The sequence below is a fragment of the Pongo pygmaeus genome, chromosome 5 (assembly GCF_028885625.2).
Source record: "Pongo pygmaeus isolate AG05252 chromosome 5, NHGRI_mPonPyg2-v2.0_pri, whole genome shotgun sequence".
Taxonomy (NCBI): domain Eukaryota; kingdom Metazoa; phylum Chordata; class Mammalia; order Primates; family Hominidae; genus Pongo; species Pongo pygmaeus.
Window position 1 is genome coordinate 125,357,691 of NC_072378.2, and position 222,796 is coordinate 125,580,486.

Consider the following 222,796-nt stretch of genomic DNA (forward strand, 5'->3'; position numbering starts at 1 on the left):
CCTATGTAACCCAAATCTTTTATTACATAAATTTGTTATGGTTTGAATTGTTGTGATGGTTAATACTGAGTGTCAACTTGACCGGGTTGAAGGATGCCAAGTATTGATCCTTGGTGTGTCTGTGAGAGTGTTTCCAAAGGAGATTAATATTTGAGTCAGTGGGCTGGGAAAGGCAGGCACACCTTTATTCTTGGTGCACACCATCTAATCAGCTACCAGCACAGCTGGAATATAAAGCAGTGAAAAACATGAAAACACTAAACTGGCCTAATCTCCCAGCACTTCCTGTTCTTGAACATCAGATTCCAAGTTCTTCAGTTTCGGGACTCGGACTGGCTCTCCTTGCTCCTTGGCTTGCAGATGGCCTGTTGTGGGAGATCGTTTGAGTTAATACTTAATAAACTCCCATATATACATATATATTAGTTCTATCCCTCTGAGAACTCACTAATACACTTGCTAACCTATCTTTTGTTGTAGGAGTTTTAGCCATGACCCTTATGATGGGTGAGGAAAGGTATCACTCCTTTCCCTTCCTATGGTGGCATCTGTTAAGGAAGCAGGTGAACAATGACTAACAACAACAGAGGGAAATAGGAAAACTCCAAGAGTGGCTGTTTGTGGAAATGAGGGACAAAAATCTCCACCCCTGCCTAGGGTCAGAGGACATTCCTTCAGTGTAGGGATCCCCGTATTGTAAAGGGTAATAACTTTTGCTTGTAATGATTCTGAGTTGTCAAGAAAAAGGTACTGCTGTGTTTCTCACCTGAGAATGATTTTGCTCTCCAGGAGACATGTGGCAATGTAGGGAGACTTTTGGTCGTCGTGACCATGGGTCTACTACTCTCTACCTCTAGTAGGTAGAGGCCAGTGATGTTCCTAAACATCGTATAGCACAACAAAGAATTATCCAGGAAAAATGTCAATAGTGCCAATGTTGAGAAACCCTGCATTAAAATCTCAGAGATCTAATAAATTTTAAATGCATTTTAGAGATTGTTAGTAAAAGCAATTATATATTTCTCAAAAAGTTTTAAAGTGTAAAGGAATAAGCTTTAGTATATGGGAACCTCAGGATACAATTAAATAATATGTCTTTTTATAATGAAAATAAGCACCTTTATCCTCCAAGTTCTCTGAATATCCATGCATTATTTACAGATCCAGTGAATATGTCTAGAAACTTTAGTGGAATGTAGAAAAGACAAAATTTATTCATTAAGCTTTGTGTAAAGCATTTCATGTAATGCATTCAATTTGTTGGGAAGCTACAACTTTTTGAGGGATAAACATGAAATGTTTGTACATTATGAAATAATTGTTCTTTCAACTGGCTGAATAGGGGCTGTCTTTCAGGCATCTGGTCAAGATTTATTAATTTTTGTTAGTTTTTAGTAATTAGAACAGTCTCATATTGATATATGATCTATATGATTTAGTCTTCTCAATGTCAAAGGAAATCTCTTTTTTTTTTTTTTTTTTTTTTGAGGTAGAGTCTTGCTGTCACCAAGGGTGGAGTGCAATGGCACAATCTCAGCCCACTGCAACCTCTGCCTCCCAGGTCCAAGCAATTCTCTTACCTTAGCTTCCCAAGTAGTTGGGATTACAGGTGCCCACCACATGCCTGGCTAATTTTTGTATTTGTAATAGAGACGGGGTTTTGCCGTGCTGGTCAGGCTGGTCTTGAACTCCTGACCTCAGGTGATCCACCCACCTCGGCCTCCCAAAGTGCAAAGTAAATCTTAGAGGGGAGGAAAAATTTCCTCAGACCTCCTAGGGCTCCTGGCTCGGTCTGAAATAAAAACCGACAAAGACAGATTAACAGGAGAAAAGCATATTTATTTAACCAAAAGCAACTTATTTAATCAAAGCTTTATGTGACAGGGAGCCTTCATAAATGAAGACCTAAAGACCCAAGAAAACTCTATTTTTATGCTTAATTTTATGTTCAATGAAGAATGGACAGCCATGAGGAAATGTGATTTAACAGAAGGGGTATGATCTAATGGTCATAGGTTGAGAGGGGAAACCCAGTGATACGGTTTGGATCTGTGTTCCCACCAAACCTCATGTTGAAATGTAATACCCAGTGTTGGACGTAGGGTGCAATGCGAGGTCCTTGGCTCACGGGAGCGGCTCCCTCATGAATGGCTTAGCACCATCCCCTTTCTGATAAGTGAGTTCGCGGAAGATTTGGTCGTTTAAGAGTGTGGGGCACCTCCTACTCTCTCTCTCTTGCCCCTCTCTTGCCATGTGACATGCCAACTCCTGCTTCACCTTCTACCATGAGTAAAAGCTCCCTGTGACCTCCTCGGAAGCCAAGCAGATGTTGAAGACATGCTTCCCGTACAGTCTGCAGGACTGAGAGTCAATTAAACTTCTTTTTAAAATAAACTATCCAGTCCCAAGTATTTAAAGCAATGCAAGAACAGTCTAACACACGGAGCAAGGCTTGGCTGTTGGATGCTTCTTGGCCTCTTGGTGTGGTGCTCCTCCCTCCAGGGTGTGGTTCAGAACCACTCTAGAATGAGGGTCTTGTGACCTACTATCAGTCAAGGTAGGCCAAAAAATTTATGGCCAGCTTCTACACAGAAAGGTGGGGCAAGGTTAGAGGAATGTATTTGAATGCTTTGAACTGAAGGAAAGGGACCTAGTATTTGGCATGCCAATGTGCCATAGTTTGGCATATAGTATTCTGAGCCTCAACAATCTCTTTTCCTCTCTTCTCTCAGCACTGCTTGGAAAATGTGTGTGTGTCTGAGTGTGTGTGTGTGTGTGTGTGTGTCTGTGTGTGTGTATTGGAAGGTTAGGATGCAAAAGTTAGTTTTTGGGTGCCTATGGACCCTGTCATTTCTGGGTACCAGCTCCTCTTGACTAAGTGTGTGGGATGGGAATTGAGAGGAAGGGGAAAATAAAACCCAAATGACCCCATATCCAGATGGATGAGGTTGACAGCATGTTTGCTCACCAGCAGCTCCCGCAGGCCCTGGTGGAACCTAGCCAGGCCTTGTGCTGCACCTCTCTGATGTTCACTTCACCTCTAGCTTTCTGCTTCAGTGGTCCTGGCTAGTCTTCAGCCAGTTGATCTCCCCTGGCCTCCTCCAAAGCCAACTCTCTGGTGGGTAGACTCCACTTTCCAAGTTTCCTGAGAACTGGAAAGTTGGTAGAGGTGGAAAAAGGTGGTGCTGGCCGCCTTTCTGAGCAATCAAACTATCTCTCCTCATTCCTTTTGCCCAGCTTAGTAGTATGATGTGGGGTGAGGTCAGTAAGTCCTCCAGCTAAGCTGAGTTCTGAGTGCTTCTTCCTTTGTGCAGCCCCTCCTACCCTCATTAAAGATTCTGTTGCACCCTTTTCTTCATGTGGCTTCAGGAAATGGAAGCTGCCTTTCTCCAGCCTCCTGGGGATATTGGCTTACTAGCTAGTTCTGTCTCCCCCCTAACTTCCACACCCTACCTGGGGCTTCAAGGAAACTCCTCTCTGGCTTTCTACACCACTTGAGAGGGTGAAAAATTCAAAGTGACAAAGAGCACTTGTTCTATCCCTAAGGTTTCTCAAAACTATCTGGCCATCAGAGTTCTCAATGCAATTGTCGAGGCCAGGTCCTCTTTGCTCTCATGGGAGTAGGGAGAGGAAGGGTGAAATCTGTAGGCAGAGCCATATCTAAGTCTTTCATACTTCTCTGCCCTCCCCAACATTTTTTTCCTCTCCAACGCCCCTGGAATTAGGGGTAAAAATTCTTGTGCTGCCTGCTTATATTTCTTTTTCATTATTTTCTGTTTACTTGGGTGACAACGTTTTAATTTAAAAGCTGAGAATATAGAACCTTTCATCTTTGTTGTGGACAGTTTCTGAAATGGTCATTGCCAATCTTGGAAGCACATCAGTATCACCGAGAGAGATTTCAAAAGACAAATCAGAATACTTTGGGGGCAGAACCCAGGTATCAGAAATGTTTAAAAGCCACTCATGTGGTGCTGATGTAGAAGATGACTGGGAACCACTGCTTTAAAAGCACAGGTGCCCAGTGGGATAGGAGAGAAAGAACACGCCCATTGATACCTCATATAGCATCATGACACAAATGCAGAAAGCCAGGCACAGAGAGACTGAGACACTTCCTTTAGGTGATACAGCTGGTAGTTTTCAGAATGGGAATCTAATGGAGCCCCAAAGCTCATGTTCTCTTTCAATGTATTTGTAAGGTTCATAGGCCAGAGCAGCACACTTCACCTGTCCTTTCTACTCCTTCCTCTCATTTCTGTGCCCTGTCCACCTCCCAAGATGCCTTCAGACCCATACGTTACAAGTGACCGGGAACTGGTGTAAGTAAAAACTGTTGAATACACTTTTCCTTTGGACAGTTGAGATTTCTACTGCATTTCACCCCTACAGAATGATCAACTTTCTAAACAAACTTCATTCTTATATGAGTTATAGTGCTGTTGGTAGAGACCTGAGCTGATATTTCTTACTCCTTGTCATGCTTTCTAATCGCATGACCAGGCAAGCCTTGGAACAGGACTGTGAGTTTCTAGTCTTGTCTGAAAACATGACTATCCCATGTTAATGTTAATGTCAGCACCAATGTTAATGTTAAAGCAACAAAATACATTAAGTAAGGTATTTTTAAACAGAATTTCATTGATTCAATCAAACACTTGCCCAGCGTTTTGCATGTGGAGTGGCCATAGAGACAAAGGAGAGGGTGAAGGTGGCTGTTTTACTAAGCTTTAAAGAAGTTAAGAAAGTTCACCATCTTAAGTGACAAGGAAAAGACAAAGACAGAAAAGACAAAATAGAAAAATCTTCATTTTTATAATATGTTAACTTCAATAATAGTCTTCTTTGGCTAAACCGTTATTTGGGGGAAAACAAAAACTTACCTGGCTAATTCCTTTACTCTTAAGACACAGCTGAGGCAAGCATTTTGAAAGAAACATTTCTGTATCTTCTCACCAGCCTGAGTTAGGAGGCTTCCCTCAGTGTTCATAGACGCACTGGGCTTATCCTCTATGCACAGCGCTTACCATGAGGCGCTGCTTTATAAAAAACCTGTTTATCCCTCCTTCTCACCAGATCATGAACTCCCTGGCAAGGAAGGAGCATGTCCTTCACCCACACCCTTAGCATCTAGCACAGTCCCTGGCATATAGATGTTCAATATCTATTTTGGAATGAATACCAATATTTTATTATTATAAATAATGATTGAAAAATTAAAAGGGTAGCAACTTAAAATGTTATAAATCAGAAAAATGAGTCAGAGTGTAGATGAAGGTTAGATGACTCAAGCTGGGAAGTCATTAACTATTTTTAGCTCGTTTTAGCAGCTGGGAGTCAACCTTAACCTGGTGTTTAATTTCCAGGGTATAGAAGACCAGAACAACGGAATAGACTTTAAAAGTGATTTAATCACTGATTCTTCACTTCATGCATCCCTGGTCACTATTACCAAAAGTCATTTAAAAGCCTTATGCTTAGTATTCTACATAGTAATTTTAATGGCAATGATTACAAATCAGTGAGATCTTCAGCATAACAAAAACCACACTGAGGTGCTTGTACATGTGCCAGGAAACCATGAGTAGTATTCCTTCTTTCAAGAAAAAAATGTAAGACTCCATTTATGTTTATTAGTCTATACTGTGAAAACTTGGGCATGGATAAAATATAACCTACTGGTTAGTTAATTGTTTATTCAATAAGTCTTTTTGAGCTATGAAATTTGTATAAGACTTTTTGTCAGGAATTATGGGAGGTTTAACATAATATCCACACTCAACCCTGACAGACTTTACCATCTATTTTAAGAAAGGAAGAGGAAACAAAAACCCAAGTGGCAAACTATTCAAGACCAAATGTAAATAAGTACCACATTGTATTTTACAGATGAAGATTGTGTAGATATTGAGAAAAAGGGGAGATCTGTAACATCCAAAAGCCAGAGGAGTAGAGATGGGAGCTGATATTTCTTACTCCTTGTCATGCTTTCTAATCTCATTACCAGGCAAGCCTTGGAACAGGACTGTGAATTTCTAGTCCTGTCTGAAAACATGACTGTCTCATCAACCTGCAAGTACAACCTACAGGGGCTCATGGACAGAGACCCCAGAAGACTCAAGTTTCCTGCTGAGGAAAAGCAAGGCAGCTCTGCCTTCTTGTTTCATCTCTCCAGTCTATAAACAAACCTTTTTTTTTTTTTTGGTGATTTTTCTGGGCCCCCCAGGATAGCATTGAAGTACTGTCTAGTGTTCCTAGGTGCAAGAAGGTTGTGATGTGCCTTAGGGAGAAAATATATATGTTAAATAAGCTTAATAAACTTGATTCTGGTATGAGTTTTAGTGCTGTTGGCTGTTAGCTCAATGTTAATGAAACAGCAATATACATGATACACATGAAATAAGATGTCTTTAAACTAAAATATGTAAAGAAACAAAATTGTGTGTTGATCAGTTGACAAAAATGTTGGAACCACGGCTTGTGGAAACCTACCTTTGTATCTCCACTAAGAGTGATGGCTCAGTATTGTAAAACCATGTTCTCTTCCTCTGTCCAGGGCATAGTATCAGACCTTTACAGGCACACCTCATCTTATTGCACTTCTCTTCACTGTGCTTCACAGACACTGCATTTTTTTTTTTTTTAATGGAGTCTTGCTCTGTTGCCCAGGCTAATCTTGGCTCACTGCAACCTCTGCCTCCCAGGTTCAAGCGATTCTCCTGCCTCAGCCACCCGAGTAGCTGGGACTACAGGCGCGTGCCAGCACGCCTGGCCAATTTTTTGTATTTTTAGTAAAGATGGGGTTTCACCGTGTTAGCCAGGAAGGTCTTGATCTCCTGACCTCATGATCCGCCCACCTTGGCCTCTCAAAGTGCTGGGGTTACAGGCATGAGCTATCGCGTTTTTAACAAATTGGAGGTTTGTGGCATCCCCATGTTGAGCAAATCTGTTGGTGCCATTTTTCCAATGCCATGTGCTCACTTGATTTCTCTGTGTCACATTTTGGTAATTCTCACAATATTTCAAGCTTTTTCATTATATTATATCTGTTATGGTGATCTGGGATGAGTGATCTTTGATGTCACCATTGTAATTATTTTGGGGAACCCTGATCCATGCCCATATAAGACAGTGAATTGAATCAATAAATCTTGTGTGTGTTCTGACTGCTCCACCAGCCAGCCATTTCCCCATCTCTCTCCCTCTTCTTAGGCCTCTCCATTCTCTGAGACACAACAATATTGTAGTTACGCTCATTAATAACCCTACAATCACCTCCAAATATTCACATGAAAGGAAGAGTCACATGTCTCTCACCTTAAATCAAAAGCTAGACATAATTAAATTTAGTGAAGAAGGCATGTTGAAAGCTGAGATAGGCCAAAAGCTAGGTCTCTTATGCGAGTTATTCAAGCTGTGAATGCAAAAGAAAACTTCTTGAAGGAGAGTAGAAGTGCTACTCCAGTGAACACACAAATGACAAGGAAGTGAAACAGTCTTCTTGCTGATATGGGGAAAGTTTGAGTGGTCTGGATCAAATCCGATCAAAGCAGTCACAACATTCTCTTAACCACAGCCTAATCCAGGGCAAAGCCCTAACTCTCTTCAATTCTATAAAGCCTGAGAGAGGTGAGGAACCTGTAGAAGAAAAGTTGGAAGCTAGCCGAGACTGGCTCATGAGGTCTCTCCATAACATGAATGTAAGGTGAAGCAGCAAGGGCTGCAAGGAAAGAAGTCATCTCCATAACAGGAATGTAAGGTGAAGCAGCAAGGGCTGATGCCAAAGCTGCAGCAAGTTCTCCAGAAGATCTGGCTAAGATCATTGATGAAGGTAGCTACACGAAACAATGCATTTTCAATACAGATGAAACAGCCTTATACTGGAAGAAGATGCTACTAAGGACTTTTACAGCTACAAAGAAGTCAATACCTGGTTTCAAAGCTTCAAAGGACAAACTGACTCTCTTGTTAGGGGCAAAAGTAACTAGTGACTTTACATTGAAGCCAAAGCTCATTTACCATTCTGAAAATTTTAAAGTCCTTAAGAATTATGCTAAATATATTCTACCTGTGCTCTATAAATGGAACAACAAAACTTGAATGACAGTACATCTGTTTACAGCATGGTTTATTGAATATTTTAAGACCACTATTAAGACCTACTGCTCAAAAAATGTTTCTTTCTAAATATTATTGCTGGTTAATAATATACTTTGTCACTCAACACTTGATGGAGATGTACGAAGAGATTAATGTTGTTTTCATGCCTGGCAAAACAACATTCATCTTGCAGCCCATGGATAGAAGACTAATTTTGACTTTCAAGCCTTATTATTTAAGAAACAAATTTTGTAAGGATATAGCTGCCATAGATAGTGATTCTTCTGTTGGATCTGGGCAAAGTAAATTGAAAACCTTCTGGAAAAGATTCACCATTCTAGATGCCATTAAGAACATTCATAATTCATGGGAGGAGGTCAAAAAGTCAACATTAACAGGAGTTTGGAAAAAGTGGATTCCAACCCTCCTGAATGACTTTGGGAGTTCAGGACTTCAAAGCAGGAAGTAACTGCAGATACGGTAGAAATAGCAAGAGAACTAGAATTAGAAGTGGAGCCTGAATATGTGAGTAAATTGCTCAATCTCATAAGACTTGAAGGTTGAGGAGTTGCTTCTTATGGACAAGCAAAGAAAATGGTTACTTGAAATGGAATCTACTCCTGGTGAAGTTGTTCACAGCATTGTTGAAATGACAGCAAAAGATTTATAATTATATAAACTTAGTTGATAAAGCAATGGCAGAGTTTGAGATGATTGACTCCAATTTTGAAAAAAGTTATAACGTGGATAAAATGCTATCAACCAGCATTGCATGCTACATAAAAATCTTTCATAAAAGGAAGTCAATTGACGCAGCAAACTTCATTGTTGTTCCATTTTAAGAAATTGATACAGCTATTCCAGCCTTCAGCAGTTACTACCAAGATCAATCAGCAGCCATCAACATCCAAGCAATGCCTTCCACCAACAAAAAGATTCCCATTAGGTGAAGATGATCTTTAGCCTTTTTTAGAAATAAAGTATCTTTTTAAGTCAAGGTATGTACATTGCTCCTTCTAGACATCATGCTATTGCGTACTTAATAGACTACAACCTAGTGCAAACGTAACTTTTATATGCATTAGGAAACTGAAAAATTCGTGTGACTCGTTTTGTTGCAATACTCGCTTTATTGCGGGGGTCTGGAAACTAACCTGCAATATCTCTGCGGTATGCCCCTATAGCGCCGGCAGTGGGTGCCTTCCGCCTGCTGTGCAGAGCGCCGGCAGGTGGCGCCCAGCGGCGAGCTTGTTGGAGCTTGGTTTGGGCCAGGTGGACTGCAAGGGGCGGAGGTAACCAGAAGCGGCCAGTGGCGGCTGCCTGCGTCCCCAACCCCCTCCGCGCAGCGCTCGCGACACGCGTGCCAGGAGTGGGAGCGAGCGGCGGGGCCAGCTGCGTTCTGAGCCTGGGCGCAGCTGCCATCTGCTCTGGGAAGCACCGGGGTGTCCCCGCCGCCCTCAGCTCGAAGTCAGCCACCATGGAGGCGCAGGCACAAGGTGAGTGGTCGCTGATCGCCCCGAGACTCAGGTCCTGGGGCGCGCATAAAGGCTCTTTTCTTGCACCACCTAACTTCGCTCTCGGACAGAACAGATTGGTGCCGTGCTACACGTCCAGAACTCCACTCTCACCCGCGCCTTCGGTATAATGCCTGCTCCCCAAACTCAGGATTTGCTGTGGGTCTGGGGATCAGTAAAGTGACAGGGGATCCGTAAGTGGAGAGGCCCCTCCTCAGGAAATGCGCCCGTGGAATGCTCTACCCTCTTCCGCAGCCAGTCGCCCCTGGCCTTCCCAACCTCGCGGGTGCCCAAAGGACCTGTTGTGCCGGGTCCGGAAAGCGTGATTCGCTCCCTTTCCCTTGAGGGAGTGGGGAGGGAATGTGAGTCTTTTCGCCCAGGGACGTGGACTCGCGGCTTGTGGCTCCCAAGTTAGGGAGTGAGGGGATCGCCCGCCGAGGGGGTGGCTCCGCAGCCCGGCTACGCGAGACGCTTCCCGCTCAGGGACCCGCCTTCCGAGGCCAGGTGAACGTTACCGGCCCCCTGACCTCCAGCAGATCCACACGTGAGTCCCGGTTTCCCGCGATCGGGGAGCGACCTCTGCCTCCCGTGGCGCGCGGGGTCCCCGGCCGCCCAGCTCCCTGCTCACGGGGCTGCCTGCTGGAGGAGCCTGCGGTGGCTTCAGGAAGGGCGGCCTCATATCTTGGGGTCACACTTGGAACAGGGTTGGGGAATTCCGATGGAATCATTCAAGAATGGGGGTAAACGGACCGTGGAAAGGGGCACAGGTGGGCGGATGTGGAGCGAGAGACAGGTGGGAAGGAAACGGACTCAGTGATCTACCTTGGGGAGCAACGCCCAGAAGGGATGGCTTGCGGAGTTCAGCCTTTAAGGCGATCAAAGCCACCATTCTTTTACACAGTAGGAAACTCTGTGTTGGCTCTTAGTATAAATAAAATCTCATTTAAAAAAAAAAAAAAAAAAAAAGAGGTTCATGACCTGATGCGCTCGCCCTCTAGGGGCAGAACGCCCTGAATGAGAGTGGGTTGGCGAGTGCGTGGGCCTGGAGTTGCCCAACAGGTTTGCTGCCAGGATTACAATTGTCTGAACAGCACGAACCTTACTGGTTTGTTCCATCCTCCTAAGTCCTGCCCGTAAAGCTGCCGCTTCCCATATTTTTTCCTCTATTATGTAGATAAGAAAGGATAATTCAACCAAGGGTGAGGGCAGTTGGTCAAATTCGAAAGCAGAGGTCAGGTTGGAGGCCTTCACACCAGAACTGAAGCTGGTGGGAGCAGCACCGGAGCTTTCCAACCTGACTTGCAGATTATAATTATTTAGAGAATCTTCATTACTGGCCTTGGCCAACCCCATCCCAGTCAAACTGGAATCTTTGGAACCTGAACGTGGGTATATTTGAAAGCTTATATTAGTGAGGTTGGAGAAGAACTATAGCAGGAAACATTCATACAACTTCTGAAGACATCCGAAACTACAGACTGGTAACCACTGGTGTCACTGATTTGCTTTATTGCTTTGCTTTACTTCCAAGATTTACTTAACAAATATTTCAGTGCTTTCCTTTGCCAAGCACTGTGCTAAGAAGAGCAAAGACAGATTTGGTATCTGCTTCATAAAATTTACAGTAGAGGAAGAGACAAATATTAATTTGATAGCTATTTGAAAAATAACATGTAAAATCACTGCCATGCTAATGCTAAGAAAGGGCCTCATAGTGCAACGAGAGCCTGAAAAATTATAACCCTAGTATAAAAAATCAGAAGAGCAGATTGTTTATCGTGTCCCTGTCTCTGTTCTTCGTGCTTTGCATGTATTGATGGACTCATTTCCTGTGTGCAGCAGTCCCATGAGGCAGTTCATATTCTCATTCCCATTCTACAGAGAGGAAACAAGCATGCAAGGTATTAGATTGGTGCAAAAGTAATTGCAATTTTTGCCATGACTTTTTAATAAATTCCTTGTTTACAGCCAGATAGGTAAAAAGTAGCAAAGTGGATGCTGTGAGGGACCCATTCTCACTCAAAGCCTATGACTTTTGGAGGAAAGGTAAAACTTCAGTCCCCACCTGAATCTCCAGCTGCCCTGTGGTGCTCTTCCTTTCCACTCATGACTGGATGGAAACTTTGGGTGTAAAGACGACTAGTAAAAAGGCAAATGGATATGAGAAAAGTGAATAGATTTAAGAAATACTTAAGAGGCCAGGTGCAGTGGCTTACACCTGTAATCCCAGCACTTTGGGAGGCCAAGGTAGCAGGATCACTTAGAGCCCAGGAGTTCGAGACCAGCCTGGACAACATAGAGAGACCTCATCTCTACAAAAAATAAACAGAATTAGCCGAGTGTGGTGGCATGTGTCTGTAGGCCTAGCTACTTGGAAGGCTGGAGTGGGAGGTTTGCTTGAGGTCAGAAGTTTGAGGCTACAGTGAGCCAAAATCCCATCACTGCACTCTAGTCTGGACAAGAGTGAGACCTTGTCTCAAAAAAAAAAAAAAAAAAAAAAAAAGAGACAAAAAGGCCAGCCACACCTGGAATTCCAGCACTTTGGGAGGCTGGAGGAGACAGATTTTTTGAGCCCAGGAGTTTGAGATCAGCCTGGGCAACACGGTGAAACGCTGTCTCCACAAAAAATACAAAAATTAGCTGGGTGTGGTGGTGTGTGCCTGTATCCCAGCTATTTGGGAGGTTGAGGTGGGAGGATCACCTGAGCCCAGCAGGTCGAGGCAGCTGTGAGCTGTGATCACATCACTGCACCCCAGCTTGGGCTAGAGGGCAAGACTCTGTCTCAAAAACAGATAAACAAAAAGAGAATAACAACAAAAAAACTTAAGAAAAGTCAAAATTGGATTGAATGTGAAGGAGGGCAGTGTCAAGGATGACCCCAGCTTCCTACTTGTACAGTCAAATGGAGGATAATTACCTCTTAAATCTTTATTTGCCTAGCATTTTAAGATTTTCATTTTCAGACTTTTTGTTATTTATAAAGCAGACATATTGAGTCATTTAAGAAAAAACTTCTCACAAACTGTTTGTAGCATATATTAAAGAGAAATCTTTTTTCCACTTGCACATTTTTTCTGGCTAAATGAATGATTTGCCTCTTAGATTCTAGATAAGACAGTTCTGTGATTTTTAAAGTGTAAGTTTCCACCTTCAGCACAGTTTATTTTAGAATTATGTAGAGTGGAGATGGCTTGTCTTTCTGCCTGCTAATCTAGAGACAGGTAAAGATAAGGGAGGTTAAGCAGACAGTTGCTGATGAGTTGCACCTCATATTGTCCAGGAAGCCACCAAGGTGTTATGGACATGATTCGCCCATATAGCTCAGTAAGTGCAGCAACTTACTGCACTAGAAACTTTCCCATAAGTGAAATTATGCAAATATGTTCTTTGACTTTGTAAAATAATAGATTACTTCCAGCAAAACAAGAGGACTTTCAGGGGAGGTGGTAGGACAGAAAACAGGAAGTGGGATTATGGGTGGAGCTGTTCTCTGAGGAGGGCTGGAGAACAATGTAGAGAGATGTCCACAGGAGAATGGCATTCCTATTTGCTTTCCTCTGGTACCAGATGATTTTGCTTTAAGATAATTGATATGTTAGAGGGGGAATTGGGTTAGAAATGTAGCATTTTCCCGAAACATACGGTAGTCCTTTAAAATAAAAACTTCCTGATCCTTTTAAACTACCCTTCAATATTTTATTCTTCTAAATGGAAATAACTTTGTTGTTTTTGCCTTTCCCAATGTCTTTAATGTTACAAGGAAAACTGTCTCCTTTTAACATTTGCATATATTCAAATTAATAACTATGTTAGTTTCTCATGGCCACTGTAAAAATTACCACAAACTTCGTGGCTTAAGACAATAAACATGTACTGTCTCATAGTTTGGAGGTTAGAATTCCAAAGTCACTATCACTAGGCTGAAATCAAGGTGTCAGCAGTGCTGTCCTTCCTCTGGAGGCTCTAAGAAAGAAATCGTCTTTGCCTCTTTCAGTTCCTGGTGGCTGCCGACATTCTTGGGCTGCATCACTCCAATCTCTCTGCCTCCGTGGTTACACTGCTTTCTCTTCTGTTCGCGTCAAACCTCCCTCTGCCTCTCTCTTATAAGGACACTTGTGATTTCGTTTAGCACCTACCTAGATAATCCAGGATAATCTCTCTCTCTCTCTCAAGACCTTTAACTTAATCACATCTGCAAAAGGTAACATTTCCAGGTTCCAGGAATTAGGATATATTTAGGGGCCATCATTCAGTTTACTATAATAACTATTTTTTATATCCACTCAAGAAGATTTTCAGATGTCCATGAATGAAATAAAGCAATAAATATCAGATTAACCCTACTGTTGGCAAAGTCCTTTAAATGCAAATGTCATATATACCTTACATTATACTTTGCTCACAGAACATTTATATAATTTTATCTTGTTTCAGGAAGTACATAAGGCAGTTTATATGGATACTTGAAATGCAACAAGATAATGTAAATTAAAAATAGATGAAAGAAAATAAATGAGGATAAGAAGAGAAAAGGAAGCAAGGGATGAAGCTCTAGAAAAATGAATATAATCACATTACTTTTATTGATACTGCATGGAAAATAAATTCTTACTTTGTAAAGGAAGTATGGCATTTTGTTATAAAATGACAAAAGAACCGTTCTTCCTTCTGTCAAACAGCAGCAGGTCCAGTCTCTTATACAGGCATACCTTGGAGATAGTGTGGGTTCATTTCCAGATCACCCCACAGAAGTGAATATTGGAATACAGCAAGTCACACACGTTTGTTGGTTTTCTAGTGCATATAAAAGTTACGTTTATACTATACTGTAGTTTATTAAATGTGCAATAGCATGATATCTAAGAAAAGGTACATACCTTTATGTAAAAGATCCTTTTTGCTAAAAATTGCTAACAATCATTTGTGCCTTCACTGAGTGATAAGTGTTTTACTGGTGGAGGGTCTTGCCTGGATGTCGATGGCTGCTGACTGATGGTTGCTGAAGGCTGAGGTGGCTGTGGCAGTTTATTAAAGTAAGACAACAAGGAAGTTTGTCACATAGATTGACTATTCCTTTCAAGAAGATTTATATATAGCCTGTAATGCTGTTTGGTAGCATTTTATCTGCGATAGAACTTCTTTCAATATTGGAGTCAATCCTCTCAAGCCCTGCCACTGCTTTATTGACTAAGTTTATATAATCCTAAATCCTTTGTTGTCATTTACGCAATGCTGTGAACATCTTCACCGGGAGTAGATTCTATCTCAAGAAACCACTCTTTGCTCATCCATAAGAAGCAACACCTCATTCATTCAAGTTTTAGCATGAGATTAAAATGTCATAAATTTAGTTACATCTTCAGGCTCCATTTCTGGTTCTTTTGCTGTTTCTACCACATCTGCACTTCATTTCCTCCACCGACATCTTGGACACCTCAAACTCATTCAGGAGGGTTGGAGTCCACATCTTCCACACTCCTGTTAATGTTGATATTTTGACTACCTCCTATGAATTACGAATGTTCTTAATGACATCTAGAATGGTGAATCCTTTCCAGAATGTTTTCAATTTACTTTGCCTAGTTCCAACAAAAAAATCAGTATCTATGGCAGCTGTATCCTTATGAGTGTATTTCTTAAATAATAAGACTTGAAAGTCGAAATTACTCCCTGATCCACAAGCTGAAGAGTGGATGTTGTGTTAGTAGATGTGTGTTAGCAATGTTAATCTCTTTGTACATCTCCATCAGAACTCTCGGGTGACCACGTATGATATCGTTTGGCTGTGTCCCCACCCAAATCTCATCTTGAATTGTAGCTTCCATAATTCCCACATGTCATGGGAGGGAGCCATTGGGAGGTAATTGAATCATGGGTGCAGATCTTTCCCATGCTGTTCTCATGATAGCAAGTCTCACGAGAGGTGATGGTTTTATAAAGGGGAGTTCCCCTGAACATGTCCTCTTGCCTGCCACCATGTGAGACGTGCCTTCCATCATGATTGTGAGGCCTCCCCAGCCATGTGGAACTGTGAGTCCATTAAACCTCTTTTTCTTTACAAATTTCCTAGTCTCGGGTATGTCTTTATTGGCAGCATAAGAATGGACTAATACAGGGGTGTTATCAACCAGAAGTAATATTCAGAAAGAAATATTTTTTTTCTGAGCAGTAGATCTTAATAGTGGATTTAAAATATTCAAGAAACCATATTATAAACAGTTACACAGGCTTTGTTATTCCATTTATAGAGCACATTTTCTAAATCTATAGATTAAGAATAATTATTTATTTATTTATTTATTTATTTACTTGTATTTGCATTTTCATAGATGAAAGGTCTTGCTCTGTTGCCTAGGCTGAAGTACAGTGGAATCATCATAGCTCACTGATGCCTTGAACTCCTGGGCTCAAGCAATCCTCCTGCCTTGACCTCACAAAGTGTTGGGATTACAGTCATTAGCCATTGCATCTGGTTACAGTTAGAATAACTCATAAGGGCCTTAGAATTTTTTGAATAGTAAGTGAGCATGTAACTTAAAGTCACCAGCTACATTAGCCCCTAACAAGAGAGTCAGCCTGTACTTTGAAGTTTTGAGGCCAAGCATTGACTCCTCCTCTCTAGCTATAAAAGTCCTAGCTAACATCTTCTTCCGGTGTAAGGCTGTTTCATCTATATTGAAAATGTGTTGTTTAGTTTAGCCACTTTCATCAACTATCTTAGCCAGATCTTCTGGAGAGCTTGCTGCAGCTTTGGCAACAGCCCTTGTTGCTTCACCTTGCGCTTTTATGTCACAGAGATGACTTTTCTTTTTTTTTTTTTTTGAGATGGAGTCTTGCTCTGTTACCCAGGCTGGAGTGCAGTGGCACGATCTTGGCTCACTGCAACCCCCACCTCTCGGGTTCAAGCAAATTCTCCTGCCTCCACTTCCTGAATAGCAGGGATTACAGGTGCATGCCACCACGCCCAGCTAATTTTTGTGTTTTTAGTAGAGATGGGGTTTCACCATGTTGTCCAGGCTGGTCTCGAACCCCTGACCTAAGGTCATCCACCTGCCTCAGCCTCCCAAAGTGCTGGGATTACAGGCATAAGCCACCATGCCGGGCCTGAGATGACTTCTTTCCTTAAACCTCATGAACAAATCTCTGCTAGCTTCCAACTTTTCTTGCACAGCTTTCTCATTTCTCTCAGCCTTCACAAATTGAAGAGACTTAGGACCTTCTCTGGATTAGACTTTCACTTAAAGAAATGTTGTGGCTGGTTTGATCTATCCAGACCACTCAAACTTTCTCCCTTATCAGTAATAAGTCTATTTCACTTTCTTATCATTTGTGTGTTCAGTGGAATAGCATGTTACGTTTCTTTTAAGAACTTTTCCTTCACATTCACAACTTGAATCAAGAGGCCTGCTTTTGATCTATCTTGGCTTTCAGTGTGCCTCCTTGCTAAGTTTAATCATTTCTAGCTTTTGACTTAAGGTGAGAGATATGTGTCTCTATGTTTCACTTGAATACTTAGAGACTATTTGTAGGGTTAATTGGCATACTAACAATGTTGTTATGTCTCAGAGAGTGAAGAGGGCCAGGGACAGGGAGAGAGATGGGGAAATGGGTGGCTGGCAGAGCAGTCAGAACACACACAGGATTTACTGGTTAAGGTCACCATCTTATATGGGCATAGTTCATGGTTCTCCAAAACAATTATGATGGTAACATCAAAGATCACCTATCACAGATCATCATAACAGATTTAATAATAATGAAAAAGTTTGAAATATTGTGAGTTACTAAAATGTGACACAGAGACATGACATGAGCACATGTTGGAAAAATGGCACCAATAGACTTGCACAACCTGGGGTTGCCATAAACCTTCAATTTGTAAAAATAATATCTGTGAAGTACAATAAAGTGAAGTGCAGTGAGGTATGTCTCTAACTATTAAATTATCCAAGGAAAAAATTATTTTGCATTCTATGTTTCATATTTAAAATTTTATATTGAAGTTTAGGCAATATAATAAACCTCAAACTATGGAAGCAAGCTGTTATATGTTTTGATTTATGATTTTTAAGAGTATTATTAAGACTATTCATACAGTTTTCAAAGTTACCTCCTGTAGTTTTGTTTCCTATTTAAGTAAAGGTTTTGAAATAGGTGATGATGTATATTTTAGGTGAAATCAGTCATTTGCAACAAATCATATCCCACTGTTTTATTTTAAATTATTTAAAAATCTAATTACACAAATGGCAGCTGTTATAGTAGATGGGAACATATTTTGAATTGCCTTTCCTAGTATACACCTTATTAATTATCTGGGTAGGCAGAATCTGAGAATTTCTTCAACAACTTATAAGCAAAGGAGTCCACTTTTGTGGCCTGTAATAACATGTGCTACTTAGTAATGTACAGTAAAAAATAAACAAATACTTCAGCAGATATTGATTCATTAAATATTTTAATAAATACTTATTGATTACTGTAGTAATAGCAAATATTTGACAAGCACATACTATTGGGTGGGAAAAGGGCATAGTGATTAAGATCCCAGGATGAAGGTAAACTGCCTGGATTTTAATTCTGCCATGTTACTTATCATTAATATGACCATGAACAAGTTATTCATTTCACTCGATCTTGGTTTCTACATCTGCAAAGTGAAGATAGTAATAGCTCCAATATCATAGGATTGTTATGGGGATTTAACATGTTAATACATGCAAAGTGCTTAAAGCAGGGCCTAGCACATGGTAGGTAGTATATAAATGTTTGCTGTTGCTTCATATGCTGAAAACTTTGCATCCATTATTTTATTGAAACCTTATAATAACATCATGAGGTAGATACCTTTACTTTTAACTCATTTTATAAACAGGGAACTAAGAGTCAGAAAAATTAAATGAAGAAGACAGGATTCAACTCCAAGTTTAATTGAGTCCAGAGAATGAGCTTAACTGCTATACTGCACTGTGCCTTAATGTGTGCTGTGCCACACGTGCAAAGGGGAAGCTAAGATGAACTTGACATGGTGTCATCTTTTCAGGAGGATAGGCAAAAAGAGTTGAGAGTCGTGCCTGTGGGTTAACACCTAGAACTAATGAAAGGACATATTTGCATCCCAATGGGATTTTTTGAGTGCTAATGTGCTAATTAGAGCTAATTCACATTGAGGGTGATAATAGCAATAACATTTTAGTGTTTTTACAAATGTCAAATACCATGGCATGTACTGTTTTAAAAAGCATGTTATTTAGCCAGGTGCAGTGGCTCCTGGCACTTTGGGAGGCCAAGGCGGGAGGATCACTTGAGCCCAGGAGTTCAAGACCAGCCCAGACAACATAGCAAAACCCTGCTTCTACAAAAAATAAAAAAGTAAATTGGGCATGGTGATGCATGCCTGTATTCCCAGCTACTTGGGAGGCTGAGGTGGGAGGATTGCTTGAGCCCAGGAGTTTGAGGTTGCAGTGAGCTATGATTGCATCATTGTACGCTAGTCTAGGCTGGACAAAGTGAGACCCTGTCTAAAAAAAAAAAAAGAACAAAAACAAAAAACTCCAAACATGTTATTTAATAAGTACAACAGGCCGGGCGTGGTGGCTTATACCTGTAATCTCGGCACTTTGGGAGCCCGAGGTGGGCGGATCACCTGAGGTCAGGAGTTCAAGACCAGCCTGATCAACATGGTGAAACCCGGTCTCTACTAAAAATACAAAAATTAGCTGGCGGGCACCTGTAATCCCAGCTACTTGGGAGTCTGAGGCAGGAGAATCACTTGAACTTGGGAGGCAGAAGTTGCAGTGAGCCAAGATCATGCCATTACACTCCAGCCTGGGTGACAGAGTGACTCTGTCTCAAAAAAAAAGAAAAAAAAAAAGAAAAAAACCAATAATAATAACAAACTCACAAGGAAGGTAACATTTTGGTTTTACAGATGATGAAACTGAATGACAGACTAGTTACATAACATTCTTCAACTCATACAACTTGGAAGTGTTGGAGTTGGGTTTTGAAATCAGAAAGTTTGACTTCATACCTTGAGATTTTGATTACCATTCTATAGGTACTTCGTATGCACAAGCAGTCAGTGTGCAAAGTTTTAAATAATGGTTTTGCTTTATTTTCTATATGATCAAAGAGACTTTAAAGGGGCAGAATTTAATTGTACAGTTCATTTCATATGTGGGCAGGGTCTAAGTCTGGGAATATGAATGGGACTGGAGATCTTTAAGAATAAGCCTTGCGACATGTCAAGTTGTGGGTAGAGGATGCTCATTTATCAACAGCTTGCTATTTTTGTTCTGTTTTCAAGATGAAGAATTCTATAAAAATCACATGACATGTGATTCTTAAACCAATACAGAATTTTATCACCAGCTCAAACAAAAGTCAGTTCAAATATGTTATTCCACTTGGTGTTCATCCATATTCAGTCATCTCAGGACTCCAGAATAAATAAAAGTCACAGGCTCTGCATGCTTCTTTCCAGAAAGTAGAATCTGTATTCCTTAGATGCTGGCTGAAAGGGCTAATTTCAAGGAGTACCCCAAAAAAGAAAGCATTTTATTGCCTCATGAACATTATAATTACTTGTTTACATGAATATGTTTTATTCATTTAACCATCTCCCAACCATACTAGCACAATAACTACTTTAAGAAAATACCTACTAAAACTGTTGAAAAAAATGAACCATCAATGGATTTGTCCTTAAGCGACTCTAGCCATCTCTGTGTTGAATTTTCACGGTTTGAAGCAGCAAGTGCAGAAAAGAGGGCATTTGCCTCAGTCATTGATCAGCTGGCATGCTCTCCATGCAGGCAGAGGTTCACCATTACTTCTGTTGCGAAATGTCCCCAACAACACTATAAAGCCAATCACTTCTTCAATTTACTGAGTTAAGCTGATCATGTTGGTGAGTGCTTATAGTCCCAGCTAATCAAGGTGCTGAGGCAGTGGGATCACTTGAGCTCCAGAGTTCAAACCCAGGCTAAGCAAAACCCCTGTCTCTTAAAAAAAAGATACATATATATATATATATATATATATATATAAAAAATATATATTTTAACTGTATATATATAGTTTTATATACATATGTAAAACAAGAAAAAATTTACTGAGTTACTATGCAGTTAAGAACACATAAAAGGTGACCTCAAAATGTGGATATTCGCATCTGTCATCCTACTTTTCATTGAATATTTAAGCAATAAAGTGTAATGATTTAAAATATATGCATTAAATAGAGAAGCATTGTTAATGTACCAGGGAAGGCAGGAGAATATTTTAATGAATTTGAAATGGCTAAAAGGAAGCTTTGGGTCCTCAAGGAAAGATGAATTTTAAGCAGTTTCTCACAGTGTGAATCGTTTATAAGTGATGCATGTTGATGCAGAGGAAGTGAAGTTCCCAGAATAAAACCACAAATCTCCAAGAATACCCTTAGTCACCAACATATTGCTTCTTTCTCAAAAGGCAAAAATCTAGCACTTTGCTGTAGCCAGATCATGTACCACACACGAAAAATGCATGTATATGTTACACCTCATCTCCAAACTTACCTATGGTTATTTGTATCTTATACAAATTACAGTTTCCGTGACATATATCTAAAATATAGAAAACTCTTCAACTCCTTGGAAATACATTTTTCTTATAATTAGACATTTCTTTTGTCCATTAATAGCAAGAGCGTCTTGTCAAGGATCATGGAAGCAGAACTGATTCAAGATTAAAAAGATCTGTAAAAGTCACATGACATGTAATTCTTAGAACCAGTATAGAATTTTATCACCAGCTGCTAGGAAAAGTCAGTTCAAATATGGAATGGTTCAAATATGTTATTCTACTTGGTGTTCATCCATACCCAGTAATCTCAGGATTTTAAAATAAATAAGTCATAGGATCTGCATGCTTGTTTCCAGAAAGTAGGATTTGTATCCTTTAGATGTTGGCTGAAAGGACTAATTTCAATGAGTACCCAAAAAAAGAAAGCTTTTTATTGCCTCATGAGTATTATAATTACTTGTTTACATGGATATGTTTTATTCATTTAACCATCTCCCAAGCATATTCACGGAAGCAGAACTGATTCATTCAAAAGAAAAAGCCAATTTGGGATGGGGGTAGTGGGAGGAGATCTCTTCAGATCTCTCAGTTTTAAAGTCTCTGATGGTTGGATATTTGTAGTTTTTCACTGATTTTTCTCTCCGCATAAAGAGCTAATAGCTCATTGTCTATAAATATTTTCCAACATTTTGTTTTCCAAAATGGACTCATTTCTACATAAAGACATCATGGAAGGATGGTTTTTCTTCCTGAAGTGTTAGGTCAGCCCTGGGAAGAAGTATGGACCTTGGCTCCTGTTATTCCTCTTTAGATATCCCAGGGTTCCAACAGGAAGTTACAAGATACCTGCACTACTTGTAAAGTTTATTTAAAATGACTGGAAGGCTCTCATAAGCATTGGAGGGGAGGAAAAACTTTTTTTCTACCCTCTTAGGTGAAGTGCCTAGGAGCCTGTGAATTAAACTTATAGCAGACAGACTAACAGGAGAAAAAGCTTGCGAAGTTATTTATTTTAAATTTTGCTTGCACAAGGATGTCATAGAAATAAATGAATACCCCAAGGAGTGATGAGATTTGATTTTCTGTATCATTTTACTACAGCAAAGGGAGGCGGAGAAAAGGCAATATTGAGAGAGCAAATGACTTCTTTTTAAAAAAAAAAAAAAAAAGATAAATGGGCCCTTAGGAGAATAGATGGGAGATATGACAGTTTGTGACAATGTCTAGAAGAGAGGAAAGAGTTGCTCCCAGTGGGAGGAATTTGTGACAGCTGAGTTCTTTTGGGAACCTCTGCTTTTAGTCAGATAAAGGATTTCGGGAACTCAAATGCCTTCAGCTCAAAATAACTCTTATGGGCTGGGTAGGGTGGCTCATGCCTGTAATTCCAGTACTTTTGGAGGCCGAGGCAGGAGGACTGCTTGAACCCAGGAGCTCAAGACCAGCCCAGGCAACATAGCAAGACCTCGTCTCTACTAAAAATAATAATTTTTAAAAATTAGCCAGGCATGGTAGTGCATGCCTGTAGTCCCACTACTTAAGAGGCTGAGGTGGGAGGGTGACTTGAGCTTAGGAGGTGTTCGTCCCCCTGCACTCCAGCCTGGGTGGCAGAGCAAGATCCTGTCTCGAAAAAAACAAAACAAAACAAAAAACAAAAAAAACACCTCTTATGGCAAAGTGGCACATTTTGGGGTGGAAAACGCTGATCCCTTTCAGCACTCATCATTTGCTCATATTTTGCCCAATATATGAAGGGCATTACTGGAAAGGAAAATACCTGTTTACTCTTAGCCTACTGTGTATCTGGTGTGGCTTCATTCATTTATAAGATGTTCCACCAGGCTCTTGTAGCCCATTCTCAACAACAGTAGCCTTCAAAGAAGGAAGTATATTCTGAGATTAGGACTTGTGATTTTCACGTGACAATTTAGAGAATATGTAGAAATAAGAATACACATTCAGAACGTGTTTGAAATATTGTTACAAATGTTTTTGAATTTTTACAATTTTCAAAGAAACCTGTATGTAGAAAATATGAGGGCGCTATTCATCAGTCAGAAGACATGTGATTACATTGTGCAGTGCTTAACACATGCACTTTACAGGTCCTCCTACCAGTAGGAGAAGATACCAAGACTCCAGGCCCTCCTTTACAGAAGTCACTGTGGCATCCACAGGGTAGGAAAGCCCCATACTCAGCAGTGAGCAATTTTATACATTTGCAAAGTAAATCTTGTACTGAAAAAAAAAAAAAAAAAGGGTGGGTTGAGTAACAGTAAACTATCATAAAACATACATCTGAAAAGAGATTCAGACATAATTTAGAAGAGAATTAAAGTCACAATGTATTTGCCACCTTGAATTAAATTCATTTGATTATGGGGTTGGTGACTTCTTTCATTAAGTGATGGGAAAATAGATCAGTTCTATCAAGCACTGCCAGTTTATCACTTACTATCTCAAATCTTTCAATTAGACACAAATAGAACTTTGTATGACCTTTGCTAATGGAGAGCAACAGTAGAAAATTATTCATCCCATGTTTTGGGTACTTACTATTAAATATGCTTGTTTGCAATGACCTAGGAATTCACAACATATGCAAGTACAAAACCTACCTTATTGTGACATCTGGCCTCAGGAAGAGAAAGAACTTGGTGCCAGTGTTCTTTGACTCTTGACCCATCATAAGGGGCTCAGTAACCTCTCCCCTCAGATGACTCCCTGAGATCCACCACAGGGGTATCTTCTCTTCTTAGTACCCTCTTCTCTCAGTACCCTCTCCCCTCAAATGATATCCTGAGACCCACCTCAAGGGGTATCCTCTCTTCTCAGTCCCCTCTCCTCTCAGATGGTGTCCTACACCTGCCTCTGTAGAACTGGCTTCTGTCCTCAGATTTTTTTTTTTTTTTGAGATAGACTCTTGCTCTGTTGCCCAGGCTGGAGTGCAGTGGCATAATCTTGGCTCACTGCAAGCTCCGCCTCCCAGGTGCACACCATTCTCCCACCCCAGCCTTCCGAGTAGCTGGGACTACAGGTGCCTGCCACCACACCCAGCTAATTTTTGTGTTTTTAGTAGAGATGGGGTTTCACCATGTTGGCCAGGATGGTCTCGATCTCTTGACCTCATGATCCACCCGCCTCGGCCTCCTTAAGTGCTGGGATTAAGGCCTTCTGAGATTTTTATTTGTTCTTTTTATCCCTTCTCCCATACTGAGGGAAAATAAATGTTTTGGTTTATGTAGTAGGACCTGTTATGTATGTTTCAAACATAATGGCCCCATATAATAACTTTGAATTTGGATTCCATTAGATTTGGAAAAATAGAAAGTCAGCAGTCACTTGCACGTGGTTGCTTTCTTGCTCCCTCTTTCTTTGTGCCCTCCTCTTCCTCTCTCTACCCCTGCTTTCCACCTCCCTTTCATTCTCTCTCTCAAAGTACCAAGTCCAGTGCTGTATTCTCAGTGCTCATCTTCACTGACCTATTAGCATATCTTGGCAGGGTTGCCCACTATCTGCTTCTCAAAGCACTTTGTTCATTTGGTTTTCAGGATACTGAACAGTTCTCCTCCTTCTTCTCAGTCTCCTTTGCTAGCTGCTATCTTGCCCCAGTGATCCATCCTTGGCCTGCTTCTTCTTTCTATCTACACTAGCTCTGTTTGCCATCTCATGACTCATGATTTTGAATTGGATCCATGTACTAACAACTCCAAAATGTATTTTTCCTGCCTGGACCTCACTTCTCAACTTCAGACTGCCTACATGATACGTCTGCATGGGTGTCTAATAAACATCTTGAACTCAACATGTCTAACATTGATCTCCTGAGCTCCCTCCTCCAAAATATCCCTAGTCGTCCCAAATTCATCCTCATTTCAGTTAATGACAACTCCATTTCAAATGCAGAACCCCAAAACCTATCCTCCACGATTTAGCTTTGTTTTTCCCCGATTATACCCCATTTCCAGTCTGTCATGCCAGCTCTACTTTCAAAATGTATCCAGAATGGGACAGCTTCCTACCACCTCTGCTGGTATTGCCTTGGTCCCAGCCTTCCATATCTCCCATGTGCATTACTGCAGGAGTCTCCTAGCAGGTCTCCCTGCCTTGGTCCTGGACTGCCTTCACTCCGTTCTCAACATAGTAACCAGAGTGATTCTCTCACTCATGGTGTATGATGACACTCCTTCCTTGGAAGTTCTCCAGTAGTTCCTCAATTCACTCAGAATAAAGGGCAAAGACCTTACAATGGCCTTTGCTTCTTCCTCTTTTATTTCCTGGACCTCATTTCCTAATGCTCTCTCCCTTAATTCCCTTCGCTTCCTCTTAGGAACCTTTGAGTTTATTAATCCCTCTTCTTCAAGACGCTTCCTCAGATATCTTCTGGGCCTGCTTCCTCACCTTCTTTGGTTTTTTACCTAAATATTGCTTGTCAGTACCACCCTTAGATCTGGCAACTGGACCCAGATCTGTTGTGACAGACGGTTATCTCTGGGTTTGTCAAGTTTCTGCACAACACATCTTCTGATCAAAGGTATGAACAGCTCATTTTCCCTGGACTCTCTTTTCCAGGTGTTTGCATGTCACTCACAGCAATAGCAGTAGCCACAATAACATCATTCTACCAGTTCTCTGAGGCTCAATTCCAAAAGGATGTGACAAGGGGCAGGTATTGCCTATTAATGCAGTCAGGTGTGTTATAGGAGAGTAACACTGAGGTTAGGAAACACTGAGATTAGGTTGTGTAGGGGCTATTATGTAGCCTAGAAAAATAGAAACTTTCTCTCTTAGGGGAAGATTTATTTACTATCCAGGATAATAAAGGTGATAAAGACCAGATGTTGGGCGGATTTGCTAGTAGCTCTCATGTAAATCAGGGTTTCCTAATCTCAGTGTTACTCTCCAGTAACACACCAGCCTGCATTAACAAGTAATACCCGGCCCTTGTTACATCATCCTTTTGGAATTGGGGCTCAGAGAACTAGTACAAGGATGTTTCTCTGGCTACTGCTATTGCTGTGAGTAATAAGTTGTCTTTTGTCTATGACCCAGAAGTCTTGTGTCTTCTGCCAATATCCATGAAACTGGCAGGCCAATGTCTTGGCTTGCAAGTAGGGTAAAATTCTGACCCTTCATATTTCTAACACCTGTTCAGAGCCTTTGGTTTTAGGGAGCCTCACTTTAGCCCTCTTCTGGCTGAGCCTTTGTTTAGAGTGAGCAGCTCGTAGGCTCGCCTAGAACCTGTGCTTTCTCTTCTAGAGCATGTTCTGGGTATCTGAGACTCCAGAATCCCCTATCCAAACAGCCCTGAGAGTGTTACCAGGCGTCCATGAGCCTTTCATGGGTAGACTATGCTGCCAGAATGTGTATTCCTCATCCCAAGAGATGACCAAGGGCTGGCTGATTTTGGTGGTGCCAATGAGAGTAGCTTGAACATACAGGCTAGGAAACTAGTTCTCAGGTGTGATTCCTCGACCAGCATCATTAGCTTCACCTGGGAACTTGTTAGAAATGCAGATTCTTAGGCCCCACCCATTTCTGTTTCTACCAAATCGGAAACTTTGAGAATGAGCCATTTGTGTTTTAACATGCACTCTAGGAGATTCTGATGCCCACTTATGTTTGATGATATGATGTACACTCAACAGACTAGGTTATCCACATACATGTGCATAAGGCACCTATCAATGCTTGTGGCAGACAGACCCTAAGGTGACCCCCAGTGATTTCCAGCTTCTGTTATTGATATTCTTGTATAATTTCCCTAGTTAGAGTGTGGGCAAGAAAGTAACTTGCTTCCAAACGATAGAATATGACAAACTGATGGGATGTAACTCCCATGATTACATTACATTAATAAGACTTCCTTTTAGCAGACTGGAGTTGAGGCCCTCCTTGTAGGTCGATGAAGTAAACAGTCGAGTTGGAGAAACCCACATGGCCAGGAACTGTGGGCAGCTTCTAGAAACAGGGTGTCTTTTAGGACATAAGCAAGGCAACAAAAACCTGGTTCTTTAGTTTTGTGCCTCCAGAAAGTGAGTTCTATCAACAGTCTGCATGAGCCTTGAAACAGTTCTCCTCTGGTCCAGCCTCCAGATGAGAGTGCGGTATGGCTGACACTTTGATTGCAGCTTCATGAGACCCTGGGCAGAGGACCCAGCTAAGCTGTGCCTGGATTTCTGATCCACAGAAACTCTGAGATAATAAATATGTGTTGTTTTAAGCAGCTAACTCTGTGGTCATTTGTTATGCTGCATTTGAGAGCTAACACAGGGCAGTGCTCCGTGTGGGAGGAGAGGATGGGATGTATATATTTCTTTGTGCTCTTGCCTTGCTTTGGGTTCTGTAAATGTTGGTGATGGTCTGTCATGGCCCTTCTATTTAAAATGGTACCCTTCCCCCACTGCCTCCTTTCCTCCCTCCCTCCTGCCTTGTCTCTCTTCTTTCTTTCTTTTCTTTCTTTCTTCTTTCTTTCTTTCTTTCCTTCCTTTCCTTCCTTCCTTCCTTCCTTCCTCTTTCCTTCCTTTCTTCCTTTCTTTTCCTTCCTTCCATCCATCCATCCTTCCTTCTTTCTTTCTTTCCTTTTTCTTTCTTTCTTAGACAGAGTCTTTCTAGTCACCCAGACTGGAGTGCAGTGGTGCAATCCTGCTAGTGTTAAACTTCTGGCCTCAAATGATCCTCCCATGGCAGCCTCCCAAAGTATTGGGATTATAGGCATTAGCCACCACACCTGGCCTGGATTTGTGTGTGTGTGTGTGTGTGTGTGTGTGTGTGTTTTAGCAGCTATTCCCCTCTTTCATGCTATATATATATTTACCTAATTTATTTTCTTCATTGTCTCTTCCCATCCCTTCTAAATGTAAGTTCTGCAGGCCCAAGATATTTTACTGTTGGTCACTGCTTACTCTCCAGCACCTAGAACAGGGCTTGACACACAGTAGAGGTTCAATCAGAATTTATTGAATAAATAAAGTAAGCTATAATGTTTTCGAAAGTCTACTGGCTCCTGGTAAATGCCCCACTGAAATCAACAGGTTTTTCCTACTGTCTTTCCTTATTATTAGGTAATTGCATGAATGATAAAAATAAATGAGAAGGAAATAATTTCAACAAAGGAGTAAGCAAATGAACAAATGTACTTCATTCCCTGCCCTTTCCCCATTAAAAATTATAAATTGACTCTGGGTTTGCTGTTTTTACAAGACCAATTGGTTTATTGATCAATATTGCAATTGAATGTAACCCTTAATTTCTATCAGCCTGTCTCTTCTCACTCCCTGGTGGTCTGGCTGCTGTGTGTTTGTGTGTGTGTGAGCACATGTTCACAGAAGGAATCCAAGAGGAAGAAAAGTCCAGCTTCCTATTAATCTGTGCCCCATTTTCCTTTCTCTCTTTTCTTAATTACAAGGCTGTTCCTGGCTCAATCATTTAAGCCAAAGAACTTTCCACTTTGAGTCAGGCACACGGTCCAAGGAATGGTTTATAGAGCAGCTTGGTTGTCCTCCCTACTGTAAATCTAAATTTTTCTCTGAGTAATTGTTTTCTGTTGTCCTCTGCCATTTTTCTCTTGATCAAACCCTTTGGAGAGGCGGCCTGATGCAGACAGTGCCCTGGCCCAAGAGCCAGGAGGTGCAGCTTCTGATCTTGGTTTCACCACCACTCTGCCACTCCCTTCTCAGGTCCTCTGTTTGCTCACCTCTTTCTTACCCAAGAGGGTTGGATTAGTTGCCCTTGGAGATCCTGCCCAGCTCATTCTTAAGAAGCCTGTTTAAACTCCTTCAATAGGTGATGCTTTTTAAATATATATACATGCGTACATACATATATACAAATACATGTATTAAGCTATTCCTTAAACTATGTTTGCTTTTTTATTTCCTATGAGGAAAGTCTGCAGTCAAGTTAGATATTTTCATTTTTTTAAGTAAGTCCTAAAATGCTATTCTAGATGCTGATACTTCTCGTTTAAAGAATGACTCTGCATACTCACATAAGTAATTTCTCCAATCTGAGATGACTGTGGCCATAGAGAAGGAAGTCAGGAGGAAGAATACAGAAGAAAGCAAAGTAAAGGGCCTGTCACATAAGGGGATCCTAGTCTAGTGACAAAGAGCCTACATGTCGTCACAAAGATTTGGATTCATTTCTCAGTGCAGTCCCTTATTAGCGATGTGACCTTTAACTTCCCCAAGTCTCAGTTTGCTCATCTACAAAATGGTGGAAATGGGGGGCCCCCGATGGATCTTGTGATGATTGAATGGCATGATGCAGATGAATTGCTTGTGACTGTGCTTGGGTACTATTATGGCAATGAAAGAGAAAAGCCAGATTCATTTATCAATTTCTCATGAAATATGCATTTACTATCCCCTGTACTGGGCCCTAAAGTAGGCACTAGTGAAACAGACACGAAAGAACCAAAGTCCTTTCCTTTGTGAGTTTACCACCCTATTTTTGTTATAGCAGTTAGGTGTCAATTAACTGTTTTTAATGCATTCTTTTACCCAAAAATTCGTTGGACTTTTGTATGCTACCTACCACAAGGTTAGAAATAGCTTTCTGGAGCTAAGGAAAGATGAGTAGGTTGAAGATAGAAATAAATATGTAAGTTGATGGAATTTGGCTATCTGGCCTGCATGCAAATCTGAAGCATAAATTGTACCTACTAAAAAAGACTGAAATTTTGCTAATGAGACAATAAATGTTTTAAATGGTTGCTGCTTTTGGTCCTTCTTTATTTACTAGGATGAAAGCTTAAAGATTTGCATAGCAGATATACAAAGCAATGTTCATTGTTTGGTTACATTTTGAGGAAGAACAGGTTAAACGTTTTGCTTACATTTGCATTGCTTCTTTCAAAATAACTTAGTAGAGCATTGGGGAAAATGCCAGCAGTGCTTCAGTTAGCGGATCCTATTTCCGGTCTCTTGTAGCTTAGATGTTGATGATAACAAGACAGGCTTGCTGAAAGGAATGCAAAGTGCATGGAGAAGGGTGCATGTCCTCCATGGCAGGACTTTGACAATCCTGGTGTCTGTTGCTTAACACCATGCTTGAGACCTCTCACTGATCTGACTTCAGCTCTTGCCATTTTAGGTATTTCGAAAAATAAATAAGGCACAAAATGAAAGCTTTTAATATGTTTGTGTATATTTACATATATATGTGTGTGTGTGTGTATCCTATCATTATCTATCACCTTTACTCTGCCTTATTTTTCTTCACAAACTGTGGCATTTTATACTATGCATAATCATTTACTTTTTCTCCTAGCTAGCATTTAAGCTCCTTGAGGGCAGGGGCTTTGATCGTTTTCTTTATTGCCATATCCCCATATCTAAAACAATGACTGTTCAAGGAGAGCACTCTATAAATACATGCAGGGATAACAATGAATGAATTAATAAATGAATGAATAGTATTGCATATAGCATTATATCCAACCAAGCAGGTGTAGCAGCATGGACATTTCAACTTTTATAAGAAATGAACAGTTTAAAAATTTCATAAATTATTATAAAAGCTCCTAAAATTAAAGAAATGCTAGGGTGATAGAATTTTCAGTACTCTACCACTGGTATTAAATGTTGTTCCCAACACCGAAATCCTGAAGACAATTTTAAGCTTAAGAGTCCAAGTGTGTCAACGTAAGGATAGAATCTAGGGTAGAATTAAGTTACCCTTCTTAAGAAAGAGTGAGAGGAAGGGGAAAATATGGGAATTGGGGAGGAAATTATTCACAGAGTGAGCTCCAGAAGGAGAAAAATAAATAGGGAGAGAGGACAATATGCCTGGAGGCTGGAGAGATAAACATAGGACAAGAGATGCTTCTGATGTTTTCCCAGGAAATGCTATAAACCAACTCCTAGCTTCCCCTATGAAATAATTAGTAAATTCTGCATTGCTCATTCAAACTTTTGTGGGATTAGAGTTTTGTTATGGGAGAGGTTAAAAGGAAAGAGGTCACTGGACAGCTGATGTATATTTTACAAAGAAATAGGTATTCATTTTCTCCCTGTCTCCACTAAACAAATATTGAGGAAATTCTTACAGACTATCAGCATGAGATATGCAGCTGAGCCATATGTTTTGAGTGTCCCTGTTCTTCTGCTGTCTTGATTTGGAGGTTCCAACATAGTAGAAGAGATGGAAGGGGCCAATGTAGCCGAATCCCATGGGGATGATCTCTTATATTGCCATGGACTCTTGAGCTTAAAATTGCCTTCAGGGTGATTTTCAGGGTGATCGCAGACCTTGGATTGGCAACACCTGCTCAAGTTATTTTAACCTGGCAAATCAAAGCCTCATTTATAGAAATAAAAATGACAATAATTTGGTGGCATTTTCTTTTATAATGCACATGTGGCCTGCTCTACTTAGCTAGTTCATCAAGATTTATGAGAAAACATGTCCGTATTCTTGTTGCTTAAAAACATTATTCTGCATGTTGCAAGTAGTTACTGAACTAAACTTGTAAAATGCTGATTTCCTTCCCTGAATGTGCCATCTCCCCGAGTCCCCACTTATAGCCTGCTAGGGTTTGAAATATTGATGAGTACAAATCCATTCATCTCCAAATTTCAGTGGCCTTTCAATGGAGAGTATTTTTAGCTTTGTTGAGAATTTGGGGCAGAGGAAATCACTTTCAGAAATAGCAGATTATTCTTTTAGTTTTGTGGAACTCAAGATGGAATCTTTGAGTCCTTGCTGGCCTTATACTAATACAGTAGTATAAGATCATTTTTGTGTAAGTAACCGAGAGAGTAATTTAAGAGCATATCCTTTTTGCAGAATCTAATCTTAATACAAATAGATGTTAAAATTCCGAAAATCAACTGTTTAGGTCCTGTGTGAATACTATCATATATTATTAAACTATCTCTGGCAGACTGGTGTGGTGACTCACACCTGTAATCCCAGCAACTATGGGAAGCCGAGGTAGGTGGATCACTTGAGCCCAGAAGTTCAAGACCAGCCTGGGCAATGTGGTGAAACCCCATCTCTACAAAAAAATAAAAAATTAGCTGGGTGTGATGGTGTGTGCCTGAAGTCCCAGCTGCCTGGGAGGCTGAGGTGGGAGGATCACTTGAGCCTAGGAGAATGAGGCTGCAGTGAGCTGTGATCATGCTGCTGCACTCTAGCCTGGGAGACAGAGCCAGACCCTGTCTCATAAATAAATAAATAGATGTAAAAATGAAAAAATAATCTCTGTCATCTTAATGGATACAGTAACAGCTGCTACTTAGATTTTTGAGTTTTGAGATACATTCACCAGTACATTGGTGAAGTCCACTCTTGATCAGACTTGATGGCTAGCTCACCATTGGCCATTTTCTCAGATTTCTAATCTTCCAAACCCGTTTTCTACCTTCCCTAATTTAGAGCACTTGCTCAGCTGGTTTTGTCCACGTGCACTGCTGTTACCCTCATTTCAGCTTGTCAGATCTTAACCATATTGTTGACAGTGAACTCCTGATCTTCCGCCTGGAAGTCATCCTCCTTTTTTTTTCTCAACTCTCACAGCATTTTGAATCTTTTTAATGTCCTTAAAAAGCAGCATCATAATTTAGAGTTGGACAGGACTTAATACATGTTCTAATACAATCTCCACATTTTGTAGCTGAAAGCACTTGAGGCATCAGGGGATTGGCCTGAGCTAGTATCTTATACATGGGAAAACCAGAAAAAGAACTGAGGTTTTCTTACTACAGCCCTGTGATCCTTTCTCTGTATTATCAGCCCTTCACCTTCTGCAGCACATTGCAGTTATTCATCCATACGTCTTATTGAACAGACTGTTTAGAGGCTTATTTTTAATTTAAAAGTTAACGTTTTATTAATTAAAGTTTCAGGTTTAGAAAATTTCCACTTTTAAGTGAAGCTTGCAAGTCTTATACTATTTATAAAATTAACGAACCGTTACTTTTAAAGCGACTTTGATAAATATGATATTTAAATAGTATGATATTAACTGATATACAAATTCAATTAATATACTCAATTTCATATTTAAGCACTTCAATTTTCTATTTGAGTAGCCTTCCTAAGTACTTAAATCTTATAAATTTAAAAGCTAAGTATATAAGAAGTGAATCCAAAACTTCTCTTTAGCTGTTTCAATATTACTTACAAATTTAGTAACATTTCCACTTAAAAATGCCAAGTTTAAGTCACTAACCTAATTAAACATTTAAAATTATAATTATAAGCCTGATAGTCTCTCAATAGACCATATTCTTTCAATCATAATATAAAATAACAAATATTCAGGTGCCTTGTCACAAAAACACTAGTTCTATGATTTTGCTTTATTTATTTCTTCATTCAGTAATTATCTAAAATATACCTGTGTGCCAGGCAATACTCTAGGCTCTAGATAAACATTAGCAAACAAAATAAAAATTTCTGTTCTTGTGAGGCTCAAATTCTAGGGAAGGGGCAAATAGTAAGCAACATAAATTAGTAAAAACCATAGGCCAGGTGTGGTGGCTCATGCCTGTAATCCCACCACTTTGGGAGGCTGAGGTAGGAGGATCACGAGGTCAGGAGTTCAAGACCAACCTGGCCAATATGGTGAAACTTTGTCTCTACTAAAAATACAAAAATTAGCCAGGCATGGTGGCACATGCCTGTGGTCCCAGCTACTCAGGAGGCTGAGGCAGGAGAATCGCTTCAACCCAGGAAGTGGAGGTTGTGGTGAGCCAAGATCACACCACTGCACTCCTGCCTGGGCGACAGAGTGAGACTCCATCTAAAAAAAATATATATACATATATGTATATATATACACATACATATATATATACACATACATACATATATATATTTGGGTAAATGTTAAAGAAAAAAATCAATGAAGGCAGGATGTGAAATGTGAGGGATGGGTGGAATGGTGGTTGCAGATGATGCTACCTTTTTCTAGGATTAATACTCTGCACGGAGACCTTATTAATTAATTAAGGCTACTTTCCAACAGAGAGGTTTTACCTTCTGAGTACACTTGAGGTTGTACAAGCACTGGAGATTTGGCTTGTTACGTTGACTGGATTCCCACTGGTGACTCTAGTGAATACTCTGAACTTATTATTGTTTGTCCACAACTCCCTGACTTCCAAAGGGAAACTTGTAGCCCCACATTATTTGATTGGATTTTGTATGTCTTTGGCTCTTAAAATAACGTAAACAGACTTCCCACCCAAGTGGAACAACCTTTGACACAGCCCTGAAGTCCTTCAGATTCTTCAGACCACTCAGTCTTAACAGACATATCTGGCTGAATTCTGGGCATCCCTCATGGTTTTGTCCTGAAATGTGGACACAATTTTCCCAGTCACTTTCCTGATCAATTTTAGCTTTCCAAGAGGATAGAGAACTTCAAGAGGACAAATACTATTATGTCTTAGCTCTGTTTTGTTTCTCATTTATTACTGTGTCCTACAGAACACAGTGGGTTACCCAAGTAGTCCCTCAATACATGTTGTTTAAAGCAGAATAGTGCAGCTCAATGACATAGGGTCATGTCCCACTCAGCCTCTTGGTTGCAGGCAACTGCTCAAAGACTGGACTTCCTCAAGTGTGAAAAGGAATTATAAGAATCCCTGTGTGTCCCAAATCACTGTCTAAACTAAGAACTGCTATATGAATGCTAGTTTTCCTTACTATTAATTGTTGAATGCTTATTTTAAAAATCCCTCAAAGCATTTCACAAGCAGATAGTCCCTTTCCCTTTGTATTTAGGCTTCAGGATAATATGAGTGGTACTACTGTTTTATTTTTACAATGCTGATCATTTTATCGTGCACGGTGTATATTCAGGTGTAAGTTCTTTTTCACAGGATAGCTTCAATATGTCAGGATGAACTTTCATTTATTTATTTTCATTTAATAGAACTAACTAACTTCTTTTTCTGTTCATTCAGTTATCCCATTCTAAACACCAGGGTTCTCTTTATAGATGGAAAAGTGAAGAAGGCAGCTCTTACTTAAAGGGAGTTTTTTTCTGCTCTCATGCACTATACCATTATTTGAGCATTCTAAGGAAAATTCAGGACTGGTTTTTTAAGAGGGCTGTGTTGCTCTGGGGAGCATCATCTTGACAATCTTGTTAAGGGAGGGTGTTTGAAAGCCACTTCAACTAGAAAACTTACTTTCTACCTGGAGTCTGAGTGCGCCTGTATCCATCACTGGACGGAACTCTGATGCTGTCCTGACAATGCCCTTTCATGACCTTAACCTGTGGCTCTGGTCATCACTGTTCCTCAGTTCTCACTCTATCACATGGGTAACTGTTGTACTCAGAGGCTTTGGGAGTACTCAAATGTCTCACTTTCCCTCTGTCATTTTAAATAACTGCTGCACAGCCCTTGTTTATTTCTATGTAATTATTACTTCATCATATATGATGTTATAAGCCAATTTGATTCTTTTTTGGGGAGAAGGTGGAAGGGAAGGAAGATAGGAAAAGAAAGGCAGGCTTGTACTATTACATTTTCACAGATTTATTTGAAATTGGGTCTTTCCCAGAATTATCTACCACCTCTTAAGGTCAGTTCGACACAGTTAATGCCAAGCACGGTTTATAACTTTTTAAAATTGATCAAAAATTACCCTAACTTTGAAGGTCCTGAAATTACTGACACATATAAGAATTTGCAAATTAAATGTGGTACATAGTTTTTAAATATATATTTACCATACACACACACACATATATTTTATATATATACACACACACACACACACACAGAGAGAGAGAGAGAGAGAGAGAGCTATTTAGCCTTTCTTGATAGAGGATGTAAAGGAGAGTGTTAATTACCTCATTCTGGAGAATTCAGCTTACAATGGAAAACATGAAGGAGAGCTGTTTAACATCTGCATAAAACACTTGTTTCCTGGTCCTTCTAATGATGCATTCAGGTATGAAAAATGTTTTCTATTTACTTGTTCGGAATTATTTTAAATAAAGGAAGAAAATCACAGCAGCTTCCTGCTTCGGAGGCCCACAGAGTTGCAGCCAAATGACTTGCTATTACCATAGGTCTTTACATTTGCTGACTGCTTTTCAGTACATCTGATTGTGAGTATTCACAGCCCTTTCTGGTTGTGTGAAGGAGGCTGGTGTTGCTCTTGTGCAGATTACAAAGCTAGAACCAGAGGAAGGGGAAGAAATGATGGCTTAAGGCATTCTTAGAAGTTGGGTTCGAGCCTACAGTTTGTTTTTCTCTTTAAGATCTGGAAAGGTGAAGAATCTGATGGCAGTGAACCCAGTAATGAATATGATGTTAATATTATAATGTTATTTATTTTATTTACTTATATACTATAGTAATTAATTTGTAGTAATTAAGTAGTAAACCTGATAATATCTGATCTAAATGATTAGCATAAGGAACTATGTCAAGATCAAAATTCAGGATGACTAAGAGGTCAGAACACAAGATACCCATGCAGAAGGATGTAGGAATAACCAAGAGAACTGAATGACCTCTCTAAGAGCACCAAGAAACATTTACACCAGGATACACAAAGAACTAAGGCATTTGAGGGGTTCGGCGATGGTGTCAAGAGGTGCTCGCTGTTTTACATTATTATGTATATGCTGTCCATTTTCTAGAGAGCATAGAGAGAGAGGAAACAAAACTGAGACTTAATCAGCATCACGGGATTTAAATATCAAACTATGAACAGATAAAGAATGCATGTGTTTTACATGAGTACTGAGGAAAGACCTAAATTGAAGCATGTGTTATTTTACGATAATATTTATTTACTCACAAACATTTGGTAAACATCTTCCTTGTACTAGGCCATGCATAGATTCTGGGGATACATAGTGTTTGTCTGATGAACTAGAATGGATGCTAAATTGTGTCAGCACAGATAACTCTGAATATCTAGGACTTGCCAGTTTACATTGGCATGGTGCAAGCCATAGATCTTTGGACATACTGTCTTCTCCCAGATCATCAAAGGCCAAGATTTTCCAGGATAACTGGGAGCAAGTCAGTATTAGATTCTGCACTGACTCCACGAACCAAGATGTTTCAGGGGTATTAGGATAATTTTAAGGCAATGGAGTTTGATTTGGAAAGTTGGCTTTGCACAGCCACTCCCCAGGTGGCCCTTGTCTAGATCACCCCTTCATGTCAGTTTTTATGGACAAGGCTTCCCCTCGGATACCTCTGGCATTAGGGAGGCACAAATGTACTTCTCTGCAACTGTACTTTCTAGAAACCAGGTAAGGATAATGACCAAGAGCCACTTGAAAGGCAGGTAGGTATAGATGCTGAGTAACTGCCTGGGGCCTTTTAAAAGCTAATATTTATAAACATATATTACTTGGCTGGGCATCGTACAAACCAATTTAAACCAATTCTGTGCTTTCTCTAGGGCAGATGTGCAAATATCAGAAGCATGTAGAGCCCAGGAAAAGCATGCAAACACTGATCAAGTGCACAGCGCTGTGTGACTTTTGTCACTTTTCATGATGTATAAGCACAGCTGCCTTTTTCAGGATTCGTGAGCTGGAGTCGTGAGCAAAGTGTTGTAGGAGTAGCATTTTTCAGGAGAGTGAGGTGCTGATGAGTGTTACCCTCTCTGATAGTCAGGAGAGGATCATTGAGGGGGTGGTTTTTGAGACTTGGTTTAAGGTAGAAAGGGAGGGAACCTGCCATCTGGAAGTGTGATGATGTTCCAGGCATTGAGTATAGCTTCTTAAAGTAGCCTTTGCTTCTGGAGTAAATGAAAAAAGGGGACATTTAGTTAACTTGACTGAGAGAAGCTGAGAGAGCCGGGCTGTTGAGAGCACTTGATTAGCTGTCAGATACCATTCTCCCTACAGTTTCTTGGCCTCCCAGCCCTGAAGAACTGTCCGTAAATATTGCCATACAGGATCGATTCCATTTAATCTTTTCCAAACCACAACTGTGCAGTAGGTGATGGCATCATCATTTCACAGACGAGTGAACAGAGGCCCAGAGAACTTAAGCAGCTTGTGTGCCAAGTATTTAAAAATTACTGTGTGTTTACATATCACATATGAATTCACACACACATAGATGGTGGGGATTACAAATGCAAGGAATGTTATTTTTTGAGTCCCTTAGGCCAGTCACGGTATTATAAACTGTGAGGACAGCCAATAGGCAAATTCAATTTCCAATATGACCAGTCTTTATACAATAAGTAGGAATGAAAAGAATAAAAGCAACATTAAAAATGCATGAAGAACACTGAAGCACCCAGAAGATTTCAGTGTGGCCAGCCTGGGACAGGGCTATGCAGGAGAACTTTTGAGCGGTGAGATTGGAGCCAGTTTTTGTAGTTAGAAATGGAGACCAGGTGTGGTGGCTCACACCTGTAATCCCAGCACTTTGGGAAGCCGAGGTGGGTGAATCACTTGAGGTCAGGAATTCAAGACCAGCCTAGCCAACATAGCAAAACCCTGTCTCTACTAAAAATACAAAAGATCAGCTGAATATAGTGGTGTGTGCCTGTAAACCCAGCTACATGGGAGGCTGAGGCAGGAGAATGGCCTGAACCCGGGAGGTGGAGGTTGCAGTGAGCTGAGATTGCACCACTTCACTCCAGCCTGGGTGACAGAGCGGGACTCCATCTCAAAAAAGAAAAAAAAAGGAAATGAAATGAAATGATAGGCTATATGTATTCAGAAGAAGCACAGATAGATGAAGAGTGCCCAGTCCGTGAAGGGCCTTGAGTAGAAGCACATGATGTAGTTCTTATTTGTCTTCATGACTCCCCAGGTTCTTAAGGGAAGTATTTTTAATGAAAATGATGAACAAAAAGCATCACTGGATTACATGAGATTAAAACTGGAAAACATAAAATCTGTGAAGGTGACTAATATAGAACAATAAGAAAGAGATCAACTTTTAGCAGCTTTTTTTCCGCAAAGTCCAATTCCTGGCAACATGGTTGACACTGAAATGTTGGATAAACATAAATGGAATAAATGGATTATGATAGTGATTGGGAATGTATATGATATGAGCTAAAATATAGATTCTTGATACAGAAGAGACATATTGAAAGAAAAACTTTGTCTAAAATTAAAAATATTAAATTATTATTGTCTCAGTAAAATCTGGAGATTCTATGGGGAGATAGGGAGAGCATCTATCAATCAGGGTCCAGTTGCAGAGGATGGAATCCACCTGTCTATTTTAATCAAGAAGGAATTTGTTACAGAGCCATGGTAAGTGGGCCTCAGAATCATTGCACAGCTGAAGTAGTAGACTCTAAACTGAGCTTTTATGAACAACTCTCACACTCAAAGCTACTCCCAGAACTGGGGCCCCACATTGCTGCTACCATGGCAACTTATTAAGAAGCTATTAGGATCAGGAAGGCACCGCCATCAGGACCTGCCTCGGCACCGAGCAGTGGCTCCTTTCATCGGCTCCATAACTGCTCCTGTCTGCACTAGCAAAATGGATGGGATTTTTCTGACACCACATAGTTAGGGGCAGAAAACTGGGAACCTCAGCCACAGAAAACTGATGCCTCCAAGACTGTGCTTGACTATAGGAACAGCAGAAGTGGCTGCTCTGTCACAAATCTCTTAGGAAGGCATTTCACTGACCAAGCCAAAGTTACCTTTTGGTCTCTGGCTCCAAAGAGGCCAGCTTCCAGCACTTTGCAGCAAAGGCAGGTATGTCCACACAGAGAGGGAGAAGCAATGTAGCAGCAAGTATCTGGAAGGAAGAAATAGTTGGTATTTTGTTTGCATATGATAACAAACACTTGGTTTCATTTGATTCCTAGTATTAGGCATTTTGTTTTCAGAACATTTTAATACAATTATTTGCGAAGGGAAGGTAACAACTTATAGAAAAACAATGATAGAACATTTACATTAACAAGAGAAAAAAAGGTAATAAGCTGAAACTCTACCAAGCCAGCAAATAGTAGAGGAAAAGAGGAGAAACCAACAAAGTAAACTAAATTATAAATATAAAATAAGAAAAAAACGAAAAAAATCAAGTGCACCATTGCTACATTAAAATGTAAAAGGACTAAATACCCCATGTAAAGAAAGATTAGGAATGTGTTGGATCAAAATGAAAACACACATGAGTTGCTTACAAAAACTATACTTTAAGCAATATTTCTTAAAGGTTAGGGAAGTGAAAAGATGAACAGAAATATACAAGACAAAGAGCAAACAAAATAAAAACACTAAGAGCAATTTGTATTGGAAAGAAAGCATAAAATAGTAGAAAGAGGAGCAATTTGTAAAGTCATAAACTTGCATGTCCAAATAACACAGCAACTATAAATGCATTTTTAAAAACTGTCACAATGCAGGAAGAATTGATTAATAATTCAGTTTTATAATAGTATATTTTAATGAGTAGATAGTAGATAACAGGTTAGGACAGACAGGCTTTGATGATCCAATTTAGAAACTGGCTTACTAGGTATATATCACAGAATTTTATATAGAATTTCATGTCCTTTCTCTAGCTTTCTAGTGCCATGAAACATTTAGAAAAATTAGTCAAGTACTTGGCCGGGAGAATAGCTTGAAAAATTCGAAAGACCTTTTACAGACCACATTCTTTAAGTATTGCCCAATAAAACTAGAAATAAGTATTAAAATATAACCAAAAATTTTAACAACTTGGAAATTAAGAAACACACTTGGGACAAAGATAAAATCAGAATGAAATTCTGAACTATCCAGAAAACAATGAAAAGGAGAACACTTCAAAATGTATGAGACGAAGAGAGACTGCCAATAATAAAAGTTGATACATAAGAAACTAGAAAAAAAAAGACCAAAAGAAAAGATAATTTTAAAAGATGGAAGCAGAGATTAATGAAATGGAAAATAGCAACAACTAAAATAGTAGAATGGATGAATAAATTCAAAAGTTAATTTGGGGTAAGATACAAATCCCCTCTGAAACCTTTCTCTAGAGAAAAGTTAGAAATGAGGAAACAAACATAAACAAAATATTGAAAAAATTCTAGAAGATAGAGAATACCATGTATAACTTTTTGGAAATTTAATTTTTTTTTTTTTTTTTTGAGACAGTCTCACTCTGTCACCCCAGCTGGAGTGCAGTGGCACGATCTCGGCTCACTGCAACCTCCACCTCCCAGGTTCAAGCAATTCTCCTGCCTCAGCCTCCTGAGCAGCTGAGATTATAGATGCGCGCCACCACGCCCGGCTAATTTTTGTATTTTTAGTAGAGACGGTGTTTCACTATGTCGATCAGGCTGGTCTCGAACTCCTGATCCACCTGCCCCGGCCTCCCAAAGTGCTGGGCTTACAAGCATGAGCCACCGCGTCTGGCCTGGAAACTAGATTTTTAAACCTAGAGCAGGGATCTGCAAACCTTCTCTGTAAAGACCAGAGAGTAAACGATTTAGGCTTTTTGGACCATACTGCCTCTGTCACAACCACTCAAATCTGTCATTGTAGCACAAAAGGAGACTTATACATTATAATATCAAATGGGTATGACTGTGATCCAACAAACTTTATTTATGAAAATAGGCCATGAGTGGATTTGGCCTGCAGGTCATAGTTTGTCAAACCCTGGACCAGAAGAACCCAGTATAGCAAAATATAAACTACCAAAATTGAGCCAAGGAAAATTTAAAACTTGAATAGATGAATTAATATTATATTTAGTATAATTTCATTTAAAGTCCCAACAAAGATATTTTGAAGTTAGATTAAGTGCTCTTAGAGCATCTATTGAAGAATAAACTGTGAGACATGACAAAGTGTTATGATAACTATAAGCCGAAGAAATTGCTTTATGTGCTGTTAATATGTACCATAAAGCCACCTTCATCAAAACAGCGTGACGTTGACACCATAGCTAAGCACTATGTGACACCACATAGTTAGGGCAGAAAACTGGGACCTCAGCCACAGAAAAGTCAAAATGTGACTTTTATTGTATGCCTTATAAAGTTAATTTTATATAGGTTAAAATCTTAACCAAAAATTATAAAACAACGTAAATATTCATAGAAAAATGAGATGATCAAGTACAATGTAGTAATTGGGGTGACTCTTTCAGCCAAGGGATTGGAAATGCAAAGGTACAAAAGAAAAAATAGGCATTTTATCCTTTATGAAAATGTTAAATATTTGCAAGGAAAAATATATCATCAAATTTAATAGGCAAACAATAGGTGGGTGAGAGAATTGCATCACATATAGCAGTTAATAGATTAATATCAACACAATATGAAAAAATCTAATAATTTGATAGAGCAATAGAAAAATAGGCAGATAATTTGAATGAGTAATTTACAGAAGAGCAAAAATAACTGGCCAGCTGTGTATGAAAAGAGTCTTAACTATACTAAGGAAATGCAGATTTAAGTAACAATATGGTATTATGCTATATCCCTTGGACAGGCAAAATATTAAAAGTATGATAATTCCAATTGCTGACAAGGATAGAGAAAGAGTAGTTTCATGTGTTGCTGGTAGAAATGTGAATTACTACACTCTTTTTGGAAAATAATCAGGCAACAGCTATTAAAATTTAAATTCTTCTCCTGGAACTAAAATTAGCTTAAGTAATGATACATGTACAAAAATTATGCATTGCAACACTGATTATAGTAGGGTAGGCAGGCCCTCTCTTCAGAAAAAAAACAAAATAAATATCCATCAAAAGAGCAATGTTTGAATACATGCGGTATTTGCTTACCATGAAATATTCAGCAGTCTTTTAAAAGAATGAATTTTAACTCCAACATTTGGCACATACACTTAGTATGAATGGTGAAGATTAACAAGATGGAGAGGAGTTTATAGAATATGAAATCATTTTTGTCAAACAGTGGCAAAGACTCTGGTATGTATATGTATAATTATATATACTGTAGCATGTATGTATAATTATGTTGTAAATGTATATGTACACACATACACACACACATTGCCAAAGAATAAATGAAATCTTGTTTTATTTTAAATCCAGAAAGTGTCAGATGCACTTTTATTTGTAATCCCCCCTTAAAGAGACGATATTAGTTAAACTACCCTCTCAAACACTGGGAAACTAAACTGAGATTTTTTTTTTTTTATGATGTCGAGGAACACAGCATTAGCTGGGGTATGGTGGAGAGTGGGAGAGCATTTACATTTAAGAATAATTAATAGAGATCTTGTTTTAGAAGTTTCTATTGAGAAGAGGTCCTGGTTTTATGGCATCACCTATTGAATGAGAGTATCCCATAGTTAGCCAAGCATATATTAATTAGTACATTCCACCAAAGCCTTCAGTTTCTTAGGTTTTAGAACCAGTTACCATATTTGGAAAAAACCAATGACTCAAATGGAAACTTTACAGCGCTTCTCTCCTCTGTTAAGATATCCACGTCATCAGCTTGTTATCCAAGTGGAAAGGCACATTTTTATCCTTCTGTGGATCTGTCTTCTTCACCTAGTAAGAGTTGATTCTTCCTCCCACAGCTGTGTTCTTAGTGTAGCTAAAAGTGGGTGCACCCATCCTGTTTACTCCCACCCTTACCTTCTTGAAAAGAGGGAATAGATTGGTAGTATGTGAACATTTAGATATTATGTGAAACAATAAAATTAAATATCCTTCTTAGAAGTGGTTTTCAGACTTTTCAAAAACTGACACAGGGTAACAAATACATTTTATATCACATTGAGTTGTGTTGGTGTGTGCATGCCTCTGTGTGTTCATATAAAATAATGAACAAAATTTTATGAAACGTTACTTGTTCTTATTATATGCATTCCAAATAATTTCTACTCTCTTCTAGTCTACTTTATTTTATCTCATTTAAAAACTACTGATCACAGCACACTGAGTTGACTTAGTAACCCACTAAATGGGGTAGTGACCTACAGTTTGAAAACATACTGCATCAAAGGACTCCTATCAAAGTGGCATGCATGGCATTCCATGGTCAGAAGATTTTCACTGGACTGGAGAGACAGTTGCTCAGTGAGGTCAAATACAGACCTAGGCATGTTTTACTTCATTTCACATATGCCAATAAGGTCAGCTTATGTGAAAGACCTTCTGATAGCAGGTTCCTTAAGGTAGTTTTAAGTTTACCTTGGGCCAAAGCCTTGCAATACTTTTAGAGAATTAGCTTAAGCTAGAGGCAAATAAATTTTAATTGCTGTGGTAGATGCCTTAGCTAACGATTTTTCTCCTACAGTTGGGACTGTCATGAGAAGACTGGTCATCTTGGTATAAATAGAAGGCATCTCAGTTGATTTCAACTCTGCCCTAAGCTTTCTTGGATTCCTCTCCCATTTAGGCTTTAAAAGAATATGCTAAAGTTGGAAAAAGAATTTCCGTATGAAACTAAGCAACACTTAAGTATATTCTTTTATAATAACCGCAGGTGGGCATATTGACTACTTAATTCCTCATAATCAGTAGAGATCAGTTGTACACTGTTCCAAGTACAGGATTTGTGTGGGTCATAAGAACAGAGGTGACTTATGTACAGGCATTTAAAGTGAAAGTGTTTGAAAATCTGACTCATACTTTGACTACAAAGTAAAATGATGTGTGTTATATCTAACTGGATTTGGGAGCAAAGAAGTTCAAAAAGCCAGTGGAGACTGGACTCTGCCTGTGGCCTCTTTTACAATATACCTAATTTAAGATGTGTATAAGACACATTTTTAGACATTCACTAGGAAAACAAAGGCTTTTCTATCCTGCCATTTACTTTATTTTTTTAACCTAACTTATTTTTCTGAATGATTAACATTGATGCCTTTGATTGTGTGGGTGTTGTCAAAAGAGAGTTCATCTCATGGGGAAAGGTTGGCAACCTCTCTCTGCTTTGTACTTTTCCATGAGCCTCCTTTCGCTATTCTCATTGTTATTTCCTTTTCACTCTGAAGTAGTTCCAAATCTGATATTGAAGGAACTCGATTTTATTTTACATGAGTATTTGAAGTAAATTGAGCCATTTGTGTTTTTAGGTTTGTTTAGTATGCACCACACAGAGAAGAATATAAAGTAAAAGCAATAGCAATAATAACTTAGGTTTGACAAAACACATAACAAAAAAGGGTACTTTGAGACACAGAAAGTCAAATTATAGGTACCCCTAAAACTCACCTTTCCACTTTCCTTTCTTTACTAGAATTCTCTACCAACATTGGGGTGTTGGTGGTTAGTTAGGATAGAAGGAAGTATAGATACAGCTATCTGCTTCTAAGACATTTGCCATGTCTTTCTATGGCTGAAGACAACTTCAAAGTAACTAAAAGTGCCACTGGAAATAGTTTCTGTGAACTATATTGATCATAATTTGAAGAATTTCTACCAGCTGTGACTTTGTGAAGGGCAGGAATTCTTAGTTTGTAGGACTGTCAAAATATGACCCCAATTTTGTGACCAACCCCAAATGAAGCCAACCGTTGTCCCTGGTGCTCCATTTCCTGCTAGGTTCTAGGTCATTTTTTTCTGAAAACAGTACTGAAGTTGGTAGCTTGTGGGAGTCACTGCAACAACCAAACTGATGATGGGAACCCATGAGACTCAGAGCTGTGAAGACTGTCCCAGCACGCTTTACAGCAGCAGTCCCCAACCTTTTGGGCACCAGGGACTGGTTTCGTGGAGGACAGTTTTTCCACAGACCAAGGTCGGGGTATGGTTTTGGGATGATTCAAAAACATTACATTTATTGAGCACTTTATTTCTATTATTATTATATTGTAATATATAGTGAAATAATTATACCACTTACCATAATGTAGAGTCAGTGGGAATCCTGAGCTTGTTTTTCTGCATCTAGATGGTCTCATCGGAGGGTGATGGAAGACAGTGACATCATCAGGCATTAGATTTTCATAGGGCGTGAACAACCTAGATCCCTCGATGTGCAGTTTACAATAGGGTTCGTGCTCCTTTGAGAATCAAATGCTGCCACTGATCCCACAGGTGGCAGAGCTCAGGCTGTAATGCAAGCAATGGGGAGCCACTGTAAATACAGATGAAGCCTTGCTGGCTTGCCTGCCACTCACCTCCTGCTGCACAGCCTGGTTCCTAACCGCCTGTAGCCCAGGGGTTGGGGACCCCTGCTTTAGAGTATGTTGTACTGAATATATCATTCTCTGTTGCTACATCAAGGAAACAATGGCACCATCTACTCTTGTTGTCTTGACTCTACATATTAACTATAGTGATTTGTATATTATATAATATTATGTGGAATCTTAATATGATTTTAAATTCACTTGTCCTCACAACTACCGTTAACATTTCTCTCTTACATTGAATCATTCCTTGCTGATCTTGGGTTTTCTTTTCTTGCTGTGGAGTTGCGTTGTTGTTTATTTTGTTCCAGCCATGCTCTCTTTATTCTCAGTAATACTCTTAGACCAATTTCCTGGTTAATGATTTTGCAGAAGAACAAATTGTCCTTTGGCATTTGCACCTGTATGTCGCTCATTGTCCACTTGCTTGATGTGTTTCTGTGAAAGGGGGCAGCTTTTCCTTTTCTAAATGAAGAAGAGAGAGGGCAAATGTTTTTTTCCAGCTCCCATCAAAATATGGACTTAATTCCTTTTCTTTGATTTTGAAAGGAAATGGTGAAGGGATAATGATGTGTTTAAAATTGGGTGAATTGTGTTCTTTCTTCTAACTGAAACAGTGCAGAGGAACCTACCCATTGTGAAATGTTACTTGTGCAGCATTGTAGATGTGCAAGAACAGCAGTGTTTTCTACTTGGCTGGCTATCCTGGCATATAGTTCATCAAAATAGAGAAACAGGGTGCAGACATTCTGAGTGTAAGACCAAATGAACTCTAAGCATGTTTACCTCCCTATCATTTGAGAAGAGAGAGAGCTGGGAGCGAAGAAAGAAGTGAACAACTGTGGAATGTATCCCTATCCTCAGTGGCCTTCAGATACCTCTGTTTTTTCTCCCCCTCCCTTCTGTTCATTGGGCACTGACATACCTTGCCATTACAAGCTATTATTATTTTTTAACAAGCTAAGTTCAAGAATAAGTAAAAAAGAGCCAGTATTCATACTGTATAATAGCATATGGACCTTGCTATTCTAAAGCAGAATCTAAGTAGAATCAAAAGATTTGAACAAAATTACGAATGAAGGACCCTGACATACCTACTAAATAGTCACCAGCTTTCACGATAGCTTCTGTAGCATGCCAGGGGGAAGAAAGCCATGTTCTCTCCTCACTGTTCCCTTAGGGCCTTTGTTGTAGGAGAATAGTGGGAGGGGCTGAGGTTGGCTTTGACTACAAGTGGAAATTTTTGTTTTCCTGATGAGCCTGGCACTCAGGACACCAGATATTTAACTGTAGGCTTATGATTGTCACCCAGTCATACTGACATCTGCTTTTAATGCCAAGAGTTTCAGAACCTAGCCGACCTGAGCAGAATAAAGTTCTTTGGGTTCAATCTGCAGCAATCAGAATTTTGAGAACAACAAAAAAAATTTTTTTTTTTTTAATCTGGTGTTGCCTCAGCAGGATCCCAGAATGTACTTGCTGGTAGCTTAGAGCATAGTCTATGCAGGGGAGGAGAAATAGAATTGCAGCTGTGATGTGACTCATTCATACTTTGTTCTTTTAATGGAGAAAAACCTGCAGTGACATCATCTGGCCACCAGGGGTTGTGCTGTTGCCAGAGAGCCCTTGATTTTATCTGCCCGCAAGTCCTGGGGCAGGAAGTAGCACCTTAACAGAGAGGCCCATCTTCATTCCTGAGAAAATCAGCGTCAGTTTTTTGTTCCCTTTGTTGACTTTCCAACTAGGGCTGAGCCCGCTTTTCTGAATTAATAAAAACCCAGAAAGAAAAGGGAACATTAGTCGTGTTTCCAAATACCAACCAAGCACTTTGCTGCATACGGTCGACTTTGGTGGCGGGCCTGAGTCTGCGCCCAGATGGACCCACATGGACTCACCTCTCTCACATCTGCACCTGACTTGCACATATGCCTTGTTGATAAAGCCCAGTGACAGCTGGATCTATCACAAATGTCCCACCTGATTTCTTGGAAGCTTTGATTAGCATCCATGTCCTCCATGGCAAACATTTAATTATAAGGGCTGGTTGTTGATAATAATCATTGCTAACATCTATTTATTATCCTTATGTGTTAAGCATTGTGCCCAACAGCTTATACAATTTAGTCTCATTTAATCCTCCAAGTAGCTATTTGAGATAGTTACTATTATCTTTGTTTTGCAGATGAGGAAAGTGAAGCATAGAGAAGCTAACTGTGATGACTGGGATCACTCCGCTGATAATTGTGTTGCTAGGACTAGATTCAGGCCCCTCTAACTCTGAAAGCCAACCACTTAAATGATACTTGATTTTCAAGTTGGGGGGATGGAGGCTGTGGCTAAGACTTGTCCCTGGTAGGGTATAGCAGAAGGACTTTGGGGCTTTTTTGTTCAAACTGCTTATGTTTATGTTCTCCTTTCCTTTCCCTCATCATTTCCTTCTCCCTCTTCTGATATGCTTTCTGGGTAGGGTGGGGTGGGGCTGTGTCCGCTGCTGTCACACTGAGTCACTGTTCCTCATGGGTGTGCCATAGCCTTTAGGAGTATTGGGATGGGAAAATAGCTGAGAACCAGTAGACTCAAGAATGGTTGCAAAAGTCCCAAGCAGCTTTTCTGTGAATTATTGCCTTTGGTGCTCTCTCTGTGATGGCAGAACTTCACAGGCCACCACACTGCTGCGGGTGCTGAGGAAGGACAGAAAATAGCCATATATATGGAAAACATATGACTGTTACAAATATGAAAATATATACATGAAAAACATACATTTGCAACACACATACAGATGAAAAATATATGCACATATTTTAAAAATATATGAAAAACAAATATATTAATTCATGTGTGTGTATATGTCCTCCTCTCCCAATTCCAGCATCAGTGTTAGTAAGAGTGCAAGCTGTTATACATTCATTATGCAACTGGTTTTCATTGAGCAACTGCTAGGAGCCTTGCAGAGTGAGCTGGGGCTTTGGTGGCCATGAAGCCCTGGCCCGGGTCTTCAAGGAGCTCACAACCCAATGGGTTTTTGCTTTTCTTGAGGCTAACACTGATGGTTCAATTTATAGATCAAGTCTCTTCAATCATAATGATTCAGATAGATAGAGAATTTTGTGGAAAAGTCTTCTGAATAGTTTTTTTTTTTTTTTTCTAAAAAAACAAAAGGCTGATAACAGGACAAGGCCCCATGCTTTTTAGTTTCTAATAGTAGTGGACTGGAACTACTTGTGGATTTTGAGTTTTTGTTTTTGTTTTACTTATAGGATTAGTATTAGGTGTGACTTTTTCCATTTCCTTTGGAAGCGTCTAGTTTACAATAAATTAGAAATGCCAGCTGACAGCAGGCTAAGATCCAGAAGAACCATTAACTGTACAGTCTCAGCATTACCGAGCTTTTTGTTTAAAGGTTAAGGCCGTTTATAACTCAACAACCCCTCAGGTCATTCATGAAATACATCGCAGCACCAAGAAAGTAGTGTTTTCTTCCTTAAATACATCTCTTATCCTATCATTCCCCTGCTCAAAAATCTGTGCTTCTCTACTGCTTCCAGACTCCTTACCATGGAATTCAACGCCCTCTATGATCTGGACCAAATGTCCTTTTTAGCGTGTTTCCTACTATCCTTAGGTTTCCCTAGAACCCTGAACCCAGGCAATCAAGCAACTCTTGGTTCTTTTAACATACCTGATACTTTGCCAATGATCTTCCATATAAGATGCCCTCCTTACCTCTGTCTAAATCTTATTTTAATATATGTGCTGCCGAAACAAGAATGAAATCTTACTACTTTGTAAGACCAAACTCAGACAATATTACCTCTATGAAGATCTTTGATGTCAGCTATTGGAATTAAATATTCCTTATTTGTGTTAACAGCACGTAGTTTAAACCTTGATTAAAGCATTTAATGTTTTCTTTTCTTATTTATAGTTAGTTGGTGTCAACCTAAAATAATCAAAAGGGTCAGAATCTGACTTAAAGACAGTTTATTCAAGGGCAAAGTTTGAGGATAGCCCACCTGTAAACACCAGCTCCAAAGGAATGGAGTCAGCGTTCCAAAGTAGGGAAGGTAAAGTTTCATTTATATATAGTCAGAGACCAGGGAGTTTTTAGCAGGATTACAACATTTTTCTGACAAAGTTGGCACACAACTGCAGCAATTTGATTGGTTGTATAGGCTGTGTTTCTTTTTGGGAAGGATACATATAACATTTGTTACAGAGGGTATAGTGGTTATGGGTTTTCTGTCAACTGGCCTAAGCAAAGCAGGACAAGAAAGGGGAAGTTAATCTGTAACAAGGGTCCTTAAGATGGCAGCAGGTTTTTTTCCCTGTTGTTGTTTCAGTCTCTCTAGTCATTGTACAGAACAAGAACAATAAGAAACAAGTTGTTCTATAATCTGAGAAACAGAAGTCACAACCCTGTGTGGCTCAGATCACAATCACATCTCTCTCAAGGCTTAAAGTGTCTTCAGGGTTCCAACAGCTTTTAAATCATATTTATTTTCACACTGGGTACATTGTGGACCTCTAAGTCCTTTGAGAGTAAGAAGCATGTCTTATGCATTTTGTGTCACCCATCCATGAGAGAAAGGTTTTATATAAAATGAGTAAATTTTTGAGTGGTATAAGATTAAGTAAATTTTAGATCTATGGAAAAGGCACTTACGTGAAATTCTCTGATGATACTGAGCAAATTGCATTGTTGTCTTGCTCCAGTCAACAGGCATCTTTTTGATCCTTTGATGTACCAAGCAGATTACCCTTAGGGCATCTGACCTAGCTGTTACCTCTCCCTGGAAATCTCTTTTATTCTGGAATGTCACATAGCAACTTCTTCTTAAGGCCAAGCGCACTGACCCATCTTAGAGAGGCTTTCTGCAACTTCTCAGACCATTATTGGTCTTGCATGGTGACAAAGCCTGTCTCCAGTCACTCCATCACAGTGCCCTGTTCACGCTATCACAGCCAGGCCAGTTGTTGCCCACTTGCTCATCATATGCATCTCTTAAGCTTCAGGAGAGCAGAGGCCCTGTCTGCTCTGATAATCATTGTATCTCCAGGACCTAGAATAGTGCTGAGCTCACAGTAATGCCCCTTACATTATACTATATTATTTAAAATCAGTGGGTTTTGACATTGGCTGCCCATCAGTGTCACCAGTGGGGAATAACAAAACACAGATGTGCAAGGTTAACCTCAAAGATTCTAATTGAGTAGGACTGGAGTGATGCCCTTAAATTTGGCTCTAAATGTATTAATCATCAAAGACTCAGGAAAACAAGGAAGATAAGCTTTCTGTAGCTTCCAAAGTTGTAGCTGTTTTTAAAATTGTTTATATTTTCTTTTAAACCCTCATCCCATATCCTTAAGCCTTGTGACTGCCACAGAGAGAAAATAAGATCAAGCATGAGCTTACATTAGCCACAGAAACACCTGGGGCAGTTCCAAAGTTTTAATTACTGCTTCATTAATGTAAAAGCTTAATTATAGTTGTAATGTATAAACAACTTTTGGCATGTGCCCTACAAATACAAAAAAGTCTAAATAATTATTATCGTGGCTCCTTTCTCAACGCAAGACCAATGATCACCAAATTATTTTTAAGACATGGACTACATTTAAATGGTTATTGAATTATGTTTTCTGTTAGCTTATATAAAGCACATGACATTTAATAACTTACAGAGAAATGCTTATTTTATCTATAATGTATACTTTGATGTTTATCAGATTCTGTTCAAATTGTGTAGCAAATTTCCTTGAAAATAGAACTTTCTTTTTTCCTCACATTCCTGTATTTGATATCAGACTATTCTTAGACTCTCCACCTCACTCATCACCATGGTGTCTACAGATTTATAAGTATGACATGCTGTCACCCTTATTTATACATGAGGAATGGTGGTGAGAGTGAATAAGAATCTTGCTCAGAGCCAATTAGTTGCAGACCCAGCATTGGAATTCCTCTCCCATAGTATCAAAAGTGTAGTCATATTCCTAGATCATTAGGCAGGAAAAAAGGAAAAGAAAAGAAAAGAAAAAAAACTGCTCAGAGACATCTGGCCGGATCTGTGCCTTTCATCAGAATAATCATGTCCTGAATCTCCCACTGGGGTTGTCAGAAAAGATTTTTCCCAAGCTTTTCTATACCACAGAGAGCTACATTTAATTTGTAACCTGAAAGTATCCCCTAAAACAGACTCATAATCGTGCTTGCTGAAATTTTAGCCCAGCCTTCTTGCTTGCTGAGAAAAGAGTTGGCTGTCCTTTCCCTTTGAATAAGCCTCCTTGTATGAACAATCTCTAGAGATGTCCCTTTTCCAGATGAAAATCTGTTTTGTGTGTTATCATGTTAACCTTCCAACCCCTTGAATGATTTTGCGTTTTCATCTTGGTAGGTCTGTTCTCTCTATACTCTAATTTAATAGCTCTAATTTGCACATATCCACCACGTATCTAGTTCAATATCGAGCAGGTATCCAGTGAGTTCACAAACTCAGAAGGGCAAGAAATATAACTTTTCTTATTTTTCGGCAACTCATTTTCACTTCTATTTTGAGTTCTTTTTCTACCAGGAGAATTTTAGGGAAATGTTTGCCCCCAGATCAAGAGACAGTCTCCTCTTTCTGCTTGCTAGGCCCAAAAGTACAGACTCTTTTGAAAAGTGCAGAGTTTAGAACTCTAAGAGGAAGAACAGTCAGAAGGATTTTTTTTAAGCAAAGTCTATTTTTCACCCAAGGTGGAATATCATATAAGGTACTAATCAGTTATACAAACATGTTATTTATAAAATAACAGCCCACTAAGCCTCAGAGGTGAGGGGTTGCCCCATCCAATTTTCAGAGTCTGAAAGAGGCATTCTGGTGTCCATTACCTGAAACAGCACAGGTGCTAGTGTCTCCAGAGAAAAGGAAATGGAAGAGGGAGGCAGGGGATGTTACAACAGGGTGTGATTAATAGCAGCTCACTGCTGGAGTTCACTCAGGAGAGGCTGGGTAAATGCTGCAGCTCAAGGTCAGTGTGGGGCAGGCCAAGGGATCGGTTAGCCGTGGAACTTCTGAGTGAGTCCTTGGCTCCAGTTAAATAAGAAGCAGCCAGGATCTGGGAAGGTCAACACAGTCAAAGCCCTACCAGGAACTAGGATTGTACTCTGGGCTTCAAGCCAAGACCAGGGCACTCTGGCTGATCTCAGTGTGATCTTGAACTCTGCTTTGCCCTCTGAGAGAAGGAGCCGAAGCTCTGTCTACCTTCAGGGACAGAGGTCTGCAGTTAGTTTCCTGATTACAGCAGGAACAACCCAAGAGGCCATCAGATACTGGGAGGTTCTTACAGTGCTCTAAACCCTTTCAGGCAATTTGAGTCTTCTGTGTCTATTGTCTTCACAGGCATCTTGTATAGTGTTGGAAAGCTACAGTGATAAGTGATTTTCAGCTACTTACTAGAGATGGGAGAATTTCAAAGTCCTTTCTTTCATTGTCCATCTTTACTCATTTGGGTAGAGTTATACCCAGTTCTATCCCTACATACATACTTGCATGCATGGGGTAAGAGAGATCTATTTACAAACACGTGACCACAAACACATGACCAGCTTCCAAAGCTGAGAGTGCCAAGGACACATGGAGGTTATTGGTCACCGGAGTATAGAAAAAGCAGGGAAACCCAGCTCAACCACTTTCTCTCTGTGAACATCAATTTTCCTCTTTATAAATTAGGGATGTGTATGAAATAATGTGCATAAAATCTTCGGCACAGTGCCTAACACATTGTGAACACAAGTGTCAGCCAAAATTATGAGCATGCAGCTGTCTCTGTGTCTGATGAGCAGAGCTTCCTCAATGTGTTGTCAATGGCTCAATTTTGGAAACGGGCAATGTCTCGAGACAGTGCTGACTGCCACAACTTAGGGGATGAGTACTGCTCGTATCTAGTTGGCAGAGGCCAGATATACCGCTGAGCATCCTACAGTGAACACACAGTTCCCTACAATCACAACAAAGAGTTCCCCTACCCGAAATTCCATAGTGCTGAGGCTAAGAAACCCGGCGAAATGGTCATAGCAAGATGAGATGAGTTTAGCTGATTTCCTTCACCCTTAGGAATAAGAACCTGTTAACATATTAACATTATTGACCTCTACCAGCACTTAAAGAGACAAAAAGCCTATAGAATCTAAACCCTGCTATGAAACAAAATCTGATTCTGGTGAGAGAAAAGTCTTCCTTGATTCTCAAGAGAAAGTAAAAGGTTTTTGTGGTTTTGACTTAAATAATTCTAATGACTCAATTTGTTTATTGGATAATAGATTGAAAGACCTAAGGCTGGATTTTGTTGATTTTAATTTTTACCAATAATGTAGTATAAAAAATGTTTTGCTAGACTTGTATGATTTACTAAATAATTATTGATATTTGCATATCATGTAGGCTCAAGAAAAAGTCACATGTTAAATTCTGTGTACAGAGATAATTATTTTCAGTCAAATGAAAGTAAAAGAGGCCAGGCGCAGTGGCTCACGCCTGTAATCCCAACACTTTGGGAGGCCATGGCAGGCAGAATCACCTGAGGTCAGGAGTTCAAGACCAGCCTGACCAACATGATAAAACCCCATCTCTACTAAAAATACAAACTTAGCCAGGCGTGGTGCTGCATGCCTGTAATCCCAGCTACTTGGGAGGCTGAGGCTGGAGAATCGCTTGAACCTGGGAGGCAGAGGTTGCAGTGAGCCAAGATTGCACCATTGCACTCCAGCCTGGGCAAGAAGAGCGAAACTCCGTCTCAAAGAAAAAACAAAATAAAAGTAAAGGAGATATTAAGTTTAGCTTGCCTGCAATATACAAATTAAATGTGCTAGAATTGAGCACTTATAGCACAAATTATAGGAAATAAGATGGTGAAAAATTAAAAATTACTTAGGTCATAAAAATGCAGAAAATAAAAATGCTTTGGAGTCATAGAGCACCTTTTAAAGCTTGACTTTCATTGTATTTCCATGTTGTTCCATTACATTAGGGGAAGCCTCCTTAGTGGCTCATCACCTCATTGCCTAGACTGGGTAAGCAGGGACACAGGGTCATTGCTACCTTTCACAGTTGCTTTACTGTGCTAAACTTCTGAAAAGCCACCTTTTAAAAAGGGAACATGCGTTTTCAAAGCCACTGATTATTAAGCCCCTCTTTCAGTCATCTTATTTGCAGACTTTCATTTTTGAGCTTTGTTTGCCATCTGGGAAGGATTTTGAAAGAGAACATAGGCCTCTTCCTGCTTTTATGTTCAGCATGCCATGAATTCCATTAATGAATTCTTAAGATCGTTTGATCTATTTAAAAAAATAGCTCTAGATTCAGTCAGTTGTTAAAAAAATGTGTTCAAGATTGTCTATAATTGCACTAGCCACAAACAGATTTACATAGGTATTTTCTTTGTAAAGAATCTATTTGAAATATTGGAAATGTTTTCAGGAACTAGAGACAAAAGATATACATGGTTTTTTGAATAATTTAGCATGTCCTAATTTTTAAATGTTCCTCAGTAGTCATTTATCTCCAGAGCAAGTAAATGCAAATTAAAAAAAAATTAACAGTTATATACGTGCTTATTGTAAACAGTCAAGTAATACAGAGGAATATAAAACAGAGTGAATCATCTTCTCCCTGTCCAACCTCACCGTTTTGCAGCAGCCAACATTAACAATTTGGTGCATATCCTTTCTCACCTTTCTCAATGCTCATACAAATGCATGGACGTTCATGTTCACATAAAAATGGTGTTTTATTCCTCCCCCAAATGGTGCAGATGCAAATATGACTCAGCAACTTGATTTTTGCATTCAACAATATACAATGAAAATTCCTCCTAGTCAATACATGTCAATCCAATTCATTATTTTGTCAACCTAAGGTAGTCAGAAGGGTCAGAATCCAATTTAAGGAGAGGTTATTTAAGTGCATATTGTGAGGATGGCCAACTCAAACATGCCAACTCCAAAGGAATGGAGTCAGCATTCTAAAGTAGGGAAATTAAGGTTTCATTTATATAGTCAGAGACAGGGAAGTTTTTAGCATATTTCATTTTTCAGACAGGGTTGGCACATAGTTACAGCAATTTGATTGGTTTATAGGCAGTGTTTCTTTTTGGAAAACGTACATTTAACATTCATTACAGAGGGCATAGTAGTCATGGGTTTTCTGTCATGTGGTCTTAGCAAAGCAAGGTACCAAAGAGGAAGTCAATCTATACCAAGGGTCATTAAGAAGGCAGGAGATTTTTGTCCTGGACATTTAATTATCTCTAGCCATTGTAGAGAACAAGAAAAATAAGAAAGTGAGTTAATGTATAATCTGAGAAACAGAAATTATAAACATATGTGACTCAGATCACAGTCACATCTTTCTCAAGGCTTAAAGTGCTTTGGGGGTTCCAACAGCTTTTGCATTATATTTATTTTCACAAATTTTAATAACTGAAAAATAGTATACAGTGTGAGTATATTATACTTGAATACTAGTGCCCTACTGATGGACGTTTAGGTTTTTGTAGTTTTCTACCACTACCAACAATGATTTATACTCTCTCCTTAGGTTTGCACCTTTTTTTCTCTAAGATTGATTCTCAAAAGTGGGATGACAGTGTCAAAGGCTCTCCCAATCAGGTGTCACAGTGCAAAAGCCAACAATGTGTGGTTAAAGGATCCATTTTTTCACAATCTTGCCAACACAAGCTCTTATCCCATTTTGGCTTTTTTGGAAATATCTTAGATGAAAAACAGTATCTCTGTGATTCTAATTTGTGCTTTCCGTATTGCTAGTGAGGATAAGTGTCTTTTCATATTTCATCTCACCATTGCATTTTCTTGTCTGTGACTTGAGTGAAACTTTTCTAATTCTTGCATATTTTATTCTTGCTAAACATGTCACAACTCAGAAATACATATTTCCATCTCCTTTAGCATTTATTTTGCTGCTCAGATTTCAGAAGGAAAAAGGATTTTTTTCCTGGGCATTGTCAGTAGTAGCTATTTGGAATGCTAAAGATTTGATAAGAGACATTGAAGAAATGTGAATGTTACTGAACCGATTTGCTTAAAGTAAAGGGAAGACTGTCTATACGTCTGACCAATGCTTTTCGAATGTTCAGGCCCCTGAATCTGGCTGCAGTCCCAGTAGGCATGGATCCAGGCTTGATGTGTTGGTGGTTGCATCATGGCATCGCTCTCTAACCCTCGCCTTAGCATTGAAGTTGTGCAAAGATTAGAGAACTGTAAAAATCTCAGGGCTGTCTGAGGAAGTCTTTCTTACTATCTATCCCTTTCTTTAAACATGCCTTGAAAAAAAAAAAGCTACATTTTGTCCTGCTTTGTGTTCATAGTGAATATCTTTCATTGCCAAGAAAATTTTTTCCTGAACTAGCGCTAAAGGATGACTCAGCACTTTATAAGATCAGTGAGCCTTTAAGGAATGACCTAAGGTGGAATGTATCCTGTCCAGTGAAGCTCAAGGCATGTACAGGTCGTGTTCACCTCACTCCCTCAGGAGTTGAAGGAGATGAGAAACTGCTTCCAGAGCCCTCAACTCTAGCTTGGGTGCCTCGCAGCTACTCAGCTAACCAAAGAAATGAGTGGAAAATCAGTTCTCTGGTCTATTTTTGATGGTGTGAGAAGAAGGAGGATGAGGAGGAGAAGGAGAAGAAGAAGAGATTACTTCTCATTTTAATTGAAATGAGTGACTTTTTATTGATTAGCTTGAATTCAGAATAATTTATTACCCTGGAGTTTTCTTATAATATAATAAGTGAGACTGTTTTCCTTTTTGCTTAAGGTGAAAAATGTAAGGAGGCTGAGTGTTAAATTTGGAGGTTTATCTTTTTTTTTTTTTTTTTGAGACAGAGCCTTGCTCTTGTCACCCAGGCTGGAGTGCAGTGGCCCAATCTCAGCTCACTGAAAACTCTGCCTCCCCGGTTCAAGCAATTCTCCTGCCTCAGCTTCCTGAGTAGCTGGGATTACAGGCGCCCACCACCACACCTGGCTAATTTTTGTACTTTTAGTAGAGATGGGGTTTCGCCATGTTGGCCAGGCTAGTCTCAAACTCCTGACCTCAGTTGATCCACCCACCTTGGCTCCCCAATGGAGGTTTATCTTGTCAGGTTTGGCTTCCTTTTCCCAGTTCCATGAAATGTGAATTTGAATATGTGTTTGTGTGGTCAGGGAGAGTGTTGGGAAATGAGGGTGGGATACAGAGAGAAGGATGATTTAAAGGTTTAGATGGTCTGGTTATTTTTAGTTTCTCTATTCCCATTTCTGCAATAGTTTTTATTTTTCCTCAAACATTATGGGAGTTTGTTCACAGAAGGAAGTTCCTGGAGTCTATCCATTAGGAACATTAACTATATTTTTGTTTGTTTTTTTGCATAACTATTTGTTTAGTTTTTCCTTCACAAATTTGTGGCTGCTGTCTTCTTGTGACTTTTTGGCGGGGGTTGTTTTGATCTGGCTTGCAGTGTTACCCACAATGCATCTATCTATTTTGTGTGTATTAAACAGTCCCTTTCAAGAGTAACAAATAATGGTTTGAAATAGGAAGAGTATCCCAAATGTTTTAATCTTATATTTGAAATGTAGGAGATCGGAGGAGCTGAGGATATTTGTGACACATATTTTACATCTTCTCATTGCGAATAGAGCTGTTGTTTGTCTGCATGGTTTTGAGATTGGTCACTGAAATGCTAATGACACAGCAGAAACCCTTGGTGTGTGCATAAGGCCACATGACCCCAGGTCAGGAATAAAAGCTCAGGGCTGAGCAGCTCACTCTTTGGTTGGGAATCCAGTTGGCTCCCCTGGAGTGAAGTTCTACACAGACCCTGGAGGAACCACCCCATCTGTAAGGAACCTAAGTTTCTGTATTTCTGGCTTTCATTGTAGAAAACCTGATGTCTTCTATGCTTGTTCCCTTGACCTACTTCTAAAACAGTTTTTAAACAATTTCAACAGTATTCACAGTCAAGTAGAGCTGTCTTTTACTGACATATTCTAAACAACATAAATTAAGATGGAGCTTAGAATATATAACACATCTATGTCCTAATGACATGAGGCGACACCTTTCTCCTGCAAATAGTCCCAGATATACATCAGTTTTCAACTTGTCAGGATGGCGGATAAGATTCTGCTGTAGGTGTCTTTAATTACCAAGTGGAACTAACATTCTAGTGTTACCTGCAATGTAATGAAGAGCCTGATTCATCTTGATCTTTTTCACTTTACTTACTTAGTGTTTTCCTGAGAAAGTGTGGATTTAGCATTTGTTTTACCTGAGCATATAAAGGTATAAACTCAAGCAGAACATTGATAGAATGAAAGCTAGACTCTGGCTTAATGTAGCCCTTGAAGGAACAAGATGCATTAACAAAAATGGAGTGATGGTTCCAGTAGAGCTGGTATACTGATTTGTGCTGATTGTTACTTCTCTATCACATGTTATTTGCTACCCTTGTTAATGGTCATTGCATTGGTTGCAAGTCTTGGTTATTTTATCTTCAACACTTTAAGAAGAAATGTGCTTCCCTGGTTAGTTATCAGATTTTTTATTTTAATTTTTTTTTTGCGACGGAGTCTCGCTCTGTCGCCCAGGCTGGAGTGCAGTGGTGCTGCGATCTTGGCTCACTGCAAGCTCCGCCTCCTGAGTTCACGCCATTCTCCTGCCTTAGCCTACCGAGTAGCTGGGACTACGGGCGCCCGCCGCCACGCCCGGGTAATTTTTTGTATTTTTAGTACAGACGGGGTTTCACCGTGTTAGCCAGGATGGTCTCAATCTCCTGACCTCGTGATCTGCCCGCCTCGGCCTCCCAAAGGGCTGGAATTACAGGCATGAGCCACCGCGCCGGGCCTATCAGATTTAATTTATAGGCATTTGAATAGTAGAAATGTAAGGGCATGATAGCTAATTAAAGTATTCCCCAAATATTTATTGAACACCTAGTATGAACAAGGAAGCAGTGATACAAAGAATGGGGCATCTCACAATGTAGAGGAAGAAAAAGACAATGAATTGTGGAATTAAAATACAGCATAGTAAGTGCTTCAATATGAAGTCACCTAACTCTCTTTATCCTCCACAATGTTTAGCAAATAATCTTTTGCTGTTCTTTTGGTGTTTCAAGTAGATTTTGTTCTGAGGAAGGAAACAGAGCACAGAATTTACCTTAAGGTATTTGGTCTACTAGTCAAACCAGTCTCCCAGCAGATTTGTTAGTAGAAATTGTCATCCAAGAGGCTAATCACCGTTGTGTAAACTGATGGAATCCAATTTCTGGACCTAAGAAAACACAGGTGAAGGCTTGGAATATGATATGTCTCAAATATGCAGCCAACTTGGTGACCCCAACCTGAAAGGCCAGCTGATCTTATATGGTAATGAAAGCTGGGTCTTTTCTGTAGTTAGCCCAGTGAAATGATGTCCCAAGCCAGCCACTCCCATGCTTCTGAGCAGTGTCACCTCAGATGGTTCTTCCCATCACTCCAAATTTCCACAGCTTCCAGTGCCTTCAAGAGTGTACTGCATAGGCACAAGCTAGGGATGGGACCAGGGAGGGCTTGGGTAAAAGCAGCCAGTTCAGGCTCTCTGAGATTCTTGTCTCTGGAGGTGAATAGGAGTCCTTGGTTAGGTCTTGGCCACAGAGATAATAATTTAGGCTTATGTAGATTCCTGAAACCTTTAATTGGTTTGAGCTCCTGGAAGATTCTCCACCCTTTAGGACCATGTGGTACTTGGTTAACTGTTGGGTACCATATACTTTCTGCTACCTTTAGTATTACATTGAATTTTGGTGACTTAATAATACATGGTTAACCTGAGATTGTTGTATCAATGGTATATTTTTCCTGGCAGTCAGAAGATGGCCACCCTGTACATATGGATGAATGAGAAAGGGAAGGAAAGAGTTCCATATATTTGTTGACCCCTATATGTAATAGCACATCCCTTCCATTTTTAGCTCAAGTGAGGTTTTGGACAGCCACAAATCTTTCTTTTGAGACTAGAGTCCATTTTAATCAGCATCTAACTATTTGGATTGTCACCTAAGCAGTATATTTAACAAAAAAAAAAAGGAAAAGATGTTTAATGCAGTTGGCTACAACTTCAGAAGCATCTTCTAAGCTCTTTCTATAGTCAACTGATTAGTACATTCTCAGGCTGAGCATTACAGACATAATTCCTTTTTTTAGCCACATTATTAAAAGAAACCAAATCTTTAGAAAACAGTACTATTAATAGTGGTGACTCATGTGTTCTTTATATTTTCAGAAGGACAATAAATGTTTACAGGACGGTGTCTGAAATATTTTCGTCATAAAGTGTTTAACCATAATTATAGTAATAGGTAATATTATGTGACTTAGTGCAATTTATAATGCAATTTGTAATGTCATTTATACTATATATAGTATATAGTGGTAAGGTATCTAGTAATGTATGTAATATTTTATATATATATAATGAGATGAAAAAATATTTTAGATCAAATTAAGGCACAGAACATGATACTCATTATTCTAGTGCTGTTGGCAATTTGGTAGGATTCTTACAAGAGAAACAGAGGAAAAAGAGGTTTTCTAGAGTGACAGATGGCACTAAAAGCTAGGACTGAATAGAACATGACTGAGGAACGCTGTGTATGACAGCCTACCTGGCTTAGAGGCTTTGGTGGGGACATCACAGGCAGTCTAGGTGGAATCACCACTTACAGCCAGCTATGGAGGACTTTGAATGATTATATAAGAATTTTCAAATCTACACTGGAAGCAATGGAGAATCCATCCATTGAATGTTTTTTGAACAGGGTTTTGGCATGTTGAAAGCAATGTGTTCAAAATATTCAGTGTTGTGTAGATTGGGTGGTGGAGAAAGAATACAAGCAGGAAGATGAAATTTGGCTAAGACTTCAGTAGTGTGAGTATGTAGTGATGAAACCCCTACATCACTGTCATATAGCAATGAAAATTAAAGGGTTATTTATTTTTCCTCTTGCAGTCTGGGAGTTTGTTCAGTGAAGGAAGTTCCTGGAGTCAATGCATCAAGAACATTAACTATTTTTTGCTATTGACAGACATGACAGATATTATGAAAAGAGCATCAAGAAGACTTGATTGTTTTTGTCTTAGAGGATTAATTCAACAAACATTGGTTGAGCAGGTCCTATCAGAAAGAGTTTGGGAGACGTAACCCACCCTGGACCCTTCCCAAGTGGTCAATGTGGGGAAACTGCAGCTATTAAAGCTCCAGGCTTAGGCCTTCAGTAAGCCCAGATGGAGTCTTGAGTGGGATTGGGAGATTTCAGTTCCTGTCAAATTTCTGCATGAGGTGTTGTGGTAAAGTCAAAATAGCATGAATTCTGTAACCTAACAGATTTGCATTAAAATCTCAAGTTCACCACTCATCAGTTATGTGAGTTTGGGCAATTTATTTAACTTTCTGAACCATCATTTCCTTTTTGGAAAATGAGGAAATGCCACCTATGGAAGACGATTCTCCATAGATCTCTTGTGTTTCTACACATTTTGTAAGCAGAGACACTGATGGTCTTTTTTCTGGACTATCCATTCAAATTTCTTTATAGTGAACAACATTGGAAGACATAGGCAGTGTCTCTTTCTAGAGCAGAAGTCAGTTTTGCTTCTTCCTCCGGAGCAAAGGTTTGCTTACTGCCTATTAGAAAAGATTCAGATTTCCTGGGCCCAAGGTTCTTCAGCTGAGACGCAAACGCATTGCTTGTGCACTATCCACCTAGGTCCCTCCATTTCACCCTCCATGGGACTTGGTAGTAAGGGGAACCCACTGGAACACTATGTTCATGCTATTTGTTGTGCCATGAGTCTCTGATCTAGGAGTGTGGAATCTTCTGCCAGCATCCATGACACCGTTGCGGACTAACTTGTTAGCTTGAAAGTTGAGCAAAATCTCAGACCCTTTATAGTGCTTGATGCCACCTGCCTAATGTGTTTCTGGGGAGGACGAGGCAAGATAAGATATGTAGCACACCTGGAGCATAGCATGTGGTTAAAAAGAAACACACACATTTATTCCACTTCTTCCCTTAAGAGAAGTAACCGAGCAGCTGCTTCGAGAAAGTTCCTGCAGTGGTAGCAGCAGTTATCCCTTTTTCAATACAGTTTCAGAGTCAGGGCAGATCCTTTGTCTGAGTTTCAGGATACATTTCGGCATGACTCATAGAGAAGAACTCAACAAAGTTTAAGAACAGTAGATTATTATACTGCTTGGTTGCAATTGAAGGTCTTGAGTCCCTCATTAACTTCTGTCAAGGCCAAGAAATATCATTAGAGAGCAACAAAGAGTAGCCTGATAGCAGTTCTTTATCCATGTTATTAGGATTCAGCTGGGGATAAGGAGGAATAAACATAGTCATCTAAGATAGTTTCCTAGGACAGAGGAAAAGGATTAGGGCCTGGGGAAGAGGAGTAAAACTTCTATCTGTCAGAGGACATCAATCTGAAGGAGAAGATGCAAGCAACTCTTCCTATAAGAAGGATGAATGGTTCCCAGAAGGGATTGGTGGAGGAGGGAGCATCACCCTTGCAGTCTCTTGACATCTGTTATCAACTAATGCATTTTTTTTGGTGCACACTTTAGTGTGACAGTCAGGTGGCTGATCCTGGATTACTGTTTTTAGAGACATTTTCTTATTGGTGGCTCCAGGCACAGTGAGTACGTTTGCCTTTAGCTGTGGTCTGCCCTTACACCCTCATGCTAGGACATGTGGAGGTTTCAAGGTGAACAAAACTGATTTTCTATCATTCAGTTGCTTACATTGTAGTAAGGGAGGTAAGACACGTAATCAAATAGACATAACCCGGGAGAAAAAGTCGCAAATGCCTGAGAGTGGGCCAGGTGCTGAGAGAGTGCAGTGTGGTGACAGCACTCCCAAGGAGAGTCTCGGTCCTGAGCCCTCACACCAGTGAAGAGAACCTTTCAATCCCTAGGGCAGGAATAAGCCAGCAGGCCCAAGGTGTAGCTCAAAGCTGTAGAAGCCTATGCTGAGCTGTTGAGGCAAGCAATGCTGAGCACTGTCTTCAGAGTCTCAAAATCTTATCTCTACCATGTGCCTCTGACACAGCTTTATTTATTTCCCATACGCAGCCTTGATCTCTGATACTGGCAGCCCAACTTGTTTTAGATCCTTGACTTCAGGCTTAATCCCTAGTGACTGCTATCATCAACTTGGAGACATATAACCCTTGGCTGCCATCTATGGCCACATGACCCAAATGAAACCATGGGTTCCAGCTTGGCCTATGCTCTCAGGAGGCCCTAGCCATGAAGGGCCAGGCACATTGAACTCAGCCTCAAACATTGGAGTAGAGGATGCCCATCTGGCATTTCTCAGGGCAGATGAAGACGAACATAGCTTAAAGACAAGCCCACAGTCATAAGGTCTATGCCAAGCTTCAGGAGACTCCAGGAAACCAGTCCTGTACCCTCACCTCCAGGAAATTCCTGGTTGGTCTCTCTAGGGATATTCACTATAGTCCCAGAAGGGTCTCTGGCTCTTGTGGTTGAGCCAGCATCCCTGAACTTCTCTCTATGCATGTAGAGAATGTTTCCAGGTAAAGTATTGAAAGGCCACATCTTAATTACCAGACCTATCTTCAGAATCCAAATAGAGACCACAGACCAACAACTGGTAGCTACAGTTCCATCTGTCTCAGAGAGTCCAAATGCCTTAACAGTGCCGCTGTGTTGAGGTGTGCTGGGGGCACTGTGTGGCCTGTTCACTAGTGCCCCATACCTGGCCCTCTTCAGAGTGAAGGGGGCTGGGCTCAGGGAAAGCAAAGAAGGAAATTGTCATATTCTTCAGATATGGTTTAGACTCCTAGACCATTTATTGCAGACAAGATCTTAAAAACTGTACAGAAGACAAAGTGACCTCTGCAGGCTTAGAGGAAGCAAGATTGGGGCAACAAATAATTTATTGAATTTTTAATTAATTTAATTTGGGGTCATAACAAGTCATTGAAGACATAGAGATGAAACTTGATAGAGAGTTCATAATGATCTCTCTTTCGCCTGAATTCTATGATATTATTAGTCTCTGTTTAACTCAGAGCTCTTCTTTGAAAAAAAGAACATGACATTCAGACTAGTGCCAGTGAAAAATGAGGCTTATTTTTAGGATAAAGAGAAAGCTTATGGATGTTCAGGAGAAGTCAAATAATCAGGCCTCAGGCCAGGCCGAATTATAAATTCCAATGAGCTCAGAGACCTGCATAGCACTTAATAGATTCTTAATAAGTGTTCATTAAATGAATGAATGAATGAATGAATGAACGAATGAACTCACAGATGACCTAAGGGAGCTCAGAGGAACACCGAGGCCTACACTACTGTCCTACCAATACCTGACTTAATCTTACTGCACTTAACTCTCCTGTGTCTCTTGGCCCAAAATCCCAACAGAGGAATCCGGAGAATACCCCTGGGTCAGATGCCCATCTCAGTCCCTTAAGCAATAGCCAGAGAAGGTAATGCCAAATGACCATAGGGCTCCCTTCTAAGGATCAGACGGATTAAGCCAGAATAAGAAACTGAACATGGCCTGTGGGTTTGTATTTCTCCAAGGCATTCATTTTGTATGTAATTGCAGACTGCCATGTACTGGTGTTAGTTAAGGTATATATGCGGGTGGCACCACAGTGAAATATTTTTGCTTCTTGAGGACAGAATAATAGCTTCTGTTCTTTCTTCTATAGGGCTTCAATTTTATAAATAATTCTGATCAAGGAAGAATGTTCAAGTATGACCAGATTGGGAGCTAATGTGCTAACTGATTATTATATGCCAGACACTGTGCTAGGCATTTTACAAAACTGTAATCTCTCACAATTTATTCTTGTGGATAGGCATTATTATCCCCATTTTACAGATGAAAGGACTGAGATTTCAACTTTCACAATTACAAAGTTGAAAGGGGTGGAGCTGGAATTCTTCCTGAGATTGGTTTGTTTCCCAAAGTTATACCCTTTCCAATATCACTATACTATCTTGCAATCACCTGATGGATCATTAAGTAAAATATCGGGATGAATTCTGCAGGACAGAGCCAGGTCTCTTCCATGAGTCGTTAGTCAGGTAAAGACACTTAAGGCACATAATTAGGCAAGTATGTAGTTTTTTATTGAATATTGGTTTGAGCAAACTAGCTCTAAATAAATTAGGGGACCAATTGGGAACCTTTGATATGGTCAGGTTTTAGACGAGATGAGAAGGATAACAGGAGAAAGTTGTTTGAAAAAAATCAAGTTACGAAATACTGTGATTTCATTTTTAGATATATGGATCTGTCTATCTATCTATCTATCTATCTATCTATCTATCGTGTAACATATATGCTAAAGATGTAAAATACCCATTGTTTTATATATCACCAAGAAAGAAAAAGTGCTGTCAATTAATTGCAAGACGTAATTGATTATGAAAGCCATCCTGACTTCAAAGATGTTAAATGTGAGAAAAAAAAAGTCTGTGCTGCAATATGTAGGAAAAGATCCAGAGAAATGTGCCCGAGTGTTGCAGTGGTGATTTCCAGGAGGTGAGAGTATGACTTGTGTTTTATGATTGCTCGTCTGTGTATGCAGATTTCACTGCTCCACTCTCATCCCACTCTCAAAGGTTCAAGTAGGTGATCCCTAGCCCCAGGAGAACCACTTTTAAACTCTTTCAGCATGTCATGCATTAGAGTTCACGCATTAGATTTCAAGCATTGGCTTTAGGATTTGGGGATATACATCTCCCGTGGTATTGATCTTGGCATTTGAAGCCTCTGCCAAAACTTCAGGGCAACAGGATTAAAACACACTTAAAAGACCTTTCTACTACACACCTGATTCAATAATAGGCGAGATAAGAGTTGTTAGCAAATGAAGGAAAAGCATGCTGTTCAATGATGAACGTTCTTAAGAAATAATATCTAGGTTAATGTGGTACTTTTGGTAAATGCACATAAAGTACAATTCTGATAAATAAGCTTATTTTATATCTTTAATTTCCATCTAGAATTGACTTGTGTTAGATTTTTTGTGGTCTTAAAGATAATCATAAATCCAACAGTAATATGATTAGCTCAATAATTTTTCCCTTGGGGAATACATGTAGATATTTTGAAGTTTTATGTTAAGGAATGCTTGAGGTTATTTTTACCAAACATCAGAAGAAAATATAATTAAGTAATAAATATTACAGTCTTAAATCTATTATTTAAAACATGGAAAATTTTCATATAAGCTACTTTATTGCATTCCTTCTTTTATTAAGTCCTAGGATAATTTTGTATTCTTTTTGAAAGTGTATGCTTTCCTCCCTTTGCTTGGTTACACAGTTGGACTTACTTAATTTTCTAATACAGTGCAAGATTATTTTACTATTCAAAAGCGATTCTACAACTTTTACATATTTGCCAACAATGCAGGATATGGCCACTGATCCAAAATCATAGTTTGTAATCATTTTAACTCCCAGTCCTCTGTATTGTTTCAATCATGGCCACGAAGCCATCACCTACTCCACAGGAGAGCTTGCCAGAGTGCGCTGTAAGTGTGTGGATGCCAATGAGTGATTTCATTGCAAGGTTGAAGGAGGCACTTTAATCTAAAGCTGATCTCTTGATTCATGCTTGCCAAGATTTTGCCTACATTCTTCAGATGGCTTAAGACAGGGAAGGGCATAGGCTTTGGTGCCAGACTAGCTTTAGTTAAAGCCCAGCAACTTGGGACTGAGCCCCAGGTCCCATGAATGCAGGTCTTCATCAGCAAGGCTGGGAGCAGACCACAGTGACCATTGTGACTTCTCAGTTGGAGCCGGTTTAATTTGTGGTGTTGTTCAGCTCTGCATGGGAGACTTAAATGGAGTCATCGCTGGCTACCTGTAGATATAGTGAAAACAGGCACATAGTAACATTTGACAAATATTTTAAAGCCTACCTGTTTTCCACAGACCTCACCTGGCCAACGGAGAAGTGCAATTACTAGATTATAATCAGGTCTATGATTATTTGTTACCTTTATTAAAATAATTCTATATATTTTATTGCACGTAAAAGAGTAAAATGGCTGTCTTTAAGTGCCAAATACTCCAATAGCAGGGTAGCAACATTTCTTTACTCTGCAGCTTGGTATATATATATGTGCTCAATTTTTTTTAACCTATACTTGGTGTGAGTATGAGCACCTAGGCTTTGAGTAGTGGGAAAAAATTATTAGGCCTAGTCCATTCCAATGCAATTATTTTAAAAGCCTCTTTAAATATTAGTCATTTCCTTCAGTAAAGTTATCTTCTAGTTCAGATTTCTCCTTTTTCAGATCCCATTTTCCTTTGTCCTAGCTAAGGAGGCATCTGGTGTGCCTGGTGTATGGAAGCCTGAAGGACTATGCAGTGCCTTGTGTTCTGCTTGTATGGCTCTTCAGGTAGCTGGGAACATGATATGCCCTGGTGCTGAAGTTTGTTGCAGATACTACTCATGATCTTGTCTCCCTCAGCTGAGTTTCAGTTCAGAAGCCCCTCCGAACTGATTCAGCTTTGCCTTGGCTCTCATTGGAGGGAGATTCTTTCCACTTCCTCCATTTGTCCTCTGGCCAGGGCTGGTAACCCCAGCCCCTGATGCAGGGGCACCAACCTCTTGTCAAGGCGGTGAGTTTCTCCCTAAGAACCGTGAGAAGTTCTGAATCCTATCCATGGTTAACTGACTGCAGAAGAGTGAGTTGGAGAATTAAACACGAGGGGCCTCTCTGCCCAACACCCCTGGATCTGCCAAGGTTACAGTGATGTTGCTGTGTACCAGGTTGGTGTGGGATAGCCTGAAGGATATTCCTTCCTAGAGTTCAAAAAGGAAATTGGGGCAGGCTTCCTGTACCGGTCAGGGACCAGGAAAGGTGTAAATGGGTGGCTTGCCCAAAAGTGATGCCTGATTCCAGAAAGCTTAATGAATGGGCCATCAGAAAAATAACAAGAGTTAAGGGCATCGAACAGGAGTGTTGAAGCACCTTGGAACAGCCGCAGTAGGAAGTCAATACAGTCCTTAGGCCAGAGGAGAGTTCTTGGAACCAGACGATGGCTGAGCTGTAGAAGGGAGCTACCTAATGGGGGCTTTGGCCTGTGGTAGTCGAAAGCCGAAACTGCAAGATGCAGCCTAGCAGGGAGGGAGTCAGGCAGGACTAGACATTTGCTAACCACTCGCTTCTGCCCTCCAGTGTCCTGCAGGGGCTTCCCATTGGCCAAGGGCAAGGGAATCATATTGATATAATCCTTAGGTCATCTCCTGGGCACAGGGAAGGGTGGAGGAGGGTAGAGAGTGGGTCTGAAGGAGCGAATAGAATCTCCAGCAGATTCCTCTATAAATGTAACACATTTCATACTTTCTGGGACAATGCCCAAAGAGAAAGGTGGGACATGCACATCTCAGGGTTTAGCTCTCCTCATTCTCTCCCCCTTTCCTCTTCCCACCATCTACCAGGGATAGAGCCAGAGGCACATACCTCCTTGGTAAGTCCTAGATATCTAAGGGGTATCTAAGGGGAAGTGCTTGGGCTGGATGTCCTGGGCTCGGCTTTTGCTATGCCAAGAGAGAAATAATGATATGTGGAACACTGCCTCAAAAAAATTTTTTTTGCAAATCTGTTTTCTTGCTGGTAAATCCAATTTCAAATGCCCAAATCCTAAATATTAACCTTTTCTTTGTGTTTCTTTAACTTCTCTGTCCTGCCACTGGCAGATGGATGCCTTAGACCAGCTAGGAAAATATTACATTTTGGGAGAGGCAAAGAGAATACAGCACGTTAATACTTTTAAAAACTATTACTCCCCAATTTCATGCTGCTGTAGTTTGTATGAAAATTTTAAAATTTTATAGCATTTTCAAGTATATTATCTGATTTAACATCATTTAACCTTAGCAACAATCCTACAAGGTATCCATTTTACAGATGAGATAATTGAGGTCAAATGTACTCTACTAGTTAACAGCAAACCCACAACTAGAATTCCAGATCTCCTAACTCCCATTAGATTGCTCCTTCTTCTATGCCAGACAGGGGGCCACAGTTTGCACATTTGGAAAAGAGAACCAAGTTCATGAAACTGGTTCATAATATACGGGTACTTGCTAAAAATGGTAACTCGAGCATTTGCCCAGTGATAATTGCTTTCATTGAAAAATATGTTTTTAATTTTTTCTAATATCTGCTTCCATGGTAACTAGGTAATTTTATACTTATTTTATTGCCCTTCTTGCATTATCATCTGTCACTTGGTATCTTTTACCATTTGCTTTTTTCATTCCTGGTTTTGACTTCATTTCACTGGTTAATTACCTTTTTAATCCAACTCCTCTTTTTAACTACTTCTTGATTCTTGAATTATCCTTTGACCTCATCATTTGATTGCTGCTTTCCTAACCCAGTGAGTTGAACATATTCTGCTGAAAATAGCAGATCTTGTTTTCATTTTGTCTGTGTTTATGTGACACCCTGTGTATAACTCAGAGAGCACCACTGGGACAAGACGCAACAGGGAAAAATATGTGCCTAGGTAGAGAAAGGATGAGGAGAGCTTAGACCTAGACTAACTAGCAACCTGGTCTCTGGGCAGATTTCTTGAATGGGTGGTTTCTGGCAGTGAGACTTTGAAAGATTCATGATGTCTCTGAGGAGTGGGATGTTTGGCCCATCAGAGCTGAAGGCCAGTTCAGAGTTTCTCACTTTGTAAGGTTTATGCGCCTCCCCCTCTGAAAAGTGGAAGCTACCAGCTGGGTGCTAGGTCTGTCTTTCCCTAGATTCACTCGAAGTTTCTCAATTCATGTATTACCAGTTAAACAGGGTTTTGAACTTTCTTTTCTTCCTAGAATATAGGAGGTACTGAATATGTTTGATGTCTTGAAAAGTCTAAGGACCCAGAACTGTTGTTTATTCCCTGCACCATGTCTTCTCACACTATGAAGATAGGGAAGATTGAGAATTTGGGTTCCAGCTAAGTTTGAGCAGTATCTGTAAGTCCCTGGGCGAGGCTGAGTGGGGAGAAGTCCACAGTGTGTTGCAGTACCCCCAGGACTGTCTCTTGACTCCCAGTGCAGGGGTGGGGCGGAGCTTACCTTCTGGGTCTATCTGTCATAGCTGTGCTTGGAATTGCTGCTGATTCCTGGTTTAGATAGTTATCCTAGAGCATTGACTAAAATGTTAAATGACCTGTAAGTTACATTGTTTTACCAAGAGGCTGTTCTCTACATTCTCTTGAGTCTGTAGTCTCATAGGTTGCTGATGCTGCATAAAACTGGTACAGCCTTTCTGGGTGATAGTTTAGCAGTAGGTTACAAAATGTCCATGCCATTTGACTGAGTAATCCAATGGATTGGAAGTCATCATGAAGCACCTAATGACTTAGCTAGGAGATGTTCACTGCAGCTTCCCAGCAAACGGGGTAAATTATTAATCATCCATAAGACAAAATAATGCACAACCATTGAAAATATATAAATGTATATGTGTGTCTTTAGACATGAAAAGATATTCATAATATCCTATTGAACTATTGAATAAATAAACCAAGTTTGCAACAGTAAATTCAGTATTTTATACATATATGTATGTATATATATACACATACATGTGTATATATATACATATATATACATACACATACATGTGTATATATATACATATATATACACATATATACATATATATGTGAAAATATATATATATGAAAATATTAATACACCTATGCTTAGAATAAATACCAGAAAGGAAGGATCAAAATACCAGTTTCTGGGTAATATGATTAATGTTGATTTTAATTAATAATGGATAATTTTACTGTCTTCTAGGATGATCAGATATTACTTATGAAAAAGGAAATTACTTAGCATTGAAACTGGCTTCTGGCATAGAGAGAAGGGATGAGGATCTGATGAACGTGGATCAGCAATATGCCATGTTTACTAATGTTTGTTACCATGTTGGCAGTGATATCAGGGTGCCAATGGCACACTATTGATTCAGACATAAGGATGTGAATACCAGGGACTCAAGAGAAGGGACAGCTTCAGAACTATACACACTTGAGCCATATTTTTCTTCTCTTTATCTTAAATGTTCTGATTTTGTAGGATAATTATTTGCCTTTTTCTTTTTACTTTAGACAAAATCCATTTTCATTTGTTTATTAAATAATTATAAGTACACAAAAGAATATTTACAATATAAAGGTAAAGTGGAGAAAATACTCATAAACAGAAAGTCAGTGTCCAGAAATGGAGTATGACCATTGATCCTGTAGGAGTTCCCTAAGGCAGCAGTCCCCAACCTTTTTGGCACCAGGAACTGGTTTCGTGGAAGATAATTTTTCCACAGACACAGGGTGGCGGTGATGTTTTTGGGATGATTCAAGCATATTACTTTCATTGTGTATTTTATTTCTATTATTACATTGTAATATATAATGAAATAATTATACAACTCACCATAACGTAAAATCAGTGGGAGTCCTGAGCTTGTTTTCTTACAACTAGACGGTCCCATCTGGGGGAAACAGGAGACAGTGACAGATCATCAGGCACTAGATTCTCATAAGGAGCACGCAAGCTAGATCCCTCGCATGCGCAGTTCACAATAGGGTTCGCGGTCCTATGAGAATCTAATGTTGCTGCTGATCTGATGGGAGGCGGAGCTCAGGTGGTAATGCAAGCAGTGGGGAGTGGCCATAAATACAGATGAAGCTTTGCCAGCTCGCACACCTCTCACTTCCCGTGGTGTGGTCTGGTTCCTAACAGGTAACAGACCGGTACTGGTCCGTGGCATGGGAGTTGGGGACCTCCATTCCTTTCTCCTCCATTCCTTTCTCCTTTCCTCTCTGCCTTGAGAAAACCACAGTCCTAAATTTTTTATTATTGCTTTGCTTTTCTTTATAATGTAATTCCTAAATAATATTTTAGTTTTGTATGCTTTTGTACTTCATTAAGTAGAATTATACTTATTCTTCTGCAACTTGCGTTTTTCACTCAATATCTTATTTCCAAGTTTTATCCATGTGGTGTGTATAGTGATAGTTCACTCATTTTGCTATTGTCAAGTCTTTATCATGGAAATGCACCGCAGTATACTTATGTATTGTCCTGTTTATGAACTTTTGTGTGACTTACAGTTTGTTGATACTATGAAAGCTTTTATTAATGGCTTCTGATGTGCATGTATAACATCTAATGCTCATGTAGAATGTCTCAGGTCTATACATAGTGGAATTGCTAGGTTATAGGGTATGTGAATGTTCAATTTTAATATATAATGTAGATCATGCTAAATCATTTTCCAATTATTTTTATCTATTTATATTCTTGCCAGCAGTATATGAGAGTTTCTATCTTTGCATAGTCACCAACATTTAGTAATGTCAGACTTGTAAATTTTTGCTAATCTGCTGAGCATGAACTAATTTAATTTGTATTTCCCTGAGCATCAGTGAAGTCAAGCATGTTTGCATCAGTGAAGTCAAGCATGTTTTCTTGGGTTTATTAACATTTGTGATTTCTGTCTATAAATCATCTGTTCAGGTCTTTTGACCCATATTTCTATTGGATTATTTCTGGTTTTAAAGTGGGTCTGTAGGAATTCTGTATATATTGGGGACAAATCTTTTTAGTTATATATGTGAGAGATATCTTCTTCCAATTAGTGGCTTGTCTTTTCATTTTCCATATAGCGTCTTTGATAAAGAGACATTCTTAATCTTGTTCTTCCGTTCTTCATGGTTTGCCTTTTTGTGTCTTAAGAAGTCCCTTCCTAACCAGAGGTTCGTAAACACAAACTCCTAGATTGTCTTCTAAAATGTTTATAGTTTTGTCCCTGTGAATGGTTTAAAGGTGTCCAATGTGTTTTTTCTATAGAGATAACTGTTCCAGGACAATCTATTAAAAACTCTTCTGTTGTAGGACTTTCTCCTTAGTTCAGCTAAAAATGGGTCCTTGTCACACGACCATGAAAGATTAGGCTTGCAGACACTTTGAAGGGTGAGAAAAATGGAATTTATTGGGTGAAAAGGAAAAAAACTCAGCAAAGCAAGAGAGCTTCCTGTTAACAAATCCCCATCTCACAGATAGAATTCCCAGTTACCACCCCGGAAAAAGAAAGGCCAGACTCCTACCCCCTAAAAACGGCACAAACTTCCATGGCTCAACCTGTTCTCCCAGTGCTCAGGCTGGTGGGAGTTTCTCCAGGGACCCCCTTGTATTTGAATGTTTCATTTTCTTTCCCTACCGAGGTGTAAATGCCAGCTCTGACTTGAATCATGTCATAGATGAAGTTTCTCTCAGTGTAGGCCTGTTTCCCGGGTTCCCCGGAGAACACAGGCATTTGAATCAGCCAGATGTTGAGGGACCCTACCAGGGAACTTCTTTATATTTTAAATAATAAGTCATTTATCTCACATAACAAGTTAGAAGCTATTCTGGATTAACCCAAGGCACAATGATGGCATCAAGAACCCCGGCTCTTCCCATATTTTCCTCTGCCAGAGTCAGTTTGTCAGTGATGGTTCCTCACAGCTCCAACTGCTTCGAGCCACATCTGCAGTGGAAAAAAGCCTTCATATTTTAAATTCTAACCTCGAGGTTGTTTTGGACCACCCAGGTGGTGTGCATTCAAGTTGCAAGCTGCTTTCCCATGCAGTCCCACTCAGGGTCACGAGTTCTCAGGGGAGGATTTTTTTCTCTGTCCATTCAGTGCTGAGTTTCAAGATGGGCAACTTGCCTTTCAGATCCTGTGTGAAGAATGAAGGTATTTATTTGTAGTTCACCTGACTCTCAGGGTGCAGCCCTTGGGGCCTACAATTTACACAGGAATCTCACATTAAACCCCTCTCCATGGGCGGGCCTTGAGCTTTGTCCTCTGCCCTTAGGCCGCATGAGACAGTGAAGAGGTAAGCTGGAATTCACCAAGGTGGTAAATGTAGACCTCCCTGAAAGCTTGTCCTGTTTACATCTCTGCCGTCTCATTTTCTCTTAATTTTTTTCTTTTTTTTGGCTTCTTGGTATTCTTTGCTTTCTTGGAGCTCATCACACATTTAGGAGGATTTTTGTCTTTTCTGGAATTTTTAGTTGTTTTTCGGCGGGAGGGTCTGTCAGTGCATCTAGTCCTCCACACTATGGAAGCAGAAGTTGGTTTAAATTCACTTTAAAAATTGCATTCTGTTTTATCAATTTTGCCTAAAGGTTTGCTGGAGACTGAACCATTGCAAGGAAGAGATGAAGATGCAGTAGCCAGTGCTGACTTCTCTAGCATGCTTTCTGAGGAGGAAAAGGAAGAGTTAAAAGCAGAGTTAGTTCAGGTATGTTTAGTAATCTTATTGTTGCTATTTCTATCTCTGGATCTTGAGAGTTATTATTAGTTTGACATAAGTCCCATATTGTAATGATGTTGTCTTTCATTTAATAAAATTTATAAATGAATACATTACAAGATGATTCATTTTTCCAGGGTATTTTTCTACTGTTACCTATTACTTGTTAGCTACAGTTGTAGAATGAATCGTTGTGCTGCCTAAGCAACAATAATAACTAGTTTTAAATATGCACTTCTCATTCTTTTTACTCTCAGAATACTATGGGAATAATAAATTACTTACAAACCTGATAGAATTCATTCCAGACCATGTTACAGGTGCAAGATCCTTTTGAAGATTGGTTCTGGTTTAGGTCAGCAACTTAGCTCAACAATTACTTTGAAATGATTTTTTAAATGAAAAAGTCAATCATAGAAGCAACTGAATTTATAAGTTGTGTACTTTTTGGCAGAAAAATAAAGCTCTGGGGGTAGAGAGGAAAGCGATGCTTCATCAAGGCCTAATTAGATCTTGTGGAGCTGCTGTGGGGATCCGGACCTAGGGAGGAGGAGGATGTCAGGCTCATTATGAATACACGTCTTTGTTCAAGTCTTTTGCTTGCAATACCCACTTTAGACACTTTGCTGACAAGCCTTTACTTTCTAGGAGGAGAGTGTTGTAGAAAGGGCTCCTTGAGTAGGAGGAAGCATTAGAGCCAGAGGAGCTGAGGCCAACATTCCCTCCCCATTCTGTGTCCTGGCTCATAGGCCGGGAAGATCCTGTTCCCACAGAAGCAAGGCTTGGCCTTCCTGCTTTGTCCTCTCCACAGGCTGAGGACACAGCTCTGAGCTTCACTTTACCCTCTCCCCACTTTGTCCACTCTGAACTCTGAGTTCTAACCTGATAGTGTTTGTCTATGACAGCTCAGAATAATATTAAAGACTTTCAGGTGCTTTTACAAGACACACTTCCAAGTCAATTTCATTTCAAAATGAAAGAGCAGCACGTTCCTCTGGTATAACCAAAAATGATTTCAGTAAGCACAGTGCCTTAAATCTTTAGCTGGGTCTGTCTGTGGCCACTGAATGGCTGCACGTACCAGAGTGCACAGACCAAAGTTAGCATGAACAGATAATGGACTGACTCCACATATTCTTATGGCCTGAAATTCTGGCTCATGACTAGTTCATGTCAACTGCAGGGTCCAAATATCATGTTCTGCAGAGTGGGGTAAGCCAACTGAGTCTAAGCTAAAACTTCACTCCATCATGGTGATAATGCTAGTTTAAGTTTAGGCACAATGTCTGTAACTGACCAATTTCTATAAAATGCCTCGATTTGTATTTTTCTGGGCTCTAGGATTACTGGGGTATACATACATACATATACTAATATATGCTGATTTTTGTACATTCTGTATTTTCTAAATGTCAACAGTGAGCATGATATTACTTTTATAATCAAGAAAAAAGTAAGTATTGGTTTTAAATGGATGCCCCATGAATATAAAAAACTAGAAGTGTTTTCAGAAATTCCTGTCTCATTTGGCCACAGTAATACACTTCCAGAACATTTCACTCCTAAGAGTTTTTGAGCCTGACTTCTGGAAATAACACCAGACTCTTTGTTACTGTGTTCAAGTTACCAGGATTCATGTTTTGCACTAGCCTCCATGCTTCCTGGCTCTTATTTCTGGGTTCCTCAGAGATGAAGAAGTACCGCATGCTGCCAAAGGTAGTGTCGTGGCTTCCAGGGGCACATGAGCACAGCTGTCTGCCCCAGGCCCGGTGAAAAGCAGAGAAAGTGTATCTTTGCGATTTTTCTTCTTCACGTTTCTCTTTCTCCTCCTCCACGTCAGACCACCTCTGCTTTATGCTCATTCTGCTTTTAAAACAGCTTTCCTTACCCTTTTACAAGTGTGCATGCAGATGTGTGGACACAGGAACTCAAATTCTTTGATATCACATATGCATTCGGATTTTACCTTCAATGCTAGGATTTAGTTTTAACAAGGACACACAGAAAGCCATCTCTGCAGTCTCACTGCTGGCCTTATGAAGAACTGAGGCATCCTATAGAGTCAGCCCCTCTACTCCAAATCTCCACAGAGATTCTTTATGGGCCCCTGGTCACAAACAACTCCTCTTTCTGTCTGAGGAGAGATCCTACTGGGTCTGTTAGCTCCTTGGGTACCAAAGATACCTCAGAGACCAGCCTATTAGATGACGGCCTTGGAGTCAGGCACTCAGTTGTGGTCATGATCCAAAGCAAGACCTGTGTGTACAAGGACTTCTGACCCCTGACTGCTTTGCTGAAAAGAGGTCTTCAGTGTGCCAGGTGTCCAGCCTCCTCTTTGTTTCCTTCCTCTCCCTGCTTTCCTCGTCTCTTCTGTGAAATAAATAATTCAAAATAAAAGCTGTTGGGACTTTAAATTATTTTGAGCCTTAAGGGAATGTGATTATGGGACCTGAGTCACATAACAGGCAGCTGTGACCTAGGCAGCTGTAACCTGTTTCCCTGATTATAGACTAGCCTTTTTGTTACCTACATTGTTTTGTAAAATGCTATAAAAGACTAAAGGGCACCAGAGAAGACTTCTTTTATTATAGATTAACTTCCCTCTTTATTCTCTTACACAAACACCTTAGATTGTCTAAGATGGAATGTTAAACATATACTTTTAAATTGGAAAAGAAAAAGAAAACAAGCTGTAACTAATCAAATTGCTGTAACTCATAAACCAGCAATATACGGAAAATGCTGTAATCCTATTAAATTTCTTTGTTTTCTGCCTATGTAAATAAGACCTTAACTTTTCAGCTTCATAGCACTAACCACATTCCTTTAGAGTCTGTGTTTCCCAGATGTCTATCCTTAGCTTTTCACTTGAATTAACTCTTAAACTGGATTCTGATCCATTTTATTATTTCAGGTTGACACCTCCTACTGCTTTCTGGCTATGCTGGATTCCTTCCTCCTAGCTCTCTTTCTCTTCCCTCCCCTCTGTCTTATCCTGCATTATCTTCTTGATAATATTCCCATGAGGTTACCCTTAGACTTCAACCAATCTCATAACCCCATTCTCCCACACAGCCAACATATTTTTTGTGTGCTTACCAAGTGCTGGCAAGAGGAAGACTTCTTTTGGTAGGAAACGTAAAATAAGCCAGTAGTGTCCAAAAAGCTTACATCTTGGACAAATTCAGCATTTTAAAAGAGGAATCTCTTGGCCAGCTGTGGTGGCTCATGCCTATAATCCCAGCACTTTGGGAGGCCGAGGTGGGGGGATCATCAGAGGTCAGGAGTTTGAGACCAGCCTGGCCAACATGGAGAAACCCTGCCTCTACTAAAAATACAAAACTTAGTCAGGCATGGTGGCACGCGCCTATAATCCCAGCTACTTGGGAAGCTGAGGCACAAGAATTGCTTGAATCCAGGAGGCGGAGGTTGCAGTGAGCCAAGATCGTGCCACTGCACTCCAGCCTAGGCAACAGGGTGAGACGCCATCTCAAAAAAATAAATAAATAAAATAAAATGGAATCTTTTAACATAACTTGATCTTTAATTTATTGTTGTGGTCATGCAATATGTATCTTTTTTAAAGTTCGTCAAGTGTGAGGCCAATATCACCTCTGATCTTGTGCAGTGGTTCATGCATAGAAGGAATGTAATTAATATTATAATTAGCTTGAGTTATTTTATATTTTAAGCAAACATTTATATTTGTAAATGCCAAAAATAGAATATGCTCTTTTTTTTTTTTACAAACCTTGTCAATAAATAAAGAAGTAATCTTTTGTTTCAGATATTTATTCTCATTGGTCTTATTACCAGACACCTTTTCTGAAGTCTTTACACATCTGGTTTTTTTTTTTCTCTCTCTCTCTTTAAATACACTTGCCCAATAATTCTGTGCCACTATCATCCCACTCCCACTTTAATTTCACTAAACTGCATTTTATGTTTAGTATTTCATAATGTATCTTGCCTTTTGAAAAGGATAAAGTTTTGGCATTAGTACTGTAAATTTGTGATTATATAACAATCAAGTACTGCCAATGTCCCTGAGATAAGATGACTTAACAGAAATAGGCATTAATAGGAATAGGAAAAATACCAGACAGCATTATCAAGTAAATAAAGCCTATTTTCATGCTCTCTCAATCTCTCCTTTGGCTCTTTCCTCTTCCTCTGGTCTGTGCAGTCCCCAAGAACACACAGTGCCCTCAAGCTAACAGTGTCTTACACTTGCAAAGAAGTGCCTTAGGCTCTGGGCCTCTCTCTCTCTCTCTCAGCTCCTTCCTGAAGACCTTAACTCTTTCTGGACTGAGCTAGCTAATGTGTTCATAACCATAATATCTTATTGTTTTGCCCCTCTCAGACAGTATCTGCATTTTAATCTTGGGTCTCTTAGTCAAAGGCAGGAGTAGCCCAGAGAGGCAGGCCTTGAAGCCTCGTGCACATGAGACCAAATGTGGTTACTCCTAAATAACATACTGATGATGCCTAGTTTATGAAAATATTTTTCCTTCTGGGTTGCAGTTAGAAATTTTATGTAATCTAGCAGATAAAACAGAAAAACAAATTTTATAAGTTTCATACTGAAGCTAATTCATTAGCTAATTCAGACTAGTTAGTTCACTTTTTTACATTTTTCTTTAGATAAATTTATATAACATAAACTTATCCATTTTAAAGTGACCAATTCAGTGGCATTTAGTGCACTCACAATGTTGCGTTGTGTAACCACCACATCTGAAAGGAAACTTGTACTCATTAAGCAGTGCTTCCATTTCCCACTCCCCAGCCCCTGGCAGCCGCCAGTCTTCATTCTGTCTGTATGGGCTTACCTATTCTTGATATTTCATATAAATGGAATCATACAATATGTGACCTTTTGTGTCTGGCTTCTTTCACTTAGCCTGATGTTTTTGAGGTTCATCCATGTTGTAGCATGTTTTAGTACTTCATTGTTTTTATGGCTGAATAATATTCCATTTTATTTATCTACTACAATTTGTTTATCCATTCACCTCTTGATGGACATTTGGGCTGTAGTCACCTTTGGTCTATTGTGAATAGTGCTGCTATGAACATGCATTTCTATGTATTTGTTTGAGTACCTGTTCTCAATTCTTTGGGGTATATACCTAACAGTGGAATTGCTGAGTCCTGGGGAAATTAATTCTGTGTTTAACTTTCTGAGGAACTGTGCGACTGTTTTCCACAGTGGTGGAACTATTTTGCATTCCTACCAGTAATGTACAAAGGTTCCAATGCCTCCACATCTTTGTCAACACTTGTTATTTTCCTGTTAATTCATATTTAAATAATCAAGTTTAAATATCTAATATTGGGCATAAATATTCATCCTACAAGGAGATCTTCTAGGGAGTCAAGAAACCAGAGAACTAGACCATTAATTTGCAATGCAGAAATAATTATTTAAAATTAAAAGGAAAAGATATATTAAATACTTTAATTCATTAACGTGATTTACTTGCACTTCATCTCATTCCAAATTGGATGTGGCTTACAGAAGTACTTACAATTTAGAGTTTCCATACTACTTGTATCAGAATATCTGAGGATGCTTACTAAATAACATAAGTAGTCTGGCTCCACGAAATCTAAGGCCTTGAACTCTCAGGGCATTAAAAGGCAGCAGATGCCTGGGAATCTGCATTTTAAATATGCTCTCTTATTTAAACTGAAGTTGAGAACCACTGAGATAACTAGACCAAATGATCTCAACCAGATAAACAATTGAAGTTCATCAGCAGCAGCCTTTAAGGTATTTGTAATTAAAGACCTCATTGTGGCAGGACTCTTGGTTCTGTACAAAGAGAGGTTGTTGGCCTTTTGGAACCTTACAAGTTAATGTAATTAAAGATTGTCTGTTTTTCCAACTTTTGGGATTAGTTTTTGGCATATATTTAGATCTCTGATAAATATTCTGAATGTTTTGAGAAGTGTGAGTCTTTATATTGCATTGAAATGGTTAGAATTTTATTATAGAATCTGAGAATACACCCAACTTAAATAGCTCACTTCATATCTTCATTATTAGAGGTCTCTTCCCCATATGTGTCTTTGAAAGTGTGCCTGAATTTTTAAATTATTAAGTGTGGGACCTTTATATTTCTTTTTCTTTAGAATGATTTTTATTAAATTGGTCACTTTAATGTTTCTATCACTTTTGGGAGATCAAGATTTTATTAAAAATTTAATGGTAGCTCTGAATCCTTTACTCAGTCCCCACCTCCAGATAACAAATGAATAATCCACAGCCCCTCGTGGTTTTTAATACACTTATGGGGCTCCATGGCTATGAGGTTGAGAATATTAAGGTGTTCAAGCCTCTTTCTCCTTGTGTACATCTGTAGTTTATTTCAGCAAGTTAAAATTTTCCCCTTATTTTTTTACACAGTGGAAAATACTGTAACACTCAATATACCCCCCCGAAAAAAAACCCAGACTCCCAGTAATTTCAGTCACTCTAAATGAAAGAAAGCAGAAATGGCCTTTTTAATAGAGAATAAAAGGCTGACATGAACCCCAAGCATTTTCTGTGGTAAAAGAGCAAGAGATACAACCATGAGAAATATTGGGCAGCAGATTAAATGGAGGAGGACACATTGACAAAGATGAAAAAGAGAAATATGACATGATAACAAAAGAATAGAAGGGCTTAATTTTAAAATAACAGTGTATTCTCATTTAATGGAGAAACTAAAAGCATTATTCTCTTTGGTGGTCCCTAAATATACTCCTTTTACAGCAATCAGTGTATGTATGCACACTGAAGACTCTTGCTCATCAAGGAAAGACAGGGTTCTATTGATTATACTATGTTTGTAGAATATGTAATTCACTTTAGATTTTAAAAAGATGTCCATGTACATATAAAAAATGTTCCGTGAACATAAAGAAATGGATGATGTTAAATTGCCAGGACATTTTGCTGATATTAAAAACCCCAAGATACTGCTACTTCTTACTGTGGTATTTAAGATGCTTGTGATTCAGTATTTCTGCTTGTTTTGCTTACGTGATTATTTGTGTATATAAAGGTTCACAAAACCATTTCTGTCTGTTCACTATTGGGGCTAGTGAAAGACTGGGGGTTTTATTGCATGTTTTGTTTCTGCAAAGGCAGATGCCCTTCTTGAGTTGCTTTCCTAGGAGCTGTGACTCTGGTGATCCAAGGAATGCATTTGCAAGATGACTGACAGCCTGACAGGGTTGGCGTGATGCAGCTTGTGGTCCGAACGCGTGATGCAGCTTGTGGTCCGAACTAGAGTGACACTTTACATGCAAATGAGCCACAGTTGCTCCTTTTAAAAAAAATTTAGTAAGAAATCTACTAAAGTGACAGACTTTTATTATCTCCATGCATGTGGGATACTAAGGTACTTCTAATGATTCTTTCCTGGCTTAACAAGGAAACGTCACAAAATTTGTTTTGTGTTTTTCAGAAAACAAAGATGTAAATGTAAGCACTGATACCAGAGCAGTATATTATAGAGTATGACAACTAATTAAAATCAAAGACTTTGTGATTTATTCAGATTTATTTTCACAGGATAGAACAGCACTGTCCAAAATCTGAGTACTTTACAGAGCTCTTTTGTTAGAAATTGCATTTACAAGAGCAATTTTATAGTGCTGAAGAGATCTGCTTTTCTGTAGCACAGGGGAAAGAGGAAATATGTCCATACGAAGCCTTGTACATGAATGTTCATAGCAGCTTTATTTGCATTAGCCTAACCTAAATGCCCTTCAACAGGCAAATAAACAACACACCATGGCATATCCATTCAATGGAATACTACTCTGCAAAAGAAGGGGAAGAACCATTGATAATGCAGCAACATAGATGAATGTAAAATAACCATCTGCAAAGCCAAGCAAAAATGAGTATATACTCTATGATTCAATTTGTATAAAATTCTAGTAAATATCTGCAAACTAAACCCTAGGGAAAGAAAGTAAGTCAGTGGCTCTCTGGTGAGAGTGGATTGGGGGAAAGGAAAGAAGAGGGAGATAGGAAGAACAAGAAGCAAGTAAAAGGTGATGAATATGTTCACTTCCTTGATTCTGATAATGGCTTCACGGGTAGATACATATGTTAAATCTTACAAATTATACATATACACTTTAAATGTCTGCAGCTTATTGTATGACAGTTACAGGTCAATAAAACTGTTAAAAAGAAAAATCAACACAAATCACTCTTTTACATACATCCTCTAATCCCTTGTTCCTTCCTTTCTTAAGGCATTAGCTTGGCAAAACCCCATTGTGTGCCAATTCCATTCCTGGGCCAATGCAACTGTGTGTGGTTGGCAAAAAATAAACTACATTGAGGCCAGGCGTGGTGGCTCACGTCTGTAATCCCAACACTTTGGGAGGCCAAGACAGGAGAATCCCTTGAGGCCAAGAGTTTGAGACCAGCCTGGTCAACATAGTGAGACACTGTGTCTTTAAAATAAATAAAGTGACACTTGAGAAGAAGTTATATAAAATAAGGGTACAGTAGAAAACCAATTTTTGTTCAAAAATTATGTCTATATACAACTTATAGAAAGAACATTTGGAAGTTTAGAAACCAAAAAATAAGCAGTGGCTATTTCCTAGCAGGATACAGGTGATTTTTATTTTCTTGTTTATATTTTTCTGTACAGTCTGACTTTTTTTTTAACAAGCAGCATAGATTACTTCTATAATCATTAAAATGAAAAATTCTGTTTCTACTTTGAGCTATTAGACTATCATCTGTATGGGGTGTGTTTGGCAAACCTACACGTGGGATTGTATAAATAGGAGGGTCAGAGGCTGCTTTGGAATACCCAGAGCTTCTGTAAGTATCCTTTTTTGCTGGTCTGACATTTCCCCCCACCATTTCCTCTCCTCCTTGTAGCTAGAAGACGAAATTACAACACTACGACAAGTTTTGTCAGCAAAAGAAAGGCATCTAGTTGAGATAAAACAAAAACTCGGCATGAACCTGATGAATGAATTAAAACAGAACTTCAGCAAAAGCTGGCATGACATGCAGACTACCACTGCGTAAGTATCATATGAACAGTGTCTTATTAACTCAGCCTGCTGGCTCCTCATTCTGTTGTGTTTTGTTTCATTTTTCCTACAAGGATGATTTGGTGCATGAAGCTAGGAAAAAAAAATACTTTCTCTAAAAGCAAAGCAAAGAAATGTGAATAATCATTAAGTATGTTGCATGTGAAGCAGATTCTATAAAGTAGCTTCATGAAATAAAACTCTGTTCACTGAAACTCTATTTTCATTCAGACTACTTTCATTAGGTTTTATTGTTTAAATGTTTTTCTCTTTGTATTTTTAAACATTTGTCAAATATACTTTTTTTAAAAACTTTTTCTCATAAAAACTATAAATGGGAAGGTGTTTTCTCCTCAGCACACTTGACACTCACTATGTATGTCTTCCAAAAGTGGTTGGCAGTTTGATTTACAAAGAAAACCTTGTACTTCTCATCTTTTGTTTTGCACTTTCCATTCTCACTATTCTAGGGAATTTTTAGAGCTGGGTTTAGACCAGTTTTAGCACTGGGTTTAGATTACAGTTTTGGCCCTGTAATCCCAGCACTTTGGGAAGCCGAGGCAGGTGGATCACAAGGTCAGGAGATCAAGACCATCCTGGCTAACATGGTGAAACCTCGTCTCTACTAAAAAATACAAAAATCAGTTGGATGTGGTGGCACGCCCCTGTAATCCCAGCTACTCAGGAGGCTGAAGCAGGGGAATCGCTTGAACCCAGGAGGCAGAGGTTGCAATGAGTCGAGATGGCACCACTGCACTCCAGCCTGGCGACAGAGGGAGACTCTGTCTCAAAAGAAAAATCAAGAAGAAACGGTTTTTACTGTGCCATTATCATCCTGTCTTGTGTTAGGTAAGGTACAGAATAATCTCGATTATTCTACAATCACAGTTTTTTTATTAGCTTATTCTTAAGTTGCATGAAATATTTAATGATGATGGTGCTTTTCTAATGTTGCAAAGTATTTTACCTGCCAGGGGGTCTTGTACCAAAGGGGAGTACTCCACATATGTGATGTGATTTTTCTTCTTTTTGTGTATTGGGGGTTAGGGGCTGGTGAGGAAATCACAGAGGCTTTATCCCTAGCCCTAACTTTAGTCCCAAATTTCACCATTAAGAAATTGTCTTTGGGTTATGCATTTTCTTCTCTACTATCACACTTTGGAAGGTAAAGATATTGCATTCCTAATACCTAAGTGGCAGTCAATTTTTCTGTGTTTCTCCTAGGCATAGAGAGACCTGATGGTAGGAGGAGGTACCAATAATTGACAGCAATTATTTCAGTTTTGCCAGCAGCCAACTTTGCCTGCTGGTTCCTAAGAATTAAGATGTAAGACTTTTTGCTCCTATGAGAAGATGTCCTTTGTATGAGGAATTGGGTCTAAAACGAGCATGACATCTCCCCAACTTCCTTAGTTTCCATAAGAATGAGAATGTTTTTCTCCCTCTAAATATGGCCTAGCAGTCCTATTGGGCTCTATGCTTGTGCACCCTAAGGACTCAACCAGATAGGTTCAGAGCATAGCCCAGAGTCAGGCAGAATAAAGCCAGGGAGCTTGTCAGTTTATCTCCAGAAGTTAACCAACCTTCCCCAAACTAATGATGACAATTACAGGAAAAAATAAGAAACCACACATTGATGTGCAGCAGTTTAAAAGATAAATTGCAACACCATATGAACAATCTCCTGAAAGGGTAACTGGATTTTAGGCATTAAATTAAATAAGCTTATCTGTCAGTAGTTTTGGCCTCTGTCTTTCCACTTTCGTGGCCAATACCAATTAATGGCCCTGACAGTGTGAAGCTGAACAAGCTCTAATTCTCTGCGTTTGGTCACCTCTGTATTTAATCCAGGCCTCAGTGTTTCGTATACCACTGGTCTGAACTTCCCTGTGGGGTATAAGTACCAGGAAGACCTTCCTGCATGGCCTTCCTAATCACATTGCATAGGTAAACTAACCAAATGGAAGAGGGGGCAATGCTGGCAGTTTTGTTGCTGAAGGAGAGAGGTGCCTGGCAGGGAGGTGGGAATGTCTGAGCAGAGGGAGTGTCAAATTTGTGCTAGGTCTGCTAGGGGAAGGGAGGGGAGAGACTCATATTCCTCCTGGGACTGGAAATAGAGCTGGCAAGTTCAAAGAAGGCTTCTAGCCTCTTCCCACAGGGGATAATGTCTAATTTGTGTTTTTTCCATGTTTGAAAAACTAATAGGTTTTATAGCCAGGTAGTCTACTTAATGTAAAGCATTTTGCTGGATGAATAGCCTAGATTTATTCCCTGGGGTTATGGAGTTTAGAGTCTAGTTAGGAAGACAGAGTTTGAGTTTTGTTGTTGTTGTTTGTTTGTTTGTTTATTCGACAAAATCATGGACAAGGGGGATAGAAAGGATTTGGAGAACAGATCAACAGTGGTTTGCAGGTGGATGATGAAGGAAATAGGACCAAGTGTGATGTCTAGGCCTTTGACTTGGGCTACTGAGTGAGTGTTGGAACTGTTTACGAGCATTGTGGTTAGACTCATGGTTTCTTGGGTTGAAATCTAGGCCTTGCTGCATTCATGAAATGAGATCATCTTAATACCGATCCCATAGGTAGTGAAGATTCAGTAAGTTAATGTTCGTAAAGCCTGCAGGACAGCATCTGACACTTTGTAGGCATGAAATGATTATTTGCTGCTGTGAGAAAGATTGAGAAACAAGTCTGGAGGAGAGTCCCAATAATTCGTTTTGGCTCCGTAAAGTCTGAAATGCCCAATAGATAAACAGATTTATAGACTGAGAGGACAACTCAGTGGAAAAGTTTAAGGCAGAGATGGACATTTGGGATTCATCTGCATATAGATAACATCGAAAACTAGATGACTAGATGAGATTTCCCTGGGGATTACTTAATAAATACAAATGGTCATGAACTCACTAACCTTTAGGAATGAAGTGAACTTTCCTTTGTAGGGAAGAACCAGTCCCTCTCTTTAGGAGGAGGCATAAGTCTATCAACCGTATAATTTGGGGAAAGGGTCTGTCTCCAACCCTTTCTTCTTGGTTGCTGAGGGAAGGCAGTGGATCTTAATCATATGTTCGGAGGAGCGATAAAATCTGTATCCCTCTGAATTAATTAAACCCCTGCTCTTAGTGCTGTTTATGATACCCATTCCAGGACAAAATCTACACCGCATATGACGAAAAATTTGATGTGAAGAAATGATGAGCTATGATCAGGTTAGGTTAGGTAGAATTAGATTTCAAAGCACTAAAAAAAATTTTTAGCTGTCAGAGGATGTGTGTGATTCCCAGAGGCAATACTTTGCATACTGATTAAGCAATCATGACCTATTTAGTTTGATTTATAATGAAAAGAAAATCTATGGTATGTTAATGAAAGATCTTGGCATATTTCAGTCTGCAGTAGGATTCAAATTGAAATAGGCCTTGATAAGTAGGAATAATTACACAGCAGACTGAAATTATCTCCTTTACAGAAAGATTCCAGGAATACAGGAACAGGTCAAGGGATCATCGGTATCCAGGGTTTCTTGTTGCTGTGGTTCTTGTCATAGTTTTTTACTTGCCTAGATTTGTATCTAAGAACATACAAAAAGTCCTCCCCATTTTTTGGTTTTCTGCTGCCTTTTTATGTTGTCTTTAGACTTCAAGGAGACATGGGAGAGGTGGGTGACTTTGGGGTAAAGGAGGAGAAATCGAATCTCTTCTGTAGGCAGAAGTAGAATCAGGAAATGCAACTTTATGGTGGGCTATTCAAAGCAGTGGGCTTCATTTATCCAACAAGTATTCTGCTTTGCTAACCCATGAAATGTGAAATCCCCCCACTAGTAAATCCCTCTGAATTGTGCCACAATCTAAATGGTAAGTCGACAGAGGGCAGAGGTTTTGGAAAGGAATTTAAACTATTCCATCTTTTTGAAAACTTAATAACTTTATCCTATATAAAGAGGACGAAAAGCCTCACATTCAGCATTTTCAAAACGCACAGTCCTCAAGAATTTAAGGTTAGTTTATGATTTATTTACTCTTTGATTTTGTGCTTCTAAGACTTCCAGGCCATTATGGTCAGGAATTCTTATTATCTCTTTTTATGAGGGAGCCTGGTTGTAGCACTATTGAGTTCAGGAGTGCCAGTGAAGATTAAAGACCTAATTTTAAAAGATGTACATACCCAATCTCTCACATGGTTGTTCATTCTTTTTACCTTCAGGCTTTCATCTTATTACACAAGGCAGGAAGTAGATTCTTTTCTTCTAGATTCAAGTGGTAAATTTATGTTTTGATAACATATTTAGGGAGCCTTTGGAATAAAATAATCTTAAATGATTTTTTTGTATCTTTGGTGAAATGCTGCATATGCAACCATTAAAGGAACACTGTCTTTTAAATCTCATAAGAGGAAATATATTCGTGATATAAAATATCTTCTTCTAAAAAGATGAATTTTTTATTTCTTCTAGTTGTATGTAGAAAAATGCTTTATTTAAGTCGAAACAATTTAGAAAACAACATGCTTTCTCCTTTTGATTATTAACACCGATGTTCAAATTAGTAAAACATGTTAAGTGGACTTTGCATGAAAAGTCAACAGAATGCTTTTTATTTGGCTTGCAGAGACCCTTGCCTCACACTACTGAATATCCCCTGTTGGCGTGCTGGCCAAACAGCTAACCTGTCCTTGCCAATAAATGCTATCCATTCCAGCCAAATTGAGTTTCTGAAAAGTAAAGCCCACTTTCCTGTTGACTTTCATTGAAAAACAGGAAGTTTACATGTACTCAACACCAAACATCTCTCAGTAAGCAGTCTTAAATGACTTCATGCATATCAGGTGCTCTATAAACATTAGCTGCCATTGCTTTAAAAAACATTAGCTGCTATTGCCATTGCTGCCAAAGAAAGGCAAATGTTTAACTATGAAAGTAATGGCAGCTAATGTTCAGCCCTAGACCAGATTTGAGCCTTGTTGGGAAGTGCAGGTCCTACAGCGGTGTTGTCTGCTAGAATGGCTTTAGAACACACAAGGGCAAATTTCTCTTCACTCACCTGAAAGCTTCAGTTGTTCTCTTGAGTTAGAAGCTTCACATTGGAAACTCCTGATTCTGCTCCTGTAGCTGAAATGAGGACAGGCACAGAACACAGACTTGAAGCATATACTTTCAACATTTCTGCCACCTAATGCAAAACTGACGGCACCTCAAAGATATCTTACACATTCCTGCTTTTACTTAAGGAAAACATATTGTTCCTCTGCTCTATCAATTATGTAAGTCAGCAATGGTGAACCTATATTTAGCTTAAAGTAAGAGAGCTAGCAATCTGAAATGCTAAATACTATTTCTATTTAAGTTCAAGATTGTCAAGTCAATCAAGGTATTAGTATTTAAGTTGTTTTTCATTATTTGAATATTATTGCACATAGTTTTATATGACAGGGTTGAAAAACAATCTTAAGTATTAAAAATGTGCCAGATTCCATGGCATAATAAAGGGAGTAAAATGCAATACATCATCGAGTGCCATGGCTCACACCTACAATCCTAGCCCTTCAGGAGGCCGAGGTGAGAGAATTGCTTGAGCTCACGAGTTCAAGATCAGCCTGGGCAGCGTGGTGAAACTCCGTCTTCACAAAAAATGCAAAACATCAGCCAAATATGGTGGTGTGCACCTGTAGTCCCGGCTACTTAGGGAGCTGAGGTGGGAGGATTGCTTGAGCCCAGGAGATGGCTCAAGCAATGAGCAATGAGCCATGTTCACTCCACTGCACTCCAGCCTGGGTGACCAAGTGATACCCTGTCTACAAATAATAATAATAATAATAAAACACCAACTTCTTTTGGCTGCTAGGAGGGTTTTCTTTTCCCCAAGACTGAGGCTCCTAGCTTCTGGATGGGGATCTATCTTACTCATGCAATTTTAAGATCAAGTTCAATCAGGATGCAGCATAAGGTTACAGGGCCTGTGCAATACATAACTCCTGAGGCACCATTTGCTTAGACCAGGCATGTCCAATATCTGGGCCTCCCTGGGCCACACTGGAAGAAGAATTGTCTTGGGCCACACATAAAATACACTAAGGAGAGCTGATGAGCTAAAAAGAAAAAAAAAAGTTGCAAAAAAAAAAAAACTCATAATGATTTAAGAAAGTTTATGAGTTTGTGTTGCACTGCATTCAGAGCTGTCCTGGGCCACATGTGACCCATAGGCCACGGGTTGGACAAGCTTGGCCTAGGCTCTAGTGTGAGTGGTGCTCCTTGGTGCTTTTAAGTACTTGGAGCCCAATGGCCTGTTTCTCATGGGGTCTCTGATTACTTTGTTCTTGAAAATCATTTCCTGACATATAACCCTTTCTCACTGTTTACCCTTTTGAAATCTCTTTCGATTGTTGATTTCCAAGTAATGTATATAAAATAGCAACTAACCGTTTTCAAGAAATGTGATGGTTAGCTGGGCTCAGTGGTGCTTGCCTATAATCCCAGCTGCTGGGGAGGCTAAGGCAGAAGGATTGCCAGAGTCTAGGAATTCGAGGCCAGCTTGGATAATATAGTGAGATCCCAAGTCTATATATATATATAAAAGGAATATGATGCTTAGCCTAGGGAAGAGGTGTAAAAATGTGGGGAAAAAATGTGCATTTTAGCATTCCTGAAATACAGTATTATTTCTCTCTCTGAACACTGGTGCTAGAGAAAGCTGACCCAACTCACCTTTAAATGTCTATCATCTTCAAGGCAACAAGACATTTTAATGGAAAGCAGGCACCCTGGACTAGGCCCTAGACTTACCTGTGTCACTAAGAGTCACATAACTCTTTTGGGCCTCAGTTTCATCATCTGTAATCTGAAGGGATTTAGCTCCAGTGCCCTTCAGATTTAACATTAAATAATTCTTGGAAATAAGGAGTCCTAAAATCTTTAACACTGAATTAAACTAGGTGTATAGCTGAATTTTAACTATAAAATTTCACATAGAAATAGACTTGCATTTTTCATGATGGAGACATAAATAATATTAATACCACACTAAAGTAATCAGATCACTGCATATGCTCACCTGCCATTTTGCTATAGAAATGTGTTTAAAACACAATGTAGCTATCACCTATTTTCAATATATACTTCTCTCTAGCTAGCTATATTTAAATTATGCATTAAATTCGGAATGTCACACACACAGAAACAAGTGTTTAAAAAATTATATCTTAATTCAGAACATTCTCAAATATATAAAGTTAGACTACATGGAAAAGCTTAAAAGAAAATTAAATATTGGGTCTAATTGTAAGAATTCTTGAAGAAATGTGGAACCAACACAAGAGTGAATTCTCTAACTAGTAGCCAGTCCCAACTTCATGCAAAAGCCACAGATATTGCAGAAAATTTATTTACTTTTCCCTTGAGTCACCTTTCAGGCCACACAGAGTCAGCGGCAGGTGATTGCTCAATAGACTTTCTTCCTTTCCTCCACCCTTCCCTGGTTTCCTTTTTACCCTTATCACTCCCTTCTCCCTAGGGGTCAGTCCATTCTGCAGGCACCAAGTGGCCAAGGCCCCAGGGACCTCTGGCCTTGATTGGACAGAAAGAGGTTGCTTTTACAGTCTTCTCAAGGGTGCAGGCCTAAGTCTTTTTAATTCTTCAAAATGGGACATTTAAAATACAGCACAACTCTTTTCGTGCCATATTTGATAGCATCACAAAGCAGAACAGCTAGAGCAGAGGCCCGAAGGTAGGAGGGGGCCTGGTATGTTCCAGGGACAGTGAGGAGGCTGGAAGGTCTGGAGCAGAGTGAAGGAGTAAGAAGAAATGAGAGGGGACCAGACTGTGTAGGGCCATCAGAAGGCCCACCAGGTGGACTTTGGCTTTTCACCATGAGTATTATGAGGAGATAGTACAAGGTTTTGAGCAGAGACATGCTCCAATTTAATGCTTTAATAGGTCCCTCTGGCTGCGGTGTTGAAAAGGGACTGTAGAAGGATAAGGTGGAAGTATGGAGTTTAGTTAGGAGGTGATTGCAAGAGCCCCGGTGAGTGATGATGGTGGCTTGAACTAAGGTGGAGAGTAGTGGAAGCAGTGAGAAAATAGACTCCACATCTATTTTGAAAGTTGAAATGAACCAACAGGGTTTTCCTGATGAATTTGATTTGGAGAATGAAAGAAATAGAAAGGTTAAAGATGATGCTAGTCTCCTATTTTGGGCATTCAATAGATTGTTCTATTTCCTTACCAAAACACGTAAGTTTTTGCACAGGAAAAAAAGTTTTTCTTGATGTTTTTCAGAATTGTGATGTCAGTAGAGTCCTGGATTGAGCCTAATTCTGAATCACAGTCCATAGTGTAATAATGTTTCATCGGCATATAATACTGTACTTTCCTCACTTCCAACTCCTTTGTTTATTTATTTATTTATTTTTTATTTATTTATTTATGGCACAATTTCAGGTCACTGCAGCCGCTGCCTCCTGGGTTCAAGCAATTCTCCTGCCTCAGCCTCCCGAGTTGCTGGGATCACAGGCATGTGCCACCCAGCCCTGATTTTGTTTTATTTTGTTTTGTTTTGTTTTGTTTTTTTAGTAGAGACAGGGTTTCACCATGTTTGCCAGGCTAATCTCTAACTCCTGACCTCAGGTGATCCACCCTCCTCAGCCTCCCAAAGTGCTGAGATTGCCCGCATGAGCCACGACGCCCAGCCTTGAACTCCATTTTTAATGCCCTTTTCACAGATTTGATTTCATTACCCAGTTATTACTTACTGAAACCTTCGTCAGCATCCTAAAAATATAACTGTGGTAGGAAGTCCAGATTTTTCTTTATTTATTTGTAAATAAATCATTTTGTTTTTAAGGCCAAAACTACTACATTTAAATCTTGCTTTCTGAGTCTAGTTAATCCAAGTGTTCAAGACACTGCTTTGGAAAACTATTTAGTAGCAGGCTTCTTCTGAAGAATTCTTAGCACATGACATTTCAAGATCACACCTCACTAAAATCTTCTAATGATGATTGGTATTTTTATTTCTAGTCTTTAACATTTTTAGTATTTTTAACTGTCTTATCACTAATGACAATTTAGATAATATTTTTTATCTTTTTAAATGTTATTTCAATAGTTTTTGGGAAACAGGTGGCTTTTGGTTACATGGATAAGTTTTCAGGGGTGATGTCTGAGATTTTGATGCACCCATCACCCAAGCAGTGTACATTGTACCCAAGGTGTGGTCTTTTATCCCTCACCCCCCTCGAACCCTTCCCCCCGAGTCCCCAAAGTCCATTATATCGTTCTTATGCCTTTGGATCCTCACAGCTTAGTTCCCACTTATAAATGAGAACATACAATGTTTGGTTTTCCATTCCTGAGTTACTTCACTTAGAATAATGGTCTCCAACTCCATCCAGATTGCTGCAAATGCCATTATTTCATTCCCTTTTATGGCTGAGTAGTATTCCACGGTATATATGAATATATATTAACTAGACTCAGAAAGCAAGATTTAAAAGCAAGATTTAAATGTAGTAGTTTTGGCCTTAAAAACAAGAGGACTTGTTTACAAATAAAGAAAAATCTGGACTTCCTACCACAGTTATATTTTATATATATATGTATATATAATATATCAGATATATATTATATATATATCACATTTTCTTTATCCACTCATCAGTTGATGGGCACGTAAGCTGGTTCCATATTTTTGCAGTTGCAAATTGTGCTGCTATAAATATGCATGTGTAAGTGTCTTTTTCATATAATGACGTCTTTCCCTTTGGGTAGATACCCAGTAGTGCGATTGCTGGATTGAATGGTAGTTATGCTTTTAGTTCTTTAAGGAATCTTCATACTGTTTTCTGTAGTGGTTGTAGTACTTTACATTCCCACCAGCAGTGTAAAAGTATTCACTTTTCACCATATCAATGCCAATGTCTATTATTTTTTGATTTTTAAATTATGGTCGTTTTTGCAGGAGTAAGGTGGTATTTCATTGTAGTTTCAATTTGCATTTCTCTGATAATTAGTGATGTTGGGCATTTTTTCACATTTGTTGGCCATTTGTATATCTTCTTTTGAGAATTGTGTGTTCATGTCTGTATTAGTCTGTTATCATGCTGCTGATAAAGACATACCCAAGACTGGGTAATTTATAAAGAAAAAGAGGTTTAATGGATTCACAGTTCCACCTGGCTGGGAATGCCTCACAATTATGGCAGAAGGTGGAAGGCACATCTTACATGGCAGCAGGAAAGAGAGAATGAGAGCCAAGCAACAGGGGAACCCCTTATAAAACCATCAGATCTCATGAGACTTATTTACTACCACAAAAATAGTATGTGGGAAACCATCCCCATGATTCAATTATCTCCCACCAGGTCCCTCCCACAACATGTAGAACTTATGGGAGCTACAATTCCAGATGAGATTTGGGTGGGGACCCAGGCAAACCATATCAATGTCCTTTACCCACTTTTTGATGGGGTTGTTTTGTTCTTGCTGATTTGTTTGAGTTTTGAGTTTCTTGTAGGTTCTGGATATTAGTCCTTTGTCAGATGCATAGTTTGCAAAGATTTTCTCCCACTCTGGTTTGTCTATTTGCTGATTATTTCTTCTGCTGTGCAGAAGCTTTTTAGTTTAATTAGGTCCCATATGTTTATTTATGTTGCATTTGCTTTTGTGTTCTTGGTCATGAACTCTTTGCCTAAGCCAAAGTCTAGAAGAGTTTTTCTGATGTTATCTTCTAGAATTTTTACAGTTTCAGGTCTTAGATTTAAGTCTCAAATTCATCTTGAGTTGATTTTTGTATGAGGTGAGAGATGAGGATCCAGTTTCGTTCTTCTACATGTGACTTTCCAATTACCCAGCACCATTTGTTGAATAGGGAGTCCTTTCCCCACTTTATGTTTTTGTTTGCTTTGCCAAAGATCACTTTACTGTAAGTATTGGCTTCCTTTCTGGATTCTCTGTTCTCTTCCATTGTTCTACGAGCCTATTTTTATACCAGTACCATGCTATTTTGGTAACTACAGCCTTGTAGTATAGTTTGAAGTCTCATAATATGATACCTCCAGATTTGTTCTTTTTGCTTAGTATTGTTTTGGCTATGTGGGCTTTTTTGGGGGTTCCATGTGAATTTCAGAATTGTTTTTTCTAGTTCAGTGAAGAGTGATAATGATATTTTGACGGGAATTGCATTGAATCTATAGATTGCCATTGGCAGTATGGTCATTTTCACAATACTGATTCTACCCATTCGTGAGCATGGGTTTTCATTTGTGTTTCCATTTGTTTGTGTTATCTTTGGTTTCTTTCAGCAATGTTTTGTCATTTTCCTTGTAAGTATCTTTCACCTACTTGGTTAAGTATATTCCTAAGTATTTTATTTTTTATTTTTTGCAGCTATTGTAAAAGGGATTGAGTTCTTTATTTGATTCTCAGTTTGGTCATTGTTGGTGTACAGCAGTGCTACTGATTTGTGTACATTGATTTTGTATCCTGAAACTTTACTGAATTCATTCATCAGATCTAGTGGCTTTTTGAATGAGTCTTTAGGGTTTTCTAGGTATTCAGTCATATCATCAGTGAACAGCAACAGTTTGACTTCCTCTTTTCCAATTTAGATGCCTTTTATTTCTTTTTCTTGTCTGATTGCTCTGGCTAGGACTTCCAGTACTATATTGAATAGAAGTGGTGAAAGTGGGCATCCTTATCTTGTTCCAGTTCTTGAGGGAATGCTTTCAACTTTTCTCCCATTTAGTATGAGGCTGGCTGTGGGTTTGTCATAGATGGCTTTTATTATCTTGAAGTATGTCTCTTCTATGCTGATTATGCAGAGATCTTTAATCATAAAAGGATGCCGTATTTTGTCAAATAACTTTTCTGTGTCTATTGAGATGATCATATGATTTTTGTTTTTAATTCTGTTTATGTAATGTATCACATTTATTGATTTGCATATGTTAAAGCATCCCTGAATCCCTGGTATGAAATCCACTTGATTATGGTGGATTATATTTTTGATATGCTGTTGGATTCAGTTAGCTAGTATTTTGTTGAGGATTTTTATATCTATGTTCATCAGGGATATGTTTTCTTTTCTTGTTATGTCCTTTCCTTGTTTTGGCATTACATTTGGTGATACTGGCTTCGTAGAATGATCTAGGAGGATTTCCTCTTTCTCTGTCTTTTGGAATAGTTCCAGTAGGATTGCTACCAATTCTTCTTTAAATGTCTGATAGAATTAGCTGTGAGTGTATATGGCCCTGGACTTTTTTTTTAATTGTCAATTTTTTTGTTACTGTTTCAATCTCGCTACATATTATTGGTCTGTTCAGAGTTTCTATTTCTTCCTGATTTCATCTAGGAGGGTTGTATTGATATATTTCCAGGAACTTACCCATCTCCTCTAGATTTTCTAGTTTGTGTGCATGAAGGTATTTGTAGTAGCCTTGAATGTTTGTATTTCTGTGGTATCAGTTGTGATATCTCCCATTTCATTTCTAGTTGAGCCTCTTTGGCTTCTCTCTCTTGTTTTCTTGGTTAATCTTGCTAATGGTCTATCAATTTTGTTTATCTTTTTGAAGAACCAGCTTTTTGTTTCATTTAACTTTTACGTCTTTTTTTGGTCAATTTCATTTAGTTCTGCTCTGATCTTTGTTATTTTTTTTTTCTTCTGCTGGATTTGGGTTTGGTTTGCTTCTGTTTCTCTAGTTCCTTTAGATGTGACATTAGGTTGTCTATTTGGGGTCTTTCAGACTTTTTGATGTAGGCATTTAATGCTATGAAATTTCCTCTTAGCACTGCTTTTATTGTATCCCAGAGGTTTTGATAAGTTGTCTCACTATTATCATTCAGTTCAAAGAATTTTTTAATTTCCATCTTGATTTCATTTGACCAAAGATTATTCAAGAGCAGATTATTTAATATCTACATATTTGTATAGTTTTGAGGCTTCCTTTTGGAGTCAATTTCCAGTTTTATTCCACTGTGCTCTGAGAGGATACTTGATATGAATTCAGTTTTCTTAAATTTATTGAGACTTGTTTTGTGGCCTATCATATGGTCTATCTTAGAGAATGTTTCATGTGCTGATGAAAAGAATGTATACTGCAATTGTTTGGTAGAATGTTCTGTAAATATATGTTAAGTCCATTAGTTCTAGTGTATAGTTTAAGTCCATTGTTTCATTGTTGATTTTCCATCTTGATGACGTGTCTAGTGCTGTCATTGTAGTATTGAAGTCCCTCACTATTACTGCATTGCCATCTATCTCATTTCTCAGGTCTGGTAGTAATTGTTTTATGAATTTTGGAGCTCCAGTATTCAGTGCATACGTATTTAGGACTGTGATATTTTCTTATTGGACTAATCCTTTTATCATTATATAATGTCCCTCTTGGTCTTTTTTTAGTGTTGTTGCTTTAAAGTCTGTTTTGTTTGATATAAGAATAGCTACTCCTGCTCACTTTTAGTTTCCATTTGTGTGGAATATCTTTTTCCACCTCTTTACCTTAAGTTGATGTGATTCCTTTTGTGTTAGGTGAGTCTCTTGAGGACAGCAGATACTTGGTTGGTGGTTTTTAATCCATTTTGCCATCCTGTGTCTTTTAAGTGGAGCATTTAGGCCATTTACATTCAAAGTTAGTATTGAGATGTGAGGTACTGTTCTATTCATTATGCTAGTTGTTGCCTAAATACTGTTTTGTTTTGTTTCATTTTGTTCTTGTTTTATAGGTCCTGTGAGATTTACGCTTTGAGGAAGTTCTATTTTGGTGTATTTCAAGGTTCTGTTTCAAGATTTAGAACTCCCTTGAGCATTTCTTGTCAGGCTGGCTTGGTAGTGGCAATTTCTCTCAGCATTTGTTTTTCTGCAAAAGACTTTCTCTCTCTTTCATTTATGAAGCTTAGTTTTGCTGGATACAAAATTCTTGGCTAATTGTCTGCCAATTATTTTGTTTAAGGAGGCTAACAATGGGACCCTAATCCCTTCGGGCTTGTAAGATTTCTGCTGATAAACCAGCTGTTAATCTGATAGGTTTTCCTTAATAAGTTACCTGATGCTTTTGCCTCACTGCTCTTAAGATTCTTTTCTCTGTCTTGATTTAAGATAACCTGATGACTGTGAGCCTATGTGATGATCTTTTTGTGAATAATTTCACAGGAGTTCTTTGAGCTTCTTGTATTTGGTTGTCTAGATCTCTGGCAAGGCCAGGGAAGTTTTCCCCAATTATTTCCTCACATAAGTCTTCCAAACTAAAATTTTTCTTCTTCCTCAGAAACAGCAATTACTCTTAGGTTTGGCCATTTAACATAATCCCAAATTTCTTGGAGGAGGCTTTGTTCATTTTTTTTCTTTGTCTTTGTTGGATTGTGTTAATTTGAAAGCCTTGTCTTTGACCTCTGAAGTTTTTTTCTACTTGTTCTAGTCTATTGTTGAAACTTTCCACTGCATTCTTTATTTCCCTAAGCAAGTCTTTCATTTCCAGAAGTTACGATTGTTTTTTCCTTATGATATATATTTCTCTGGAAAACTTTTTATTGATGTCCTGTATTTTTTTTTAATTTTCTTTAAGTTAGTTTTCAGCCAACTTACCTTTCTCTTGTATCTCCTTGAGTAGCACAATTCTGAATTCTTTATCTGGCAATTCAGAGATTTCTTCTTGGTTTGGATCCATTCCTGGGGAGTTAGTGTGACCTTTCATGGGTGTTACACAACCCTGGTTTGTTATATTACTAGAATTACTTTTCTGGTTTCTTCTCATTTGGGTAGACTATTTCCTAAAATTGTTCTTGAATTTATTTTTGCTTGAATTTTTTTTTAAACTTAAATTTATTTTTTCCCTCTTAAGGATTAGACTTTAATGTTTATTTTAGCCTAATTTAATTCTTGGTGCTTGTAGGGGTGAAGACTCTGTATGAGATCCTTAGTTACAGAAAGTTTTTTTGTGTGCTGGCTTTCCCTTATGCTGTTTGTAGTCGTTACATTCTTGGTGTGTGGGTGAGTTCACTGCCTCTTATGGAGTTGGAATGGTAGGTATCTCTTGAAGCTTACCTTGTTCTCTCATGGTGTACCCTTTATTTATTTATTTAACTTTTTTCCCACTGTTTTATTTACTGAGTTGATGATTCAGGCTTTAGGCCATTAGGAGGCGTATCCCTGGTTAGGCACTGGTTGTGACTAAGGCAGGTGGGTAGATGTAATACCTGATGGTGGGCTGAGGTCCCAGCCTTGATGAGGTTGGCTGGAGGAGCTCTCAATGAGATGTGCTGAGGTTTTATCAAGGTGAAGAGTGGGAGCTACCTCAGCTCTCCTGCCAGGTCAGCAGAAAATCTACTCACCTCACAGCCTCATTCCTGTCCCAGTGTTCTGGCTATTCAGATCAGACAGGCACCTCTTTTCATCTATGGAAATGTTGATGTTCCAAGTAGGGACGAATTGTGACTTTGCCTCTCATGCAGGCCTGAATCTGGAGTGTGTTCCTCCTGTGGGGCTGCACTCACCCTGGATTGTTCCAGAAAGGCTGTCTATAGGTGCCTCCATTCTTCTGGGGGAAGCCCAACTGTGTCTGCAGTAGAGTGCCAGGAGGAACAAGGACCCCTTCTTTAAGGCCCTACACAATCACAGGGGCTGCCTGCCGTTTGGAGTAGAGGTGCAGACTTTCCCTACTGTGCCCAGCACTGCAATTGTGTCTCTGCTATAAGAAACTTCCCACCACTGGAAAGATTTGGAACTCAAGGCCTGCTGTTCACATTCTTTTGCTCCACAGGGTGATCCTTTGATGTAGTGCTCGCCCCCTTCCCTTAGAAATGGGACATCCTGAGAGCTGGACTGCAGTGATTGTTATTTCTCTTCTTAGTCTAACCACCCAGCGGGACTACCAGGCTCCAGGCTGGTGCTGGCAAATGTCTGCAAAAAGTCCTGTGATATGACCAGTCTTCAGGTCTCCCAGCTGTGGATACCAGTACTTGCTCTGGCGGGGGTGGCAGGGGAGTGAAGTAGACTCTGTGAGAATCCTTGGGTTTAATGTGCGGGCTTTCTCAGATGCTGGTTATGCTAGCAGTGAAGTCGTCATGTGGACAGACTCAGGACCTCTGGTTAGCCAGGATGTTCACAGGCAGCAGTATTAGCTGTTCTTTTCTTCTTCCTGGGATCAGGGTTATTCTGTCATGAGTTGCAGTAATGGCCTGAGTTGGTCTGCCTCCAGCCAGGAGGTGGTATTTTCAAGAAGGCACCAGCTGCAGTAGTAACAGTGGGATTTAAGCTTGCCCTAAATTGTCCAAGGGAGGTATTCTGGTTTCTCAGGTGATAGGTGGGTCCATAAAGCTCTCAAGAGTTTATGTCTTCTGTGTTCTGCCACCAGGGCAGGTAGAGAAATACCATCAAGTGGGGGCAGGGATAGACTCTCCTTGGGCGGGTCAGATTCTCCTTGGGTAGGGCTTGCGGCAGCCACTGTGGGGGTTGGGGGGTGTGGTTCTCAGGCCAATGAGGTCACGTTCCAAAGGGGATTATGGCTGCCTCTGCTGTGTCATATAGTTTATCAGGGAAGTGGGGGATACCTGGTAGCAAAAGGCCTCACCCAGCTCCCACGCAGTTGGCGAGGCCAGTCTCACTCCTGCGGTGCTCTGCTAATAGAGCTGAGTTTCCATCCAGGCAGCCTGCGCACACTGAACTCAGACCTGCCCCAGGCCATAGGCTTCCCTGCTGAGAAAGCAAGCACAGCTTTCAGGCCTCGCCCCTCCCTGTCTGCCCACAGTGTTGGTAGCTCCTGCGCTCATATCTGCAGCAGTTTCCGCTCACCCCCCAGATTCTGCTTAAGAAAGTTCATGCCCAGTGGCAATTATTATAAAATGCAGTTGGAAGCTTCTTTCACCCCATGACCCCTCCCTAATTCCACTGGCTGCCTTCCTGGAGGCGCTCTGTGAGATACAGTTATATACATTCCCTGGGCTCAAGCTAGAGAGACTGGAAGTGCCTATAAGGCTTTTCCCATTGCTGCTACTATTATATTTCACCCAGATCCCTAAATCCATTCCAGCTCTAAGTTAGGTTAAATCCTTCTCCTGTGATCTGGATTTTCAGATTCCCTAGTGGAGATGTGGGTTCAGAGGTAGGTTTTCTCCTCTCGAACTCTAGGAACTCAGTTTTTCACCCGTCTCTTGGGATTTGCAGTGGTGTGCCACTCCTTTCAAAGGATCTGTGAATTCTTTCGGTGTTCCTGTTAAGTTCCTATGGTGGTTCTTGGAACAAAAGTTCATGATGTGAGTCTCCACACACTGTTCTGTCTGAGCAAGTGCAAGATGCACATTAGCCCTGTCTCCTTTCTGCCATCTTCTGCCTGTCTCCTTGATAATAATATTTGATTTCACGTATAAACTGCCTGAAATTCCATGGTTTCATGTAGTCAAAACATGTTTTTCCAAAATTAAAACCTAAAATCATGTAGCAAAATGTAAAAATAAAATTTAATTTGAATGAGCTGATATTTTTTGGACCTTCAAAGAAAAAAATAAATTAAGCAAACTTCCTAAAAGCTGTTCATTTCTTTCATCTTGTCTCATTTGCTGTTTGACCCAGTGCCGTCTGGCATCCACATTCCTTGTTCTCCTCACACAGTGCTCTCCAGAGACACAAATTACCCCCTAGTCACCAGATGCTTCTTTGACCCTTATTCCGCTTGGTCTTTTCATTTTTGATAGGAAATGTCTGTTTAGTAAATGAACATTTGGTTTTATGATCTAGTTAATGTATGTCTTTTATACTTCCTAAAAAAACAGGCATTGTTTTAATAAATAACATATAATGCTAACAATATTGTAGACAGATTCCATTCTGCTCACAAAAAGAATACCACATTAATAAAGTTATTTCTGTCCTAGGGAAGACCAAGGCACATATTTGAAAACATTCACTAGAGCCTGAGATCATACTTAGGACTGGATGACTTGTGGGAGATGGAAGGGGTAGAGGAAAAAGGGCAGTTCCTACATAACTGATTTCATAGGGTATAATGTTTTCTTACAGATACCATATGCATGCAAGTATAACAGGGTTTTGGGAGAACTTACCTGGGAGCAGCATAAATCAGAAGAAGACAGCATATGCATTTTAAGATTTGAGGGTTTTTTTTAATGTATATAAAAGTTTTGCTGAATTACTATTATTCCTCAAGTTATGTACCTTTTATTTCCCACTTTCATAACCAACTCAGAAATTTCTCATCACCACTGTCCTTCCTGTCATGATGCTCACATCCTCAGGACAATCTTTTGTCTTGCTGTTATTTGTCACTTACCATCTCCTGTTGAATCTGTCCATTATATCCCTGTAATCCATCATACCTCTTTCTTTTCCTAGTGCCACTATTCCCAGTTCAGAGTCACAAAAGGTTGTCCCTTTTGATATCACCCACTTGTTCATCTACTATTTATTGAGTTTCTTCTTTATCCCTTTGTCAGAGACTAGGGACACAAAGATGAATGGCTTCCTTGCCCTCAAGTAGTCAAGTCTAGTATGACATAGGCTTATCAACAAATATTCACAGTATATATTCCTAAAACTGTTTTGAAAAAAAGTCACTATATTATCTTCAGATGATGTGCTTTTATTATTCCCAGCTATAAATACTAGAAAAGTAAGCTAAATAACTAGCTGTATTTTGCCTTTTTCTGGGTTATTTTACCCAAATTAACAGTATAAGCTTAGATGTCCCTTCAAAACCTAAACCTGCATTCTCTAATTTCTGTGTCATCCTTGGTGCCTAGAGCTTTCATTGACAAGTGTCTGTTTTAGAACTAATACACTTCAAGAACAACATTCTGCTCACTGAGCAGTTCCATTATTTGTCATGAAAGATCTGCACATTTAGATCTGTATTTGTATTTGTATCTGTATATACTTACTAAATTCAGATTTAGTGGTCTGACTTTCCTTCTGATGAACAGCAGCCAACCCATCATCCCCAGACAATGAATGGAAACAGTTGGTTTTGTGGATCTTCTTCTTCCTAAATCTGTTGAGGAAAGACATTTTCAAAGTAAGGAGTGAGAAGGAAGATGAATTGTTTATGGGAGATCATGATATAAAAACTGTGTTGTTCTGTTTTATTTCTAGCTACAAGAAAACACATGAAACCCTGAGTCACGCAGGGCAGAAGGCAACTGCAGCTTTCAGCAACGTTGGAACGGCCATCAGCAAGAAGTTCGGAGACATGAGGTACTGTGGGAAAATACTATGGGAAGGGTGCTAAGCCCTTGGCTTTCCGATTGAAGGGAACACTAGCTATTAGCTGCTCATCTCAATGTGTATTTTTTTTAATTTTAATGGATAAAAATGTTATATGGCTGATATTATTGATGACTAAGATAAATTTTCACATTGGGACGTTTTCTGCCTGAAGGTCAGGCTTAGGCGGCCTGGTCCCAGAGTTGCTGTTTCTACTAGGACCCAACCTGGTAAAAATAGAAGATACAGGGTAGTGAGGCAGATTTCAAAAGAATGCAGCACATGCAAAATCTTACTAGCTGTAATATAAACAATAGATTAAAATATGCATTTAGTGGAATGTGCTCGGATAAACTGTTCTAGGTTATATATTTGTGTACATCCATCTAGTATATTTTTTCTGTGTTGAATATATACATATTTATCCTTTTATTCCATAAAGATACCATACATATATACTTCTGGTAGTTGTCTTTCTTCATTTTAGAAATATTTTCTGAGTATGTTAAATATTGACTGCATCTTCATTTTTAATGAATTTATTATCTCCCAGTGCATAGCTATAGCAATGCTTTTAGATAAGTACCCTTGCACATTTTCATTATTTTCAGTCTTTCACTGTTACATAAAATAAGGGTGACCATCAAGGTTGATTCTGACTTGAGAACCAAAAGTTCTCACTGGAGGCACCAGAAAAAAAAAGTGTAGTATTGGCCATAGTTTTTCATATTATGTACAAGGAATTTATCTTATGTAGAATTATTACTCTTTTAGTTTTTGTTTATTTAAATACCAGTCATAGTTTATTTTGCATTTGGCTGATATGCCTTGGAGGATTTTTCTTTAGAAATCAGTTTCATTTTTCCCTCTATTCTTTAAAAACTTTTCAAGCACATTTTAAATTTCTTCTTTTAAAAAAAATCTGTGTGTATTTATTTTACTGGATTCTTAAACCATTACTTTTTTATTAAAAAGAAAAAGCTTTGGGCTGGGCACAGTGGCTCATGCCTATAATCCCATCATTTTGGGAGGCTGAGGCAGGTGGATCCCTTGAGGTCAGGAGTTCGAGACCAGCCTGGCCAACATGGTGGAACCCTGTCTCCATTAAAAAAAATATATATATATATGTATATATATATATATATACACAAAAATTAGCCAGGCATGGTTGTGTGTGCCTGTAGTCCCAGCTGCTGGGTAGGCTGAGACAGGAGAATCACTTGAACCCAGGAGGCGGAGGTTGCAGTGAGCCCAGATCATGTCACTGCACTCTAGCCTAGGCGACAGAGTGAAAATCTGTCTCAAAAAAAAAAGAAGGAAAAGCTTTGACACTGAGAGGCAAATATCTATCTTTACACTTATAGATATATCCTCATAAATTATATTATTAAATTTTATTTACTTCAAAAATTGCTGGACTGTCCACCATATTCATTCACTATTTTAACAACTAGGCATTCACAAGGACATGTGCATGAATCTGAGTACATTGTTTTATCTTCACTTTTACTAATGCCACAATAATAAAAAGTAATTGAAATTCTTCAGAAGCAGGTGTGATAAACAGGTAAACCTTCTGGATTATTAATTACCCCTAATTTTATTACACATAAAATTTGTAATAATTTTAATGGCATTATAACATTTATCTAAACTAAATAATCCTTTAAAATAGGAAACACTCTATAACCTGTTATACCCAAGAAAACATATTTTCCCATGTTTATAAAATTGGTTCTCTTCATACTGTGTTGAAATCTTTCACTTGAAACCTGGGAACTCCAGCATGGCACTGCTAACTAGAATAGTGCTTCTGCATCTTTAGGAGACCTTACAAACACCTCTGAAGCTTGTTTAAAATACATATTCTTAGGTTGCACCTCTCAGAGGTTGTGCTCAGTAAGTCTGGGGTGGAGTCTAGGAATCTGCATTTATAATAAGTTTCCGGATAATTTGGCTTCAGAGGGTCAGTTTATGAGGAAGACAGACATAACTTAGCTCACCTGTACCTGGGGTTCTCACTAATAAAATGGAAATAAGAATAACAATGTCATTGGACTATTATAAAAGTAGCAGAAGAAAGCCTGATATGTATTACGCACTCGAAAAATGGCAGTTTTTTATCTTTAAATAACCAGCTGAGTTACAAGATGGCCCCACATGGTAGAAATTAGGGAGAGTACATTAACAGGAGCCCACTGTATTTCATAAAGGCCCTGCTCATTGTTTTTCCCAATAGTGAAGAATGAAGACTGTGTTTCACATATGTAATATGTTGACATTCATATTCAAACACTAATTGGGTACAGTGTCAAGGTTGTATTGACTGCCTTTTCTCCTGTTTCAATGTGGTTTTGTCTAGTATAGTGGATGGCCTGTCTTCCAGGACTTCCAAACTTTCCATTTGTTATTACCCCATGTAGAGGATACACCATTTTCATTATAAACTGTGGCTAAAAATATTGGAAAATATTGTCTATGTTGCTAATCAAATAAAATCCTGAAATATTTTGAAGAGTTTGAAAATTTTAGAGCTTTATTTATATAATATTTTATGTGTATATTTCTCTGAAACTATATCTAACATTTGTATATAAATGAGAATAACTCTCTGTGAAAGCAACAAGTTTTACAAAGATTTTTACTTTTAAATTATGCCCAAACAAGTAATATACATAAAAGTCATTTTAAAAGTGTTTAAGCTTAATTTAATAAAAGCCCTTAAATGAGAAAAATTAGTAAGCTTTGATTGTTTGTTCAAAAACTAATGTGCCAATTTGTAAATATGGGGAATATGTTAAAATTTGGTCAGAGATCTTTTATTTTAAACTTCTTTTTGGTTAAAAATGTCATATTAGTCTACATTTTTATTAGTTATGCTATAACATTTTTGTGCATTCTGGTAACAAATTTCTGAATGTATTCAAAAACATTACCAGCAAAATTCAGATACCTTGGAAGAAAAACAATACTTCTCAGTTTTTCTTTAAAATAACTCCAAATTAATATTTACAGATTTTGTAAAACCTAGAATTTGGGCCTTTTAATAGCTGGAAAAAAGCTTTATGTTAAGATTTAATTTGTATGTTTTGTAAAAATAAGTTGTATTTTTCTGAGCTAAGTAAGATTCTCATTTTAACCTGATTGTCATGGAATTGCCCACTCTCTTTCTCCATCCATAAAATAACATTGTTAATACCCACTTAACCAAAATATTTCCTGTGAAGTTAAAATGAGGTCACACTTAGGAAAGTACTCAGAAGAAATCCAAGTGGTTGGAATCATTTTTCTAATAACATTGGCATCTTCTGGGAACTTCTCAGTTAATTTGTTCAAACTGATCCACTGGGGACAAAATGTTTGGAGAAGGCATGTCATTTTATTACAGTCCAATCATTGTTATATACTTATAGGAATAACAGAAGCAAAACCTGAGTTGGTAAAATGATTTGTCAGAGACATTAAAAAGTCAGTGTAATCAAGAGTGGTAAATGAAGCTACTCTGTCTGTGCTCTGGGGCCTTGAAAGGGGACCACCAAGGGCAGTGCAATGTTTCTCTGCCTCCTGTTTGCTAACTCTGCTCCTGCTCTTCTCTCCTGTGCTTCCGGGCTGCAGGTCTCACTCCATCGGGTAAGCGCCACAGGGCTGCGTGTGGGGCTTTGCCCACTCCCTTGCTGCCCCCTTGCTTTCCAGGGCTACCTGTTTCTTTCACACTGTGCCTGAACCAACAAAACTACACTCTATTTTCCAGAGAGTGTCCCTGGCCAGGAAGATAGTTTATAGGGCACTTAATACATTTGAACTTATTGAAGTACATCTCTATCTCATTTCTGAATCATTTACACCATTTCACTTGCTGAGCAATCTCTCAGGAGTCTCTTTCTCTGCACCATTTCTTCCGGTGTTGACAGAGGTTCTTAGAATTGAAAGAAGACGAAAAAAAAACAAAGTGGAGATTGAAAGTTATGTATGTTTTCTAAAACTTCTAGAAAGTAAAGTTGAGAAACAAAAACAGATTTTCTCCAGATTGTCATGTTTCTCTGAATTTCTTGTACCCGTAATTTGTGTTGATGTTTCACCTTCAACTTTCTGTGCCTTCTGAAGTTGAAGGGAAGAAAGGTACTGGAAAAGCACGTATGTTAAGAAGGTTGCGATTATTAGTCCTAAGGCCCCGAATTAAGCCTTCTTTTAGCTGGAATCTTATTATACTTTTTTTTTTAAATTTTTTCCTAAGAGAGCGGTCTATATTTACAGAGATACACCAATTGGTAATGCAGATGAGGCTCTTTTAGTGATGCTTTTGAAGTGTAATTTCTGAGGAAATATCTGCCTAATAGTTTCTAAATGGAGTGTCTAGAGTAAGACCGTAAGTATCCCATGAATTTCTTTGTCCTTTTCTTTCTATGTTCTAGCAAAGTGCTACCCATACTAATGCCCTCAGTGGATATTATCAGGGAAGGGTGACAGATTTGGTCCCTGAACTACTAGCTCCTTGAGAGAAGAGAAAGCAGGGACGCTGTTGAAAAGTGTGAGGTGGGAGCCAGCACTAGACCAGGAAAATGGACCCATTGTGCTCCTCCCCTTGCCCAGCCTGATTTCTGAGTGGAACTCAATAGAAATCAACCAGAGGGAAGATGAATCAGCTACTAGGATTAATAGGATGAGAAGTCTAAATCTCTTAAAATTCTCAGGAATGTTTGTATTTGTACCAGATGTTCTTGACAATCATCTAGTACAAATCAATCATCTTGACAATCAAACCAGAAAGGATGCAGAAGTCCCTATGGCCTATGAGAACTGTGTTTGCCTGGCATGTGCTTCCTTGAAAGTCTTATGTTCATTTCTTGCTTTCCTCTGGCCAGTTTCTCTACAATGGAATGATTAGCTTCTACCTGCCTGGCTCTATTTCCTGGATACTGCCTTTTGCTCCTTACTGTCTGCCTGAGCAGAAGGGAGTAGAGATCTAGGTTGGGCCTGGAGAAGATGCCCATGGGCTACTGGGCTCACCTGGAAGAAACCAGACATTCTCAGATTTCCTGGCAAAAGGAGGCTGCAGAAAGTAAAATAATATGCAACCGTGGATCCACCATCTACTTTTCATTTATACCCTTGAAAGCTGACTATGCCCATTATACCCAATGAAACAAATATCATCTTGGTTGGATGGGCAGGGAATATTTCAGATATTTGGAACTGCTGTTTTAGAACTACGAATAGGGAGTTTTTCATGTACTTATGTGTGCTCTCTTCTTTTTTCTTTTTTCCCCTTTATTCTGCTTTTGCTCTGAAGCTACTCCATTCGCCATTCCATAAGTATGCCTGCTATGAGGTAATGTGTGTAAAATATTTTATGTAATATTAATATGAAATGTGTTTAAGGTGTTACTTTATTTATAGTTATTTATGGGGTTCCCCTGCTTTATGTGAAAGGAAATTGCTGATGGTCTTCAGAAGAAAAGGCTGACAATTCTGTAGAAGAATTGCGTAGCTTGGGCTTTTGACCAGACATCCTGGCTTAAATCTAGCCTTTCCTGTGTGACCCAAGACAAGTGACTTAACCTCAATTCTTTTATCCATATATTGCAAGAAATAAGACCTACTTCGTATGGTGTTTGTGAGGCATAAACAAAGGAACCTACATAAAGCATTTGGCACAGTGTCTGAACATGCCAAGCAATCTTGCAAAGGTAAACTTGGGTTTCTTATTTAAGCAGAATTAAATGCCAGCCTGGGGGCAAGTTTAAATGAAAGGATTGAAGACTAACAAGGCTAAAGTTCTAGAAAGGGTATCATTAGGATTTTTAAGGTAGATATTAAGGTGAGATGTTTGTTAAATAATAAAATGTCAGTATAATTACTGACCAGATAAAAACTGGTGAGAAAGACATTCCTAACTTCAAGTTTGCATGGCATAGTGATGCAATCAGATAAAATTAAACTAATAGCAAGACAGGAATGAGTGTTAAATTGAAAATCAGAAAATGCAGGCTCTAGCCCAGCTCTGCCAAGGATTAACTTTGCACTCTTGGGAAAATTATCTCAATGGTATCAGCTTCATCATATTTAAAATAAGAGGCTAGAACCAGATTAGCTGCTTGTCAAAGGTGCCCCTCCACCCACTGAGCCCTAAGGCTGCCTAGAGATGAAGCCTTTGGGATCTTCCCCCACTTCAGTCAGAGCTATGCCTCTTCTACCTGCTTTATATTAATGTTGTGGTTTGAATGCATTATAGAATGAGTTTAGTTACTTTCAATAGTTTGAGACCACCGAAGCCAAATTCTTTATATATATAATCTTTTCCTCTGTTTTTTTAACTGTCATGAAGCCAAATTCTTCCTAGGGTCATTTGCAGCGCTAAAGAGTTTGTACATCTGATTAAATCTGATTAAAGTTGTACATCTGATTAAATCTGATTAAAGAGCTTCTCCTTGTTCTCCAGCATGTATTCTAGTATAATTTAATTAGATGAATGTCTGTTCTATTATATTTTATGAAGGAAGGCTCTTCTACACTGGGGTTATGTGGTTAATTGGTTGATTTGGAAATTTAACCACAGTATTTAGTTCTCTGTATTTGGTGGTAAACAGAGTACAGATTCAAGACGGCTTAATTCATCTTTGAATGGCTTGCTCTCCCTAGCATAAGAATACCCAGGTTGGGTAGTGGAACCTAGGGCTCTGTTCCCCTTTACTTGTCAAATTTTAAATCTGGGTGTCAGAAGAAGGCTAGCAAAAATTAACGTGGTTTTCCCCTGTGAACCAGGAATTCATCTAGTCGTGGCTTATGGGTCAAATGTAGTCTGCATGAGCTTGCCTGAAACTAACTTGAAAAAAAATTATTTTGCTTGTCTAACATGTACCCATGAACCATTTCCTCACTGTGGGCCTGTGTAAGTAATGGATGACAGGCAGTCATGTGTGCAGGCTTGGCAAAATAAAACCTGCAATGGAAATGAAGTGCCAATAACTATATAACTTTTGAGTCATGCAAGTATAATTTTACTAATATTTCATCATGAAACAGCATTATGGAGGATCATTCATAGGAATTTGACTCGTGTTTGAGTCATACACAAAATGTGATGCCATGTCAGGGCCCTCTGAATTCACCATTGTTAATCTGTGCAGCCTGAATGCAGGTACATTTCTGACCATGTGGAGCACCAAGGACTCAGGAGACGATCCCCAAATTCACTCATGAACATCTGTGTTCATTGCCTTTTAGTAGTATAAAAGTGATACTTCATTCTGCACCATATAATGAAACCTATATTCTATAGCTGTTCTCCTTTATAAAGTTTTTCTAGGCCATCCCTCTTATTTTACTTTTTTTTTTTTTGCACTCAAGAGAGAATAACAAGTGCCTTATTAATTCAACATTTAGTTGAATTATTTGATCTGAAAATGATGGCAGTTGTTGCTGCTGAAAGCTGACATGGATACAAGATTTAAAATACACTTAGTTCAGTTCCTGTTTCTTTAGTAGGAGTTGGTGGTATTTTTAATGGTAGTGATGTCATTAAATTATAATACCATGGAGCCAAATCCAATACAGAAAACCAGAAAGCACCAAATGAAGTTTTTAATGCTTAAAGCAACAAAATTATGTATATATTATTTAATACAATGAATGAGTCACAGATAAAATGCCATTAGGGGCTAGGCACGGTAGCTCACGCCTGTAATCCCAGCACTTTTGGAGGCCGAGGCAGGTGGACCACCTGAGGTCAGAATTCGAGACCAGCCTGGCCAACGTGGTGAAACCCCATCTCTACTAAAAATTCAAAAAAATAGCTGGATGTGGTGGTGGGCACCTGCAGTCCCAGCTACTCAGGAGGCTGAGGCAGGAGAATCACTTGAACCTGGGAGGCGGAGGTTGCAGTGAGTCAGGATCACATCAACTGTACTCCAGCCTGGGTGACAGAGCGAGACTATCAAAAAAAAAGAAAAAAAAAAGCCATTAGGTCGCAAAGGTTCTATTTGGTAAGAGAACAAGTAGGTATATCCTATTTGAGAGGAAAAATAATGCGTGCTAATAACACCATTTTGATTGGGCATTAGGTAGGTAATGGGTATGTTTCATCTTAAAATAATGAAAGCATTAACTTTCCAAAACACCACTTCATGTAAGTTGTCAAAATGATTATTTTTTTAAGGCATGGAAAAGAAAAAATATATGAACATTTTTTTCCTTGCACTATTTCTGAATTGTCTCACATTTGCTGAAATAAATAACTTTAAAAAATGCCAAGTGGCAAAACTCAAACATGACATTCTTCATACGGATTTTCCATTGCTTACTAAAAAACCTGAGTCGGGAAGAGGAGTGTTGTGATAGAAACAATAAATGCTAAATGAAAACTTAAGCTACCCATTGCTCCACTGGCTCATTGGAAATGATTTACAGTGTACCATGGAATTATTACAGTTGTGTCATTGCCAAATACCATATTATTTACTGTATAGTTGAGTATCCGATCATTTTACCTAGAAAAATTCCATGTCAGGTTATGGTTTCTGAACCTAACCTAACAGAAGTGACATACATTTTAAAATGTGGTTGGTGTAGGTGGCAAGCTGACAGGTAGCTCTGTGACAGAGGCCATGTTTACAAATATGAGCAGAAAACCAAACAGCATGGTTGCTAAGACAGCTAGGCCTTTGGAGCTGACCTCTCTCTTTTTGTTATTTTAGGAATTCTCCTACTTTCAAATCATTTGAGGAGAGGGTTGAGACAACTGTCACAAGCCTCAAGGTACAGATGAAGTGAATTCTGTGTGAGTGGGTCCATTGACTCAGGACAGCTTAGCCATTGCTGCGGTTAGTTTAAAGTCGACCAGGGCCAAGAAGGCAGGCTTGCATCAAGTCAGACCTTTTCTTTCACATGTAAATCTATGAATAAAACCACTATTGAATAGTGTTACTATATCCTTAGAGTTGTTTGTATAAACCATTCAGGGGTGAATTGTTCATTAAAGTGAATTGGGGTATGTGTTTACCACTTAATCTCTTAATGCTATCCCTCCAAAAGTAGATATGTGAGAGATGACTGTGGATAGGATAAAGGCTATGTGAATTCTGAATTTAGAGTGTGAGTGAAAGTTCAATAACAGCTCAGAGCTGCTCTGGTTTGGACATGGACCAGCAAAAACAAACTGGGTACTACGTATCCACTACCCGTTAGCTACCTAGACTTGTTTATAAATTCAGGTACTGAGCACAACACAGTATGGCTATCACAGAGGGAAAATTAAACTGAGTCACAAAATGCATTTTATAATAACACAATAATGCATTTCATCCCTGGGTATAAATTGAAAATGTGCCTATTACAGAGTGTTTTAAAAATTCACTGGAATTATTGTTCGAGCATAGGTAAGTTTGAATAAAAAGAATAAAATGAAATCAGTCTAGTCTTAAAATTGAACTTTTAAAACAAGAAAAATCATTAAAACTACTAAGATTATTTTTAAAGGTATCGCTTAATGACTTAATTACATCTTGCTATCATTATCTCTATTTTGTATACAGTCCATTTCTGTATTTTCCCATAACTGGAAAAATTAAGAATATACGTGATCTTTAACCAGATCAAAAACCTTCATATCCCATGCTGATTATTCAGCTGCTTCTGAATCCTGTGTCTTCACGCTGCTCTCACGTGTGCTGCCTGATAGGTATATGTGAGGTTGTAAGTTATTCCTTACTCGCTCTTGTGGATTTTGACCTGGAGAGTCTTTTCTTAGGGTAGGGTCTTTCACATAGTCTACTTCTACTTTATTAGACCCATAATTAGGTGTTTAAGGCCCAGGAATGAAATTATTACTCAGCATTTACTATGCCTTCATCAGTTTCATTCACCAGAAGTTTCCAGTTGTGCAGTTTCACCGCTCTGCATGCCAACATCATCGCTCATTGAGCATACAGGAACCAATGGGAGCCGTTAAACAGCCCCATGGGTAGGAAAATTTTTTTAAAGGGAGGAGCATCCAGTGTTGTGAACATTTGATCTTGCTAGAAGATCAAAATGAAAGGCTCAAAAATCCCAGGAGTCAGTTGCTAAACATTTGGTTTTCAGCCTTAGACGACCCAATGAGGATGGGTTCCATTGCTTGTTAGACAAGTTCTGACAAAGGAGAAGTTGTACTTTTTAGGTTTTCTTTAGAAGAAGGAGATATGAAGAAGCAAAAGAAGAATAAAGAACAACCTATTTTCATTTGCTTTTAGGAAACTCTGGTAAGCTCATGGCTCACATAGGATTTAAGTGTTTGATCCACATGTTCAGCTTCTCACTTTTCTCACCTCACTTGGATAGAAGGTATAGCCTGCCGTCTCCTTCCGACATGCACATAACTAACGCAGCCCACTAGATACTCGCCTTTGTGAAGACCTCCTGAAAGTGATTCTATGCTTGTATGACTGTTCGTGGTTTAACAAGACTCACATGCCACACACTTCCTATCTCATGGTCAAAGCCTAATTCCTCTTTTTCTGTCCACCCTGGCGATGCAGAATAGCTGATAATTATGCTTTGTGTCAAACCTCCCACTTCTTCAATAATTACAAATTTCTCGGTCCTTTTTTCCCACTAGACTAAATAATAGATATGTATAACCCTTTTTTATATAGCTTATTTTCTGCAGTTTACTTTTGTGTTCTAAATCTTCTCCAAAATGTCTATATTGTTCTTTAATTAAGGATCCTTAGACTGTTTTCTGCTGAGGGAATGACTCATGAGTCGGTAAAGATGAGTGGAATTTCTTGCAGGTCTGAGTGCTGCGTTTCCATTCACATTCCCTGCTTTCAATTTGATTTTTGAAAACACTGCTGATAAGGAATCATAGTCATATTTATGTTCTGTGAGAAAATAAGGTTCTGCTATAAAGGTCCACTCCTGCCATCTTCTCACACAATCTGTCATGTACCATGTGGCACTTGTACCAAATCCATGGGTCTTTCTTTATACCAAATTCTGTAGTTTGTTTTTCCATGAAACACTTTTCCAGTCCTATAAAATTTAGTTCTGCCTACGCCCTTACAATGTATTACTTGACACTTCAGCTGATGTCAGCTGTATAGTCACTGAGCATGCTTCCTCTTTCATCCAAAACAAACAAGCAAATGCAGAATGAACTCCTGTGAAACCACTTTTGGTATCTTCTGCCATCTCCCAATGAGTCATGAGTAACTACATCTCTTCCAAGCATTTTGCATCCATGTCAAGCAGACCATATTTTTAGTGCACCTACTTTTTGATAAATACGTTACATGGCCTGGACCAAAACCTTACAAAAAAAAAAAAAGGGCAAATTGCATTACATGTTTTGTTTCTTTTTGTATTATGAGAGATTAGGAAGTCCAACTCAGCGATTCAAATGAAATTCTATGCAAAGAACGATTATAATTTGGGGGACAAAGTGACAAATACTTGGATGAAAAACAATTATGTAGAGAAGTGTCCAGGAGAATTTTATCATTCACATCTTTGCTTAAGGAGGTCCTTACCTAAGATATTGCGGTAGGCAGTCATTAAACCTACGTGGTTAGGAATATCTTTGATTCCATCCCTTCTTTGCCAAATTGATTTCTTACAAAGCCGTTCCTTCCTTCTTTATTTTACTACTGTGTTTTGAGGAAATCAAGAAACAGGAGAGAATAATGAAACAAAGCACAGAAGAAAACGTCAGTAATTTGTGTTCACTGAATTCAATATTGTGTGTTACTTCTATTGCGAAAGAGAATGTGAATGGAAGAAAAAGAGGAGAAAGGGAACTATTAATAGAGTAGATTACATTGAATTAATCTTACTTGTTTCTCTCAGGGAAGAAATAAGCACAGTGAAAAATCAAACAATGGAAACCATCCCTTCCCCTGACCTGTTCCCAGTGTTAAGATAACAGAGGGAAGGAAGAATCAGTGCTCTGCCAGAGGTCCACAAACTAAGCTGACCACTTTCTTTTGAATGGTACATAAGCTGAGAATGGCTTTACATTTTTTAATGGTTGAAAAAAATCAAAATAAAAATAATATTTTGTGACATTTGAAAATTAAATTACGTAAGTTCACATTTCAGTGTCCATACATTAAGTTTTACTGAAACACAGCCTTGGCCAGTCCTGGTGGCTCATGCCTGTAATCCCAGCACTTTGGGAGGCCAAGGCGGGCAGATCACCAGAGGTCAGGAGTTCGAGACCAGCCTGGCCAACGTGTTGAAACCCCATCTCTACTAAAAATACAAAAATTAGCTGGGCATAGTGGTGAGTGCCTGTAATATCAGCTACTTGGGAGGATGAGACAGAGAGAATTGCTTGAACCCAGGAGGCAGAGGTTGGAGTAAGCCGAGATTGCACCACTGCACTCCAGCCTGGGCCACAGAGCAAGACTCCATCTCAAAAAAGAAAGAAAGAAGAAAGGAAGAGAAAGAAAGAGAGAGAGTAAGAAAGAAAGAAAGGAAGAAAGAAAAGAAAGAAAGAAAGAGAAAGAAAGAAAGAAAAGGGGAATGGGAAGGAGAAGGGGAAGGGAAGCCTTGCTCATTCACTTAGGTATTGGCTGTGGCTACTTCCTACAAGAACTGATTTGAGTATCTGTGAGAGCAACAATGTGGTTCCCAAGCCTAAAGTATTTACTGTCTGGCCCTTTACAGGTAGAGTTTTCTGACACCAAGCAGAGTACAAAAATTCGATTTAATAAATAAATTTAAGAGGCAGAGGGAGATTTTAGTGACAATTGGAGCAAAGTGTGTTTTGTAATGATGGAACTGCTTTTGAACCCTGGTTACGTTTTTAAAAGGGCAGGCCAGGCAGCACAGACACAATCCCCAGTGTTGCTGATGTCTGTGAGTGATCACTTTGGTGACAGTGAGGCATCAACTTCAGTTTGGCAATAGCAACATTATCTATTCTATAGCTTTTTTCTCCTTCAAAGTGTTTTTTCTACATTATGAAAAACAATGGGAGGGAAGGCCAATGTGACTATTAATAAGACTTCAACTAAGCATTTTGGATCATGTCAAGCAGACCATATTTTTAGTGCATCTACTTTTTGATAAATACATTACATGGCCTGGACCAAAATCTTAAAAGAAAAAAAAAAAAAAAAAAAGGGCGAGTTGCATTACATGTTTTTTTTCTTTTTGTATTATGAGAGATTAGGAAGCCAGTTTTAATAAGGAATTTTTCTAAATACTTAGCCTTATTTTTAAATTGTAAGTTAATTCCTCCGTGTTTCTATTCTTAGTCAATAACAAATACACAAGCAAAAAGCCTCGTAAAGCATCATAACTGCATTGTAAGGAATATTCATACTGTAAGGGTGTATTAATTCCATTTCATGAAGCTGTGAAGAAATACCTGAGACTGCGTAATTTATAAAGGAAAGAGATTTAACTGACTCACAGTTCCACAGGGCTGAGCGGGCCTCAGGAAACTTACAATCGTGGCAGAAGGGGAAGTGAGTATGTTCTTCTTCACATGGTGGCAGGAAGGAGAAGTGCTGAACAAAAGGGGGAAAGCCCCTTGTAGAAGCATCAGATCTTGTGAGAACTCACTCACTATCACGAGAACAGCATGGAGGTCACTGCCCCCATGATTCAATGACCTCCTACCAGGTTCTTCCCTGATAGGATTATGAGGACTACGGGAACTACAATTCAAGATGAGATTTGGGTGAGGACATAGCCAAACCATATCAAAAGGCAATTGCCTAAGATGATGTGAAATCACCAGTGATTATTACTTGATCCATCTTCAACTTTCAAAGCAGAAACCAGAAATCATTTTCCATTGAGCCACTCTGACTTTTCAAAAGACATTTGTCAGAAATCCAGTTTGCCCTGCTAACTCCCAAGTAGAAAAATCTAAGTTTAGGTCATGTAAGGATGTTTATACATTTGTAAAATTGGAGGAATTAATAAAAAATCTAATTCCATTTTGATTAGATTAGTTCTCTGGGTGAGTGGGGATAAGTGTTCCAAGTCCGTGGATCCGATTATGCTCCTGAAGGAATTAAAATCTTAGATATAGAAGAGATAAAGAGAGGGTTGCTAAAACTGTGCAAAATTAAAGTTTGGAATCCTATCCCAGAACCCAAGTATGAATAACATTCTAGTGCTCTGCTAAAGGAAACAAACTTCTGTACATTCTTTTGTCTCTAAAGATAGAAAGTATTTCCAAATTTGAAAGTAATCCAGCTTTTCGTATTCTTATAAAAACATTACAAAAATGATAGTGACAACTAACTGCATTTTTGTGGATCTGCTCATTTCAGACGAAAGTAGGCGGGACGAACCCTAATGGAGGCAGTTTTGAGGAGGTCCTCAGCTCCACGGCCCATGCCAGTGCCCAGAGCTTGGCAGGAGGCTCCCGGCGGACCAAGGAGGAGGAGCTGCAGTGCTAAGTCCAGCCAGCGTGCGGCTGCATCCAGAAACCGGCCACTACCCAGCCCATCTCTGCCTGTGCTTATCCAGATAAGAAGACCAAAATCCCGCTGGGAAAAACCCAGGCCTTGACATTGTTATTCAAATGGCCCCTCCAGAAAGTTTAATGATTTCCATTTGTATTTGTGTTGATGATGGACCACTTGACCATCATATTTCAGTATTCATAGATGACTGTCACCTTTTAAAATGTTCCCACTTGAGCAGGTACACAACTGGTCATTATTCTTGTCTGTGTAATTCGATGTATATTTTTCCAAACATGTAGCTATTGTTTGCTTTGATTTTTGCTTGGCCTCCTTTGTGATGTGCATGTCCTTGAAGGCTGAATGAACGGTCCCTTTCAGTTCAGCAGATCAACAGGATGGAGCTCTTCATGACTGTCTCCAGCAAGAGGATGATTTACTATAAATTTCATCCAACTACTTGTGATCTCTCTCACCTACATCAATTATGTATGTTAATTTCAGCAATTAAAAGAATTGATTTTAATGACTTTGAATTCTTCATTTCTTTGTCTTAAAAGTTGCTAGTTGTGATTTTGCAGATGCAATTTTAAATCAACTTTTAGCCAGGTGCGGTGGCTCACACCTGTAATCCCAACTATTTTGGATGCCAAGGTGAGAGGATTGCTTGAGGCCAGGAGTTAAAGATCAGCCTGGGCAACACAGACCCTGTCTCTACAAAAAAAGAAAAAAATTAGCCAGACATAGTGTTGCTTGCCTGTAGTCCCAGCTACTCTAGAGGCTGAGGCAGGAGGATTGCATGAGCCTAGGAGTTTGAAACTGCAGTGAGCTATGATTGCACCACTGTACTACTCCAGCCTGGGTGACAGAGTGAGACATTGTCTCCAAAAATAATAATAATAAGTAGTCAACTTTTACTGCTAATTTGGTGAACATGAGAGAGGATATGAAAATAAATATTACCTCAGCTATCCTAGGATGTTAAAATAATCTCCAATTTTAAAATTCTCTCCAATCTACATAGAGTAGTAGTTAACCAGATAAAGGATATCCAAAAAAGAGATAGCTAGAAAATAGGAGAAGCAGAGTTCTGCAACCCCTTTCAGTTTGTAAATTGTTCACATGTATGAAAATAACTGGTATTTATCAATCCACTCAGATTTCTGCACTAACTTTTATCTTCCATATCATATGTATCTCTTTTCTTTTTCTAAATGGGAACATATATTTGTTATTAGGTAGCAGGGATATAGCCTTAAGATATTTGTGAAATGCACACTGAATAGACATCCAACCTAAAAAAAAATCACTATTTAAAAAGCCCATATAATATATACATATTTGTTAGCATGCTAATTGTTCATTTTTTGTGTTTATTAAATAGAAGTGATATATATGACATTTTGAAGTAAAGCACATCTGAAAAATTCTACTCAAATTAATGGAGCATGACAATCTGTACAATCTGTACACCTAACTGAAAATCAAGGTGGTTCAGGACAACATCATCTCTGAGGCCTGGAATCTTAGCAGAGGGAATGGGTCTGTAAACTTGACCACAGTGGACAAATGTAGACAAAGAAGGCTCACTAGCAGGGATGCTGGCATTTTCCCTTACTTGTGCTTCCAACCTGTTTGTTGGTTGAAGTAGAGGCAGGAAACCAATCCTGCCCAGCTGGTTCTCAGGCTGTGCTGGCTCGCCCACCACAGCACACAAGTACTCAGTCTCTGTGCCCAATCTATAGCTGCCTGTTGAGTGTGAAGTGGCCAACTTGTGAAAACTCCTTGCCACCTTCTTTTTTACCATATTCAGCACACGGCATTGTATTAGATAAAGTTATGGTACTTTAAACAAATATCTCCATTCACCAACCAATTTCTGCATACAATAGTCTCAGCCTTATAATCTGAAAACACAATATTAGAATTGGGTAGAAAAACAATCAAGAAAACTTAGTGGTAATATCTTAAATCTTCCAACACATTTTAGCTGTTTATTTTATTCCATTCGTCAAAATTCTGATTTCATTAGTTTGGTAAGAATCTTATGCACATCATCTCTATTCATCTAAAAGCTTTTCATTATTCACTCTGACCTAGAAGTGATATAATGGCCATGGCATAAGTAGCATTTTTTCTTTTTGTCATAAAATATGTGTGAATAACTCAGATTAGATGAATCAAACACTTGTTGGTAGGTGGGCAGTCTTACCTAGTTTAGGCAGTGAGCCTACTCTTAGCTTCAGGAGCATCACTAAGAGCTGCCTGGTTCTCCCTCACCATGGGTGTGCAAGCTCATCCTGATGTGACTGATTGCTGAGCTTCTCAATTACATCTAGTGTGGCTCAGTTCACAAACAGTAGTTTAAAGTGTTTCACAAGTCCTAAAAAGTAATTGCACACAATGGACATAACCTTTTACTAACAAACCAAAATGACTTCAGGTCAACACCATGTGTGTATGAAAGGATACCTCCACAGAAAATGTACAGTTGACCCTTGAACAACAGGAGTTTGAACTGTGAGGGTCCACTTATATGCAGATTTTCTTCTGCCTCTGCCACCCCTTGAAACAGTGATACCAACCTCTTCCCTTCTGCAGCCTACTCAACATGAAGACAATGAGGATAAAGACCTTTATGATCATCTGCTTCCACTTAATGAATAGTACATATATTATCTGTGTTGTGTTTTTTTTTAACATTTTGTTTCCAGAGCTTACTTTATTGTAAGAATACCACATGTAATGCATATAGCATAAAAATATGTGTTAATTGACCATTTATGTTATCAGTAAGGCTTATGGTCAACAGTAGCTGTTGGTAGGTTTGGGGAGTGTCCAAAGTTAGAATCAGATTTTTGTTTTATTTATTTATTTATTTTTTTGAGACTGAGTCTCACCCTGTTGCCCAGGCTGGAGTGCAGTGGTGCAATCTTGGCTCTCTGCAACCTCTGCCTCCTGGGTTCAAGCAATTCTCTGCCTCAGCCTCCTGAGTAGCTGGGATTACAGGCGCATACCACCACACCCGGCTAATTTTTGTATTTTTAGTAGAGACAGGATTTTACCATCTTGGCCAGGCTAGTCTTGAACTCCTGGCCTCGTGATCCACCTGCCTTGGCCTCCCAAAGTGTTGGGATTACAGGTGTGAGCCACCACTCCCATCCTAGAATCGGATTTTTGACTGTGCAGGCCTAACCCCCGAGTTGTTCAGGCGTCAATTATTTCAATTATCAAAAATTCTGATGTAATTGTGATTACAAAACAAACTAGCTTTTTAAAAAAGTAAGCCATTCTGAAATTTAACCATTTACCACATTTTAAGTGCAGTTGCTATGATGAACATATTTGTAAATTTACAGTGCTACTTTATCTCACAACTCATCACATAAAGATTACGACTATTGGCTGGGCGTGGTGGCTCATGCCTGTAATCCCAGAATTTTGGGAGGCCAAGGTGGGTGGATCAACTGAGGTCAGGAGTTCGAGACCAGCCTGGCCAACATGGTGAAACCCCGTCTCTACTAAAAATGCAAAAATTAGCTGTGCGTGATGGCACATCCCTACTTGGGAGGCTGAGGTGGGAGAATCTCTTGAACCAGGGAGGCGGAGGCTGCAGTGAGCCGAGATCATGCCACTGCCTTCCAGCCTGGGTGACAGAGAGATGAGACCCTGTCTCAAAAAAAGATTACAACTATTGGCAGGTCATTTTAGCAATGCAAACTGCATATCTTACTCTAAATTACACATTTTGTTAGAAATCTGTTTTTGAACCATAGCAAACAGAACAAACTGCATGCTTTAGGACGTATCTTCATGATATGCCATGCCATTCACAGTGGCCAGTGTAGAGGGAACCCAGGGATCTACACGGCTCTTCTGTCACTGTTCATTGTTCCAAAATTACGTGTAAGCTTGAAAGTTGTTGAACATCAACCCCATCGTCCTCCTCTCACTTAGTATTCAATTTGAGTGGAAGTAGTATGATAAAGGAAGATGGTGGTAAGGTTGAAAAGTGACAATATGAAATGTGAAACAACTTGGCATTCAAATGTAATTTCAAACTATAACAATATTTGGCAAAATCTTATGGCTACTTTTGATAACTTCTAAGCATGGTAAAATTCTTTACGCTACATTTCTGTTTGACTTTCAGTTCACACTAGAGGGTATATTCATGTACACACACATTATATATATAATATATATAATACATATCCATCCATCATATATATATATAAATTAAAGCAAACAAAAATAACAAAATCATGTCTTTCACAGAAATCATCCCATTTCACCTTTGAATGTGAAGACTGACAAATTGCTTAAATGAAAATGCTGAGTACAGAGATGCTTTTTTTACAAAGCGCTTCATCAGTCATTTACCCCAGAGCATGTATCACCACCACAAGGCTTTGAGGAGAATCAACATTTTTCAAATACAAGGGCATTGAGAATTATGTAATAGCTGGTAAAATACCAATCCATAAGGGGAAAACAGTGTAGGGAAAATGGCTGCGCTTTAGTCATGAGTAAGCTGAGGTGGTGTTGCAAAACTGAATGGTCTTAGACATACTAACTGCTGCCCAAGGAGGCACCTGTATCCTTTTTAGGAACACGATGTTGTGCCTTTATCCCTGACAATTGGCAGAACATAACAGCAGCTCTGCAAGGGGTCTCATGGGAAATTAAGCTGGTTGAGAGCCTTACTGATGGCCCCCTGCAGAGATGGTGGGCATCCCTGGGCTCTGGCCTATGCTGGGCCCTAAAAGTCATAACTAGTATAGCTGGGATCCTAGTAGTGAGCTGTTGCTCTCTGTATTGTTGTGGGTTATGGATCCAGGGCTCTTCCCTATGGGCATGTATCCCTACCTGAAAGACTCCCCTTGGCCTAGCGGGTAGAGTGTAAGGGAAATCGTTGTGCTTTAGTCAGGAGTAGGCCAAGGTGGCCTTCTGGTGCACCATGACTCAGCGGGTTTGGAGTACAGGCACACAACTCTGCACATTATGTAACCCCGCCACATGAGGCACATTAAGTGACCACTCACATGAGCTTGTGCTTGGCTTGGAGCCACTATTGTCTGTAAAATGTACAACTACCCTGCTGATGCTGTACATATAGCTCACATCCAGAGAAAGAACAAAGCCATGTCGAAACTGCCTATGATTCCTTGAGTGTTTTTCCAGCTACCCACCACCTGCCCACCGACTCCCCTCAGACCTCAGCTTGGGCTAGAACCTAACAATTGGTGCTGTAAGCAGGATCATGAGGTGAGTGAGCCTTTGGTCCCTGCTGATTCCATGTCGGCCATGTGGCCAGAACATGGGCTGTGGTACCCAGTGGCAGCTGTACTGCTCGGATGGGCTCTGGTGGAAACCTGGGCAGTGGTAGATGGGTCATGCTTCAGTGCACAGACAAGGCACTGAAGCAGCTGGAAGCACCAACAAGGAGCGAGACTTCGAGGCCTGGGTCTGTTGTCTTAGCTGGAGATCCCCACTCAGTCTGATACCGTGGAGGAAGGACTCCTGTTGTGGGCTTGCTCAGTGGCCTGTCAGAAGGTAGATCATGAACAGCCACTGGGGACCCAAGGGTGGGCTCAGGGACACCCCTCCCCCAGCTCCAGGTAGCTCTCTTCTTTGTTAACCATGCAACGGTTTTGTCATTTGAGCTAATGGGGCAGAAATGTCCCCCAATATCCCAGGAAGCCCACCTGAGCAGTAACACAACACAATTCATGTATTTCCTATACCCCAACTGAGTTGCAGGAATTAGGCAAGTAGTGCCGCCAGTGTCCAGGGGAACCCCTGCCCAAATGCTTGCTTCATTTGTGCGATGAGGGAGCAGATAGTAGCCCTGTTCTGCCTCTGGGATGGAAAAGCTGGCCTCCATCATGACTCCTCTCCCTCCTTCAGTGGTTGCAAGTGAGCAGGTGGCTAGTGGCAGGGCAAGGTGACCACACCCTGATTGAGTGGCTTTGGGCAGCGATACGGACTGTGTGAAACGACATTGGTGAAATACCTGAAACTGCGAGTAAATGGCAGTCATATGCTGATTTGGTGCAAGTCATCTGGGCGATGGTTATATGGCAGGCTATGTTTGACCTGAATACCCGGGGACCAGATGATGAACATTTACCTCTGCACCCCCAAGCCCCTTTGGTTTCCTAGCTGCTGTCCTCACCCTGTAGGTAGGGCACCGCATACATGAAGTGACCACTGCTATGGCAGCTTTCGGGGAAGCAGAACGCCGTCGGTGGGACTGAGAGGTCCACACCATAAAGAAGAGGAAGGTGCCCTGCCCACAGGGGTCTCCCCCATGGGCAAAAAAGGAGGCCCCAATGAGTGACACGCTCACTGATGTGGATAGATTTGATTTTGGCCAGGGTTGACTGAGAGAAAATCAATCAGCTGCCCAATGAAGTACTCTTAACTTTACGGAGACACTTGTCTCCAGAGAAACAATTCTGGAAAATACCAAGGGGAAGAAGGACATTGCTGCGTGACCCATTCCCGCCCAGGTGCTCCAACTCAAGGACTACTTGCTGCAGCCAGGCTGAAATGTAGAGCCTTTTCTGTTTGATTAGGGAACTGGCCAATGTGCCCAGCTTGGGGGGACACCAGATGACCAGTGGCCACATGTAGAATTAGCAATTCACTGGTCCCCCACTAACGTACAGTGGGTGTCAGTGCTGGTAGATACTGGCACAGATTATAGCCTTGTGTATGGGAATCAGATAAGTTTCCGGGCAAGGCTGTTACATTTATGGTTATGGAGGCTGGTTACTGAAAGTGAAACCTGTGTCTCTGTACCTCGGCATTGGCTACTTGGCTCCCTGTTTATATACTGTGTATGTCTCCCCCATACCTGAATATATCCTGGGGGTGGACATTTTACATGGCCTGGCATTACAAACCACGGCCAGGGAATTCAGACTCCTAGTGCGTCTAGTGAAGCTGGTGCTGCAAGGACATAGGCATCACAAGCCTCAGGTCCTGTCACAACCCCAACTGGTTACTTCCGCCCATCAATACCATTTGCTGGGTGGGCATATGAAGATAACTGAGACAATTTAAAAGCTGGAGGAGGTGCAGATAGTGTGTGGCATCCACAGCTCCTACAATTCTCCAGTGTGGCCAGTTAGAAAGCTTGATGGAACTAGGCAGATGACGGTAAACTATCAGGAACTGAATAAAGTAACACCCGCTTTGAGTGCAGCTGTACCGTCAATCATGGATTTGATGGACTGCTTGACAACGGAACTGGGACAGTACCACTATGTGGTGGACTTGGTCAATGCATTTTTCTCCATCGACATTGCTCAAAGAGCCAGGAACAGTTTGTCTTCACCTGGCAAGGGCAACAATGGACTTTTACAATGTTGCCGCAGGGCTATGTGCGTAGCCCCACCATATGTCATGGTCTTGTTGTCATGGATTTAGCTACTTGGCAATGTCCAGAAGGGGTCCGCCTATTCCATTATATTGATGATATTATGTTAACCTCTGATTCTCTTGTAGATTTAGATGTGGCGGTGCCTCTCTTGTGGCAACATTTGGCAGCATGCAGTTGGGCCATCAATGAATCCAAGGTCCAAGGGTCTGGATTATCTGCCAAATTCTTGGAAGTTACCTGTGTGGGTAAGATGATGGCCAAACCAGAGGCTATTATTGACAAACTTCAGGCATAGCCCTGGCCCACCACAGTGAAGCAGCTGCAAACTTTTGTGGGTTTCCTGGGATACTGGGGGGAATTTCTGCCCCATTTAGCTCAAATGACAAAACCGTTGCATGATTAACAAAGAGGAGAGCTACCTGGAATTGGGATGATATGGCTGAGACTGCTTTCCTGGCAGCCAAGTGGGCTATTCAGCAGGCACAAGCCCTATGGGTAGTTGGCCAGGGGCACCTGTTTGAGCTGAATGTGCATGTGAGCATAGATGGTTTCATTTGGGGTCTGTGGCAGCATACAGAGTGCCTGAGAACACTAGTAGGCTTTTGGTCCCAACTATGGAAAGGAGCTGAGCTCCAACAGTCCTTGATAGAGAAACAGCTAGCAGCTGTATATGCCGCACTTCAGTCTTGTGAAAGTGTGACAGGACGGGCTACAGTCATCATGTGGATGGCTTACCCAATAGCAGGATGGATGCGTTCATGGGTAATGCTCCCCTGGACTGGGATGGTGCAGACATCTACTTTGGCAAAGTGGGGCACCTACTTGGAGCAGTGAAGTTTGCTGAGTACAAGACCCTTAGCAGCAGAATTGCAAGAGGTTTTGGGACCTATAGTCCTAATGCAAGAGAAGGCCATAGGGCCTGGGGCACCCCTAGATCCTGAGCCATCACCGTTTAAGGAAGGGTACCCCCCATTCCTGATGGGGCGTGGTACACAGATGGGTCCAGCCAAGGATCTAATGCTGCCTGGACCGCTGTTGCAGTCCAACCTAGTACAGACATCATATGGTTTGAAACCAGGTGTGGGCAAAGTAGCCAATGGGCTGAACTTGCAGCAGTATAGATGGTGATCACTAAGGAACAGACATCTATGGTGATTTGTACCGATAGCTGGGCAGTCTATCGAGGCTTAACCTTGTGGTTAACTACTTGGAAAATACAAAATTGGCTAGTCGGCCACTGACCTATGTGGAGCCAAGCGATGTGGCAAGACCTCTGGGAAATGGGTCATCAGAAAGATGTAATTATTTATCATGTGTCAGGCCATATGCCTTAGGCCACCCTTGGCAATGATGAGGCAGATGTCTTGGCCAAGGTCCAATGGTTAGTCGGCACCAACACAAGATGTGGCCTTGTGGCTACACCAGAAACTGAGACATGCCAGGGGCAAACTGTTGTAACAGGGCAATAAGCATTGAGGTCTGTCCCTGCCCATGCAAGATATTTGGGAGGCTCGTCAGAAATGCCCAGTATGTGCTTGGTCATACCCTAAATGGAGGCAGCTGCCCACTTTTACGCAAGTGACAATAGGGCAAGTGACCTTGACCAGGTGGTAAGTAGACCACATCGGGCCGCTGCCAAAGTTGCAAGGGTATACACATGTGCTAACAGCTGTGGATATGGCCACAGGCCTATTGTACAACTACCCTTGCAGGGTGGCCAACCAACAGCACATCCTCCAGGTCCTGCAACACTTATGTGCCCTGTATGGTTGCCCTCTGGCCGTAGAGAGTGATAGAGCACCCATTTCACTGGACAACAGGTACAACAATGGGCACAACAAATGGACATAAAGTGGGGATTCCATGTGCCATACAACCCACAAGCTGTGGGTATGATTGAGCGATATAAAGGGCTCTTGAAGAATGGGTTATGCTTGCATGTCACACCCCTGTCTTTGCAGGGCTGGAGTTCCAGGCTGGAGTTCCAAGCTGGACCTGGTGGTTCAAACCTTGAATGAATGGCCACGGAAAGACGGCCCGGCCCTGGTGGAGGCTTTATTACACTGGGCTACCACCCCTATTCAGTTGCAGATACACACTAAGGATGACCTCCTCAGACCAGGTATGGGGACGAACGGTAACCTTTTGTTGCCTGCCCCAATGCCCCTGAAGGCAGGGGAACAGAAAACCTGGCTGTGGCCATGGACCCTCCAGGCTCCCCACTGCTGGTGGTTGGCCATTGTAGCTCCCTGTGGGGAAGGCCTACAGTATGACTTGCATGTCACTCCTTGGGCATTCAATACATGTCACCCTTGGTTGATTGTTCTTAGGGCAACAGCTAGGGAAGAAACGCTCCTCTGGGGGACATAAGTACTGTCTGTGTGGCCTATTATGAGCTCCCCCTTGACTTTGGCATAGAGACCGGACCCATAGGAACCATGGGGAGCTGAAAAGGTGTGGTACCATCGCCCAGGGCAGAAGCTCTTGGCAGCTGCATTGTTATCCATGGATGAAAAGCTAGCCTGTATTTTGCCTGAGGGACGTGATTCACCTCTGTTAGTAGCTGTGCCTGCTCTGTCATTTTGGCCATAGGGTAACATGCTCCAACTGCATTGTAAACTGCGCCCACACCTATGCTGAGGTGACCAATGTTTCCAACTTTTGGGTCTGCACTGCCCTTCCAGCAGCAGCTGCAGGTGACTTGCTTTGGCATATACATTCAGTGTCTACAGAGAACTGGACATGGCTGGAGACTTGGGGTCCCATGGTTGACATCTGGAATGCAACGCAGCAAGCTTTGGACAAAGGACGCTGCAAGGTCCATGGTGCTCCCATCATCTGGCTGGCCTATAGCATTTATGATGGCTGGGGCTGGCTAGTGGGGGAGCATGTAGTACCCCCAGCCCAGGTGTCGCAGAGCATAGAGCAACATTGGGGTAACACCACTGTGGGATAGGTACCCATCACAGCCCGTGTAAACATAACATGTCACCATACCGAAGGTATGCTGGAACAAGCAGCCTCACCAAGGTTGGGCCCCAAGGGACTTTGCGCCCCCTGGGAGTTTATGGGTCTGTGGGGACACAGGGTGGCCTTACCTACCAGTGAACTGGACGAAATGTTGGACCTGGGGGTGGCCTTATGTACCTGCCACTGTTCTCTCCACATTGCCCAGACACTGCATAACTGGAAGGCACTACACTCTCATTTTTTGTGAGTGCAACGAGCCCCTCAGTGGTTCTACCCCTTGACAGTGACTATCCCTGGGGCGGGTGTCACAACTGTAGAAGCACAAGTTACTGCTCTTGCAGAGCACACCACTCGGGCTCTGAATTACACCCAAGTGGCCCTCCTCCTGTTAATGGATGAGGCTGATCAGATGAGAAAGGTGGTGTTGCAAACTGAATGGCCTTAGACATAGTAACCTGCTGCACAAGGAGGCACCTGTGCCCTTTTAGGAACACAATGTTGTACCTTTATCCCTGACAATTGGCAGAACATAAGAGCAGCCCTGTAAGAGGTCTCATGGGAGATTAAGGTGGTTGAGAGCCTTACTGACAACCCCTGCAGAGATGGTGGGCATCTCTGGGCTGTGGCCTACGCTGGGCCCTAACAGTCCTAAGTAGCGTAGCTGGGATCCTGGTAATGAGCTGTTGCTCTCTGTATTGTTGTTGTGGGTTATGGATTCAGGGCTCCACCCTATGGGCACGTATCCCTACCTGAAAGACTCCCCTCAGCCTAGGGGATGGAGTGTAAGGGATATGGCTGCATTTTAGTCAGGAGTAGGCTGAGGCAGCCTTCTGGCACAGCATGACTCAGTGGGTTTGGAACACAGGCACACAACTCTACACATTATGTAACCATGCCACGTGAGGCACATTAGGTGACCATTCACATGAGCCTGTGCTTGGCTGGGATCCATTATTGTCTGTAAAAGGTTTAACTACCCTGCTGATGCTGTACATATGGCTCACGCCCAGAGGGAGAATAAGGCCATGTCAAAACTGCCTACAATTCCTCAAGTTTTTCCAGCTACCTGCCACCAGCCCACCGACTCCCTTTGGACCTCAGTTTGGCCTAGAATCTGACAAACAGTAACAAATAATTCTTTTTTCTTGAGTTCAAACCATGAATAATTATTTACTCTGCATTGTAATTATAGGGTTGTCATTCAGAAGACAAATTCTAGGCAAATGGCAGGTATCTTCTAAGGAAAAACATTTTTAAGTAATAATGCTCAAATATTTATAGACATTGCTGGCAAGCTCAGGAGCTGTTATTTTGTTTATCTTCATTTTGTTATTTTCTTATCAAATGTTTTATTTATAACACTATTATATTTTTTCTTTCTTTCTTTAAAAGATGTATTTCCTCAGGAAGGAAGGTTTAGGACTAATTGAAAACTCCCATTTCGTAGGTAGATGATGAACTGGGATAATGGTTAAGTGACTAGTTATAAAGTTTAACCCAGTAGAAGTTTCCAAAGTCTCTGTGAACTGTTTTGTTAGCTATTTATGAAAATTATGGTAGACAAAACATTGAAAATAAAACTGCGGGGCCACAGAACACCTCTGGTTATAAATACCTGAACTTTATCTGGGGTTATTTTGTGTGTATGTTTTCATGCCAAGGGAAAAACTCCACAATCCTAATAGATGGAGTTGTTTTCCTACTAACCATATATCCAGTAATGGACTTTACCCTCTTTCTTCTTTTTGATACAGAGCAAATACACATACATATGTGTGTTGCTTCTGAAAAGATCATGCACCTTGCTTCCTGAAGATTGGGTATCCATGGATACCGCAAAGAGTTTCCAAAGAAACGCTGCCTAGAATTTTCACCATGCCAGCCTCAAAGGCCTTCAAATGGAAAGTGACATTTGAATTAAAGGGACAAGCAACATTGCTCCACACCAAAACACTGGGCAGGTTTGCAGAAATTGTATTCTTTTTTGCACTACTCAATGTAAAGGCAGACAGGGTGGATTATTTATCCTATAAAAGGGAGAAGAGAGGAAGAAATCGGGTTGATATATTCCCCACCTAAGGCTCAATGACCTCAGTTCCTATTTATATTTCTCACCTGATGATACATGCTTTTACAATAAAGGTCTCAAGATTTATAAGTCAGACAGGGAAAAATATACAAAGGAATACAAGTTGCATTTTTATATGCCCCGGTTTATATCTCTAAATGACAAAAAGTATTGGGAAGGGGGCAGAGCCTATTAGTAGGTTTACAAGCCTATGATTAGAAGTCTGAAGCAGTCTGCAGTGAAATTCAAAATCTGGCTCAAGAGAGTAAATCTGAATAAGGCAGCAATTTCATCTGGGGAGAGAATACATTACTAGTACATTTTCTTTTCTGGATTCTTATCACTAAATCAGCTGAAGAATCTGTTCTTAAAAGCAATCATAATGAAATTTTCTATTATTCAATGAATCTGGCCTTTGGGGATATCGGTAATTAAGTCAGAATAAGATGATTTTAAATCTCCAATAAATATTCCAATATTTTAGGTGTTTAATATTTATTTATTTAGTTCATAAACAGGCACTGCCGCCTCCAGTCTTCATCCATGGCATTTTCATGACCGCTTCCTGTTCTGTGGCTTCTTTTAGTGCCCAAGTTGTATCACATTTCTTGCTGAAGTCCAGACAATTGAAAACAAACAGACTCACATCTAGGGAAATCAACAGACCAACAATGGCAAAACACAATACAATGAAATGGAAAAATAATGTTTGTTACAGGAGTGCAGCAATTTAGAGAGTGTCTCAGGAGTGTGGCTCACTGGCAGCTGCAGCTATGTTAGCATTTCTTTCTGCCTCAAGTTCAGAAACAAGCTGGACTATCTCAGGGTGATTGAATTTTCCTGCAAAGCAAAAGAGCAGGGTAAAATACATTCCCATATTGACAAGAGAGTATATTCATTTCCCCAGCTTGATCCCAGGGTTCACTGGGGGCTCTAGTCTACGATCTGACCCACACTTCATTCCAAAGCAGAAAGAGATTCCAGGTCCTAGGAAGGGGCCGAAGGGGACCACTTGGCATTTACGCTCTGTCACCCCAGGTGCAACTGAGAATAAGGATGAGACTCAGGCAAGGAATCATCAATTAGGCAGAGCTAGGGGAAACTTCACCAGGCTCCTGAGTGCCTCTACCAGGAACTATGGGAAAACTCAGGTGTGAGAGCCCAGAAAGCTGAAGACAATCTCTGCCCATTCCAAACCTGCAATTAAGTAAGGAGAACGAAGCACCTATATATGAAAAGACAAGGAGGAAGATCAGAGGGGCTAGGCTGGCTCACGATGTAAACAAGGATGCAGGTGTCTCTCTTGTAAACACCTCTACACTTCAATTGGCTGATCTGTGCTGTCATTCCTGCTCCTCAGACCTCCCCAGATTTCTGCTTTGGTAGCAACCAAGCTCTAAGCTATTGTATGTCCATGACGGCTAGCATGGGGGACTGTTCAACCCAACATCTCTTCTCTTACAGTCTTTTCTTGCCTGTGCCTGCTGTTGCTTACTGTTCATTCCACATTAAACTCTATTCCATTTTTTTCCTATCCTCAGCCTCTTACCCGAATGTTTCCTTCCCTTTCTTTTTAGATGCTCCACATGAAAGGGTCAGATAAGGGTACCAACAGTGGGTTTCCCTAATGTTAACATTGGTCACTACACTGAGTAAGCCAAACTAAAATGGACTCTTGTTGAAAATGGTGTTGAGTACCTGCTGTGGAATCATAGAAGTCTTGCAGTCTCCCAGGTTTGTGTTCAAGGTCTTCATATTCAGATGCTTGAAGAATCATCTCACATTGGTCTAGCTGCTTCACAAATTTGGCTTCTGCACTAGATTGGGTCTCATACTCCTAAGTAAAGGGACAATTAAAGCAGCATGATTAGCGCTGCATAATAGGGTATCCCAGGAAAATTCTGACTCTGGTACCCGAAATCAGAGTGACAGCTGCAAGTACGTTCTGTATCGGCCCCATTTCTCTACTGTTTAGAAACCCATCAGAGACACTTCTCCTGTAATTTCACAGCCTAACACCAGGACTCTATACAAGAAAGATGTGCTCTCCATTCTAAGTATTCTACCAGAAGCCATGGAAATCTCGTTATGTTCATCTTAGGTACTTTCAAGATCTTTTCTTCCTGTTTAATACCGTGTCTTCATTTTAAGACCATTGTTCTTTAATCTACCTAAGTATATTTACCTAATCTACCTAATCTATCTAAGTAAAAATATCTACCTTAGATATTTTTAACATCAAGCTGATATTTCATCTTATGCCTCTCAAACTTGTATTTCCCTCTCCATTTCATGTCAGGTTTCCTTGTCATTTGTAAGTGAATTTCTAGCTTTATCATTTACTTTTGGTTACCACTTTACCTGGGAATCTCTGTGCTTACTTTCCACATAGGGTAGATTTAATTAAGTCCTTTTGGGTTAAGACTATTGAGGATAGAGCCAAGATCTGAGGATTTTACATGCACTGGTGTGTGCATGTGTTGCAGGTCGGAGGTGGTGAATGTGGTGGGGGGAGCAGTTTTTTCACCTTTCCCTTCCCACTAGTCCCTCCCTCTGCAGTGCAGACTTTGAACAAGAAGCTCCAGGAGGTCTGCTTCTTATAGAATGATGCATGCCACCCAACCACAAGTCCCAATTAATACTATATAGATACATTCTCCTATTAAGACCAAAGTGCTCCCAACTGGTTTCCCTGCCAAGTTCTTGTCTGTAATTCTACCCCAGATGTGTTCAGATAATAAACCTGTCATGGTTTCTTGGCAGGGTGATGTGATATGAATCAATTAAAGGTTTCTTAGTTTTTATTACATGCTTATTCTTATAAAGGCAGCTACTTGGATTTGATAAAGCTGAGAACTGTATGGGGGAATCATTTAAATATGGAACCAAATACACTTTGCTTTATCTCAAAGGCACTTAAAAATAATTTCATTTTATTTGCTTATTCACATTCACAGTTATATATTTATGTTTAATAAATTCAAGTTCATGATTTCACAAAAGGAAATGGAATACTCCAAGCATAGCAGTCTAGAAATTTTTTTTTCTATTGAAAGTGAGAAAAATATTTAAAGACCATTAGGAAATACAATACATCTTATTACAAGTTCTCATGAACTTACAGATTTCTTTTAAAAGAAATATAAATTATTGAAATTTTCCCTCAAAATATAATGATACAGGCATTCTCCAATAAAAAGGCAAAGCACACAAAATAATACTACAGACAGAACTCTAGGGGTGAGAAGAATGCATGGCATTTGGAGAAATTATTGCAAGTAGCTCCTAATGTCAGGAAGAGTTAGGTTCAGATCTGCATTTCAGAAAGGTCACTCTAACTACAGGTGGATAATATCTAGATTGGAAGCAGAGAAATCAGATTCTAAGACTTTGTAGCACTAGCAGAGACATTACAGGAATCTGGTCTAAGACAGTAGCAGTGAAAATGGAAAGAAGTGGTAGGATTTAAGAAATATTAAGGATAAAGAAGTGAACTAAAATATAAAAGTAAATGAGAAGGAAAACTGAAAATGACTGCCTAGTTTCTGGTTTGAGTAACTAGGTTCATGATAAAATAGTGAGAAAAAAAGAAGAAATGGACAAAACCTGACACAGCAAAGAAACGGCAAAACCCAAACAAAAACTGGGGGACATGACATTCCCATCAAGTCGAAATATGTGCAAGTAGAGACAAACCACCTCCAGCCATAAGCCCTGCATGCCATCAGCATGGGAGTAAGAGAGGATTAATGTCTGATGGACCTGAGAATAGGAGAATCTCAAAAGGGCCAATAGGTATTCTCTAGAAATCTCACATTTTAAGAACAGTAGTTGACACTGGGAGGGATCTTGCCCACTCCAATCGTGGATGAGCACAAGGAGCTTACATCAAAGACAGCCCAGCCCTAGTGAATTTTCCAATCTGACCTGCTGGGGCTCCTTTCCAGGAGAGGGCCCACATGAGGAGAAACTGCTGGGAAGAAAATAAAAATTGAGTGGGATACAGATAACACAGATGAAGAAAAGACCCAGATAAAAATGGTGAAGGGGAACGAAGCCAGGAGGACATCTCTAAAAGCAAGCCACCATATTTTTTTTAATGCTACATTTAAAAAAACACAACAACAACAACAAAAGCAGAAGCAGCTCTGTGAAGTTAAAAATGCAACTTGTTCTCACCACAAAATATAGTATGTGAGGTAATGCATATGTTAATTAGCTTGATTAGCCATTCCACAACATTTATATATTTCAAAATATCATGTTGTGAGCCATAAACAATTTTTGTCAATTTAAAAATAAAAATAAAAAAAAAGAAAAAGAGCAATTTGAACCAAATTTCCTTTCAAAGTTCAGTAAAACTAATTGACAATCAAAATAAGCAACAGAAAAGCACAAAGGTCAGATCCTATACAGCTATCCCATAAGATAAAAAGAATAAGAAGCAAAATAACATCTCACAGGCAATTTGTTCAAAAAGACATATCAAAAAGATAATTACATTTTAAAAAGAGAACTCGAATCTATATTTCAAAAAGAGATAAAAGACATTAAAAAAAGATACAAGATGAGATTCCCGGGCAAGATGGCCGAATAGGAACAGCTCTGGTCTGCAGCTCCCAGCAAGACCAAGGCAGAAGGTGGGTGATTTCTGCATTTCCAACTGGGGTACCCGATTCATCTCATTGGGACTGGTTAGACAGTGGGTATAGCCCATGGAGGGTGAGCCAAAGCAGGATGAGGCGTCGCCTCACCCAGGAAGCACAAGGGGTCAGGGAACTCCCTCTCCTAGCCAATGGAAGTCATGAGGGACTGTGCGGTGAGGAAGGGTGCATTCCGGCCCAAATACTGCGCTTTTCCCAAAGTCTTTGCAACTCACAGACCAGGGGATTCCCTGGAGTGCCTACACCACAAGGGCCCTAGGTTTCAAGCACAAAACTGGGCAGCTGTTTGGGCAGACACTGAACTAGCTACAGGAGTTTTTTTTTCATACCCCAGTGGCACCTGGAATACCAGCAAGACACAATTGTTCACTCCCCTAGAAAGGGGGCTGAAGCCAGGGATCCAAGTGGTCTTGATCAGTGGATCCCACCTCCACAGAGCCCAGCAAACTAAGATCCACTGGCTTGAAATTCTCGCTGCCGGCACAGCAGTGTGAAGTCAACCTGGGACACTTGAGCTTGGTAGGGGGAGGGGTGTCTGCCATTTCTGAGGCTTGAGTGTAAACAAAGCTGCTGGAAGTTCCAACTGGGCAGAGCCCACCGCATCACTGCAAAGCCACCGTAGCAAGACTACCTCCCAAATTCCTCCTCTCTGGGCAGAGCATCTCTGAAAGAAAGGCCATAGCCCTAGTCAGGGGCTTATAGATAAAACTCCCATCTCCTTGGGACAGAGCACCTGAGGGAAGGGGCGGCTGTGGGTGCAGCTTCAGTAGACTTAAATGATCCTGCCTGCCGGCTCTGAAGACAGCAGCAGATCTCCTAGCACAGTGCTCAAGATCTGCTAAGGGACAGACTCTCTCCCTGACCTCCATGCTTCCTGACTGGGAGACACCTCCCAGCAGGGGTCAACAGACACCTCATACAGGAGAGCTCCGGCTAGCATCTAGGGGGTGCCCCTCTGGGATGAAGCTTCTAGAGGAAGGAACAGGCAGCAATCTTTGCTGTTCTGCAGCCTCTGCTGGTGATACTCAGGCAAACAGGGTCTGGAGTGGAACCCCAGCAAACGCCAGCAGACCTGCAGAAGAGGGGCCTGACTGTTAGAAGGAAAACTAAGAAACAGAAAGCAATAGCATCAACATCAACAGAAAGGACAACCACACAAAAACTCCATCCAAAGGTCACCAACAGCAAAGACCAAAGGTAGATAAATCCACAAAGATGAGGAAAAAACAGCGCAAAAAGGCTGAAAATTCAAAAAAACAGAATGCCCCTTCTCCTACAAAGAATCACAATTCATCACCAGCAAGGGAACAAAACTGGAGGGAGAATGAGTTTGACAAATTGACAGAAGTAGGATTCAGAAGGTGGGTAACAGCAAACTCCTCTGAGCTAAAGGAGCATGTTCTAACCCAATGCAAGGAAGCTAAGAATCTTGATAAGAGGTTAGAGAAATTGCTAACTAGAATAAACAGTTTAGAAAAGAGCAAAAATGACCTGATGGAGTTGAAAAACACAGCATGAGAACTTCATGAAGCATACACAAGTATCAGTAGCCAAATCAATCAGGGGGAAGAAAGCATATCAGAGATTGAAGATCAATTTAATGAAATAAAGCGTGAAGACAAGATTAGAGAAAAAAGAATGAAAAAGAACGAACAAAGCCTCCAAGAAATATGGGACTATGTGAAAAGACCAAATATTTCATTGGCGTACCATAAAGTGACGGGGAGAATGGAACCAAGTTGGTAAACACACTTCAGGATATTATCCAGGAGAACTTCCCCAACCTAGCAAGATAGGCCAACATTCAAATTCAGGAAATACAGAGAACACCACAAAAATACTCCTCAAGAAGAGCAACCCCAAGACACATAATCAGCAGATTCACCAAGGTAGAAATAGAGGAAAAAATGTTAAGGGCAACCAGACAGAAAGGTCGGGTTACCCACAAAGGGAAGCCCATCAGACTAACAGTCGATCTCTCTGCAGAAATCCTACAAGCCAGAAGAGAGTGGGGGCCAATACTCAACATTCTTTAAAGAAGGGCCGGGCACGGTGGCTCATGCCTGTAATCCTAGCACTTTGGGAGACCCAGGAGGGCAGATCATCTGAGGTCAGGAGTTTGAGACCAGCCTGGCCAACATGGTGAAACCCTGTCTCTACTAAAAATACAAAAATTAGGCAGGCATGGTGGCAGGTGCCTATAATCTCAGCTACTCGGGAGGCCGAGGCAGGAGAATTGCTGGAACCCGGGAGGTGGAGGTTGCAGTGAGCCGAGAGTGTGCCATTGCACTCCAATCCAGGCCAATAACAGCAAGACTCCATCTCAAAAAAAAAAAAAAAACAAAAACGGAAAAAGAAAAGATTTTCAACTCAGAATTTCATAACCAGCCAAACTAAGCTTCATAAGTGAAGGAGAAATAAAATCCTTTACATAGAAGCAAATGCTGAGGGATTCTGTCACCACCAGGCTTGCCTTACAAGAGCTCCTGAAGGAAGCACTAAATATGGAAAGGAAAAACCAGTACCAGCCACTGTGAAAACAAACCAAAATGTAAAGACCATCGACACTATAAAGAAACTGCATCAACTAATGGGCAAAATGACCAGCTAGCATCATAATGACAGGATCAAATTCACACATAACAATACTAACCTTAAATGTAAATGGGCTAAATGCCCCAATTAAGAGGCACAGACTGGCAAATTGGATAAAGAGTCAAGACCCATTAGTGTGCTGTATTCAGGAGACCCATCTTACGTGCAAAGACACACATAGGCTCAAAATAAAGGGATGGAGGAAGATTTACCAAGCAAATGGCAAGCAAAAAACAGCAGGGTTGCAATCCTAGTCTCTTGATAAAACAGACTTCAAACCAACAAATATAGAAAAAAGACAAAGAAGGGCATTACATAATGGTAAAGGGATGAATGCAACAAGAAGAGCTAACTATCCTAAATATAGGCTTCATCTTTGGGATGCAAGGCTGGTTCAACATACGCAAATCAATAAACATAATCCATCACATAAACAGAACCAATGACAAAAATCACATGATTATCTCAACAGATACAGAAAAGGCCTTTGATAAAATTCAACACCTCTTCATGCTAAAGATGCTCAATAAACTACGTACTGATGAAACACATCTCAAAATAATAAGAGCTATTTATGACAAACCCACAGCCAATATCATACTGAATGGGCAAAAGCTGGAATCATTCCCTTTGAAAATCGGCACAAGACAAGGATGCCCTCTCTCACCACTCCTATTCAACATATTATTGGAAGTTCTGGCCAGGGCAATCAGGCAAGAGAAAGAAATAAAGAGTATTCAAATAGGAAGAGAGGAAGTCAAATTACCTCTGTTTGCAGATGTCATGATTGTATATTTAGAAAACCCCATTGTCTCAGCCCCAAAACTCCTTAAGGTGATAAGCAACTTCAGCAAAGTCTCAGGATACAAAATCAATGTGCAAAAATCACAAGCATTCCTATACACCAATAATAGACAAACAGAAAGCCAAATCATGAGCAAACTCTCATTCACAATTGCTAGAAAGAGAATAAAATACCTAGGAATACAACTTACAAGGAATGTGAAGGACCTCTTCAAGGAGAACTACAAACCACTGCTCAAGGAAATAAGAGGACACAAACAAATGGAAAAACATTCCATGCTCATGGATAGGAAGAATCAGTATCATGAAAATGGCCATACTGCCCAAAGTAATTTATATATTCAATGCTATTCCTATTAAGCTACCATTGACTTTCTCCACAGAATTAGAAAAAAACTACTTTAAATTTCATATGGAACCAAAAAAGAGCCCACATAGCCAACACAATCCTAAGCAAAAAGAACAAAACTGGAGGCATCACACTACCTGACTTCAAACTATACTACAATTCTATAGTAACCAAAACAGCATGGTACTGGTACCAAAACAGATATATAGACCAATGGAAGAGAACACAGGCCTCAGAAATAACAACACACGCACTTACAACCATCTGATCTTTGACAAACCTGACAAAAACAAGAAATGGGGAAAGGATTCCCTATTTAATAAATGGGAAAACTGTCTAGTCATATGCAGAAAACTGAAACTGGACCCTTTCCTTACACCTTACACAAAAATTAACTCAAGATGGATTAAAGATTTAAACGTAAGACCTAAAACCATAAAAACCCTAGAAGGAAACCTAGGCAATACCATTCAGGACATAGGCATAGGCAAAGACTTCATGACTAAAACACCAAAAGCAATTGCAACAAAAGCCAAAATTGACAAATGGGATCTAATTAAACTAAAGAGCTTCTGCACAGCAAAAGAAACTATCATCAGAGTGAACAGGCAACCTACAGAATGGGAGAAAATTTCTGCAATCTATCCATCTGACAAAGGGCTAATATCCAGAATCTACCAGGAACTTAAACAAATTTACAAGAAAAAAACAAATAACCCCATCAAAAAGTGGGCAAAGGATATGAACAGACACTTTTCAAAAGAAGACATTTATGTGACCAACAAACATATGAAAAAAAGCTCATTATCACTGGTCATTAGAGAAATGCAAATGAAAACCACAATGAGATACCATCTCACGCCAGTTAGAATGGCAATCATTAAAAAGTCAGGAAACAACAGATGCTGGAGAGGATGTGGAGAAATAGGAATGCTTCTACACTGTTGGTGGGAGTGCAAATTAGTTCAACCATTGTGGAAGACAATGTGACGATTCCTCAAGGATCTAGAACTAGAAATACCATTTGACCCAGCAATCCCATTACAGGGTATACACCCAAAGGATTATAAATCATTCTGCTATAAAGACACATGCACACGTATGTTTAATGGGGCACTATTCACAATAGCAAAGACTTGGAACCAACCCAAATGCCCATCAATGTTAGACTGGAAAAAGAAAATGTGGTACATATACACCATGGAATACTATGAACACATAAAGAAGAATGAGTTCATGTCCTTTGCAGGGACATGGATGAAGCTGGAAACCATCATTCTCAGCAAACTAACACAGGAACAGAAAACCAACCACCACATGTTCTCACTCATAAGTGGGAGTGGAACAATGAGAACATATGGGCACAGGGAGGGGAACATCACACACTGGGGCCTGTCAGGGGGTGGGGGGCAAGGGGAGGGATAGCATTAGTAGAAATACCTAATGTAGATGACGGGTTGATGGGTGCAGCAAACCACCATGCCACATGTATACCTAGGTAACAAAGCTGCATGTTCTGCACGTGTATCCCAGAACTTAAAGTATAAAAAGAAAAGAAAAGAAAATGATACAAGACATAGAAGAACAACAAAAAACAGTGAAATGTAAGATAAAAGGTTGTTTTAGAAACTAAGCAATAAGGAACACAAGGGTACACAAGGAACACAAGGGTAATTAACTATGATAAATAATGCCTTAAGAGAAATAGAAATGGAAAGTTTAAAAGCTGAACAGAAATGAAGATGATGTAAGGAGTTTGAGATAAGGTGACAAATAGTGAAGACAGGCAAAGAAGAACCAACATACAGATGCAGAAGAGTCCCAGAAAAAAGCAAAGCAAAGCAAAAGGAAAACTATACCTCAAGAAAATCTTAAAATTAAATTAAAAAAAAATTTCAAAGTATATATTGAAAATTCATGCTAAATACCTAAGGATATTAACCCAGAATGAGCAACATGAAGATACATTCTAACAAAATTACCAGACTTAAAAGAAAAAAAATCCTTTGGACACCTATGTAAAAAGAGTATCTGGCATTTAAGGAAAATAAAATTATGATCAGACTTCAATAGCTTCTCCATATTGTCAGAAGTTCAGTCAACTGGAGATACAGTTGGCTTAACAAGTACCCTTTTAAAAATGTCTCTCCCCATCTGTCCCTCAAAGTACAGTTGGGGCTTGATGTAGAGCAGTATAAGGATCCCAGGACCTTAAATCTTAAATCTGTTCCATTTTGATGTAAATAATCTGATTTAAGCTATTCAAGAAAAGAAACTGGGAACAAGGATTTTACATGCAGTGAAACTGACTTTCAAGTATAAAGAACACAGAGAAACTATTAATAACATGCAAGAAGAAGGAATACTGTTCTGTGAGGCTTTCATGAGGAATCTACTAGGCAACAAGTCTCAGAAAAACAAAACTGTTGAGAAATTGACATAAGGACTGGTGATGAACATAACTATATGGTTACTTGTAGAAGTAAAACTAAATGCAGTTAAAAGGAAAAGGTTATAGTGTGAAATGGTGAAATGTTTTAACAATGTAGATATAGTCCAACTATTTAAAAAAAATAGGATAACTCGGATAGTACAGGCAAAACCATTTTTAAAATTGTTTTCAGTAATCAGAATTAATGATGGTGGTATCTATAACTGTCATTCTGAGACTGCTTCATGTGTAAAGAGGGATAAAGCAAATGAGTATTTATAAAACTTTCTAATGCTAGCATCCTCTCTGTACTACGTAGCCAGGATTCCTGTTGTGGAAAAAAGGATACGCACCATAATAGAGAAGTGGTTAAGTAAAAAGTCGGTAGTACTGAATTTGAATTGAAAACATCAGTATGAACTCACAAGGTACTATATGTGCAATGACCATCCATAATGCTCATTATGTGGTCTTGGAATACCATTTTCTATTTTAAAATAAACAAACAAAAAACAAAACAGGAGGTCAGGGTGGAACATGCTCAAGATGAAGCTGGAACGCCCTGCCATTTCTGCTATCGAGAAGCATATTTACCCCCCTTTTCCTATGTGAACTGTAATCAGAGTAGACGAGAGTGAAGCACAAAATTATTTCAGCTAATAAATAAAAACAAAAATAAAATATTAGAATATTACCATTCTGAAGCCCCAAAGCATTAAGGGATGTAAGCATGAAGAAAAACTAGTCATTACGTGGTGCATGACAAAAGAACCCAATATGTCCCCATAGTTTTGCCAAAAGGTTCCAACCTGAGTGTGATCTAGCTTGTGGATCCAGCTGCCAATCTGTATAAAATAAGAGAACAGAGGAACGTGACCTGCACCACCAGTGTGCAACTGGGAAACTATGGGAAACTCTATAGGTCAAATGGTCTGGATTCAACAGGTAAATTATAAGAAAAAGAAAGAAATGGAGGGGGAGACTGTAGATTAAAGGAGATTTAAAAGACATTAAGCTTTAAAAAAAGTGAGCATGATTAAACTAAAATATCTAGAAATGAATAGTTAAGTGATTAAACCTTAAAGACACTCTAGTGATGTCTGTGAAAATCAGGGTAGTGGTTACTTTTGTTGGGGGAGGGTGTTTGGATCAGGGTAAAGAGAAGGGCTTCTGGGGTGAATGAAAAAGTTCTAAATCTTTACCTGAGTTGTAGTTAGAAGAAAGTTATCTTTCTAATAACTAATTATGCTACTCTTGGCCTTTTGCATGGTTTTGAGTATTTTATTTCTCAATAAAAGGCTTTAAAAATAATAAAAATGGCAGAAGAGAACAGGCTCAGGCGTGAGGCTGTTGAGTCGAGGTTCCTGTGGACGATTAGGTGTAACTGCTCAGGAGGCTGCTGGATTTACATGTCTGGGGCTTAGGAGGAAGGTTTTTCAGGAGAATGTATGGAGCAATCAGCACATGATTGCTGAAGCACAGGAGGGGTGTGGAGAGAAAAGAAGGCCAAGGACATGGCCCCGAGAGGAAGACACAGGTTCTGAAAATGTAGGTTGAAGGAGGGGAACGTTGGAAAAAAGAAACAGCCAGAAAGGCACAGAGAAAACCAGGAGAGGGCGATGTCACAACCTGAGGGATGAGGTTTTCAGCAGGGGAGTGGCAACACCTCATGCCGCCACAGTGTCAGGCAGCACACAGGCAGAGCGGGGTTGCCAGATCCAGCCACACCCACACGAAGGCCGGCTGTGACCTTAGCAAGAGCAGTGCCTGGTGGGCCTGTCAGTCACACCATGGTGGCTGTCAGGAAGCAGAGTCGGGGAGTGCAGCCAACTCCTCACCTGTTTAGTGTTGAAGAGAAGTAGGGAAATGTGGCACTTAGGGAAAATTATTCTGAAATAGGGTTGGGGAACATATTTGCAAGGCTTCTAAAAAGCTGGAAAACTTCCTATCTGACAGCGTTTATGTTCTCAAAGAAGGAAGAGGCAAGAATACTTGCTATAAAATCAGGGGAGAAGTGACAAGGTAGATGCTTGAAGAGAGGGCTGAACAGCTGATGTGGGGCAGAGACAGGGGAGGGGGAGAGAGGGGCAGGGAGGTGACCCGAGGCCCACTGATGGGGTGCTGGCAGCCCTGAGGCTCTGCAGAGCCTGGTGGCCAGGGCGGCTGTGACCCCAGTCCCCATGGCACAGAGAGTCTCTGAATCAGTGTTTCGCAGCCTTCTGGTAGGACAGGAGAGGACACATGACCAAATGACTCAGACTGGGGTTTCAAAGAGCAACAGAGGGACAAGGAGTCCAAGCAAGACAGAGATTCAAATTCTAGGTCCTGAAAATGGAGGACTAAATAGGCAGAAGAAAGGAAAACAGGAAGATTAAACGTTTCCTTCTCCTTCCTGGGGAAAAGGTTGGCCCTGAGTGAAGTGCTGATCTCCTGGAAGTTTATCTTTTGCATCTTCCCCTCTCTGACCTCCTAGTGACTCTCCCTCCAGGGTCCTGGGGTCCTTATGCTGCTCTACATCAAGCCCCACCTGTACTTTGAAGAATGAATTGGGGGGAGACATTTTTAAAAGGGCACTTGTTAACCTAACTATCTCCAATTGACTGAACTTCTGACAGTGTGGAGAGAAAACTTGGGGTTAGAAACAATCCAAGGACAGTGGGGTGTGCTAGGCATTTCACATGCGGGAGAGGCTCCCCTCATGCCTTGAGGCTCAAAAGGACATTTTTTTAAGGCAAAATGCAGGTGGTGGAGTAGACATCTTTCCGTGATACTTTCAGAAAAATAAAATAAAAATGTTTTTTCTTGGCTGGGTGAAATGTGATTTCACCTTCTATGATAAAAGATAAATTATAATCAAGGATGTTTAATGGCTGCAAATAGATGTGATCCTCTGGGCTGAGAAATATTTTAAAGTGATAAATAGTTGTAATTAGCATTTCTAAAACCAATCAACTGTCATTTTCTACGTAACTAATGCTATTCTGAGCTCAATGAGTACAGAATGACCCTACTTTCTTAAACCAAAAACCACGATACATGGACTGGAGACAGAGAAAAATAGAGCTTACTATGTATGTGCCAGGCAGTATCCTCATTGCTTTATGTATATTAATTACTTTAATTCCTACAACCCTATAATTATTGCCATTTTACAGATGAGGAAATTGAGGCACAGAGAGATTAAGTAATTGCTCAAGATCTCACAGTTAGTAAACAGGGGAGCCACTATTTGAACCTTAGAAGTCTGAAGCTTATGTACTAACACTAGACATGAAGTATAAAATGCATAAATTATTACAGAAACTTGTACTGTGTTGAATACTATGTTGAAAAATTTATGTCCACCTACAACCTGTAAATGTGACCTGTGAATGTGACCTTATTTGGAAATAGGGTCTCGACAGAAGTGATCAAGTTAAGATGTGGTCTTACTGGATGAGAGTGGACCCTTATTCAAGAGGGAAATTTGGACATGGGTTCTGACATAGGGCCAATACCATGTGACTATAGGGAAGAGACTGGAGTGATGTGTCTGCGAACCAAGGACTGCAATAACCAAAAGCCAGAAAGAGGCAAGGAAGAATCCTCCTTTTCATTTTGGAGAGAAATCTTTATCAGGCTTCATTAATTCAACCAATGACATTTATAAGATAGTAAAATTGTTACCTCTTTAGGGGTTATCAAGTGTTTTAATTCTCTGTGTTTTATATTTGTTCAAATTCAAAGCCGTTCTAAATAGCCTTTGTAGCATTTATCTTTGGAAGATACTATAGTAAATTTTGCAGTAAAGTTTTTCGCCAGTTACTGATGGCTAAGAAAATAATTTAATAGATAACTGCCACCATGTCTCCAGTAATTAGGCACAAAGGTCCAAACTATTGTAGAAGTTTTTCAAATTATTAATACAAGAGTGTTTCCCCCTTAGGCGACAATACATAAGGTGCTATTGTTTTTTCTTTTATGAATGAGATGCAACCTAACTCCACTCCATTTCCCAACATATAAGGAGTGTTCTGAAAGTTTATTTCAAAGTATATACTTTGAGACGAGGCACACTTTTCTAAAGAAACCCTGCTATACCTAGTAGTAACAGGTACTGTCTGAGCCAGGCTCCAAGTAAGATACTACACATACTTCGCCAGGTTTAATTTTCATGATTATTCAATGAGATAGGTATTGAAGGCCTACAATTGCTCATCTTAAACCCTGGGGCCAGAGCTTTTGGCTTTCAGCATTTTCTTATTTTAGAAAAATAATATGGTATATATGGTGTACACTAAGTCATGCCTCTAGTGAGGTCTGGGACAGCACTCAGTTGCCGGATGAAGATTTCTGCATCAAAGCACACCCGTTTCCACACCAAGAGAGATGGATGAGGACTCTAAATAGCCTGACGTTGGTTCAGGTAAGATTTGCTGCCTAATGAGTTCAGGTCAGGTCAAATTTCCTAAAAACTGGTCCTCTGAGGTTTCTGAATTTCATAACTGGGGATAAGGGTGTGGGAATCTGTATGATTCTCATTTTCTAGAGGAGAAAATGTGGTTAAATAGAGTCAACTCACACATGGGTGTGTAAATAGGAGTTGGAATCCAAACTCAGGTCTCTCTGGCTGCAAGGCTCTGCTCTGTGCACCACACCTGAATGCCTTAAAATGGCTATTTCATCCCACCATCAACCCAAACCACAGAAAATGACAGTGCCGTACAGAATCTGAGCGTTACATGGAATTTCTAGGAGAAGGAGTTGTGCAGGGTTTCAACCCTGGGCACTTCCCCTCTCACTCCTAAGACAAGGGACAACCTGAACCAGCACATGAGGCAGTAAGACATGAAACTCTGCCAGCTTTGGCAGAGGCAAAGCAGGAAGGGGCCTGAGTAAGGAAGTAGAAAGGGAAGGTGGAAGATCAAGCTCTAAGACAGGAGGATGAATATGAACTTTGAAGAAAATGTGAAAAGTGAGAGTGGGAGGAAAAGGCTATCCATGAATAAGGGGAGGCTTAGGGCTCAAGCAAGGAAGGGCCATTGTGGACTGGCTGGAAAAGAGAAACTGTAATTGGAAAGGGGATTTTTTTTTTCCCTTCACAAATGAAAGACAACAGTAGAAAAGGGAAGCAATGGGAAACGACAGCTGAACCTGCCCTTTTCTTCCAGCCTAACCTCCCTTCGCTGTCAGCAGCACTGGGAAGGGAGCAGCACTGGGAAGGGAGTGAGCACTGTTAGAGCCCTGTTCCATGCCAGGCATCTCTGTGGCACTTCACCTTGACTTCATCCAACCCTAACAACCCTCCAGGGTCTTAAAGATGAGCAACAGACTCAGCGAGGGAAATGTGCCGAGGTCACAGAACCTCAAAGTGGAGAGGTGGGATTCAATCCCAGCTCTGAACTATCCCGAAGTCCGTGTTCTTTTCAAGGACCAAAAATGGGTGGGTGTGGGCAAAGCAGCAAGAACTCAAGGGCTGTGAGTCAAGTGCCAGGAGCTGGGGTGGTGAGGGAAATGGGGAACTTGGAGAGACACAAAATTTCTATCCATCAGGAGAAATTTCTGCAGCAGCTGGGAAGTGAGAAACAGACACAAACCAGACAGTAATAAGTTAGGGACCGCTTTTAAGATCATCTAAGTCAAGTACAACATCAGGGAGCCATATAAATTCAGATACAAATTAAAAACAGTAACGTACCATATATACTTACTTCCCAAAGTTCATAGAGCTCCTTTCTGAGGTCCTCTGGCAGGAGCTGGGTTATCTGCTTCATAGCTTCCTGAAATATCAAACCATTATCTTTAATTATATTGACATTTATCAAAGTTAACAACTACTCTGCAAAAGACAAATAGGTTTGGATTCTTACAAACAACTCTCACAGGGGCATCAGAGTAAATTGGCCTATACTGGACAATATTTATAGCTTGTGAGGAAGGCAGGCAGTTGTATACCTTAAATAAATAAGTGTAATCATTCATATGGGCTTCGCTTAGCACCTATTTTGTGGTCTACAACACAACAGACATAGAAAAGGACAATGAGGAGGTCATGAGACAATTACAGAAACATCAGAGGTGTTCAAGAATTTTACATCTGTGGATAAATCACAACATACCCACATACATTTCAATCATAAGCATACGAGAGTTCAAAACAAACCTGAGTGGGGAGAATGGGAAAGGAATACTGAATTACAAAGCTCAAAGAGATTTTTTGTATATTCATTTTTCTATTGTTAACATGTTTTTATTACAAGATGTAAAGTACAATACAAATGAGCAATTATTCCATTAACATAAAGTAAGTAACATGATAGAATTTTGTAGGCTCACAGACTCACAGGCTGAAAAGGGATATTAAACAGCAATTAGCTAAACCATCCATGTAGTATCTGAACCCTTCAACAGCATCATGGAACACTTCTATCCTCTTTCCAAAAATGTGTGCATTGGTACGGAGCCTAGTACCTCAAGAAGCTGCCCACAAGGCTTTAGACAGTACTGGCAGAAATTATTTTCTTATATCAAGCTGAAAATTTTCCCTGTAGTTCTTCTACCACACCTAACCCATCCCTCCTGCTTTCCTCTTTCACCCACAAACACAACGTTAAACAGGTGGACAGTGACCCCGCTGGACTGGACTATCTGTGGCCATAGTGACTGGTCTAAGAGATAACCTTATAATTCAAACCAGGCATTCAGGGGCCATCTGCATTTGTCAAGCAGAGGCTAGGAGAGAAGCCATATTCCCCACCACAAGGAGAAGCGTGAGAGTTAGCCAAAACCTAATGAAAAGCAGAGACAAAATAAGAGAGTAGAGGGTGTCCTGTACTTCTAGGCTTTCTGTACTTTCTGGTCTCAAAGATCCCAGGAGCTACCCTTATCCTCCAGTCTTCTCCTTTATTTATGAGTTACTCCAGTATCCTTCCTTTATTTCTGAATTACTCCAGTACTCTCAAAAGGCTTCAAATTCCTTCACCACCTCCATTCCATACCTTTTAATCAGCCTCAGTTCTCCTAACCACAGAGGTTAGGCTCTTTGAATGGAACATGGCTATAAAAACCATTTTTGGCAATATAAAGGTCTTACCTAAAATAAAATAGTGAGTTGCGGGAAAGCAGTGAAAATAAAATTGGACGTTTGTGTGTATATTTATTTATTACTGGGAGAAAAAAAATGTTACAGAATATAACCACTTCCAGAGCAAACCACATTTGCCGATGTCAACAATCCACTCTTATAAATAACATCACCATCTTGAATGGCTTGTTCAGTTACAGAGTGGTAGCATCACACCACCCTTAGTAGGAAGGAATTTAGCATATGTTGTACATGCATTCTCCCTTGTTTCTTTTTCATAAATTTCAGCAAGAATACTTGAGAAAATACTTTATATTTTCACAAAGTAACTGTGTTTTTATAGATTGCTTTTCTCTACACTATTCCAGAAACACAAGTTTGCCAATTACTTCCAGTATGTACATACAGGTATATGAACATCTCAACTGTAGAATGCAAATATGAAAGTCCTGCTCTGACAAGAGACTATTTTATTCTCTTTAAAATGACACACCTAGAACTGAATACAGTGATTTATGTATGATCTGACCAAGGTGGAAGAAAATGGAATCATCACCTTCCTCATGCTAGATACTATATTCCTTTAAGTGCAGTGTAAGACTGAATTGGCTTTTTGGTGATCACATCCAATTACTAAGTTATTAATAGGCTTCTTGTTGTTCAAAATCACCAAATTCTTTAAAAAACAAAACAGCATTATTTCTGATGGCTCTGTTCTGTTCCATTGATCTATATCTCTGTTTTGGTACCAGTACCATGCTGTTTTGGTTACTGTAGCCTTGTAGTATAGTTTGAAGTCAGGTAGTGTGATGCCTCCAGCTTTGTTCTTTTGGCTTAGGATTGACTTGGCGATGCGGGCTCTTTTTTGGTTCCATATGAACTTTAAAGTAGTTTTTTCCAATTCTGTGAAGAAAGTCATTGGTAGCTTGATGGGGATGGCATTGAATCTGTAAATTACCTTGGGAAGGATGGCCATTTTCATGATATTGATTCTTCCTACCCATGAGCATGGAATGTTCTTCCATTTGTTTGTATCCTCTTTTATTTCCTTGAGCAGTGGTTTGTAGTTCTCCTTGAAGAGGTCTTTCACATCCCTTGTAAGTTGGATTCCTAGGTATTTTATTCTCTTTGAAGCAATTGTGAATGGGAGTTCACTCATGATTTGGCTCTCTGTTTGTCTGTTATTGATGTATAAGAATGCTTGTGATTTTTGCACATTGATTTTGTATCCTGAGACTTTGCTGAAGTTGCTTATCAGCTTAAGGAGATTTTGGGCTGAGACAATGGGGTTTTCTAGATATACTATCATGTCATCTGCAAACAGGGACAATTTGACTTCCTCTTTTCCTAATTGAATACCCTTGATTTCCTTCTCCTGCCTAATTGCCCTGGCCAGAACTTCCAACACTATGTTGAATAGAAGTGGTGAGAGAGGGCATCCCTGTCTTGTGCCAGTTTTCAAAGGGAATGCTTCACTGTTGGTGGGACTGTAAACTAGTTCAACCCTTGTGGAAGTCAGTGTGGCGATTCCTCAGGGATCTAGAACTAGAAATTCCATTCGACCCAGCCATCCCATTACTGGGTATATACCCAAAGGACTATAAATCATGCTGCTATAAAGACACATGCACACGTATGTTTATTGCGGCATTATTCACAATAGCAAAGACTTGGAACCAACCCAAATGTCCAACAATGATAGACTGGATTAAGAAAATGTGGCACATATACACCATGGAATACTATGCAGCCATAAAAAATGATGAGTTCACGTCCTTTGTAGGGACATGGATGAAATTGGAAATCATCATTCTCAGTAAACTATCGCAAGAACAAAAAACCAAACACTGCATATTCTCACTCATAGGTGGGAATTGAACAATGAGAACACATGGACACAGGAAGGGGAACATCACACTCTGGGGACTGTTGTGGGGTGGGGGGAGGGGGGAGGGATAGCATTGGGAGATATACCTAATGCTAGATGACGAGTTGGTGGGTGCAGCGCACCAGCATGGCACATGTATACATATGTAACTTACCTGCACATTGCGCACATGTACCATAAAACCTAAAGTATAATAATAATAATAATAATAATAATAAAAGAAAAAAAAAAAAAAACAGCAAATATGTCGTTGCTCTCTTCCTGAAACTGAACTATGATTTTCTGAATCTAGGCTGATTGATATTTGTTATCACACAATCAGAATTGCATTTCTGAAACCTTGTAGAGAGTTAATATTCTTTGTTTGGCAGCATATGCTAGAATCATGCCTTTTTAATTGAACCCTCTGAAATCAACATGGCTGAGGTCCAGGGTACACAGCTGAGTATGCCAGCCTTTCCCTTCCTGGCAAGCGATGAGCCCTGACACTTCCACTTCTATACTGAGTTTCACCTTGTTGTTCAGACATAGATTTAGAGTGACAGCTTCCCTAGCCTCTTCCTCTGTTAGCAAAATATGTCAAAAATCTGCCTAAAGTGCCAAGCTGAATGAAGCTTTCAGCAAATATTTTGTGTCAGTTTTGTGACAAGTATCTGGAAGGTATTATTCATCATTCAGACACTGATGAGGCTGAAGAGTGTAGTAGTCAACTGAAGACCAGATCCAGACTGGGTTTCAAACCCGGCTCGCCATTTATTAACACTACCTGTGGAACCCTGAGCAAGTCATTTGACCTCTTTGTCCTTCAGGTTTCTCATCTACACAGTGGGGTTAAATAATGGTACCTACCTAAGAGGATCATAGGGATTAAGCAGTTAATACACATATAAAGTGCTTATTATTGGCACATAATAAGGACTTTATAAATCTGCCACATAATAAGCACTCTATAAATGTTTGCTGTGTTTTTCATTTTCTCCTTCTTGTCATGCTTACTCTGTGATAAAGTTCCATTCTCTTTGTAACTCCAAGCTCTTTAGCAACTTTAACCCTCTCAGACACAGGCATACCACGACTCTGCCTTCTGTTTCAATAAGGTTTTCCCTTTGCAAAGGAATATGACCTGCCACCGCTATATTCCAGCTTCAAGTTCCACCTCACTAGATCACAGTGATCCTTATCAGACTTCATTTATCAACCTGCATTATAATATCAAGTGTATGTTAATATGTTTAGGAATGAGGCCAGACTACAAGTGTTGCTTTTGGCCCCTTTCTAAATTTATTTCTTCTATGCCCTCATTCTCCCTTTCATCTTAATACCTACTTTTCTCCAAAACAACCAGTCTTCCAGGTTTATCAAGTACAGTTGGTCCTCCATATCTGTGGGTTTTGCATTAATGGATTCAACCAACCATAGATTAAAAAAAAAAAAATTGAAAAAAAGATACAAATAAAAAACAATACAGTGTTATCAACTATTTACATAGCATTTGCATTATACTAGGTATCATAAGTAATACAGAGATGACAAAGTATATGGGAGGATATGTGCAGGTGATATACAAATATGACACCATTTTATCTTGAGCATCTGCAGATTTGGTTATCTATGGGGGTCCTGGTACCAATACCCCATAGATACTGAGGGACCACTGTATTTTTTCTCCCTCCTACTCTAGTTTAGAGGCTCACTGATGTAGCCAGCAAGGGCAAATGAGGTTTCCTGGTTCTCATTAGGCAAATTCCACTCAGAGCCAAGAAACCCTCATTTAATTATCTTAATGCATGGTTCAGACATCCAAATCTTGTTCATAAACACCATCTGCATAAAGAATTGTTCACCTCCCTGATTTTCTTCTCTCTTCCCAAATCCTGACCAGCAGCAGGAAGAGGCAATAGAACATCAGTGCTCTCCAAGCCTTTGGTTTCTTGTCCAAGAACTTGTGGTTCTTTAAGATGTTTCCCCATTGCCTTCTGCTTATGACATTAATTCCCCTTTGAATCAGCAGGAGTGGGCAGCAGTCAGGAGGTTTAATGAGGCTGGAAAGGTTTTTCATCAAAGCCAGGATATAGCATCCTGGAAGGCAGCAGTATCCTCTCTGATTGCTCAGGTCCCCTCTGTGCCTGTCCATGGGGTGTCACCAGCCAGGACTCAGCTCTTGTAGGGACAGTCGTAGGTCTTCCTCACTTCCAGTTGTTGGAGATGGTTCACACTGACTGGTTCTTCTCCAGAAGGTTTTGACTTGCTCCTCTGTGGAGTGAATCTCAAATTCACTGTGTGCTTCCAGAGGGAAGTCTGTCTTTTTCCTCTGGGCCCCATTTCTCCTTGCCTTCTCTTCACTTTAAGGTCTTCAATAACTCACTGGTACTTTAGAATATGATTTCTTGTCCACAATGTCCAGATTTACCCTTGAATAAAACTATCCTACAATGAGCTGTGTAATTGAGGAATTTTTTCCCTTCCTTTCCCTCTTTGTTAAACTTCATTACTCACCATCCTCTGATTCAGCTGCTAATTCCTTTCTGCAACTAAGAATCTCGAACTAATTGGTTTCCTTTTATATTAATTCTGTCAGTCAACAGAACAGTTCTTTATTCATGGCAGTGCAGATTCATATAGAGAAACATTTCCTTAGCCTCCTCCCCTTTTCCTGTCTTGGTCAGCCTGTATCTTGGACCTAAACTTTGGCAGGAAGAACACATTCCTTACACTATTCCCCTTGTGCCTATACTTTTGGGTAGGTTGGAACTCTTAAACTGGGACTCTCGTTCCTTGTGGCTCTTCTTACCTTTGGAGGGCAAAAATCCTGCTGGCTACTGAGCCCCTGTTAGTCTACAGGTGTACAGATCAAAATGGAGTTTCTTATGTCTTCCTTTTCTACAAAGACACAGTAACAGTCTGATCTCTCTTTCTTTTCCCCACAAGCTCCAGTCTCCCCAGCTGAGAATAGACATTTAAACCCACTTGCCCTGTTAAACCATCTCAATAAAGACTCCTACTACTCAGCAATTTAGGACCAATCTCTTAGGCCTCTAATAAAAGTAGCTAGCAATAACTCTTGAATTGAAAACCAACCACTCAGCATTCAAAAAAGGCTTCCTTCGTTTTCCAGCTTCTGCTTCAAACACATCTTCCTCGTTTGCCCTGGGCTTTGGGTTTAGAGTCCAAATTGATGTTAATTTAATACATTATTGATGTTATTCATTTCTTTCTAATACAAATACTTGATTTTTCTTTACCTTCAACCCCTAAGTTAAAGGAGTAACTTAAAATTTACTAAATAATAATTATAATAATGATTCGATTTGTGATTTATAGAACTTCTCTCCAAAGAGCTTATTTAGCATGGAGAATTCCTACAAATTCATTTAAATTCCAGCTATTTCCATTACTCTAATGAAAGTTATACTATCTACATCTACATATTAACGAGAACTGAAACCAACATAATTTTCTGTCCCTGTGTTAAACAAAGCTGGGAGCAGACATAAACCCCTCTTATTGTGTTAAACGAGGCTGAGACAAGTGATAGGGTTTGGATGTTTGTCCCCTCCAAATCTCATGCTGAAATGTGACCTCCAGTGTTAGATGTGGGGCCTAGAAGGAGGTATTGGATCATGGGGATGGATCTCTCATGAATGGTTTAACGCCATCCCCTTCGTAATGAGTGAGTTCTTGATCAATCAGTTCAAATGAGATGTGGTTGTTTCAAAGAGTGTGACACTTCCCCACCCTCTCTCTCTTGCTCTCGCTCTTGCCATGTGATACACCTGTTCCCCCTTTGCCTCCCACCATGATCAGAAGCTTCCCGAGGCCCTCAACAAGAGCAGATGCCTGTGCTATGCCTCCTGTACAACCTGCAGAACTGTGAGCCAATTAAACCTCTTTTCTTTATAAATTACTCTATTATTAAAAAGTCAAAAAAAGACTTTTTTTTTCTCCACAGCTGGTGATGCTGTGGGGGAAAAGGCAATGATTATGCACTGTTGGTATGAACGTAAATTAGTACAGCCACTATGCAAAGCAGTCTAGAGATTTCTCAAAGAACTTACAGCTACCATTCAATCCATCAATCCCATTACTGAGTATATACCCAAAAGAAAATAAATCAGTCTACCCAAAAGACACATGCAATCGTATCTTTACTGCTACACTATTAACAACAGCAAAGACATGGAATCAACCTAGGTGCCCATTACTGGGAGACTGGTTAAAGAAAATGTGGTACATATACACCATGGAATACTATGTAGCCATGAAGAAGAATGAAATCATGTCCTTTGCAGCACCATGGATGGAACTGGAGGCCATAATCTTAAGCGAATTAACACAGGAACAGAAAACCAAATACTAGATGTTCTCACTTATAAGTGGAAGCTAAGCATTAAGCACATATGCACATAATCAAGGGAAAAATAGATACTGTGGACTACTAGAGGGTGGAGGGAGAGGGGGGTTAAAAAAACTACCTATTGGCTTACTATCAGGGTGACAGGATCTGTACTCCAAACCTCAGCATCACACAATATTCCCATGTAACAAATCTACACATGTACCCTGTAACTAAAATAAAAGGTGAAATTAACAAAAATAAAATAAAATAAAAATTACCTAGCCTCGGGTATTTCTTTATAAAAGCTACAAAAGAACAGACTAACACAACAAGCAAAATCCAATCTGCTGCTTACTCCAGGAAATCCCTGCTTCTGGAAGATAAGGCTGTAAATCCCCTAAAACAGAGTCAACACTAACAGTTTACTCTTCAAAACTCATCACGACCTTCCTTCATGTGTTTACCAATCCAAATCTATTATGTCCTAAACTGTGCAATCTCAGCTAGTTGCCTAACTTGTCAAACCCATCTTAACATTCTCCAGCCCAGGCCCTGAATCTCTAAAAATATCCTCCCCGATCTTCCCCTTCCTAAGACACTACTAAGACTATCAAGGCGGTATTCTCCCTAACTGCAACAAGTCTCATAAACTTAGCTTTGCTTCAGCAACAGGTTTTTCTGGTGGTTTTTTGCAGAGTCAATAGTCAACACTGACCTCTTCTCGCCTATGTTTTTCTTCTTTGGGGATGTTATCTGCTGGTGCTATGTCCCCAACGATGCATTCTGCCATATCATGAACCAGGGCTAGGCGTACACATCTGATCAGGCAAGAGATGTTGAATAATTACACAGAATTATATTTACTACAAGTTCCTTCTCTATACTCTTCCAAAGTTATATAATATATATATTTTTTCTCCAGCCTCACAGAGTATTTTAATGTAGTATTTTCTAAAGTAGTTATATTCTGCCAGCCTACAACAGTTCTGATCAAAACTGTTAGTTCATATTCAATAAAATACATGTGAGTATAGGGGAAATTGTTAGCATGAATTTTTTTTTCTTAAATGGTTTGTCCCTGAAATCTCACTTTAAAAGGCTGATAAATAGGACAGGCGCGGTGGCTCATGTCTGTCATACCAGCACTTTGGGAGGCCGAGGTGGGCGGATCACCCGAGGTGGGCGGATCACCTGTGGTCAGGAGTTCGAGACCAGCCTAGCAACATGGTGAAACCCCATCTCTACTAAAAATACAAAAATTAGCTGGGTGTGGTTGCACACACCTGTAATCCCAGCTACTCAGGAGGCTCAGGCAGGAGAATTGTTTGAATCTGGGAGGTGGAGGTTGCAGTTGGCTGACACTGCACCACTGCACTCCAGCCTGGGTGACAGAGTGAGACTCTGTCTCAAAAAAAAAACAACAAAATTACATTTGACAACTTTCATGTTCCTGACACATGTGAATCATTCAATAAGTGGTTATGATTATTAGCGGTTAAGGAATAGTGGTTGTGATAATCATCATCAAAACAGGAAGTCAAGTAACGAGATAAATGCCCCATAGGGCCAGTATGTTTTAGGCTCCCCACACTACCAAGGCAGTACAAGGCCCATCAGTGTCCTCTGAGATTTCCCTGCCTCTAGTCTCTTTCTGGTCCAGTTCAAATCCCAGACTACTCCAAATTGCATCTCTATTGGACTTCACTTTCACCTTGTACTATTTGCCAAAAACCTCCTCAGTTCCACATCATCTGCTGAGTAACAGAGGACTCCTCAGGCTTCCCAAATGAACTCTTTGCTGCAGTCAAGCTGATTTATTTCTCATTTGCAAAATACTCCTTTACTTCCCTACACTCAGGGCTTTGGTTTATCTGCCCTTCTCTCTGCATGCAGTGCCTTCTACCTCTCTGGCTACGTTAACCCTTTAGAGCTCAACTCAGATTGCACCTCCTCCATTAAGATCAACCAAGAACAGGTGATCTCCCCTACTCTTACAATACTTAACATTTTCGACCATAACTTACATTTCACTTCTTATAGAAGCTATTTTGGGCCTGCATAATTCACTTGGGATTTATTTACTCTCTTACATGCTAGTAAATTTTGTTCTGTGCTCAAAAAGCATTTTAATACTTGTCAATTAAATGAAGGGGGAGAAGATACCTCTCTATGCTATGTCTTGCACATACAACTCCAAAAAGAAGCCTCACGAATGGATACTACTATCCATAAGAGGCACTAGAAAAGAGCACATAGTGTACTAATACAATGCTAGAATTTTAGACATAACACACTCACCTTCAAGGCCCCAATATCACACTTAAGTTTCCTCTGATACCCTAGGCAGGCTCTATCACTTGCCAACAGAGACCCCAGACTGCAGTTTACAACAACTGAGGCAACATAACCCACATCCTAAATTTGTATGGTTTGCTTCAAATAATTTTTCTTGATCGATAAACTAACCTACAAGGATTTGACACGGGTCTCAGTGGTAAAAACAGGTGCACACCCATAGACCAGAATCTCTCACGAGCATCAAAGTCCAGCTCAGCTTACCGGTCTTTATTAAGACGGTCATCTTTGATCACCATAGCCATAACTGCCATCCGGTACATGTGATCTGAAACGCTCTCCGGCCTCTGGACATTTCTGTATACCCAGCCAGTCCGTGGGACTCTCTGATAAATACGAAGAAGAAAAAGAAGTTTTAAAGAACAAATATTAACTATCTGCTATGCTCTTCAAGAGATGTCCAGGATATGACACAGAAGCCGGGTCATAATTTCAGAACCTATTACAAAATGTTTTACTAAACTAGCTAAAATGATAGACCTCTGGAATCAAATGAACTAGAGAGCTCAGAGAATGAAAGGGGGAGAAGACAGAGATAAGTCACAAAGTCTATTCGTCAACTTACTCTGTTACTGATGTATAATTATGGAACATACACAAGTCCTTTAAACAAAAACAAAACTGCATTTTTCCGAACTACAAGAGTTGCGGCTTTTTGCCTTCAAATAATCCTACACAAGCAGAAAACACTGTATTGAAGGGTCTGAACGTGAACGAGTGATAGGCTTCCAAATTCTGAGGCACAAGGGATAAGGGCACTTCTAATTGCTTGATGTACCACCAGCCGTGACTCTTCCTTTTATTCACATCATAACTTCATCTTGTGAAACTGCATTTCTTCCTCAGAATTCTACATCTCTAAGGAATGTTATAAATAGTAGTCAGAGTGGCATGAAACGGATAATTTACTTTGAACTTGGGAGAGAGACGGGGAAGACGCACATGATGAAACTCGTGTGTATTACATTAAATCCTGTTTGGGGGGTGGCGGGGAGAAAAGTCTTGTTTCTGGAGGTAACTGTGAGACAGACATAAAACGCTCCACTTAAAATCTGAAGAGCCGACAGATTCTGTTCTTCCCACCCGTGCTCAGAAGCAGCCCCGCCCTACACACACACACACTGAAGAGCCGACAGATTCTGTTCTTCCCACCCGTGCTCAGAAGCAGCCCCGCCCTACACACACACACACACACACACACACACACACACACACACTGAAGAGCCGACAGATTCTGTTCTTCCCACCCGTGCTCAGAAGCAGCCCCGCCCTACACACACACACACACACACACACACACTGAAGAGCCGACAGATTCTGTTCTTCCCACCCGTGCTCAGAAGCAGCCCCGCCCTACACACACACACACACACACCACACACACAGAGTTCTGGGGTCGTGAGCCCGGAAAAGCTCAGTGCAGGCAGGGCCAGGCCGGCTGCTCTCCGGGAACCGGCGCGGCTGCAGGGCGGACCTCGCGGCGCCAGGCTCTAGGCTCAGACTCCGTGCCGCCCCAGCTGGCCAGCCTGCCCCGCCGGCTTCTTCCTCCGTCCACCGTCAGCGATGCGCGGCCGCATCCGCAGGACTGGGGCCTTTCCCGAATTCGGCGTGGCGGACCCAGCGCAGGAAGGGGAAAGACCGCTGGCCAAGCGGCGAGGCCGGAAGCTCCGCCGCCCCACAGTCCCGCCCGCTCTGCCGCGGCCTCCCGGCCTGGTGCCCGCTCACCTTGAGCTGCCCTACCAGCCGCAGGAACTGCAGTAGGGACCGAGCCCCGTGGCCCGAGAAGGTCGCAGAGGAGACCGAAGCCATGCGGCCACCGACCCCGGCTGGGCGGAGCAGGCCGCGGCGAAGCTCCTCCCCGTCCTCCTCCTCCCCCTCTTCCCCTTGTCTTTCTTCCCCCTCCTCTTACTCTTCTTTCTCTTTCTCCTCCCCCTCTTCTTCTACCTTCTGCCCCTCTTCCTGCTCCCCCTCTTCCTCCTCCCCTTCCAACTCCTCCTCCTCATCCTCTTCTTCCTCCCCCACTTCCGCTTTCTCCTCCCCCTCTTCCTCCTCCTCCTGCCCCTCTTCCTCTCTCCCCCTCCTCTTCCTCCTCCTCTTCCTGTTCTTTTTCCTCCTCCCCCTCCTCCATATTCTCACGGTTTTCTCAGGCCCTTCTGTCCAGCCTTCGCCTTCCTGGCCTTGGTGTCCGCTGTTTGGGCATTGCTCCGTCAGTGGCAGTCACCTTGCTTGGCACATATTCGACACTCAGTACTCTTTATGAAAAATAAAGCTCTCCTTTCTAAATTTATGAACCTCGTTATTCTTCAGTTGACAGTGTAAAACCATGAAACTGGATGAGGTCACCTGGCAAGAGGGTGTGAATGAAGAAGAAAAGACACCCAAGACCTGAACCCCAACATTTAGACTTTGTGAGATCAAGAGGGAACAGCCAGTAAAGTAGGAAGAGGATTAGTAGGTAGGATAGTTGTATCTTGGAAGCCATGTACAAAAATATTTCAAGAAGGAAGGAATATGGTCAACCAAGTCAATGTTATGTCAGATAAGGACCAAGGTTTGACTTCCAGACTTAGTAAATTCAATATTATTGGTTACCCTGACAAAAGCAGTTTTCAGTGTAGTGGGACAAGCAGAACCTAGTGAGATAATTCTGAAGAGAATAGGAGCAAGTATTACAGCACATTGGAGATGGGGTTGGGGTGCTGTTAACTAGTGGAGAGATTGTTTAAAAACAGGAGATATTATGTATGTTTATTTACTGATGAAGGGGATCTAGTAGAAAGGGAAACATTGATTATATAAGAGACAAAGAAGAGAAATATTTGAATGTCGGTCTTGAGTAAGGAAAAATAGTTCCCATCTGGTGTGCAAGATAAAAGATGCGCTTTAGATAGGAATATGGAGAATTCATTCAAATATTGGAGGAGGACGGAGTATAGGGTGACTAATCAGTCACAGATGTGGTCATGGGAGGTTGTAGAAGTTCTCTTCTGATTGCTTCTATTTTCTCACCAAATTAGGAAGCAAAGTATAGGCTGGGATGTTATAATAAACAACCTCCTTATTTCCTGTATCTCAGCAGTTTAACACATCAAAGGTTTATTTCTCTCTCATGCTAAGTGTCTATTGTAGATCAGCTAGAGGATGCTGCTTGCTCTAACCTTACTCAGGGAGCTAGGAGGCTTTCTTTGCTCTCTTTTGCCAAAATTGGAAAAAAGAAAAGTGGCACTCTGGCTTTTAAAGCCTGTCTCTGGATGGTAAGTGGTGCTAAATAAAGGAAATATCAAGCCAGGTGTGGTTTGTGCCTTTATCCCAGCTACTTGGGAGGCTTAGATGGGAGGATCACTTGAGCCCAGAAGTTTGAAACTGCAGTGAGTTATGATCACTCCAGCTTGGGAAACAGAACCTGTCTCTAAAAAATTAAAAATTACAAAATGGAGGGATCAAAGATTAAAAAGAAGGATCAAGAATCAGAGGCAAAGTCAGACAGTCCACTGGAGGAACACGAAAGCAAATGACCAAAAAGATCCAGGAGAATAAGGAAGATGAGGATGTTGGATTTGCAGAAGGATGTAATAAGGGGCTTTCAAGAGATTGGTGCCATGAAGCAATGGGGCTGCAAGCTAGCTGGTGAATGTGCAGTGTAACCCTTATGGTTCCTTCTGAGCAGCCTTGTCTTCTTTTGCCAACAATGCATTGATTTCCTTTGAGCTCCTCCTGATTCATGCAGGTTTGATTTAGTTTCCATGGGTATTTCTGTCTGTATTTGCAACTTTCTTTGCAAAATACATGTGAATTATCTTAACTTTGTGTAGTGAGCTGTAAAGAATTTCTCCAGTTTCCTAAGTGATCAGAAGTTGGAAGACGTCAAGTGGCTGAAAAATTATGAATTGAGTATAAATAGTTTTTGAGGGACACTATTTAAAGATGATACGCAATTTTGGAGGGGACATTACTATCTAAAAATAAATTGTTACTGTGAAAACTCAAAATATAGTGCCAACTTCTCGCTTTTGTAAACTGCAGATGTTCATCAGGGTTCGTAACAAGGTTTATTCCTACTATATTATTAAAGACACCAAGATGTTTCACTCTAGAAGGTAGAATAGTGGCCTCTTAAGGATATCTAATTTTTCCAGAGCTTGCAAATATTTCTATATTACATGGCAAAGGAGAATGGTAGCAAATGGAATTAACTTTGCTAATCAGCTGAATTTAAAATAGGGAGATTATCCTGGATTATCCCAATGAGTGAGATGTAATCTCAAGGGTTCTTAAAGACGGAAAAGGGAAGGAGAAGAGTGAATGCCAAAGGGATGTGATGGGAGAAAGACTCAACTGGCCATTGATGGCTTTGAAGATGGAAGAGGCCCTGAGCCAAGGAATGCAGGCAGACTCTAAAAGCTGAAAAAGACAGGAAAATTCGATTCTCCCCTAGAGCTTCCAGGAGGGAATGCAGTGTGGTCCGCCCGTCGATTTTAGCTTAATGCAGCCCATTTTGACCTCCAGAACTGTAAGATAATAAGTTTGTGCTAAGTTTATGGTAATTTGTTACAATAGTAATAGGAAACTAATACAGTGGATAATCATATTGGATGTCCTGAATCCCTTTTTACCAAATACCCTTCTTCCCCTTTTCTGCTGAAGAAGAGAAATTGGAAAGCCTGTTTCTGTTTCACAAAACCAAAGACATATTTCAATGATGTGTTGGTCAAGCATCTTCCTCTAGCATTAAGTTAGAGGAAATAGGAATCAATTTATTTCCACAGAAGGTGGTTCCATTTTAAAGCAGTGAGCAAGGAAGGAGATTTGGCACAATGTACTTGAGTCAATTGGAACGAAAGATGTTTGAAATTAGAAGGCTCTCGTTAGAGGGATTCTTTACTTGGATCCAATATACATTTCAGGGGAACCTGTGGATACCCTGAAATTGTGTCTACAAATTGTGATGTTTGTGAAATTTTTTTTGTTTAGAAGATTCTTAAAGTGGTCTGTGGCCAGAACAGGGGCAAAATCTGCCACTATTGAGAAAGCTGCTATGTATCTGTGATGTAGTACACAAAACTCTGGACTCAGAGTGGTAATAATCAAAGGTACAGCTAATTGAGCCTCTGTTAGTGTGAAGCATTGTTACATCTCTCATCTTGTTTTATTCTCTCATTATCACTCCAAGGTATTAATGATTCCACATTCCAGATGGGAAAACTGAGGTGCACCAAAGCTAAAGAATTGGCCTCAGTTTTTAGAGCCAGGAAACAGTGCAAGCACTGAAACTCTAGCCTGTCTCCTTCCAAATCTTTCTTTTTGTGGTACTTGGTGCTCCCCAGTGGCTATTAGTACCCAATTCTTAATGTTGTGGAAATTCAGTGAGATTACATGCCTGAAATGGATTTTGTAAACTTATTTTTATGAAGAATTGGGCAAGAAAATAGGTAGTGATAGACTGATCTGAGAAATTTTGTCAGAAAACTTTCATAAGTCCATTCTGGGAGATTACTAAAGAGTAGAGATCAAGTCTGACCAAAAATCCAAGTTCTGTTTTGTTCCTTTAAGGTATTCAAGGAAGAAGTGCCGCATTGGTCTGCTGCATATTCCTTGATAAAAAAGATTTACATCAGTTGTTCTTAACCCAGGTTGTTTTACTCAAAAGGGACATTTGGCAATATTGGAATACATTTTTAGTTGTCGCAGAAAAGAGGCAGAGGAGGGGAGGAGCAAATAAGAGGCAGAGGCCAGGGCTGCTGTTAAAATTCTTGCAGAGCACATGACAACCTTCTGCAACAAAGAATTATTCAGCACAAAACATCAATAATGCTACGATTAGGAGACTACACTCTATATGTTTAAAAATAAAATGCTTCAAATTACTTTCCTGACATCATCAATGAATTATAATCAGGAGAAAATTGATGTTACGTTTATGAGTTACATGGTAACTATGTGAATGAGTTATAAGGTAAACAAATAAGTTTCACATAGTATCTCCTCTTTTAATTAGTGTAGAAAAACTCTCGAGCTTACCCCTGACAGAGACTGGAAAGATGAGAGGAATTAGAGGATGGCTTTGATCATTTATGTAACTAGGTTATAGTAAAGAAATTCAGCTCAAAGAAGATAAATGTAGGATATTAAGTCTGGGAGCGAAGGAACATTACAAAAGGAATGTTTGTTCAAGGGAAAGAGATTGGGCTTTGTTCTATTTTGCCACTTTCTTGCCTGTGGCTAAGTATTACAGCACAGAAAAAAAAAAAAAGAAGTCAAAGGGTGCACACTACTTTCCCCATAAAATCAGGCATTCACTAAAGAGCCAACGGAGGGCTTTCTGTTCAAAGGAGCAGCAGCAGAGTGAACCAAGTCTCTGGTGGCTGAGATTGATGGTGAAGACTTTGCTTTACAAAAGACGTGTCTTCCTTCCAGTTAACTTGAAGCTAAGCAAGGACACTTTGGCCTTCAGGCTCGAAACCAATCACCATTAACAGATGTGTTAGAGCCACCTCTGGACACCTCTGACTTATGGAGTGGAGAAGTTCTGCATATATAAAGACAACGTTACTGTTTTGCTTTGTTTTAATTCTCTGAGTCCATAATCTCTTACACCAGTGTTTTAGTAAGCCTTCGGAAGTTCTCCATGGGTCACCATCTTCAGTGACTACAGTTTTTCTTAGTGGTACAACAGGCTTTAGCTACCCTACAACCCCATTTTTATCATATGGGATACACTCGAACTTTTATCTTTTCAGAGTGACCAAAGCTATGGTTTGACTGCTTATCTACATGCATCATAAGGAATAAGGCAGGGTTTCAGGTGAATTTCACAGAGGACTTTGAGGCCTGCCACTGCCTCTGGCAACTGCTATGTGATGAATCATCACAGGTGTTAGACCTGGTGGCATAATCCTTCTCCAAACAGAGAAAAAGAAATGAAACAATGGCATACACTCAGTAGTAGCATTTTCCTGTTATATAAAGGAATATGGTTACTCCTAAAAAACAGCAGCAAAGTTAAGTAATACACAGAATGAGTTACATGAAACGAGAACTAAGAAAAATTTCTGAAAATATTCAGTTTCCAATCATTTGGAATATTTCTTCTTTACTTCTAACCAAAGGAAATACTGTTATTGTTGTTGTTCTAGTGCATTTCTAACTAGTAAAGAGTAGATGTACGTTTTGCAGCAAAATCTTAGTTATCCTAGAGGCCAAAATTCCAGTGATATTATGCATCTGGGAGGGCATAGAAACCAGAAAATTAAAGGGGGAAAAGAGTTAAAAGTATGTCTAACAAAAAATAAATCTAGAGTATCCAGCAGTAAAACCATCAAACCAAAACATGATTTGGATTTTGACCAAATGACACTTGGCACTTAGTGGTTCCTTGGTTTGATTTCCAGAAAAGATAAAGCCACTTCAATGTTATAAGAGTCATAAAAGTCAAACCACGTCAGCAGGCAAGCCAAGAAGTATAGAAGTGTGGTGGAAAAGAGAAGAAAATAAGAAAGGGGAATGGCAAACAACAAAGGCAACAAGTGGGGAATATTGCAAGTAACAGATATTGACACAAGGAAAAAAGTTAAATAAAAGGGCAGCTACTAAAATGGCAATGCTTTGCTTCACTAAAAGTACAGGACAGTTGGGCACTCTCGATGAAAGGACAGGAGTTGCGGGAGTGGCCAAGAGTTTCAGGGAGCAAGTACAAGAAGTATTTATATGACAATGATAATATCTTTCTTTACACAACACCTAATTTGTGCCAGGCCCTTTGCTGGGATCTCTACCATATCATTTGAATCCATAGAAGCCTGCAGAATGCATTATCTGCTTTCCACAGGTATGGAAACAGCACAGAAAGGTTAAATAACTTGCTCAATGTTCCACACCTGTGTCAGGACTTAAACTTTGTTAACACCATGGATTATATATTTTCCGTACCTATATGGTCTCCTGGATTTTCCAAAATTGAAAGGTGGAGATTCTGGCAATCATTAGGGTCTTCTGCGTGGGGATAACACTTCAATTGGAGAGGAGCTATGCTAGAATGTTGTAATGTCATGTAAATACTGGGTGAATCTGAGGTGGCTGTCTTGCCAAGGAATCGTATTTTAGAGCTTGCAAGGGAATACTGAGCAGAAATGTTATTCCATATAAAGTACATCTCAAGAAATATGTGTGTCTTTGGTTCATCCTAATTGAAAAGTCAATTTTCTTAGCTTATATGTTAGGTAAAGTTTCCTTTTTGATGACTGCCCTTGTCATTTCAAAGTAGGACTTGACTTTAGAAAGTGGAAATACCAAATGACAAACCATGAAGTTGCAGAATTCTCTCACTGTTTGGAAGTACATTTCTGATTTCACAGAGTATTTCTCAAGCAGTTTTATCATGATGGTGATACTAGACAGAAAGATTTTTAAGGGTAGACACTGTGTCTGATTCATCTTTTATCTCCAGAACCTAGAACCTAGCATGGCCTCCTCTAGACATGGTGATAAGAAAATCATGGTGATGGTGGTGGATTTAGAAAGGAGACACATTTCAGGGACAGAATCACCTTGTCCAAAGGCAAGGAGGTGTGCACCATCAGGTGTTTGTAGAGCATCACAAATCAGGAGCTCAAAGATGTTCATTTACCTGAGCGCGATGGCTCACACCTGTAATCTCAGCACTTTGGGAGGCCGAAGTGAGTGGATCACCTGAGGTCAGGAGTTTGAGACCAGCATGGACATGGCAAAACCCTGTCTCTACTAAAAATACAAAAAATTAGCTGGACATGGTGGCAGGCGCCTGTAATCCCAGCTACCTGGGAGGCTGAGGCAGGAGAATTGCTTGAACCCAGGAGGTGGAGGTTGCAGTGAGCTGAGATGGCAACATTGGACTCCAGCCTCGGCGACAGAGTGAGACTCTGTCTCAAAAAACCAATCTATATGGGAGATGTTTCCCAAGTTCCATAAAAATAGGTGCTGCTGGTCCAAGGGTTGTGACATTTCTTTTCTTTTTAACGATGGAGTTTTGCTCTTGTTGCCCAGGCTGGAGTGCAATGACGCGATCTTGGCTCACCGCAACCTCCACCTCCCAGGTTCAAGCGATTCTCCTCCCTCAGCCTCCTGAGTAGCTGGCATGCACCACCATGCCCAGTTAATTTTGTATTTTTAGTAGAGACGGGGTTTCACCATGTTGCAAGGATGGTCTCGATCTCTTGACCTTGTGATCCGCCCACCTTGGCCTCCCAAAGTGCTGGGATTACAGGCGTGAGCCACCGTGTCTGGCCGGGTTGTGACATTTCTATAAAGCAAGCATATTCAGAATTGTGGCACTCCTGTCCCTCTCTTCTCCCATGTCCAGGTGAGGCTAGGGTGGCAGGGAGTTGGGGAGAAGGCATGTCACACTGCCAGAGATGGTTCTTCCTTGTCTCTAAGGCCCGGGCACATCTATTGCCAGAGCCACAGCTGAACAACATCTGTTCTGTTCTAACTTTCTGTTTCTCCCCATTCTCTTCATTTGAGCTTTTAAACTGCCTTTAAAACAGGAGCCACAATGGGCCTGTATGTGCCTTCAGCTGTTTCTAATTCTCTCCCAGGCCCACTCTCTCCCAATAAATGACACATTGTAGAAGGTGTTTTATAACCTGACTTGTTAATAGAGCCAGATCATTCTGTAACAAAACCAAACATGGCAATCAAGGTTAAAACACAAAATCACCAAAAGCTGAGTGAGATAAACATAAAACTATTTGTCATCTATAAAAGAAGGAGCAGGACCATCTAATTTTAAAAATGCTTCTAATTCTAAAATTCTAACCTTTAAAACAAGATTCCCTCACAGTTGAAGGACACACGGCTTTATACTTGGGCTATTGGATTTTTTCCCTATTGGTGGGCTTAGTTTCCCTCCATAGATTCTACTATAAAGTACGAGGATAATCAAATCTGCTCATTTTCTCTTTCTTAGGGATTCAGGACTGAATCAGATAATGTCTGTAGAGCACTTGAGGACTCCTCATGCCACACCATTGAATGTAAAAGGTAATTGTCAGCAAGTAGCTGCAGAAGCCACCATCAGATAAAACATTGTTCCTTATGCTTTCATAATTAACGATAAGCATTCCCCACCACCCACCCCAACGGCCTTTCTTTTCAGACTGGGGAAAGAGAATTCTGAATGGTGATCAAGGTCACATTTTAACTTGCAAATGTCAAGGAGAATCTCATCATTCTTTGTTATTTTTGATTGATTAATATATTAGTTAATTGCTGATGAGTTGCTAATGAGCTAATTTATATGCACAGAGAGGATCTAACTATGACATAGGAGTAGCATGCAAAGCTGCAAAGCGCTGCTAAACAGATCATGGGTGCTGTCCATGGCACCTCTCAGGGCAGGTTAGAGAGAAGAGTGTGGAAACCTTGTGCCTCTCTTCCCACCTACTCAATAAAGACAACAGGGAAAACACATGGAGGTGTCTTTGGCCATGAACTACTCACTGCTTTACTAAGCAGCCGCCTGTAGTATTAGAATACTACCACTAAGCGGCACCATCTCATTGGTGTTCTCTTTTATCAGACTCCTGAAACCTGCTGCCCCTTCTCTTCTGGACCACGGAATACATTTATTGTTCTGTGTTGGCTGATTTGGGTTTAGCAAAAGGGATCTGCTTTCAACATGCTCATCTGTTTTTTTTTCCTCCTTTCCCACGTGTTTCTTTCATTCTTGGGAATCTGAGCCAACACTTAGGCATACGCATAGTGATGAAGGCCATCGTACGGATAATAACCATAATAGACAACTTAAAGAAGACAAATACTAATAGTGAGCTTTTTAATTGGTTTGTAGAGATGTGTTCCCACTATGTTTTCCAGGCTGGTCACAAATTCCTGGCCGCATGCGATCATCCTGCCTCAGCCTACCAAAGTCCTGGGATTACAGGCATGAGCCACTGCGCTTGGCCCTTTTTTTCTGCAACAATCCCCCAAAGCCTGAATTTTTTTTTATTTGTAAAAAATAAATAGGGAGCTTTAATTGAAGGCTTTTATTTTTGTACTGGGGACTTTCCAGATATTATTTCCCAAACTCATCAGCACTCTGTAAGATTGCCTTCATTTTGTGAGCAAAGAAGCAGAGATTCAGAGAATTAAAGCAAACTTTTCAAAGATGCCCAATGAGAAGGTAAGTGAGACACAACAGGAGTCTAAGCTTACATAATGTCAGAGCGTTAATGATCTTTGAATCATTCATGTGACTTAAATATTAGGTATAGTGAGAAAAGACAGAAAAAGCCTAACCCTTCGTGAAGTTCAAAATTGGAAAGGGAAAATAGAGTAAGTGAACCAAATTATTTGTAATACAAAAAAAATGAGTTATATATGAAATCCATCAAATTTATAAAGGATCTGAAATTATTGGGGACACTTACTAGGTACATGCCTCCAGTCCAGGAGACATCCTGAAACCAAATCTTCTCTTGAAGTAGAATTTTTCTGAAAGGGACATAGCTCTGAAGATGAGAGTGAGGAAGTTAGAATAAAAAATATATATTCTCAGGTTTAGCCCTCAAACTCCTGAATCTTTGCTGAAGATGATTTTGTTTCATGACACATTAATTTGTTCTATGTTATTTCAGGTGACGTCTTAGCTCTGTAAATAAATAAAGGAGATCTAAGTAAACGTTTCAAGGGCTAACAGGTCAAACTCTCTTAGATTGATTATCCCCCAGAACCATAGGAAAAGCAAGAGCCAGGAATCTCATAATGTGAAGACAAACTAACATTGATGTGTTATGGGCTTGACCTCCTACTTCGTGTCTTGCATGCATCACTGTACTTATAACAACCCAACAAGATATGTGTAATACTACATTCGTATTCCATCAGGATGTTGAACTTAGGCAGGTTCAGCACTCACCAGAGGTCACACAGCCAGTGAGTGGTGAAGCTGGGATTCCATCCAAACTGGCAGATCAAAGAACTTGGCTTTTAACCTTTAAATACACTGCATCCACTTGGCATGCTACATGATGGTGAGCAAACGCTCTGGCCATTGTAATACTAACTTAAACTTGATTTATGTTTCAAAGAAGTTTCAAGTACATTATTGAATTTGATGCTAAGAACAATCCAATGAGAAAAGCAGTTTAGATTTTCTTATTACCACACCTGCCCTCTAACATGCACACACACAGACACACACACACACACCCCAGGAGAGTTTAAGTGACTTGGGTTAAACCACAGAGCTACTAAGTGGCTGACCCTGAACTTGAAACTAAGTGTTCTCATCCTTAGCCTACTACCTTTTTCCTGTGACAGCAACACCACTTCACAGTAAAAAAAAAAAAAAAAAAAAAAAAAATGAGGTAAAATTTCCTCCATGTCACTCAGAACATGACATTATCTCCAAAAGTCTCTGTTAAAAGTTAGGCAAGTGGCCAGGTGCAATGGCTCACACCTGTAATCCCAGCACTTTGGGAGGCCGAGGTGGGTGGATCACTTGAGGTTATGAGTTTGAGACTAGCCTGGCCAACATGATGAAACCCCATCTCCACTAAAAATACAAAAATTAGCTGGGCATGGTGGTGCATGCCTGTAGTCCCAGCTACTCGCAAGGCAGAGGCAGGAGAATCGCTTGAACCTGGGAGGCGGAGGTTGCAGTAAGCTGAGATCGCACCACTGTACTCCAGCCTGGGTGACAGAATGAGATCCTGTCTCAGGAAAAAAAACAAAGACAAGTTACTTAGAAAATATCGTATGAACATCAAATCATATTAATGCATACAGGTGTATATTTTAAATCACTTTAAAGCTCCCTATAAGGGATAATCTAAAACTGCTTTTTCAAAATTTTTGCATGAATAAATTCAGACACATGTGTAGTGATTTACATAAGTTTATACAGAAATCAACATCTGTGTTTTGTGTGTGTTATGGATAGAGAGATTAGTACTTTATTAGCACTAGCCACATGCAACAAATGTATAAAGATAAAATCTCTATTCAGATACAGTCTAAGATATCACAATTAGTTTTTATTTAGTCTCAATTTTCGGTACCCTCTAAGCTGCAAAATCCTGGGAATCCAAAGAAAAGAGTTCAAAGGAAAGGGCCTGAGGGCAGCAGTCAGTGGCTGGGGAGTCAACATGGGAGTCTTAGAAAGTCATTGCACCACTCTGAACCCCACATTCCTCACCTACAACAAAAGGGCTTAGAAGAACTCTAAGATCTCTAAAATGCTAAGGAATAATTCTTAACGTCGATAAAGTCTGAAGACTTGTTTTACTCTGTAAGGATCTACATTTTTAAATAAGTAGCTAAGAATTTTCCATTGCCCTCTTTTAGTAGTGGATTTCTATTGACACAGAAAACTCAGGGCTATTTTTCAGAGCCCAGGTTTATCCACCTCCTGTGTGCTTCCACTAAAACAGACACGATGTACAGTCTCAGGCACTTTCTCACTGTTTAATAAAAAGGTAACTGGGTGAAGAGCCATGAGAAAATACTAGTGACTAGATTATTCACTCTTCCACTGGCCAATGGTTCCTCTGATTTTGGCCCACAGGGGGCCACTTTGATTCGCTGCTGAGAGGTGGCGCTCTTGACCAAAATATCCTCACATCAATGCTGATGGTCTTGCCCTGTGTGGGCACTGAGGCTTCCCACTTTATGACTTCCTTATAATAGGCCACAGATGTTCAGTGTAAATGACTGTGCAATACATTTATATCAAAAAATTGTTATCACCATACCCCATTCCCTTGGATGAAGAATTTCATTCAGAATTACAAAGGAGCAGGAAAAAGGAAGAGGAAGAGGGCAAAACCTCAAAAGACTTCCAAGATTTCAAGAAAATGTTGGACTTCTGTTGTGCGCCACTATCAAGCTTTTTCCAAATTTGGTTTCCAAACTACTATGGCAAAGAGGTGAGGTTAAAAGGTTTTGCTGTCTGCAGGCAGAAGGCATCTTTGTGCTGATATGTACCAGTATTCATGTAGAGCTCTAGAGAAAGAGACCCAAGTACTCAGAGATTTTCAAAGGTACAAGTATTATTCTTAGTAATAAACCTCAAATTATTATACACAGAAATTTGAAATTTAGAATTTAATAAACTGCAGTTCAAATTTAACACAGAATCCTCAGAAAGCAAGGCATAAGGATGTGTTTCCCTGATTTAAACTGATGATATGACAGGATGCATCTCTTTATACCCTCCGAATCATTAATCTTTTCACGGCCATGAAATAAAACATGTTAGGGTTTTCTCTTGGCCTGGGGACAAACTGGCTGCCCTTCTGTTAGTCCCTTAGATCGGGTCAACTCTCCATGGATATACCAGTACCCCCAGTTTCCGTCTGTCATGACAACTCACCTCGGACAATGCTTCATATTATTAGATAATTCTTACATTAAAACAAAATTTGTTTCCCTGAAGTTTTAAATTTTAATTCATAAGCAAGACAATACTTTAAGATTTTTTTGAGCATCTGCCATGTGCCAGTCCCTGTGAGGGCTTAGGAATAAAAAGATGAGGAAGTTATATGTAGTTTACCTGATCTTGTGGAATTTATAGCCCATTTCTCTAGTTCTCTCATTTTTTCCATCCTAATGCTCTAGGAAATAGATCACATTCCCATTGTAATGGTGGCACTCTACAGCAGGCACATTAGCATCTCAGCAGAGAAAGGAATTATAACCTGAGGAAGTCCCCAAGTGACTCTACTTACCACATGCCCCTCTTTCAGAATTACTGCTCCAATGGCTCTATATTCCTATAGAAGTTTAATCCTACATCAACAGGGTGGCAAGTCAAATATCTGAAGACAATTATTAGGCATCTTCTCCCCCAACCCCTCAATTTTTGCATCTTCAGGCTTAACATGCCACAGAATTCAAACTATGATGGTTGTGTTCTTGAAGAAAAGACTGGCTCAAAAAAAGCTATTGAGAACAGCTGTAAATGCATTTACATCTGTAGTTAAATGGAACTGAATCCAACAGGCAGAACCAATAGCTGAGGAGGAGAAAAGGTGATGAGAATACAGAAGCCTGGGCTACGTGCAGTGCATTGAAATGTAGGCTAAAATGAGCAACAAAAATGTGAGGAACATGGAAAAGAGAAGAGGGATGCATTGTCCCATCATCTTGTCTTTCTTCATTGTAAGACACAACAATAGATTGTTCCTTGTTGGGAATTGGAGAGGAAGTATTATAGAAGAAAGCATATTCTGTATGGATTGGTCAAACTTAAGATTTAAAGTGAGAGACAGAGAAGGAGGAGGAGGGGGAGGAAGAGAAGAAGGAGGAAAAAAGAAATGCTAGGATAAAAATCATTCCCCCTTATAGAGCTGGAATGTGTATAATGTAAAGAGACAGTTGCATTAAAGCATTAGGCCTCATGGCCTGATTAACATCATTTGATCTTTTCCTATTGAAAAGACCCTATGTGTTTCCAAAGGCAGTGGCTTTTTAAATAAAACCAGAAGTCTGGGTGAGCAGAAAGCTGTTAGAAAAGAAAGCAACTTGTTTTATATTTAATCATCTTTTTATCCTACCTGCTTCATAATCTTCAGTTTCCTTCTCTCTGTCAGTAGGGGATGCATATAAAGTTAAAAATCTAGCTCTGGGAGATCTAATATGACAAAAACCAACAAATAAAAATTCACTATGACCTAAATTGGTCAGATCAGACTTTTGGGCTGCCTGCCTCCAGGAGCTTTTTTTTTTTTTTTTCTGATTTTTTTTTTCATCTTTTATTCTCCCTCCTCTCAGCTCTTAACTAACAATCACCAAGCGATTTCAGTGAGATTGATTAGCACACCATTATACCAGTTTTTTTTTGTGATTTACTTTTTATCTTGCTTTTCTACATTCTTTTGCAAGTTTCTGGTGAGATTGGCGCTCCTCCTGAATTTGAGAGTGACCATCAGAAAGCCAGAATTTTCCATTAAGCAGTTTGGTGCAGCATATTGGTGGGGGCAACTGGAGCATCTCCACATCCATGCTGTCATCTCAGGGTGGCCAGGCTAAGAGACAGGGAGAGCTTCTGGTTGTTTGAGAGGACAGACCAGTCGTCGTAACTAGTTCAGTCTCTGTGGCCCATTCAGCTCCTGGCATAGCTGCCAAGCCAGCCAACAAAGGACCATTGTAATCCTGACAGTTTCCCAGCAATGACCGGACAGGCGCAGACCACCAACCAGCTCATTTCACTTACACTGTTCACAAGTGAGACCATGAACGGAAAAAAGTCAATGGCAAAAATCCCACATCCTGCTAAAGTTGGTTATGTGGACACTTTTCTAGCGAGCGAGTCTGCCTTCAGGCCGGTAATCCTCATACCTGTTTTCTTTGTTTGTTTGTTTTTAAGTACAATTAGCTTGAATGATAATGCAAAATGCTCATAGAAGCCTACCAAAAATTAGGTTTGAGTTTAAAAAAATAAGAATATAACATACAATACTTTGAAAAACAATGTATAATACAAATAAAATGCCGTAAATGTAAAGCAAAATTGAGATAAGTTTTGAGGATAAAAAATAATAATTCCAGCTAGTGTGAGACCACTGTGACTATTAAAGAATTACATTTTGGTGTCTAAAAATAGAGTTTTCAACTATAAAATGGAATTATTTGAACTCAGTTTCCAATTTTATATATGCAAACAAAAGTCTGCCTTTTCTGTGGACCAAACCAATGACATCTCTAACTCTGAATTTTTCAAAGTAGTAATACACTTTGGGAGGCTGAGATGAAAGGATTATTGCCTAAGCCTAGGAGTTCGACAGCAGCCTGGGCAAAATGGTAAGACCTCATCTCTGTTTTTAAAAAAGTAGCAATAAGTAAAATAAAATGTTTAAGAACAAAGGAAATTCAGAGGTATGTATCATGTATTTAACACTGATTGAAAGTCAGGATGTAATATTTTTTTCTTTTTTTTTTTTTTTGAGACGGAGTTCCACTCTTGTTGCCCAGGCTGGAGTGCAATGGTGCAATCTCGGCTCACTGCAACCTCCACCTCCTGGGTTCAAGCGATTCTCCTGCCTCAGCGTCCCAAGTAGCTGGAATTACAGACGCCTGCCACAACGCTCAGCTAATTTTTTGTATTTTTAGTAGAGACGGGGTTTCACTGTGTTGGCCAGGCTGGATGTATTTTTAACAATCAGATAAAATGATCTTTTAATACATTTCAATTAAAAATGTGGCGTGATTCCATTTATTTAAATTGCTTTACTGTAAGTACAAGTTATAATAATGGGATGCCACATTTACTTTTCAGTTATCAAATATTCAAACAAATGATAGTTTTCCATGCTTGTGGGGGACATGGAATGAGAATATGGTGTTTAAACTAGATCCACAATTTTAGAAAGCAGTACAGCAGAACCTTGATAATGGTCTACCTCTTTGACTTCATATCCTTCTTCTTATATTTTATGTATGTATATAAATTATGGAATTTTTTTTTTTTTTGAGATGGAGTCTTGCTCTGTTGTCCCGGCTGGAGTGCAGTGGCGTGATCTTGGCTCACTACAACCTCCGCCTCCTGGGTTCAAGTGATTCTTCTGCCTCAGCCTTCCAAGTAGCTGGGACTACAGGTGTGCGTCACCATGCCCAGCTAATTTTTGTAATTTTAGTAGAGATGGGGTTTCACCATGTTGGCCACGATGGTCTCAGTCGCTTGACCTTGTGATCCGCCCGCCTCTGCCTCCCAAAGTGCTGGGATTACAGGCGTGAGCCACCGCGCCCAGCCTATAGAAATGTTTTAACTATACATATACATAATATTATATTCCAGGCAAGATAAGAAAATAAATACAATATAGTTCATCAGAGCAAAAATAATAGCAAAGCCAAAGAATATGAAAAAACAAAGGCCCCAAACAAAATGAGACTAACAGAGTAACTGTTAAGTGAATTGTTAACTACAGGTAGATGTATATAATTGAATACTATGTAGCTATTAAAATTAATGCTTCTGAAGATTTTTAATAATATGGGAGAATAATTATTTAAATGTTAGTTGAAATGAGAAGCTATAATTGAGCGGCTGGTACTGATTTTAGCTTACAAAAGTACAATAAAATATTTATAGTCATGATCTTGATCAGTGGAATTTTGGTTGATTTTTCATTGTTTGGGGCTCAGGGAGATTTGATATAACAAATCTCTGGGAGATTAATTTTTCAACGTTATTCCCAAAGAGTATATGACATTTTTTATAATTATAAAATAAAATCTTCGTTGAAAAAAAACTTCTTTCTTTTGTCATAAAAAGAATAATAAAGACTCTAAATTTCCACTTCCCTTACACAGAGGGGTTATTTTACTTAAACACAATCCAGTGACTCAACACCTTAACCTTTTACCAGGAGGCCCTGCTGAGATCATCAGAGGATAATTTTTGATGCTGATTAGACTGATTTTTAGTTCCTGCAAGAGTATGACAGATTAAGTAACCTAACCTGGGTTTATTCTTCTCTTGTGTATATTGTTATCCCAGTATTGCCTATGGGCTTGTTTGAGACAGATTATCATGGATAGAACGCTGAGTCCTTCTCAGCATGTGGCAGAGAAGCCAGCATGCTGGAGCCTGTGTACTGTGAAAAGCCGTCTTAGCCGAATAGCTAAGCCACAGGTGCTCCTCATGGAAAGTCTAACCAAGTGTCACAGGTATGAAAACTGGTGATAATCAGAGTCAGAGCTCTTTTACTTCTCTAGAACAGCATTTTAAAAAATTTTATTTTTAAATTAAATTAAATTAATTTTTATTTTTTTGAGTCAGGGTCTTACTCTGTCACCCAGGCTGGAGAGCAATCATAGCTCAGTGCTGTCTCTAACTCCTGGGCTCAAGTGATCCTCCTACCTCAGCCTCCCAAAATACTAGGATTACAGGCATGAGACAATGTGCCTGGCCTAGACTTTTGTTTCATAGATAATATACAGGTCTTTAGCTATGAAACTCCAAGAGGAAAAGTACCATGTCCCTGTGCAATTATTTGTTCAGTTAGCAGTTTTCCTATTGTGTTCTATGGAGCTTATTTAGCCTAGTTGTTAACAGCACAAATCTTTGGAGTCAGTCTCAAGTTGGTAGCACAAACCTTTGATCATGGCAGGAGGTAAGAAGGCACATGAGGACCTGTACCAGGCTCCATTTCCCAGCTTCTGGGCTTAGAATCAGGCAGGGTCTAGGGCAGCACCTGGTGGAGCCTGTGCTCCCTGCACCCACTTTACCTTTTAAGCCACAGTCCAGGTACCAGGGACTGTGGAATTTCCTGGCCAAATAGCCCAGTCTATTCCTGACCTGTTCAGGTCTCTTGCCAGCTCTGTTCTGAAAGTGACTTGCATTACTGGCGGACCACTCATAGGCCCAAGAGAGGACCAAAGAGCAGGCATTTTGTAGAGGATGAAGAAGGAGCTTGGCTGTACAAACTGGCATATAGACATCATGAACAATGAGAACGTTTAGCAAAGTGCCTAGCACACGATGAATGCTCAGCAAATGCTATTACCGATCTGTTCCCTTACTATATTTGAAGGACAAAGAAAAAAAAAATAACCATGAGAATACTAGCTACTACAGGGGGCACTATTTTAAGTTTAATTCTTGGTATAATCCATAATGGAGTCTTTTAGAAAAAAATAACTGGACTATTGTCCTGGCCAAATTCCAATACTTTGTATTCAAGCTAATTACATTCCTCCCCCACTGGATAAATTATTCTTCACTTCCCCCATAAAAACCATCATGTTGTACTTGTGAAACAAAATAGCTTCTGTGTTCTACCACACATGCAAAAAAATGGTGTGTTTCAATCCATAGTGTATTTCTCTGGATGACTAATTTGAAAGCTACATTGGGATCCATTATAGTAGGATGTGAGTTTAGTTCAGTGATGCTTCTGAATAATGATATTCAGATATTTAATGTCCTATTAAATGGGACAATGTCACCAGATATGTTCTCCTGGTAACTTGAGACAATTTTTAAAGTATTATCTGGATTGAGATTAGGCAGATGTAAGCCATTGAACTTACTTCTAAGTCATCGCATCTCTTAACAAGCCATTTACCTCATCACATTGATTTTATTTTTAATGCCAAAAGTCTGAACATTCATAAAATGGCTTGCTAAGTATTCTATATTCATCCTGAATTATTAAGAGGTGCAATTTTAAGATAAAGCTGGAGAGAAAAATACTAAGAACTGTTAAGAAATCACTATCTTTTTCTCTTTGAGTTTAGTGGCACTTAGGTCTAAAATCCCTATCTGACAATTGATTTTGGAGTGTGAATTCATTTCTTGAGATGACAGAACATGGAATGGGTGGGAGTAACTAACCATTGTGGCAAATGTTCATGAGGGAATAGTACTTAGGGCCTAAGGTATGGCTGAGAGCAGAACTGGTTCCCCTTTGAGAAGTCCTGTTGATGGAGTAAAAGGATGTGGGGAGAGGGCTAATGTTGTGATCTGGGAGAAAGCTCTAGTCCCATGCTACTTTAGGAGCATTTAAACTCTAGTTTCAAGTCCTTTACCTGCTTTTAAGAAATATACCTAAATCTAAACTATTCTAACTACTTTATTTATTTATTTATTTATTTTTAGAGGCAGGGTCTGGCTCTGTCTCACACATTGGAGTGCAGTGGCACGATCACAACTCACTGCAGCCTCAAACTTTTAGGCTCAAACTATCTTCTTTCCTTAGCCTCCTGACTAGCTAGAACTACAGGTGTGTGCCACGACACCAGGCTAATTTTTAAATTTTTTGTAGATATAAGGTCTTACTGTGTTGCCCAGGCTAGTCTTGAACTCCTGGCCTCAACTGATCCTCCTGCCTTGGCCTCCCAAAGTGCTAGGATTAAGCCACCGCACCTGGCCTAGATTCTTAGTTTTTAAAGACTTCAGGGAAGAGACAATTCTCACCAAGTTACCTTTTGCTACATTGTCCCTGTTTGGAAGGAACCTTGTTATTATCAATGGGCAATTCATTCCCTGTGTCTTGTTTGTGCAGCCCTGGCGTACCAAGTAGTATGCTAGTTCTGTGCTCTGTGTAGGTGGAGAATGGTGATCATCAACCTCTCGTGTATTTGAGGACTTACTGAATTATTGTTCCTAGTTCGAGATGAAGTAACCCAGGTCTGTAACTTTTCCTTTCTGCCTTTATTTCCCAAACTTTCTCTGAAATGTTCTTCTCTTTCTAAATCTCCACTGGTGAAGCAAGGTAGACAATTGAGGCAATTACATGTGTCATTCAGACCTAAATAATTATTTGGGACTTGAAGTACTTGAATTATTCAATTAAAAAACATCTTTCTACCTGACTAATTCTAAAAAATAATCTCAATTATTTGTCTTTTGGTTTGTATCCATTGAGGTACTGTATCATTTTTATTTTTATTTTTAAATTTATTGCCTTAGTTTCTTTGCAAGGATTGGGGGTGGAAACAATACACAACATTAGATTATCATCCCAGTTCTTACTGTCATTTTGTGTACAAGGTGTAGCCTTTTCTCCAAACTGGAATCAAATGGGTGGAGACTCTAGAATAGATTTTTTACCATAATATGGGTCTAGTTGGTTTGCTGTGTAATGAAATGTCCACACCATTTTAGAGTGCTATATTTTATTTCTCAAAATATGTTTCTCTACAGTTAGTGAACTATGGATATGGAAGGAAAGTCCCTGTTTTCAATTTCTCCAACAGATTGAAGAGGTTGGCACATGGTAACTGTTCAATTAATAAGAGACTTACACAAATAAAGAAGGACTTCAGGGTGCCAACTAAACTGGTTGATTAGCAATTCAGTTAAATAGCCAGTGAGTCAGGAGTGAGTTAAAAGGCCACCTGCTAACTTTCAGAGGAAAAACTTGTAGTTAAAAGCAAGAGCTTCATACAGACACTAAAAAGTGAAATCAGAAGCAATTTAAACTATTTGTAACCACAGATAAGATGTGTTGGAGTGCTACCTGGGCTTAAAGCATGGATTGGCCATTTACTAGTCATGTGTTTTAGGACAAGTTTCTTAGCATTTTTAACTCCTCAGTGCCTAAATTTCCTCATCAGCAAAATGAGAACCACAGTAGCCTGTGCAGTGCTATGGTCAGCATGTATTCCTGGAATGTGTATAAAGTGCTTAACATAATGCTTGGAACAAAATAAATAAGAAATAAATACTATTATTTTTATTAAGAAATCCATATCATCAGTTATTACCTCCCACGAAAAAGTATATGAGTAGATTACATATACATTCCCTTCCACATACCAAAAAGCAACAAAAGTCTCTCAAAAGCATCTGGGTGGGGCCAGGCGTGGTAGCTCACATCTGTAATCCCAACACTTTAGGAGGCCGAGCAGGGCAGATTGCTTAAACTCAGGAGTTCAAGACTATCTTGAGCAACATGGAGAAACCCCATCTCTACAGAAAATACAAAAATTAGCCAGGCATGGTGATGCATGCCTATAGTCCTAGCTACTCCAGAGGCTGATGTGGGGGGATGGCTTGAGCCTGGGAGATTGGACCACAGCACTCCAGCCTGGGCAACAGAGCAAGATCCTGTCTCAAAAAACAAGCAAGCAAACAAACAAAAAACCCAATGAATGTATAGGGAAAATTGTGCATTGAGTCGTTAGCCTTCATTGAAGCCTTCAAGGTGGTACATCAGGAACTTGAAATTTTATTTAAATTTTGTGAGCTTTGCTATACTACCATACCTCAAAAAAAGGGGGCACAATAGCACCCTACTCAAAGCAAACATCTCTTTCTGGTTTTCATAGTGCTCTCAGTACCGTTATTCTATTTTTTTGGCTCAAAACTCTCATTTTTGGTGATTTTAGCTCCTTCATTTCATAACCAGTCAGTCATTGTGATCTCATGTCAGGTCCTTCCTTCCTTCCCATATCCACCCCCATAACTGGGGTTTAGATTGCCTATGTTTTGACTACTGCAATAGTGCTTCTGCTTGCAGGTGCAGCTGGAAGCCCTTCTCTCCCTAATCCCTGTCCATGAGGGGTCATGTGACCTGGTCCCCCGAGATGGGATTGTAGCAGGAGGGCATGTGTTAAGGCCATTTCAAGAGATACTCTTGCTCTTGCAGCTGCTTGCTCTCATCTCTGAGCTGCCCTTCTCAGCCTGCTCTTGCCTTACCATCAGAATGGGAGGCTGTGGCAAGTTAAGAATGATGAGACTTCTGACCTTCCCCCCTCTGGTCCTTCTGAATAGCTGGCGTGGTTCCCAACCTTGTTACAGCACAACCTCGCCATCCCCTGCCTAAGCAGATCCAGAGAGAGTGGAATATTGAGAATTAAAGACATGGACTCTAAAACCAGGAGGTCTGGATCCAAATTCCAGTCTGTTACCAATCCACTGTGTGACCTTACACAGCTTACTGAACCTTGTACCTTAGGTTCTTGATCTGCAAAATGGGCAAAATAATAGTGCCTACCCCATTGGATTATTCAGAAAATTAAACTAGTTAAATATAAGATACTCTAGATACTGCCTGCTATATATAAGAACTCAACAATTATTAGGCATTATTACACTGCTCAAACACTCACACCCTCACTGCTGGGTAATATTCCCCACTTTGTCTGTGTTCTTTATTAGATATTTATTAGATGCTGCCTGGGAGTACTAGTCATTTTAATTGCTTTTAGAAATGTTGAACACACCCACAATAGAATATTTTCAGTGTATTTGACAGGTACAAAGATGAACAATACAAACATCTGGATCTCCATGACCAAACTTTGGAGATGGAATGTTATTAACCCCTAGCAAGACCCTTGAGTGTTCTTCCAAATCTCATCCACTTCCATTCCCATCCCCATAGGTAGCTTCCATTTGAAATTTTGTGTCTATCACTTCATTGAGTTTCTGCAGTTTTGTCATATATAATTTCAATTTAAAATAATAAACCATGTAGTAGGCCATTGAAAGATGGGCTAAAGTGATATGCACAACTTTTAACCCGGGCCACATAAACCTTCCTGTCTAAGCCTCCTCCACTGTGCTCTCTCTCTCTCTCCCTTTCTGCCAGTCAGATGGATAAATGTATTGAAGGACTCCGAGGCTCTGTACAATGTCAGAGCTTGGATACAGAAAGAGCCTGTATCACCCCCTGTATCACCCCTAAAGAAAAGCCATCTAGCCAAAAACACTTATCTTAGACTGCTGTAGGAGTGAGAAATAAACTTTTATGCTGTTAGGCCATTTAAATTTTGGAGTTTTTTTTTTTTCCTGTGAAAGTTAATATCCCCTGACAAATACACGTATTAGCACCAGGAATTGGGGGCTGCTATCACCAAGAACCTAGAATGTGCAGCATTATCCTAGCAGCCAGTTACTGGGCAATGTTAACATTGATATTGGAGGTAGGAGCTAAGATGACCCATATTATACAGTGGTTCACCATTTGTTAAATCTATCACCTAAGAAAACTTGGAAGACAAACCTTGTGCCTACCAAACTGGTAGCTCTAGAGAAAGTGATTGGAAGATATCAGTGTTTGAAGTATGTTGACTACCACTGGCTGCCTTTGACAAAGTATTGCAACTAATAGATGAGACAAGGACCTGTTTATAAGCAGAAATGAAAAACTTAGTCCTAAAATTTGGTGCACTGAAACATTGGAAAGACCAATTGCTGCTAAATAACCCAACAGTAAGATGTAGAAACAAAAAAGGCTCTGAGAGATAAAGAACCAGTAAAACTTCTTGATTAAACAAAATGACTTAGACTTAGAGAAAAGATCAAATTAAAATGTGGCTTTCCCACCTATTGTTTCAGATAACCAGGGATCACTGCCAACATGTTGAAAAATAGAGGCATGGAGTGAGAAAGCTTGGGAATAAATCAGGCTTGAGAATGATCCCTAAGAAAGAATGATGTGTGTCCTTATTTGCATATGGAACTCATTCGAAGCAAATGAACCAAAAACTTACTAAGTTTTTGAAAAGATTAATAACCGAAGAAAGCAGGATCCTAGATTAAAAACCAAAACTTTTGACTGTTTGTAGCTGAAAACATCTTTGGGCCCCATACTTGTACCAACAGGAATTAGGCTCTAAAAGCTCAACTTTCTCCAAAGGAAAGGAAAAAATTGTGATTATCCCATTCCTGTTCCCAACTGACTATTAGGTGAAAGGATAGATAACTTGTCATTTAAATTGTGGTTCACAGAGCCCTATGGAGAGGACTTCACATCACCCAGAAGTCCTGGACTTGAGCTGGATACAGTAACTCGATGGGACTAGAATTGCCTCCCATGGAAAAAGGGCAAAGTGTTCTGCATACCACAGGATGAGCAAAACAAGTGTTTGGTGTCCATAAATGAAAGATAGGCTGTGGCTAGGATTGGCTAAGTATTCACCACACTGTCTTTTTTCTCCCCTGGGCACAGAGCTGGGCTATATTTTCTAGCTTCCTTAGCAGTGAATGCAGCTGTGTGATTGTAGCCAGTGGAATATGGGCAGAAGAGATGTGTGCCACTCCTAAGTTTGGCCCATAAAATGAACTTCCCTGTTATCCTCTATTGCCTCCTCTTCACCTATCTGATAGCAGATGCAACAAATAATATCAGTGGACTCAGAGGACCAAAGTGATGGAAGAGTCATGGACGAATGGAGCCTGAGACCTGAATCATTGCTAAAGGATGAACTACTTAGAAATATTGTTTGATAAAAAACATCCTGTTGGACTGTTGCATGAGTAAGAAATAAGCTTTTGTTGTATTAAACTACTGAAATTTTGAAGTTGTTGCAATAGCAAATGGCTACTTCAATTAATTCAAGTGCTATATAGAAAAATTCAGGAAAGGGGGTATTACTGTTTCATATGCAATGGCTAGAGAAAGTGTCACTTGCAAATAAGTATTTAAGCGGACACCTAAGAAAATGAGAAAGAAAGCTTGGGGATATCTGGGAGAAGAGCATTCCAAGCAGAGGGACTGGCAAGAACAAATGCTATATCTAGTGGACACATGTGCTTGGTGCATTTGAAGAAGAGCAAGGAGGCCATTAGAGAGCTGGGGAAGAGTAGCAGGAAACCGGGTCAGTGAGGGCCCAATAGTGTAGGGACATACAGGACCTTGTAAGGACTTCAAATTTTATTCTGAGCATGGAATCCATTGAGGTTTGAATTAAGATATTTATTTTTTTAAAAATCCCATGAGCCACTGGGGTTAGGGGATTGTGGTGGATAGTCAAGGATAGAAGCAGAAAGATCACTTGGGAGGGGGCTGTTTAAATAATCCAGGTGAGAAGCGATGACTGCAGCAGTGGAGGTGGTGGGAAGGGGTTGGATTCTGGATTTACTTGAGAACAGATAGGGTTTTCTGAGGGATTGAATGTTGGTTGTAAAACACACACACACACACACACACACACACACACCCCACCACACAAAAAAACAGGCATCAAAATGACCCCAAGATTTTTGGACTGAGCAACTAAAAGGATGGAGTTGTCATTACTGACATGAGAGGACTGGAAGTGGAGGAAATTCTAGGAGAAAATCAGGAGTTAGTTGTGGACACATTCAGATTGATACTTGCCTCCTCAGCCTCATCACCACCAACTTACTCTTCTGTGTTTTCTCCATCCATCTTGGTTTTTCTCACCATCTGAGAACTTCTTCCCTCCTACTACCCTTTCCTAGATGATTCCTGCCCCTCAATTCATGTATCAACTAAGAAAACTGTTGCTTTCTCCAGGGAATAATTCTTCCTTTATCCTTGGTTGGAATTAGGTCTCCTTGCTGAGTTCTGCCCATCACAGCTTCATCTTAATTCCTTGTTTTGTCATTTTCTTCACTGAACTGCAAGCACTGTGAAGGCAGGAGTCTCTTTTGTCTTCATGTTCATCATCATCATCATCATGACTCCAGCTTCTAACACAGAGCTTGGTACGTGCTAGGTGCTCAAAAAATGTTTGCTGAAAGAATGAGTGAATACATGAATGAATGTATGAATGAATGAGCACACTATGTCCCCTTCAAGAGACTTCTTCCAGAGAAATTCTGGTAGAATCTTAACTTTAAGCATGCTTAAACTACTGAGCAAGCAGCTTTTCCTCAGCGATTAGTATTTATCTGACATTAAAAACTTCGTAACTCAAATATTTCCCTTTTTTTTTTTTTCTGGAGACAGTGTCTCACTGTGTTGCCCAGGCTGGAGTGCAGTGGTACAATCATAGCTCACTGCAGCGTTGACCTCCTGGTCTCAAGCGATCCTCTCGCCTTAGCCTCCCAAGTAGCTGGGATTACAGGCACATGTCTGACCATGCCTGGCCAAAAGTTTCACTTTTTACATTAACTACTAAAAACTTTTGGGCAAATACATGACCCACCAGTAGCCTATGTGGAGGTCCTTATGATATACATTTTAAGCTTTGTTCCTGCTTGTTTTCTGTGTCATTCTTGTTTTTTCTCATTTGTTTGTCTAACTTTATTATATGCTTTCTCATAGTTTGTATATCCTTGTAAGCAATTTTTTGGCCATTTAATGTATTTTTTATTTTCTAGTAATTTTATTTTTTGGAAGCTTTTTTATTATACAAAATTTAAAGTACATCTGAGTGTGGAGATAATAGTATGAGAAATGCCCATGTGCTGGCCACCCAGTGTTAACAATGATCAACACATGGCTAATCATGTTTCAGCCATCTCCCCATTTCCACTCTCATGCTGATTATTTTGAAACAAAATCTAGACATTATATAAATCATAAATATTTTAGAATGTTTCTCTAAAGATAGAGACTCAAAAATATATAATGACAATATTATTCTCATGCCTAAAAATAAGAAATTTCTTATCAAATATTCAATGTTCACATTTTGCAAATTGCCGTGTGTGTGTGTGTGTGTGTGTGTGTGTGTGTGTATTTAACAATTTGTTTGATTCAAGATCCAAATACAGTCTATGCATAGAGATTGCTTAATAGGTATCTCAAGTCTCCTTTGACTTCTTGGTTCCCCCTCCTCCTTTTCTTTCTTTTTTTTATTTCCTTGCAATTTTCTGTTGACAAATTGGGCCATTTGTACTGTAGAGTGGCCTGCAGTCTTGATTTTGTTGATTTCATCCATGAAATGTTGTTTAGTGTGTGTTTCTATGTTTCTTATATTTTTCATAGATTGATAGTTAAATCTAGAGCTTATTCAGATTTGTTTTATTTTTTAAGCAAGATTACTTCATAGGTATGTCTATGTTATTTAATTTCAGTTCTCCCTCTCTCTCTCTCTTTCTGTCTTAATCTCTCTTTCTATCCACCCCACCCTCCCACCATGCTAGCCACCATTAATGATTATTTCCTAGATCCATTACTTTATTAATGTTGGCATACTTTTCATCTGACTCTAGAATTCCTTTATCATTTCTTAGCTGGAATAGTTCTGTAAAGGAAAACATCCCCTTATTTGGTTAACTAATGTATAATTCATATAGGAAGAGCTTGACTTTTAAATGCTTGACCCTTTCTGTTTATTCATCAATTTTCAAAATAATAATTGATTACCGAACATGTTCTGAAGTTATCCATCAGTTTTTTTATACCTCATATGCTTATGAATATACATATACTTGATGTATTACAGATAATATTTTTAGTAATGTTTAGAATGTCCCATCTTTGGCCAGCAGGAACTTATTTAAGATGTATTTTGATATCTTTTGACATGACCTTGATTCTGGTATGACAAGGTGTTCCAGGCTTGTCGTACTTTGCTGTTGCAGATTTGGAATTGGCCATTTCTCCAGGGAGAACAGGTTATTTTCAGTGGGGCATGGTATTTAGAGATCTCAGTTAAAGCTCTGAGAAAGCTTATTGACACTGGTTTAAGCTTTTTTTTTTTTTTAATTTGCAAGTGGACAAAATTAGGAAAAGTGTATTTTTTTCTTGTAGATATGTATCTATTAATATTCTTGCAAAATACAGAAAGTAGTGTGTAATGAGTTCAACTTAGATTCTCAAGTACAAAATATCTGCTGATATACCAACTTTAAAAAGTTTCATTTTATTGTGATAGGAACACTTACCAGATCTACCCTTTTAATAGATTTCTAAGTGTACAACACAGTATTACTAACTATAGACACTATGTTGCACAGCAGATCTCTAGAAGTTGTTCATCTTGCATAACTGAAACTCTATATCCATTGGTTAGCAACTCCCCATTTCTTCCTCCCCTCAGCCTCTGGCAACCACTGTTCTACTCTCTCCTTCTGTGAGTTTGATTATTTTAGATGTCTTATATAAGTGAAGTCATGCAGTATTTGTCCTTCTGTGACTTACTTCACTTAGCATAATGTCTTCCAGGTTTATCCATGTTGTCACATATTTCAGCATTTCCTTCTTTTTTAATGCTGAATAATATTCCATTGTATGCATCTACCACACTTTCTTTATCCTTATATCCATCAATGGACATTTAGGTTATTTCTACATCCTGGCTATTGTAAATAGTGTTGCAGTAAACATGCTAGTGCAGATATCTCTTTAAGATCCGAACTTCATTTCTTTTGAATATATACCCAGAAGTGGGATTGCTGGATCATATGGTAGTTCTATTCTCAAATTATTGAGGAACCTTCATACTGTTTTCCGTGGTGGCTATTTTGCATTCCCACCAATAGTGTACAGGGTTTCAAAGTTCTCCACATCCTCACCAACACTGTTGTCTTGTGTTTTTTGGATAATAGCCATCCTAACAGGTGTGAGGTGATATCTCATCGTGGTTTTGGGTTGCATTTCCTTGATGATTAGTGATATTGAGCATTTTTCCACATACATGTTGGCCATTTGTATGTCTTTGGAAAAATGTCTGTTAGCGTCCTTTGCCCATTTTTAAATTGCATTATTTGATTTTTTTTATTTTTACTAATGAGTTGCAGTAGTATATAAATAATACCTTATATATTTAGGGTATTAACCTCTTATCAGATATATGATTTGTAAATATTTTCTTTTATTCTATAGATTGCCTTTTCATTCTGTTGATTGTTTCCTTTGCCCTGCCAAAGCTTTTGATTTTGCTGTAGTCCTGCTTATCTATTTTTGCTTTTTGTTGTCTGTCTGTCCTTTTGGTGTCATATCCAAGAAATCATTGTGAAGACCAATGTCAAGAAACTTTTCCTATGTTTTATTCTAGTAGTTTTATCACTCCTGGTCTCACATTTAAGTTTTAATCCATTTTGAGTTGATTTTTGTGTATGGTTTAAGATAAGGATCTAATTTTGTTATTTTACATGTGGATATTCAGTTTTCGCAGCACCATTTGTTGAAGAGATTATCTTTTCCTTATTATATATTCTTTGCACTTTTGTCAAAGACTAGTTGACTATATACACATGGTTTTTTTCTGGGCTATTTGGTTCTATTGATCTACATGTCTGTCTTTATACTAGTACCATACTGATTTAATTACTGTAGCTTTGCGATCTATTTTGAAATCAGAAAGTGTGATATCTCCAGCTTTGTTTATCTTTTTCAAGATTATGTTGGCTATTCAGGGACTTTTTGTTTCCGTATGAATTTTAGGATTTTTTTTCTATTTCCGTAAAAAATGTCATTTGGATTTTGATTGGGAGCATTTTATTATTTTGATGGTATTATAAATGAGATTGCTTGGTTAATTTCATTTTTAGATTGTTTATTGCAACTCTATAGAAATATGATTGATTTTTGTATACTTATTGGTATCATACAACTTTGCTATGCTCATATATTAGTTCTATCATGTTTTTTTAATGGATTCCTTAAGATTTTCTGTATACAAGATTATGTCATCTTCAAATAGAGATAGTTTTATTTTTTCATGTCCAATCAGAATACCTTTTAGTCTACTCACTTGCCTAATTGCCAGGCTGGACCCTTCAGCACAATGTTAAATAGAAGTGGTAAGAGCAGATGTCCTTGTCTTATTTCTTATTTTAGGGGAAAACCTTCAGTCTTTCATCATTAAGTATGGTTAGCTGTGAGTTCTTCATCAATGCCTTTCATCAGGTTGAGTGTGTTCCCTTCTATTTCTAGTTTGTGGAGTCATCTAATTCATAAAGGTATTATTGGTTGTATTTACTTGTTCTTGTATCCCTTCTAGTTTAGTCTTACATTATGATATTATTTTTCTTTTATTTTAAAATCTTTTATAAATTCTGTCATCTTTCTTTTCAAATTTTCATTTTCTTCAGTTATCTCGTTTTTTAGTTTTTCTTAATTCTGATTTGTTATTCTTTATTGTCTTCTATTGTGTTTCGTTTAAGTGGCTGCTAAATATTATATTACACTTTTTATCTTTTGTAAGTATTCCTTTTGACGCATTTTAATTGTTTGCATAGATGTTTTGCCTCTCTCTGTCTCAAGTAATATCTTTGTATAAGTTCAACCCTCATGTTTTTTTGGATGCTAATTTTTAAGTAAAATGAGTTTTTCATCATTTCCAGTGGGATGGTAGTTAGGGTAGCTTTTCTAATTTGAGGTCTCTAATGTCCCGTTTTCTGTTGTTTTCATGGAACGTATTGGGACCTTCTCTTTCTTCTGTTCCTTTTGCCACATCCTGCCCAATTTGGATTCTCCCCTAGCAATTTCTCCTCATTGTGGGATTTTGTCCTGGAAGGGAGCTTTGGTGGAACAAAAGTAACCTAAGCCACTCTCTCAGCTGGCACGGGGCCTCCAGGGAGTGTTCATTGGGTTCTCTTATTCCCAGGGATGCCGATTCCCTGTTGACCTTACTTCTTCCTTCATTGAGGATGACCTCGCATCGGTCTTGCAGCTGTGGGTGCTTCATCTCCCAGTATCTAGGGGTTTGTAGGGGATATCTTGTCACCTGTTTGCTGCACACATTGCCCAAGGGATTATGGTTTTGCTATCATACTTGCTCTGCCTGTGCTTTATGAGAGGACTCAGGAATATTTAAAAACCATACCTCTCTCACTACCATCTATCCAGAATCCTTGAAAAGTGTTTAAAACCCATTGTGATGGAAGGAAGATTATAAAACAAAAGAATAAATAAAACATAAAGCTCTCCCTCAGATACATTATAAGCCTCTGTTATATGTAAGTAATCCATATCTACAGATTTCTCTAATCAAAAGTTGGAAGAAATATAGCTATGCTTTCACAGTTCCTGACAAGCTGCTTGCTTATTAAATAGCTTTAAAGTCAGTGTTTTGATTTTTACTCCTTTCCATTTCTAGGAAGGACCATGCAAACATTTCAGAAAGATGAGGAACTGATCTGATCTCAAACCACAGAGGCAGCTTTTATTCCTTGTCTGTTTCCTTTACCTCCTTGTCCATCCTCAACGGGGATAGAGAATGGCGCTGTGGAGTCATGCTGTGAATATACTCAGGGGCTGTTTAATGCCTTTATAAAAAAATTAATAATATTTATATCACAAATATAGACATATCTGTGAGTCTTCTATAAGCTTGTCAATGTTTCTTTGAATTAGTGTATCCCAACTGATTAGTGTGCTTTGGTAATATTGTGAGTGAATGTCAAGCAAGAACTACCTCTGGACTCCTACAAACTATTATGCTCACCCTGAAAAAGTGACTAGTGACTATTCTACGTGACTATAATAATCATTTTGTATTCAGGCAAGTGATACCTTTCTGTCATTCTTTCACATAAAAAGTTATTCTGAATAATTTCATTTGAATAGTATAGTTTTCCTGCTTCTAAATTAGCAGGCAGTTTTTCTCATTGATTTTAATCTATTTTCATCTAACCACATTTCCAATTTACTATGATCTTTTGGGATTCAGAACTTATCCTCTAAGGCAGAAGAACAGCTTTGGTTCCTAGGAAACCAGACTTCTATTTAATCATTCATACTATTGATACAATTATTAAACAACACTGAACCAGAAGTGTTCAACTCTTCTAAACTTAATTATGTATATTTATAATCTAATACTGCACTGTGTTATAAAACCCTTTAATGGAATAGATTGCTTTTGGAATCTGTGTAGATAGCACCATGATAAGCATTCAATTGTTACTGCTTAATACTGTTGAAAAAAAAGAGGAAGCAAAGAAGGAAGGAGGGAAGGAAGGGAGAGATGGAGGGAAGAAGGAATTGTTTCAGGGTGTGTAGATAAGTGCTATGCACTGATATACTGTAGTCCTTGCAAAATGACCTTAGGGGGGGAAAAAACCTTATTTTTAATTCCTTTGTGAGAAGGTGCTCAGTGAAGGTATACAATATTTCACTTAAGCAAACTATTTAAGAATTCTTTATGTTATAGAAACAAATGTAAAACCAGCAAATATCTCTCCTCTGTTGGGCATAGGCAGGGAGACTGAGAAAACCAGAGTTTTCCAAAGAAAAGCTCAAGTGTTAAATTTTTTGCTTTTATACACTATATATTTTTAGATTAAAAATAAGCATTGATGGGCTGTGCACCGTGGCTCACGTCTGTAATCTCAGCACTTTGGGAGGCCAAGGCAGGTGGATCACGAGGTCAAGAGATTGAGACCAGCCTGGCCAACATGGTGAAACCCCCGTCTCTACTAAATATACAAAAATTAGCTGGGCATGGTGGTGCGTGCCTGTAATCCCAGCTACTCAGGAGGTTGAGGCAGGAGAATCGCTTGAACCCGGGAGGCGGAGGAGGTTGCAGTGAGCTGAGATTTCACCACTGCACCCCAGCTGGCAACAGAGCGAGACTGTCTCAAAAAAAAAAAAAAAAAAGCATTGATGGAAATGTTCTATGAAGTGCTTCTTTACACTCACATCATTTACCATTTCCTTCTAAGTGGATTATGCAGATGTTCTTGAAGCCAACACATCATCAGTTTAAAAATATATTCCCTGGATTCTTTTATTTTGTAGCTCATCTTTAAAGCTAAATTAAACAGTAATTGTTGTGTCATGTGGAAATCCACTCCTGTCAACAAAAACCAAATCGTAAAGTAAGAGTTGTGTTTTCAATGACTTTCGTTTATTAAGATTGTAGAAATATGGTCAAACCCCATTATACAATGTCTTATTATTATATGGATGTGGATATACTGGGGGTCAAAAAAATTTCATTTAATGAATTGATTTTACAAGTTGGAAAGTTGTGTTTGTTCCTATCCCCAATATGAGCATTATAAAGTTACACTATAAATATATGTAAGTCTGTCTTCAGGCCTCTCAAAATAAAGAACTTAAATATAACCTTGTAAAGTTTAACTTGCTATTAGATCATTTATTGGCCTGTGTCTTGCCACTTGACTTAATCATTGAGCTTTTAGTACTTAATCACTGAGCTTTTTAGCAAACTGTACATTCAGCTGTATGTGCTTTCTTGGCTATGTGTGATGACTCTGCATGTATTTTAGACAATCTTAAGAACTGTGGGTGACCCATGTCTGGATTTCCAGTGCAACCTGTACATGTCTCTGTCATCGCTCTTCTCACAGTGTACTGTAAATGTGATTCCTGGTCTGTCTCCTCTATCAGACCCTTAACCTCCTTGGGATCAGGGACCAGTTTATCCACTTCTATGTCTCTTACACCTATGGCTATCCCTGGCGGAGAGGAAGCACTCAGTATGTATACTTTATGAAGCCCACTAGAACCTTTCTCCAGTAATGACCTTGGCTTTTCTTATTGTGCAAAGTATTCAGAGTATTCTCTCCTTCATGAATGGTTGGAGACACTAAATTATCTGACTTGTATTCTCTGGTCATGGGCACAGGGAAACACAGATTGGGCTTTCAATTTTTCTATTAATCAAATTTCAGTAATGCTTTATTAATTCTGTGCATTTTTCCTCTTCCTAGGAGTAATGATATGTACATTTTGACCCAGCAATTCTACCTTAGGAAATCTCTTCCACCGAAATAAAGGCACCTAGGCATAAAGGCTCATGATTAAGGAAGTCTCTGGCAGCATTTCTTGTAGAGGCAATAAATTGCAAATATCCTGACTGTCCATCTACAGGGCAGTGTTTGAATAAAATTTGGTATATCCATACTATAGATCAATACATGTATAGATACAATTTTTTAAAAACATAGAGTCATACTGTATACAGTCATTCTTTGGTATCCTCAGGGGATTGGTTTCAGGACCTGTGTGATACCAAAGTTTGCAATGCTCAAGTCCCTGATATAAAATGGCATAGTATTTTCATATAACCTATACATATCTTCCCATATACTTTAAATCATCTATAGATTACTTATAATACTAATACAATGTAAATGCTATAAGTAGTGGTTACAGAATATTTTCTTATTTTTCTTATTTATATTATTTTTATTGTTGTATTGTCATTTTTATCTTTTTTTTCTCCAAATACTTTTTATTTGTGGTTGCTTGAATCCTCAGATGTTGAACCTGTAGATATGAAGTGCTGACTATGTATCATTCTTTCTTTTTTATTTAAAATATATCTTGACATCCCTCCAGGTTAATACAGATAACTATTTATTATTCTTTAGCATGGATATTATATTAGCTCAGTAGAGTAAGATTAGAAAAAGGAAAGAGAATGGAGATTATTATTTTTTCCTTATACATTTTTTTGACTTCCACTGAGCATACATCACTTTTGTTATTAAGAAAATCTGATAAAGTTAAAAATGTGACAGTAAATGTTCATTCGAAGAGATCTGGCTTGATTTTTCAAGGTTACTTGGAACCAACTCTCTGAATATGATGAGTAATGAAGATGATTAAACACTTTGATGACAAATTTAAGATGTGACTACAAAGTAATGAGCCTGCTTTTTGTTCTTAGTTTTCACAAACTCAATTCAACAGTGTTTCTAAAAGAGTAGTTTCACAAGGCTTTTAGATAAAAGTAGTAGCACTGGAAAAACCACGTGATTTCAGGGTTGAGGAAAATAATTTGGATATTTAGGCTCTGGCATTTTTTAAAAGTCAGTTTCAATATTTTATGGTCACAGTTACTATGTATTCATATAGTGCGCCAAGTGTGGCACATCAACCAGTGACACCCATTGTTGAGCAGCTAAAATTCCATTCTAACTCATATTATTCTCTTCAATTTTTTATTTTTTATGGTGATATATCTTTCTCACTGTTATTGTTAGTTATTACTTTGACTGGATAGTCTTGTGATTTTTCACTATTCAGCTGTCATTTAAAAATCGTATTGACATACTTTCCCTTGTCAGGCTGCCCTTGTGAGACAAGCATTTTAAGTGTTACAAGGAGGTGCTGTTACTATTACAAAAGTTATTATAGGAAGGATAAAAGGACTTGGTTGGAAACAGTAGCCCCATACATGAGAAAAAAATAGTTACATAGTTCCAGAGCGTTGTAACAAGAGTGTAGGGTACATAAATGATCTCAGGTCACCAGATTAGTTCAGATAATAGAAGGAAATATGTGAACCCAAGTTCCCTGTATGGATATAAACTGGGAAATACAGAGGAATCTGCAGCATGGTGTACTAGGAGCAGAACAGGGTGCAAACGTATCCTGTGACTGGTTATCAGCAGAACACTGGGCCCGGGTCCAGTTACTTTGATCCTCTAGAGAAGCAAGATGGCTGCGTCGTGTAAAGCTAATTTGGTAGAGTTCACAGGGAGTACAGAGCTGGGTCCTCAAGCAGGCTGCCCGAGTGACCTCATTGTAGGACATACAAGGGCTTGAGTGCCTTCTATTCCCCTAAACGGAAATTATTGGTATTGCTTTGATGTTGTTTTTTCTCCTTGAGATGCAATTTTGTCACTCTCAAAACAATTCTAAGGCAAACAACAATAATAACAATGGTATGTGGTGTTCTGATCATTTAGGACGTTCTGTTGCTGTTTCTGATTCCAAGATCTAAGCAATAGTCCTTCTTCAAACAGTGGTCTTCTGTCCTTCCCAGCAGATGGTACAGTGGTTGGAAATCTTTACAGGATTCCTGTAGAACCATAGTGACTTTGATGCGTCATTATGCCAAGGCCCAGAAGCTATGGAACATATTACCTTGCCATGAAAGGCCTGCTTTGCAATGCTTTGGCACTTGCAAAAATAGTCTTCACATTGAGAGTCCCAGAGTGTGCCTTACACAGTAATAAATTACATTACCAACAGCCATTATGACCTCAGTGAGAGATGCATGCAGCCAAGAGCAGCTACATGTTACTGTCAGTTAATTAGCGTTGGTATTCATTAAAAGTGGGAGTGAAGGCCCGGAAACGATCCATTACTCATTGTGAATGGAGTCATGGGACAGCATAAAAGCTAGCCAAGCAACCACTGAAAGCAAGAACCTGGAAGCAGATTAGAGATCAACGAATTGGTTACTTGGTTATAGTTCTTTACTATATGCACACGCCTTCACACAAAAACTCACACGCACTTATAACGCACTTATACACTCAGCCCACACTTGTAACTTCACACACACATTTTCATTGGCATCCATGGTTCATGTTATAGGTTGAATTTTGGCCACCCACCCCAAAGAAATATTAAAGTTTTAAACCCTGGTGTCTGTGAATGTGAGTTCGTTTGGAAATAGGGTATTTGCAGATGTAATAAATTAAGATGAGGTCATACTTGGTTAGGGTGGGCCCTAATCCAATATGACTGGTGTCCTTATAAAAAGAGAAAGCAGAAACATAGGGAGGAAAATGCCACATGAAGACGCAAAGACACATAGACACAGAGGGAAGACGGCTGTGTGATGATGCACACACATTGGAGTTATGCTGCCACAAGCCAAGGAATGCCTGAGGGTAAAAGAGGTAAGGAATGATCCTCTCTTAGAGGATTTGGAGGGAGAGTGGCCCTGCCACCACTTTGACATTGGACTTCTACACTGCAGACCAGAGACAGAATACATTTCTGATATTTAAGCCACCCAGTTTGTGGTATTTTGTATGGCAACCCTAAGAAAATAATATTGTAGCTCACATTCATGAAATAGACACCCTCACACTTATGACCCTTCCTGTATCTTCTGTTACACTTTCACACTCAGGTTTCTGTCTCACTTAAAACAATTCAAATTCAAGCACAATAAGCTCATGCACTCCTACTCTCCTACTGTAATCAATGTATGTGTTTTGAGTAACATGGAGGATTAGTCAGAATTGCAAGGTGGACAATTACTACTTTGTGCACTGCTTTGGAAGTAAGGAAAATGTTCTCTTTCACTATGATTCTTCAACCCAGAGACAGCAGTGATAGATTATAGCAAATATTTTTATTTAGCATATATTTTTCTCATTACTAACCTAATTTTGATACTGTAGTAAATTTGCCCGTGAACAAAGATGCCTTTGGGGGATTTTTTTTTTTTTTTGAGTGGGAGTCTTGCTGTGTTGCCTAGGCTGGAGTGCAGTGGTGCAATCTCGGCTCACTGCAACCTCTGCCTCCCGGGTTCAAGTGATTTTCTTGCCTCAGCCTCCCGAGTAGCTGGGACAACAGGCATGCACCACTGCACACGGCTAATTTTTGTACTTTTAGTGGAGACAGGAATTCAACATGTTGACCAGGCTGGTCTCGAACTCCTGACCTCAAGTGATCTACCCACCTCAGCCTCCTAAAGTGCTGGGATTACAGGTGTGCACCCCCACACCTGGCTTTGGGGAAGTTTTTAATGTGACAATTTTTAACCAATTTCAAATTTTGGCGGAAAAAAATGTTTATAGAAAATTTAAAATAGACCATGCACAGCGACTCATGCCTGTAATCCCAGCACTTTGGGAGGCCTAGGCAAGCGGATCACTTGAGGTCAGGAGTTTGAGACTAGCCAGGTCAACATGATGAAACTCCCATCTCTACTAAAAATACAAAAAATTAGCAGGATGTGGTGGTATGTGCCTGTGGTCCTAGTTGCTTGGGAGGCTGAGGCACAAGAATCGTTTGAACCTGGGAGGTGGAGGTTGTAGTGAGCCAAGATTACACCACTGCACTCCTGTGTGGGTGGCAGAGCAAGATTCTCTCTCAAAAAAATAAATGAAAAAAAATTTTTTAAATATATGATCTTCCTATCATTCACTTTTAAAAACTATATTTTAAACAAGATACTTTCCCAGTGAATATTTATTTTCCTTCTTTAAAATGATCTGTACCATTTGCTTTCATACATATTTATTATTTGCAGTAGTTATGGTAGCTTATATTTTTGTGTTGAACTTTATGGAAAATGTAAATAATACAAAGTGGTTTTTGTTATCAAAGTGTTCATAGGCTATACACCGTGTTCTTGAATTTATACCTCCTTCCCAACATACTTTTTCTTTGAGCATCTACTGATGAATCAAACTGTCTGCCTCTACATCTCCAGTTGGCTATCTTAAAGACAAACTGAACATACAGAAAACCAAGCTGGTGATATCTTTTGTCATTCCAATTCTCTTTCATGTCCCTACCTCCAGGAATGGTGCCACCCTCCATCCAAGTCGAAAACCTGTGCTTCAAGCTTAACATTTCCATCTCTCTCAATCTTCATCATTCTACTTTTATCTAATTAAACACCACTATTTTATTTTACCTCCTAAATGTCTCTGGAATCTATTTTAATTTCTTCGTCTCCTTCACCACTAGTTTAGTCCAAATTACTATGATCTTTCTTCTAGATTACTTCAGCAGCCATCTAATGGCAGGAAGGACAACAGCCACACTGACTTCCACCCCATCCTCTTTTTTACACTGCAGCCAAAGGCAAATTTTTGGAGAGCAAATAGTATGCCACCTGCCTGTTCAAATGTGCAATGGTTTTCCGAAGTCCTCAAAGTAAAGCCTGAAATCCTTAACTGGGCCTAGAAGTCTGGAATATTTCTGTAAGTTTCAGCTTACACTACTGTCCCCCTTCTTGCACTCCAAACATGGTACCTTCTTACTATGAAGGTGTAACCAATGCACTTTGCTCCTCTCAACTCCAGGTTTTTGCACCTATTGTTTCCTTTGTCTAGAATGCTTTTCTCTCCTGTTTTCCTCCCAGAATTCTTCCCATTGATGACCGTACATCATTCAGAATTCCACTCAGACAACAGTCTTTAGGAAAGTCCAGGTATCCCAGAACAGATCAGGGCTCCTAGTAGTAGTTTATTGGTTCTGTCATTTATTCAACAGTCATTGAGCATCACTGCATGTTGGGTGGGGGGGGGGGGGGCTCCTCTAGGCACTTAGGCTGCAACACTGGACAGGAAGACAAGGCCGCTGCTCACATAAGCTTATGATACAGTTGTAGGGAAATGAAAACAAACAAGTAAATAAATAAGAAATCACCAAGTAGTGATAAGTTCAATGATAGAAAGAATTGAGAAAAGCACTAGGCTTCTCTTAGATGAGATCTAATCTCACATCTGAGTATCAAAAGGAGCCAAGGACATATAATTCCATGGGAAGAGCATTCTCAGCAGAGGTTCTAGGGAGAGAGACATTCTCTGGAGAAAAGAAAGATGGATAAAGTGTGTGAGTAAAGGGGATTAGATTGTGTAGAAGACATAATCAGGGGCAGGGCTAGGTCAAGGTGAGGTGTTTGGATTTTATTCTGAGGTTTGATGGGAAGCCACTGAAGGGCTTTAAGTAAGAAAATGACATGTCCCCATTTACATTTTCAAAAGATCACTCTAGCTGCTCTGTGTAGAAAGATTTGAGTTGTGCAAGCATCTAAGTGGAGCTATCAGATGGGGGCTACTGCAGTAGTCCAGGTGAAAGACAATGGCGGCTTAGATTAGGATAGTAGCAGTGGGGTTGGAGAAAGATAGACAAATGGAGGATGTAGGCTGGCAGTAGAGTTAAGAGAAATTGCTGGTAGATTGGATAGGGAGATGTGGGGAAAAGAAAAATTAGGGATGATTTCCTGATTGTGCAGCTAGGAGAATGGCGGTAGCAATTATTGAGATGGGATGCAGCTTTGGGGATGGGGAAACAAGAGTCTGGTTTTAGGCATGTGAAGTTTGAGATGTCTGTTAGACAGCCAAGTGGATGTGTCAGATACACTGTAGCTTCTAAGAACCTGGCATTCAAGTGTCAGGTGAAGCCTGGAGTCACAAACTGGGAAACCATATAGATATTGAAGCCATAGGCCTAGATGGAAAAGTGAAGAGAGGCCAGCATTGAGCTTTGGGACATACTATCATCTGGAGATACAGCAGAGTACAAGGTACCAGCAAATGATACTACAAAGGAGCAGCCAGAGAGTGAGGACAACCAAAGGGTGGTGTGTCCAGATAGCCAATAATAAAAATAATCTCATTAACTTAATCCTATGTCAGGAGTTCTATTATTGTTGCAAGTTCATCAAAGAAATCTAAACAACCGCTTCTTAATATATTTGATTAAAAAAAGAATCCTGTTTCAATCATCAAAATTAAGTTTATTTCTCCTACCAGTAGGAGACAATCATCCCTTGGAGTAACAAATCTCACTCTCGTTAGTAAGTGGACATAGTATTAATAGTAGGTTTTCCTCTGTTTCCCAACCCAATAGTGGTGGTTAGCTCCTTGCCTCCTTTCTTTTTAGATATCCAATACCAATCAAGTAAAACATGAATTTAACACTTACAAAAACTACAAATGTATGTCTGAGGATCATGGTCAAATACATTCCCAACAACATGTGAACGCATCAAATGTTGAAAGTAGAAGGTAGGATACCCTGTATATAGTGGTAATTTTGTAGCTTCGCATTGAATATACATGTATCTATATTTAGTGTAAAAAGTCGAGGAATCTTCAAAAGAAATAAAGTTTGGGAGAGCAGGGAACAGGGGGTGATTTTAAAAAGATAAACATAAATAATTTGCCTTATCAAGGCATTTTCCACCCTGGGGTGTGTGTTTGCATAAACCTGCGTGTGTGCTTAAGGGTCAAGATCCAGCATGCTCACTTGGAGTAGGAGAAGCTTGTATTAAAACATTCATCAAAACACAGGCTGCATTCCATTTCCACAGCCCAATATCAAGATTGCCCAGAATTACATCTTATGCCATTAGACATCTAATGCAAAGCCATCAAGGCTTTCAGCTTTCCTCGGGGACCCCTTGGGAGGAATTTCTGCCGAGAGCCAGACCTGCAACTCAGACCTGCTGCCTGTCAGGAAAGAACCGTGGTACAAGTTTCAGGGAGGGCTTCCGTTGTCAAAACAATAATAGCTGTAATTTTCTCTCCCTCTATTTACAGGAAACAAACTCTTCCTTCCTGTCCTCTGCCTGTAGCAGAAAATAGACAAGCCAAGCAGATGTCCAGAGATGGCGGAGGAGTACCTTGGCTGCAGCTTCCTTGAGAGAAAACAAGCTTAAGGGAGCCTTGGGGGCTGGGGGTGAGAGTGCCGGGCGGAGGTGGGGGGAGGGGGGGGGAGAAGGAAGGTGGCACAGTATTGTATTCAGGTTCCCAACTCACTCAAGCTGAGGGCCCGTTGCCTTCTTTCTCTCCCTCCCTCTCCCTTTGTCTCTTCTGAACTTACTGTGAAACAAGTGAACTATATATGGCCAGGGAAATCTCCAGCAGTCCCAGTATTTTTAAACTCTTGTAGTCTCCTGTTTGCACACTTATGTGACGTAGAGGAACTAGATCCAGAGAGTTTCTCATGGGAATCCGGGATGCTTCGCCATAACTGCTGGCTTTGGTTGCATGTGTTTTTGCCCCTTGTTAATGCAGCCCTTGGGGTTTCATTTCACATCTAAAAGACCTGGAAAGCAGCAGATTCTGTGAGTGCACTAAGAATGTACCAGGGAGGCTGTGTTCAGGGTGCCTGTCCAGGATCGTCATCGAGGGCCTAAGAAACTTTGCAGCCTGTGTAGCTGGCCTGGCTCAGACTGGAGGGTGAACTGCTGGGCATCTTAATGGAAACTGGAGGGCATTAGCAAGGAAGAATTATTCTCAGAACATTCCGCGAGCCCTTCACTGATGAATTCCTCATCGTTGCTGGGTTTTGTTTTGTTTTGTTTTGTTTTGCTGTTCTTGTGCATTATCCAATTTTACTCAAGCTATTTTATTAATATGTGCCCCAATCCCCGCCTTCAGCGTGTGTTTCCAGTGACTGTTTATTTCTCTTTCAGTTCCTCTTGCAGACGTCCTTTTCACCACTGAAAACATGTTTCAAAATGTCCTTGAATCGAAAATATTTTATTTTATAAGAAATATATTTTCAAGCAGTTTATTCACAAGAGTGACATTATATTTGAGGATTAAATGAAAATAGGGGAACAACTCACATAGTTACTGAGTGGAAAAAATTACCTTTAAAACACGATGGAAAATGAAATAGTGACTGTGGGTGTAGTTTCTCGTAGGAACACTAAGTGTAGTTAGTTGTCTAGGTCATGCACCACATAACTCTCGGTGCCACCACTCATAATATAGATTTAATTTAATATGATGATTTCCTGTCATATATTAGTGAAATGTCTTGAAGGAAGGGTCCCTTTTGTACAAAGGGGCCATATGGATTATTAGTAATCACTCTTTTTGAGGATAGGAATGAATCTTACCCACTTTTTTTTTCCTATTGCAATTTACCTGTTATAATCACTACTATTTACAGAGAGCTAACTTTCTGTCAGACACTAGTATTAACAAAGTTATGCTGGTAATAGAGTTGGAAAAAAAAGAGGCCCTGACTTGCAGTGCTTGCCAATTTCCGTAGTGTAAATATTCCCACCATAGCCATGTTCAGGTTACCAAAGTTCCTGAAAGCTAAGTGTAGTGTTGAGTAGGGATGATCACAATTGGCTTTCCTGAGCCAGTATGAGTTGGCTGCAACAAACTATTAGTTCTATAATAAGTATTAACAGGCATTAATTGCTTTAAATATTAACAAGTTTTATTTGCTCTATAAAATGATATTATTATTCACCATCATACAGATATGGAAACTGAGGCAATGAAAAGTTATGTTACTTTGCATAAGGTGACAGAACCAGTAAGCAGTGGAGCCAAGCTTTGAGCCCAGGCTGCCTAACTCCAGAGCCCATGCACATAATCCCCAGACTGTGCTGGAAGCAATAGTGCAGGTGTCAGCAAATGATTTCTACATGAGGGCATCTTGATGTCAAGAAGTGTAGTAACTGCTTTAAGTATTGTATCAGTTAGGGTTCCACCAGAGAAACAGAACTAGTAATCAATATACATAGCTAATATGAATATATAATAAATTCACATTATATATTTTTAATAACATATATATTTAGAAATAATGTAAATATATATGGATACATGTTGATTTATTGCAAGGAATTGGCTTACGTGATTGTGGCAGCTGGCTACAAAAGTCTGAAATCTGTACAGCAGGCCCTCAGGAAGGGCTGACAGAAACTCTCGAGCAGGGGCTGACACTGCCGTCCACAAGTAGAATCTCTTCCTCAAGGAAGCCTAAGTTCTGTTCTTAACGCTTTTCAATTACTTGAATCAGGCCAACACAGATTATCCAGGACAATCTTTCTTACACAAACCAAACTATTATAGACTTTAACGATACCTACCTTCACAGCAACATCTATATTAGTGTTTGATTGAATAACTGGAGCCTATAGCCTGAATAAGTTGACTCATAAAGTGTTGAGTTGAATTGAATTGCCCAAAAATTTATGTTGAAATCTTAACCTCTGGCATCTGTGAATGTGACTTGAATTGGAAATAGGGTCTTTGCAGATGAATTGAAGGTGAGGTGAGGTCATACTAGAGTAGGGTGAGACCTTAATTGAATATGACTGGTATCCTTATGAGAAGAAAAGGGAAATGTAGACACAGACGTACAGGTAGAATGCTGTGGAAATGGACGCAGAGATTTGAGTGATGCATCTCCAAGCCAAGAAATGACAAGAATTGGTGGAAGCCACCAGAAGGCATGAAGAGGCAAGGAAGCCTCTTTCCCTAGAGTCTTCAGAGGGAGCAAGGCCCTGCCAACAACCTTGATTTTGGGCTTCTTGCATCCAGAACTGTGAAACAATAAATTTCTGTTGGTTTAAGCTACCCAGTTTGTGATCCTTTGTCATGGCAGTCCTAGGAATTAATACTACAGGGATCTTAAAAATAACACTGTGATAATAAATAATGTCTACTTCACCAACATCTAGGACATGACTTTTACTAAAAACAAAGACTATGCTTACCACAATTTTCTTGTGACACTCTCAGCAGTGGCATCTTGGTGGGCCCTTTCAAGTCAGAGGTGTATCTATAAACTAATTTGAATTGCTTTTATTTAATTCAACGCATGCAGGAACATATACACATCCTCACTGAAACAGTCACTGGAAGAAATAATTGACTTAAAGCAGTGGGGTTGCTATTATAAAATCAACTTCAGTAGAGCATTGAAATAAATATGTACGAATGAATGAGTGAGGAATAAATGTGTTCATTGCTTCCAGGGTCAGCTATTCAGTCTTTGGACTTCTAATAGTGTTAGCAGTTCTGTTTAGGGCTAAAAATTATTGCTTTCAGGGTCATCTATTCTTTGGACTTCTATTAGTGTTAACTATTCTGTTTAAGGCTAAATATGATTGCTTTCAGGGTCAGTTATTTATTCTTTAGATTTCTATTAGTGCTAACAATTTTTTAAAGCTAAATATGATTTTGGAGAATAGTCACAAATCAATACCAGATGTGATGGGAAACAAAAATAGATTTGATTAATTTTTGCCTGCAGCCTATAAATTGTCTCTGATGGCCTTTCCTAAACAGAAGAACCAAGAACATTTTCAGCAACAATAGTAGAATTTGGATAAATGTATAGAAATGTCTCATAAGGTGACAGCTTTGAGGATCAACAGTCCTTTTTATGTGTAAATTTCTGCATAGAACTTAATTTTTTTTCTAGTCCATCCTACTACTTTATAATTATAACCATAATATCTTTGTAGCAGGCCAAATTACTTTTACTCCAAAGCCCAAAGCTCATTCACGGACATTCATTGTAACATTGGATTTTTTTCAGTGTGTAGCAGTTAAATTTCCATCCTGCATATTTGATAGCTTCTACTACATATAATCACATCTATTGAGTACTTGCTACCTATCAGTAGGTACTATTATTTTTATTCCCATTTATTACAAATGAGGAAAGAAGCTCAGTTAGGGAAAATAACTTTCCCTTATCAAAAAGTTCCCTCATCAACTTTATATTATACTGTTACAATTAGTAACAGATGTAGGATTAGATCTTAGGTAGTCGGAATACATAGCCTGTTATTTTAGCCTTCTTAATATGTGAATAGTGTGGAAGTTACATTCAGCAAAGTTTACAATGCTTCATGTGTTCCTTTAAAAATAGTGCGCAGTCACTAGCGTTAGACCAGTACTGGTTATAGAGACCTTAACTGGTGAATATATGGGTTGAAATGAAAAATAAGCAAAAACAATTTATCCAGATAATCTACTAATAAAGTGTTAACTAAAAGCTAATTGAAACTAGAAACTTCACATATCCTTCATTGTTTCAGCTTCACTGAGCTCCTACTATGTGCTGCCTCCAACTAGAGTACCACATTGGATCAGAGCCAAGAGCAGCAATAAGTTGCTAGGCCAGGTTCTGAGGAAGTTCCACCTCCTGTGGAGTATCCTGGATGGGATGACTTCAGGACACTGAACACCCTTACTTTACAGATTCCAATGCAGGGTCCTGCAGGCTTAGTCTGTGTGGGTGTTAACCTGGGTCCTCTTTCTGCAACTAAGATCTCTTTCAATTCATGATTCATTTACTGTGTCTAGAAGGAAGCTAAGTAGCAGGACTACTGAAGAAATGCTACATGATATGTTGAGATAGGTTGAGGTTATGAATATGATCTGGTAGTCATCTCTGCTTGTTTCTTTGTCAGGCAACCAAGTCATGAAGCATTTTATTTCAGAAAACAAGGGATAAGAGAAAAGCCATGGTAAGCTCTATAAATACCCATTTTTAGGACATGAAACACTCGGCTGAATTTCTTCATATTTGATTTCTTACTATCTTATTTGCTTTAGAAACATGCCACAGCACAGGGATGATACAAGAAACACTTGGACATATTTCAAATTAAATTATCTTCATTCCTTTTTATTTGAATACACCATGAGAAAATTGAGCTCTAAAATGCTCCTCCTGGGTATGCCTTGACAAAGAGCATTCTTGTTTCCCTGCAGCCAAAAGGACTGTGAGAAAGGGCAAGAAGCGCTGCTCTATTTCCAGGAGGAGGGCTCTACTGCAAGAGTGGGTTTTCTCATGGCTGTCAGTTTACAGGAGAATTCCATGGGTCAAGCCTATAGTTAAATCAATTGCATGCCTATATGGGAAAAACTCTGCCTTATCAAACTTTGCCATGTAAATACATGAGTCTGGACTCTTTCACATACATTCAGGTATTCAAATTATTTCAAAACATATTTTAAAATTATGGTTGCAAAATACTTTGAATGCTCCTGAAGATAAATCAAGGCAGGCTTTTCTAAGACATTAAAAAACTAGTTGCTACCCAGACTGCCTCTCTACCTATTGTGGTCCAGGCCTTTTAGATCCATGGTGTTCCTCCAGACATTGCTGTTAGCTCCATAATTAGAACTGGTGTACTCCCTAGACCCCAGTGATATGCTCCTGTGCTGTTGGATTGTCCTGTTTTGTGAATAAATTTCATTTGGTCTTCGAATTATCAACTTGCAGAAAATCCAGTTGAAGGTTTATTTAAAAGAAGATAGCCATTTAGACTGAATTAACTGGCCTGTTCAATCCAATCACTTCTTGAATAATCTAGTGTAGATTTAATCAAGTCACTTTTACCCTCAAAAATTGGTTCCTAAATAACAACCACGTCTTAATCTGCTAAACTCGCACTTTTTCCCTACAAGAGCCCACTGCTCTGGACAAACCCATGAAGCTGTGGACATCAAACATGTTACTGGTCATCCAGACTCTGTGTTTCACCTAAATCTACCCCTATGGTGTAAGTGAACTAGAGAAACAAAGGCTTGATTCTCTAGCACTCAGATGTGCTAACTTATGTTAAGAACTTTTATTTTAGGATGTATATAAGTTAGAATTAAGTTCAGCTGTTAGTAATAGCGATCTACTTAGAGTGACTTAAACAGTTTAAATGTCTATTATCTTACTTTTTCTTTTTTTTTTTACAGGAGACAGGGCCTCTCTCTGCCCCCAAGGCTGGAGGGCAGTGGAGCAATCACAGCTCACTGCAGCCTCAAACTCTTGGGTTCAAGCCATCCTCCTGCCTCAGCTTCCTGAGTAGCTGGGATTACAGGAATATGCTATAGTACCTGGCATATTCTCTTATATTTTAAAAGTTAGAGGTATTTTTTACAGGTTTGGTGTGGGAACTGTTTGTCGTAACCCATTTTGTACTGCTGTAACAGAATAAAACAGACTGAGTAATTTATAATGAACAAAAATGTATTGGCTCATGGTCCTGGAGGCTGGGAAGTACAAGGTTGAGGGGCTGGCATCTTGCAAGGGCCTTCTTGCTACATCATCCTAGGGAGGAAGGGCAAAGGGTGGGATGAGAGGGAGGGAGACAGAAAGAAAGGGCAGGAGAGAGGGAGAGAGAGAAGGAGAAAGTGAGAGAGAGAGAGAAAGAAAGAGAGAGAGAAAGAAAGAAAGAAAGAGAGAAGAGAAAGAGAGAGATTGAGAACAGAGAGCCAAACTTATCCTTTTGGAAACCACTTCTGAGATAACAACATTAATCTATTCATGAGGGCAGAGCCCTCACAGTCTAATTACCTCTTAAAGTTCCCACCTTTCAATACTGTTACAAAGGAAATTAAAATTTAACATAAGTTTGAGAGGGTACAAATATTCAAACCATAGAACCCTACAAAAATCTCGCAGACCTAGGCTTACTTCTTGCTGTTCTGCCTTCTGTTCTCAAGGTCACAAGAGGGCTGATAGAGCTGTAACTATTCACTTCACAGTAGAAGAAACAACAAGGAAAGAAGATATGATCCTCCTTTCTAAAGTGCCTTCTGGAGGTACTTTCTATTTTCCTCCCATTACCCTGAGCCTCATCATATGGCCAAACCAGAGAGGCTGGGAAATGTAATTTCACAGCTGAACACAGTTAAGTTTCCATTGTAAAGAAAAAGAAGGAGAAAGGATATTAGAGGCAAGAAGCTGTTCCTGTCACAGTTAGCATTAAAACTAAAGTTAGAGAAGAAAATTTTGTCTTTCATTTAATGTTTTATAAAGCAACATTTACTGATGAACTCACTGTCCTAGACACTAAGGATTCAAAAACCGAAATGACACAGTTCTTGTCTTCAGAATATCACAGTCTAATGGAGAAAATACGTGTTCATGTCCATAGATGATTACATACTAGATGTACCCCTAGATTTTTATGAGAACAAGTAAGATAAACTCCCCACTCAGACAAGGGCGAGGAAAAGGAAGAAGGCTTTATGGAAGCCACAGAAGAAAAATATGGAAAGAAAGAAGTAGACTTTGGTGACAATATATTGGGCAGAGGTCAAATAAAGATAGAAAATATGTCTATTGGGTTTAATAACAAAGGAGGCCTTTAGTGAGCTTGGGGAACACTGTTTCAGGGGAGTGCAGGAAATCTAATCCAGTGGGGCAAAATGTGAGTATTAATGATAAAGTTGAGAGGGAAAATACAGAAAAGTCTTTAAGAAATGTAGCTATAAAGAGGAAAAGAGAAGGAAAACGGCAGCTAACAAGGTCTAGGCTAGGGAATGGTTTTTTCAAGGATAAGAAACATATGAGGATACTTCAATACCACCGAGAATGTACAAAAAGAGGGACAGAGACAGATATACAAATAAAGAGAGGAGAGAGAGAGAGCAGGTGAGCTTATCCTCTGAAATGGCAGAAATCAAAGTAAAGTCTAATGCCAAGGCAAGCGATATCTAAGACAATGATCATAAAACTGAGATGTATCTGAAGATGATCTCTATGTTTTCTGTGAAGTAGAAGTCCCAGCTCTGACACACCACTAGAGTCAGGGAGAAGAGTGATACATGCAAAAGAGTGATATGCTTTACATTAGCCATTATTGGCAATAAGAAAGACTGGGATGGGTGAAGAAAAGAAGGAAGAGTAGGAAGTAGGAAAGGGCATGCATACTACGAAAATCTTTTCTCTCACCTCTGTCCCCAGCCCCACCACAGAGGCAATTACTGTCACTAATTTATTGTGTATTTTTCCAGAGGTATTCTATTCTAATACAAGCAAATATCTATATTTATCCCTTTTACATTTTTACGTATGGTACATGCCATACACATTTAACTTGTTTTGGATAATTTAAATATACACAGGTATACTGCTACTCTCCCAATCCCTGAGATACCATCATTAACTCCTCCCTATCTACAAACAAGATGACCATGTCAGAGATGTTAACTGTCTTGCTCAAGAGTCTTAGCTGACAAATAAGTAGTGAAACAGGAAAAACAGTTTCCACCATTATATCCATATAATAGATCTGTATTACATTTGGAACTGTTCTCGCAACCAGAAATTAAATCTAAGAGAAAAATACACTTGGAAATTTAACCTCAGAATGAGTGACTTGAATGCTCTAACTATGCTGTCATCATCATGAAATATTCTACTGCTGTGTTCTATTACTGTTTTGAAACTGTGTCAAAGACCAATTGATAGATAGTCCAGTCAGAAGATCTCAGTTGTGTATGGATATCAAGAGGCACTTAGCTCTAGGAAGGTAGCCTTCTTATGCCTCTTACAGAATTTCTCTCTCTAATTTAGTTGGGGACACAGTGGCCCTGCCTGCCAATTTTAGATCACTCTCCTGCTACAATTTACATAATTTACATTTTAACCTTACTTATCTACCCAAACAGGCCAATGACCCTCCTCAAACAGCTGTGCGTTCTATTTCCTGGGTTTCTGCACTTGTTTCTTTCACTTGAAACTGCCCCTAACACTGCCTCACTTGGACAGCTTCTTTATCTTTCCAAACGTAGACTAATGCATTTGCTCATTCAATAAGTACATACTAAGTGCTGGCTACCATCCAGAAAGTTTCAGCCCAGAAGTTTTGATGGAACACAGGATAGGCAAGGGATCTGTCCTCAGGAACTTGTACTCTAGTGTAGAAAGCAGATAATAAACAAATAGATGTATTAACTAGAGACTGTTTGGGGTTCTATGAAAAAAATAAACAAGGTGTTGGAATGGGACATTACAAGAGTGACTCATTTTAGATTGTTAGAGAGATCAAGTTGAGACCTCAAGGGTGAGAAGGAGCTAGCTCTGTAGAAAGCCGGGGAAGGATGTTTCAGGCAGAGGAAAAGCAAGTACTATGGCCTTGAAGTGGTAAAGTGGCTTAACCTTTCTAAGAACTGACAAAAGGCCATTGTTGCTGGTGCATAAATGAGGAAGGGGACAGGAGAGAACATAAAGGGAGGAGGTTAGAGAGGTGGGGCAGACCCAGACCATGGAGGGCTTTTTCAGTCAAGGTAACCGAACTCAACTCTAAGGAAAATAGGGAAGGATTAAAAGGTTTTATGCAAGGAAGAAAAGAGATGACAACATCTGGTTTTGTTGTTAAACAACTAATTTGGCTACTTTGTAAATAATGCATCAGAAGAGACCGTGTGAAAGTGGGGAATCTGCTGAGGTGCGTGTGATAGTCTGCATGACAGACGATGGTGGCATGAACTAAGGTAGTGGCTGTGGAGATGAGGTGGGATTAACAGGACTTGCTAGTTGATGTGGTTGGTGTCAAGGATGATCCTAAGTTTCCATCCTTGGTAACTGGGTGGATGGCAGCACTGTAGGTCACCTACATAGATCCTCTGTGGGGATAAATATGGTGTCTCTTCTGGACAGATACAACGTCTTGGGCACTCAGCTTGTTGGAGAGGTGCCACTGGAAAAAAGCTTCCTTCTTCTAGGCAAGTGCAAGCATAGTCCATTAAGGAATGTGCAGGTTGGAGTTCAGACCCCCCACCCCTCTGCAGGACACTTTTCTGCAACCTCACTTGGTGAGCTTGGTGTTATGCTCCTGGGACAGCCACTGCAATGAGGGAAACTGGGGCTGGTGCAGATTTGGTAGTGGGGTGACAGTAGAGGGTCCCATACTGGCCACATAAAATTTGAGTTGCCCAGAGGATAAGCCAATAGGTGATACCAAATAAGAATTTGGATATGCCCATTGAGATTAGGGAAGAGCTGAAGATTACAATGAATAAATGTTGGAGTTGTTAGTATTCAGATGATATTAAAAGTCATAAGAATAAATTAGATCTGCTGGGCACAGTGGCTCATGTCTGTAATCCCAGCACTTTGGGAGGCCGAGGTGAGCGGATCACCTGAGGTCAGGGGTTTGAGACGAGCATGGCCAACATGGCGAAACCCTGTCTCCACTAAAAATACAAAAATCAGCCAAGCGTGGTGGCAAGCGCCTATAATCCCAGCTACTCAGGTGGCTGAGGAAGGAGAATTGCTTGAGCCTGGGAGACGGAGGTTGCAGTGAGCCAAGATTGTGCCACTGCACTCCACTCTGGGTGACAAAGCAAGACTCCGTCTCAAAAAAAAAAAAAAAAAAAAGAGTAAATGAGATCACTTAAAGAGGGAAAGAAAGCACCCAGGATAGACAACCAATGAACTCTTAAATGTAGTTCAGGTACAAGAGAAACACAAATAGCAGAGACTGAGAGTGAAGAGCCACTGGGGTAAAAGAAAAATCTAGTGAGGTGGAGTAGCCCTAAATCCTAGAGAAGAGTGTTACAAGAAGAGGGTAGTGCTCCACTGTCAAATGCTGTTGAAAAGCTGACTTGGATGAGGCCAAAACAATATCCTTTGGATTTGACACTAAGGAGGTTACTATCGACTTTTGTGAGAGTGGATCAGTAGATTGCTAAGAACAAATAGTAGATAGAATGAAGTGGAAAGTAAACAGGTGAAGGAAGCAGCTACCATTGGAAGAACACTCTAGCAATTTTGCTCTGCAGAAGATTAGATGAATGGGGGCAGTGGCTGAAAGAGTATGTAGAGCAAATAAATGTGCTTCTTCTACAGGCTGGAGTCACTTGAGTATGTCTGTATCCCATGCTCCTTCCTCCAGAATGGCTGACGCGGCCCTCGGTGTCTGGCTTGGGCTCACACCCTGTGCAGTTTCTATGCAAATCAAGCATACCTCCTTCTAGGATGTGCCTCACTTTGTTGTGATTGTTCTGAATGTACCGGCATTCTCAAGCCTCTGTCTGTCACTCAGCAGTCCTCCTTTGGGGGTGGGTGACAGGTTAGGTTCCCACTTACTAATGAGCTCATTTACATTCGTGTAGTTTCCAGTATCTGCATCTTTAAGTAAATCTCTATATTTGGTTCAAAAGATGAGAAGGTAAGCAGTCAGTTATCTGAAAAAGCCTGATATCCCCCACCTCTCAACCCCTCCGAAACACATAGTCTTATATTTGACTTGCTGTGAAAAAGAAAAACATCCTTTTGGAAACTGTTCTTCACAAGAGGAAACACTGCTCTGGCTGAAAGGTGATATTGTTAGCATATAAACTGTACATTGCATTCTACTGGAGGTTTTCAGTGTGCACAAGATTTGGTCACAAAGAACAAGTTTGTCCCTCTATAGACTTGAACAAGTGGGTGTGTGTTTAGTTCTAAGGACACCAGAGTTTTCAGATGTTGCTTCTTTACTAGTTTTGTTGGCTCGAGAATGGGCTCTGTCCTGACCTTGCATATACTTAGCATGTTCCCAGCAGCAGCATCTTGGCAGGGCCCTGCCAGGAAGCGAAGCAACCACACAGCCCTTCATTTGTTTCTAGGACAACGTGTAGTAAGTACGTAGGATGCGTCTGGCTGCCTCCCAGCTGTGTACATTTGCTGTCAGAGTATGCCCAAGAGTGATTTCAGAAGAAAGGGCTGCCTGTCAGCTCTGAGGAAATGGTATCAAACAAATAAACTGCTCCCAGACCCCTGGTCAGCCCATGGTGTTGGGTCTCCACTCCAACAGCTAATTCTTCTGTCCTCTCTTGCCATTGATTGGCACGATGAACGCAGGAAGCAGGTGAGAGAAGATGGAGCAACTGAGGGGCTATGTGCTGACAAGGAGAGTGTGAGAGAGCTACAAGGACCTCTCCATCCTCAGGGCTCCAATTAAATGACTTCCTTCCCTGGGGCTAAAGACAGGTCATGAAGGATAAAATTATCAACCCAGGAAAGAGAAGACGTTTATAGCTTCTGCTACTTTTACAAAAATAGATGAAAGGAAAGATTGTTTTTTCCACCCTTTGCAGCCTGTGAACTTCCTTAGCCCTGTGCATAACTTGCTCATTTTTCCAGAAATAGGAGACTTGTGGTTGTCAAGTGCATTGTACATACTGCTTACAAGGGGACACTCTCTACCTTAGAGAGATGTTTTACTGAAGCTTCTCCTTCCTGCCTTTCTTCCCTTCCTCATTTCTTCCCTCCTTTCTCTCTTCCTTTTCTTTATCTCTTTTTTTCTTTCTTTCATTTTTTCTCTCTTTCTTTCAGCTTCATGAGATATAATTTGCATAATATAAATTCACTTTTTACAGAGTTATGCAACCAATACCACAATTCAATTTTAATACATTTCCGTTACCCTCAAAACAGCCCTTCTATCTATCAGCAACCACTCTCCATTCCCAACTCCAGGCAACCCTTAGTCTACTTTCTGTCTCTATGGATTTGCCTTTATGGGACATTTCATATAAATAGAATCATATATAGTATATATATACATAGTGGGTGTGTTTGTATCTGACTTCTTTCACTTAGCATAATGTTGTTAAGTTTCATCCATGTTCATTCATGTTGTTGCATGTGTGAGTACATCGTTTCTTTCTATTGCTGAATAATATTCTTCGGTATTGAAATACTACATGTTGTTTATCCATTTTTCAGTTTACTGGCATTTGATTTGACTCCACTTTTTGATGACCATAAATAGTCCTGCTATGAACATGTGTACAAGCATTTATGAGAACATGTTTTTATTTCTCTTGGGTAGATACTTAGGGATGGAGTTGCTAGGTCATATTGTAAATTTATCTTCAACATTTTAAAAATTGCCAAACTGTTTTCCAAAGTCACTGCACTATTTTACATTTCCATCAGCAATGGATGAGAGTTTATACACATGATCATCAACGCTTGCTATTGTCTGTCTTCTGGATTGCAGCCAGCCTGGTGGGGTGAAGTGGTATTGTAACCTTTCTTATAGGAGTCAGATTGAAGAAACCAAGTTTCTAGGTTTGGCTGGCTTGGTAAGGAGACACTCTGAGATGCAGAGACCAAACAAAATGAGGATAAAGTAATGACTAACATGACAAGTGGTTACAGTTTTTAAAAGAAATGCTGAAAAGGATTTATTAATTTTAAGGATCAATAGTCATGAACAGGCTGCACCCCATGACTCATGCCTGTAATCCCAGCACTTTGGGAGGCCGAGGGGGTGGATCACTTGAGGTCAGGAGTTCGAGACCAGCCTGGCCAACATGGTGAAACCCCATCTCTACTAAAAGAACAAAAATTAGCCAGGCATGATGGCCTAGACCTGTAATCCCAGCTACTTGGGAGGCTGAGGTAGGAGAATCACTGAACCCAGCAAGCCAAGATCATGCCACTGCACTCCAACCTGGGTGACAGAGAGAGACTCCGACTCAAAAGAAAAAAAAAAGTAATGAACAATTCATATATACTCTTATTCTCCAAAGGCAGAGAGAGAGGGGGTGAGAGAAAGAAGAGGAAGAAGAAGAAGGAGGAGGAGGAGAAGGAGGAGGAAGAGAAGGAGAAAGAGGAGAAGAGGGAGGGAGAAGAGGAGGGGGAGAAAAAGAAGATAAAAAATAAAAAGAAGAAGAATCAATTTATCTTATCTCTCTCCTTGCTTCCTTATGGTACACACCCCTATCTCCTATTCTAGCAGTACCAGGTTGTACATTTGCATCTTTTGGGACAACTGAGATACCAACTATGCTCACCATCTGGTTTGCTACTCCAGAACACTAGTAAGTGGGATGTATGTCAGGTTTTCTGTGTACCAGTTGTAATCAGTGCATGTGGTAACCACACTGAGGTATTCTGACTTGAGGAGATACTTCACAGCTGGTAAACTGATAAGCTAGTCAAATTTAATAATTCTAATTTCTGTTTTTCCACATACTTATAATTTTGCCCAGTAAGTATTATGTTGATCTTGTGTTATTAATAAAAATTATAGGGTGTTTTGATCATTTTTGTGACTGCTGGGACAGTTCTTAATCTTCCATGCTTTTTAAAGAATTTTGATTAAGCAAAGCACTACTAATTTTCAGACAGCTACATCTGCTTAGCTTATCTAATTAGGTTTTTATAAGTTTCTTTCAAATTTTATCTGTGCCTCCCAGTAAATTGTTTGAAAACTCATTGGTTAAAAATGACAATTTCTCACCATTAGTTCACATATTTTGAATGTTTGTGCATCCTGGAGTGGTCTTACCATTTTTAAATCAGCTTTTCCTAAGTCAATTAGCTTTACAAAATTATAAACTTATTTATGTCTACTGATGTTCACCTGTTTAGCACTCGTCTGAATTGTTCTTCAAATGTATTTTTATATTCTTCTTATTTTTTATTCATGAAAGAAAAAATAAAACCTCTAAGAGGAATGAAGGCCTGTTTTTATTGTAGTTTTTGATGGATATTACTGAAAAGAGCATGCAAATCGTAATTGTTTTCCTAATGTTGGAAAGCAAAACCTAGAAAAGTACCACCTTAATCTGCAATTAAATGAACTATAGTGTATTCATTCAATACAATTTCATTTTATCATTTCTTTAATGACAGCAAGTTTGTTATGTATAAGTTTACAAAGTTGTTCTCATATTTTAAAAGCATGAAAGCAAGTTTCAGAGAAGCATGGATAGCATGATTCTATTTGCATGCAAATGGTATAGACATATATATCTTTGCTTATGCAGAACTCTTTGGAGGTACCCGCACCTGTTAACAGCAGCAATCCTGGGGCATAAAATGAAGACATTTTCTATAATGCTCTGACATTTGATTTTACTGAAATTGGATTTTTTTTTCTAATAAAAGCTTCAAACAAAATTCCATGTTTCCAAAGAACAGGGGTATCTCCTTAAATTTTAGCATATCTGTTTAGTTCACCTATCTCTTCATACACTTTTGGTAGTGGTCATCAATGGATGGGGCCTGTACTGTGGTTGAATGTGATTAGGTATTTTTACAGAAAGCTTTATTATTACTTACCGCTCCAGTAAAATTAAAATAACCAAGTGTCCATTCTAATATTTTTCAATGACTCCACTCTAATTAATTTCTCTTATCTCTTCCCACACCCAAGGCCATGCCTTGATCTCTAGCAGTGCAAACCTACCTGATATGCCCTCAGAGCATATTTCTCTATTTGTTTTAGTCAAACCACTCACTCCTCTTCTGCAAAGCCTTACTTACAGCTCCCCTCTCTATGGAGCATTCCCGTCGCCTTTGACCCTGAGACCACGGTTATCACTGTGACCGCTGCACAATACTGCTTCTTCCTCTCTCCTTCACATATCACTCAAGTTTGACCTTCTAGCCCAGAAAGCACACAGACAGCCTAACCTCAGAAATAATACTATTTAGTTCCACATGCATTTGCAGAGCTTTCTGGTTACAACACATTTTGAAGAGAGACTTTTAGATTTTGTCTTATCTCAAAGTTCAGGTAAGCAAATTAAGCCCAAAAAATCATTTCTGGGAGAACATCAATCTTTGGAAATTTTGTTCAGCCATTTCATATTGAGGCATTCGTGTTTTTACTTTGCTTGTAGTAAATAAAATCTAATCCCTGAAGAGATTTTTCAGTATTCCTAAATGGTTCTACTTTGAGATTTAAATGTTTTTGCTTATAGACCATACCATAAACCCTTGTTACTTGTGTTTGGTTAGTTCATTTGTCTTCTGCCTAGCACCACTAAGCCCAGTATTCCAATATTAGCTGATCACCTTAGTCCTTCCGTGGCTACGGACTACACAAATGCATGCCCTTGGTCAGAAGTAGGTGTGGCAGGAAGAAAGCCAAGGTCAACACTGAGAGGAGCTGGGGAACAGATGTGATTATTACTTTGACACTTTAAAATGTGCCCTAGTTTGCTCTAAGTACCTCATTCATAAACAAATAGTTTCAAACATTATTGGGCATTTCATGGGCACTTTATGAGTATTTTCAAGGCTGCATCAATTAAGCAAGCAGCTAATCATTTCATCCGCCTTTTTCAGGGTATGACAGAGGAGATGTGGAGAGAGAAGATATATGGACAAATTATTAACCATGTGAAATAATTTCCCTAGAAATACCTAACTCATATAACCAAGTGTTAGGTATTTCTAGGGAAGAAATGTAACTTTTTCTCTGAGAGATTGGGAATGTATTCATAGTTAAAGGAACACTTGGCCTGGACTTTGAAGGATGGATACAATTTCAACAGACAGGTGAAAGGGGTCTTATGGAGCACGTGGTACAGAGGCAGAAAAATGATGAGGCATTTTCAGGGAATTTTTGGTAGTTATTTTGACTGAAGCAAGAAGTTTGAATAGCGAAAAGGCAAATGAAGTTGGTCAATAAAGATGTTGCAGAACCTTGAATGTCAGACGAAGGAGGTGCACATTTTGCTATAGAGAATAGAAAATCATGCCATATCATTGAGATGATCAGCATATGACAAGATGGCAGCAACATGTCCCCTGGACTGGAGGGCAGGAGGCCTTGGGGACCCAAAGAAAACAGACTTCCCCGTTGCAATTGTATGTGAGGGGGAGAAAGATCGTTGCCTGAGCTAGGACAGTGTCCATGAAAACACAAAGGAAAAGACCACTGTGAAAAATGGTGTGAAGAAGTAACGGAAGGGATTTCATAGCAGATAGGATGTGCCAGGCAGGGTAGAGAGCAAAGGCAAGAGGACCTCAGATCTGCAAATCCGAATGACTATGGTAATATTTTTGTTAGTAAGTTGAGCGGAGAAATCAGCAAGAGGAGAGAAAATACCAAGTTCAGTTTTTGACGTGTTATTTTAAGTGATTGGAAGAGGAAATTTCGGCAGGCATTTAAAAATGCGTTTGCCTAATGTAATTTAAGCGTCCATTTTTTACAAAGTTAATTAAATTTCCTTCACTAGGGGTCCTTCCCTCCCGGGAAAAGTGAGCATGAGTCACACTGAGAAGCTCCTGCCTGGAGGAAACTGCAGATTCCATTGCTGTGAGGCCAATGGTTTCCTTGCAAAGTGACAAACGAGGTAACAGGAACCTTCCAAAGCCAATTGGGTTGTCTTTGTCTTTCCGTGCCAGGTAAGAAGAAAAGGACAAGCCCTGCCCAGTCCCAAGAAGTGTTAACAGGCGCTGGAGCTTTATCTGCGGCTGCACTCGCTTCTCCCTCCTGCAGACATTCTTGCTGCTTTCCGGTCCCACGGGACAGCTCCCAGGCTCCCGCCTCATGGCAAGAAAAATAAAGGCCTCCCCGCACAGCCAGCCAGCTTCGTTCATTCACGTCACCGACAGTCACTCCTAGCAGGCGCTGTTAAACGTTCAGGGAGCGCCCGGGACCTAGCCGAGGCCCCCTCCTGGCTGTGCAGCGGGGGGATGCGCAGCCCCTCGCACCGACTGCGGGAAGGAGAGTGTGGGTGGCCGGCGCGCCCCGTCCAGCTGCCCGCCTCTCGGGAGAACAATGCGTCTGTCACACAGTGACTGATAGGGCAGCGAGGGCTGAAAGGGAGGCGCACGTCTGTCCTGTCTTCCCACCAGGCTGGCTTGTGCACCTCCCACTGCTCTTAGGCAAAGAGCCAGCAACAGGGCCCCTGGACGATTCTTGACAAGGACGTACGCAGTCAAGGCGTAGGAACAGCCAGTGCTGACTTTTGCTGCTGACTACACCCAGGGGGTGGGGATGCCCGGGCAGAAGTGCAGCCACCGCCTTCACGCAACTCCAGGCCTTGGGTCCTGCCCTCCTCCTGCCGCCCACAGCCCCTCTTTCAGGAGAGGCTGGAGGGCATGAGGACTGATAAATTCGCCTGCCATTGTGTCCATGGGCGACCCTGCAGGAGGTCAGGCTGCCTGATTATCGCTCAGGAATCCTGCTGTGAGCTATTCCTGGCTCTGACCCTCACCTGCTCTCTAACCTCAGGCAGTCCCCTTTGACTGCCCTTATGCTCAATTTTCCCTTTTCGTCAATACTCAGAAGCCCTCTGTGACGTAAACTAGGGGCCATTTGGCAAAATATCAGTGACTCCCACCCCTGGGAGAAGGCTAGTGTTTTGAACGATTCATTTTAAAGAACAAAATCCTGTTAATTACTTTTCAACGTGAATATAAGCATATACACAATACACATATTCATATATATTTTCATAGGATTCTTTCACATACACATATATTTACTACTAATAAGTAAACTATAAATGTGCCTTCAGGAGCTAGTAAAACAAATAAGACATATATAATAATTCAATTGATCATTGGCAGTTCATTTAAGATTATTTATCCTTTTAAGCACAATCCTACTGTAATCTGGTTGCCAGACCCCTCAGGCACACTGTAATTCTCCTGAACCCAAGTCAGTCTCAAAAATTCTTGTTACTGGGGTGATGATTAGATTCCACAGAACATACAAGAAAACCTTCATCAAATTTTCAAAATTAGGTTAGGGACAGAACCTATGAATGAAATGGTTCCCAGGAGTCTGAATTTCCAATTCAGTATTCTATTTGTATCACATGGCTTATTCAGGATCTGATTCTTCAGCTAGGTTATAATTTTCTAGAAGGCAAGACTATGCTGTACATCTCTATTCTCAACACTGAGAACTGCACCTTGCATACAGTCGGTGCTGAATAATGGCTGCTACTGAACAAGTTGATTTCTCTAAAATCCCTGGAAAGAAAATGAGATGAGCAAAGAGAAATATGGCTTCATTTAGTGCTACAAAGGGGAAAATAAACTCCACTACTCTATAAAATACAAGTGAGACGTAAAAAAGAGGTAGGTGACACTTATACATGGATAACAACTAGAAACTTTGGTTATACTGGCACTTGCTGTAATTCTGAGAGACATTTCCATGGCTAGAAAAGAGCCTATGAGGTCAGTTTTAAGAGAAGAGTAATAGATGATGGCTTAGGAAAGTTTTTCTGGAAAAAAAGAGGAGAACTTCTGGCTTGATTTTGTAATACTATTATTATAAGTAGGTCGCAGATAAAAAACTGTCTGTGTCCAGCCTATTCAGAAATCAAACTGTTGCCAGAAGAAACTAAAGAAATGCTGCAAAATGTAAATCGGATGAGTGAGACTTTTGATTGTTTTAGTCAGAAAAATATAACTGTGGAGGAGACATGTATTAGAATAGGTCACGTGGGTGAAGCTGGTGGACATTATGCTAAGTGAAATAAGCCAGGCACAGAAAACAAATACTGCATGATCTCACTCATATGTGGAATCTAAAAACATTAAACTCACAGAGATGGAGAGTACAATGGTGGCTGCCAGGGGCAGGGGAGGGCGAAACAGCGTTATGTTGGCTGAAGTTTAAATACAAAAGATTTAAGGAAAAAAAAAGGCTAGAAAAGACGCTTTGGCGAAAAAAAGGCTAGAAAAGATTCTTTGGCAAAAAAAAAAAAAAAAAAAAAAAGGTTTTTAGAATGGAGAGTGCACACCTATCAAATTTCAGTGGACGTGAAAGAAACAAATATCTTAGTGTGAGGTAAATAGTCCCATCTGGTAAGGATCGACAGAGTCAGTAGAGAGAACCAGACAATCAAGAAGGGGATAAAAGGACAACCACATTGAAGTTCTTTAGCATGACCACTGAAGATCAAAGGGAAGAAAGGGACCAAAGGTGAAAGACATTCAAAGGAGCATGGTGTAACCACTGCATTCCCCTCAGATGCGTCTTCTGAAGATGGTTATTTGAAAAGGACTCCCCATGTACAACTTTAATATGGTTTAGCTCTGTGTCCCCACCAGAATCTCATCTCCAATTATAATCTCCAGGTGTTAAGGGAGGGGCCAGGGGGAGGTGATTGGATCATGGAGGTGGTTTCCTCCATGCTGTTCTTGTGATAGTGAATTCTCACAAGATTTGATGGTTTTATAAGTGTTTGACAGTTCCTCCTTTATACTCGCTCTCTCTCTCTCCTGCCACCATGTAAGACGTACCTGCTTCCCCTTCCACCATGATTGTTAAGTTTTCTGAGGCCTCCCCAGCTGTGCAGAACTGTGAGTAAATTAAACTGCCTTTCTTTATAATTTACCCCATCTCATGTGGTGTTCTTCATAGCAATGTGAAAATGGACTAATATAAACTTCATGAGAAGGAGAGACAGAACATGGGGATATAGAACTACTACTTCCCTTTCTTTTTCTTTTATTTTCACTACAGGAGATGGAATTGGAAGAGAACACTGGACAGGGTTGAAGAAGGAAAATTCTCCCCTGTTGTGAACGTTAATGAAGATGATGTTGCTGCAAGTCCCCATTCTGTGAATCTGCCTGAACTGGGCAACTTGCTGCCTTTCAGTGAGTCAGGATGTTTTATTTCAGGCAGCAGGAGCCAAGGCAGCAACCTCTGTAGTTGTGGGCTACAGAGAGCTCCTGTGCAAAACTACAGAATATGCAGAATTGGTCTTTGTGCTTCTTTTACCTCCCTTTTGGAATCTCTCTCCTACCTCTTGCTCTTTCCCCCATCTTCCAGATACTCAGCACCCCCCATGCTGCTTTCAGAGACAAATATCTTTAGCTCCCTTCACAAAGCACTTCCACAGAAAATAGCTTATTTGAGCCACACCTCAACAAGCAATTCAACATGTATGCTGTTAACACTCCTATGTTACAGAAATGTTAAGAATTTATTTGCCCCAAGGTCATTAGGGAAGAAAATCTCGGAGCTGAGACTTGAACTCACATCCTCAGAAGTCCAATTCTCTTGGGAGCACTTTCCATAGAGGAATTCTAGTTCTGATATGAAACTGCTCATTCTCCACACTGCCACGGCAGTCAGAAAATAAAAAGAAAATTGGGGCCAGGCACAGTGGCTCATGTCTGTAATGACAGCACTTTGGGAGGCCGAAGTGAGATGATAGCTTAAGGTCAAGAATTGGAGACCAGCCTGGGCAACAAGGCAAGATCCCCATCTCTACAAAAACAAAACAAGACGTTCAGGATTGCTGTGACATCTACTTTCCGCATTTGCTCACTTTTATAAGCAACTCTTGATTCCTCCAGGACTCAGCACAAACATTTATTACTCAGGCAAAAAGGCGGTTTGGCTCAGCAAGCTGGGAGTGTTAGAAACTGTGAATCACCAATGGAACAGGGAAGCCATCCTGAAGTGAAAATGGGGAAGAACATGTGAGAGAAGGGAAAAGATAATAAAAAGCAGTGAGGCTGATTCCCTGATGAGAAGGATTGTGCTTGAGGGTGAATTTAAGGGGGTCTAGCTGGGCAAGGTGGCATGAGCCTGTGACCCCAGCTATTAAGGAGGCCTAGGAGGGAGGATGGCTTGAGCCCAGGGGTTCAAGGCTGCAGTGAGCTATGATCACACCACTGTACTCCAGCCTGGGCAACAGAGTAAGACCCCATCTCAAATAAATAAATAAATAAATAAATAAGAAGTCTATTGAGCTTGATAAGCTATGGAAAAAGGAGTATAGTGAGAGGAAATGCAGGCTCTCTCAGCTGGGGACCAGCAGAAAAGTGGAGGGAAAAACAGAGCTGATGTGCTGCATACCTGGATAGTTGTCTCAACTTGATGGGGAGAAATGCTCCTTGTTCAGATCTGTCACCTTGGTACGTAGCGCATCATCTGAGGTAGCAGGTGTTCGATACATATTTGTGGAAGTAAACCTTAACATGTATTCCAAGGAAGAACTGAGGTCAGGAAAAGAAATGGAATAAAGTAAAATAGAATCTATGATATGGGCATGAGATGAGTAATTAATGGCAGAAATAGAATTGAGGCCAAATGATAAAAGTTATTGGTATTCAGAGACAAACACTGGTTGTATTGCATTTGAGATGCTGAAGGCCAAAAGGAACAGAGAAACCACTGAGAACCACCTGCTAATTTTATGAGGGAAGAAAGTGAACCAGAGACAGGTTAAGTTCTTTTCCAAAGCATAAATAGCTAGTTAGGGGAAAAGAAGGAATTTGCACCTGGAAATGCCGATTTAAAACTGGAATAAGAACGAAAAGGCCAGCATCCTACCCTAGTCCCAGAGTGAAGAGAGCCTTGGCTTTACTTGCAGCAGAACTTGTTCAAGTTCCAGCTCAAATTCCTTTGTGACACCAGACAAGTCCTATAGGGTTTTCGCTTCTTGTATTATTTAAAACGTTTGGAGGATAATAATAACTACCCCCATTCCATCACAAAGTTGTTAGAAAAATCTGTGAGATAGTATGTCAAAAGACTAAAAAATTAAAACATTTGCAAGGGTAAATTATTTTGAATGTCTTTTAGTACTTAGACAAAAGGTTTCACTTTCATAGTATAATTTTCCTTTATTGTTATTATCATACAAAATCTGTGTCGAACAAAAAACATTTTTTCAATGTATGCTATTAAATCTCAAGTGATAAAGAAAATACTTGTGGTCTACACAGATTCACATTAAAAAACAACTTCATGAAAATAATATTCTGCCTGCCAATCACATGGCAAGTCTTGTTTAGATAAGGTTTTACATTTTTTCTTTTTTCTATTTACATTCTTTCTCATTTATCTATATGCGTATGGTTATACGTACAAGTTTATCTTTAGTTTAAAGTGTGGCATCTTGACAAGTTTTATTGCCTGCTGGAAAGGTAGGGTGAATAGATTTTGAAGGATCCTAATGATTTTTCCTCTTAGGGAAGCAAAAAACTGTAGATAATGGGTTCAGAGCTTTCCTTTACCGGGACTTTGAGTTATTGTTGTTGCTACCATTTCAATTAGGAGGAAAGGACATTGTGAAAAGAGGTGTTTCAACTTTCTCACTGGGAATGTTGATGAAAGAGTTGATTCTCCTCCAAAGAAAAAAAAATGGGAAAGGGGCAAGGTGGTGAAATAACGTTGGCAGACAGATGAATAGCTGGCAATTGAAACCTAAATATGGAAAATAACCCAGGCAGCTAGCTACCTTGAAGGAAAATTATGTAAACAAACTTGAATTTGAAAGAGAAAAATGCTAAATACATTCTGAGAAGTCCTAAGAAAATAGGAAATAGCCCAATAGAAATCCTGAGAAAATCGAAATCAGAAGGATGTCTAATGGTTATAAATCGAAGAACAAAACACAGGGTCCCCGAGACTAGCAGGGTTATATATATGGTAAGAGTTTTGGGTAGCAAAATCATGGGGAATACGGAAATGTCTGAATGGCATGGACGAGGGTGTAGGTTATGTTAAAATATAATGAGAAGCCTCTAGAACTAGAATATCAAAGAACGGTGATCTACCCACGAAAGATAATGGTTTAGGAAGAAGATTGACACCATAAACATTCTTAGAAAAATTAAATAATGGAATCAAAACACTATTATTAAGAGAAAAGAGAAGACAACTAATAAGCAAGGAAAGACAGACAAATTAGAAAATGGAAAAATAAGGGAGAAATAATATAAGGAAAATCATTTGTCATGGATAATTGTTTGGTCTGGTTTGGTAGTATGTTTGCATGTTTGATATTTTGTACATATTTTAAAAACTAGATAGCTAATTACAATGGAGGTGAGAGGAAAAGATGAAAATAAAACCAAATATAATCTAAAGATATAAAAGAATAT

General features: G+C 39.8%; 2 protein-coding genes across 12 annotated transcripts; one reads left to right on the forward strand and one right to left on the reverse strand.

Annotated features, from left to right (window-relative positions):
• The first annotated feature begins 9,350 nt into the window (after positions 1 to 9,350).
• TPD52L1 (TPD52 like 1) lies at positions 9,351 to 118,785 on the forward strand. Of its 7 annotated transcripts, none has more exons than XM_054492798.2 (8): positions 9,363 to 9,596; positions 75,469 to 75,584; positions 84,502 to 84,650; positions 103,750 to 103,851; positions 107,476 to 107,490; positions 109,151 to 109,189; positions 112,554 to 112,614; positions 118,125 to 118,785. In XM_054492798.2, exons 1-8 carry the CDS (start codon positions 9,578 to 9,580, stop codon positions 118,251 to 118,253), a joined length of 630 nt encoding a protein of 209 aa, XP_054348773.1. In that variant the 5' UTR covers positions 9,363 to 9,577; the 3' UTR covers positions 118,254 to 118,785. The 7 variants fall into 7 exon arrangements, with proteins under 7 accessions (XP_054348779.1, XP_054348774.1, XP_054348773.1 ...); XM_054492805.2 differs by lacking the exon at positions 9,363 to 9,596 and adding an exon at positions 9,895 to 10,158; XM_054492799.2 differs by lacking the exon at positions 107,476 to 107,490 and having other exon boundaries at positions 9,361 to 9,596.
• Positions 118,786 to 131,165: 12,380 nt separating this feature from the next.
• Positions 131,166 to 159,268, reverse strand: HDDC2 (HD domain containing 2). Of its 5 annotated transcripts, none has more exons than XM_063666550.1 (7): positions 158,898 to 159,268; positions 157,377 to 157,498; positions 155,533 to 155,635; positions 147,221 to 147,289; positions 142,340 to 142,375; positions 132,386 to 132,524; positions 131,166 to 131,335 (listed from the first exon to the last, which is right to left on the reverse strand). In XM_063666550.1, exons 1-7 carry the CDS (start codon positions 158,979 to 158,981, stop codon positions 131,196 to 131,198), a joined length of 693 nt encoding a protein of 230 aa, XP_063522620.1. In that variant the 5' UTR covers positions 158,982 to 159,268; the 3' UTR covers positions 131,166 to 131,195. The 5 variants fall into 5 exon arrangements, with proteins under 5 accessions (XP_063522620.1, XP_063522621.1, XP_063522622.1 ...); XM_063666551.1 differs by having other exon boundaries at positions 131,166 to 131,527; positions 158,898 to 159,178; XM_063666552.1 differs by lacking the exon at positions 158,898 to 159,268 and adding an exon at positions 158,082 to 158,250.
• Between the last annotated feature and the right edge of the window lie 63,528 nt (positions 159,269 to 222,796).

What these genes read in the sequence shown, in the direction of transcription:
- HDDC2 (XM_063666550.1), bottom strand. Translation starts at nt 158,981, where the DNA reads ATGGCTTCGGTCTCCTCTGCGACCTTCTCGGGCCACGGGGCTCGGTCC. An exon ending in GACCGTCTTAATAAAGACCG is followed by an intron (nt 155,636 to 157,376) that starts GTAAGCTGAGCT and finishes TTGCCTGATCAG; the next exon opens with ATGTGTACGCCTAGCCCTGG. An exon ending in AAAAACATAGGCGAGAAGAG is followed by an intron (nt 147,290 to 155,532) that starts GTCAGTGTTGAC and finishes TTGATATTTCAG; the next exon opens with GAAGCTATGAAGCAGATAAC.
- TPD52L1 (XM_054492798.2), top strand. An exon ending in TAAAAGCAGAGTTAGTTCAG is followed by an intron (nt 75,585 to 84,501) that starts GTATGTTTAGTA and finishes TCCTCCTTGTAG; the next exon opens with CTAGAAGACGAAATTACAAC. An exon ending in CAACTGTCACAAGCCTCAAG is followed by an intron (nt 112,615 to 118,124) that starts GTACAGATGAAG and finishes TGCTCATTTCAG; the next exon opens with ACGAAAGTAGGCGGGACGAA.